Source organism: Sus scrofa, chromosome X (assembly GCF_000003025.6).
Source record: "Sus scrofa isolate TJ Tabasco breed Duroc chromosome X, Sscrofa11.1, whole genome shotgun sequence".
NCBI classification, from domain to species: Eukaryota; Metazoa; Chordata; class Mammalia; order Artiodactyla; family Suidae; genus Sus; species Sus scrofa.
The window spans coordinates 2115480-2403837 of NC_010461.5; the positions used below are offsets into that span (position 1 = coordinate 2115480).

Sequence of the window (288358 nt, forward strand, 5' to 3'; positions counted from 1 at the left end):
ACCTCTTCAGGAAGGGGCAGGGGGAGATGCAGAGCTGGGGTCAGAGGCTCCTGGGGTGGGGGGAGCAGGGCGGCTGCTATATTCGAAGGTGGCCCCTGTACTCAACTGCACTGGGTGGGGGAGTTCTACAGCCCCCCCCGAGCAAAGGAGGGCTGGATTCACCAGAAAGGGAGGGTGTGATAGGTCCATGGTGTCAGCCTCTTGCACAGACTGACATCTGTCGCGTCTGTCATGGGATCGCATTTAAGGCTGTGCTTTAACGACCAATGTCCTTCTCCACCTGTGAGGATAAGCTCGGGTCTTTAGAGGGGAAACCACTTACAACGCAGGGAAGAGAGCCCATATTTTATAACCACTCTCAGTGGAGGGCAACCTTTAAAACTTGTGACTCAGTATGCTGTACATCTGTACCTTCCATAAGAGTGTACACCCAATACACTTCAGTTTAAAAAAAGATGTGGGAGCTCCCACCTCGGCTCAGTGGGAACAAATCTGACGAGAATCCATGAGGATGTGGGTTCCATCCCCGGCCTCGCTCTGTGGGTTAAGGATCCGGTGTTGCTGTGAGCTGTCGTGTAGGTCACAGATGTGGCTCAGATCCTGTATGGCTGTGGCTGTGGCTGTGGCTGGCAGCTGCAGCTCCTATTCAACCCCTAGCCTGGGAACTTCCATATTCCATGGGCATGGCCCTAAAAATACATTTAAGAAATAAAAGTTAAATTTAAAAAGGATGTGAAAGAAAAAAATCCATGTTTGATGTGCCAAGAGAGGCACGTGACAGATATGTGCAACGAAAGAGAAACATTTTATTTCCCTTCATGGGATCCTCATCCTCTGTGCCGTTATGTCTATTTGTGGAAGGCGGTCTTCAAAACACCACATTTAGGATGAGTTCTCAGAGTTACAGGGGTTGTGTGGTGTTGGAAGTAAAGATTTTCTGTTTGAGAAAAAAAAAAAATTTAAAGGAGGCATATCCTGAAAAGCCATCGCATTTGAAAAAGAACACTATGGAGGTTCCTTAAAAAGACTAAAAATGGAGTTACCATAGGATCCAGCAATCCCACTGCTGGGCATCTGAGAAAACGCTAGTTTGAAAAGATACATGAACCCCAATGTTCATAGCAGCACTATTCACAGTAGCCAAGATATGGAAGCCACCTAAATGTCCATCAACAGAGAAATGGATTAAGATGTGGTCCATACAAAACTCTACTAAAGAGAGACACATGCACCCGCATGTTCATTGCAGCACTACTCACAATAGCCAGGACATGGAAACAACCCAAATGTCCATCAACGGATGATTGGATTCGGAAGATGTGGTGTATATATATACACAATGGAATACTACGCAGCCATAAAAAAGAATGACATAATGCCACTTGCAGCAACATGGATGGAACTAGAGACTCTCATCCTGAGTGAAATGAGTCAGAAAGACAAAGACAAAGACCATATGATATCACTTATAACTGGAATCTAATATCCAGCACAAATGAACATCTCCACAGAAAAGAAAATCATGGACTTGGAAAATAGACTTGTGGCTGCCCGATGGGAGAGGGAGGGAGTGGGAGGGATCGGGAGCTTGGGGTTATCAGCTACAACTTAGAATAGATTTACAAGGAGATCCTGCTGAATAGCATTGAGAACTGTGTCTAGATACTCATGTTGCAACAGAACAAAGGGTGGGGGAAAAATGTATACATGTAAGGATAACTTGATCCCCTTGCTGTACAGTGGGAAAAAATAATAAATAAATAAATAAAAGATGTGGTCTATAAACACATTGGAATATTACTCAGCCACAAGAAAGCACGACCTAATGCCATTTGTAGCAACATGGATGCAACCAGAGATGATCATACTAAGTGAAATACGTCAGAGAAAGACAAAGATAAATATCATATGCTATCACTTCTGCATGGAATCTTAAAACATGATACAAATGAACTTATTTGCAAGACAGAAACAAATCTTCTGAGGCACAGAAGATTAAAAACAAATCTTCTGAGGCACAGAAGATTAAAAACAAATCTTCTGAGGCACAGAAGATTAAAAACACCTTATGGTTACCAAAGGGGAAAGGATAATTTAGGGGTTTGGGATTAACAGGTACACAATGCTATACATAAAACAGATAAACAATAAGATTCTACTCTATAGTACAAGGAACTATATTCGATATCCTGCCTCTAATTGTATAGAATGGAAAAGAATACAAAAAAGGAATGTGTGTGTGTATGTATGAATTGCTTTGCTCTAAATCTGAACCTAACCCCACAGTGTAAATTAATTATACTTAAATTTAAAAAAAAAGGTTTATAAAGGGAGGCCTATCTTTAGAAGCATGCCTCTGCAATTCCAAGTCCACTGTGAATGCCAATCCGGTGTCCAATACATGCTGGTTCTGGCTCCGCTGGAGCAGGGTGCTGGGTCCCCAACTTGCCCGGGGCCGCGGGGGGTCGGGGAGCTGGAGGGGGGGCTCTCTTTATTCCCCTGGGCCATGCAGTCCGTAGGGGCTCCATCATCTACCAGGACACCAGCCTGGCTGCTTCTCTGAGGGACTTTGTCTTTCCCGCCTGAACAGTTTTGAGAAGTTGTGATGAGACATTTAGTAGAATGACCCCAGGTCAAGAGGGCTTTGGGTGCTGTCTCTCTCGTGATTAGAGTGGAGTTAGGGATGGGGGGGGGGAGGGCCCAGATGTGTTGCCATGGCGATCACGTGGCCTCGGCCTGCACGCTGTATCTGTGCGCCTCCCGGCTGCCTGTGTTGTTAGAACTCCTGGTGGAGCGGGACTGGGGCGGGGGCGGGGGCGGGGGCAGGGGGGGAAGGGGGTCCAGGTGTCCCGGGGCAAGGTACTCCCTGGTCTCCTTTGCTCCTAGTCTCCTTTGCACACAGTCCTCTCCAGAAGGAAGTCGCCGTGTGCAAACCGCACTTAGGGGCGAGGGTTTGTGCTCCACCTGCTGGAGCCGGGAGCACGGAGGTAACCTGTAATTGTGTCATTGTCCACACGGGGGCATTTTCCCCTCACCCCTCATTCGTTTCTAAATTAACCCTGGAGGAGACGACCCTCGGTCCATCCTGAGTAACACATGGGTCGCTAAGGTTTCCCCTTCCCCTACTTAAGGCCCGGTCGGGGGGATGATAGAACCTAAGCAAGGGGGATGATAGAACCTAAGCAAGGGGTTCTTAAGCACGTCGTTACTGTCAACAGCGGAGGGAATTCCCACACCACTGAGGCTTAGCTACGGGTTTTGCGAATGAATTAGACGTGCATCTTTCAGTTGGGTCTCCAGGCAGCTCAACAGCCAATAACTTGCATGTTTTCGCACCACTCATCAACTACCCTGCAGCTAAGGTGCGGCTCTGTGCTCAGCTGCTGACCTTGTGTGTGCACTTCTTTTGCAGAGGTAACTGGCCAGAGGCTTTTCCTTCCCTGAGTTTCCTGCCTTCTCGTGGAAGCAAATAGAGATGGGAGGTCTCCTAAAGCTGATGCCAAGATAGTAAGAAATACGGCTCGCCCCTTGCTTTGCATAATGCCTGTAATACAATGCACTTTTCTCATAGTGTTTCACCTTAATACATATCCTGATAGGCGGTCTGCATAGAACCACTATTTTAATCACAGGAGGAGCTTCAGATTTGTTCAGAAGATGGGGCGAGGACAGAACCCCCATTTATACCCACAGAAGGGGTAATGCTCAGAGCAGGCAAACTGGAAATGCTGGGGATATTTCTACAGTTTTGTGATAAAATAAGCATTCAGAAACTTGCCTTAGCACGTAACAATCACCTGATTACTGTTTTTTTGTTTTATTTTGTTTTTGTTTTTTTGTATTCTGATGTCCCATCCAAGTTATTGTCATTTTTGATCCTGCATATAAATGAGCAAATACTGGCTTTCACATTTGAAGCAGGTGGCTCATTCATAGCTTGAGTTATGTATTAAGCAGGAGAATCCTCCTATTTTGGAGCAAAAATAAATGACCGAACTCTACTCAATATTCTGTGACAATCTATGTGGGGAAAGAATCTGAAAGAGAATGAATGTGGGTACATGGATCCCGGAGCCACTTTGCTGTACAACACAAATGATCACAACTTTGTACATCAACTCGACTTCAGCACAACTTTAAAAAGTGAAAAAAAAAATTTAAAAATAAATGATGCATCAGGAAATAGTATCTACCTCTCTAGATAAAGAGCTATAACAAACTGTCCACATGGATTTTCTTTCCAAGTCCTAATATTGTATGTAAACATATACATTCCTCTGAAATCAGAATTTCTTTTTCTTTCTTTCCTTTTTTTTTTTTTTTTTGGCTTTTTAGTGCCACACTCATGGCATATGGAGGTTCCTGGGCTATGGGTCCCATCAGAACTGCAGCTGCTGGCCTACACCCCAACACTGGATCTGAGCTGCATCTGTGACCTACACCACAGCTCATGGCAACACCAGATCCTTCGCCCACTGAGCAAGGCCAGGGATCAAACCCACAACCTCCTAGTTCCTAGCTGGATTCGTTTTGGCTGCACCACGATGGGAACTGTGCCCACTGTGTGATTGATGAAAACAACATGAAATGAAGGCTTTAAAAGGATCACACTTTGATAGACAGAATTTATGGTTAGACTTCTAATAGGTAAAGCGTGGTTCCATTCTCTTAAAAAAATTATTCAGGCAAATTTACTCCTCCTGCAAGAGTTCCATGCAATAGAAGATAAGGCAGGTAAAATTCACTTGTGGAGAGAAACTGTCTAAAATATTTTGCTTTCAAAAATATATTGCCCAACTATTGAGATCAATACATCCAATTAAGATTGTATCTAGTTATATTAACTACATTTTTCTCCTTTATAAAACAGAGATTCAGAAGTGCTGAAGACATCATAAAACAACAGAAGTATAAATGGGTAACTTTCTTCTTTGGGAATAATAATTGCTGTTTAGGGTAACTTTTGCCAAAGAAAGCCTATTTTCGAGACGTATGATTATTAATTCATAAGTTAAAAAAAATAACGTTAATGGATGAAGAAGATGTGGATGCACACACAACGGAATACTACTCAGCCATGAAAAGGGTGAAAATTTGCCTTTTGCAACAACATGGATGGACTCAGAGAGTATTATGCTCCGTGAAATAAGACAGGCAGGAAGACAAGTACTGAATGATATCACGTATATGTGGAATCTAATCTTTTTTTTGAAGCTAGTGAATATAACAAAAAAGAAACAGACTCACGGATAAAGAGACCCAATGTGTGGGAAAGAGTGAGGAGGGGGCAAGATGGGGGAGGGGAGAAAGAGATCCAGACGACTATGTATAAAATAAATAAACTAAAAGGATATATTGGGCAGCACAGGGGAAAGAGCCAATAGTTTATAATAACTATAAATAGAGTATAACCTATAAAACTATTGAACCACCATGTTGTACACCTGCAACTTATATAATTTTGTACATCAACTGAAGCACAATAAAAAGATTAAAAATCACAATTCCATTGACTTCACTGTAGCAGCAGAGTTGCACCCCTGAAAAAGATGGATGGTGCACGTGTGGTTGTGTCCAAGAACTGGTACAGAGAGCTTTTATAGGGAGGTTTCATAAATTTTCAAAGAGGCCACATGATGTTCAGAGATAGAAAATGCCCGTATTAATTCTCCCTCATGAGAATCTTTCAGAAGGCTGTCTACCCTGCCAGTTCTCTCTGCAGGAGGAAGAAGTCACATGGACTGAGAGTGCTGAAAGCAAACAGCCAAGAACCAACATGCTCCATTCTTCCTAGAGATGCAGAACGGGGGGCGGGGGGGGGTGAAGGAAGATGCCCAATGCTTTCAAGACCAGCGGCAGGGAGACCGAGGGTTTTCTCAGCCCCCAGTGCTCCTTTGCCTACCAGGATAAACGGAGACGACACCTGCCATCCTTCTCTTCTGCCCATCGTCTCTCAGAACCCAACTCTCTGTGCCATCAAGAGCCAGAGACATTTCATCAAGGAGAGGACACTGGCCTGGGGCTTGGAGAGGTTGGGATGTTTGGCTTTCTTTTGATGGAGGCAGGAAGAGAGGGAAAAGGATGGAGGGAGGGAAGAGAGACCAAAGGTAGGAAGGATGGAAGTAGGGGGGAGGGGAAAGAGGGGGAGGGGAAGAGGGGGAGGGAGGGGGAAGGGATGGAGGAGAGAGAAAGGGAAGAAAAGAGGGAGGGGCGGGAGGGGGAAAGAGGGAGAGAGAGAAGGAGAGGGAGAAAGGGAGTGTCTGTGTGTGTGCACACCCGTGTGCATGTGTGTGTGTCCGTGTTCAGGGCATCATCTCTTGCTGTTTGTGGGAAAACCATGGCTAAGACTGGATGCAGGTCATAGGGGATCAGTCGAAGGAAACCTTTACGCTCGTTGACATCTCAGCTCACGATTCCCATCTGACCTGATACAAACACCAGGGCAGGAAAAGTGCATGGATAGTTGCTAAGGATTTGACTGCTGTCCAGATGGTTTTCAGCACCACTGATACACCATTAATGGTGGGAACACATCCCAGCTGGTTGAATGCTTTATTTGGTATAATTAACTCCAGGTTTTCTACAGCATGTCCAACAGTCAAAGTTGCGGTAGAAATAGCAAAAGTGACCACACAACAATAGCCAACCGGCCCTTTGCTCTTTTCAGGGTCAGTGTGTAATGACCACCTACCATCTAATTGTAGTGCTGAGCAAAAATCCTACAGAAAGGAGCTGGGCTGATTGGATGATGAATAAACTTAATTCTTGGGGGTATTAAAGATATATTGAGCCATTCTGTCAACTGAAAAATCAGATATGTATGTGCTAGCCTTATAAAAATGTATTTCTGTTTATAGTGAATTAACTTAAATTCTCATGCTTGGCAAAATGTACAAGTGTACAGAATAAGCCAAGGTCAGACCGCATTGAGTAAGCTGGATAATGGACATCCACATACATTTGTGGAGAAAAATAAGTAATAATATCAAAAACAATTTATTTCAAAAATTTACTTCTTAAAGTACACTTATCCAGCATCCATCAGCAAATGATTTCGTGTATGCTTCAATCAGAGCATAGCAAATAAAACTGATTAAATATGGTTTTGTTTGTCGCTCACTTAATAATTTAAAGTGTATACTCGTCAACGATTCAATAAAGAGTTTTAAAATGAAAACTCAGGTTTTAAACATCATTAAAAGAAGTAGTTTCAAGTTGCACTGGTTTTTATAATGTCTCTCAAACTTTGCTCAGGAGCTGCACATATCCTAGTATTGTAGTTGCTTCTATCACACTTCTCTGGCACCATCAGGATATAAAAATTACTGGTCTGCTTGTTCAGATTGAAGTATTTCACACATGATCCAACTAAAACTCATTAATCTTGACAAACCAATGTTATTTCCCTGCAGCTCTAGAATGAGGATCTCTCATGTACCTTCTGTTTCCAAAATTCCTTAATCTGGTAAAGCCCAGAGGCATGCCTCTGCTTTGGGATTTTTCCACTACTGATGTGCCCTTAACATAGATATTAAAATGCCACATAGCAGAGTCATCGGTGTATTCACCATGTGAAAATGTGAACTCAGAGTACTACTTAATTAATCTACAGTAAGCAACCTTCATGATGTAGAATTAAGTTGGAGGGTTAGTTCCATCAACAAGGTTTGGGGAAAATAAACAGAAGCTGCTCTAGGTCCTCCTAGAAAGAAAGGTTTGTGACAGGGAAGCAGAAGATCGCATCATTCACCAAAGAATTAAGCACACTCAGAGGTAAGGCACCTTTTCCAAATCTCAGAGGATGTCTCCAGCAGCATCTTTCATCACCTGCAAAACCTCTCACCTGGAACTTTCCCTGGGATGAGTGGGACAGAAAAGTCTGGGTTTTTCACAATGTGCCTTTGGGCTTTTGAATATTCCATGGCAAGGGTTTGCTACCCACTTTGGACACCCACGTGTGGTAGACACTGTGAGTATTGCATTAAGCCGCAGAGTTTGGGGACTTTGGGGCTGATCGATGCAACTATGACATTGAGAATGGATAAGTCATGAGGTCCTGCCGTCCAGCACAGGGAACTCTCTCCAGTCTCTTGGGATAGACCATGAAGGAAGATAATACGAGAAAGGGAATGGATATATAGCTGTATGACCGTCACTTTGCTGGACAGCAGAAACTGACACAATACTATACATCGACTCTAATAAAAATAAAATTAAATTTTAAAAAAAGGAGAGGAAAAGGAAGGAGGAGGAGAAGAAGGATGAGGGGGAGAAGGAGCAGGAGGAGAAGAAGGAGAAGGGGGGAGGAAGAAGAAGAGGAACAGGAGGAAGAGGAAAAAGAAGGAGGAAGAGGCAGAAGAAGGAGACAAAGAAGCAGAAGGAGAAGAGGAAGAAGAAGAAGCAACAGCAGCAGCAGCAGCAGGAGGAGGAGAAGGAGGAGAGGAAGAAGAAGAAGCAGCAGAAGGAGAACCCAAGGAAGAAGGAGGAGGAGGACAGAGGACAAGAACAAGAAGGCAGCTTTCATGTCCCAATAAGGGTACCAGCAGACAAACCAGGCTGTACCTGATGGGAGGGGACATTATCTCAGAGCCCATTAGAAAACCATGGGGATGGCTGTGAGAAAGAAGCACTCAAATGACACAGGAGAGATGCAGACGAGCCCCCTGCTTGCCTCTCATAGCCGCCCCTGTAAGGAACAGGACCCATATCCACCTTCTGGGCTCTGACAGCTGCAGTCAAAATCCCACATCACCCAGACGCTCTGATCACCAAACATCAAAGCCACAAATTTTGCCTCCTGGATGCTACTGAGGGAGCAAGGCAACCAGGAATTTTTTAAACCTAATCAATGCAGCATTACCTTCCGTAAATAATTATTAACTTCAAAAAATCAACTCTGTTCTAAAGAAGCTCGGCTTCCAGAGAAATTACGCTTGCCCCCCCCAAAAAAGCACCATTTTTTAATTAAAATGCCATATCTACCAATAACGCTGAGTGCATGGAGAAAGCAGGAAGAGCTATTAGCAAATTAATTGAATGTAGCAACTGCTACTCTGTTGTTAAAAAATGATTTATTATATCAAACACAGGGCTTTCTGCATTTCCCAGAACTGCCATTCTGTAAAATCACTGACTCTGGGTCAAGGATCCAGCCCCTAAAAAAAATGTCAAGCAGTTTTAAGAGAAAGTGAAATAAATCCATACTGTCTGTGATGCACGGGTTTACACTGATTACCAATTTTTACAATACACCACACATTTAATCATGAACTGAATCACAGCCCACAGGAGAGGATGGCCAGTATCAAGCTAACTGTCCAAGGCAGACCTCTACGTAAAGTTTCAGACACCACTGAAATGCATCTGCTAAAATTTGGCCGCACGCAGTTCAAAACGATTCAGAGGGACTGATTTGGAAAAAAAAAAAAAAAAAATCCAAAAGCACATACTATCTGATCAAGAAAGTGTAACAGACCAATGCAAAGGGATTCTTTATTATTTTCATAGAGCTCTAAGGAAACTGAATTACTTAGATAAAATGAACCTTCTGTTTTAATACTTGTCACAAGGATGTAGCAAAATATAAAGGAACTGAAGTTTGAAATGTTAAAAATGGAAATACCTTCAGGACAGTTATCCTAGCATAAGCACACACAGAAATCTTTCATTTCAGTCCAAACTATATAGAAATGGGATGGAAAACAAAGGTATATTAAAATATATTTTTGCAGAGGAGTTCCCCTTGTGGCTCAGCAGAAATGAACCTGACTACTATCCATGAGGATGCAGGTTCGATCCCTGGCCTCGCTCAGTGGGTTAAGGATCCGGTGTTGTCCTGAGCTATGGTTTAGGGCACAGATGAGGCTCTGTTCCTGCATTACTGTGGCTGTGATGTAGGATGCCTGCTGTAGCTCTGATTCCACCCCTAGCCAGGGAACTTCCATATGCTGCAGGTACAGCCCTAAAAATAAATAAATAAATAACTAGAATAGAATAGAATAGAATAGAATAGAATAGAATAGAATAGAATAGAATAGAATAGAATAGGACTAGAATAGAATAGAATAATAGAATAGAACAGAACAGAATATGAATCGAATAGACTATGAATAGAATATAAATAAAATAGAATATATTTTTGCAAAAACAGGTTTGTGTGCAGATATGTATGCATATGCCATTTCCTGGGCCAAAGGTTTCTCTTGCCACCATGACTGATTTCAGTGGGGGCGGGAATTTTGCTTGGGCTGTTACTTCTGTGGGCTGTGCCAGGCGCTGGCCATGAAACTGCATCTTGGCTACTCCAGGCCATTGGCACGTCACGGTGAGTAAAAATGAAACACTGAAGAGGTTCACAGGAAAGGGACTGCAGCCACTCTACACGGTGTGTGCGAGACACCATGGGTGAGTGAGGTGGGGACAAAGATGGCTAGGACACCAATGTTGTTCCCACAGGCAAGTGGACAGCGGTTGCCAGCGAGCCTTGCACCCCTAGTGCCCCAGGCTGAATGGAGATGCTTTCCAAGCCCAATTCCCTTTTAGTGAAACATGCTGTCGGCACCTTCACACTTTTCCGCACGGATGATGCAGGCACTTAGCCGAAGCCATCAAGCCTTTCTAGAGGGAGCCTCTTCTCATGGACTCCATCCAGGGGGAGGCTGAACATGGCTCGGATACGGCTGGTTACAAAGTATTCCTAATACAGTCTTGTGAATGGATGCTTTGATTCCTCTGTTTGTCAGGCGGCCAGAAAAACCAGTGCCCTGTCCCTCCTCCCTCCAGAAAATCCAAACCAAGTCGTCACTTTAAAACTTTCGACATGTGGCCTTTTGCTTGCAAAGGCTGTCTCCTTCATTTTGTTTTAAATCTGAACAGAGGGCATTACATTTCAAAAACATGGTTGGAAAAAAAAAAAGGAGGGAAAACTCACTTCTGTGGGGGAAAGATCATTTGGGGGGGCGGGATTGACCTATACCCACTACTCAATATAAAATAGATGGGTAGCAAGGACCTACTGCACAGCACAGAGAAATCCACTCAACTTGGCTGTACACCCTGAAACTAACATAATTTGTAAGGGAACTCTACCCCAACAAATTTATTTTTTAAAAAGGGGGGATGGGGCCAAAAAAAAAAAGAATTCAAAGCAATTCACCTCTGTGAGCCTTCCGGCCACTTCTCACCCAGAACTTCTCACTTCTGACACTTTGGGACACCAGTGGGGGAGGGGCAGCTCCCCACTGAGCACCGTCTCTCTGCAACACTAGCTGGGTGTCCTGAAGTCCAGTCCACGGATGATCTGGCCCGGGAGGGGCTCCATCCCACAGCACAGCTGTCCCTGCAGAGGCCGGTGACAAGACCCAGGTGGTCACCTGTGCCTCTGGCTGCCCCACTAGGACCGGAGGTTCCGAGGACCCTTTGCGTGGGTTTCCTCAGTTGCTCCAACAGTGCACAGAAGTCAAGGCAACTGCTACGTGTGCTGCCCCGTTTATTGTGCAACCAAGGCTGTGGAAAAGGACTTAAAAGCCAACGCAGCGTCCCAAGTCCAAGAGCTTCTGTGCCCGAGATTCTGGGGGCACCAGCCTCCCGACAGCGGGAAGGCTCCGCACCCGGAAGCTCTCCCCCGCTTCCCATTGGGATTTGCTCAGAGGCCTCCCCAAGGCAGCCGGGCCACTCGCTCAGCCCCCAACCCCATCCTCTTTCTGCACAATGGGGGTTCCAAGCTTCTAATCGGCTCCTAATGGGGTGACCAGCCCCATTCAGGAGCCCACAGAGAGGCACTTAAGTGGAACAGAAGACATCCTGCAAATCCCAAGGGACTGAGAAGTGGGGGGGGGGGGGGGGGGGGAGAAAGACCCCAAATACAAAAACAAAAGATGCTCCTGGTGTTCTTGTCGCTTCGGAAATTCCAAGGGATTTAGGTTCTTTGTTGCCAAGAACCTGGGGTAAGACTTAAAGACACATTTTCTTTCACTGCACACCCGATGTCTTACGTCTTCTCAACTTTTTTTTCCCATTTTTTTCCGTATATAAAATAGAGCTTTAGGGTATTTATTTGATACATGGCTAGAAAAGAAAAGGGAAATAAATAAAAATTTGATTGAGAAAATGCAGAGAGGCTTTTTTTTTCTTTTTAGACCTCTTGGTCTGTATGAAGGAACATTTTAATTCCTGAGGGACATGAGAAAGATGTCAGTTGTGCTCTGGTGTATACAACACAAAAATTTTAAAGTCAATGAAAACAGGAAATCATGTTTTGGTGACATAGATTGAGATTTTTTTGGGGGGGAGGAGAGAAAAGTGTTGCACTAAACCTGAAAAGAGCAGAAAGCAGGACTCGCTGGAAGAGTGGGGGCTACTGGCTTTCCTGCAGCCCCCCCCCGGGGGGGGTGATTAGCTCACGCACCCATTGACATCAGGGAGATCCTGGCAAGCCTGAAACTAAGCAGGACACTGGGGGGGCTCCTAGGCACAAGCCTCGCTGTGTGTCCCCCATGTCCTGTTTTTAGGGAATACGCTCCAGCCTCCAGGCCCTTCCCTGAGCCCCAAAGGGCAGGTGCCTACAGGTGCTGTTGGGGGAAGGGAGGGATGCAGAGACCAAGGAGGGGCCATCAGGAGACCACAGTGCCACCTGGGGGAAGGTCTTGGTTCCCCCTCAAGGGATACAGAGAACAATGTCCTTGAGCTCTTCTGCTGAAATAAACCCCCAACACAAATGCAAACCAGAGAGCTGAACCACCAGGACCAGTCGTGGGGCCACAAAACACCATCTCTGAAGAATGAAGGCTTGCATGCGATCCTTATCTGCAGCACTATTTTCCACTTGCAAACACGGTATTCGGGTCTTCGGGGCATTCGCCTGCTTGGTCCCCCATTGCCTGGCAAAGCAAGAAAGCTACTTATCTTCCTTCATCCAAAATGCTGCCTGCACATTTCTCTTTGGCACCAGTGGGCAGAGTTGTAGCAGGACTCACAGCCTCTAACTCCTACCTGAACTCAGCTTCCACTTTCTCCTGAAGCACCTCACAATCCTTTGGGTGCTTAGGACACTAGACAGCAGCTCAGCCCCTTGCTGGGGGCGGGGGGTGGGGGGAGACTTTTCAGCTGGGAAAATCACCACCCAAAGGCACCGGTACAGGAAATGCAGGGCATTCAACTGGCTGGGGAGAGGACACTTTACAGGCAGAGGGTTGACCCTAGAACAGTGACTGTTCCCCCTCACCTGTCACCTGCATGGCAGGTGACAGCTTTCCCCCTGCTCTGGGAAAGCCTAAGAAGGACTTTGAAAGCACACATAGGGGAGTTCCCTGGTGGCTCAGTGGGTTAAGGATCTGGCTCTGTCATTGCTAAGGCTCAGGTCACTGATGTGGCATGGGTTCAATCCCTAGCCCTAGAACTTCTGTAGGAGTTATATACGAATACACATAAAGCGTACAGAGAGAAATCTATCTCTATATTTATATGAGAGCAACAGCTACATCTATCTCCCCTGAAAAATAACGGAGGGGCCCAAAGTTTTAAAAATTTGACACAAGAAATTTAACTTTCTCTGAACATGGCAAATCACAGCTTTGAGACATCCGGTTTCCAATTTTACCAAAATCACCCTGAATGTATTTTCGTAATTTTCAACTGCAATAAGGCTGTTTTGGGTACGGACAGATGTACCCACTAAAGATGTCCACTTATAGTGAGAGGATAGCCAGAAAGGTCATTCTGATTTTGCTGCATTCTCACCTCCCCAGCACACATATGGGCAATTTGAGATTTTTTTTTTCCCCTCCAGGATGCATTTCTGTCACCTAAATAGAAGAACGTTATATATATCTTTTGTCTTTTTCAGGCCACATCTGTGGCATGTGGAGCTTCCCAGGCTAGGGGACCAGTCAGAGCTACAGCCATCGGCCAGCCTACCCCGCAGCCACAGCTATGTGAGATCTGAGCCGTGTCTGCAACCTACACTGCATCTCATGGCAACGCCTGATCCTTAACCCACCGAGTCAGGCCAGGGATCGAACCCGCTTCCTCATGGAGACTCGTCAGATTCATTTCCACTGCACTGAGCCATGACGGGAACTCTGACAAACATGCATTATTTATGAATAAAGGCCCAGCCTGGAAGTGACTTTATGGAACCTTAAGAGGGGGTAGTGTTCCCTCAACTATTTCTCACCAGTTTTCTTCACAAGACAAGTGTTATGTGAGAGCTGGCTACAATTAACATTCCTAAGACCACAAACAGAAATGTTAGCAGAAATGAGGGCCACGGGTTTGTGGACGTCTCTGGAGGAAGGAAAACGTGGCTCCACACGTGGGCCTTAAATTATTACGAGCTCTTAAGAGACTCCTTTTTTTTTCTTTGTCTTTTTGCCATTTCTAGGGCCACTCCCCCACCATATGGAGGTTCCCAGGCTAGGGGTCCATTCGGAGCTGTAGCCGACGGCCTACACCAGGGCCACAGCAACGTGGGATCTGAGCCACGTCTGCAACCTACACCACAGCTCACGGCAATATCAGATCCTTAACCCACTGAGCAAGGCCAGGGATCGAACCTGTAACCTCACGGTTCCTAGTCAGATTCGTTAACCACTGAGCCATGATGGGAACTCCTCAAGAGGCTCCTTGCAAACACAGCATAAGACATCCCCCCCATGCTTCAGTGGGTTAAGAACCTGACATTTTCTCCATGAGGATGCGGGTTGGATCCCTGGCCTCCATCAGTGGGTTAAGCATCCAGCATGGCTTCAAGGTGAGGTGTAAGTCACAGATGGGGCTGGAGTCCAGTGTTGCCCTGGCTGTGGTGTAAGCCTGCAGCTGCAGTTCCGATTTAACCCCTAGCCTGGGAACTTTCCTATGTTGTAGGTGCAGCCCGAAAAAGAAAGAAGAAAAGCAAAACAAAACAAAACTCCAGTGCTATTATCTCCCATCACTAGCAGCATGACAGAAATGGCTTGGTACCCTGCAGACGGACGGCTGCCCATCACGCGGCATGGTGACGGATTAATAACAGGTGGCAGTAGAGGAAATCTATGTGCAAACAGATGTGGCAGCAACAGCCAGTAGGATGAGTCATACGTGCTGGAATATCAATAACGCATTCACCTTTCTTGGGAATGACCTCCTCCCCAAGCACTTCCTTCTAGAAATTCGGCTCAGTGATGGAGCCTGAGTGCTCACGATGAATAGAAATATCAAACGTTGGACCCATTAACCCAGCCCTGGACACTGAGGACACTGCCAGGGTGTATGGATCAGAGAGAGGAAACAGGAGACCCACCCAAGAGGCATACGTGCCCACTGCCCACTCTCCATCCTCCGTGCCCCACTGGAAGGGCAGCCCCAAATCTTCTCCCTCCCAGTCATTCTCAGCCTTCTTCCACTCCACCCTAGATGCGAACTGGGGGTCCAGGGATCCTATTCCCCCCTCGTGTTGCCCTGCTCACCCCTGACCAGCTTCCAAATATTCTGATGCTGGTGGGAAGTTCATGCATCAGAAAAAGAAATAGCTGGAGGAGACGTAAAGGATTACTCCGTGTAATTTTCCAGAATCCGAGCAGAGGAGTTCAAAAGGAAGAACTCGTCATGCAGCAGCTCTTCAAGTGGGTTTTAAACCCTCTTTGAGGACGGTAGCCTCATTCAAGGAACAAAGGAAGGGAACAAAGAGAAGAGAGAGAGGAGAGAGAGAGAGGAGGGGAGGGAAGATGACAGAAGAGATGCAACAAGAAAGGAAGAGAAAAGCCAAAACCACCTCCCCAAATACCTCCTGATCATCTCCAAAGGCTCATAAGTTGCCTTTCCACGTATCTGAGCGCGTCCTGAAAACAGCAGGGTTTATTTCAGTAGCATAACTAAGTTGTGCAAAACCCGTCGGTCGTTTAAAAGGCACTTTCCCAAATCCTCATATTTCATACATGGGCTTGGGCCCTAGTTTATCATTGAAATGACCTTGTCCTTGAAGCATAGAGCATGCACTCGACTTGAGGCCTTGCACGAAATTACGGGAATCAGGAGGCAGGAGACAACAGAGGTTTCCTCTTGAGTGCTCTCCGAGGCCACAGGTAATGCCCCTGGCCTTTCCATTATGTAAAAGAGAGCAGCGACAGCACTTCTGAAACACAACCCACCCATTAGAGCGGCGATGCCACCTGACATTTCAAGTCATTTGGGTTCTGCGGCAGTGAGCAGAGGAGGATGGCAGGTGAGAATTGCGTTGAGAATGTCCCTTAGGGGCTGTCCCGCCAGGAAGCCAGGGGGACAGGCTCGTGGGAACAAAGGGATGGAAAATGGAGCCAATGAATGACAAGGAGCAGTCGTGACAGAACAGCACGAGAGCAGAGGACTGTCCAGCCCTGTGCTGGGTCACACGAGTGGACCTTCATATCAAATGCCACTGGGAACGTCATGGGAAAGCCATCATAAGAGATGAGAAAAAGGCGGGGGGGGGGCAAAAAAGGTTTGTCTCGGATTAGTGAGGGAGACAAATGAGGACAAGCTGATAAATTAGGAGCTGGGGAACCCTGCTTATATACAAGCTACATAAACAAGAACCTGCTGTCCAGCACAGGGAACTCGATTCAATATCTTCTAATAACCTACAAGGGAAGAGAATCTGAAAAAGCACATGCACGCACACACACGCACACACACACACACACACACACATAAAACTGAATCACTGTTCTATACACCTGAAATTAAGACACAACATTGTAAATTAACTACACTTTTTTTTTTTGCTTTTTGCTTTTTGCTTTTTGCTTTTTAGGGCAGCATCTAGGGCATAGGGACGTTCTCAGGCTAGGGGTCGAATTGGAGCTGCAGTTGCTGGCGTACCCTACAGCCACAGCAACAGCAGATCCGAGCCATATCTGGGACCTACATCACAGTTCATGGCAACGCCAGATCCTTAACCCACTGAGCAGGGCCAGGGATCGAACCCACATCTTCATGGATCCTAGTCAGGTTCGTTACCACTGAACCACAATTGGAACTCCCTACATCCACTGTAATTTTTAAAAATGATGCAAATGAACTTATTTACAAACTGGAAGGAGTCACAGACAGAGGAAACAAACTTGGGATTGCCAGGGGGGACGTGGAGTGAGGGATCAATTAGGAATTTGGGATTGGCAGACACACACAATTCTATATAAACCAGATAAACAACAGGGACGTACTGTCTCGCAGAGGGAACTCTATTCCATATCTTGCAAGAACCTATAAGGGACAAGAATCTGAAAAGAATATGTATATGTATATACACATATAAAATATATTATGTATTCAGTTATATAACTGAATCACTTTGCTCTACATCCAAAACACACATTATACATCAAGTCCACTTCAATTACAAAAGAGAAAGAAAAAACAAAAACTCTGCACAGCAGAAAAAAATTAAAATAATAAAAAAAGAAAAAGCAAAAGTTGAGTGATGTTGCAGATAATATTGGGAATGTTCTGAGAATTTCTCAACCTTGGCACTTACTGATATTTGGGGCCAGCTGCAACCTGCTTGTGGGGGCAGTCCTGGACACTGAGGGACATTTATAGAAGCATCCTTGCCCCCATGCTCTCAAGGTCAGAAGCACCCCCTCCCCGGTTATGGCAACTAAAAAGGATTCCACCTCTCTCTTGAGTGGCAAAGGATGCCACTTGAGGACCCGCATCAACTGAACGATGGAGTATGTCCCTTTCAGTCTTTAGGATACAGGATGACTCATAATTCTAGGGCAGGGGGTCTACTGTTCTGTTGGTCCTACATGTTCTGTGCATCTGGGAGGGTCTGTATCTGGTATAATATATACCCTTGATGTCTACGTCCACGGATATACAAATCTAAGAGCACCTTTCCTCCTCGAGCTCATCCAGACGCAATTCCTGGTTGTCTCATCGGACAGTCAAAGATTTCAAGGAATGTCATTTCTTTTTTTTTCTATTTTTATTTTCCCACTGTACAGCAAGGGGGTCAGGTTATCCTTACATGTATACATTACAATTACATTTATCCCCCACCCTTTCTTCTTTTGCAACATGAGTATCTAGACAAAGTTCTCAATGCTATTCAGCAGGATCTCCTTGTAAATCTATTCCAAGTTGTGTCTGATAAGCCCAAGCTCCCGATCCCTCCCACTCCCTCTCCCTCCCATCTGGCAGCCACAAGTCTCTTTTCCAAGTCCATGATTTTCTTTTCTGAGGAGATGTTCATTTGTGCTGGATATTAGATTCCAGTTATAAGTGATATCATATGGTATTTGTCTTTGTCTTTCTGGCTCATTCCACTCAGTATGAGATTCTCTAGTTCCATCCATGTTGCTGCAAATGGTATTATGTCATTCTTTTTTATGGCTGAGTAGTATTCCATTGTGTATATGGACCACATCTTCCGAATCCAATCATCCGTTGATGGACATTTGGGTTGTTTCCATGTCCTGGCTATTGTGAATAGGGCTGCAATGAACATGCGGGTGCATGTGTCTCTTTTAAGTAGAGTTTTGTCTGGATATATGCCCAAGAGTGGGATTGTGGGGTCATATGGAAGTTCTATGTATAGCTTTCTAAGGTATCTCCAAACTGTTCTCCATAGTGGCTGTACCAGTTTGCATTCCCACCAGCAGTGCAGGAGGGTTCCCTTTTCTCCACAGCCCTCCAGCACTTGTTATCTGTGGACTTATTAATGAGGGCCATTCTGACTGGTGTGAGGTGGTATCTCATGGTAGTAGGAATGTCATTTCTGATGCGATGCTTATGCAAAACCCACTGTTCTCTTCCCACCTTCGAGAGGAGCCCATTCCAATGTGTCAAGAGGGCCTCCATTTCTGCCCCCTACCTCATCTCTTTTTATTTACACATTGAGGCACTTTTTAAACGGGGGAGACAATGAATATTTTTATCACAATGTGCATCATTTGAGAGACCTCTTGAGACTTCTGAAATGAAAACCAATACGGTTTATCCATTTTTATGGACAGAGTCAGGCTGTCTCTCCAACCCCTGTCCCCAACCTTCATATGTTCAACTTTCATATGTTCAGCCTTCATATGCTCCAACCCCCAGGACCTCAGAATGTAACTGTGTTTGGAGACAGGTCTTTCAAGAGGGGATGGAGGTAAGTGAGGTCACAAGGGGGGTCCTGATCGCCCAAGATGGGGGTCCTTAGAAGAAGAGACCTCAGGACACAGACATGTACAGAGGGATGGCCCTGTGGGGACATGGGGAGGAGACAGCCATCCACACGCCCAGGAGAGACGACTCAGGAGGGACCAGCTCTGCCCACCCCTGGGGCTCGGGCTCCAGCCTCCAGGATGGAGAAGGGTAAGTATCTGATGTTGAAACCATCCATCTGTGGTATTTTATTATGGTGCCCCAAGCAGATTAATCTACTCACGGTGTGCATTACCAATGCTTGCTGATGAATAACTTTGGCTTCATTTGGAATCAAGCAAAAAAGACACAATATGGCATTTTTTAACTGAAATATCTACTTCTTATCCCTCGATGATGCTTATGGAATGAATAAACATGGAAGCACAGAACTATTATTGTTCGTGTTACGTTCCATTCACATTTATGTAAAATAATTCATGATCCCAGTAGAGAGTTCAAAACACGTTTTCTTCACATGAACAAGAGGACACGTATTCCCTCGGATGATTATTGTATTTTAAAGTAAAACTGTTTCCACTTTCTTCACATCCTGTATTAATCATGTTTAGATTTGCTTCCTGTCTTTAGTTACTTTCGAGTGCAGCAGACAGAGTGCCAGACAATCGTATTTCAACACTAGAATAGAAAAAGACTTCAGCTAAATATTGAACTAAAACCTCCATCGATCGCAGCTCTTCCTGCGTTTAAGAATTCTGCCCCTAAACGGCTGAGAAAACAAACGTCTATAGGTGTTAAGGACTGCATCTATAGACATCACTTGCTTGTCCCATCCATCGATAAGCATTCCTCTCACCTTGAAAGATGAAAATAAGTGTCCATGTAGACTCCTCAAGAGAAGGGTCCTTACAGGCTCAGGACAATAGGATGCTTTAAAGGGACTTAACATGGTCTTTATTATCTGGTTGTATTTTTCTTTTTATGGCTGCACCTGGAGCCTATGGAAGTTCCCAGGGTATGGGTCCAATCGGACCTGCAGCTGCAGGCTTCTAGCACAGCCACGGCGATGCCAGATCTGAGCCACGTCTGCCCCCTACACTGCAACTTGCAGCAACACCAGATCCTCAAAGCTACCAAGTGGGGCCGGGGATTGAACCTGCATCCTGCTGTATCCGATGTCAGGTTCTTAACCTAGGGAGCCACATCTCAAACTCCTCTGATATTTATTGTATAAGCAGCATTTAGACATCAAGTATTTTGCAAAATGTTTGTGGATTGCTAAATATGATCATGAATCACATAGAGAATACATGACAGAAGACAGGCGGAAAAAAAAACCTGCCAGGTCATAATCCTAGAAAATTTTCCATTTGGAGACCATGTATTGCAGAGGAGAGGATACCAGTCATTATATAAATTAAATGCTAAGAAATACCATAAGATAGCACTTAGGTGTGGAATCTAAAACATGGCACAAAATGGAAAGAGACTCTCAGACATAGAAAACGGACGTGTGATTGCCAAGGGGGAGGGGGAGGGTGGGATGGACGGGGAGTTTGGGGTGAGTAGATGCAAACTGGGACATTGAGAATGGATAAGCAACGAGGTCCTACTGTGCAGCACAGGGAACTCTATCCAGTCTCTTGGGATAGACCAGGATGGAAGAGGAGTTCCTGGCTCAGAAGAAACAAAATCTGACTAGGATCCATGAGGATGCAGGTTCAATCTCTGGCCTCAATCAGTGGGTTAAGGATCCAGTGTTGACATGAGCTGTGGTGTAGGTCGCAGACGCAGCTCAGATCCTGCATTGATGTGGCTGTGGTGTAGGCCAGTGGCTACAGCTTCCGATTCAACCCCTAGCCTGGGAACATCCATAGACTGAAGGTATAGCCCTAAAAAAAGACAATAAAAAAATGATGGAAGCTAGTATGAGAAAAAGAATGTACATATGACATGTTTGCTGTACAACAGACATTGAAAAAAATTGTAAATCAACTCTAATAAAATTTTTTTAAAAAATAAAAATTACTTGCGTTGTGAATAGCTGGTGGATTATCTGGTCCAGAGTATTTTATACTAGTTGAAGGGAAGAAATTATACTCAAAGTACCTGATCAAGATGTAGAATCTGTCCTACTTTCTAGCACACAGGACAGAATGACACACCACGGTAAGATAGAAATTGAGAATGTCAGTTATATTTACTCATGACATGGAGGGAGGGGAAGGGAGGCCACACTCAGTGGATTTTCCATTTTTGTTTTTGTTTCTTTCTTTTTAGGGTCACCCTGGGGTATATGGAGTTCCCAGGCTAGGGGTGGAATTGGAGCTGTAGCGACCAGCCTATATCACAGCCGCAGCAAATCGGGATCAGAGCTACATCTGCGACCTACACCACAGCTCACGGCAATGCTGGATTCTTAACTCACTGAGGGAGGCCAGGGATCGAACCTGTGCCTTCAAGGATACTAGTCAGGTTACAAACTGCCACAATGGAACTCCTGGATTTTCCATTTTCTTTTTTTTTGTTTGTTTATTTTATTTTATTTTTGTCTTTTTGCTATTTCTTTGGGCCGCTCCTGCAGCATATGGAAGTTCCCAGGCTAGGGGTCCAATCGGAGCTGTAGCCCCCGGCCTATGCCAGAGCCACAGCAACGCAGGATCCGAGCCGCGTCTGCAACCTACACCACAGCTCACGGCAATGCCAGATTGTTAACCCACTGAGCAAGGGCAGGGATTGAACCTGCAACCTTATGGTTCCTCGTCGGATTTGTTAACCACTGCGCCACGACGGGAACTCTGGATTTTCCATTTTCTGAATGGATGTTGCCTCAAGGTTGTAATTCTGTGTGCTAATGTGACCTCCGCAACGGAATCAATGATAATGAACCCTTTTTCCATGGTCACAGGTCATATATTCATAAGGAATGATAAAGTTATCCTATCATTCAAATGTTTGGAAGAAGATCATCATTGATATTTCAATGCAATCAGTGTTTGGTTTTTAACTGAGAGTGTTAGAAAGTCTAGCCAATTGAAAACTTCTCAGTCAGTTCCTGTCATGTGGGTTTTGAAGACCACCCTTGGGTCTGCTGATTAGCAGGAAGGAGTGAAAACTCTCAGAATAGCTCTGTTCTCATGGTTGTGATTTTTGATGGTGATAGGACACAAATCAAGAAGAGCAAAGGAAAAAGATGCTGAGGCCAGTGTCCAGAAAAAAAACAGGCATGAATTGTCCTCTTGTGATGGCATTGTATGCACAATGCTGACTTCTGCCAATAACCAAATGTGACAATACTTGGGGAGTACAGGCACATCTGGGGCTTCCCCATCCACTGACTCAACCAACCACAGACTGAAAATCTTAGAAAATATTCCAGAAATTTCCCAAAGGCAAATGTGAATTTGCCACACAGTGACAAGCATTTGCATGGCATTTTTATTGCATGAGGTATTCCAAGTCAATGGGAGGTGATGCCATTCTATAGGAGGATGTGTATGGATCAGATGTCAATAGGATGCCATTATATTTTAGTCTTTTTAGGACCAAACCCCTGGCATATGGAAATTCCCAGGCCAGAGGTCCAATTGGACTGTAGATGCTACCCTATACCACAGCTACAGCAACACCAGATCTAAGCCACGTCTGTGACCTACACTACAGCTCCTGGCAATGCTGGATCCTTAACCCACTGAGGAGGGCCATGATAGAACCCGTGTCCTCATGGACACTAGTTGGTTCATAACTGGCTGAGCCACAACGGGAACTCCTAGGACATGATTTTAGACAAGGAACTTGAGCATCCCTGGATTCTGGTTTCCAAAGGGGTCCCAGAACCAATCCACTGCAGGGGATGACTGTGTTTTCAGGGATGCTCACCCAAGCCTCGATGTTCAGGGTTTGTATGGGTGTCTGGAGCAGCTGCATGGCCGATTTTGCTTACCCACTATCCAGTCCTTTCAGAGATCAAAGAGATACAGTGTGGCCCAAAGCCCCAGTTACTAAATAAAGGGGGAGGGGAGTGGTCACCATAAATCGCCTTGTTAACATAAATCTAGCAATATGGCTCAAGGATCCAGAGCTACAAAGACAGTCCCATCTGCCCACTATCCCAAAGTCTCACAGCTTCTCTCAGAGCAGCTGATTGGGTCTGGTCCTTAAGACCTTGAGGACTTGTGGGGTTTGGGCAACCCTCGTCTGCTGTGTCAACACTTTACTGCCCCACTGTAGACAGACATGCTTGACACCGTGAAACAGATAATGTGAATTACAAAATCCCTCAGGGCTTAAAACTAGCATCTCATTATGAATTATTAATGGAACGTCCATTGTTTAAAATTTCATTTTATTGATTTATTGTTTTTAGGGCTGCACCTGGGGGCATACAGACATTCCCCCAGTCTACACCACAGCTGCAGCAATGTGGGATACAAGCCTCATCTGCTACCTAGCCATGGCTTGGGGCAATGCTAGATCCTTAACCCATTGAGCGAGGCCAGGCATCAAACCCGCATCCTCATGGATACCCGTCGGGTTCTTAACCCACTGAGCCACAGCGGGAACTCTGGAATGTCCATTTTAAGACCTTGCTGGACGTTATCCTCTGACTTGAATAGGTATTGTGTACACATGAGATTCACTCACCATGTATATTTAATCTTCCCAACCACCTTATAGTACCCATACTGGTGCTGTCTTGTGAGGAAAAAGGCAGTTCTTGAAACAGTGTTTTGCTTCAAGTCACGTGAAGCTTCTAAAGGGACAGAGGAAGACTAACTGTGCTTTCAAACTCAAGTCCACTGCTTTAAAATCACTCTATGTGGCAGGTTAGGCCTCGGTGTTTAAAACAAGACTAAAAGTGTGCTGTGCTTTACGTTATGAATGAAGTTTGGATACAGTTAGTACATGAAGTGTGAGACATGGGTAGCCTTAAGTTGTCTCTAGTTTATAAAAATAATGAGCTCGATGGCCATCTTGTTGGGCACATTGGTGACAGATTGCGAGGGCTTATCCCACAGTGATCCTGGAGGGTCTCAGGAGTGTCTCAGCTTGGTCGGATCCTGGGCCTTTGTACCACATAGATCTCATCATTTCTGCACCCCTGGGCTCTAGGTCCCAGTCCATTCCTTGAATTGTGGCCATATTTTCCTTGTGTCCTTATGGATCTGGCTAGCCTCCTTCCTGGCCCTCTCGGTCCATTCATCTTTTGAGTGAGACAGACTAGTCCTTCTGAAGGGCACAGCCCCTCCTGGTCCTCCCTGCCCCTCTGGTGTTACCAGGAGGACACCCAGGGCCACCATGAGCTGCCCACTCGTTCTCTGGGCTCCTCCCTCCCCCTCCCAGCCATTCCAAGCCCCCATCATCTCCCAAACAGTATTTCCTACCTCTGCATCTTCCCACACATCATTCCCTCTGCAAGGATGCTCTTTCCTCCTGTCTGTTGTTCTTTGGAGTCAAAGGAAGCATTACTCCCTTTTGGAAAGAGTTCACTGATGCATCCTAGAGACACTTTATGGTCTCGTAGCTCCTTGAGTGAACCTCTAGTATACAGCTCTGTCAACAAATGTCCTGTCATCTTCTCTGCTGCATTTGTCACCATACTGCAAGTATTTCGAAAGAAACAATACTTTCTTTGGTTTTGCAACTTTTTTTTTTTTTTTTTTAAACAGCAGCACCTGCATATGGAAGTTCCCAGGCTAGGGGTCACATTGGAACTGTAGCTGCTGGTCTACACCACAGCCACAGCAACACCAGATCCAAGCTGTGTCTGCAACCTACTCTGTAGCTTGTGGCAATGTTGGATCCTTAACCTACTGAGCGAGGCCAGGGATGGAACCCCCATCCTCAGGGACGCTATGTGGGTTCTTAACCCGCTGAGCCACAGTGGAAACTCCTGCTCTTGCATCTTCAGTGTTGGAATAGAGTAGATTTCCAATTCACATTGCATAAATCACTCAGTACACAGGCAGACCTAGCAGATACTGTGGGTTTGCTTCCAGACCACCACAAAAAAGCAAACATTGCAATAAGGCAAATATGACAATAAAGGAGTCCCCCTAATCTTTTGGTTTCCCAGCACTTTTGAAAGTTAGGCTTCTACTAGACCATAGCCTATTAAGTATTCCACTACTAAAAAAAAATTAAAAATAAAGACCTGAATTAAAAAGTGTTTTATTGCTAAAAAATTCTCACCAATGTCTGAGCATTCACAGAGGGGCAATTTTTTTCTAATGGTAACATCAAAGACCACTGATCACCATAGCAAACAGAATCATAGTGAGAAAGCTTGAAACACTGCAGGAATTACCAAGACACAAAATGAGCCAAAGCTCTTGGAAAATGGCACCAACAGAGTTGCTCCATGGAGGGATGTCCCAAACGTTTCATTTGTACAAAATGCACTATGACGCGCCATAAAACAAAGCACAATAATAATACAAAGTGTACCTGTAATTAAAGCCTCTACATGGGCTTTTTTGTTTGTCTTATACCTGTATTGATATTTAAAACAAAATTCTTTCTCAATATTTTTGTCAAATATATCACACTAGACGACCACGTTTGTTTTTCTCAAGTTTGTTTCCCCTCCTCTGAGAAGATCGCTTCACAAGCATAGGCACCAAATAGCAATTTTGTTAAGTCTCTTGAAAATACATCATGAGATGAATGCATAAGGACGTGGTATACATATATATATGTGTGTGTGTATACATATGTGTGTATATATACACATACATATATATATATGTATACACACACACATATATGAACACAATGGAGTATTACTTAGCCATGAAAAAGAACTTCTGCCATTTGCATCAACATGGATGGACCTGGAGGGTATTACACTAAGTGAAATAAATGAGACATAGAAAGAAAAATACTGTATGATAGCATATGTAGAATATAAAAAAAACACAACTGACTAGTGAAGATAAAAAAAAAAAAGCAGATTCACAGAGACAGAGAACAAACTAGTTGTGACCCCTGTGGGGGAGGGAGGGGGAGTGTAAGATAGATGGACGGGAATAAGAGGTTAAAAACTATTAGGCATAAAATAAGTAAGCTACAAAGGGAGTTCCCTGGTGGCCTAGTGGTTAAGGACTTCACATGGTCACTGCTGTGGCTCAAGTTACTGCTGTGGTGCAGGTTCCATACCTGGCCTGGGACCTTCCCCATGGTGTGGGTGTGGCCAAGAATAATAGTAAAATTAATAGTAATCATAAAATAAAAAGCAATAACATGATAATAATAAACTACACCATGGGGAATATAGTCTTTTGTAATGTCTGTCAATGGAATATAACCTTATAAATGCTCTAAAAATTAAACAAAAATAAAATAAAGACTGTGAGAATTTGCAATCCCATATCATGGGAGGTGCCCCACCCCGACCCCCGCGGCAGACCTCCCGAGGTCTCCCATTCTCAGCATCACAACAAGCCTCTCCTAACAAGGCTGTGTGATTCCTCACCACTGATGAAACTCCATCACCGAAGACCTCTGCCCACCTCTGTGGATCCCTGCGCAAGTTTCATTCGTTATTGTTTTACCTGGTCTCTACTGCGTTTTCTTCTCCCTGTAAAGAGGCTTTGGCGTTCGCCAGCTCTTTAAGGGCACCGGTCTCAAGCCCGTTTCTAATGAGTTTCCTCTGCCACACGTGGTCTCCTCTCTCCGCTGTTCTTTCCGTAGACTCTTCGGCAGTGAGCTTGCGCGAGGACCACCTACAGGTTCGCAGGTGCACGGGCTGCAGGGCGCCACCGCCACGGCCCCTGCGTGGTAGGCCTGGAGCAGGACCGAGGATTTGCTTGGCCCCACAGGTGCTCAGGCGACGCCGATGCTGCTGACCTGGGGCCTGGCTTTGAGACTCGGGGCTCTACCAGCAAGCTCGGCTGTGTACTGTTTGCCATACGCACAGCTGGCACCACTTCACTCACACGTGACATGGCCCCACGCAGGTAGGCGGAATCCGGCCTTTCATTGGCTCCGTACCACGTGGCTTTACTGCGGTTTCAGGTGGGCAGCAGTGCTGAGTCCTGGCTGAGTTTTCCGCTCCCTTCCCTGCCTCCAGCGCTCCCTGGATTCCGTGGTGGGCACCCTCCCTCCTCTGGGTCTAGACACCTGCGGCCCCCCCTGCTCTGCTCCTGGTGGCTGAAGATGAGCAGCAGGTAAGTCCCTTTCCGCTTCTGCTTCTGGGAAGCTACCTGGTTGCTCTCGCTCCGAATCTGTGACCCTATGTTCGCTCTGGCCGTTTCTGGTTTGCCTGCTCTGATTGGTTTTCGGCTTGTGGTTCAGAATTGGAAGTTGGCTTTTTCCGTGCCAGTGGGTCCTGGGCCTGGCATTCCTGGGCCTGACTTCAGATGCCCTTCTTCTCTGCTTTGCGCAGGTGGCTTCTTTACTCAGTGGAAGAACTCTGTTGCTATGTCTGTGCCGGCTGCCCAGTTCCCTCTCCTGATTTCTGTGTATCTGACAATGCTGGCTTGTTGTTTTGGTGTTGTTTCCTTCTAAGAATGCTCCCTTTTCAGTAAGATCAAGCCCCTGGAAGACTGCAAGGATCCAATGATACCTACATGCAGGACTTAGATCCCAGCAAGTGGACTGTTTTATTTCCCTTTTAAGCCTGTGTCAAAGCAGGGCTAGGGGCTTGCTCTCCAAAGTGTCTGAGCGGCTTTCTGCCACTGGGATGCTTGTTGGAAAGGCAGAGGGCTTCGTGCCCCACCTCACGTGGACTGAGTTAGAATCCACGTTGGAACAAGAGCCCCAGCTGATTTGCATACACCTTGTAAAGAACAGATGTGTGGTATAAGGGGGCACTTGGCCCACCTGAGACTAATTGTGACTCACCCTCATCAATCCCTTTATCCGCCTTCCTTATCACCACTGATGTCGTTTTTACAAACCCGTGCTGGTGAGTTTCCACTGGCACTGAACTCCCACCAACAGCCCCAGGTTGTGCAGGAACCCAGAGCATGCACAGCTGGCAGTGGCTGTTTGCTGGTCAATTTCTTGCACAAGGTCTTTTCAACGATGTCAAATCCCAAAGGAGTATCTCTTCATGCTTTTGGCCATGATCTTAGGCAGGCCTGGGTGACAGGGAGGCTGGGTCTGGGGGGGATGACAGCCACTCAGCTTCAACAATACACTCCAGGTGCTTAACGGGATACTGGCCCAGGTAGTTGGCCATGCAAACATCTCTCATCAGCATGTGCTACAGAGGAGGTGTTGAAAGTGGGTCAGGCTGGGTGAACAAACCCCATCCCAGAACTTCTGGGGTGGGCGGGGCCAGAAGTATGGGGCTGGACTGTGACCTCAGAAGGGCCTTTTGGCCAGAAACCCATCCCTGAAGGAACAGGACTCCAGCCAGTGACTGAGCCTGCAAGTCAGGTCCACCCACCGTGGGGAGGGCTTCGTAAGACCCATGCATTCAGCGTCAGAGCCTCATTCGGGATAGGCCTACAGCCCCGAGAGGAGGAAGCTGCCGCGCAACCTGGAGACCCAGGCAGACAGGTCCTTATTCACAGGCAGAGCCATCGAAAGAAATGGAGGGTCCAGAATCCAAGCTGGCTTTGTGGGATCCTGAGTAATTTCACCCTCACGTGGTCTTCCTCAGCAAATGAAAACGCATGTACAGCCTCTAATAGAGGACTAACTAGTAGATGCTTAATTCAAAGCTAGTTATTACGTTCATGATAGAGGGAATCCTATTCTTTTTTTAAATTTATTGTAGTTGATTTATGATGTTGTGCCAATTTGTGCTGTATCACAGTGACCCAGTTATGCATATATATATATATATTCTTTTTATCACATTATCCTCCATCATGTTGTGTCACAAGTGATTGGATATAGGTCCCTGTACTGTACAGCAGGACCCCATTGCTTTATCCACTCCCAATGTAGTAGTTTGCATCTCCTAACCCCAAACTCCCAGTCCCTCCCACTCCCTCTCCCTCAGCGACCCCAAGACTGCTCTCCCATGTCTGTGAGTTTGTTTCTTTCTTATACATAGATTCATTTGCATTAGCCTCTCCATGTGAGTGATAGCATGTGGTATTTGTAATCCTATTCTTTCGTGATCCTACAGACCTCAGAGGTCCCCAGGTTTTCTGAATTCTGACCCCAATGGTTGGAGTGCTGCGTAGCTAGTGCAGTACTTTGCTCAGGATCTGAGCAGAAGGAAGCACGCATGCTCAAGGCACACCTGCTTCCTTAGGTACATGGAGAAGGTGGCGATGCCAACAGGTAGCCCTAGAAAATCTGGGTTCCGTGACGATCAGGAGGACTGATTCCACCTGCAACCTGCTGCTGAGGTCTGTGGCTTTTGGGAAGTAGATGTTACTCTGTACCTCAGCCTCTGCACCTAGAGGAATTGAATTAGATGGCCTGAGGTAACTGGCCGAGCAAACTCTTCCACGTGATCTTCCTAATAGGGAAATTAGTGGGACTTGCCAGATTAAGCACTGTGACTTTCAGGATGGTATGTAGCCTTTGTAAGTGCGGCTATTTACATTTACAAGAAATTGAAGTGTAGCCCACCTTGTCCCCTTACCTCCAGGCAGTCAGCAAGGTGGGGCCATGTTGATGAGGGGGGTGGGGCTATGTTGATGAGGGGGTGGGGCCATGTTGATGAGGGTGGGGCCATGTTGATGAGGGTGGGGCCATGTTAATGAGGAGGTGGGCTATATTGATGGGGTGGGGCCATGTTGATGAGGAGGTGGGGCCATGTTGATGAGGGGGTGGGGCTATGTTGATGAGGGTGGGGCCATGTTGATGAGGAGGTGGGCTATATTGATGGGTGGGGCCATGTTGATGAGGAGGTGGGGCCATGTTGATGAGGAGGTGGGGCCATGTTGATGGTGGTGGGGCCACTCTGATGAGGAGGTGGAGCCATGTTGATAAGAAAGGTGGAGCCATGCTGATGAGGGGGGTAGTGGTATGCTGATAAGGGGGTGAGGACATGGTGATGAGGAGGAGAGGTCATAGTGATGAGGGGAAGGGGTCATTATGAGTGGGGACAAGCTGATGAGGGGTGGATATGCTGATGAAGAGTGGAGCCATACTGATGTGGGGAGTGGTGGTACGCTGATAAGCAGTGAGGACAGTGTGATTGGGGCTGGGCCATGTCGAGGGAGCAGAGTCATGCTGGGGGGGGGAATAATGCTGATAAGGGGAAGGGGATATGCTGATGAGGGGTGGGGCCATGCTGGTGAGGAGGCAGGAGACCTTGGTGATGGGTGGGGTTATGTTGATGAGGGGCAGGGCCATGCTGCTAAGAGGAGTGGTGTCATGGTGATGAGTCTGGGTCATGCTAATGAGATGGGTGGGGTCATGCTGATGGGAAGGGGACATGCTGAGAGTGGTGGGCCCATGCTGATGAGGTGGTGTGGCATACTGACAAGGGAGTGAGGATATGGTGATAGGGGTGGAGTCGCGATGAGGCAGTGGAGTCATGCTGATAGGGGAGGGGTCATTTTGATGGGTGGAGATATGCTGATGAAGGGTGGGGCCACAGTGATGAGGGGGCAGGGTCGTACTGAGAGGGGCGGGGTTATGCTGATGAGGTAGGATGGAGACAGGATGATGAGGAGGTGGGGTCACAGTGATAAGGGGGTAAGGCCATGCTGACGAGGAGTACAAATATACTGATGAGGGGACAGAGTCATGCTGATGGGGTGGCATAGGCTGGTGAGGGGTGGGAACATGCTGGTAAGGATGGTGGTAAAGGGGTGGCGTCATGGTGACAAGGGGCGGGGTCATGGTGATGAGGGGCGGGGACATGTTGATGAGGGGGTGGAGCCATGGTGATGCAGGAGATTAAGGGGTCATGGTGATTAGGTAGGGTCATGCTGATGAGAGGAGTGGAGTCAGAGATTTCATTCTTGCTCATAAGCCTCCTGAAATTCGGAAACTAGTTCCTTGAATTTTAGCATTACCTGGATTAAAAGGCACTGTGACTCTTTTTGAACAGAAATCGTATAACTGAAGATTAAATCTGAAAGCAGCCTCAAGTGTTCCATCTTTTTTAACGTCAGTTCTTAGATGGATAATGTAAAACACCTTTTTTTTATTATTGAAGCAGAGGTAATTTACAGTGTTATGTTAGTTTCAGAAGTACAGCAAAGTACAGTTATACATATGTCTGCTCTGTTCTAGATGATTTTCCATCTAGATTATTACAAGATATTGAAGATAGTTCTCTGTGCAGTACAGTAGGTCCTTATTGCTTGTCTGTTATAGATATAATAGTATGTATATGCTAATCCCAAACTCCTAATCTATCCCCTCCCCCATTTCCCCTTTTGTAACCATAACTGTTTTCTATGATTTTATTTCTGTTTTGTAACTCACTTCATATTTGTATCATATTTTATATTCCACATAGAAGTAATAGCATATAATACTTGTCTTTGACGTCCCTTAGTATGAGACTCTCTAGGTCCACCCATGCTGCTGCAAATGGCAGTATTTCATTATTTTTAATGGCTGAGTAATATTCCACTGTATATATGTACCACATCTTTATCCATTCCTCTGTCCATGGACATTTAGGTTGTTCCCACATCTTGGCTATTGTGAATGGTGCTGCTCTGAACATTGGGGTGTATGTATCTTTTTGAATTAGAGTTTAGTCCTTATATATGCCCAGGAGTGGGATTGCTGGATCATATCATAATTTTATTTTTAATTTGCTGAGGCACCTCCATACTGTTTTCCATCGTGGCTGCACCAATTTCCATTCACACCAAGATTCAAGGAGGGTTCCCTTTTCTCCACACCTTCTCTGACATTTGTTATCTGTGGACTTTTTGATGAAGGCCATTCTGACTGGTGTGAGGTACCTCATAGTAGTTTTGATTTGCATTTCTTTAATAATCAGTGATGCTGAGCATCTTTTCATGTGCCCATTGGCCATCTGTATGTCTTCTTTGGAGAATTTTTTTTTTAGGTCTTCTGCTCATTTTTTTTTAATTTGAGTTGTTTTCTTCTTCTTTTTGGTTGTGCCTGCAGCATGTGGACATTCCCAGGCCAGGGACTGAACCCAAGTCCTATCAGTGACAATGCCAGATCCTTAACTCACTGAGCCACCAGGGAACTCTGATTGTTTTTTTCAATACAGAGCTGTATGAGCTGATGTGTACATTTTGAAGATTGATCTTTTGTTGGTTGCTTCATTTGCAAATACTTTCTCACTTTCTCTAGGTTATCTTTTCATTCTGTTTATGGTTTCCTTTGCTATATAAAAGCTTTTAAGTTTAATTAGGTCCCATTTTAAAAAAATGTTTGCTTTTATTTCATCACGAGAGGAATGGTGGATCCAAAAATATACTGCTGCGATTTATGTCAGTGTTCCACCAATGTTCTCCTTGAGGAGTTTTATAGCATCCAATCTTACATTTCAGTCTTTGATTGTGTGTTTATTTTTGTACATGGTGTTACAGAATGTTCTTGTTGGTTTGTTTTTTCTTTTTTGGCCACCCCACAGCATAGGGAATTTCCCGGCCAGGGTTTGGATCCAAGCCACAGTTGTGACCTATGCTGCACCTGTGGCAATGCTGGATCCTTAATCCACTGTGCCAGGCCTGAGGTCAAACCTGTGTCTCAGCACTCCAGAGATGACACCAATCCTGTTGCATCACAGTGGACACTCTTAGAATGTTCTTAATTATATCCTTTTACGTGTAGCTATCCAGTTTCCCTAGAACCACAACTTTGAAGAGGCTGTATTCTTTCCATTGTGTATTCTTGCCTCCTTTGTCATAAATTAATTGACCATAGGTGCATGGGTTTCTTTCTAGGCTTTCTATCTTATTCTATTATTCAATATTTCTGTTTTTTGTGTCAGTACCATACTGTTTTTATTGCTATAGCTTTGTAGTATAGTTTGAAGTCAGGGAGCCTAATTCCTCCAGCTCTTCTTTCTCAAGATTGTTTTGGCTATTTGGGGTCTTTTGTGTTTCCACACAAATTCAAAATTGTTTTGTTCTAGTTCTGCGAAAAATGCCATTGGTAATATGATAGGGATTGCACTGAGTCTGTACATTGCTGTGGGTAGTAATGGTCCTTTTAACAATATTGATTCTTCCAACCTAAAACATGGTGTATCTTTCCATCTGTCTGTGTTAGCTTCAATTTCTTGTACTGGCATCTTACAGTTTTCAGAGTACAAGTCTTTTGCCTTTTTAGAGAGGTTTACTTTCTAGGTATTTTATTTTCTTGGATGCAACAGTAAATGGGATTATTTCCTTAATTTCTCTTTTGGATATTGCACTGTTAGTGTCTAGAAATGCAAGAGATTTCTGTGTATGAATTTTGTATCCTGCAACTTTACTGATTTCATTGATGAGCTCTAACAGTTTTCTCGTGGCATCTTTAGCATCTTCTAGGCATGTCATCAGGATACCGTGACAGTTTTACTTCTTCCTTTCCAACCTGGACTCCTTTTTCTTTCTCTTGCTGCTGTGGCTAGGACTTCCAAAACGATGTTGAATAAAAGTGGTGAGTGTGGGCATCCTTGTCTTGTTTCTGGGAATGGTTTCAGCGTTTCACTGTTGAATATGATGTTAGCTGTGGGTTTGTCATCTATGGCCTTAATTATGTTGAGGTGAGTTCCCTCTGTGGCCACATTCTGGAGAGTTTTTTTTTTTTTTTTTGTCATAACTAGATGTTGATACAGCATCCCTTCTTATGAGCATGTTCTTCCTGTATAGGATGCACCTCGTTGGTGAACTTGCCTTGCCTATATGGGCAGCAGAATTCCATTCCCATGGAGCAAAACCATGCGTCACCCAAGGATGGGGTGGGGATGGGTTGAATTCCTCTGTTTTACTGGAGTTGCTACAGAGATGCCTGGACTGCTTATTCTTGAGGTTGTGTATGAGAATCACCTGGAGGGAAGAAGGCACGTGAACTTTAATTCCTGGACCCCATCCTCAGATTCTGTGGATTTGGGGGTGGACCTGGTGATATGTATTTCCGGCCAGCTCCCAGGTGATGCTGTGGGCCCAGTTTGAGGAGCAGTAGTAGTCTGATCCTCCACCTTCCGGTGAGGTCAGCTGGGGGGAGGGGGTTGGGGAGCAAAGCACAACCTCAAAGTTGAGTCATGTGTTATTCAGGGCACGTACTAAGGTCCCTAGCCTGGGAGACAGCCTCTCAGGTAGGTCTGAGGAATGGCTCCAAAGAGGAGGGGGAGGAATCAGGACATAGATGAGTTTTTGTTGGGGGGAGGGTGGGCAGGGGAGGATGTAGTCAAACATAAAAAGATGACTGCTAATCACAAGGAAACTAGACATTTCAAGTTCATGATTTCTGTGCCTTTCTCTGTAAGAGAGGATGCAAGAGTCTGGGCTCACTGAACGTGTTTCTTTGAGATGCACCTTAACTATCCAGGGCCAGTGTCAAGACAGGCTCAGCAGGATGGGGCTGAAGAATGGATGCTGTGAAACTTAAGGAAAAAGTTAACATAAAACAAAACACAGAGACATTTATCTTAAGTAAAGGTGGCAACCGGGCGACTCAAGGTCTCAGGGACCAAGAGCCCTGCCTCAAGAAACCACACTGCTTTTATTGTGCTCTTGAGGATTAAGTCAAGTGAGGAGGGGCTATGGGTGGAGGATATAGGGTTTGTTTACTATTGTATAAGATCTTTTATTACTTTAAAAGCCACTTGCTGGTAAAAGGTTAAGCTTTTACTCTGACTGTTAGGCACATAACAGTCATTAGCATTTGAGTTGGCGATCTATGCAGAGCTTTCCAGAGAATCCTCACTGGGCTTCGGCAAACAGCATGCCTATTTGTGGCAACCCAGTGTGCCTAGGTTTGCACCTTGGTTCTCTTTGCTGATGCATATGCTGCTAATGACCACTTATAAAGCACTTGGCCATGAAATTCCTCCTTCTCTTATTCTTTAGAGAACATATCCTGCTGTGCAAAAGGAATGCCAATCTGCACAGGTCTGGATGTGCCTAGACCAATGCATTAAGTCCTCATTCAGCTGACCCTATGAATAACTCATGCCTTTAGGTCTTTGTTCTTAAGCTTAAGTCATTTACCAGTAGGAGACTGTTTTCAAGCAGGAAGACGGGGTCAAGTAAAGCAGGACAAGATGCGGTTTTCAGCAAAGAGGTTAAGAAAATGTTGTAGAAACATGTCTCGTGACAGGCCAGTGTCCTGTTTTCTCCATCCTGAGTACCTTCAGGGTTCACAGTCCATGGCAGCTACAGTAGCTGTGGGCTTGATGGCTGCAGCATCTTTTTTTTTTTTTTTTTTTTTGTCTTTTCCAGGGCCACACCTGTGACGACACATGGAGGTTCCCAGGCTAGGGGTCTAATCGGAGCTGTAGCCATTGGCCTACACCAGTGCCACAGCAACACCAGATCCAAGCCGTGTCTGCGACCTAACACCACAGCTCACGCTGGATCCTTAACCCACTGAGTGAGGCCAGGGATCGAACCTGCAACCTCATGGTTCCTAGTCAGATTCATTAACCACTGAGCCACGATGGGAACTCCGGCTGCAGCATCCTTTGTTTCCTGAAGTGGCAGGTGACAATCTTTGTCCATAGGGACTTTCTCTGTTTCCAGTGGAAACCAGTCTCCCCTCACCTGCCCTCCTCCTCAGGTGAGGGGCAAAATGGCTAAGGGGACCCTCCCACCAGCCTGGAGTGGATTTATCCCTTACTCTGAAGGCCCCCTGGCTTTGATGCCCTTCTGGATAAGGAATTTCTAGCAGGGACTATAAAAATTTTTTGTTTTTGCCAAAACCAAATCTCCGCTGATATCCTAGAGTCTGGCTGAAAGCATCAACAGAGCAGCCAGTGACCAGATGACGGCTTGACGAGTGGTTCTCTTCTTGAATCCTCTTGTTAAATCCCAACGTAGAAAAACAAGAGTGACAAGTGTCAAACTTGAGGGCTGTTGACTCTTCCTCCAGCTGGCTTCTTAACCTTGCTGGACGGCTCAATCTGTGCCCGGGAGAGCTCATGTCCAGGGCGTCGCTGAAGAGCAGTACAGAGTCCCTGGTGAGAAAAAAATAAGTGCTCTTCCTTATAAGCCATGAACCCTCAGATCAGCTGCCCTAAAGACCACTCGCATTTGATTCTGGGAAGATTTTTCTTGATCCTCTGAGCACATTCCCAAAGCAAAACCTCCGGGTTGTGGGCCAGGCATAGCTTTGACTAGCTGTTGACCTTGGACTGGTTACTTAATCTTTCTGGCCCCCTTTTCTCTGCACATCCTAGGTCTAATTCTGAGCCTGGGAATTAGTCTGCTGGTCCCAACCACGCAGCAAGGAGATCCTTATTCCACCACGGGTAGGAGACCCCCCTGTCCCAACCACTTGGGTAGGAGGTCCTTATTCTAGCCACACAGGCAGGAGATCCTGGTCTGAACCAAATGGCTAGGAGATCCCTGTCCCAACCACATAGGTAGAAGCTGCATGTCCAACCACACAGGGATGAGACAAGGTGTAGGTCGATCTGCTTATGGGCTGTCTTGTAAATCTTGTCCAGCTCAAGGTCGTGATCAGGGGCTGTTAAGGGCTAAGGGTCCCTGGGCATAGAACCAGAATCTTGAGGCTCCGTCTGCCTCTGACAGTGTGTGGCTAACCCAGACTCCTAAAAGTGATACACAAAAGGGCAGTGGGCCAGGGTAGTGATGGGGGGAGGGGGTGCTGAGACCACCTCAGCAGGTGCGGGCTGAAGAACAGGTGCTGTGAAACTTAAGAAAAAGTTAACGTAAAACAAGACCCAGAGACATTTATCTTAAGTAAAGGTGGGAACCGGGGACTCAAGGTCTCAGGGACCAAGGGCACCGCCTCAAGAAACCACAATGCTTTTATTGTGCTCTTGAGGATTCCGTCAAATGAGGAGGGTGCTACAGGAGCAGGATATGGGGTTTTTTTATTATTATTATTTTAAAAGGTCTTTTATTATTTTAAAGGTCACATAGCTGGTAGATGGTTAAGCTTTTACTCTGACCTTTAGGCATTTAACAATCATTAGCAATGAGGAAGCTTGGCGTTAGCTGTCTATGCATAGCATCTAAAGAATCACCATTGTGCTTCCACAAAAGGCTTGCCTATCTGCAGCAACCCAGCATGCCTAGGTTTGCAACTCAGTTCTCTTTGCTGATGCATGTTCTGCTAATGACCGCTCATAAACCACTTGGGGCCATGAGGCTCATCTTCCTCTTATTCTTCAGAGGACATATCGTGCTGTGCAAACGGCATGCCTCTCTGCACAGGTCTGGCATGCCTAGACCCACACATTATGTCCTCATTCTGCTGGCTGCATGAGTAACTCATGCCTTAAGGTCTTTGTTCTTAAGCTTAAGTCATTTACCAGCACTGTGATTGTTTTCCAAGCAGGAAGATGGGGTAAAGTAAAGCAGGACAAGATGGGGAGTTTTCAGCATAGAAAAGAGAAGCAAAGAGGCTAAGAAAAGACGGTAGGAACATGTCTCCTGATGAGGGGGAGCTCTGGTCAGTGGGAAAGAGGTGGCTCCTCTCAGGAGGAGGGCAGCTGTGGAGACCCAGGGACTGGTGACATCTAAAAACAGAGCCTAGAGATGCAAGGTCTTGTGACCTCAACAGCCAAGACTCTCCCGGATTCTTCCCCACCCACTGTGAACAAAATACTCGGAAAAGTTGTCACATGTTTTAAATACCTCCTTGGGTTGAACGTAGTTCACAAGACCCTATTTTGACTTCTCGGCTGTGGCGCATTGAGCAAGCAATTCAGCACGTTGGCTATTGATCACCATCGATGAATATGTATATATCTTGTATCAGTGGCTGCTAATCATCCTTGCTGGACTGAGTTTATTGATGTCTTCAGCAACAGATAATGATTCCATAACAGTTATCGGAGGAGTCAAGAAACTAGGACTACGGGTTCTGACCCGAGTTTGGTGCAGATATGGATTTACATGTGTGTTTTCCATACAGGGTTTTGTCCTTTCCTGCCTTTTTCCCCTCTGACAATGACCTTGAGGACTTGCACCCCAGGACGTTAATGGCATGTGGTATTCATACACGCCTGGCGTTTCGAATTGGAGTCCTGGGAGCTGAAGCGGGAACAGCAGTGGTTGAACAGTCATTGCTCTTCAACCACGGCTGTGACTGTAAATTTTCTTTCATTATATTATTGTTATTATTATTATTCTTTGTTATTTTAGAGCTGTACCCACAGAATAAGGACATTCCCAGGCTAGGGGTCGAATAGGAGCTGTAGCTGCTGGTCTACACCACAGCCACAGCCACACCAGATCTGAGCCACGTCTGTGACCCACCCCACAGCTCACAGCAATGCTAGATCCTCAACCCACTGAGCAAGGCCAGGGATCGGACCCTCGTCCGCATGGATACTAGACAGGTTCGTTACCACTGAGCCCCAGTGGGAACCCCTGACTGTACATAGATGCAAATTTTCCCCCAAGACTATGTTGAATTATTCCCCCAAAACACTTACAGCAGGAAAAGGTAAGCAGAAGGCAAACATCCACGGGATAAAAGACATACTTGAAAAAAAGCAAATGAGGAGTTCCCGTCGTGGCTCGTGGCGCAGTGGTTAATGAATCCGACTAGGAACCATGAGGTTGCGGGTTCGATCCCTGCCCTTGCCCAGTGGGTTAATGATCCGGCGTTGCCGTGAGCTGTGGTGTAGGTTGCAGATGCGGCTCGGATCCCGCGTTGCTGTGGCTCTGGTGTAGGCCAGTGGCTACAGCTCCGATTCGACCCCTAGCCTGGGAACCTCCATATGCCACGAGAGCGGCCCAAGAAATAGCAAAAAAAAAAAAAAAAAAAAAAAGCAAACAAGATCCTCTTTGCACCGTCATGCTGTGGGTGGTGCTCTGGGGCTCTGTAGCCTGCAGAGGAGAGAAAAGAAACATGCCAGCACACACAGAGGTGAAAATACTTAAATAATATGGAAATCTCTAGGTTACACAGCAGATCTGAATGAAACCCAAATGCATCTTCATAAATAAACTCAGGACATTGAAGATGACCTCACTTCTACATCAAGGCTCTTAAACACCAAAAAAACCACACATTGGCAGACGTGGGTCATGATACAAATGTTTCTTAAATCAAGGGCCAAGAAATCTTTCAACATCCAGATTTTCCTACTACTGGAATTCATTGTTAGAGTCTAGATCATGTGTTCTTTTTCTGCGTGTGTAACACACCGCAGCTAGGTATAGCACACTTTCTAAGAAACTAAAAAAACTGGACCAAATACCTGAGATAAGGGGAAGCCAGGACTAAGCAGAGAAGCACGTCAGGCTCTTTATCTGCCAGGAAGAAGCATCACTTGGCTGGGGCCACCTGGATACGTATGTTCGGTCTAGATGCCATGGAACGTGGGTGTTAAGGAATCTGCAGGACTGTCTACCTGATCCTTGCGTCCACCTTGTTCTAGAATGTTCTGGAACTCCACGGGATAGCTACACCCTTTTGAAAGGCATCCGGAGTCAACCCACAGGCGTCTCTGAGTGTGTACCACCTTCCGTAGACGTCTGAGTTAGTGTATCTTTGCATCTTGGTATTGCATTTCCCCTTATTAATCAAACCTCATCCGACACCAAACAGAAATACTCTAAGAACATACATTTTATCTTGTGCTGAGGCATCCCTTAATTGTTAGGACCTGTGATTCTTGTATTCAAGTTATTTTGATTCTAAGGACTTTTTTTGTGTGTGTGTGACTTTTGTGGGCCAAACCCATGGCAGCACATGGAAGGTTGCAGGCTAGGGGTTGAATTGGAACTGCTGCTGCCAGCCTACACCACAGCCACAGCAACACCAGATCCAAGCCGCATCTGCCACCTGCACCACAGCTCAAGGCAACGCCAGATCCTTAACCCACGGAGCGAGGCCAGGGATCGAACCTACATCCTCATGGACACTAATCGATTTTATTACCATTAAGGAACAATGGGAACTCCTCTAAGGACTTTTTAAACACAGCTTTCTTAAGAGAAACCACCTGTCCCTTGCCCTTCTAGAAGGTTCTATGTCCTGTTCCAACAGACCTCCATCTGTCTTGCAGCTGGCTGGTCGGATGCAATGAATGACGGGGAAGAATGAAATAGGCTTTGTCCTCCAAACGAACTGGAGTCTTTTCTATGAGCAGACTATAGATAGTGACTAAGACCCTTTGGTAAGGCCTGTCCAGATCCATGCTCGATGCTTCACTACCACCCGCATTCCAAAATGCTGATTGACCTACAGCCCGTCCCTCCAGGCGCAGAGGCCAGTATGACGGAGCACCTGTGATATGTACTTGGGACACCAGTGTCTGAGCACAGAGCACGGCTGCCACCACTGCCCTCTGTTGTCCTGTCTTGCTGACCACACTCACCGTCTTAAAGAGAAGTCTTCCTTCCAACCCCCGAGACTGTGTCCCATAATAAGTGTGACAGGAGTTCCCCTGGTGGCTCCGCGAGTTAAGAACCCGACTCGTATCCATGAGGAGGTGGGTTCCATCCCTGGCCTCGCTCTGTGGGTTAAGGATCCAGTGTGGTCGTGAGCTGTGGCTGTGGCGTAGGCCAGCACCAGCAGCTCTGATTCGACCCCGAGCCTGGGAACGTCCATATGCCATGGGCATGGCCCTAAAAAATAAAAAAGTGTGATAGAAATGCCACATGGACATCCACAGAACTCTGCAGGCCACCAGGGCAAGGAGAACAGGTTTGCCTTAAACATGGAAAGTCATGGAGCTCCCTCTTGTCAGCTCTTCTCTGAAAATCAGGACCATCCTGGGGCCCAGGGGTAAAAGGGAAGTTAAGAGTTACCCAATGCTCTGAAAAAAACCATAAGTTATTTTTACTTAAAATTGGAAGATGCCTTTAGCAGGTAAACAGAGGGCCTCCATTAGACCTTCTATTTTCCAAACAAGTGAGAGAATAAACAGGTGTAACATAGCTGAAAAGAAAGCTAGTCATCATTCTACCTAGTGATTTCTTTTAGAAATGACCCCTCATAGGAATAACGGAATCTGCACTGGATAGTATCCAATATTGGATATAAATAAAGACACAAATACTGAATACTGGACATAAATACAAAGTATCCACACCTCGGCAAAGGAAAAAGTACACCTGCCTAGGGAAAGTATTAGTTTCTACTTGGTGTCGGATGAGGTGTGATTAATGAGGAGAAGGCAGTACCAACATGCACCATCAAGGTATCAGACTGGTTTTATTGGGCTTGTTTTATTAGCACAAAGCCTAGTAAGAGGTAACAACTGTTTCTGGCTAGACGAGAAGGAGCTAGCTCTCCTGACCGGGTCCTTGGCAATTCTCAGGCTTTTGCTAAATGGAGATACTCTTGGAAGGTCCATGTGGAAGGAACACGAACCTGAACAAGGACAGACGGTGGAGTGTGTTAAGAGCTATGCTGTGCATGTTCAGCTTTCCCCACCCTGCTCTGGGCCCAGGGTACTGACCTGAATTGGGCACGGGGGTCTAGGGACTTGTGGATTTCATGCATGGGGGGACCAGTGGGCACACAGGGGCGCTAGTAGTGAAACTACTGAGAGTATAATGGTGGTTATGTATCATTATATATCCAAATCCATACAACCCACAGCACCAGGAGAGACCCATAATGTCACCTGTGGACTCTGGGAGATGATAAACGTATCCACAGAGGTTCTTCAGTTTAGCAAGGGTTCCACTTGGGCAGGGGAGGGATGCTGAGAGGCGGGAGTGCGTGTGTAGGGGGCATAGGGTCTGAGACATCTCTCCACCTTCCTCTCAGTTACGCTGTGAACCTCACACAGCCAGAAAGGTCTTGAAACGCCACAAGTCTCTCTCATAACTTAAACCATACATACATTTAAAGACTTTCTTCAGAAGAACATACTGTGTTTGTTCAAGCCCACAGAAGAATGGGTAAGTGAGCTGCCTCATTGGCCTTTGCTCTGAAATTCAGAGTCACCACATAACTCAGTCATTGTCCTCTTGCTCTATACCCCGAAGGCATGAAATCAAGGAATGAGAGGGGTGTCTGTACATAAACATTCACAGCGGTGGGGGAGGGGTTCACAAGAGCTGACAGGTGCCAAGCACCCCACTGTCCATCCCCGGATGAGTGGATAAATAGTGAGGCATATCTATACAAAGGGAAATTACTCAGCCTTAAAAAGAAGAGTCTGGTGCTCCCACTGTGTCTCAGGGGGTTAAGAACCTGACTGTCTGTAAGAATGCAGGTTCAATCCCTGGTCTCACTCAGTGGGTTAAGGATCCAGCTTGCTATGAGCTGTGGTGTAGGTCACAGAAGCGACTCTGATCTGGCGTTCCTGTGGCTGTGGTGTAAGCCGGCGGCTCTAGTTCTGATTGGACCCCTATCAGAAGTTCCATAAGCCATGGGCCTGGCCGTAAAAAGGCAAAAAAAAAGTCTGACACGGGACAACATGGCAGAACCTTCTGAACGCGAAGATGCAAATCAGAGAGGAGGAGAAATACAGTTTGACTCCACATGCAGGACGTGGGGAAGGCAGGGCTGGGGGAGGCTGGCGGCCCGCGGAGGGACATGTAACCGGCTCGCAGCCTCCTGCCTGCCCGGTGCGCGGTGCAGATGGATCGCGCTGATGTGTTGCCTACACACCAGGGCGGGCAGACCTCACAGCCACTGAACTGTATGTACTCTTCAAGCCATCGGATGTGGGAAACTTTATTTACCTTCCGCCACAACTTCTGAAAGCAGGAGCTGCCCCCAGGGGTCCGGAACTCGAGGCTGGAGCTCCCTGCAGTCTTCTGGCTGGGGCTGCGGCTGGGCTGTGAGAAATAACGAGGCTTCAAATGAAACACCCACACAAGGTGTCGGAGACAGAAGGAGACTTAAAAATAGGTAGCCCGGAAATGCTCACATTGAAGGTTGTCTAAAAAAAGAATTTCTATTAAAACCTCGGGCTTTGCTCTCCATTAGGTGCTAAAAAGGTCACGCTTTTAAAACGAAAATGCCTCATTAGCATTTTACGACTAATACTGATGATAATTGCTGCTGCAGCTTGGCTTTTGAGTGCTGTAGGTTACTGCAGTAGGTTTACCAAGGCTGTGGCCACTGACCTAAAAGAAATGGCTTAATTAGAAAGTTAACCTGAAACAAATGTTAAGGAAATGATACAGGAAGACCAGAAAAACATTTCTTTTTGTGTGACAACAGAAGGAGATAAGCCCATTATGTAAGTGCTGTATTTTTATGGACCTTTGGCGGTTGTGCCAGGGTGGAGGTTTACTGGTGATGGGGCTTTTCCATGGGGAGGATTTACCATCGGTCGCCCCCTCTGCCGCTGAAACTCTGGAGTGACAAGCAGGTGCTCTGGGCACAGAGCACAAGGAAGCAGCCTGGGCTCCCCACACTTGGCCCGAGGCCGAGCCGGAGCCCAGAGACTGCGGGCTGCACCTGATGGCTCAGCCTCCAGGGCGGCTGTTACAAGCCTCCTATGCGAGCGGATAAAATACCAATGTCTTCTCTCCAGTTCTGGAGGCTGGGAGTCCCCAGTCTAGGTGTGCATGGGGCCACCCTGCTTCTGAACGCTGAAACAGACCCCCCCCCCTTGGCTTCTTCTAGCTCCCGGAGGCTGCCAGCCATCCTGGGCTTGTAAGACATTGCTCCAGGCTCTGCCTGCAGTCTGTACAGCCTGCCCAAGGCTCTAGTAATCGTCCTTTGTCTTCTCTCAGAAGGACACCTGTTACAGGGAATTAGGCACCTGCCTAGTAGAGCATCTCATCTTGACCCTGCCCCAGACCCCCGTGACCCGGCCTCCAGACCCCGCCGCCCCCCGCCCCCCCCAAAGCGCCTCTGACCTCCACTCCCCTCCTGCCTGCCTCCAACCACCCCCTACTCATCCTGACTCTGACCTCCCCTCACCCTGCCTCTGACACCCACCTCCTGCCTGCGACAGCCTCCCCAACCTCGCCCTGCCTATAGTCACATCTCCACCTCCTCGTCCCACCTCTAACCCTGCCCCCAGCCCGCCTCCACCACCCGCCCCACCTCCCAGCTGCATCAGAACATGATGACAGGTGTTTAGCAAGACCCTGTTTCTAAAAGTGGTCCCTTTCCTAGGCGCCATAGATGTGGACATCACTGTATCTGCCTGCAGGACAGAAGTCACCCCCCAAGGCCACCCAGTTGAGTCTGGAAGCCAGGAGTGCCAGGATTCAGGACCCCATGTGAGAATCTGTGGCAGGAGTCAGCTCCGCGCGTGACCTTAACCCTGGCTGACCTTCACCATCCTCAGCAGGGGAGCAGCCCCAAGGGACTCAGAGTGGGCTGTGTGCCCGCATCTGCGTGACCTCTGCCTGTGTCCTCACCCCAGTCCCAGTCCTGACAAACCCTCTCCTCAGAGACAGTTGTGATATTTTTCTCCTCACGGATTTCTTGGCATTCATCTCGCTTTTCACAAATGTTGCCTTTTAATGGTCCTCTGACGACTGTGTTTTCAGAAGCCCTTCAATGTTGCACCCCACCTAACAGCCCCGTCCCCTCACCCTGGTCCTGGCCCCGTGGGTGAAATCCTAGCTCCCCGCCCCCAGGCAGGAAAGTCACCCCGCAGCTTCCCTTCTCTTACAAGGCATATGTCCTTTCAAGGCTCAGATCTGTGGGTTGCCTCTACCCTTGGCAATGTCCCATCTGCTTCCACACATTGTATTATTCCAAATAGATATTTAAATAGGCATTTCAATAATTCAAGAAGGCATCTCAATCATTCATGGAGAGCCAGGTCACGGGTGAGGGGCAAGGCGGGAAGTCGGAACTGCGTTCCGCATTCATGTCTTTGCAGCTCAGCCAGTCCTGATTCTGGTAACACAAGACGGGGTGCGTCGGAGGTCAGCCCAGGAGGGGACTTAGCTGGTCCCACGGGGATGGGATACGGCCATCCCATCTCTAGGATGTGTAGTCTTTGCTTCACTCGGTGACATCAGACATGGACCCTCATGCTCCCAGTTCATTTCACCATATACAGCTGTCCAAGAACGGACAGCCCAGGTAACAGACTGTGACAGGTCACAGGATTTAAAGGTTTGCTATGTGTCTGTGTCTGACAGATGCTTCACCACCATTAGCAAATGAGAGAGAGAAACTTTTTTTTTTTTTTTTTGGCTGCACCTGCTGCATGCAAAAGTTCTGGGGCCTGGGATAGAACCCGCACCACTGCTGTGACCCGAGCCAGACCTGTAACTGCATACTTTTTGACAAGTTGGTTTTAGTAAGGTCTAACTGACATTATTTTCAGATGTACAACAAAAGGCCATTTGCAGCAACATGGATACAACTAGAGATTCTCATACGTAGTGAGGTTAATTCAGAAAGAGAAAGACATATGTCATATATCACTTATATGTGGAGTGTAAAATATGGCAAAGGAAGTTCCCATTGAAGCTCAGTGGGTTACAAAACCAATGAGCATCCACAAGGATGTGGGTTCAATCCCTGGCCTCAGCTGCAGGCCAGCAGCTGCAGTTCTGATTCGACCTGTAGCCTGAGAACTTCCATATGCCACAGGTGCAGCCCTAAAAAGCAATAAATAAATAAAATATGGCACAAACAAACCTGTCTACAGAACAGAAAAGGACTCACAGACACAGAAGACAGACTTGTGGTTGCCAAGGGGGATGGGAAGTTTGAGGTTGGTAGATGCAAACTATGACACTGAGAATGGATAAGCAATGAGGTCCTGCTGTACAGCACAGGGAACTCTATCTAATCTCTTGTGGTAGAACATTAAATTATGGAAGATAATATGAGAAAAAAACATGTATAGACATATGACTGGGTCACTATGCTGTACAGTAAAAATTGACGTAACACTCTAAATCAACCATACTTGATTTAAAAAAAAAAAATGATTTGAGGAGTTCCCGTCATGGCTCAGTGGTTAACGAACCCGACTAGGATCCATGAGGATACAGGTTCGATCCCTGGCCTTGCTTAGTGGATTAAGGATCTGGTGTTGCCGTGAGCTGTGGTGTAGGTCACAGACACGTCTTGGATCCGACGTGGCTGTGGCTGTGGCACAGCTCAGCAGCTACATCTCTGATTTGACCCCTAGCCTGGGAACCTCCATATGCTGCAGGTGCAGCCCTAAAAAGTAAAACCAAAGGATTTGATACTTGTATACACTGCAATAGGATGACCACAGGAAGTCTAGTTAACACCTGTCACCATATGCAGTTCCAATTTTGTTTTTTCCTGCTGAGAAATTAAAATCGACTTTTTTAGCAATTTTCAAATATGCAGTGCAGTCACCAAGCTGCTTTTGAATCCCTTCATCCATTTCACCCTACCCCCAACCCCTGCTTTTGGCAACCCCCAATCTATTCTCTGTAGCTACAACTTTGGAGAGGGGAATGAGTTGTGTGTATTTTTTATTTTGTTTTGATCCGCATAGCAAGATCATTCAGTATTTGTCTTTCTCTGATTTACTTAGTATAATTCATTCTTTCATGCTGTCCTCAATGGCAAGATTTCAATCTTGGCGTTTCCATTATGGCTCAGCAGCTTAAGAACCCAACATTTCTTTGTTCAAACCCTGGCCTCGCTCCATGGGTTGAGGATCCAGCGTTGCCACAAGCTGTGGCATAGGTTACAGATGCAGATTGGATCCAGTGTTGCTATGACTGTGGTGTAGACCCCACCTGTGGCTCTGATTCAATCCCTAGCCTGGGAACTTCCATATGTCGCAGGTGCGGTCATCAAAACACATCATTTTTATGACTAAATAATACGTATTCTTTCTCTCTCCATACACACACACACACACACACACACACACACACACACACACACACACACACACAATTTCTGTATCCATTCATCTCCAGATGCATATTCAGGGTGTTTCCATGTCTTAGCTATTGTGAATGGTGCTGCTACTAACACAGGTGCATGTGTCTTGTCATTAGTGTATTTTCGTGTTTTTCACATAAATATCCAAAAGTGGAACTGCTGATCACACAAAACAAAGTTCTATTTTTGAATTCTTTGAGGAACCTCCTACTCATTTTCCACAGTGGCTGTACCACTTTACGTTCCCGCCAATAGCACACAATCGTTCTCAAGTCTCTACATCCTCAAGAATACTGGTTATTTGTTAGGTTGCTGACAGCCATTCTGACAGGTAGTTTTCATTTGCATATTCTTGGTGATAAGTGATGTGGATGGAGCATCTTTTCACGTACCTATTAGCCATCTGTATGTCTTCCTGAAGAAACACATCAATTCAAGTTCTCTGGCTTTTTTTTTTTTTTAAACAGTAGTTGAAACCCACAGGATTTTTAAAAAAAGGTTTATTGAGGTCTAGTTGATGCACAAGATTGTGATAATTTCTGCTGTACCACAAAGCGATTCAGTCCTGTATGCACACCCATCCATTCTTTCAGATTCTTTTCCCACGTAGATTTATTTGAGAATATTGAGGAGCGTTCTCTGTGCTATACAGCTATTTTTAATTATTTATTTTTTTAGTAATGAATTCCTCCTATATTTTAGATATTATCAGATATATGATTTGCACATCGTATATTTTTCCTAGTCAGTGGATTTCCATTTTATTTATGGTTTCCTTTGCTCTGCAAAAGGTTTTTAGTTTGATGATGTCCCACTTGTTTATATTTGCTTTTGTTGCCAAGTCAAAAAAACAAAAACAAAACAAACAAACAAAAACATGACCAAGACCTATACCAATAAACTTACTGCCTATGTTTTCTTCTAGGGGTTATATGGCTTTGGGTCTTATATTCAATTCATATCTTTGATCCATTTTGAGTTAAATTCTGTGAGTGGTCGAAGATCAGGTCCAGGATTCCCAACAGCACTTATGGAAGAGACAGTGCTTATTCTTGGTTGCTTTGTCATAAATTGACCATATATATGTTTATTTCTAGGCTCTCTATTTCCTTTCATTGATCCCTGTGTATGTGTTTATGCCAAGAGCATACTGTTTTGATGACTATAGCTATGTAATATAATTTAAAATCAAGAAGAATGATGCCTCTGACTTTATGTCGAGATTGCTTTGGTTGTTCGAGTCTCTTGTGGTTCCATAGAAACCTTAGAATTGTATGTTCTGTTTCTGTGAAAAATGCCACTAGAATTTTGATGGAGACCACACTGAATGTGTAGACAGTCTGGGGTAGTATCACTATTTTAACACTATTCTTTCAACCCACAAACACAAGATATCATTCCATTTATTTTGTATCTTCAGTTTCTTTCATCAGCATCTCATAGTTTTATACATACAAGTCTTTTGCTTTCTTGGTTAAATTTATTCCTAGGTCTTTTATTCTTTTTGATGCAATTATGAATGGGATTTTTAAAAAATTTTTACTTTTGGCCACCCCCTGGCATGTCAAAGTTCCCAGGCCCAGGATTGAACCTGCGCTGCAGTTGCAACCTGCACCACAGCTGCAGCAACACTGGATCCTTAACCAACTGCACCACATGGGAACTTCCTGAAATTGTTTGCTTAATTTCTCTTATATCTTGTCCTTAGTGAACAGAAATACAATGTATTTTTGTATATTGATTTTGTATCCTGCAACTTCACTGAATTTGTTAAGTAGTTCTAACAGTTTTTTGGTGGAGTCTTTGGGGTTTTCTATATAGGATATCATGTCATCTGCAAATACCAACACATATCTTTTTGTTCTTTTTCTTGTCTTATTGCTGTGGTGAGGACTTAATACTTTGTTGAATAAAAGTGAGAGTGGGCATCCTTGTTCTTTTTTGAAATGCTTTTAGCTTTTCACCACTGAGTATGCTTATGGGAAATGCTTTTAGCGTCTCACCACTGAATATGCTATTAGCTGGGGGCTTGTGATGGGGCCTTTATTAAGTTCAGTTAAATTCCCTCTACATCCACTGTTGGGAGAGCTTTTATTATAAATGGATATTGAATGCTGTCAAAGTTTTGTTCTCCATCTATTGAAATAATGTGGTTTTTAGGCTTCATTTTACTAATGGGATAATCGCACTGCTAGAGGTTGAACCATACTTGCATCCCTGGAATAAATCCCACTTGATCGTGGTATGTGATCCTTCTCAGGCATTGTTAAACTTAACTGGCTAATATTTGGTGGAGAGTTTTTGCATCTCTGTTCATCAAGGAACTGTAATTTTATTTCCGTGTGGTGTCCTTGACTGGTTTTGGTATTGGGGTAATACTGGACTTGTAAAATGAGTTTGGAAGTGTCCCCCCCCCCCTTCTTTTTGGAAGAGTTTAAGAAAGATGAGTATTAGTTCTCTACATGTTTGGTGGAATTTACCACTGAAGCCATCTGGTCCTGGACTTTTGTTCGGAGGTTTTAGATGAATGACGCAACCAAGGATAAACTTATATTCAACTCAACCTACAGATGAGGAAATGGAGGGGAGAGTTTGTGGCAGGTGCAACCCCACCCAGGTAGCAAGGAGGTACAGCTGGATGTGGATCACTGATGCTGTTTCTATGTCAGGCAAACATATTCTACATGGGGAATATACCCTTATTAAAATCAATATTCAATGCTTATTGGTTACCTATTTTTCATTATGACCAATTTCTTCTTGAGATAACATTTCATACTTCTTGCATTCTGTTTTCATCAAGATCAATCACAGGGATGTTCTGTTGTGGCTTTGTGGGTGAAGGACCCAACATGGTGTTCAGGAGGATATGGGTTCAATCCCTGGCCTCACTCAGAGGGTTAAGGGTCCAGCGTTGCCAAAAGCTGTGGCATAGGTCACAGATGCAGCCTGGATCCAGTGCTGCTATGGCTGTGGCATAGGTCGCAGCTGCAGCTCGGAAATGACCCCTAGCCTGGGAACTTTCATATACCACAGGTACAGCCATAAAAAATGAAAAAAAAAATTAAAAAAAAAAACGATCAGTCCCTGAGTTTGATATAAGAATTAGTAATAGAATGCTAAGGCAGACATCACATGGAAATTTCTTCCATGTATGTTTCACCAATGGGCTACATAAAAAGAATATGTAAAGACACAGATTTGGGGTAAGAACAATATTTCTTTCCTATCCTTCACTGGAATAAATTTTGCTATAATAGAAAAAAATACCACAATTTAATTGTTTTAGGGATTATCTATTCATGCTTTTTCCCTGAACAAAACAGTAAGCGGGTACAGCAAAAGGGAGTTTGAATATTTAAATCGTGTGCATGTCTCAAGGGAAATAACTTTTGAAAACCACACATGCGTACACCCCAGGACCAGCTGCCGCTGTTCAGAATGTCCAAGCCCTTTTCTCCCAACCGACAGCCCCCCCATCATGGAGTGCAACTCTTCTGCTTGAGGACCCCTCCAGATAGGAGCCCCTTGATCTGGGCAAAGTTCTGAAGTGAGAGGAAGTGACACTTTGTAAATGCTGAGGCTGGATGGCTATACAATGGATGGTGTGATACAATGTATCATGTCATACAATGTATCATGTCATACAATGTTATTATCCTGCTTTGCCTGGGGGTTTGTTCTTGAGAAGCAGTTGCAGCCAGCCAGCAGCAGAAGCTATTCTGAGAGTCCTGGGGTGACAGCCAGCAGTCATGAACAGACATAGAAAGGAGCTAGCCTTAAATTCATCCTAGCCTCCAGCCACAGACTGACACCCCTCACCCCCAGCCTTTGTCAATTCCCCATGAAGACCCCAAACATCACAGGCAGAGACAAGCCATGCTCATGAACCCTGTCACCATGGATTCTGGACCCACAGAATCCATTCACATCCTAAAATGACTGCTGTTTTGCAACATTATATTAGAGGGGATTAGTTACACAGCAACAGACCAGGAACATATACACTCCAATGCCAAGTTCAAGTGAAAACTGAGAAGATGAAATAAGGTAGCAAAAGTATTTCTTAAGAGTATGCTACAAACCCTGTTTTTTGTTTTTAATATATGCATTTTTATATACATAATTGTGAATAAATACTCCTAGACAGCATTTATATTTATAGTGTAAGTGGAGAAATTCATTCTTTTTTTTTTTTTGAGGAAGAAAAGATTTTATATATATAGATGGTTTCCATTTGTGTCATTCAAGCAGTACGGCTGGTAACTAAAATGGCATTTCTCACAGTTCTCAAGCTTTTCCTATTATGCGAATATTCAGTGTAATACTGAGCCAACTACTTTGTGACAAGTTTTATACCTTATAAATGATATATTCTAGCCAGGAAAGTTTCAAGCATAAGTCGTATTTTTTTTTTTTTAATGAGAACTATTAGGGAATTTATATTTAGAGGCAGGTACTATCTTGTGTCAGCATTCAACAAACCCAGATGAAATTTTTCAGTGGTTTGTTCCGTTTTTCCCAACCTCTCTTTCTCCTGTGAATCAAGCTGAGTGTCTAGTGGGCTATCCACATTTCATTCAAAAAGAATATATCATTGTCCATTTTTGACTCAAGCATTACATTTTTAAAGCCCACTAAACTGAGGTGGATGAAAAGAACAATCTGCTCCTGGGTCTTCGAATTAGCAAATTATAAAAAAAAAAAGTTTTAATTTCCCTAGGGAGGAAAATCTGATCAATAAACACACTGACTCTAATTTACGAGTAATGAAATAAAAAATTAAAACAGAATTTCACAGCCATTAGCTTAGTAAACATTTTAACATGTACTGAATGCACTGTTGAGAAACTGCAGCAATGTGAAATTTATATTCAATTTTTGAGGAGCAATTTGGTATTGTCTAACCGAATAAAAACCCTCTCTTTTATGTAACTCAGCAATACCTTTTTTTTTTTTTTTTTGTCTTTTTGCTATTTCTTTGGGCCACTCCTGCGGCATAAGGAGGTTCCTAGGCTAGGGGTCCAATCGGAGCTGTAACCGCCGGCCTACGCCAGAGCCACAGCAACGCGGGATCCGAGCTGCGTCTGCAACCTACACCACAGCTCACGGCAACGCCGGATCCTTCACCCACTGAGCGAGGCGAGGGACCGAACCCGCAACCTCATGGTTCCTAGTCGGATTCGTTAACCACTGCGCCACGACGGGAACTCCACATTTCATCTTTTAAAAATTCTGAATTCATTTCATCTTAAAAAAAATGTTTTTAATGGTACACACATAGTTTTTTAAAAAGTGTACAACTTAAAATTTTCCAAATTAAAAACATCAAAGGCCCTATACTGAAACCTGACTCTACCTACTTTGGTTTCCAGGATATTCCATTCAAAATAAAATATTGTGCAAGTCATACTACTCAACAGGAGTTGAGTAAACACTCTAAGGAAGGTGGTATCTCTGGGGACAAATGCGGAACTTGTATACCAAGCACTCATGAAAAGTGTATTCTCTCTCCTTTGAGATCTCCGACCCAGAAAACACGTCTTTGTTGCTGGTGGTTGGGAATCTAGGATGCTTAGGTGCCCACATCATCACTGGCCAGACCACTGCCTTCACTTTCTGGAACTCTCAACCCTACATGAGGTTTTGGTGGCCAATCACTGAAATAGACGGAATGTTAATATGAAAAGAGAATGAGGATTGCATCACAGCTAATCTTACTAAATACAATTCTGTACATATACAAAGATAAAATGTAAATACAGCTGCATGCCATGCTTCACATATATGCATATATGAATCAGGCATTGACATTAATTTTTTCATGCCTGAATTTGTGCCACTTCGTTTTTTAAATGTATTATATTGAAGTATAGTTGATTTACAATGCTGTGTTCATTTCTGCTGTACAGCAGTGATTCAGACACACACATATACATATGTCCTTTTTCATATGCTTTTTCATTACACCTTTTCACAGGATATTAAATACAGTCCCCGGTTCTATGAAGTAGGAGTTTGCTATTTATCCATCCTGTACATCAGAGTTTGCCTCTGCTAATCCTGAACTCCCCAGCCTCCGCTCCTCCAACCCTTATCCCCACTTCCTCCCCCTTGGCACCCACAAGTCTGTTCTCCATGTCTGTGACTCTGCTTCTGTTTTGCAGATAGGTTGATTTGTGCCATATTTTAGACGCCACATAGTATAAGGGATATCATATGGCATCTGTCTTTCTCTTTGAGTTCCCACTCAGCATGAGAATCTCCAGTTGCACTCGCGTTGCTGCCAGTGTTTTACAGCTGAGTCGTATTCCTTCGTGTGTATCTAACACATCTTCTTAATCCGCTCCTCTGTTGATGGACATTTCGGTTGTTTCCATGTCTTGACTATTGTACATAGTGCTGCTGTGAACCTAGGGAGGAAGTATATTTTCCAATTATAGTTTCGCCTGGATAGATTCCCAAGAGTGGGAAAGCTGGATCATATGTTAATTCTAATTTTAGTTGTCCATTCTATTTTCCATAGTGGCTGCACCAGTTTACATTTCTACCTACAGATTCAGAGGCTACCCTTTTCTCCACATCCTCTCCATAGCTGGTTATCTGTAGACTTTTTAATGATAACCAATAGGACCAGTGTGAGGTGGTACCTCATAGTAGTTTGGATTTGCATTTCTCTAACATTAGTGATGTTGAGCCTCTGCTCATGTACCTGATAGCCATTCATATGTCTTCTTCAGATACATGTCTATTTAGGTCTGCTGCCCATATTTGATTGCGTTGTTTGTTTATTGTTGTTGTTGAGTTGTATGAGTTGTTTGTATATTTTGGAGATGAAGCACTTGTTGGTCACATCATTTGCAACTATTTTCTCTCATTTTGTACGTTGTCTTTTCATTTTGTTTTACGGTTTCCTTTCCTGTGCAAAAGCTCGTCAGTTTGATTGGGTCCCACTGGTTTCTTTGTTTTTATTTCTATTACCTTGGGAGACTGACCTAAGAAAACATTTGTAGGGTTAAGGTCAGAGAATGATTTTCCTGTGTTGTTTTCTAGGAGTTTGATGGTTTTCATGTCTTATGTTTAGGTCTTAAAGAAGCCGTTTTATTTTTGTGTATGGTGCCAAGGTGTATTCTAGTTTCATTGACTTACATGTGGCTGTCCAATTTTCCCAGAACCAACTGCTAAAGAGACTGTCTTTTTCCCATTTTATATTCTTGGTTCTTAAGCATCGGTAGTGGTTTATTTCTGGGCTCTCTATTCTGTTCCATTGATCTGTGTGTCCGTTTTCGTACCAGTATCATACTGTTTTGATTAATGTAGCTTTGTAGTACTGTCTGAAATTTGGGAGGGTTATGCCTCCTATTTCGTTCTTTTTCTTCAGGATTTCCTTAGTAATTCTGGATCTTTTATGGTTCCATACAAATTTTAGGATTAGTTTTTCTTAGAATTATTTGTTCTGGAGTTTCTGTCGTGGCTCAGCAGAAACGAATCTGACTAGCATCCATGAGGATGCAAGTTCAATCCCTGGCCTTGGTCAGTGGGTTAAGGATCCAGTGTTTCTGTGAGCTGTGGTGTAGGTCGCAGATGCAGCTCGGACAGCTCCGATTTGACCCCTAGCCTGGGAACCTCCACATGCCGTGGATGAGGCCCTAGAAAGACCAAAAAAAAAAAAAAAAAAGAATTATTTGTTCTAATTCTGTGAAAACTGTCATGAGTAATCTGAGAGGGAGCACATTAAATCTGTAGACTGCTTTGGGGAGTATGGCCATTTTAACAGTATTCTTCTGATCCAAGTGCATGGATTATCTTTCCATTTCTTTGATTCCTCCTCACTTTCCTTTATTAATGTTTTATAGTTCTCAGCATATAAGTCTTTGACTTCCTGGTCAAGTTTATTCCGAAGGATTTTATTTGGGGGAGTGTGATTTTAGAAGGTATTGTTTTTTTTAATATACCTTTCTGTCATTTTATTGTTAAAGAAATGAAACTGATTTCTATAGGTTAATCTCATATTGTGCTACCTTGCTGAATTCCTTTATCAGTTCTAGTAGTTTTTGTGTGGAGTCTTTAGATTTTCTACATATAGTATCATGTCATCAGTATATAATGACATTTTTCACTTTTCCTATCAATTTGGATACCTTTTCTTTCTTTTTTCTGGGTCTGATTGTATCTAGGACTTCCAAAACTATGCTGAATAGAAGTGGTGAGAGGGACTAACCTTGTCTTTTTCCAGATTTTTGTGGAAAGACTTTCACCTTTTCCCTCTTGAGTATGATATTGGCTGTGGATTTATCATAAACGGCTTTTTTTATGTTATGTTCCCTCCATACCCACACTGTTAAGAGTTTTTATCATGAATGGGCATTGCAGTTTATCAAATGCTTTTCCTGCATCTATTGAGATGATCATATGGTTTTTTACTTTTCTTTGGTTAATATGGTGTATTACACTGGTTGATTTGTGTATGTTGAACCATCCTTGTGAACTTGGGATGAATCCCACTTGGTCATGGTGTACGATCATTTTTATGTGTTGGATTTGGTTTGCTAACATTTTGTTGAGAATTTTTACATCTATATTCATCTAAAATATTAGCCTATAATTTTCTCTTCCGGTGGTATCTTTGTAAGGTTTTGATACCAGGGTGATGGTGGCTTCACAGAAGGTCTTTGGGAGTGTTCCCTCCCCTTCAGTCTTTTGGAAGAGTTTAAGAAGGATTGGTATGACTTCTTTATATGCTTTGTAAAATTCACCTGTGAATTTTTTTTTAATTATAGCTTCTATATAACTTCTAGTGACCAGTCTGTTCAAATTATCTATATATATCTAAATATATATATATCTAAACACATACATATATATATCTATATAAACACACACACACACACACACACATATTTTGCCTTTTAGGGCTGCACCATTAGGCTGGGGTTAAATTGGAGTTGTAGCCGCAGGCCTATGCCACAGCCAGTCACACAGGATCTGAGCTGCATCTGTGACCTACACCACAGCTCATGGCAGTGCCAGATCCTTAACCCTCTGAGCAAGGACAGGGTTCAAACCCGCATCCTCACGGTTCCTAGTCGGATTCATTTCCACTGCCCCAGAACTTCTTCTTTATTCAGTTTTGGTGTGTTGTAATGTATCTAGAAACATGTCCATTTTTTCAGGTTGTCCAATTTATTGGCATATAATTGTTAACAGCATTCTCATGGTTCTTTGTATTTCTCCAGTATCAGCTGTGATTTCTTTCATTTCTTACTGTTCATATGGATCCTCTCTCTTGGTGAGACTGACCAGAGGTTGGTCAATTTTGTTTACCCTTTCAAAGAACCAGCTCTTGGTTTTATTGATTTTTTTTCTATTTTTTAATCTCTATTTTATCACCTCTCTGATATTTATTAGTTTCTTCCTTCTCCTGACTTTGTTATTGCTGATATTTTTTCTTTTTTCTTGAGGAAGGCCTGTATCACTATGAAAGTCCCTCTAAGAACTGCTTTTGTTGTATCCTATAATTTTGTGTGATGTATTCATTGAAATTTGTCTCAAGGTATTTTTAAAATTTCCTCCTTGATGTCATCATTTGGTGTTTTAGTAGCATTTTTTTTTCTTTTTTCTTTCTTTCTTTGTTTTTTGTTGATTGCTAGTTTCATGCCTTTGTGGTCAGAAAAGATGCATGCTTAAAATAATTTCTGCACTCCTAAATTTGTTGATATGTGCCCTAGTATGTGGTCAATCCTAAAGAATATTCCATGTGCATCTGAAAAGAATGTGTATTCTGGTGTTTTCGGAGGTAATGTCCTGAAAGGATCAATTAAGTTCAGTTTTTTTATTGTATCATTTAGGATCTCTGTTGCCTTATTGATTTTCTGTCTACATGTGTCCATTGATGTGAGTGGGGTGTTAAAGTCTCCTACTATTATTGTGTTCCTGTCAACTTCTCCCTTCATGTCTGTTAATGTTTGTTTTATGTATTTGGGTGCTCCTGTGCCGGATGCATGGATGTTGAGTCAATATCCTCCTCTTGTACTCATCCTCTTATCATCATATAGTGTCCTTATCTTTCTTTACAGCCTTTGTTTTAAAGTCTGTTTTGTCTGATATGAGTGTTGTGGCCTCTGCTTTCTTGGCACATCTGCATGAAACTTTTCTTATCCCCGAGATTTCAATATAGGTGTGGTCTTTGCCTAAAGTGAATATCTTGTAGGCAATATACTGTAGCCTCTTAGGGTAGTTTTTTGTTTTTTTTTTTTTAATCAATCTGCCACTCTATTATCTTTTGATCAGAGCATTTAGTCTATTGACATTTAAAGGTAATTATAGATAGATGGGTATTTATGGCCATTCTAAACCAGTTTTCCTATTGGTTATGTATTTCTTGTTTTCTTTCTCTTTTTGTTTTTCCTTTTCTGGTTTGATGATTTTCTTTTGCCTTCTCTTTGTTTTGGTTTTTGTGAATCTATTGTATGATTTTGATTTGTGGTTATCCTGTTTTTCCAGTATTTAACCCCTTCCTATATCTACTTGCCTTAGATTGGAAGTCATAGAAGCTCAAACACATTCTGAGAAAAAAAAAAAAATCTGTATTTTCATACTCCCCCCCCCACATTTTATGATGTTGATGTTCTCTTTTACATTTGAATGTTTATCATTTTGCTATTTATTGTGGTTATCTTCACTTTCACAAAAAAAATTTTTTTTTAAATATGTGTACTGGCTCATTTATGTGATTTACTTTCCAATTGTGATTTTTCTCATTCCTATAGCTTCTTGCCTCTTTTCTCTTTAGAGAAGACCTTTCAATGCTTCTTTAAGGTTAAGTTTAGTACTGTTTTATTCTTTTAGTTTGTTTGTCTGAGAAATTATCTCTTCCTCTTCTAAATGATAATCTTTCTGAATAGAGGATCCTCGGTTGCAGATTTTTCCCATTCAGGACACTAACTAGATTGCCACTCCTTCTGGCCTATGACATTTCTGTAGAGAAATCAGCTGATAGTCTTATAGCGGTTTCCTTGCAGTTAACTGTGTTTTTCTCTTGCTGCCTTTCGAATCCTCTTTTTAAGTCTTTCAAGTCCTCCTAAGGTCTTTAACTTTTGCCACTTTATTTAAAATATGCCTTGGTGTAGGTCTGAGTTAATCTTGGATGTCTGTTTCCTTCTTTAGGTTCAAAAAGTTTTTAGCCGTAATGTCTTGACATACACTTTTGATCTCCTTCTTTCTTTCTTCCCCTTCTGGAATCCTGTTACCCATAGATTGGCACACTTGCTATTAGTCCATAGATCTCTTATATTGCTTTCATTTTTTTTTCCATTTGTCTATCTCCTTTTCTGATTGGGTAATCTCCATTATTCCATCTTTCAGATCACTTAATCATTTTTCTACATTGCTCTCTGTGCTGCTCATTGCTTTTAGCTCAGTCTTTGTCTCTGAAGATGAGTTTTCTGATTTTTTTTCGTTCCTCTTGATAGTTTCTAGTTCCTTTGTACAGTACTCTGCATTTTGTGATAGCTTTTCTTATTTCCTTCTGTATGTTTTGTTTCTCCTTGAAATCAGCATTTATTCAACTGAGTAGGTCTGTTTCATGGTTCTTACAGGGTTATTCTCTTGCTCTTTTAACTGGAGTGGTTCCTCTGCTTCTTCATTTTAACTTAAATTTCTCTATATCAGTTTGGGAGAGACAATTATCTACTGTGGTCTTGGAGGACTAATTGTATGTGGATGCATCCCTCTGTAGCCTGCATGGGCTTAATGTTTTTGATGCAGGGGCTTGTTTTTAGTATGGATGCCTGCTGCCTCTTTCTTCAGTGTGTGCGAGCCATTATTCCCTTGATTAGGGGATGGGGCTGGTGTTGGGATGACCGGAGCCTGCATGTATACTGAACGGGGCCTCCTCTTTGCTCTGTTGTCACAGCCCTGTCACGGGTAGGGTCTGCTCCACAGCTGCTGGAGTAGATGTCCTAAGATGTGCTTCTGAGCTGCAGTCTGAGGCAGGTGGGATAGGAACACTCCTTCAGGAAAGGAACCACTGAGTAGCCCCCTGCTAGAGCTGACCACTGGGAAGTGTGCTCTGTGGTGTCACCTGTCATGCATAGTGTGGACTCACAGAGTGAAACGTGGCTGGCACTGCCCTTGGCCCTGCCTCACCTGTGGCAATCGGCTCTGATATCCATCAGGTACTGTGTTCACGAAGCCACCAGGGCAGATCCACTGAAGTCCAGTGGCAGGACCACAGCAGCCGCACACCTGGACACCCTGTGGGAGTATGGAAGCAGCCCAGACCCATCCTGCCTCTGCATCTTGCAAAGCCCACAGCTGCTAAGGCCACACCTGTCCCAGCCACAGGAGCACCTGCTGTCCACTCGGATGTGCCCCAGGCACTGAGTTTACAAAGCCGGTGGTGGTGGCACAGATCCACAACTGCACAGCTGCTCTAGGGAAGGGCTCTGCTTTCAGCTCCACCTCCGTGTGTGGGCAACCTGCTGGCACTTGATGTCCTAGAACTCCTGGGGACAGTGTGAGAAAGAGGCTACTCTGGCAGTTGCCTGCCCCTCCTTTCCTGGGCTGTTGGACAAGGGTGCTTTGCTTCTGCAGCAGGCCTGGGTCTCTTCTGTGTACACCCATGGTTGTGGCCCATACCACACGCCAGCCCCTTGGGCTGTCTGTGCAGCCAAGCTCAGGCCTCTCCTTGAGTCTGTGTCTGCTGAAGCCCGAGTTTCAGCACCCAGCCCCTGCACATACAAGCAGGTACACACCACAGGTTGAGGACTGCCAGGTATAGGAGTCCTCTGCATAAGTATCTCTGTGTTCTGGCTGCTGCAAACACGCTGCTGTGTTCTCCCCTGAGGCTCCAAAGCTCCTTTTCTGTCCTACTGCCAGTGAGGGGGCTTCTCATGGTGCAGGAATTTTTTTTTTTTCCAGCTCTCTCCCTGGGGTGCAGCTCCTGTCCTGCTTCAGACTTTTGTTTTCCTTTCATCCTCCCTGGTTACTTGGAGATCTTTCTTCCACGGTTGGGTGTCTGAGATCTCCCGCCAGCGTTCCATAGGTATTCTGTGAGAACTGTGCCCCATGTAGATGTATCTTTGAAGTGTTTTTGGGAGGAGGGGCGCGCCACACCCTAGTCCATCATCTTAAATGACGTGTGGACATTTTCAATTTTACATTTTAACACCAGAGACTATGAACAGCCCTTAGCTTCATAGGTGTTTCTGTCTTACTGATCGTATTCGTGATAGAGGGTCTTGGCATGGAAAAATCAAGCCTCACGTACCCATCGTACCATGTATTAAAAGCTGATTTATGAGCACTTTGGCAATGGCAATATCTTAAAAAAAATTCGACTGAGTGTTGGAATGCTTTTCTGCTACAGGGCTGCCAATTTCTGGAATGGTCCTTCATTACACCCTTTCCCAAGATCATCTCCGCTTATTTCCTAGTAAGGGGACCCGACCCATCCGCCTCCCTCGGAAGAGATGCACACTTTCTCGTTTTAAAAGTTCATGCTCTAACACCAAAGTGACTGCAGAGAAATGTTCAGCTCAACAAGAAACTTTGTAGGAGATGCAGAAACCGTTATGAAAGACGTAATTGTCAGGTCCTGTCAGAAGAAATGTCATGTAATTCTGCGGGGAGTCAGAACATAATTCCTGCAAAGACAGTTTCATCAGGTCTGAAGCCCTAAAGGAAAGAGAAAAGGGGGTGCCCTACGGGGATTGAGGGTCTCACATCCGCATGTTTTACCCTCGCCTGTTCCAAGAGGGAAATGCCGCCGGTGGTGTCAGGATTTATTACCCTGACTCCTCCTGTCTGCATCAACTCTTGATAGAACCCTGTGATACGTCCACTCAAAGTGACACAAGGAGAAAACGGCTAGACTCTGCAGGTGGAGGGCCTGAAACAGCTGTGCCCTTGGCCAGACAGAGGGCAGCTTTCTCACGTCTGTTTGAAGGAGAACAGTTCTCGGAGAGTAGAACCCGTTGCTCTTAAAAAGAGAAGCGCCACATCACTACAGGATGGGGTTTTTCGCCTGTCCCATGAGCAGCATGAGGGCAGACTTGAGTGTTCTGTACCGGAGTGAGCCGAGTCCATCTTGACGTCCCCAAAAGCACTGGCCTGAGTGCAGATACCACATAACTGCAATTATCATCAAACGTCCTGCAGCTGCTCCGGAGCCATGACGCTTCGAGCAAAGTTATAGATAGATGCTAAGTTCTTCTTGTGTAGTGTGCCTTGATAAGCGGACTTGGTAGTGGATTCTTCAAGCATCTCTAGGGGATAACCAGGATGTAGAGGACAAATCTTATCACTTTTTTGTTTGTTTTACTGGAACTTGGTTATACTCGTTCACTTCTGTACCGTCGTTGGCCGTTTCTGCCCTACACGGAGCACTGAGTTACAGCAATAGGCTCTTTATCACTCACAAAGCTGGGAGTATTTATTATTTGATCCTTTCTAGGAAAATGGTGACTATCCTTTTAGCATGATGAACAGTAGTAAAATATCAACATTTTTCTATGTTCTCTCTCTGTCTCTCCCTCTCTCACCTTGCCATAGTCTTCAAATTTTGCAATTTAGTGTTATAACGAAAGAAATACGGTATGCAGTCCTTGACCTGTTTTTACCTTTGTACGGTGCAATGCTCGTTTTAAATTAGAGTATCAGAGGATTGAGTTTGTATGGAGAATCACTGGAATTATACCATTTCAGATGTGGAAAGGGGTGTACCCTAACTAAACATTTCATAGTGAGAAAAGCAGGAACACTGCACATGACTGACTGCATTTCATGTCACTGCTTGCGACGCCCGTGCTACTTCACTTCTTGATACGCTTGTGTGTGTGTTCTGCCCGCACTCTTCATCTTCAGCTTACTGATGAACACAGAAGGGTGAAATGGAAAGAAATGATGGAATGCCCACGTCTTCTCTGCTGCATCATCTTTTTTTTTTTTTTGCTCTTATTTCTCGAGGTCAAATGCTGATCTGCCAGAGTGTCCCCTCAGCCACAGATGTAATACTTACTTTGAACTCCCTTTGAATCTTTTTTTTTAATTTTATAATGATTTCTATTTTTTCTGTTATACCTGGTTTACAGTGTTCTGTCCATTTGCTACTGTGCAGCAAGGTGACCCAGTCACACATACATGTATACATTCTTTTTTCTCACATGATCATGCTCCATCATAAGTAACTATTAGATAGAGTTCCCAGTGCTATCCATTGCTCATCCATTGCAAAGGCAGTAGTTTGCATCTATTAACCCCAGATTCCCAGTCCATCCCACTCCCTCTCCCTCCCTCTTGGCAACCACAAGTCTATTCTCCATATCCATGATTTTCTTTTCTGTGGAAAGGTTCATTTGTGCCATATATGAGATTCTAGACATAAGTGATAGCATATGGTATTTGTCTTTCTCTTTCTGACTTACCTCACTTACTTGGAGAGTCTCTTGTTCCATCCATGTTGCTGCATATGGCATTATTTTGTTCTTTTTTATGGCTGAGTAGTATTCCATTGTGTATAGCCAAGACATGGAAACAACCTAAATGTCCATCATTGACAGATGATTGGATTAAGAAGATGTGGTATATATACACTTTGAAGGTTTTTTTAAATTTTACAGCCACATCCATGGCATATGGAAATTCCTGGGCCAGGGATTAAATCCCAGCTACAGCTATGATGCACTGCAGCTGCAGCAATGCCAGATCCTTTAATCCACTGTGCCACGTTGGGGATCAAACCCACACCTCTGCAGTGACCTGAGCTGCTGCAGTCAGATTCTTAACCCACTGCACCCTGATGGGAAGTCCTCATTTAAATCTTGCTGAACTCCACACATCCTGGGCCCAACCACACTCTGTGCTTTCAGAGCACCAGGAATTGTATCTTCTACGGGTGGCAAGGAACTTGGAAGAAATGCATATAACACAGAAGTTGCCTTGGTCATTTTTCCTGTTGGACTCCCCTTTAAAAGAAAACACAACCTCGACGTTTGAATTTCTCAGAACTTCAAGACAGAGGCAGCAGCACACGAAACCAAGTGGAAACAAGACTTTGTGTAATTGCTCATGCCATACACCCATCAACGGGGCGGGGGGGCCCAAGTTAGGAAATGGGGAAATTTAATGTTATTGATTGCTCTTTTGCACAGAATTATTTTTTTCTTCCTAATCGGAGACTGCTATCCTGAGAAAAGAGCTAGGTTTTCTCGTCGTCTTTTGTTAGGGAATACATTCTTCAATTGCACCTGATTTTGCACGTGGTATACGACAAAGAGATGGTCTCTGCCCTTCTTGGGTTTGTTCTTGAACGTTGTGTCTGTGGACTCACCCAGGTTGATTTCAATACATGAAATTTAAGTGAAGTAATAAGGCAGACAGAGAAATACCTTATGACAGCACATATACATGGAACCTAAAATATGACAAATATACTCATTTACGAAACAGACTCACAGACCTTGAAAACACACCTCTGGTTACCAAAGGGGAAGGAAAGATAAGTTGGAAACTTGGGATTAGCAAATACACACTGCTAAACCGAAAACTGATATACAGCAAGGTCCTCCTTTATGGCACAGGGAACTATACTCAGTATCTTGTAAAAAACCACAGTGGGAAGGATAAATACACGCTCACTTACTATTCTTCATTGCTGTGCAGCCTGTCTTTGGATAAACAGTCTGTGTTATATTAATGCCACATCCTTTGGACAAGCCTGGGTTTCATCTGGGGTTTTGGTCTTAACAAAGGAAGCCGCTAAGAATATCTCGTAAGTGCTTCAGGATCTGTCTGTTCCTGAAATGTTCATGAGAGAAGCATTCAGGAGTTCCCACTGTGGCTCAGTGGGTTAAGAACCCAACATAATGTCTGTGAGGATGTAGGTTTGATCCCTGGCCTCACACAGTGGGTGAAGGATCCAGCATTGCCACAAGCTGTGTCGCTGCTCACAGATGCGGCTCAGATCCTGTGTTGCTGTGGCTGCAGTGAAGGCCTGCAGGTGCAGCTCCAATTAGACCCCTAGCCGGGGAACGGCCATATGCCACATATGTGGCCCTTAAAAACAACCCCCTCCCAAAAAAAAAGCAGTAGCAGCAGCAGCATTCAGGTTGGACTGTTGCTTCGTGATTATTCTGATGCTAGATTTTCAGCATATGCCAAGCTGTGTTCTGAAACCATTATGAAAATTTATAATCTGACAAGATATGGCGACGAGTGTCCAGCGGTTCACAGCCCCCCCCTTCTCTCAGTATTTTTCAGAAAAATACTGGTATTTGAAGGGTAAGGGTAGTCTTATCCTTAGCCCACTTTATGGGTAAGACATAATGTCTCATTGTTAAATTTATCGTTAAATTCTATAAATGAACTTAAAAACCTTGCATGGGTTCATGAGTTCTAAATGACTACCTCTCAACTACCTATTTATAATTTTGCTCATTTTTTTAATGGAAGTATTTGTGTGTGTGTGTGTGTGTGCATTTGTGTATTGTTTTTTATATTTGCTCGATAAATAGATTGAAAATATATTCTCCTGGAGTTCCTGTTGTGGCTCAGTGGTAAAGAACCTGACTAGTCTCCATGAAGGTGCAGGTTCGAAGTGGGTTAAGGATCTGGCGTTGCTACAAGCTGTGGTGTAGTTCACAGACACGGCTCGGATGTGCCACTGCCCTGGCTGTTGTGCAGGCCTGCAGCTGCAGCTCCAATTCAACCCTAGACTGGAAATTTCCATATGCCAGAGGTATGGCCGTAAAAAGACACAGACATGAGAGAGAGAGAGAGAGAGAGAGAGAGAGAGAGAGAGAGAGGGAGAGAGAGAGAGAGAGAGAAAGACAGAGAGAAAGGGAGAAAGAGAGAAAGAGAAAAAGAAAGAAAGAAAGAAAGAAAGACAAGCCATATTCTCCAAATTGGATGCTTCACATTAGAGTCAGGATTTTTTTTTTTTTCCTACTGTACAGCAAGGGGGTCAGGTTATCCTTAGATGTATACATTGCAGTTACAGTTTTTTCCCCCACCCTTTCTTCTGTTGCGACATGAGTATCTAGACATAGTTCTCAATGCTATTCAGCAGGATCTCCTTGTCAATCTATTCTAGGTTGTGTCTGATAAGCCCAAGCTCCCGATCCCTCCCACTCCCTCCCCCTCCAATCAGGCAACCACAAGTCTCTTTTCCAAGTCCATGACATTCTTTTCTGAGGAGATGTTCATTTGTGCTGGATATTAGATTCCAGTTATAAGTGATATCATATGGTATTTGTCTTTGTCTTTCTGGTTCATTTCACTCAGGATGAGATTCTCTAGTTCCATCCATGTTGTTGCAAATGGCATGATGTCATCCTTTTTTATGGCTGAGTAGTATTCCATTGTGTATATATACCACCTCTTCCGAATCCAATCATCTGTCGTGGGCATTTGTGTTGTTTCCACGTCCAGGCTATGGTGAATAGTGCTGCAATGAACATGCGGGTGCATGTGTCTCTTTTAAGTAGAGCTTTGTCCGGATAGATGCCCAAGAGTGGGATTGCAGGGTCATATGGAAGTTCTATGTATAGATTTCTAAGGTATCTCCAAACTGTTCTCCATAGTGGCTGTACCAGCTTCCATTCCTACCAGCAGTGCAGGAGGGTTCCCTTTTCTCCACAGCCCCTCCAGCACTTGTTATTTGTGGACTTATTAATGATGGCCATTCTGACTGGTGTGAGGTGGTATCTCATGGTAGTTTTGATTTGCATTTCTCTTATAATCAGCGATGTTGAGCATTTTTTCATGTGTTTGTTGGCCATCTGTATATCTTCCGTGGAGAAATGTCTATTCAGGTCTTTTGCCCATTTTTCCATTGATTGATTGGTTTTTTTGCTGTTGAGTTGTATAAGTTGCTTATATATACTAGAGATTAAGCCCTTGTCAGTTGCATCATTTGAAACTATTTTCTCCCATTCTGTAAGTTGTCTTTTTGTTTTCTTTTGGGTTTCCTTTGCTGTGCAAAAGCTTTGCAGTTTGATGAGGTCCCGTGGGTTTATTTTTGCTCTAATTTCTATTGCTTTGGGAGACTGACCTGAGAAAATATTCATGAGGTTGATGTCAGAGAGTGTTTTGCCTATGTTTTCTTCTAGGCGTTTGATGGTGTCCTGTCGTATATTTAAGTCTTTCAGCCATTTTGAGTTTATTTTTGTGCATGGTGTGAGGGTGTGTTCTAGTTTCATTGCTTTGCATACAGCTGTCCAGGTTTCCCAGCAATGCTTGCTGAATAGACTTTCCTTTTCCCATTTGATGTTCTTGCCTCCCTTGTCAAAGATTAATTGACCATAGGTGTCAGGGTTTATTTCCGGATTCTCTATTCTGTTCCATTGGTCTGTCTGTCTGTTTTGATACCAGTACCACACTGTTTTGATGACTGTGGCTTTGTAGTATTTCTTGAAGTCTGGGAGAGTTATGCCTCCTGCTTGGTTTTTGTTTCTCAGGATTGCTTTGGCGATTCTGGGTCTTTTGTTGTTCCATATAAATGTTTGGATTGTTTGTTCTAGTTCTGTGAAAAATGTCCTGGGTAATTTGATAGGGATTGCATTGAATCTGTAGATTGCTTTGGGTAGGATGGCCATTTTTACAATATTGATTTTTCCAATCCAGGAACATGGAATATCTTTCCATTTCTTTACATCTTCTTTGATTTCTTTGATTAAAGTTTTATAGTTCTCAGCATATAGGTCCTTTACCTCTTTGGTCAGGTGTATTCCGAGGTATTTGATTTTGTGAGGTGCAATTTTAAAAGGTATCATATTTTTGTATTCCTTTTCTAATGTTTCATTGCCAGTATACAGAAATGCAACTGACTTCTGAATGTTAATCTTACACCCTGCCACTTTGCTGAATTTATTAATCAGTTCAAGGAGTTTTGGGGTTGAGTCCTTAGGGTTTTCTAGGTATAGTATCATATCATCTGCATACAGTGACAGTTTGATCTCTTCTCCTCCTATATGGATGCCTTTTATTTCTTTTGTTTGTCTAATTGCTGTGGCTAAGACTTCCAAAACGATGTTGAAGAGCAGTGGTGAGAGTGGGCATCCCTGTCTTGTTCCAGATTTGAGTGAGAAGGCTTTCAGTTTTTCCCCATTGAGGATTATATTTGCTGTGGGTTTATCATAACTGGCTTTGATTATATTCAGGAATGTTCCCTCTATACCCACTTTGGCGAGGGTCTTGATCATGAATGGATGTTGAACTTTGTCAAATGCTTTTTCTGCGTCTATTGAGATGATCATATGATTTTTGACCTTTTTTTTGTTAATGTGGTGTATGATGCTGATTGATTTGCGTATGTTGAACCATCCTTGTGAGCCTGGGATGAACCCAACCTGGTCATGGTGTATAATTTTTTTGGTATGTTGTTGGATTCGGTTGGCTAAGATTTTGTTGAGAATTTTTGCATCTATATTCATCAATGATATTGGGCGATAGTTTTCTTTTTTGGTGGTATCTCTGCCTGGTTTTGGAATGAGGGTGATGTGATGGTGGCCTCATAGAATGACTTTGGGAGTCTTCCTTCTTCTTCAAACTTTTGAAAGAGTTTAAGGAGGATGGGCACCAATTCCTCTTTATATGTTTGATAAAATTCACCTGTGAAGCCATCTGGTCCTGGACTTTTATTTGTAGGGAGTGATTTTATGACCTCTTCAATTTCATTTCTAGTGATTGGTCTGTTCATTTGGTCTGTTTCTGCTTGATTCAGTTTTGGCAGGCTGTAAGATTCTAGAAAATTGTCCATTTCTTTCAGATTGTCAAAGTTGTTGCCGTACAGTTGTTCATAGTATTCTCTTATGGTTTTTTGTATTTCTGCTGTATCCGTTGGGATTTCTCCTTTTTCATTTATAATTTTGGTGATTTGGGTTCTTTCTCTCCTCTTTTTAGTGAGTCTGGCCAGGGGTTTGTCCATTTTGTTCACCTTTTCAAAGAACCAGCTCTTGGTTTTATTAATTTTCTCTATTGTTTTTTGAGTCTCTATTTTATGGATTTCTTCTTTGATCTTTATAATTTCCTTCCTTCTGCTGACTTTAGGACTTTTTTGTTCTTCTTTTTCTAATTCATTTAGGTGGAGGGTTAAGTTGTCAATTTGGGATCTTTCTTCTTTTTTGAGAAAGGCCTGTATTGCTATAAATTTCCCTCTGAGCACTGCTTTCGCAGCATCCCTTAGATTTTGAGAGGTTGTGTCTTCATTATCCTTTGTTTCAAGGTAGTTTTTAATTTCCTTCTTGATTTCCTCATTGACCCATTGGTTTTTTAGTAGCATGTTGTGTAGTCTCCATGGAGTAGGTTTTTTCTCTTTGCTTTTCCCATGGTTGATTTCTAATTTCATGGCATTGTGGTCAGAGAAGATACTTGAGATAATTTCTATGCTCCTAAATTTACTGAGATTCGCTTTATGTCCCAATATGTGGTCGATTCTTGAGAATGTTCCATGAGCATTTGAGAAGAATGTGTATTCTGATTTTTTTGGATGTAGTGTCCTGAAGATATCAATTAAGTCTAACTTTTCCATTGTTTCCTTTAGGATCTCTGTTGCTTTATTGGTTTTCTGTCTAGAGGATCTGTCCATTGATGTGAGGGGGGTATTTAGGTCTCCTACTCTGATTGTATTCCCATCAATTTCTCCCTTTATGTCTGTTAATATTTGTTGTATGTATCTGGGTGCTCCTGTATTTGGGGCATATATGTTGACGATAGTAACATCCTCTCCTTGGATGGATCCCTTAATCATTAAGTAGTGTCCTTCTTTGTCTTTCTTTATGTCTTTTGTTTTAAAGTCTATTTTGTCTGATATGAGTGTTGCAACTCCTGCTTTTCTGTCTTGTCTATTGGCGTGAAATATTTTTCCCCACCCTTTCACTTTCAATCTATATGTATCTTTTGTCCTCAGGTGAGTTTCTTGTAGGCAGCATATTGAAGGTTTTTGCCTTTTTATCCACTCAGCCACTCTGTGTCTTTTGATTGGGGCATTCAGTCCATTGACATTTAAGGTGATAATTGATAGATGATTATTTATTGCCATTTGAACCTCGTGTTCCAGTTGATTCTATGGTTCTCCATTCTTCCTTTCTTTTTTTTCTTTTTTTGGTTGGATGGTCTCCGGATATTATCTGCTTGAGTGTATTTTTTTTTTCATTTTTTGCAAATGCAATATTTGGTTTTGGCTTGTGGTTGCCCTGTTTTTTAAGTATGCTAACCCCTTCCCATAATTGTGTGTTTTAGCCTGATGGTCCTGTAAGTTCAAACACTTCATTACTATATTAAAATTAAGAAGAGAGACATACATATAAACAAAAAGGGTTATTTACCTCCTGACATCCCTTGCCCACATTTTATGGTTTTGATGACTCTTTTATTTTTTTCTTTTTAATTTTATTTTGTTTGAAGCATGTTCATGATTAAATCTGTATGCTGGCTTATTTGAGTGACTGCTCTCTGATTGTGGTTTCCTTAGTCCTAGTTCTTCCTCTTCTTCTTCTTTTTTTTTTTCATTTCTTTTTTCTTCCCTTTCCTTCCTTTCTTTTTGGTTTAGAGAAGCCCTTTCAATATTTCCTTGAACCTGGGTTTTGTGTTGCTGTATTCTTTAAGTTTTTGTTTGTTGGGAAAAATTTTTATTTCCCCTTCTATTTTAAATGATATTCTTGCTGGATAGAGTATTCTAGGTTGCATATTTTTTCCTTTTAGCACTTTAAATATTTCTTGCCATTCCCTCCTGGCCTGTAGTGTTTCTGTAGAGAAATCAGCTGACATTCTTATGGGGGTTGCCTTGTAGGGAACATTCTGGTTTTCTCTTGCTGCCTTGAGGATCCTCTCTTTATCACTAACTTTTGCCATTTTTATTATGATGTGTCTTGGTGTGGGTCTGTTTGGGTTCAGTTTGTTTGGGGCCCTCTGTGCTTCTTGTATCTTGAATCCAGTATCCTTTAGATTTGGGAAGTTTCCAGCAATAATTTCTTCAAATATATTTTCCATTCCCTTATCTTTTTCTACTCCTTCTGGAATTCCTATTATGCGTAGATTGGCCTGCTTTATATTATCCCATAGGTCTCTTATATTGCTTTCCAGTTTTGGATTTGGTTTTCTGTCTGTTGACCGGATTGAGTGATTTCCATTATTCTATCTTCCATATCACTGATTCGTTCTTCTGCATTCTTCATTCTGGTTTTTACTGCCCCTAGTTCAGTTTGCATCTCTGCCAATGAATGTTCTAGTTTTTCCCTACTCCTCCTTATCTTTCTAGTTCCTTTCTGAGGGTATCTGCATTACTGTTCCTACCTTCTCTTCATTCCTTCAGTCTTTTCACTATTTCTCTTTTGAACTCCAGGTCTGTCTGACTGCAGAGATCTGTTTCATTGTTGACTGTTTTAGGTGAGTTCTCCTGTTGGTTTGACTGGGGGTGGTTTCTCAGCTTCTTCATCTTGCTTGTTGTTTTCTTTCTCCTGAGGGAGTTGTACTTCTCTGTCATCGGGCAGTGTTTGCCTTGTCACTGCCGTGGAATATTTCCTGAGGGCTGGCGTTGTTGGTCAATCTTTTTTGAGGCAGTGTGGCTTTTCTGGAGTGTTGATGGGGCTAACAGTGTTTCTTTGAAGCAAAGGAGGACTTCCTGAGGGCAGACAGGACTGGGAGGTCCACCCCACGATGGTAGCAGATTTCACTTGGTCATGCAGAGCTTGCTCTGGTATTTTTAGGCTGTGGGGTTCTTGCAGGGGGTTGGCGGTGTTGGGCAGCTGCTCTTCAGGGGTGCATCACCCCCTGGGGGCTGGAGCAGCTATCTGGGTCACTGAGAACCTAAGAGGCTCTTCCCTATGGTAGCCCAACTCAGAAGGACAGCCTGAGAATGTAGGCGGATCTTTTCACAGTCTGGCCGAGCTTGTTGCAGCTTTTCTGGGCTGCAGGGGCTCTTCCAGGGGGCTGGTGGTGCTGAGCAGTTATTTCACGGGAGTGGGGCACCCCCTGGGGGCTTGTGTGGGTAGCAGGGCCGTTGGAAACTGAAGAGGCTCCTCCCCGGGGCAACCCAATTCAGAAAAACCATCCGAGAATTAGGTCGATCTATTCACAGCCTGGCTAAGCTTGTTCTAGCTTTTCTGGGCTGCAGGCCTTTTCTCGGGGGCTGGTGGTGTTTGGTGCTGCTCTGCAGAAGTGTAGCCCCACCAAAGGGCAAGCAGGCCTGTGCAGGGACAGCCCCTGCGGTGGTAGGCTTCAGGCAATTGTTGAGGCCAGCCCTCCTGGATGGCAGGCTGCCCCAGGTCCGTGAGTGCGTAGGGCATGGCGGGGGTGGGGGAGGGGATGCACTGGGAAGCACAGTTTTCAGCTAGCTAGTGGGCCTGTAAGCTTGCTGTGGCGTGGGGGATATTCTGTGGGGACCCACCCCTTCTTTTCTCCCCTCCCCAGCTCGGGCGCAGACCAGGCTCTTCTCCCAGGTTCCCTCTGATGTGGCTTTCCACTTCCCCGCCCCTGGAGTATTGCTCTCTTCTCTGTGACAGCTTTGTTTTCTAGTCTCCCAGGCAGTCTCTGCCCCGTCAAATGGTTTCTAGACTTCCCAAGCAGTTTCCGCTCCGCCCTGCCCCCCGCAGCCCGGGGACTAACCTCTGGAGCCGAGGTCTCGGTGCCCAGCCCCCACCCAGGCGTCCCCCGGCCCCCTCTCGGGGACCAACCTTCAGAGGCGAGGTCTCGGTGCCCAGCCCCCACCCAGGCGTCCCCCGGCCCTTTCCCGGGGACTAACCTCTGGAGCCGAGGACTCGGTGCCCAGCCCCCACCCAGGCGTCTCAATTTTTGGTGACTGTGCCCGTAGTTCAGATGGTCCGTTGGGTTCTTGATCGGCTTTTCCGTACTCCAACTTACTGCTACACTCTTCTCTGCATCTGGAGATTCCTCCGGTTTGTTTGATCTTTCCTCTGGTAGGTGACTTTCCAGGGTGCGGGATCCCTTTCTCCTCCACAGTTCCCTTTCGGGAGTGCCCGTCCCGCTCGGATTCACCTTCTCTCACTCTCCTCTTTTCTCCCATTCTGCCCAATAATGTCACGAATTTCTTGCCGTTATTGGAGTTTAGGTTCCTCTGCCAGCGATTGGTTGCTGTTCTGTGCGCGTCATTTATTCTGTAGATGTGCTTTTTTTGTTGTGTTTGTGGGAGAGGGCGAGCATGTCCCCCTACTCCTCCGCCATCTTGTCCTCCCTCCAGAGTCAGGATTTTAAACTGTAACGTAATGGAATTAATCAAAATTTCCATCTTGGGTTTTTTTTTTTAAATGATTTTTATTTTCTTCATTATAGCTGGTTTACAGCGTTCTGTCCATTTCTTCTGTACAGCAAAGTGACCCAGTCACACATACACAGACATTCTTTTTCTCACATTCTCCTCCATCACAAGTGACTAGACATAGTTCCCAGTGCTATACAGCAGGATCTTATTGCTTATCCATTCCAAAGGCAATCGTTTGCATCTATGAACCCCAGATTCCCAGTCCATCCCACTCCCTCCTCCTTCCTCTTGGCAACCCCAAGTCTGTTCTCCAAGTCCATGAGTTTCTTTTCTGTGGAAGGGTTTATTTGTGCCATATATTAGATTCCAGGTATAAGTGATATCATATGGTATTTTATTTCTCTTTCTGACTTCAGTTCATATAAGAGTATCTAATTCCATTCATGTTGCTGCAAATGGTATGTCATTCTTTTTTATGGTTGAGTAGTATTCCATTGTGTATATGTACCACATCTTCTTAATCCATTCATCTGCCAATGGACATTTAGGTTGTTTCTGTGTCTTGGCTGTTGCATATAGTGCTGCAATGAACATGCAAGTGCATGTGTCTTTTTTAAGAAAAGTTTTGTCCAGATATAAAGCCCATGAGTGGGATTGCTGGGTCATATGGAAGTTCTATATTTAGTTTGCTGTGGTACCTCCACACTGTTTTCCATAGTGGTTGTACCTATCTTGGGTTTTAAATTATGATATTTGGCTCTCAGTTCTTAACAAACCCATCATTTTTAATCAATTCACTTTTTTTTTTTAACTGAAAGTTGACCTTTCTCCATCATAAATTATGTTTCAATTTGCCTCTGTGGGGTTACTCTTGTTTCCACCGACCTATCCTCCTATTGCTAATCCACGTGCTCCTAACACAGGTTCACTATTAAGATGGGAAATCCCACAGAGCCCGTGGCCCACCTCCATCATCTCCTTGGAGGGCTCCTTGGTACTCATGCCACTGTTTTACCACATGAACTTAAGAAAGAGCTCATCAAGTTTCACAAAACATGCTTCTGACATTTTTATTTGATCCTCTTTGAATCAATCAATGGACTAATTTGGATAGAACTGACATCTGTGTGTCTTATTACACCAGGGAAATTCTGCTCTGATGCTGCCGCTGTAAATGATATGGGTATCCATGTTTCCTAAATGATGATTACTGTTGCAGGGACAGAAACTGACTCTGATCAGGTGACGGATAAGCACTGTTAGAATGCTCTTATTGATTTGACCAACTATGTTTCTCTTCCTGTGGGTTTCCTCTGTGTATTACATCACTGATACGTATTTTTTCTTATTCAATTCATGAAATGACAATTCATAAAACAGCTATCTTTTTCTATCAGCACAATGTAGAAGAGAGTTGGGGATAGACATCAGGGGATTTTTCCATTGTAAATGTCACACGTATATTATTTACTCTTGGCTTTCATTATCCTGTTACCCTTAAGAGAGCTCCTTTTAATTCCAGTTTTGTAAGAGGAGTGTTCATGAAAGTTTGCAGAATTCTCTTTTGCAATCTGTTGATAAATGGTCATCTGAATTGATGCCCTATCAATTGTGGGTGAACTGCTGTGTGAAAAAAAATTCAAGATTATTTTTGTATGTGGTGTTAAAGAGCATTCTTAGTTTCATTTTTTTTGACATGCAGCTGTCCAGTTTTCCCAATAATGCTTATTTAAGAGGCTCTTCTTCTCCATTGTATATTCTTGCCTCCTTTGTGGTGGAGTAATTGGCCATAGGTGCATGTGTTTACTTCTGGGCTTTCTATCCTATTCCATTAATCTATATTTCTGTTTTTGAGCCCATACCATACTGTTTTGATGACTGTAGCTTTGTAAGGACAGTCTTCAGTCAAAGAGCACGATTCATCCAGTTCTGTTTTTCTTTCTCAGGATTGCTTTGGCTATTCAAGGTCTTTTGTGTTTCCATAATTTTTTTTAAAATTTTTGTTCTAGTTCTGTGAAAAATGCCAAATAGTAATTTGATGGAGGTTGCATTGAATCTGTAGATTGCCTTTGACAATATTGAGTCTTTCCATTTCTACGTCATCTTTGATGTAAGACTGGATACTACAAAAACTCTTAGGGGAAAACAAATGCAGAACACGCTGACATAAATTCCAGCAATACCTTTCAGAGCCACCTCCTAGAGTAATGAAAATAAAAACAAAAATAAACAAATGGGACCTAATTAAATTTAAACGCTTTAACACCGCAAAGGAAACCATAAACAAAATGAAAAAACAATCCATAGAATGGGATAAAATATTTGCAAATGAAGCAACTGACAAGGGATTAATTTCTGAAGTATACATCTCATGCAGCTTTTTCTCAAAGAAACCAAACCAATTTTAAAAAATGGGCTTATCAGACACAACTTAGAATAGATTTACAAGAAGATCGTGCTGAATAGCATTGAGAACTATGTCTAGATACTCATGTTGCAACAGAAGAAAGGGTGGGGGAAAAATGTAATTGTAATGTATACATGTAAGGATAACCTGACCCCCTTGCTGTACAGTGGGAAAATAAAAAAAAATTAAAATTAAAATTAAAAAAAAATGGGGAGAAGATCTAAATAGACAATTTTCTGAAGAAGACAGATGACCAACAGGCACATGAAAAGGTGCTGAACATTACTAATTATTAGAAATACAAACCAAGACTACAATGAGGTAGCAACTCACACCAGTCAGAATGGCCATCATCAAAAACTCTACAAACAAATACTGGACAGGGTGCAGAGAAAAGGGAACCCTCCTACATGGTTGGTGGGAATGTAAATTGATGCAGTCACTATGGAGAACAGTATGGAAATTCCTGAAAAAACTAGACACAGAACTACCATATGATCCGGCAATCCCACTCCTGAGAAAACCATAGTTTGAAGAGATACGTGCATCCCTATGTTCATTGCAGCACTATTTACAATAGCTAAGAAATGGAAACAACCTTAATGTTCACCAACAGAGGAATGGATAAAGATGATGTGGTACATATATACAATGGAATACTACTCAGCCATAAAAAGGAATCAATCAATGCCCTTTGCAGCAACACGGAGGAACCTAGAGATTAGCACAGTAAGGGAAAAAAATCAGAGAAAGACAAAAAACATATCACTTATATGTGGAATCTAATAAAAATGATGCAAATGTATTTAAGAAACAGAAACAGATGCACAGACTTGGAACACTAACTTATGGGAAGGGAAAGAGAGGGAGGAAAAATTAGGAGTTCAGGATTAATATATATACACTTGTCACACCACTATATATAAAACAGATAACCAACAAGGATCTGCCATATAGCACAGGGAAGTTTACTCAATATTTAGTAATAACCTATGTGTGAAAAGAATCTGAAAAAGAACAGATATATGTATAAATCCCTTTGCTATACAGCTGAAAATAATGTAACAATGTAAATTAACTCTACTTCAAGATAAATTTTTTAAGAAGATAACACATAGAAATGCTCCACCCCCCAAAAAAAATTTATGACATTAAGGGGTTACTGTGCTTCCCTGAAATGGGCACTGATTGATTATAATGCATATTACTTGTATGCAAATCAATTTGTGTGTTAATTTCCAATCTACTCTGAGGAGTGAGAGTGATCTGGAATAAGCCAGTAGCCCACACCCTGGCTGAGTGATCCTGAATTTGTCAGATTGTTGTGTTTCAACCCAGCACTGCCAACTTTGAGAAGGCATAGCTAGGACAGACATTAAAAGTCACTGCCAGGGAGTTCCTGTCATCGCTCAGCAGAAACGAATCTGACTGGCATCCATGAGGATGCAGGTTCGATCCCTGGCCTCGCACAGTGGGTTAAAGATCCAGTGTTGCTGTGAGCAGCTAGAGCTCTGATTTGACCCCTAGCCTGGGAATCTCCATATCTAAAAAGATAGATAAAAATAAAAGTAACGTCCAGCCTAAGCACCAGTGGTCAGAATAAACCTAGGGTTTCCTGTTAAGTTTCTCGGATTCATGATATCCTTTGTTAATCAGCACAGATGCATGGTGGCTACTATGATTACTAATGCGTACGTTTGAGTTGAATCATCGTTCAATTATACCTCAAAGAACCCTTTACTTGTTTAAAGATCAGTACATAGGTAGGCTGGTGGTCAATGTTCTGCTAAACCTACAAGATTTTCTCTTAAAAAAAAAAAAAAAGTGGGAGCTCCCCCTGTGGCACAACGGGATCAGCAGTGTCTTAGGAGCCCTGGGACACAGGTTCAAGCCCTGGCCCAGGGCAGGCACAGTGGGTTAAAGGTCTGGTGTTGCCCCAGCTGTGGTTTAGGTCGAGACTGCCAGTCGGTTCTGATCCCTGCCCTGGGAACTCTCTATTCCGTGGGGCAGCCAAAAATGAAGGAAAAACAAAAAGCAAAAAACAAAAAACTGCATTGGAGCTTCTGTGAACCTTCAGTTCCTACCTCTTGAGTTCATGTGTGCTGTGTTGATCGTTACATGGTCTGGATGGAAGATGGAGGCATTTTCTCTTAGTGGGGGGCACAGGTTTAGGCTCAGAGTATAGACTCTATTTTTCTTTTCCTAATTTATTTTTCCTAATCTGGATACCTTTTATTTCTTCTTTTTTTTTAACTCCGTGAATTTTATTACATTTAGAGTTGTACCATGATCATCACAACCCAACTGTACAGCATTTCCATCCCAAACCCCTAGCCCATCTCCCCACCCTTCAAACTGTCTCATTTGGAAATCCCAAGTTTTTCGAAGTCTGTGAGTCAGGATCTGTTCTGCAAAGTTCATAGTGTCCTTTTATTAGATTCTACATGTAGGTGATAGCATTTGATGTTGGTGTCTAAGTTCTTTTAGCATGATAATTTCTAGGTCCGTCCATGTTGCTGCAAATGCCATTGTTTCTTTCCTTTTAATGGCTGAGTAATATTCCTTTGTGTATGTGAGCCAACGTCACACCCTGTTTTCCCAGGAGATCCTGGAAGAACGGCAGTCAGGCCTGACCCAGATTCCTGTGGAGCCTCTGCTTTGCCCTGGGACCCAGTGCACACAAAAGCCTGTGTATGCCTTTCAAGAGTGGGGTCTCTGTTTCCCCCAGTCCCGTGGAGCTCCTGCGCACAAGCCCCACTGGCCTCCAATGCAAGATGCTGCGGGGGCTCTTTCTCCCAGTGCCAGATCCCCAGGTGTGGGGACTTGAACTGGGGCTCCGAATTCTCCCTCCTGTAGGCGAGTCTCTGGGATAGTTACTTCCCAGTCTCTGGGCTGCCCACCTAGTGGGTATGGGGTTGCTTATATCGCGTCATCACCCCTCTCACCATCTTGATGTGGCCTCCTCTTTGTCTTCTGGAGTAGGATATCTTTTGGAAAGTTTCCAGTCCATTTGGTTGAAGGTTGTTCAGCATTCGGTTGTAATTTTGCTGTTTTTAGGAGAGAAGATGAGCTCCAGTCCTTCTGTTCTGCCATCTTAATCTCGTCTCGCAAGTTGATTAGACAGGTACCTAGACTCTATTTTATCTTTCTTAACTGAACTGAACAGAAAACATTTCTCTTGTGTCTGAGGTGATACTGAACTTCAGCTCTTTCCTGATTCATGAGACCCTCGTGATTGTATACTACTAATTACACCCCAAATGGTTAATGCTTCTTCTTTTCATCAGACAGAAGATACACAGAGGTTCATAAGTGGCTCTCTTGCTCTGTCATGGCTTTCCATGGAGGGTAAAATGAGCCCTTTTTTTTTTTCCCCTTTTCAGGGCTGCACCCACAGAATATGGAAGTTCCCAGGCTAGGGGTCGAATCGGAGCTGCAAGTGCCAGCCTACACCACAGTCACAGCAGCAGAGGATCCAAGCCCCGTCTGTGACCTACACCACAACTCATGGCAACGCCGGATCCTTAACCCACTGAGCGAGGCCAGGGATTGAATCTGCCTCCTTATGGATGCTCGTCAGGTACACTACCACTGAGCCACAGCAGGAACTCCCAGAATGGGCATTTATAAATGCGAAACAACAACAAAAAATCTACCTTCTCCCACTTTGCTTCCAATAACCAACCTTCCATGGTTGTTTTGGGGATTAAAAGTATAAAATGCTCTTTGTAAACTGACAAACTTAGGTTTGCCAGAGTAAACCATGCCACTTAATTGTAAACCATGCCACTTAATTAAAGAGACAAAAATAAGATGGATGAGAAAGGCATTGGGAAGTAGAAAATATTTTGCAACCTTGCACTGCATTACAGAATTAATCGACTCTACATAGAAACTTATCATCCATGTAAAGGTGGCAGAGCCCAGAGGAGTGTAACATTCTGAAATTAAATTTTTGGAGCAGTGAGTCATAAATCTTACACCTTTTATTTATGTAAGAAGCCTTGTATAAATGTCAAACTTATGTTGACATGTCTATATGTAGATGTGCCTCTTAAACTGGTGATTCTGATTTTTTTTGCAGTCCCAAGAGCAATCTGTTTCCTTAGGTCGGATGTCTAAGTGGTTTCATATGTGTTGCTGTTTTCAATTCCTGAGCAATTCTGAATAATGAAAACACAAACCTGAACTATGGGGTTTATGAAATAATTAGTCGAATGGCAAACCACAGACTGGAGTCCCAAGTCCTTAATTATACGTCACCTCTGAGGTTTTTAAACTTCGTCATGGTGTCAAAATCCCTAGGTCTGTTTCCTTCATCATTATGTAGAGAAAATTACCAACCCTCCATGGTTGTTTTTGGGATAAAAAGTATACATGCTCTTTGAAAACTGACATGAATTAAGAATCTCACTTTGGGTCTAAGTCCTGTAGGTTGGTATTTCAGTCACATGCATCTCAGATGATAAAGACAGAAAGGAGGTTTTCCGAGTGCACAGCTAGGTGACTCCCTGAGAGGGTCAAACGTGGACCCGTCTGACTTCCACCGTGACCGCAGAGCTCGGCACACACACACACGTGAGCAGACCTCTGGAAGGACAGAATCACTGGATGCTCAAGGTCACCTTCCATGCTGCCTGGTCCACAGGAGTAAATGGAAACAAGCAGTGATGGAAACGGAAGCGGAGAATCCACGCCTCACAGTTGAAGACCTCACATCGATGGACTGAAACACTGGCACCCAACCCACTGCCCTTTCCTGCACAGAACTGGTGTGTTTTGGAGCTGAACAGCGGCGCGAAGCCACCCCAAGAGAAGTTTTGGGGATGAAAAGAGAACCCACTTAGGTGACTAAAGAGGGAGCACAAATAATTCCCATGCTTTGACATATCGGGTGAACATATCTGGACACCACACACACACACACACAGACCTATAAATTCCAGGACTGTTCTGAGAAATACGACTATGCTTACTTATAAAGACCATCATAACGGCGGGATACTTACCTGAACACCTGACCCTATTAGCTGTATTGAGCATCGGCTGAGACAGATTTTGATCCAAATTCACGAAGACGTGGTGAAAGTTCAGGGGCTAGCGTTACACAAGAACCCTGATACTCTTCCCCTGATGCTGAAAGAAAACAGCGCTGCCTGTGGGACTTGGAATATGGACCGGGTCAGTGCCTGGCCGTGTTTCAGTCTCCTGACGATGGTCACGGACAGAAGCCAAGTCTAAAAGGAATGGAACATCAGGAATAGAGGGTTTCCACAGGTGGAATGAAGAAAAAAATCTTACAGTGTCATTAAAGTTAATGCAGGAGGGGAGACGCAATGGGATTTTGTTGTTGCTGTTGTCTTTTTAGGGCGGCATCTGCGGCATATGGAGGTTCCCAGGCTAGGAGCTGAATCAGAGCTACAGCCACCAGTCTACACCACAGCTACAGCAATGCCAGATCCAAGCCACGTCTGTGACCTACACCACAGCTCAGGGCAACACCCGATCCTTAACCCACTGATCGAGGCCAGGGATCAAACCCGTGTCCTCAGGGATACTGGTCAGATTTGTTACTGCTGAGCCATGATGGGAACTCCTAAATGGGACTTTGCTAAAGGCCTGGAGGAAAAGCAACAAAGAGACCAGACAGGCCAAGCACCTAATGAGAAGGCGTACTCCAAGGGTACACCCTCCAAATGAAGACGTGAAGTGAGAGAAACGAGGCATCATAAGAGTAAACAGAAATACAGAGCAAGGTAATGGGAGAGAAAAGAATGCATACATGTATGTGTAACTGAGTCACTATGCTGTACAGTCGAAAAACAATTACATTGGGGAAATAACAAAAAGAGTGAACAGAAATAAAAACAAATGTGAAGATCCTGTATTCCCTGTAGGGCAGATGTTCATGCTTTGCTGAAATTTAAATTTAGCTCTTGGACCTGAGCAACGGCAGGTCCCCAAGGAAAATCACTGCTGAGAAGAATACCGTGATTCTTCCATCATAGGAGGAGGTGGATCTGAGGGAACATTGTGGAGTGGGGCCTGTCCCACCTGGGGATGGGGGTAGGGACCGGCCTTCTGCCCACGGGGTGGACAAAGAGAATGGCCGTGCAAACAGAAGACTCTCAGAGTTGCGGGTACCCTCAGGCAAAAATATTAGGAAAACACCGAGAAGAGCATTTCATCTCTACGGTGCTTAAAAAGAAATCCCCAAATAGATAAGCAATGAGATCCTGCTGTACAGCACTGGGAACTGGATCTAGTCACTTATGATGGAGGATAATGTGAGAAAAAGAATGTCTATAGGTATGTGTGACGGGGTCACTTTGCTGTGCAGTAGACAATTGACAGAACACTGTAAACCAGCTATCATGGGAAAACTAAAAATCATTTCAAAAATAAATAAATCTAGACGTTAAAAAAAAAAAGAATGTCACACCAGTCAGAACGGCCATCATTAATAAGTCCACAAATAACAAGTGCTGGAGGGGCTGTGGAGAAAAGGGAACCCTCCTGCACTGTTGGTGGGAATGTAAACTGGTACAGCCACTATGGAGAACAGTTTGGAGATACCTTAGAAATCTATACATAGAACCTCCATATGACACTGCAATCCCACTCTTGGGCATCTATCCGGACAAAACTCTACTTAAAAGAGACACGTGCACCCACATGTTCATTGCAGCACTATTCACCATAGCCAGGACATGGAAACAACCCAAATGTCCATCAACGGATGATTGGATTCGGAAGATGTGGTCCATATACACAATGGAATACTACTCAGCCATAAAAAAGAATGACATAATGCCATTTGCAGAGATGTGTGTAGATGTACGCCTGTGTGTGTGTGTGTTCATGTGGAGAATGAAAGGTGTATACCATCTATCCTGTTTTTTTTAACTGAGCTGTAGCTGACTTACAATGTTGCATTAGTTTCAGGGATATAGCAAAGTGATTTAGTTACACATACAAATTTATCTATTTTTTTGGATTCTTTTCGCCTGCAGGATATTATAGAATATTGACTATAGTTCCCTGTTCTACCCAGGTCGGTGTTGGTTATCAATTTTAAATACATTGCATATATACACTAATCCCAAATTCCTAATTTATCCCTACCTCCCCTTTTTTTCCCCTTTGGTAATCATCATTTTGTTTTCAATGGCTGTACAAGAAATAGATTCCTGTACCCCACTGCTCATAGCAGCACTATTCACAATAGCTGAGACACGGAAGCCCCCTAAATATCCATCGAGAGATGAATGGATTAAGAAGATGTGGTCCATAGACACAAAGGCATACTACTCAGCCATACGAAAGAACAAAATCACGCCATTTGTTGCAATGTGGATGCAACTAAAGACTTGATACTAGCTGAAGTACATTAGACAAAGACAAGTATCATATGATATCACTTACATGTGGCATCTAAACAATGATACAAAGAACTGACAGGTGCTATCTTTGAGCGTCTATGTATCATCTTTTCTAGCATCTTTGTTACATGTGTCACTTGTACATCCTTCCATCAACCCACCACCTGTCCCTCAATCTATTCCAGATCGTTTCCTGTGCTGTCATTTATCCTTCCTCCCTTCCGTCTATGGTCATACCATCCACACACACACACACTCGGTCATCTCGGTAGAACTGAATGTCCAGACGTCAGCATTGCCAGGTGAAAAAGGAGGAGGAAGCATGAGTGGTCAAGGTCATTTCCTCCCTAGGACCTGAAATTATAGCCCTTGAAACATAACTGCATGGCACCATTTCGTAGGAGCCCGGGAAGATGGTTTGCTTAGTTTGCTTTGTAAAGAAGGGAAGGGAAATGGATTTGGGGCAGCCAGACATGAATTTAGCTTATTTTATTTACCCACTACCATCCAATATCCCTATTCCCAAGTATCATTTGGGACTGGATCATTTTCAAGTTGTAATAATGCTTGTAAAAGCACCACCGTATGACTCTATTGAAGGTTTATAATGTCCCTTCTCTACTGAATTGATTAAAAAAAAAAAAAGAGTTGCCTTTTGCAGCATGAGTCTGGGTTCTATATTATGGAACAATTTTCAGTAATTTTACTCATTTTCTGAAAGAGGCATGAGGCAAACTACCACACGCCTTGGGTATCCATCCATTATTTCAGGGCATAAAGATTGTTTTTCTTTAAAGACAAAATTATTGTAATTCTGAGGCATGATGGAAAAACGTAGATGAAACCTATTTTCGGAGCATAAAAAATCAAAACACTCAGAAAGCTGAATTATTGGAGCTAAGGTAGTTTGATATTTTAGATCAATAAAATTATGCCCACAACTTGATACATGAAATGATGGAAGCTGAAAATACACTGAATTTTTATAGTGCACTATTTAAAAAAAACACACACACACAAAGATCTGTCCCCAGTCATATATATTTTTTTAACTGAACGATTACGTTCACTTCAGTCCCTGCCTTTGTAAGAATTAATGTGATCTCGGGCTTAATAGAGCCCCATTTTCAACACCTACCTTCTTAAAGGTTCAACTGACAAGACTTGTTTCCAGTGCATTGAGAATCACAGAAATGGTGATTTACCTGTATTTGACTGAGATTTCCTCCCCTTCTCCCGTTTCTGGAGAAAGGTTTGTACAATAGAAGAATACTCTAAATAAAAAAGGACACACCAGGCAGTCACTGATGCTCTCTGGTGATGGGTGTGGAAGACCAGAAGCTACTGGGGTTTGTCCTTTACTTTTAAAAAATTAGAGTTGATGTACGGTGTTGTGTCCATGTCCACGGTCCAGTAAAGTGACCCGGCCAAACATATATATACACTCCCTTTCCTATGTTACCTTCCATCATGGTCTCTCCCAGGAGATGGGATAGAGTTCCCTGTGCTGGACAGCAGGACCTCATTGCTTATCCATTCTCAGTGTCATAGTTTGCACCTACTCACCCCACACTCCCCGTCCATCTCATTTCCTCTCCTTCCCCCCGGCAACCACAAGTCTGTTCTCTCTGTCTGTGAGTCTGTTTCTGTTCTGCAAATAGGTTCACCTGTGCCATATTTTAGATTCCACATGCATATGGTATCATATGGTATTTGTCTTCTCTTTCTGACTTACTTCACTTCGCATGAGAACACAGGCAGACAGTCTTTGACATAAATCACAGCAACATCTCATTTGACCCACCTCCTAGAATAAGGACAATTTAAAAAAACCAATGGGACCTAAGTAAATGCAAAAGCTTTTGCACAGCAAAGAAGTCATTAAAAAAAGAAAAGAAAAGAAAAAGAAAATACAACCCACAGAATGGGAGAATATCTTTGCATATGATGCAACCAACAAAGGCCTATAGGGGTAGCCTGGAGGCACATGAAAAGGTGCTCAATTGCCTTTTAACTTTTACTTCTTTTTGAAAAGAAGGTGCCAGAAATCGATGGCTACACTTAACAGGTATCTCAAAGATTTATTTTTCCTGGTGTCCCAAATGGCTATGATTTAGAGACTTAGATTCGGAAAGTGATAGATTGTATATAAGCTTATAGTTACTCAGTAGCAGGATATGCTTAAGCACCTGTAGTCTTGACACTCGGGATTACTCGGTACTGGAGTTCCCACTGTGGTGCCGTGAGTTAAGAATCAGACCGCAACAGCCCAGGTCACTATGGAGGTGTGGGTTTGATTCCTGGCCCAGCACACCGGGTTAAAGGATCCAGCATTGCTGCAGTTGTGGTGAAGATCACAGCTGTGGCTTGGATTCAGTCCCTGGCCCAAGAACGTCTATACGCCTCAGGGGAGCAAAAGGAAAAAAAAAAAGTTTCTTAGGTTTCCAATGATATGTTGTCAGAGTGGAAATTAGACTCGAGAAGGGGCCTTCAATCAATTTAATGGCTTTCCCAAAACCATAAACCTTTACTGAGAGCAACAAAGAACTATGTAAGTATATCCTACCTCATCAACTTTCAAAATCCTCCTCCTCCTATGCCTCAACGATGTGCATACCATGTCAAGACACTTTAAACTGTGCAGCCACCCTAGAACAATGACAAGGCTGCATTTTACCCCATTATCCTGGAAAGTAGCCGTGATGAAGAGAGGGCCCAGGGTTTTGTGTTCTGGGGAACTCCTCCCACGCCAGACCGGGTCAGCCTCACACCTCAGTCATGGATACAGCTTCTCCACTTATGACGAGGCCAGATGCACACCCCCAAAGTTCACACTGGGCTCAAACGATGCACTGGACTGGCCTCTCACGTCCGTCTAAACAAAATGCTTTCTAGTGTAGAGGAAAGCAAGAGGTTTCTGTGTATTAATTTTATATCCTGCTACTTTCTGAATTCATTCATGAGCTTCAGAACTTTTCTGGCAGCATCTTTAAGATTTTCTACGTATAATATGTCACCTGCAAATAGCGATAGTTTCACTTCTATACACTCACAAAGAAGAAGAAACAAAGATGAAGAAGAGAAATAAGGGAAACAATGCCATTTACCTTCACATCAAAGAGAATAAAATACCTAGCAATAAACATACCTAAGTAGGCAAAAGACTTGTACTCTGAAAACTACTAGATGCTGATGAAAGAAAGATGACCCAAACAGATGGAAAGATATACTATGTTCTTAGACTAGAAGCATCGATACTGTCAAAATGGCTATAATAACCAAGACAAGCTACAAATTCAATGCAACCTCTATCAAATTTACTAATGGCATTTTTCACAGAACCAGGACAAATAAAAAATTAAATTTGTATGGAAACACAAAAGACCCTGAATAGCCAAAGAAATCCTGAGAAAGAAAAACAGAACTAGAGGAATCAGGCTCCTTGATTTCAGACTATACTACAAAGCTACAGTTACCAAAACAGTATGGTACTGGCACAAAAATAGAAAATGTTGACAGAAAGCCCAGAAATATATACCTATCCACCTATGGTCAACAGAGGAGGCAAGAACATACAATAGAGAAAAGACAGCCTCTTCAAAAACCGGTGCTGGGAAAACAAGACAGCAACATGTAAAATAATGAAATTAGAACATTCCCTAACACCATACACAAAAATAAGCCCAAAATGGATTAAAGACCTGAATGTGAGGCCAGATACACTGAAACTCATACGGGAAAACAGAGACCCAACACTCCATGACATTAATCACAGCAGTATCTTCTCAGATCACCTTCCTAGAGTACTGAAAATAAAAACAAACAAATGTAACCTAATTAAGGTTAGACATTTTTGCACAGCAAAGGAAACATCAACAAAAGCAAAAAACCCACAGAATTGGACAAGGTATTTGCAAATGCAGTGACCAACAAGTGACAATTCCAAAATACACAAACAGCTACTACAGCTCAATATCAAACAATGCAATTTAACAAGGAGCAGAAAGTCTAAAGAGGCATTTCTCCAACGAAGACACAGAGACGGCCAAAAAGCACATGAAAAGATGCTCGACAATGCCGCTTATTAGAGACACGCCTATCAAAACAATGAGGTATCACTTCATACACATCAGACTGGCCATCATCAAAGAGCCTACAAATAATAAATGCTAGAGAGCGTGTGGAGGAAAGAGAACCCTCCTACACTGTGGGTGGGAATGTAAATGGGTGCAGTCACCATGGAAAACAGTATGAGGTTCCTCAGAAAACTAAGGACAGGGTTCCCACATGACCCGACCATCCTACTCCTGGCATCTATCCAGACGAAACTGTAATTCAGAAAGATCCATGCACCCCCTATGTTCACAGCAGCACTATTCACAATAGCCAAGACTTGGAAACCACAGAAATGTCCATCGATGGATGAGTGGATCAAGACGATGTGGTCCATAGACACAATGGAATATAACTCAGCCATAAAAATGAATGACAGAATGCCATGTGCAGCAACATGGATGGACCTGAAGATCATTATAAAGTCAGAGCAAGACAAATATCATATGATATCACTTATATGTGGAACCTTAAAATTAGGAGTTTGGGATTAACCTATTCACCCTAATATACATAAAACAGATAATCAACAGGGGCCTGTGGTATAGCATAGGGAACTCTACTCGATATTCAGTAATAACCTACATGGGGAAAGACTCTGAAAAAGAATATCTATGTATAACTTAATCACTTTGCTGTACACCTGAAACTAACACAACACTGAGAGAACTCTACCTCATATTCTGTTATAATTTATGTGCCTGAAGAACCTGAAAGAGAATAGATATATGTATGACTGAATCACTCTGGCTATAAAGCAGAATTAACACAACCTTGTAAATCAACTATACATCAATAAAACTTTAAGAAAAAAAGTTAAAAATGATAAAAATTAATAAAAAATAATCAACTATATTCTAATATAAAAATAAAAATGAAATAGCCAAGACATGGAAACAGAGCAAATGTCATCGAAAGACGATTGGATTAGGCAGATGTGGTACATATACACAATGAAATACTACTCAGCCACCAAAAAGCATGAAATCATGCCATTTGCAGCAACATGGATGGAACTAGAGACTGTGGTACTGAGTGAGGTTAAGTCAGAAAGAGAAAGACAAATACCATATGATATCACTTATATCTGGAATCTAATATATGGCACAAATGAACCTTTCCACAGAAAAGAAACCCATGGACTAGGCGAATAGGCTTGTGGTTTCCCGGGGGGAGGGGCAGAGAGTGGGAGGGATCGGGAGCTTGGGGTTAACGAATGCACACTATTGCTTTTGAATGGATTTACAATGAGGTCCTGCTGTGTAGCACTGAGAACTATGTCTGGATACTTACAACGGAGCATGCTAATGGGAGAAAAAAATTACATATACATATATGTGTAAGTGGGTCCCCATGTGTAGAGTGGAGAAAAAAAAAGTGTGTTTGGGGAATAACAATAAAAAATAAATAAAATGATTAAACAAATGAATAAATGCCTGTTTACCGTCAGGTCTTTGTCTTGCAAGTTGTGAACTTTGAACCATGAAACCAACCCCCTTTATCTGCCCCCACAAAAAAATAATAGCTGGAATCAGTTTACCCTCCTCCTGTCTGCTTGCTGGATCACCCAGCATGTCATCATGCTTCCTCCCACAGGGTAAGTGCCTTTCCCGGTGACCTCTGAGACAGGCGCAGATCTCACAGTGAGAGTGTGGCACCTACTGGACATCGCTCTCTCCCCAAGCCCATTAGTCACCCCCCTCCATAACTCCTCCAGTTGAGCTCAGGGTTTTCTGCAGGTCAGCTCTCTGCCTACCCCTTACGTGCACATGCCATCTGGGGGTGAAGGGTTTACGAGGTGCTCAGCAGTACCCCAACATACAAGGTTAAGGTCGGCACCAATATCTGAGCTGATGGGAGTTCCGGTTGCGGCTGAGCAGGTTAAGAACCCAACATAGTGTCTGTGAGAACGCAGGTTCAATCCCTGACCTTGCTCCATGGGTTAAGGATCCAACGTTGCCAAAGCTGCAGCATAGCTTGCTCAGACCTGGTGTGGCTGCGGCATTGGCCTCAGCTCTAGCTCCAATTGGACGCCTAGCCTGAGAACGTCCATAGGCCGCAGAAGTGGCCATATTAAAAAGACAACAACAACAACAACAAAAAACCCTCTGAACTGCTTTACCACTTTCTTCTGAACCCAATGCACCTGCATCTCAGCCTAAGATGAAGTTGCAGGCACGTGATTCACGGTCCGCCTGAAATAAGCCAACCCACAGCGGCAGACACAATCTATGGAACCCTGCATTTCCAGACACTGCACACCACCTTCCCGAAAGAAGGAGAGCATGATTCTGCCTGGAGACAACTTGGGGACAAGGAATGAAAAGACGGAGAACCAGGCCCCTCGGTGAGACAGACAGCCTCTCTGCAATGCGTGTAACACACAGGATGAAATCACCCAGAAAAACGCAGTTAGAAAAGAGGAAGAGATCACATATTTAAGGTTATTTAGAAAAAAAGCGGCGGGAGAGAAGCCAAAGGAGGTTAGGAGTGCCGGATCAGCTTTGGTGATGAGACAAATTTAGAAGGTGAATCACACTCAAAGCCATCATGCAAGAAAACCAAGGGCCTTTTCCAAAGAACGCAAGCACGAGGGCAGATTATGTCTCAAGAAGGGACGAAGCTCAATCAAATCTCATTCAACATTAAACCTCTCTCCCTGATGCACATCCTCACAGGTGCATCGGGTCTATATACATATGGACCCACCAAAGCCTAAACAGATCTGATATGTATGTTTATATAATCTGTATATTCTGTATCTGATATGTATCTGTATGACGTGATGTGTATTTATAGACTCTATGTAAAATACGTAACTGAATGCATGCATGTAAACATATATAAATATGTATAAACACACCTGAGTGAGATGTGGTTCACGATCTCATTGTCTTTCTAGGGATGCACCTGTGGCGTATGGGAATTCCCCAGGCCAGGGGTCAAATCAGAGCCTACGCCACAGCCGCTTGGGACCCGAGCTGTGCCTGGGACCTACGCCACAGCTCACAGCAATGCCAGATCCTTAAGCCACTGAATGAGTCCTGGGATCAAACTTGCATCCTCATGGGTCCCAGCCGGGTTCGTAAACCACTGAGGCATGATGGGAACTCCTTCACTATCCCTTTTTACATCTAATCCAAACACAGAGAAGCAGAAAGGACAAATAATTTCCATAAAATAGCCAATAGGAAAAGCAAGTGAAAGCACAGTGGATGAAAATATGTCCATCAAAGATGATCAGTGAGCTGTGAATTATGTGCAACAGGTAAAAACCTTTAAACTTCACTTACAAAGTGCATCGGATGCACCTCAATTACATAACTAATAAGTTTGGTGTGACGAGAAGAAGGGAGAGGGATTTTAAAGGTGCTAATTTATATTTTTTAAAACTGATGTACGACGATTCTAATGGAAAAAAACAGCCAATGGTATTACAGCATAAATCCCAAGAAAGGTATTATTTACACAACACTGTGTATGAAAATCACATGAGGCGTTCCCGTCGTGGTGCAGTGGTTAACGAATCCGACTAGGAACCATGAGGTTGCGGGTTCGGTCCCTGCCCTTGCTCAGTGGGTTAAGGATCCGGCGTTGCCGTGAGCTGTGGTGTAGGTTGCAGACGCGGCTCGGATCCCACGTTGCTGTGGCTCTGGTGTAGGTCAGTGGCTACAGCTCCGATTGGACCCCTAGCCTGAGAACCTCCATATGCCGCAGGAGCAGCCTAAGAAATAGCAAAAAGACCAAAAAAAAAAAAAAAAAAAAAAAAAAAAAAAAAAAAAAAAGAAAGAAAAATCCCATGAGTCGTTCATGAAATACAGGTTTCAAAGCCTCACCCTCCCAAGTGAGCCTCCCTAGAGGGTCTCCTGCAGTGGAAAGGATGTTTAGACACCTCAGGTGGTTTGAAAGGGAGCAGTCCTTTGCCTCATATGGGGCAATACTGACATAGATGAACCAAAACCTCAGTCAGCAGTTCAACCAAAGAAAGAAACATTTGCCTGCACCCACCACCACTCACATCCCATAAGAGTTCATCCAATAGAGCCCGCGGATAAAATAAAGCAGGTCCTATCCACCCAAAAACATACGTGACGTGAGACTTAACCCAAGGCAAGACTGTATCAAAGGTTGACACCATAGCAACAAACCAAGTGTGTAACAAATCCACTCTTGCCAACTCAACAGAGACATGTAACTCCAATCAGAAGAGTTGGCAGTTAAAGAAAGGGCAGAGGCTTCATGGAACTATATGCAAACACAATCAGAACAAGCCTGACAATGCTAAGAGCAGGAACACTTGAATCTAAGACATGCATCATTAAAGACTGTGTGGAATATTACTCAGCCACAAAAAATAATGCCACCTGCAGCAACGTGAACGCACCTAGAGAATCTAAGGGGAAGGAAATCAAAGACAAGTACTGTATGATTTCCCTTATATGCATAAGCTAAAAATTACCAATGAATGTGTGTGTAAAAGAATCAGGCTTTCAGATGTAGAAAGCAAACTTGTGGTTACAAAGTGGGGAACAAATTAGGGTCATGGGATTAACAGATCTCAAGTCTAGGCATAAAAGAGATCAGTAGAGTTCCCACTGTGGCTCAGCAGGTTAAGAAAATAATAATTTTTCATATTGAATGAATAGAACTAAGATCCAAGAATAGTGAGGTTTTTTTTTTTAATGATATGGTCTAATAGGTTATTTAGACCAACTTTTCTGCCCAAAATAATTTGAATTTGAGAAAAACTACACTTGTAAAGCATTATTGCAAGAATAGGGAAATCATGCCTAAGTTGAAAGTTGAAACATGAATAAATAAGAAACAATAAAATGGTAAAACTACCCCCAATTTTTCATTGAAATAATGGTGACAGTTACCTGAACAGTTTAGTTTCCCAAATCAAAACTGGATATCTGAAGCTAGCGGGTGATACCTTCTGTGCATTAAATTTGCAGGGTTGGGGATTATCGTATTTAGAGAAATAGCATTTTCTCTCCAAATTCAAATCCAAAATAATTATTTCGTATTATATGCCATTCTGAACTCACCAAGGATGATGAGTGGGTTAAGGATCCAGTGTTGCCGTGAGGTGTGACCTGGATCCAGCACTGCTGTGGCTGTGGCATAGGACGGCAGCTGCAGCTCCAACTGGACCTGTAGCCTGAGAAGCTCCATACGCCACAGGTGCTGCCCTAAAAAGAAAAAAGAAAAAAAAAGATAAGAAGGATTTACTATCTAGCACAAGGAATTATATTCAGTATCTTGTAATAACCTATAATGAAATATAATCTTCAAAAATTACTGAATCACTGCGCTGTACACCTGAAACAAGCACGATATTGTCAATCAGCTCTACTTCAATTAAAAAAACTTAAAAAATTCTGAAGTGCAAAAACAGCTGTTTGGGTTGAATACCTAAACACCAAATCACACACAGCAAACCCCTCAAGGCACCCCACCACTGTTTGCCCCTTTCCCCAGTGTGGGAAGGGGCCCCCGTCTCTGAGAACAGGGAGTCCAGCTCTGCTCGGGACCATGTAATGGGCTGAGCTGTGCCCTACAGCACGTATATTTCTCTGATAGGTTTTCAGTTTCGTTCTTTGGCTTCTGGATCTTTAGGCTGTCCCTTGAGAAGACACTGCCCGTTAGGGTTTTGCAGTCCTGAAGGCTGAGTGCCTTGGTAACATGACGACTGGGGACCAGCACGTGGGGAATGATCCAAGTCCTTCGCAAGCCAAAGGGATTAGATAAATCAATTGGTAAGAAATGGTAGCTCAGTCCAGATGGAGGTTTCCTAGCCAGGACCTGACAGGGTAAGACCTGGAGTACATATAACGCAATTACATCCTTGGCCCAGATACTCTGAGCTCACAGAGTCCTCTTCCCTCTCTCCCTCCCTCCCTCTCTACCTCTCTCTGTCTGCACCTGCAGCATGAGGGTGTTCCTGAGCCAGGGCTTGAACCTACGCAACAACAGTGACCCAAGCCCCGGAAGTGACAATGCCAAGTCCTTAACCATGAGGCCACCAGGGAACTCCGAGATTCCTCTGCTCTATGCCTGACACAGAACAAAGAATCAGGAGGAATCAGGGTGCTCGATAAGCAAGATTCAGGAGCGGCACTGAGGGTGTGGTGCCACTCTCGTGAAAAATATCCAGACGCACAGAGCCTGTCAACGGGACTGCTGAGTATCATGACACTGGAAAGTAGGAGCTGCGGGCTAGAGAGGTGAAAGAGAGGGCATTTTCTTTCTTCAGTGATGACCTGATTATAACTTTTTAAAATTATCATGAGTAGATGCTACCACTAATCTTTTATTTATTTATTTATTTATTTGCTTTTTAGAGCCGCACCTGTGACACATGCCAGTCCCCAGACTGGGGGCTACACCACACTCACGGCAACATGGGGTCCAAGCCCTGTCTGCGACCTACACCACAGGCTGACAGCAACACTGGATTCTTCACCCACTGAGCAAAGCCAGGGATCAAACCCGCATCCTCATGGATCCTAGTCAGGTTTGCTTCTGCCGAGCAACAAAGGGAACTCGTGAACAATCTTTTAATTGAAAAGATCTTAAAGAAGCACATACTAATCACCACATACGTATCTGCCTATGACCACAGAACCCACAGCGAAACTGTTGGAAATAGAATTTACTGTGTCGCGCCCTTAAGGAATTTGCCCGTAATGCATGCACTGACTTGGCAGTAGGCATTATTTTTTTGTTGTTCAAACCAAAGCTACAATCTTTGGAACCCCTGCACCACTCTCTCTGTTCTTCTTAGTGAAGGCACCCAAAGTAAGCAGACGGTATATTTTTATTACATCATCACAGTCTCAGGGGGGCCAGGACAGAAACAGTGATTAAGAATAGGACTCTCGGAAGTTCCCATTGTGGCTGAGCAGTAACGAGCCTGACTAGTGTCTATGACGATGCAGGTTTGATCCCTGGCCCCACTCAGTGGGTTAGGGATTTAGTGTGGCCGTGAGCTGTGGTGTAAGTCACAGATGCAGCTCAGATCTGGCATTGCTGTGGTGTAGACTGGCAGCTGCAGCTCTGATTCAACTCCTAGCCTGGGAACTTTCACATGCCACAGGTGCAGCCCTAAAAAGAAAAGAAAAAAAAAAAAAAAAAAAAAGAACAACAAAAATACAAAATGACTCTGAAAAGCTCCCAGGTGGCTCAGCAGGTTAAGGATCTGGCATTGCCATAGCTGTGGCATAAATTACAACTGCTGCGTGGGCTCAATCCCTGGCCCTGCAGCTTGTGAACTTACACAAGCTGCAGGAGCAGCAAAAAAAAAAAAACAAAGAAGATGACACTGGCTTCTCTGTGAGGGTGGCTTTTGGGGTTTGGCCAGAAGAGAAACGGGAGGGCCGGCGGCTGGAGATCTTTTGCAGATTTCCGAACACTCTCCACCCATCCCCTCGCACACGAATGCATTTAGGTCTCTGAACCACAGACGGGAACTCACTTCACTACCTCCTTTTTCATGTAAGACTACAGAGGCTTGAAGATCTTATGCCCACTCGCTTGATAAGTCCTATGAATGCCAGGGTGAACCTGTGTGGGGAGCAGAGCGATTCCCCCACCACCACTTCCCACCCTGGAATCTGTGACGCTGCCATCTTCCAGGACAGACTGGGTTTGGCAGATGTGATCAAGGGAAAGACTGGACCTGTGGCATTATTCTGGCTTGTGCAGGTGGACCTGAGGTGATCCCAGGGGTGCTGTATTGTGTGGAGGAGGCAGGGCCAGAGATACAGCTGTGTGAGGAAGACCTGAGCCGCCACCGCGGGCTTTAAGGATGCATGGGAGCCATGAGCCAAGGTCACCTTGCAATGAGCCCCATGAGACCCAAGCAGACTTCTGACCGCCAGAGGAGCAAGATAAGCCACATGTGTTGTCTGGAGCCCCTAGAAATGTAATGATTTGTGATGGCAGCCACAGGAAACTGGGAAAAGAGGCTGACATCTCACACTGAGGAATCAGGCAGGACAGAGTGCCTAAGTGCCCCAGTATTGTCAGGAAGTGTTCAGCAAGGAGAGTCAAGCAACGCCTAAGGAACCTGTGTGTCTGGGAGGCGGGCGATGTGGAGCCTTTCTGTACAACAGGGTCGAGAGCTCAGGACCGCAGAGAAAGGAGGAGCCATCCCCACGTCGGCTACGCCCCCAAATCATAAAAGAACAGAGCACCTGCCAGAGCAGGGCTTCTCCCCGACACAGGGAATCGTGATGCAGGATTCTCGGCACGGGGAAATGTCCTTCTTAGGAACCAGGTCACTGGGATGTGTAATGGGATGGATTTTACTCTTTTTTCTTTCTTTCTTTTTTTTTTAGGGCGGCACTGGCAGCATATGGAAGTTCCCAGGCTAGGGGTCAAATCAGAGCTGCAGCGGCCAGCCACAGCCACAGCCACATCAGATCCAAGCCGCATCTGCCAACCTACACCACAGCTCAAGGCAACACCGGATCCTTCACCCACTGAGCGAGGCCAGGGATTGAACTCGCAACCTCATGGATACTAGTTGGGTTCTTAACCTGCTGAGCCACAAGAGGAACTCCAGATGGATTTTACTATTAAAGCGACAAGATGACTAAATGAGGTCCTTTACTGAACCAAGGCGATGGAGGTCACACATACAAGGGGACCCTGTTTGGTGAGAAAAAGCACAAAGACATTTACCAAGGCACCTTGCATGCCTATTGCCAAGTGAAAGAAAGCAGTCTCTATGACGAAAAGGATCTGGAAAAGAATGTGTGCGTATAATGACCGATTACGTGGCTGTCCATCTGAAACACTTTAAAGCAGCCTTTCTTTAAAAAAAAAAACAAAGCAGTTTGCAAAGACTGTACATTGCATGATTCCGTTTCTATGGCATTCTGGAATAGGTGAAACTAGAGACAAGGTTAAAAACATCCGGTGTCAGCCAGGTTTGGGGGTGGGGGAGCTGGGGATACTTTTCAGGTGGGGGCACTATTCGGTATGAGACAGTCGCAGTGGATACATGATGCTAGACTTTTGGCGCAAGTCACAGGACTTTACAGCACAAAGACTGAAAGTAAGGTATGCAAACTCAAACAATAACAAAACTGCTGAGAAAGTTGGGGAACTCCAGGATGAAATGCATACTGTGACAGAAGAATTTAATGGTGTTACCAGAGGGATGTTTGGGTGGGGACAGTGTTGACCAAATATTACTTCATGTGTTGGTGGCTGTGTGAGACTAAAGACAAAAGGAATGGCACACAAGCACTGCCCTCTAGCTGATAAAACTGTTACTCACAGGGATACAGCTTAACGTTTCTGAGTCCCATGCACACATACTGGAATGGAGGCTTTAAGTACACGGATGGCAAATGGTCAGAGCAAGTTAGCAGTCGGCAAGAGCAGATAAGCAGTGGAGGAGGTGAGAATGGTCCATGCTGCACACGGCTCCAAGCTGGAGACATCCTCAGGCACTCAGCTATGGCTTAATGTGCAAAGAGCATATTTAGGGACGGGTGCACAAACAGGAGTCGGCGTGCACACACACACACGGCCCTCCAGAACCCAGGGTTCCAAATCCTCAAACTCAACCAATCACAGATCAAAACCATTGGGGAGGATTCCAAAAAGTTCCAAAAGGCAAAAACCTGAAGTTTCCAGGAGCAGACAATGATGTACAAAGCATTTACACTGTATTTACAACTATTAACATTGTATTGTACTATCTTGTATCAGGTATTGTGAGTTACATTGTATCAGGTATTGTGAGTAACATTAGGTATTATAAGTAAGGTAGAGATGCTTTAAAATAGAGGAGAGGATTACATAGGTTCTATGAAAATACTAAGCTCTTTTATATGAGATTTGAGCATCCATGGATTTTCATATCCAAGGGTGTCCAGACACCAGTCCAAACCAGATACCTATGGAAGACTGCATATTTTCTTGCTCTGTCAGCTGACAAGGCCTGAAGAAACAACCCCCTACTAGCAACAAGCCATCTGGTACCAGAACTTGACTTCTAAGCCTGCTCTCCAGTAAAAGGAACCAGGGCTCCCAGGAAAAAAGAGATGACTCTAGGACTGGAACAAGAAGTAGAAATGGTGTGTCCAGCAACCTGGAGTACCCGAAATGCAGGAAGGGTGCACAACCACCCACTTCAAAAATGCAACGATGGGTATTGGAAAATGACTGTCGCTACTTGAGAAAAACATTTGGAGATAACAGGTAAAATTGCGGGCAGGCACATCCTATTACACAGAAATCCCATCTCAAGAGTAATCACCATACCTTAGAAATTTATACCTAGAACTTCCATATGACCCCGCAATCACACTCTTAGGCATCTATCCGGACAAAACTCTACTTAAAAGAGACACATGCACCCGCATGTTCATTGCAGCACTATTCACAATAGCCAGGACATGGAAACAGCCCAAATGTCCATCACCAGATGATTGGATTCAGAAGATGTGGTATATATACACAATGGAATACTACTCAGCCATAAAAAAGAACAAAATAATGCCATTTGCAGCAACAGGGATGGAACTAGAGAATCTCATACTGAGTGAAATGAGCCAGAAAGACAAAGACAAATACCATATGATATCACTTATAACTGGAATCTAATATCCAGCACAAATGAACATCTCCTCAGAAAAGAAAATCATGGACTTGGAGAAAAGACTTGTGGCTGCCTGATGGGAGGGGGAGGGAGTGGGAGGGATCAGGAGCTTGGGCTTATCAGACACAACTAAAATAGATTTACAAGGAGATCCTGTTGAGTAGCATTGAGAACTATGTCTAGATACTCATATTGCAACAGAACAAAGGGTGGGGGGAAAAATGTAAAAAAAAAAAAAAAAAAAGTAATCACCAGATGAATTCACAGGCCTGTATAAGGAGGAGGCTTGAGGATGCTAATCCTTGTATTGTTTTTGCAAGAAAATATGGCAAAAGAAGTAAGATACTTTTAAGAAGAAATGGGCAAATTATTGCTGTATCACACAGTGCTTTGCAGCACTTAAGGACACTGAACCAGACCCATGTGTGTCAGTATAGTTAAGGGAAAAATGTACAATAATGATCAGATTTCTATTCTTAGAAGGAAATGTGGGATTTAGTCATTAGATAAAAGACACACAGATGAATATATAAAGTGACTGTCAGTAAGAGGTTACCTTTGGGAAGGATGGAACACATGCATGAAGGAAGGTGGGTTTATTTAGTTTCTCAAAAAAGTGCTTTGAAAAATTTATAATAGGCAAAGGTTGCATCTGTAGCTTAGATCTGATCCCTGGCCCAGCTGGCGAAAGGAAAGAAAGAGAGAAAAAGGGAGCAGGGAGGGAGGGAAGGAGGGCAGAAGATGGAAAGAAAGAAAAATTTATAAAAAGCATCTCATCTAGTTGCTGGTCAGAAGGGCATTTTTACATTATTTTGACTCTTTTTATGTGGTTACAATATTTTGTGTTCATTTAAAATTTAAATGAGGACTTCCAATTGTGGTTCAGTGGGTTAAGAACCAGACATGGTGTCTGTGAGAATGCAGGTTCAACCCCTGGCCTTGCTCAGTGGGTTAAGGATCAGGCAGTGCCATGAGCTCTGGCGTAGGTCACCGATGTGGCTCTGATCCAGTGTTGCCATGGCTGTGGCACAGAGTGCAGCTGCAGCTGCAGCTCCGATTCAAACCCTAGCCCAGTGATTTCCATATGCTGCAGGTGCAGCCCTTAAAAATAATAATAATAATTTGAATGAAAGAAAGAAAATAGGCATAGAGTAAAAATGCATGGCGATGAATCAGAAGATAGAGTAGATGTCTCAGTAAAGACCCCTGCAAGAAGGAAAGCAGAGTTGTTTAGCTTCGGTTTATTCTGCTTGAGGAGGAAGTGACAGGTAAGTGCTTGTTTGACAGATGGACGGATGCTTTGGGGAAAGGATGGATGCTGATAACCGTGATGGCAAGAAATTCAAGATGAGCTCTAAACCTTCCCACGGGTTACTGTCAAATACTCAAAGAGCAATTTTGGAAAAGTCGCATATCTAATGGCATCTCCTGTCACCCTGGGGATCACTAAATGCCTGCCATATTAATGAGAGCTAAGCCATCTATATTTTTTTTTTAACAATGCGATAGTCTTGCTTCTTTGTTGGTTAAAGATTTGAAGAGTTTATGGGGAAATCGAGAAGGAACTAACTGGAAAAGTTTTATTAGGTTTTTTCAAACATAATGGTATAGAAGATGGATATAGAAACATTTTTTGAGGACAGAAAGGGGAATACTTATCTTTTAGCATCATTCTCTGTTGTTTTTTTGAAGCAATACTTAAAGTTTTCAGTGTCTCTTGCCATAATGCCATGTTAACATTGTATGACGAATTGTTTTCCTCTATTGTCTGCATCTTATGAGACACATACACTATAGCAATAGTTGGCACATAACAAAATCCCATATGGGATTAGCTTCCATGAGGTTGACAAAAATAACATTTTCTGTCCCTCAGGTATTGACTAATAAAATGGGCTAATTCCTTCTCACATATCCTAGCAGAAGCAATGTCTTTCAGTTCACTACACAACTGGCTTTGTTGCTATTTTCAAAAGCACATGCTTCAGACCTAGGATTATTTCACAGTACTGTCTTGCTATCAATGGGGTAGAGTCCTCTTGCCATAAATAAACCTGGATTAAATAGGGGGAAATGGTGGTTACCAAGGACCAATGATCACCCTCAGGTCTTTATAGTTATTACACTGTGGAATCATCCAAATACCCTTTTGCAACTGGTATATGATCCAGCAATCCCCCTCCTGGATTATATCCAGAGAGAACCATAATTAGAAAGCATCCATGCACCCAATGTTCACTGCAGCACTCGTCACAATAGCCAAAACATGGAAGCAACCTAAGTGTCCATCGACAGAGAAATGGATGAAGAAGAGGTGGTCCGTGTACACAATGGAATATTACTCAGCCGTAAAAAAGAATGAAATACTGCCATTCACAGCAATGTGGATGGACCTAGAGATGATCATACTAAGTCAGTGAGACAGAAAAGGACAAATACCACACGATACCACTCATATGTGGAATCTAATAAAGAATGATGTGGGGGAACTTGTTCCCCAAACAGAAACAGACTCGAAAATTTGGAAACCAAACTTACAGTCACCAAAGGGGAAGCACTAGGGTGAGGGATAAAGTGAGCGCTTGGATTGACGTACAGGGCTGGCATCCCATGCTGACACCCACGCATGCGATGGATGGGTAAGCAGGACCTACCGTCTGTCACAGGGAACGCTACTCAACCCTCTGTAGTGACCTACACAGGAGAATAAAAAGGAATGGATATGGGTCCAACTGATTTCACTGTACACCTTCATCCAGTACAACAGTGCGGGTCAACCATACTCCAATAAAATTTAAAATTTTTTAAAAGAATGGAACCTTCTCCTTCCAAATGGAAAGTAGCTCATTATACGTCTTCTTTAAACCCCAGTGTTTATTCCTCGTTTCACTCTGGCCCAGGAAATCATTACATGTTTAACACCAAATGCTGTTTTTAAATCACTCCAAGCCTCAATTTCCTCATCAGTGAAATGGGATAACGATGAAACCCACCTCATCCGGTTCGTATGAGAAACAGACAAGAATGCTTAGAGAATGCTCCTAAAACAATGAATTCAGTAAGGAGCAAAGGGTATCATCTACGAGTTGTTTAATCATTAATAACCATTTTGGGCTTAGCAGAGGTTTTCAATAGATGTATTTTCTTTCTCTCTCTCTCTGTACCAGTGGAATGCAGAATTTGTGTCACCTTCAAGGGTCAGAATCTGGGGAACAACTCCATCTCCTGTCAGCCCAGGAGCAGTGGTCCAGGATGAAGCGAGCTTAGAGATGCCCACAGTCTGGGAGGATGCTGCAACGTATCTATTTCCCCATCACTCCCCACGCTTAAGCATTATTCCACACATACCTCTCATATGAAATCATAAATTTCATTATGGATTAACTGCCATACACCCATTGAATAAAGCCAACACAGAAGAAAGCCATAACGGTGTCTGGGAAACTACAGTAACAGAAACCTGCCAAGGCATCAGGAAGCAGTGTGTGCTTGGATCACAGACCATTGTAACAAACCAATTTCAAAATTTCCGACTTGCCATGAGAAAATTATTGGACTTCCCCAGAAGGGCCTGAGTCACCTTTCAATTTCCTTACCAATTATCTCAACGAAATTAAAACAAAGAACCAAGCTACATAACACCCTGTTAGAAATATTCTTATTTATACGTGTGTCTGTGCAGCTCAAGGTGTATGCATTTACACTCATGGTTTTGCCTCCATCCAACTAGAAACTCGATCATACATTTATCTGTCAAATTAGGGCATTTTCATAAAGGGAGACTATTACCACAAAGACCCGTGGGATGCAACTGGTTACATTATCTCGATAACACTTGGTCATTTATTGTGACAGCAGAGAGAGTAAGAAAACTGTGATACAGCTGAAAAGTGGCAAAGTCAGTGTAATAATGTACTGTCTTGAAAGAGACAAAAGGGATGCATGAGATTCATGATTAGACTTGCTGCTATGTCTGCACAGCCAGTGCAGTGTTGCTTCCTTCCCTAGGTTATGGTTAATTACTCTCGACCCGGTGTCGTCCTTGTCCAGAACGACGCTTGTTAATATCATCATCCCCACGTACAAGGATGTCTGCCTGCACTTAAGTCCTTCTCTTGTGCATCCTGAACTGTCAGTACGCGGTTATGCTAATGGTTCCCAATAACCACAGGTAACTGCCTATTTCAGCAGCAGTAATAAAAGAATATTTGGACAGTGACATGTATGAAGTGATCTAGAAACTAATTTACAATGCGATCAAGATGCGGAATAACCGTCGTTCAAAAACTCCCCAAACCAGGACACATGTCTCAGTTTTTACAAACTGGCGCCATGTACATGTTTCGCCTAAGTGCAGCCGAGACCACCCCTATTTTCACGTCTCTGCCCTCTGTCGAATGCATGGAGGTACAGTTCAGGGCTGCAGATGGTCACTCTGGAATGAAAATAGTCTCAGAGAGTGAGAAAACCGAGCTTCACCCCGGAGATCTGAAACCTGAGGTCCTCCCTGGGATTCTGCTCTTATTCCTTCATTTCCTCTTTCAGGTTTAACGGAATCTTCTCTTCCGAGGAGGTGGAGAATTCTGTAAATCCAAGTGTAAATTATAAGTAAATGTACATGCGTGTGTGTATATATAACAATATCTGTGTGTATACACACATGCACGTGCATAAATATGTGTAGATACACACACACACATGTATGTACATGTATGCCATATGTGTATGCCTATGGCCAAAGACATACCATCAACATAAATGGTATTTGTCTTATTGACAGAACCAGACTCTGTCTCTGGTCTGTGCGACCAGAGATGCTTGACCTCAGCTCAGACACCTTTTAATACCATGAAAGTGACTTCTACAAGGATCACGGGGGGCCCAGTGACCAAGATAAGTGTCAGCCTGCTCTCCTGGCAGCCGCCTGGGGCAGTTCCTAATTGTCCTTAGCAAAAGCAGCAGCTCCTGGGGCCAGCAGGTGGCAAGTCCTCTCTTTGCCACATTTCTCAGGGATAATGTTTCAGGCCAGTTTTGCTCCCACAAAGAGCGGCTTCTGTGTTCTACTCAAAACATGTCCTGTGTGTGAGTTTTTTAACCATCTTGGCATTCAGTTCTGCTGAAAGACAAGGAAATCAGCTGCAGGGAGACCAAACTGCACACAGGACAGGATTTAACTCCCCCTTCAGCATGGGTACAAACAGGAATCCTCAAGTTCAATGGCACCCTATATGCTTTGCATCCTTGCCGAGGTGAGTGCTTTGCTGTGATTGTTTTTTCTGTGTAGTGGATCTGCTTACATTTAGAAGGACATCGGGTGGTTTTCAGAACTAGACTCTCAGACATAGAAAACAAACTGAGGGATCGTAGGGGTGAAGGAGATAAATTAGGGGTTGTGATTAGCATATACACAGAATTTTACCTATAAGATAAACAATAAGGACCTACTGCACAGCACAGGGAACTACAGTCACTATGTGGCAATAGCCCTAATGGGAAAGAATCTGAAAAAGAATATATGTGTATTTATATATATATATTTATATGCATATATCTGAATATATATATATAGCTGAATCATTTTGCTGTACACTTGAAATTAATACTGTAAACTGTACCTCAAAAAGTTGGATGATTTATAAAACATAAAAATAAAACCATGTTGATCTTTTATGAAAGGCTCGTGAATTCTCAAGTTTAAAGGGGGGGGGATTGGATAGATGCCAAAGAACAAAATTGGGCAATTCTTATGTTCCAACTATATTCGGGGGATCTATAAGAAATCTGGGATACAAGGAGGTACTGAGAACAAAAACAAGGTACTGAAGAAAATCTCCAGTGGAATTAAAGCAGTAATTTCATGCATTCCAAGCGGAGACCGTTAATTATTTTGGTTTGCGTTTGGTATTCTGTGTTTCCAGGCCATTCTTAACTGCCGTCCATACGGCACTGGTGTCAATATGAGCCATTTTAGAGATGTGGGGGGCATCAGAGCCACAGAAGCATCCCCACCTGAGGAGCTGGAGGGGACCGTGCCTTTCCCGCAGCCTCCTGGCTCCATCAGCGCCAGTGACAAAGGGGCCTTAGAAGCCCAGCCCTCCTTGGTCACCAGCCCTCACCCCGGATTCCACACCCTACCCGGGGTGTCTCAGTCAGCACGATCCCAGGATCAGCAGACGGTCATCCCAGGATCAGCAGCCTGACCCCGGGTCAGCCTGCCCAGGGCCTGCGCTCCAGCCCCTGCAAAAGTCCACATCTGCCCTGCGCCCTGGCCTCGCTCAGCCCTTCCTCCTGCTTCACACCCCCTGTCAGCCAATGCCACCACTTCGGGGGTGGGGGTGGGGAATGAAGATGCTTCCCTCCACCCCTGTAGGTCCTTAAAGTCTAAAAACTACATGGACGTGAGACAGAGGAGTGGGAGAATGTCACATCACCACTTAATAATGGGTCTAGGTGCAGGAGACCCAGGAAAACTGACGCCATCACCACAAGGACTGAGCCCCTCCCCCGAAGTGCCACCTTCCTCCAAAGACAAAAGACGATGCTGGGGGCAGTGGTCTGGGACTTCCAAGGGCAGAGGGGGGATGCACATGGAGATGGAAAAGCCAAAGTGTGTAAAGAGATGTTTGCTGGACCAGGCAGACAGGGAGGCCCAGAGGGGCCTCTGGTCTCTGGACCCTGCAGACTCCCCCCGACACTGGGTCATGTTCTCTGCAGACCTCTCTGCTCACAGCTCTCTTCCAGAAGCAAGCCCTCTATGTAGATTCTTTAGGCAGCTAAGGAGAGTTAAAAAGAAAGACTTCCTGAGTCTTGTGTTGCTTCCAATAATCAACCTAAAATAATTCTTCGTCAGAGACACATTTTGGGAAGGCAACTCCCATGCACGTTCATTCTTCTGTACCCCACGGCATCACGGGAATTCTCTTGATACCCACATCCGTCCCCCTCATTTCTCAATACTGGGCCTCTTGCTTTGCCATCCTGGTCTCCAATTCTGCTGAGTCAAGTCCTTTTTTTTTTTTTTTTTTTTCTTTTTCTTTTGACGGCCACATCCATGGCATATGGACGTTTCCAGGCTAGGGGTAGAATTGGAGCTACAGCTGCAGGCCTACATCACAGCCACAGCCACACCAGATCCTAGCCACATCTGTGACCTACACCACAGCCTGCAACAACACCAGATCCTTGACCCACTGAGTGAGGCCAGGGATCAAACCCTCATCCTCACCAACACTATATCAGGTTCTTAACCCGCTGAGCCACAACGGGAACTCCTGCCAATTCTTAACATATATATATATGTCCATCTGATCCTTTCTCTTTTTGGAGGGGGCAGAGGCTGCAGGATGCACTGGCTTGACACGGGATCTCAGTTCCCAGACCAGGGACTAAACAGCGGCCAAAGCACTGAAAACACCAGATCCTAACCAGTTGCCAACCAGGGAACTGCCATCGCTCTGATCCTTTCAACACCCTCACCCTTTGGTTCGTTGAAATCTTTCCTGCAATGATGCTTTTTCTCCACCCAAATGCATTCCCTTACGCATCGCACCGCACCTCCATCTGCTCAGGGCTACAACTTCTTTCTGATCTTAAGCCTCGATTGTTCTAGCTCACCCCTGCTAATGCCCCTATCCACTTCACTGGCCTCCCGAATGCCTTGAAGCTGCCAACCCTTCATTGAAAGGCACCTCTCTTTATCCTGAGTCCCCGCTAAAAGCCCGTGGTAGGAAACCATAAACACTCCTACACGAATACCCTGAATCCCGGGCCCTCTCATTTTCTTGCCTGAGCTTGTAAGCACAGCTCTGGGTCAGTACAGCCCTGCCTCCACCCCACTGCCCACCGTGAACATAAACAGCCACACCAGCTTCCGCCCATTCTGACGTTACAGTGAATGCCAAACGTGGTGTCCAGGTGCCCCCACCAAGCTTCCACAGTCTAGGAATCCTCCAGCCCCTCTGGTAAGTATTCTGTACCCTCCTCCATGGAACCCCAAGACTTACCCCCTCAATCACCTGCTGATTTTACCCTCCATCGCCTCAAGAACATGGAAGCTATGAGCCCAAAGCATCCACGGACTTGGACCTGCACAGCCAGCAAGCACCCCACATCTGAACCCACGTATTAAAATTGCTGATGGAGGAGTTCCCATCATGGCTCAGTGGTAACAAACCCAACGAGTATCCACGAGGATGCAGGTTCAATCCCTGGCCCTGCTCAGCGGGTTAAGGATCCAGTATTGCCATGAGCTGTGCTGTAGGTCACAGACGTGGCTCCAATCCCTCGTTGCTGTGGCTGTGACATAGACTGGCAGCTGCAGCTCCAGTTCAACCCCTAGCCTGGGAACTTCCATCCGCCGTGGGTGCGACCCTCAACAATTTTTTTTTTTAATTACACATAAAAATGCTGATGGAGGCTAGATGCTGCTCCTTTCTAAACACCACCCCTCTGTCTTCACAAGGATGCCCTCCCTTCTTGCTTTCTCAAGGATACAACTCCTGGACCAATCCCCAGCCACAAAAAAAAAAAAAAAAAAAAAAAATGCTCCTTACTTCCCATCTTAAAAAAATCATATTCTTGACTCACATTCCCCATCGGCTCCCATCCATTCCTTCCGGCTCCCATGGTACGGAATTCCTCCCAAAGAGCTACCTGAGCTCACCAAGCCTCTGCCTCCCCCTCCAGCCCCTTCTCTCCTGCGATCATCCAGGCAGGAATAAGAGCTACCTGAGCTCACCAAGCCTCTGCCTCCCCCTCCAGCCCCTTCTCTCCCGCGATCATCCAGGCAGGAATAAGAGCTACCTGAGCTCACCAAGCCTCTGCCTCCCCCTCCAGCCCCTTCTCTCCCGCGATCATCCAGGCAGGAATCCGCAGCCTGGGGGGCCTGGAGGCGACTCAGATAAAGGGTCACTAATAACTTCCTGGAGCCGAAGCCCATTTTCAATTCTCAGTCTCAATCTCAAAAGAGGTCACCTCTTTTGGCATGCAGCCCTCAGGGCCAGAAACTTCTTTCTTTAGAGGGGACAGTTGCTCTGGCTGCCTTATATATTTTTTTTTCTGCCACGCCTGATGCAGTTTCTCCCGTGTCATTTCCTGCTCCATTCCTGACCTCCTCGTACTGTCAGGTTGGGAGTCTCTGTCCTTCAACATCTATCATCTCTTGCTTATAATCCCTCCTTGGCGAACTCACAGTCGAAAGCCACTGAAGGCCACCTGCATGCCACAGGTTGAGCATCTGTTTCATCTGCTACAAAGGCTCTTAGAAAGCCCAGTCTCACCTGACTGATAAGCAGTATTTAAAATGATCACTACAGCACATGGTACATCAACTATATTGCAACAAAAAAGTTTAAATTAAAAATAAGAGTTTCCATCGTGGTTCAGCGGTAACGAACCCAACTTGCATCCGTGAGGATGTGGGTTCACTCCCTGGCCTCGCTCAGTGGGTTAAGGATCTGGCATTGCCATGAACTGTGGTGTGGGTTGCAGACACAGCTCAGATCCTGCAGTGCTGCAGCTGGGGTGTAGGCTGGCAGCTACCGCTGTGATTTGACCCCTGGCCTGGGAACTTCCATATGCCACAGGTGCGGCCCTAAAAAAAAGGTACATAAATAAAATGATTACACTCAGCACTGTGTGTACGACCTCTGAAAAAACTTGCTGTGGCTGCCTTGCGATTCGCTCTCAGTTAAAAGGTAAGGGGCGGTTAAGGGGGAGCTGTTTCAGAGACCTTCCAGATAAGCTGGTCTCAGGAGCAACACAACTCTTCAGCACACATTTTATCACGCACCTGTAAGGCAGCAGCCACCTCCAAAATGACCAGGGGAAAGGGGTGCTGGTAAAACCACCCCCCTCCATGGGAATCAGCTTTCAAAGCTCGTCTTACTGTGACACCACTCTGGGAAGGACCAAACCCCTGAGAGAGAGGTGGAGAGAAGAGAAGAGCCCCGTTCCAGCTCACAGGGAGATCACAGAGCCCCTGGAACAGCGAGATGCTTGAGGTCACAACTGTTACCAAGGGACAGGTTTTTATCCCATCACCCGAACCTGTGACTTGTTAATCCAAGGGCGGGTGATGACGGGAAGCAAGGCGCAGATGGAGGAGGACCTCCTCTCAGACCCTTCCCGTGGCTTCTCCTCTGTGTCTGGGTCTCCTCTTCTGCCTCTTAGGAGGACACTGTCCTTGGATGGAGGGACCCTTCATCCAGGAGGACCTCCTCTCAGACCCTTCCTGTGGTTTCTCCTGAGTTTCTGTCTCCTAATCCTCCTCTCCCTTCTCTCCCTCCCCCACCTCCCTCTCTCTCTCTTTCTGTCTCTCTTGTGCTTTTTTTTTTTTTTTTTTCCTCTTTTCAGCCATGCCTAGGGCATGTGGAAATCACTAGGCCAGGGACTGAACCCACATTGCAGCAGTGACACCGGATCCCTAACCCTCGGAGCCACGACAGAATGCCTCCCTTCTGAGGACAGCAGTCAGGGGCGAGAGCCCACTTTACCCCAGGATCACATCCCCTTTCTGCTACCTGCACCCCACAGGCACCATACATGCACCCCGATGCCGCATGGTATGAATTAACCACCTGGATACGAGTCCTGGGAAAATCCAGCCCTTGGGGAACCAATGCTGCAGTGAGTGGTTCAGAGCCCTGAAGATCCAGATGTAGGGAGAGCACACAGCTGTCCTGGAAAGAGACCAGCCAGCCTCTCCTGGTGAGGACCCCCAGCTGGGATTCCCCACAAGCAAGGCCGATTCTCCCACGGAGCTCACACGCCCAGCCAGAGACGCCTGGCTTGGTGCCGCCGCTTGGCTTCTGCGAGGATTTCCGTTCAGGCTGCTCTCGGAGGCAGAAGCACGTTAGGATGGTAACTGTCACACTGACACGTCTCTGTGGACAACAGTGTGATGTGAAACTGTGTGTGTGCATGTGTGTGTGCTGCACGGTGCGGGAAGTCCACGTTCACACTCAGTCCGCGTCTATGACACGTGTGAGTGTGAGTGCGTGCTTGTGCTACACCAACGGTCCAAGGCGTCGACAAGCACGTTTCAGATCACGTTTATGATGAGAGTGTGTGTGTGCGCACGCCCGCGTGCACTGTATGGATGGGGGTGAAGTCCACATTAACATTTCAGAGCCCATGTCTGGGTGTGTGTGTGTGTGTGTCCGTGTGGATTCTTCTCTGCAGAGAGCGATAATGAGGATTTGCATCTACCCCAGTCCCCAGAGCCTGCTGCTCCATCCTCCTGAAGGCGGGATAACTCACTGGCACTGATAACTCTATTTCTCAGCTCCTCAGGAGGCTGCGTGGCTACAGGACATCCAGCTAGGATTGGTTCCTCTGTCCAGACAGGCTGCTCTTGGGATTATTTATAATACTGCGTAGCAAGCCTCTGGACAGAGACGTCTTATTATTGTTAATAATGAAATAGGAAACCTCCTTTTCCGACACCTCAGCCTGAGGGGTGCCATTTCATCCACTGTGCGCTGCAAGGCCTTTCAGAGAAGCAGAGGGACAAGTAAGACCTCTCCTGGAAATGTATTATAAAAGGGGAAAATACCACCCAAATTCTGATCTGGTTTTCACCGAACAAAATAGCAAACGCTCACGCACGCGCGTGTGCACACACAGCCACCCAAAAGGAAACAGAAAAACTAGCTAATCCAAAGTCGGTGTTAGATTTAAATCTTTCTCCAAAATGGCTTGACAGCAGAAAGTCTTTAGCAGATAGAGGGAGATGATACAGGATACGCAAAGGACTGTGTTGGTGGACTCACAGAACACTGCACATCTGGAACAGTTACAAATCTACTACACGAACCAGGACACTCTAAAATGCAGCGGCAAAGCAACATCCCAAAAATCTGGGTGTTCCCATCATGGCTCAGTGGTTAAGGAATCCGACTAGGAACCATGAGGTTGCAGGTTTGATCCCTGGCCTTGCTCAGTGGGTTAAGGATCCGGCCTTGCCGTGAGCTGTGGTGTAGGTTGCAGACGCGGCTCAGATCCTACATGGCTGTGACTCTGGTGCAGGCCGGCGGCTACAGCTCCAATTAGACCTCTTGCCGGGGAACCTCCATATGCCATGGGTGCGGCCCTGAAAAGACACACACACAAAAAATATGGTAAAATTAGAAACTGACAACAAAACATTAGTGAAAATCATGTCATAGGCTTAGCTCATGAAACACACACTTCTAAACAATTCAGGATTGGAAAGAAAAATATGGAAACTGAAAAACAGGCAAACACCAAAGACATCAACATTGTATGGCAAGTCACGTGGACTGCGAGTAAAGGGAAGGGATTTTACATTACTGATTTTAATTTTAGTGTGACTAATTTTTTTTTTTTTTTTTGGCCCCATTCACATGCAGACGTTGCCAGGCCATGGATCAAACCCACCCTATGGCAGCAACCAAAGCCACTGCAGGGACAATGCCAGATCTTTGACAGGCTGAGTCCCACAGGAATGCCTAGTACGACCAATTTTAAAGAGGAGCTCTAAAAGACACACACAATTAAAAACTGGGAAACCCAGGTGAAAGGCTGGGACAGTGGAAAGAGGGAAGTGAGGAGTAAATACTAAGAATACTATCCCGTGATCTGCAGTGGAACGCGAGAGAAACATCAAGAGCAGAGCCAACACAATGTAAAACACGAATGGAAGAAAAGCAATGTTGAAAACACATTGACGAGTTTGGTCAGGAAGAAAAAAAAGCATCAACAGGAGGAGTCGATGGCATATTGAAACAGGAGACAGTACCACAGAGATTTGAGAAAATCCTAACGGGAAAAATGTATCATTTCATATCACACAGACTATTTCTAGAACCAAGGAAAGAGCTCAGCACAGGCAAGAAGACACTTGAAATCCTCAAACTCTACTCATTCATGACCCTCAGGAATGAGCTACGATGGATGATATTTTCTGGGGGTGGTAACAGCATGAAGGAAGACAGCTGAAAAGGCTGGTTCTAAATTAATCATTGGAGGTCAGCAGTGCTACTCATTACATTCGTCTACTTGGGGAACTGCTTCAAAATTTGCCCATGTTTATGTTATTTTTTAATGACTTCTATTTTTTCCATTATAGTTTATTTACAGTGTTCTGTCCATTTTCTACTGTAAAGTGACCCAGTCACATACACACATATGCCTTCTTTTTTCTCCCATTATCCTCCATCAGGTTCCATCACAAGGGACTAGATAGAGGTCCCAGGGCTACACAGCAGGATCTCATGGCTTATCCACTCCAAGTGCAATAGTTTACCATCTATTAACCCCAAACTCCCCATCCATGCCACTCCATCCACCTCCCCCTTGGCAACCAGAACTCTGTTCTCCAAGTCAATGCATTTCTTTTCAGTGGAAAGGTTCATTTGTGCAGGATATGAGGTTCCAGATATAAGTGATATCTGATATTTGTCTTTCTCTTTCAGACTTACTTCACTCAGTATGAGAGTCTCTAGTTCCACCCATGTTGCTGCAAATGGTATTGTTCTTTCTTCACGGCTGAGTAATATTCCATCAAACAATTCATCTATTTTTAAAATGAATGTCCCCAAAAGAACACCAGCCCCTTATTACTTTACAGGAAGGTGTGTTTGTTCGTATGTTTGTTTTTAATCAGACTAACACTATGAAGGGGCTTCTTTTCCTTCATAAAGGTTTAACTTCTCAACGTTCTGCAAACATCAGAAGCACTCAGAGAAAAAGGACATTACTGAATCTATTCAATAGTAGATTTGAGGAGACACCTCCTGGAAAAAGGCAGGGGACTAGACTATAAAGTTCTGAGAGTTCTTAGGAAAAAATAGTATTAACAGGTCATAGGCTTATGATCATGAACAAGCAAGGGAATCCAAAAACACCAGAACCAGTGTGCATGCTGAGTAGTACGCAAACATCACTCTCTGCTTTCCAAGGTAGGAACAGCCAACTAAATAATTCCAGTTATATGCATCATGTAAAACAGCACTGAAAATATTAAGTTACCAGGGATAAAGGTCATGCATTGGAGTCTAGAGTAGCAATATTTATTACTGCTCCAATCAGGAAACAACCCAAATAGCTAATGATGATACTAAGAGAATGCATAAATAAATGGGAGGCTATAAGGACATCAGCATATTACAGAGCCGTGAAACAAATCAAGCATCCTTACACACAATGGCCTGGATACTGCTGACAGACAAATACTGAGTAAAAGCAGCAAGAGGGAGCAGAGCAAACTGCACAGCTCCATTTTCACAAGGTCTAAGAGCAGCAAGGTGAACTGTGGGTGAACTGTGGGGAGGACGGAGTGGGTAGTCAGGACAGAGATGCATGAAAGCAATGCCTCCCTCGTGTGAACGGACCTGTAATATTCTGACCTACGGATCTGGAAGCTTACTGCGAGGGCATGTTCTCTTTCTGTGAACCCATCGAGGTGGTCACCTAGTTTTTACACTTTTCAATATTCAGGTTCAGTGTCCATAAAAAGCGAAAGGCAGCGTGGTCATAGGTTCACGGGTTTATGGATCTCCGTTAACTATTTTCTCGGCAATTTAAAAGTAAATATTCATTAAGCAATGTTTGACATCGTTGTTTCCAATGGAAGAGAGTCACTGTAAACAGGTCTTGCCTGTAATGTGCTTGTCTGAATGGTAGAGACACACGAGATTGGTATTTGAAAAAAAAAGAAAGAAAGAGAAAATGGCAGAAATGTTGACTCGGGCACCACGGCTGGGGTGGGCAAATGCCACTCCAGGCAGATGCGGATGAGATGTAAGACACCCCCGACTGAGCTAAGACTGAAATGCTGTCACATTCATATCAATGTGTCCATGGGTCACCTGTTTCCTCAGGTAGCACAGGTGACGGGTAGCACACTGATTTTTGCAGGTGATGAAAAGGATCCATCAGCAATTACATTTTTCAACTGAGCAGCTAGTGAAGATGCCTTAAAAAGCATTAAATTTATATACAATGTACTGCCTGTTTTAGGAGAAAGAGCCAAGAAAAAATATATATCTATGTACCACATTCTCATGGATGTCCTTTGGATTTAGAGAGAGATGCTTAGGAAATTTTTGAAAAACAAATACATAAATTCTCTCAAAACTGTCCGTATTGCAAAGGTCCATATTTTCACAAAAGCTAAAATACCAGGATTTGCAGAAATTTTCTTATGTAAGTGAGAGAAAACTCTCCTAAGACTGTGTATCATTCTCTTTCGCTGTAAATTAGAAACTCCTACAGCAAATCAAGTGTTTCAGAAACTGGACCCGAGGAGTCTTAAAACATGCAGAGAGGGAAATGTGTATTCATTTGCTCACAGTGGATTGAAAAGCTGAGTGTGCTCGCTGTTCTCAAACACTGCCTGTGCTACACACGTATGGCCATTTCTCCCTAAAGGGTCTCGGGATGAAATTTTAGATATATCTTCCTTTTTCAGAAAGAGACAGCACGATGGCGCTTCTAACGTCGGCTGTCACCTTCGATACTCAGGATCCCCATATGCAAGGGATGCTCTTCCAGATGCTGGACAAAGGTGAACCACGTTGCCTTACTTAGCTCCACGGCATACCTGTACCCAGCAGGGGTGGCATCGAAATGGTAGGAACTCATTCCAAGGAAGCGTCCTGTGTCTGTGTGCCGCCTTTTCCTTCAAACTCACACACACACACCCCAACACCCCACACACAGCCCTTAGCAAACGGTGAGTGCTTCTCCTTGGATGTGGTCATTCCTCTTTGAAGCTAAATTCCCTTTTGTGTTTCTACATTTGTCCTCTCCTTTCTTACATGAACAGCAGAAAGAGCCATAACAGTCTACATCAACTCTACTCATAAAAAAATAAATCTAAGTACTACTTAATAGAAAATTAAAGAAGTTATTGGTAATATAACAAATCAGGACTTAGGGCATGGATCTCATCATGATAAAAATATTTTTAAAAGGTTGATAAGGTCCTAGCAGGTGCAATGCACATGGGCTCACGCAATGAAGTCTACAAACATTTAAGCCAGATTCTACCGAGGGTGGTTCAATGTCAAAACTTAAGCATACGCAAATGTAATATTCCAGGCGATAATTATTTCGTAGGCAATAGTCATCAGCATGGTAACAGATTTTATTTTCTATTTGTAAATGTTGGAAAAATTGCCAAAGCAGTGTGCAATTACTGCATTAGACTCTCAGGAATGAAGGAGCAACGTATTTGCAATTGAGTTTTGTTGCCTGCGTGCTAGTCTCTAAGCTGTTTTCCAGTTCTGCATCAAAGGACTTTTTCAAATTTCTTTCTTCTCTTTGGTAGTAGCTACGTCTTAAAAGACGTGGTTTATAATGCCTCTCTAAGAAAAGGCTGTCATCCAGTAATCCCATTCAGCTCTAAGTACGCTTACTTAAAATATAGTTTGTTTTGATTGCTACCTGCTTTTTTCTCCCCGAGGGTTCATGTATTGTCCTCATTCTCATATTTTTTCACTTATTTCTTTAATTGAAGTGTAGTTGATTCACAATGTTGCATTAGTTTCTGGGGTACAGCAAAGTGACTCAGTGTATACACACACACATAGATAGTTGACTTACAATGTTGCATTAGCCTCTGGTGTGCAGCAAAGGGATTCAGTTTATATATATGCATACACACACACATATACAGATGTATACACTTTTCATGTTCTTTTCCAAGATGGGTCATCGCAGGATACTGAATATACTTCCCTGTGCTCTATAATAGGACCTTGCTGTTACCCACTCTCTATATAATAGTTTCCCATATTTTTACACTTTAGATCAGGAACCGTCTTAATTTTTGTTGTTCTAATTCCATAAAACTTCACAGAGTATAAATACACGGTGAATTCTTTATCAAATATTTAATACTGATAATTAAAAGAAAAGAACTGGACATGGGAATGTTGGAAAACTGTTGTTATTTCACTGTGATAGCTTTACCTGCATTGCATTTTAGCCCTGTTTCCTAGGTGAGAGAGATCTGAACACACTGAAATCACCCTTCTTGCTACTACTAAAAACATACACACCACGTAAAAGCAAGAGTTTCATATTCATTCCTGACTTTGCAAAGTTGTTTAATAAAGCATAAAGGAACCAACTATGGTGAGACACCCATCGCTGTAGTGAGTGAAGCAAGAAAAATACCAAAGTGTAGAGACGACCTAAGAGTCCCTTAGTGTTTACCCTGTAAGAAACAGGTCATAAACGCATGTAAAATAATTACACACGACAATATCCAATTTTGCCAATAAAAATACTGGCAGGTATAGCTGTCAACTGGCAAACTGATACCACCAAGGCATCAGGAGTGTGAAATGCATTAGCTGTGTCTTGCATCTGTCTGAAAGTTCCATTGTCTGAATCCCCTTCAGAGGATACTGGGAAAGCCGTCTTGGGAGATGAGTTCTTTGGGTAGGAAACAGGCGCTGAAAGCCTTAATTTATTTCACAACATTGCTGTGGTAAGACCGTGTCCCTTGATGTTTGTACTGAAGGCTGAGGTGTCTGCCTGGTTTCTGCAGGTGAGCTACAGAGTATGTACTGACGCGGCAGGACGGCAAGCATCACAGAGGCCCATTTTCCCTTCCAGGAGGAGGCACCCCACAAGATTGCCTGCACCACTGCAAAGCTGCCCATGCCTTTTCCTAAAGGGCATTTCAAGAACTCTTCCGAGATATCTGGCTACGATGAGCTCAGAGACCCAAACACGCATTAGCCCTTCCAGGTCAACCGATGCTCACTCACAATCTGGGAATTCAATTGCATCTCAGGACATAGCAACCCTCAAAATATCTTACACATTGTTGCAAACCTGGGGTGCTGGCAGTATCATAACACGAAACATGTCAGGTGTCTAATTTATCAGGCTGAAAAACAGTACCTGTACCTAATAGGCACTGCAGCTAATTTAGGGAAAGAAAATCTCATTTTATTTTTATGTATTGATTGTCTTTTTAGGGCCACACCTGCAGCAGATGGAGGCTCCCAGGGTAGGGGTCAAATCAGAGCTGCAGCTGCCGGCCTACACCTCGGCCACAGCAACGCTGGATCTGAGCTGTGTCTGTGACCTATACCACAGCTCACGGCAATGCCAGATCCTTCACTCATTGCTCGAGGCCAGGGAATGAATCCAAATCCACATGGGTACTAGTCCAGTTCGTGACTGCTGAGCCACAATAGGAACTCCAAAAATCTAAAATGTTATTCACCATTAAGCAATGGGCTATTTCATCTAGTTGGGCCACCAAGCTGGAGGTCCAGCTAGTGGCGCAGTGGGTTAAGAATCTGACTGTCGTGTCTCCTATCACTGCAGAGGTTCAGGTTCGATCCTCAGCCTGGTATAGTGAGTTAAAAGAATCCAGCGTTGCCATTCAGTCCCTGGCCGGAGAACTTCCATGTGCTGCAGGTGCAGGCATTCAAAAAAAAAAAAAAAAAAAAAAAAAAAGTCTGAGGTGTTGACATTAGAAAAAAGAAATGGACATTGTTGCAATATTAGCTACTTGTGTCTTGAACAGAGAAACTCCAGGGGAAAGGGTATCTCTATGTCCTTTCTCCTGTTGGCCCCACACATTCAGGATCTTCTTATTTTTTTCTTTCCCATATGCTCTTCATTCTAATTTCTACCGCAAACCCTTCCCTCCCCTGCGTCTTTCACCAGCCCCTCTGCTGTCCTCAAGGACCTGCCCAGCGATGTCCCTCACGCACTCCTTTTGTCAAATACACCCTCTATTGTTCTCCAGGGTTCTCTTAACAACACTTGCCTCCCTCTTCCTCACTGATACAAAGAAAACCACAGTCACCAGCACAGACCAATAAAGAGGCCGTGCTTCCTGAGTGCTCACCTGTCTGCAGCTTTCAGGGAGACCATCAGGTCTGCAACCACCTGCCCCTGTTCAAGCCATACCCACAGCCATACGGGCAACCCACTGAAAACTGTCTGCCCAAGAGGGTGACCCCTGCACCTTCTGCTTCACCGCCTGTGCATGTTTCAGAGAAATCTCCTTGTTTTCCAGAGTGCAGGAGTCACATCACGCAAAATAAATCTTCTACGTGATTGTAATTTCTAAACACATGTTTTGTCTTTCCTTTTGATGTCTATTCTGCTTTGTTTGGATCTCTTTCTTTGATTGGGAGATTTCTTTTTCTCATTTTTCCACTCTGCTATCTATCCTATATCACAGACAACCCTGTACCTTTTTTTTTTTTTCTGTTCAGGCTGCACTTGTGGCACATGAAAGTTCCCAGGCCAGGGGTCAAATCAGAGCTGCAGCTGCCGGCCACGGCCACGGCCACAGCAATGTGGGATCTGAGCCACGTCTGAGACCTACACCACAGCTCACGGCAACGCCGGATCCTCCACCCACTGAGTGAGGCCAGGGATCAAACCCACATTCTCATGGATATTCGTCAGGTTCATGACTGCTGAGCCATGACAAGAACCCCTATACCTTTTTTTTTTTTTTTTTTTTTTTTGGCAAAGTGCTTTAATTGTAGTCGGAATGGAAGGAACATCTCCTCCTTGTCCAGAACATGATAATGATCTTGGAAAATGTAAAGCATGGACAGTCTCTTGCCAGCTTAGAAGCTGGTGCGGTCATAAATATTCAGGTAGATTTTATTGCACTTGCATGTCCACGAGGCGTTCTTATTTTCAACGATGTTGCCATAAAGACAACATGTGTTTCAATTTAGCTACGCAGCGTGGCACGTTCAATAGTCTCCATTCTTCATTGTGTCTCCGACGTTTAATGTAAGAGGACGCTCCCTCCTCTTGAGTCTCTGCCACTGTTATTAAAACACGGTTAAAAGTGTCTTTGAGACCTTGCTGTCCACACTGAGGTAAATTCTAAGGCCATCTGTTTGACTTACAGCATCTTTATTTTGTCCTTGCTCCTGGAGGATATATTTGCCGGATTTAGAGATTCAGGATGACATTACTGCTCAGAAATATGACATCAGGCTGTAATTCCTTTGGGGTTTTTGTGTGTGCGTGCGTCTATTTGTTTGATCTTTTCCTATTTTGAAGATTTTTTTCTTGGCCTTGCTATCCTGAATTTAAAATCTGTGGTTCTAGGTCTGAGTTGGTTGTGTCCTTAGCCACAGCTGGATTTGTTCTGTTGTGGCGAAAAACTGATTGCCTTTAATCAATCTGGCAAAATTCTTAGGGGACCCCTCTTCAGAGAGAGCTTCCTTCCACCCCCCCATGTTTTCTCACTTCTGCTCCTTGCACAAGCGTATTTTAGCTCTTTTCATTCTTTGTTCCATATTCCATAACCTCACCTGCTAGTCTTCCACCCTTTGTCTTACCAAAGCTGGGTAATTTGTCAAATATTCATGTACGTTCATGTCCTCATTCCTTCATTCTTTTAAAGAATATAGAACATAATTACACTTTGCATGTGACCCATAGGCAAAATTTCATTCCATATCCCTAATATATGTTGATTTAATTGTTTTTAGGATTTCAGTGGGTTTTCCATCCTATCTCTGCTTTTATGAATTTGACCAAGGACTCAAAGTCCATGTTAATTTACTGCACTCCATTCTTCAAAATCTGTGATGAGTGGGGCTTCCTGACACCACCCAGCACCTCCGCATCTGAGAGCAGGAGCAGCTAGACTTAACCATACCCACCGACACATTAGCACCTATGTGAACAAGGCAGAGACGTTCCCTGAGGCTGCCAGCTCTCCTGAGACTGTGAATCATTCTGCTGCTAGAAATTAAACCCTCCGCACACATGCATGTAGATGAAGTCCTTCCATCTGTGTCACGTGACTCTGAGTCTGGGGTCACTCGGTGCATCCTTATGTGATGCCCAATAAGAGGGGGTTCCAGAGCAGAAGGTCAAATATGACGTCATCTACTTGTCCTCCTGCCTGGTTAACACAAAGACCCATGAATTTCTGGACAATTGGTCCAGCTCTCAGTTCAAGAAAACAGAGTATAGTTCGCTTCCGCGACGAACAGAGTTCTTTTGGAAACGAGTCGGAATTTATACTCTGCTCACGCTGGCTCTATTGACTCTAGGGGAAAGTGAATAAAGACAGATATCTTGGCAGAAGAGAGAAAGATGCATTTGCAGAAAAGAGGAACTCCAAAAGGTCAATTCTTTTCCATTAGGCAGTCAATTCTCGTGAGCAGGCTGCACAGCTCGAGTGTGTGCTGTGCTGCGGGCATCTGAGACAGGGGACTAGACTGCCCTGAGAGAAGTTTCCAGTGATGACAAGCATGCAAAAAAACAAAGCAATGCCATCACTAATGCAGTAGCACTTGAGGTGAATTCCACCAGGTTGGGATTTGAAAATGGAAACGGGAAAAAATAGGCTTATTCTAGATGGTGGAATACCTACCGTTCTTACAAGATGGGTGGCCTCACGGATGGTGTAAATTTCTAGTGTGTATTTGAAAATGCAGCGGTGCCCCTTTTCAGAGGGACATATGCCATCCTGAGAATCCCGAAGTGTACAGACGGTTTTTCCACGGGCTGCAATGCTGAGTCTTAGAGGAAACACAGCACCAGATCTCTTCTGAAGCGGGGATGTGGAAGACAATGATTTTAACATCTCTAGAGAAATCTTCCACCCTTTTTTGTTTTTGCTTTTTAGGGCTGCACCTGCAGCATATGGAAAGTCTCAGGTTAGGAATCGAGGCAGAGCTGCAGCTGCTGGCCTCCACCACAGCCACAGCAATGCAGGATCCGAGCCGCTTCTGCGAGCTACACCACAGCTCACGGCAACCTCGGATCCTTAACCCACTGAGCAAGGCCAGGGATTGAACCCACGTCCTCATGGATGGATACTAGTCGGGTTCATTACCACTGCACCGTAACAGGAACTCCTCCATCCTTTCATGTCTTGAGGTGTCTGCAGCATGCTCCATCTTTGACGATGTCCTGTTTCTTGCAAGACCGTGACATCTTTGCAGCTGCGACACTCCCCTTTTTTGTCCCTCCTCCCTCGAATCTTCTTCAGTCTGTATCCTTATGCTCCCCACCTTTCTCAGCATCTTCCCTTAACATCCATGGAGGCTAAGATTCAACTTCCCACTGCCCTCTCTTCTGTATCAAGCATACACGTCTCCAGGGGAAATTCTTTCCCTCCCTGGCTTCCAGGGGCATTTCTGTGCTGAAGGTCAGCCAAAGACATGGGTCTCCAAGACACCTTTCTTTTTACTCTTTCAATCCATGGGCCCACCTGCCTGTGGTTGGACATCCATCACCACCTGGATACACCAATGCCAACTCAAAGCCTGCCCACATGTTCCCACTGAAGTGATCTTCTTCCACAGGTCATGTACCACTTTTAATGAGTCCCGGCTCAGGGAACAATGAAAACAGACTGCCTCCTACAGTCTCCGGACGAGGATGCATCCTCCAGGCTTTGACGCGCTGCTGTCCGCCTCCGTGACAGATCCGTCTCCCCTGTGCCTGCTGCCTCCCATCGGCAGCTCCCTCTTCGCCGAGGCCATGTCATTTTGGAGGATTCCTCTTGTTTCTGGTTTCCCCACTTCCAGACCCTCTCTCCTGCTCTCTCCCTGGCATGCTTACCGCAAAGAATTCAACATGATGAACTCTTTAAAATTCTACGTTGCCCTGTGACCCTAAGAAAATATCCACGCTAGGGAACTCGGGGTTCTGGGAACTCTGTTTCCACCCACCGTGGAGATACCTGTGGACTGATTTCCTACCTGAAGCTACGACACACTGCCACACACCTGGAGTCTTAATCCCCAGGCATTATCTGACAGGGGTGCAGCTTGGCGATGTGACACAGGTCTCACCAGGGCTAAAACCCAGGCACTGGCTTTCTGGAGACATTCTCTGTACGGAGAACATCTTGTCTCCCCTTCCGCAGCATCTAGACACTGTCCCTGCTCCTTGGCTTGTGCCTCCTGCTGCACCTGCAAAGCCGGCTGTGGCTGCTCAGGGGTGGCTTGGTTTCGCAGGATGCTGCTGATGACTGTGTGCCCCTGGACCATCCATGCTCATCTCTCCACCTCAGGTCCATCGGTCAGCCATCCTAACCCCGTCGGCAGTCGTGTTTCCCCTCTGCCTTGCAACGGGGGCATAACCACGGCTCGAGCGATGAGGATTGGACATCCTGGGGGGCTGTTCCTTCCTGCCCCCTGTGCCATGTTTACTCCAGGGAAAGCCATCTCCTGAAGCCGGCCACGTCTGTCCGCCTCGGGAAGGCGCCCGTCTGATTTCTGCGAGACATGACTCCTCCCTGTACACACACATCCTGCAGCCGTGCTCCCGATTCTGCTTGATTGGTCAGATCCCTCTCAAGGGGTCACATCTCTGACTTCCCCTTGTCTGTGATCAGTTCTCTCTGGTCATCAATAAGGGCCCTCTCTTGTTCCCATTTTGGGGCATCCTGAGGAAAATGCCTAAAAGCGGTCCCAAGGCTCCTGACAGCACCACCTAGGACATTTTTTTACTCTGTTTACGGAGCTGATGGGACTGACTGTCACTCTCCACACAAGGGGATCGGCGGTGGACGTGAAGAAGGCAGGATGCGTAACGTGTCCAAACCTCACATTAAAAGCATCGTTGCTTTTGTTCACGTTCCTGCCCCCACCGTGTGGGCAGAAACCCCGCCCCTCACTGTCACAGAGGGGGTAACGTAATTACAGTCAGGTGCCAGCACGGACCCACCAGGACAAGCGGTCAAATGCCTAAGGAAACCTCTCCCACGACACAGTAAATGAGCTGGCACCTAGGAAGGGCCGCTTTCTTCTTTGGTCTGCTTTCGCGAAATACCAGACGCTTGAGGTCTGGGGTCTGGAGGGATCTGAACGTGTAGAATACCCTCGTAGCCCATGGAGGGGGGCAAAGGCCCACAGGTGGTGCATCCTGGTGATGCCTTTCGGAGGCTGACTCACGCGCTGCCTCCAGCCCGATGCTCCGAAGAATGCGAGCACATCAGGCAGGGCAGGGGGACAGCTCCTATTTGGACAGATCCCGAAACAAGCGTTTTGCTGAGTAGCTTAGTCCGAAGGTTACTATCTTGGAACTCTATCCTGATTATTAAAGACCCCAGTCTGTTGGGGTTCGGAGATACACACGATTGGCTTTGGAGTGGATAAGCAGTGAGACCCTGCTGTGTAGCCCTGGGAACGCTATCTAGGCATGTAGGATGGAGCAAGATCATGGGAGAAAACGAATGTGAATACGGGTGTGTGTGACTGGGTCACCGTGCGGTACAGTGGAAAACTGACAGAACACGGTAAACCAGCTATGACGGAAAAAAAATAAAAATCATTAAAGAAAAAAAAAAAGATTCTGGTCTGTATCTTGGGCACTGTTTTAGCCCCAGAAAGCGTACTGGTTTTGCTTGGCAGGAGGCACAGAAAATGTTTGCTAAAAGAAGGGAGGGAGGGATCCCAGAAGGAAAGTCAGACTGACCAGAGACCTCCAGGGGGATGAGAAAAAGGCAGCTGGCACTGTCGGTTCTGTCCAGACCTGCAAAGTGGATTTTGGAAATGTGCTCTTCTAAAACTCAAGAGTGCTTGGGTTAATGGGGTGGTTCTCAACGGGGGGCAGTTTTGCTCCTCTGCCCCAGGCCATGTGGCAGCGCCAGGGACATCTTTCACTGTCCCCACTGGGCAGTCGGAGGCTGCCACCACACCTGGTGGGTGGACGCCAAGGCTGCTGCCCAACAGGATGCTGCTTCCCGACAGAGAAGTCCCTGCTCCCAAGCTCAACAAGGGCACTGCTGGGAAACCCTGGACTAACAACACAATTTTGGTGAAAGCTAAAAGGTGTTCTCTGGCGATCTGAAGCATAATGTATATTTCTTTTCTTTTCTTTTCTTTTTTTTTGTCTTTTGGTCTTTTGTTGTTGTTGTTGTTGCTATTTCTTGGGCCGCTCCCGCGGGATATGGAGGTTCCCAGGCTAGGGGTTGAATCGGAGCTGTAGCCACCAGCCTACGCCAGAGCGACAGCAACGCGGGATCCGAGCCGCGTCTGCAACCTACACCACAGCTCATGGCAACGCTGGATCCTTAACCCACTGAGCAAGGGCAGGGACCGAACCCGCAACCTCATGGTTCCTAGTCGGATTCGTTAACCACTGCGCCACGACGGGAACTCCTCTTTTCTTTTTTTTTTTTTCTTTTTTTTTGGCTTTTTAAGGCCATACCTGGGGCATATGTAAGTTCCCAGGCCAGGAGTCCAATCAGAGCTGCAGCTGCTGGCCACAGTCACAGCAACTCAGGATCCGAACTGTGTCTGTGACCTACAGCACAGCTCACGGCAACACTGGATCCCCAACCCACTGAGCGAGTCCAGGGATCAAACCCACGTTCTCATGGATACTAGTCAGGTTCGTTACCACTGAGCCACAGTGAGAACGCCCAAGCCTCCTTTTAGACATCAGGCTTGATGCAAACACTGTGATTAGCTGCTTTGTTGCAGCAGAGCTGTTTTCATGTCTGCAAAGCGTCAAGGAGACAATACTTCATCACTAGGAAGGAATGGATCACATCTCTACAGGGTGACGTGATGTTTGCTCTTGTTGCGGTTTTAACAAAACGTCAATGAGATATAACACTGAGCTTCTACGTGCACGTGAATACTTAGTTTCCAGAAATCCATGTGCTAAATACACATTTCACATAAAACAAATATAAATGTTAGAACCTTGAGGCTGTGTCGGACAAGGCCAGTTTGAAAGTATTTTTGTCTCTCCTCCTGCGCTCGGCCTCATGAAACTCGTTCCGAAAAAGAACCAGACTGCAGCAGACCACACCTGGGAATGTCAGGGCCACCCCCTGTTGGGTTGGCTACACCAGCTTTTGTTCGTGTGCAAATGTCCGCGAGACAGGGGTTTCAGGACCTTAAGGGAACATGATGAAGTCCCCTTGTCCAGCAAGGATTTAGCTGCTTCCTTCTTCTCTGCATTCAATGGGGCTGCCCCTTTGCTGGGTCAAGGCCACCCCACTTCCCGCCCCAGCTAGGGAGAGTCCCTCCCCTTCTCCTGGGGCCAAATGTGAGTCAACCTGCCAGTACAAGGGGGGGATGGCCAGGCAATTCAGCTCCACCTGTCTGTCTGTCTCCATTTCATGTTGTTCTGTTTGTTTAGCCCCTTGGAGGCAGCTGAGAAGGGAGGCGGTGGGGTGGGGGGGGTGTCTTGATTTCTACCCCCCACCTCAGCGTGATCCCCTGGCTTATCTCTGCTCATGGAAATCAAGGTCAAGGAAGAGTTTGCCCAGGTCCTTCACAAGGCACTGCTGACAGAGAGACTCTTCTTTAAAAAAAAAAATAATGTACCCATATCATCACGTGTCTAACCTGGAAGTAACAGGACTTGTTTTTTGTTTTTTTCCTTATTTCCTACTTTATTTTTTTTTTTTTTCAAGTGAAACATCATTCAATATCTGTTGAGATTTGGTCTGGAATGCTTCAGGTCTCCCGAGATCCATGAAGGACCTCAACCAACTTTCTCCATGAACAGGGCTCCTCCCTTGATGAAAGCTGCCATTGCTTCTGTTTGTCTGACTGGATATATTTGAAATGTAGGCCCCTTCTGTCTTTCTTTCCTTTTTTTCTTTTGCTGTTCAGGGCTGCACTTGCAGCATATGGAAGTTCCCAGGCCAGCAGTCAAATCGGAGCTGCTGCTGCCAGCCTCCACCACAGCCACAGCCACACAGAATCTGAGCTGCATCTGAAACCTACACCACAGCTCACAGCAATGCCCGATCCTTAACCTACTGAGCACATCCAGGGATTGAACCCACATCTTCATGGAGACGAGTTGAGTTCTTCACCCACTGAGTCACAACAGGAATTCCTGCCTTTCATTTTTGGTGTTCTTCTTTTCGTTGTTGGCTTTTAGTGATGGAAAAACAGACTCTTGGAAACAAGGCACACATACGCCTCAAGCTTAGTTCACATTACAGCCAGGAGGGCTCCATTAACAATGATGTGGATAAGGAGACAGCCGCTGATACTTCAGTTTCTACACTGAACTGGCCACACTGAGAGCGAGAACATCCTTCTATTTTTCCTGAATCTCCGTATATGCTACTTTGTAGCTACTGGAATAGTAGAGAAAATGGGGTGTCATTTTGTAACAATGTAACATCATGAAGACAGAATCATCCACAAGAGGAGTTCCCGTTGTGGCTCAGTGGTTAAGAACCCAACTAGGATCCATGGGGATGCAGGCTTGATCCCTGGCCTCACTCAGTGGGTTGAGGATCCAGCGGTGCTGCAAGCTGTGGCATAGGTCACAGATGTGGCTTGGATCTGGCACGGCTGTGGCGTGGCATAGGCCAGCCGCAGCAGCTCTGATTCAACCCCTTGGCTGGGCATTTTCATATCCTGCAGGGATGGCCCTAAATAGGAAAAAAAGAAAAAGAAAAAAATTTTTTAAATAATAAAAGTGATTCACAAGCAAGGTAACCTTTGCACCAAGGTTTGGGTTAAAAAGAAGACATAGGAAAATGAGTAAGACACCATTCTTGTTTAGAAGATTATCAAGCCTCAAAGAGGGCGCCTACACCCCCCAAAACCAAACAACACCTCTTCCCTGTTTCTGGATGTGCACTCTGCTATGTGCTTAGAAGTGGGAGGAACCCGACGAAGCGCCCTGGCAAGGCAGCATCAAGGAAGAGAAAGCTAGGCTAGATCCCAGAGGGCAACGTGACCCTTCACTTTCGAATCCAGAAGAGGAAGAATGTTTCTGGAAAAGGAACAGCTCTGCAGAAGGTAGGCTGGGAAGTCAGCCTGCACGTCAGGAACGGATAAGACGTGCATTCGGCAGTGAAAACGCACACTGACCTTTCCAAGTGTACGTGCATCCCTCCCAAGGTTAAAGATTCTGCACGCATCTGTGCCTAACATTTCCCCAAGGTACACAAACGCTAACGTATGGCCTTCCTGTCCATCTGAGGTAACTGCAACAACACACACCTCACAGAGGGTGTGCTCCTACTGTGCACGTCTTTGTCCTCGGCCATGCCTGAATTTTTGTGGAGTCACGTCAGGTAATTTACCAAGGAACCAAGCAAGCAGCAGGATCACACGCCAGCGAAGCCAAGACAGAAAATGAGAACACAAATGCTGGATGGTCGTTGTTTTTTCTTAGCATGTCGTCCTGTTTGGGATCTCTACCTTTTTTCTCCTTAGGTCACAGGATGGACCAATTATAAAGTTGTTGCCTTTTCTCCTAAACCTTGAAGCAGCTCAGGCCAAAAAAAAAAAAAAAAAATCAAGCGCCATAGGGGAAGAAGATTAAGAAGTACAAACGTCCAGCTGAAAAACAAATGCGCCACTGGTATGACATGTGCAGTTCGGGGAGTATAGTCGATGATTTGCTGCTGTCTTTGTGGAGTGACAGGGCATCACCCGGCTTACACAGTGACACACAAAGAGAGTTGATCTTGGGTGTTTTTACGGATACAACAGAATGATGACAAATCAGGCTGTGAGGTTTATCAACACCAAAGACCCTCAGCCAGGATGCTGTGTAAATTAGAAATAGGAGGACTGCCCGTCGTGGCGCCATGGAAACAAATCTGACGAGCATCCATGAGGACACGGGTTCGACCCCTGGCCTTGCTCAGTGGGCGAAGGATCCGGCATTGCCATGAGCTGTGGTGTAGGTCACAGACACAGCTGGGATCTGGCGTGGCTGTGGCTGTGGTGTAAGCCAGCAGCTACCGCTCCAATTCAACCCCTAGCCTGAGAACGTCCATATGCTGCAGGTGCGGCCCCAAACAGGGAAAAAAAGAAAAAAGAAAGAAATAGCAATGTGAAAAACGTCAAAGCCGTTAGCTTCATCGACGAGGGCATGAGAGGATCTATGTAAAGTTAGGGTGATTTCAGTTCTGCGCCCTGGCCGTCCACAGATTGGGAGAAAACGACTTCTTTCATTACACCACAAGGAGCAGATCTGGCTCAGTTCTACCGAGATGCCCCTTATTAAAACAAGATGTTGGCTATACCTCATTCTTGCTGCCTGTTATCTATCTTTGTGTGTGTGTGTGTGTGTTTGTGTGCGCGCGCGCGCGCAGGTCCACACACACGTTCGTTCCTATGAACAAGATGAATTTTCATTTCTAGGGTTATCTGTGTCCACGCGCATCACCGCAGCTGCTCAGTGTTTCTCTTGCTGACGTCTGTTTCAAGGGATACCAAACATACCACAGAACTGCCATCCTTGTTCCTGAATTAATGAGCGGATACCATTCTGTGACGTTTTGTTGCCAAATCCCCGTGCGAAAGAGTCTGTTCTGCAGGACACTTACGGCCAAACATCATGAAGCTTAACGCAACCAAAGCTCTGGCCATGCCTTTTTAAAAAAAACACACATTATTTAGGATATATGTGTGTGAGAGTCAGTGTCTTCCTGTGATGGCAACTAGACTTTATAAAACACATCCCAAACTGTGGTTGGAAACACATCCATAATTCTATCACAATTGTTTCTTGTTTGCCCATTAGATCTGAAAGCACCAAGACAAAAATCACAATGTTACAACTCCAGGGATGCAGGCTCTAAGATGAAGGTCTACGCAGCATCTAATTTTTGAAATACTTCTGTCTTTCAATATTAGGTGCAACAGAAAAATAGGGACTCACAGACACCACAAGCAAAACAAGGACCTTCCTTGCAGACATTTTAACACAAGATAAAATGTAACAGTAACATTGATTGCATGGGAAATATCACGCTAGATTTGATACCACAGTCTTGGTAATTCACAATGCTAACCAACCCATAAGATTCACCTAACAGTACACGTTTTTTCCCCCAAATCCTAGTTATGAAGGTTTTTAATTCAGTACTATACGTCAGGTAAAAACGATTAAAAAACTGACAGCTCATATTGGTAAAGAGTTCTATGTTTTATTTCAAATCCAAAACGGTGCTTGACGTCCACTGTGGAAGACAGCATGGATCTTGACTAAAATATTTATAAAAGCCAGGCATTCATGAAATGCATGGTGAAATATTATCCCAAATGATGGATCAACATGTCAAAACATTCAACTGCAGGATATTTTGTCTATGCATTCACTGCAAATACAGTCCTATTTTCCAGTTCGGGTCAATGATTTACAGTCTAAGGACGAGTAAAAGGCACATTACAAAGAAGAATAAGGAATCTGCTGTGGGAATTCCCAATACTTTAAGGAGTATGTGCGTGTTCTAGGATCTGAAAGTGACTGTTAGCTTCCACTGGAGTGTCAGGAAATCATGACTCAAAGACAAGCCATCAGATTCAACGTGAGCCATACTGATAAGACACGATAAACCTGGGAAAAAATCAAACTCTCCCTTATACGAACTGAGGACTCAGACTTGAAGCAGCCTCCATGTGGCAGTTCTCAGGGGCCAACGTTTTTATTTCGTCTCTTAAGGAGATGGTTTTCAAAAAGCCTATGTTAATAGATCACCTTAGGTGCACGTTTTTGAGTAAATTCAATTTCCTTCGTTTCCAGCTTTAAGATGAAATTCCTCCCCTAAATACCTAATAGAAATGATTAAGTCCCATTCAGTTGATGGAGTGCCATTCCCAAGGAGAGTCATTTTTCTCTGCACAAGAGCTTTCAGGGTGCTCCAGGGGCCACAAGTTCAAAGAGGAATTTATGAGACTCCTGTTGCTATCCTGATTGGAGCCATAATTAGAATAGAATACACGATGATAAATATTCAACACGAGCCACACATCTTTTCCTTCCTCCGGTCTGACCTTGTTCTGAGCCTTTGAAAGTCAAATCTCTGTGTTTCCTCTGTGTCTGAAGGGGGCAGGGATGGGGGCACAGTCGTGGTGAAGGAAGGTGGCAGCACCTGCGGCCATGGAGCGTGGTCCTTCTCGCAGACACTGGATTCCTTTCCCTTTAGACGTGGAGCCAAAGTTTCGGGGCTAACATCCATGCACCTGCACCCTGGTGTGTCTCCATCGTCAGAGCACAGGTAGGGAAACCCAGATATCAAAGACAAAGTGCATCTCTTCGCCGCACCCTGGGCCAATGTTTCAACATGACCGTATCCAGAAGGATGGGTGACTGAAGGGAGTCACGGAGTTTGGGACTTCCTGGTTTTCTGATGTTGCTGAACTTGGTTTTGTTTTCAGGTCTGTGGGTGTTTCTGTTGTTGAGGTTTGGGTGACATCTGCCGAGTCCCTTTGAAAACCTGCGTGGGATTCCTTCACACGCGGTGGGGAACACACACAACGTGCGCACGTTCCATGACATGGAAAGTGAGGGTCTGGCGGGATGTGACTGTAATGCATGGTGGGTCTGAATCTGTGCAGCTGACCACAAGCGACATGCTGACTGGAACCGGGAGGTCCCACCGTCTCCTGGGCACCTTTCTAGCCACAGCCCTGATGGAAGGAGCTGTTCTTGACATCTGGGCATCAATAAGGGTCATTATTCACAGCCAGCACAGCGTGGCGTGGCTGAAGGCAACCGCCCCTCAATCACTGACATCTCCCAGGTGTGGACCACCTGCCCGCTGTGGAGACGGGCTTTCCTGCTCTGTGTGCACACCCTCGTGATCTGCACAGTGAAGAGACGCAACCCCAGTGCCGGCCCCAGGGCTCACTCTCCACGGGAGAGTCATCCGGCCTTCAGCCTGCGGCTGCCTCCTTCACAGCAAATCCGGACGTATCACAAGATCAACTCTTCCAGGAGCTGCTGTGAGCATGAAGAGTATCCAAGGGAAGCAGTGGGAATGGTGTGTGTGTGGGGGGGGGGTGCCGTTAAGAATACGATAAATCCTGGCAATGACTTTGGGATGCAACATCTTTACGTTCTAATGAACACCCATGGATGCTGTACACGAGTGATATTTGTTCTCATATGACTGTGACTCAGAATAAACCATTTGCATAGAAAATGCTTCAGCAGGTGCTGAGGAACTTTGGGATTCCCAAGGTGGAGTAAGAACCCTCCCCAGAACACACTTCACCTCACGTTCTCTGCTGCTCCTCATTCCAGACTGGGTGTCCCTGCTGCATGGGTGCGCAAATGATGGATGAATGACATAGTTCTGTAACCAAGCCCTATGGGAAGAGGTCCTTTGACTCCACGGCGGGCCCCTGAGTATCTGATGACACGCGTTACCTCGTACACCCTCCCACTCTCCTGTAGCCTTTTTTATCACTGCAGGGAGAGAGGGAAACCTGATGTCTGTCAAGTTCAAACAAACACATACCTTAGGAAGGGAAGAAGCCCTGGTTTCTCACCCCTGAGAGTGCAAGACTGGGGGTAGTGATTTTCACAACCCTACCCCTGTGTACACCAGAGTGTACAGAGAGCCTCGGAGGCTGCCAGCCTTAGAATGTTCTGTCTGCAAGGATGGACCCTGGCTGCTCCCTGGGGACATGGATGTCAGATGGGTTCCAACCATCCCTTCACTGATAAGGGCATGCACTTTGTCTCAAGCTTCTGTACAACGGGTTTGAGCTCTGAGCCCGCATTCCTCCTGGACTCTGGGATTTTGGTTCATGCTGTGAGCTGGGGACGGGCAGTGGACACCTGCCTCTGCACAGACTGAATCATGAGCCACTGGAGCTGCTGACCCTCAACACCCCCTGCAAGGAGCTCAAGGTGGAGACCAGGAGGGAGAACGCTGTGCTCTGGGAAAACTGGAAGAACAGGTCCTCGGGGGGTTAGCGATTTTAGGAGAGCAATGCTTGCATCTCCTCATATGTAGGAAAGCACTAAAATCCTTCACGGCGACATGGGCTCCTCGTGACGGGCAGTGACCTTCAAGAGACCAGCAGTGACCTTCTGCAAAATGCGTGCTTGGTAGCATGGCCCTCCCCTATCACCAAAATCACATACACATGGCCCTTCCCGCTGCCTCTTTGGAGCGGTTTCTCAGATCTCCTGAGATGCTGCCTTCCGGGCTCTAGTCCTCATTTGGCCACAAATAAAACTGACTCTCAACTTGTAAGTTGTGCCTACTTTTTTAAGTCGACATTGCTAAGCAGAGGGTACTTGGGGGACCGGCCCCCAACAAAAACCTGGGGCACTGATCTCAAAGGAGCTTCCCTGATGGGCAAGCAGGTGCACGTGCCCTCAGAGTCTCATAGCAGGGGAATTAAGCGTGCCCACGGGGACGGCGCTCCAGGAAGGTCACACCTGGTTGTCTCTGTATTCCAGGAAAGCCTTCTCCCTTTGCTGATTTTGCTTTGCATTCCTCTGCGGGCATAAATCACAACTATGAGTTAGGCTGTATGTGCTGAACGGTCTTGCTGAATCAGCCAGCGCGGGTGTGGTCTTAGGGACCCCGACGCAAGCCCCCTTGGAAGTCTGAACACCTATTTCCAGCCACAGAAATGTCCTCCTCAGTCACTGTACATTCAGTCATCTCTTCACTTCAAAGCCTGTCCCTTAACCCAAGTTCCAGGAACACTATGCCCAGAAAGCTGACGTATGCATTTTCCCTACAGTCAAACCGTTTTATGTGTAGCTGAAATGATGTATATTTTCTAGCTGATGTGCATAGGTTTCTATACATACCATTACATCAACTGCATTACGGCTGCCCCTGCAGCATATGGAGGTTCCCAGGCTAGGGGCTGAATCAGAGCTACCACATCTGCCAGCCTACACCACAGCCACAGCAACGCAGGACCCAAGCCATGTCTGTGACCTACACCACAGCACACGGCAAGGTCAGATCCTTAACCCACTCGGATGCCAGGGATTCAACCTGCATCTTCATGAATACGAGGTCAGTACCACTGAGCCACGACGGGAAGGCCCTTTACCGCTTTTTTTAAAATTGCGGATCTTCAATTACCAAAAGAAGGGTGGTAAAAATCTGAAGTTTTGACTTTGGATTTTTCCACAACTGTGTATTCATTTTGCCAATCGCCCCTTCATATATGTTAAGGTCCTTCAACGCTGAGCTGGTTTGATCCATCGAGGGCATAAGAGAAAACGGCTGAAGAAAATAGACCCCTTACTTCCAGAGGCTGCCCGTGGTTCCTTGACCTCCAGTATTACAGGAGCCCCCGCCTCTACAAAGGTGGCAACTAGAACCAGACTCCAGGAAAACAAACACCAAAAGGTGACAGGTGGGCACATTTCCCACCCATTCCCACGTCACCCCCTGCAAGCTCCAACCATCTGCCTTTACAACCATCTGCCTCTCCTGCCATCTCCTGGGTGAGACCGGGGCCCTAGTTTCAGCCCACACACACATGACAGGAGAGGGAAGACGACGCAGATATGAAGGTTAAGGCCAAGACGTTAGGAACACGGCCTAGGGAGGGGAGGATGAATGGATTCTGACGCAGGGCATGGATTCTGACTACAGGAGGCGCATAAAAGTTGCCACTGTTACAATTACTGCTGAGTTGGCTGCGTATGTAAATCACTGAATTATAACGGTGATTTTTTTTTTTTTTTTCTTCTTAGGGCCACAGCTGGAAGTTCCCAGGGGTCAGACTGGAGCTGCAGCTGGCAGCCTACACCACCACCACGGTAACGCAAGATCCGAGCTGCATCTGTGACCTACATCACAGCGACAGCAACGCCGGATCCTTCACCCACTGAGCGAGGCCAGGGACCAAACCCGCATTCCCCAGGGACACTATGGCCGCTTCTTAACCCACAGAGCCACAGCAGGAACTCCTTTACTGTAATGGTGATTTTAAAAAGCAGAATAGACCCCTAGCCTGGGAACCTCCATGTGCCATGGGGTGGGGCCCTTAAAAAAAAAAAAAAAGGACAAAAAAAATTTTTTTAATTTAAAAAAAATAAACAGAAGAATAATGATTACCATTGTCAATAATACAAAAAGAGGCGAAAAGAGATGCAAAAAATACATGTGGGGCAGCTGTTAACACCTGACCTCAGTACCCTCACTGTTTTATCCCAGAATAAAACTTCAAATAAAGTCTTCAGTTTTTGTCTTGGGTAAAAACACAGGCACAGCTTTCTCTGGTAATGAGCTTGTTGCTTTTTTGCCCCCCAACAAAATTACCCGAGGTGTAATTCTCTGACTCATTTCCTAGTCACGTCTAGGAAGCCATCGTCCAGTCTGCGCCCATGCTATACACTAACACACTTCCCAGTCCCAGAGTCTCAACACTTATAATACACATCATGGGGTTATTTACGCTGTGTGAATTAAAAAGAAAAAAAAAAGTTTCAATACGTGTCACAAGCGAACAAGAAAATTGCGAAGTATTGATTACAGAATAGATGAACTCTCACACAGGGTGTAATGAGTCAAAAAATTCAAACAACCCATTTGAACGTTAATTAGGGTGTCAAAAGCGTCTCTTCAGGCCTCTTTCATTAAATTTATGTTTTGCTTTATGATGGAAAAATACGGGGCCCTTGAGGCATTATTTGCAAAGTAATTGTTTCTAAAGGCAAAACCTTGACAACATGTCAGTGACAGGATTTGAATATCACACAGGCTTTTGCTCTGCGTGACTCTCCCCTTGACACTGTTATAATATCAGACGAACGAAAAATGATTTATCAGAACAACGGAGATAATGAGACTCCGATTACCCCCCAAAAAGTGTGTTGACAGTTTTTGCAGAATTGTGCAAAGTAATAAACCCCTATTTCCAGCGACAACAAGGATACATCCCTGCAAGGTTGGTCTCTCTCTCTCTCTCTCTGCCAGGAGGAAGGCAGGTCGGACCGCAGGGCTGATGCCTGTGTGCTGTCTGAGACTGTATGCAGGTGACAGCTGGGGAGAGGGAGGAAGGCTACGATTTGGAGAATCTGGTCAGCGATCTTTCCTACGTGTAGGAAAATTCCTCCCAGGCACCTGGTCCACGTCGGACAGAAGGAGACGTGAAAACATACTCAGCCAGGTAATCTGTTAACGGGTTCCCAGGACCACAGTCATCAACTCTGGCCAAGATTTCTGATCTAATCCCTAGACTCGCGGTGTTCCTGTTTCTGTCTCAGCCCCGAGCTGAGATGTTTTCTTCAGAACTTCTATTAAAAAATTATAATCCTGTCCTATTTACTTATTTATTTACTTACTCATTTATTTATTTACTTACTTAGTTATTTACTTATTGTAGGGCTGTGCCTGAAGCACATGGAAGTTCCCAGGCTAGGGCTCGAATCCGAGCTGTAGCTGCCAGCTTATACCACAGCCACAGCGACACCAGATCCGAGCCGTATCTAAGACCTATACCACAGCTTGCAGCAACACCAGATCCTTGATCCAGGCTCCTTAACCCGCGGAGCAATGGCAGGGATTGAATCCACATCCTCAAGGATACTAGTCAGGTTCTTACCCTGCTGAGCCACAACGGGAACTCCTAATCCTATCCTTTTTAAAGCAACCGCTGAACCAAATCTTCTTACCCCACCAGTCTTGGGCACCCCAAATCTCTGTGTTCCATATAATGAGGAATCTGGGCAGGTGGGATGGACTCCCCTGCTTCGAAGGGTAGGACAAGTTCGCTTAGGACCCCACACAACTTGGAGGGTGGGAATAAACACGAGCGTGTCCACATGCGCACAGGAAGGGAGAGGAGGATTTTACCCCATGGGCTGTGCCCGGGATGGGTGAAGTCTGAATCTGGGCATGTGCAAGCGAGAGGGGCTGGGAGTGTCTGCAGAAGGCACACCGGGACAGAACTCAGACAAGGCGGGGGAAAGTCACGAAAAGCAGAGGGAGAGAAAGACGGAGGTCCCTGGGGAGTGGAGGGTTCCTTCCTCAGAGTTCCTCAGGGTTTTAACTCGAGCTTTGGCAAATGGAACCCCTCTGCATTATTGGCTGTGAGTACTTCCTCTGCGATTTGTCATGACACCTCTTCCCAGGATGGGCAGCACCTTCAGGCCAGTGGCCGATTGCAGCACGTGCATCAATCTCTCTCTAGAGACATCTCAATACGTCCCGTGGAGAATTGCCCAGGAAGCAGGTCATCATTTGCACAGTGCACCTGCAAGAACTAGAAGACCTCCCAAGGGCTGAAGTGTAAGAGGCATCAGAAGAGCCTGGCGAACACCCTGCAGTTTAGACAAGGGGCGTAAATATGTCGGTGCAGATGTGAAGTGTTCTCCGAGGAATTCTGGTCAGCGGGAAAGCAAGCGGCAGGACCAACCGGCACAGGGATAAGCGGGGAGGGTGACAAGAGGTGACTGGGATTCTGCAGATGAGACTGAAGGCGCAATGTGTACGTTTCTGGCTTCAGTGTGTTGCAAGCAAGCAGGACACTGTTTCGTCCTGGCTTTAAAGAGAGAAGCAAGGGGCATCTATCCAGAGAAAGCCGTGACTCCAAAAGCTGCCTGTATGCCAGTGTTCACTGCAGCACTCTATACAACAGCCGAGATCTGGAAACAACCTAAATGCCCATCCACAGAGGAGAGGATCAAGAACAGGTGGTGCCTATACCCAAGGGGATATGCCTCAGCCATTAAGAGGAATAATGGCATTTGCGATAACGGGGATGCACCCAGAAATGAGCATTCTAAGGGAAGTTAGACAGTGAGACTTTGCAAAGGTCGCTTGCTCTCACTGACATGTGGAACCTAAAAAAAGGACCCAAGGAACTTTTTTGCAGAACAGATACTGACTCACAGACTTTGAAAAACTTAGGGTTTCCAAAGGAGACAGGTTGGGGGTGGGGGGATGGGCTGGGGGTTTGGGATGGAAATCCTATAAAATTGGGTTGTGATGATCATTGTACAACTACAAATGTAATGAGATTCACTGAGTAATAAAAAAAAAAATTGTGCAGGGGTGGGAGTGGGGGAAAAAGCGTGCGGGGGACTGGATGACCGTGTGACACACAGTCCTGGGTCTTCAGGGTAGCCAACCAGCCAGGAATGGAAGCCAGGACCTGTGCATTGAGGTTTAGGCACGTGACCACCTACGCAGACAGAGGATTTAAAGAGGATTCAGAGTCTCCTCGCGTAACACAGAAATGTCCACGATGCAAGTTTTTTCTTTTTACCACTGCAGGCGCGGCCCATGGAAGTTTCCAGGCCAGGGGTCGAACTGGACCTGCATCTGAGGCCTACGTCACGGCCACGGCAACCCTGGATCTGAGACCCATCTGCTACCTAAACTTCCACTTGTGGCAGTTTGGGTTCCTTAAGCCATCCAGCGAGGCCAGGGATCAGACCCGCATCCAGATAAATACTAGCTGGGTTTTTAACTTGCTGAACCACAACAGGAGCTCACAGGATGCCACTGAACCGTCCCCTTCCATGGCTGGAAATCACACCTAGCGTGAGGACAGATGATCATCAGACACCAACACGGAGATGGTATCGTCAGAGAAGAATCTTTAAGCATCAAAGATAAAAATTCTTCGACCAGCAATGGTCCTCTACCAACCCATTGTGAATATCTACATCCTAAGCAACGATCAGAAATTAGTTGGAGAGAAGCAAATCACAGACGTGAAAACTACAACACGTGAAATACGAGAAAGGAAGATGCAATAAAGGCTTCGTCAGGCTTCACCAAAGCTGAACACCTGCAGCACCACTGATGCATCACAGAGAAAAGCCTGAAGGCACGCTTCACGTCAAAGGAGAGACTGTGGAATGCGTGGCCTCGGTTTCTACCAAGGACAAAAGAGCGGTGAAAATACTAACTGGGTAGAAGTAAAGATTTGGTTCTTCCAATGCAAATGGCCTTAACTGATAGACTTTTAAAAGCAGCAGCAACATATTGTGGGGTTGAGAACACAACGCTGTAAAAATTTACGGGAACCATCGTGAGAGGCTGGAAGGACGGAAAGGGCACGAGACCACGGCGTTTACATTAAGAAGGAAGGTTTCAATGCAACCTATGCATCATCATACTGAATGTAAATAAGCCCAACGCCCCCACCCCCGAATAAAGGACAGATACTGGCATGCTGCACCGAAAGGCAAGACTCACTCATATACCTTGTAAAGAAACCCCTGTGAGGTACAAATGTGTGAATAGGCTAAACAAAGAAGAAAGGAAATAGATAAGCCCTGAAAATGTTCTTAGAAAGCAAGTCAACACTGGAGTTCCTGTTGTGGCGCAGCGGTAATGAACCCGACCAGGATCCATGAGGATACGGGTTCGATCCCTGGCCTTGCTCAGTGGGTTAAGGATCCGGTGGTGCTGTGCACTGCGGTGAGCTGTGGTGTGTGGGTCGCAGATGTGGCTCAGATTCGATCCCTAGCCTGGGAACTTTCATATGCCACGAGAGCAGCCCTCAAAAGATTTAAAAAAATAAAAAGTCAGTCAATATCAAAGTAATTTTTTTTTTTTTTAGCTGCACCTGCAGGATGCAGAAGTTCCTAGGGCACGGATCAAACCCATGCCACAGCAGGGACCCAAGCTACAGCAGGGACAATGCCGGATCCTTAACCCACTGCATCATGAGCGAAGTCCTCAAAGCAAATTTTATAAAGGGGACTGTTAGCCTGAATAAACAGGATCGTTTCATAATGACATTGGGTCTTTTCTTCAATAGGATATACAATCCTCAGAAGATGTACAAGTAACCGCAGAGTTTCAAAGCACGGGAAGAAAAACTTTAAAGAGCTTTTTCAGGGAGAAACAGATCCACAAAGAGGGTAGCCGTCTTCATCCCTTTCTATCCGTGGTTGCCCGATAAGGTGCAGAGATGAGGTCAGATTTAAACAAGACGGCGGAAAGCCTACGCCCCACCAACGAGAACTCACACACTTAGAGGAGAGGCCCCCACAAGTCGGAAGCCGGAGGCACGTTACTCGGGGGAGCTCAGAGCATGTGTCAGGGAGGGCTGTAACCTGGGCTAAAGTATTGAAGGCACACACAGGACATTTTCTGTCCACGGGAGGATCAATCTTGAAGTCGTGGGCAGAAAGCTATCTGGAGAATCCGAAAGCATTTGAGAATGAGTAACACACTTCTGTGGGCCAAAGAAAAGGTCACAAAGGAAGTAAGTATTTGTTCTGAACTGCACGCCTTTAAAAGCACATCCCATGGCGTTCCCGCTGCGGTGCAAGTGGATCGGCAGGGTCTCTGCGGCAGCAGGACACAGGGTCGATCCCCGGCCCAGCACAGTGGGGTAAACGCTCTGGCATTGCGAAAGCTGCAGCGTAGGTCGCAAGTGGGGCTCGAGTCTGATTCCTGATTCCTGATTCCTGGCCAGGGAACTCCGTATGCTGCGGGGTGGCTGAACAGGAAAAAGGGTGGAAAAAGGGCACATCTTCCAGGCATGAGATGCACAAACAGCACTTAGTCCCGTACTGGAAAAGAAGAAAAATCCCTAATCAGTGTCCTCAGCTTCTGGCGTGAGGAGAGGAATAAAGCAGGGGAGAGAAATAAGAAAGATCAAGGGAGAATTTGACAAAACAGAAAACAGAAACCATACATAAAGCAAGAGAAACCAAACTGCCAGTAAAACTGGTAAACTTCCAGCAGTGGTAATTACAGTAGAAGATTCCCTACGCTGATATGAGGATTAGAGCAGCAATATCACTAAAGTTACGAGAGACGTTAAAAGCATGGTAAAGAGACTCCAGTGATACCCTCCCATGCCCATCCCTGAATTGGCACAGAAGGCATAAGGAAGAGCAGGTTATCAAGGCAGAGAAACACAACCCTAGGAGAAGAAGAATCCTAGAAAAGTAACAGTCACTGCCCAGATGGAGAGGGAATAATAGAATCGCCATACAATGGAATACGACTCAGCCATAAAAAAGGACAAAACAAGGCAGCAACATGGATGCAACTAGAGATTGTCATATTAAGCCAAGTCAGAAAGAGAAAGACAAATGCCATGTGATACCACATATGTCTGGAATCTAAAACAGGGCACAGATGAACCTATATGGAGAACAGACTTGGGGTTGCCAAGGGAGAAGGGGGAGGGAGCAGGATGGACGGGGAGTTTGGGGTTTGTAGATGCAAACTGTGACACTGAGAATGGATAAGCAAAGAGGTCCTGCTGTCCAGCACCGGAAACTCCAGAGGCTTGAGGAGCACTGGCTTTGTCCATGGACAACATGATAAGAGATGTCTGGCTATAGACGACTGGATAGAATTCTATTTGGGGGCTATCTTTAAGACTGGGAATCTAACCCTCAAGAATAGGAAGCAAATGTGCCAACATGGAAAAGAAAAAGTACAAAGGTGTGTGATGAAGGAGTATTCCTTTTTTCTGGGAATGGGAGGCTTCACCTGTTCAGGTGAAGGGGTTTTACCCCGCCATGTGCTTCACTGAATTCCTCTGCCCTTTTACTATGACCCCTCATTTGTGCCTCACCCTAGTCTTTGAGGAAAGATGCTTTGAATTCTGCCATATCATAAGAGTGCCAGTGTGACGGGTTCATTTATAAGCTTAAGTACAGTTAAATGAAACTGTCACTGAAAGGGGAAAAAAAGCATTGTAAAGAAATGCTAAAATATATATATATATATGAACAACTTTAGGACCCTATCTTACGGGGGAAAATTTAGTCTTTTACCATGAATTATCCTTTGGATACCCTTTGTCATGGTGAAATGTTATATAACACAGAGTACTAGAGAGAGGACACAGTGCTGGCATATATATATATATATATATATATGGTGTGGATTCATTTAGACAGTATTTTTAAAGAACTTTGCAATTATGATTATGATATTTTTCAGTAGCACTTTTTATTATTTTTTTCTTTTGAGGACCACACTCAAAACAGCACATGGAAGCTCCCGGGCAGGCTAGGGGTCGAATTAGAGCTGCAGCTGCCAGCCTACACCACAGCCACAGCAACACGGGATCCCTGACCCAGCGAGCGAGGCCGGGGATCGAAGCTGCATCCTCCTGGATCCCAGTCTCGTTCCTTACCGCTGTGCCTCAACAGGAACTCCCTGCAGCACTTTTTTTCTAACGGTGCTATTTGGTCTGTTTTCGGTATTAGGGTACATTTAACCCTTAGAGAAGGCGATTTTCAATGCTTCCTCTTCTTCCACAGTTTCTGCCATAATTTGTGTAGAATTTTATATTTTTATGTACTAAAAGCTCAGGCGAATTCTCCAGGGAAGCCACCTGAGCCTGGTGATTTCTTGGCAGAAAGGCTTTTAAGAACCACCTCAATGTATTTAATAACCTACATGGCCATTCTGGTTACCTATTTCTTCTTGAGCCAAAGGTGGGAGTCTCTCCTTTTCAGGAAAGTTTACAGCTAGTCCTATAGCTATCGGATTAATTTCCATATACTTGTTTTTACTTTCCCTTATCTTTTAAAGGCCTGCAGATGGGAGTGATAACAGCTCTTTCATTTCTGTTATTGGTACACTGTTTCCAACTCGGCCACCGGCTGAGGAATGCTATTGATCTTAAAGCGCTCCCTCTGGTGTCCTTGACAGGTGCTCTGCTTTATCTGTTTGCTACGTCATGGTTTCCGCTTTGATGGGTATTATTTCCCTTTTTCTGCTTACATCTGGTTGACGTCCTAGTTTCTTCGAGTACAAAATGAAGACAGTCTTCTGTCCTAAAGGTTACTCATAAATATCCCTATAATTTCCCATGGCGCAGCAACCTACATATTTTTTTCCTAGCAAAACGAAAATTTTTTTCCAGCTTTATTGAGATCTACTGAGTGCATTTTTAAAAAGTGACAAAGGTAATGAATGTAGATAATGTGGTTTCTGTCCACCTGCGTTACCATCCCCACAATCCATAAAATAAACCTAGCTGTCAGCTTCCGATATACCGTATTTGTATTTTCATTCCATGCCGAACATCCTAACGTTGGCACTCCCTTGTGGCACAGTGGGTTAAGGATCCTGAGTAGTCCCTGCTTTGGCTTGGTCCCAGCTGTACTGCAGGTTCAAGCCCTTGCACAGGAATTTTTATGTGCCATGGACACAGTCAAAAAACACCTCATTTCTTGGTTAAGAATGCATGAATACATATTCCTTAGACGCGTGCCACTCACTGTTGGAATATGCAGATGTAATCAACTGCTCCTTTAATTCCTTTGTCACAGAGAACCCGTATGATATAAACTATTTTAAACCAAAACGCTTCATGAGCCATGTATTGCCTCTCTTCATGAATGGCCCACGTGCACATAAGAAGCATGCCTATTCTGCTGAGGTTGAGTGTTCTACAAATGTCCACGGTTTTGCTCAGGATTCCTTTACCCTCACCGATTTTCTGGGTGCTGGTTTGAGGAGGGGAAGGGAGTGGGAGGGATCGGGAGCTTGGGCTTATCGGACACAACCTAGAATAGATTTACAAGGAGATCCTGCTGAATAGCATTGAGAACTATGTCTAGATACTCATGTTGCAATAGAAGAAAGGGTGGGGGAAAAAACTGCAATTGCAATGTATACATGTAAGGATAACCTGACCCCCTTGCTGTACAGTGGGAAAATAAAAAAAAAAAAAACTTGAGAGAGAGGTTTTGAAAATTCAGACCATATTTATGGATGAGGTGCTGCTTCTTTACACATCCATTTCTGCTTCCTGGCTTTTAAAGCTCCGTTATGACGTCCACAGCCATTTAGGATGGTTGTGTTCTTTGGACGAAGGGAGCGATACCTCCTTGTTAACAGAGGCTCTTTCTCTCTCATCTACCCTTGCTCCGAAAACAGGCTCCGTACTAAGAGGGCCCCCTCCAGTTTTCTCTGAATCAGTATTTCCATGACACACCTTCTCCCACCTGTTATTTTAACCCATCTATATTTTCAAAGTGTGTTTTTATGGGCAGCTCATAGTTGGATCTTGTTCTTTCCAATTTGATCTCTCTGCCTTTTCTTTCTTTTTTTTTTTTTTTTTTTTTTTTTTTTTTGGTCTCTTTAGGGTCACACCTGGGGCATATGGATGTTCCCAGGCTAGGGGTCGAATTGGAGCTACAGCTGCCGGTCTGGACCCCAGCCACAGCAACGTGGGACCCCAGCCACATCTGCGACCTGCACCACAGCTCAAGGCAATGCTGAATCCTTTAGCCCCCGAGTAAGGCCAGGGATCTAACCCAGGTCTGCATGGATACTAGTCGGGCTTGTTACCAATGAGCCACGACGGGAACTCCCTCTCTGCCTTTTAATGGAAGCATTTAGATCACGTCTATGTGATATGATGACTGACATGCAGGGTTTAATGGAACTTCTTCCTATTTGTTTTCTCTGTTTATTTATTTATTTATTTATTTATTTTGTCTTTTTGCCATTTCTTGGGCCGCTCCCGTGGCATATGGAGGTTCCCAAGCTAGGGGTCGAATCAGAGCTGTAGCTGCCAGCCTACGCCACAGCCACGGCAATGCAGGATCTGAGCCGCATCTGCAACCTACACCACAGCTCACAACAACACCGGATCGTTAACCCACTGAGCAAGGGCAGGGACCGAACCCACAACCTCATGGTTCCTACTCGGATTCGTTAACCACTGAGCCACAATGGGAACTCCTTTCTCTGTATTCTTTATTACATTTTTCCTTTTTTGCCTTCTTTTGGATTATTTCTGTTTCTCTTCATTATCTGTTAACTTTTTTTTTTTAGAAATTTCTTTAGTGGTCACTTCACACATATTTAACGGCTCATGTCCCTTATCCCAGTCTATTGGCAACTATGATTATATTTTGTTGTTCTTATGCTGTCAAAATCTTGTAACAGTATACACTTCCAAGCTTGGTGCTACTGCTGCTACACTTTCTACTTCTCCGTATGCAATTAACTGCGTGAACCACAGAAGGGTTTGTTTTCCCTCATCTGCCAACTATCTCAGAGTGTGAAGGAATGCCCATTCCTCTGTGTCTACAGTCTGTGTCACTTAAGACGCTCCTCAGTGCTCTGGAGAGCCCCTTCACTGCTGCAACTGCCCTGCGGTTCCTAAGAATCTTTCGCATCTCTGGTTTGACTGCTCTGCTGCAAAGACTTTCTCACCTTCCGTGTGTCTGAACAAGTCCGTGCCTCCATTTCATTTTTCAAAGAAATTTCCATTCAATTTAAAATTCCAGCATGAAGGGATCTTTCCGTTCCTGAGGGCTGGGGCTCCACTCTTTCCTGGCTTGCACTGTTTCTAAAAGCAAACATGTGGTCATCCCTATATTTGTGTCTCTGTAGGGAAAATCTTCTTGCACTGCCTCCCTTTTAAAAATCTCTTTATTACTGGTTTACAGACGTATGATTATAATGCTCCTTGCTTTCATTCTGCTCAGTTTTCTTCCATTCCACATTCACTGGACATTTTTTTGAAACTGTGGGTTTACAGGCATCATTAAATTTTGGTGGAAAAAACAAGGAGCTCCCACTACGAAGCAGTGAGTTAAGAATCTGATTGCAATAGCTCAGGTCACTAAAGAGGTGCAGGTTTGATGCCCAGCCTCGTGTAGTGGGTTTAAAGGATCCAGCATGGTTGCAGCTGCAGCTCAGAATCAATGCCTGCCTGGAAACTTCCATACTCTGTGGGTTCGGCATTTAAAAAAAGGGGGGGAATCAGCATTACTCATTTAAATTTCTTCCCTTCCACTGTCTCTGGAATCCTAATTGCATGCATATTATTCTGCTCAAAGTTGTCTTAGTTTCAGTTCACCGGATCCCGTTCTCTTTTTAATCAGTCATTTTAATCTTGATGTTTCAATTTAGGATAGCTTCCTTTTTTTTTTTTAAGTTCCCTCTTCTTTTCTTTTTCAGTGTCCACCTGCGTCCTTTCAATATAACCTTTATCTCAGAGGGTGTATCTTCTGACTCTAGAAGATCAATTCTGTTTTTATGTCTTTGTTTTAGGGCTGCACCCATGGTATATGGAAGTTGCCAGGCTACAGGTCCAACCAGAGCTATAGGTGCCGGCCTACACCACAGCCACAGCAACACTGGATCTGAGTCACATGTGTGACCTACCCCACAGTTCATGGCAATGCCAGATCCTTAACCCACTGAGCAAAGCCAGGGATCGAACCTGCAACCTCATGGATACTAGACAGGTTTGTTACTGCTGAGCCACGAAGGCAACTACTGTTTGTTTTATCATTTTCTTGCCCTTCTTTTGGAGGCTCTTGCCTTTGGGTACCTTCTTAAAATTATGGATATATTTATTAAGGAATATTGAATGCTTTTCTCTATTATTAAGTCTATAATCTATGTTACTTTTTGGTCTGTTTTTATGTATTGATCTGTTTCCTCTACATTATTGGCCATTCTTTTTTTCTCCTTGTTTACATGTTAGCAATACTTCCTTAGATACCAGTCTTTGTACATGTTGCCTTAGTGGGTGCAGGATGTGCTTGTGTATATAGTTGTGCTTTGCTCTGGAATACTCTTAAGTCACTGGGAAACAGTTTTTCATTTCAAGTCTTGCTTTCAAGCAGAGCTGGTAGGAAACAGAAAAGCCTTTTGTATGAGACTGAACTACAGAAGCAAGAGTCTTTTGAATGTACCCCGCTTTTCTCCAATCTTTTTTATATTGTGGGCAAATACATATAACATACAGTGTACACAAATCTTCACAAATTGGAAGGGGACAGTTCAGGGCAGTAAGCACACATAATGCCTTTCCCTGTGACCTGCAGGGATGGCTGTTCTGATGTTCTACATCTTTCTTTTTTGCTTTTTTGGGGCCACATCACGAGTATGTGGAAGTTTCCAAGCTAGGGGCCGCACTGGAGCTGCAGCTGCAGCTGCAGGCTATGCCACAGCCACAGCAACACCGGATCCAAGCCACTTCTGAAACCTACATCGCAGCTCACAGCAACGCCAGATCCTTAACCCACTGAGCAAGGCCAGGGATCAAACTTGCAACCTCATGGACACTAGTTGGCTTTGTTACCGCTGAGCCACGACAGGAACTCCTGTTGTAGTACTTTCTAATGTACCAGTTATTTCTTCTACTATCTACTGCCTATTAGATTGATGCTAAAAGATGTATATGTGAAGCCTGGACCTGTAGCTGGGTATTCAGTAATTATTTTGGGAATCAAGCAATTCATTCATTCAATACATAAAGAAAAAACAGTCAAAGTTTTACTTGCTGCTTCTTTCACAAACCATTGTTGAGTGATGAGACCTCCGTCGAGAGAAAGGTGTGTGAAGACCAGACGTAAGCACTTTTACGCGACCACCTGAATCCCATGCGCGGACGGATTGCCCACTGGTGTCAAAAGACAGCTGTGCATCCACGGACGTGTGTCTTTCCTTTACAAGGACCTGGACACAGGTTCTGTATCAGAAACGGAGAATTCCACAGCCGCTGCAAAAGCTGCTGAGAATAATTTCTTAGAAGCACGTCATAAGGGCAAGGCGTAATCCTCAATTTACCATCACAAAGCCAGGGATGTTGCCACTTCTATGGACAGATGGGCAAGGGAGCTGAACTTTAAAAACTGTGTGTGTGTATATGTAACATACATGTAAAGTTTATCACTTTCTGAAAACCAAGAATACAAGAGGTGTTTCTTTTCTGAGTCATTAAAATACTGTGACAGTGGAAAACTTGGAATATGTAGGGTAAATGTGCATGTGACTAAAAAACAGTCACCTCTTTCTCTTCCTAATAGTCTAACAAAAATACGTTTCTTGAACGGGATACAAATCTCTACTTGGAGCAAAAATATTGATCTTCTCCAATATACTGATAAGTCATAATTGGGACTGCAATGGGCTCATTACCTTATTTGAAGCCCCAATTTCTGATTGGAAAATACAGGGTATCTTTTACATTAGTCTATGTTTTGATCTCTGAAAATAACTTTTTACTTGAATTTCATCAAGGTCAATAAAGTGTGTTCACCCAAGAAAGGAAAATGTCTTCTAAACGTTAACCAAAATCACAATTACACACTTTTAACAGAGATCAGTGTTGGATGACATTTTAAAGGAAAAATGAAAGCGAAGAGTGTACTGGCATTATTCAGAGGTCTAAAAAAGGAGTCTGATGCATGCTGAGTTTTTATGTTTTTTCTTCTTTTCCCCCTTAAAGAGAAAATATACACTAGCAAGCTATGTCCTTGAGAATCCGACAATTCATCTGTATTCTGTTCACTAAAACGTTAAGATCTGCTTCCCAAATTGAAAGCCTGTCAACAAGGTTATGATTGTAGAAAATGGAAAATAAATATTTTTCAAAATGTCTCAAAATATGTTACTATGAATGTCGAATTACGATTCAGGTCAAGTGTAACCGTCAGAATACAAAATAAAAACAATCCCTTTTTAGGTGCACATTTTAGGATAGCTGTAATAAAGAGATTTCCTAAAAAAATAAATTATGGTTAAGAAACATGTACTAAAATTAAAAGGAAAAGAAAAAGATAGACATTTCTTTTGTTTTTTTTCCTTTTTATTTTTCTTCTTAGGGCCACACCTGCGGCATATGGACGTTCCCAGGCTAGGCATCAAACTGGAGCTGCAGCTGCAGGTCTATACCACAGGCACAGCCATGCAGAATCCAAGCCCCATCTGCAACCTACATCACAGCTCAGGCAATGCCGGATCCTTAACCCAATGCGCGAGGCCAGGGATTGAACCCGCATCCTCATGGATACTCTGTTGGGTTCTTAACCCACTGAGCCACAATGGGGAATGCCAAAGTGAGCTCATTTCCATTGTACTCGAGATCAATTGAGGACCACAAATAATCCTCACTTCCCTCCCGTTAGTATCCTTAAAGGAAGATGCAATGTGGAGCTGACTTCAAACCGCAGAGACTCAGACAGAACCTAAGAGGTATTCTCAGAGATGTCCTTTACCTGGACAAGGGCTGCTGCCGAGAAGCTGCCAGCTGTAACCCAACAAGGCTCACTGAAAGTCAGAAATAAAGCAGCATGCCAGACAGAGCTGGCGAATCCTAAGACGTGACATATACTTCACCGCCTTCTGTGTTTCGTAAGCAAGTCAGCGTACGGACGCCGTGGAGAAGAACACCCTTCCCAGTGCCATTTGAGGCACGTTCAGTTCTACCCAGATGAAGTGACTTGTGCACATTTCTGAACAGCACCAAAAGCACGGGAACCCAGTCAATGCACTGCCTTCTCCGGTCATTCCCTCCCCGCCTCCCCTTGCTATGCAAACGAGGGACACCCCTCCGGACCCACTCAGCTCCACCCAAATGGAGCTGAGTGACCAGAGTCCTGGAGGGAAACGGACATGTAGGAACTGTTTCCTTCTGACTCCGGTCTCACCCTCCCCTAATGATCCCACAACATCCGACAATTCAGAAGACAGTGTGTGAATGAGAAAGAAACCACATGCCTTCTAATTCCACGGCAGGGCCCAGCGCAATGAGCAGGCGGGGTAAGGCGAGAGATTTCCACCAGGCATTCCCGGCTGAAATAACAAAGCCCTCAAAGCTCTCACGGCTCCTCTCGCACACTCTGGGGTCCAGAGGCACCTCCCTGCACCCTCAGGACCACGGGACTCCAGAGCAGAGGCCCAGAGATGGGGGATGAGGGAGTGGCAGGTGCCGATTGCGGGGGCAGGGGGGATGCTCCTAGATCAGATGAACAGAGGGTACAGCCTGTGGCGTCACCACCATCGTGGTCCCCACAGCCAGGGCATGTCGGCCAGAATGAGGCACAGAGCAAAGAAGGAACAGCACCAGTGATGGTCTCGAACTGAGAGGAGGGGCAGAGCAAGCAGCCCCCAGAGGGACACAGGGCAGTGCCCGGGACCCCGGGGCCCCCAACACGGAGCCCAGAGAACCATCTCCGCCGCCCCAGCCTGTATCGTACACTCCAAAGGTTTCCTTTCCTCTGCATCCTTGGGCGAGAAGCAGGGGATAGAAGGCTGACAGTCTTGATGTTTCTTCCCAAGGAAAACTATTCGAAGTGCACAGTCGCACTAAGATGTTAAACCATGTCAAAGAGATGGGTGATTTTTTTTTTTTTTTTTCCTAGTCACCAGCCGGTGAGGACCTGAAAAAAGGGCAAATGATTCCAGACTGAACAAATGTCATTTTCCCACCCATCCAAGAGGCAGTGTAAATGAAGTTTTAACACAATATTCGGGACTGGAGATTTGTTTTGTTTTGTTTTGTCTTTTTATGGGCACATCCACAGCATAGAGAAGTTCCCAGGCTAGGGGTGGAATTGGAGCTGCAGGTGTCGGCCTGCACCACAGCCACAGCAAGACAGCATCCAAGCTACCTCTGTGACCTACGCCACAGCTTGTGGCAACACCGGATCCTTAACCCACTGAGCAAGGCCAGGGATTGAACCAGCATCTGCACGGACACGAGGTTGGGTTCTTCACCAGCTGAGCCCCAGTGGGAACTCCTGGAGTGGAGATTACATATCAAAGTGCTCACTCCAAAGCTACAGCCAAACATCCACATCTTTGCCCACCGTTCTGTTCCCAGTTGATGTAAGAATTACTATGGGAACAAGGGAGCCGTGACTAGTTCATTGTGTCAACACGGGGAGGAATAGACCCCAGGAGGCTGGGCTGGGTGGGGTCATTGCAATGCCAGGGCTTTCTTCAGAAGAGGTGGCCTCGTCACAACCTGGGAACATCACCAGGAAGTACTGATACTGTCCTGACTCCTCCTAGGGCTTCCCAGCACTGCAGCTCCTGCTGCAGGAGAAGCCTATGTAATAAGTGACCTCAGGGCTCACAACCTCCAGTCCCACAGCATCTGACAGGGCAGACTAATGAAATGGGGCCCTCTGGCACTGACGCGGCACCCTGCGGGGCACTGATCACGTCTGGCGGCAGAAAGAGAAGGGGACCCCAGCACAGAGACCCCAGACGAGTTGGAACCAGAAGGTGGATGATGCTGACTCCCAATGACCTCACTGCCCACCCATCAGGAAAATGTCCCCAAGCAGACCACACCCGGCTCCTCGACACTGTAAGACCCCCTCACTGCCCTCCAGGGGGGCACAGTCCTGGAGGTGCTAGCCTGCTGTGTCCCCTCTTTGCCTGGCCATTCAAGCTGCTTTTTTCCTGTCTCCTCCAACTCTGTCTCTGCGTTTCCACTTGGCGTCGGTGCACAGAGGCAGCCGAGATTTTGGCAACGCTCTCCCTCCTTGACTTGAGGATCATGCTTTTATTTTTTTTGTCTTTTTGTGTGTGTGTGTGCTATTTCTTGAGTCGCTCCCGCAGCATACGGAGGTTCCCAGGCTAGGGGTCAAATCGGAGCTGTAGCCGCCGGCCTACGCCAGAGCCACAGCAACGCGGAATATGAGCCGCGTCCGCAACCTACACCACAGCTCTCCGCAACGCTGGATCGCTAACCCACTGAGCAAGGGCAGGGACCGAACCTGCAACCTCATGGTTCCTAGTCGGATTCGTTAACCACTGCGCCACGACAGGAACTCCCTGGATTGTGCTTTCAGACACGCACTAATGCATGCACTGCTCTGCAGGCCATGGAACCGCGTGAAGGGTGCCAGGAGGAGGCAGAAAACCCCAGCATCCCTCCAAGAATAAATAACTGCATCCAAGGCGGGTCCTTTAAGAGGACACTTTCCCATTAAATAGTTGTATTGTGATTCAAAGAAACAGACATGGGTTTTGCAGAGACCGGGGATGGGCTGTCAAAGACCTTCATTGGAGGAGAGCAGCTCTGCGGTATGCTCGCTGCCTGTCCTTGCATTTTTCCCCCCTCAGGTCCACGGTGCCCGTACTTTTGAGTTGCATCTTCTTGTTCACTTCTTACTGAGACTGAAGGGGACGGCGTGAAACACGCAGACCAGAAATGTGGGCTTTGATGTTCTGATGATCCTGCGAATCTGTCACCTCTGTTGAGATGGCGAATATTTGTCGCTAGAAAAAAAACTCCCACACTCCTTCCAAGATTGAAGATGGTGACTTTGTTTTGTTTCATCAGTTTTTCTTTTCTTTTCTTTTTTTTCTGCTTGTTGTTGACCTTCATAGCAACTTAAGCTCAATGCACAAACAGGCACTGATTTGTATCTGATTCCTCACAGGCAACCTAATGCCTGAGAGTCATCCGCACTAGTCAGACATCAGAATTTTTCTCACCTTTTCTTTTTTGGTGCATAATAACCATGGTATATGGATACTGCAACGTGCTTACCATTCTCCCAGTGAGGCTTTTTTTTTTTTTTTTTGGTTGCTTGTTTGTTTGTTTTTGGCCATGCCTGCAGCATGCAGAAGTTCTGGGGCTAGAGATAAAACTTGAGCCACAGGACAGTCAATGCCAGGTCCTTAACCAACTGAGCCACCAGGGAACTCCTCCCAGCAAGCTTTATTTAGTTTCATTTTTTGGGGTTTTTTTTTTCTTTTCATTGTTTTCTGCATCTACTAAGCTGATTATATGGGCTTTCATCTTTATTCTGGTCATGGACTAACAGAGACAAACAAGGATTGATTTTCCCATGTTTAACTCCCCTTCCATCTTGGGACCCAAGGCCCTTGGTCATAACGTTGTATTGGTTGGATTTGATCTGTCAACTGGGCACCTGACTCAAGGAAATTCTCCCTGGGAACCTTGTTCTCCATTTGATTATTTCCAGAGAAGGACGCTTTTAATTATTTCCAAATGATAGGGTACAGGTTAAACCTAATTTAAAAATGACTTTACAGAAAGAAAGAAAATGCATATTAGATGATTAAATTGAATACAGACGATGCAATTATGTTATTAACCTGCTCTCCCCTCTACACAAGCTAATCATTTGGGCTTCATCTCAAGTACCTGGTATTTTCTGGGTAAAACTTGTTAACAGTTCAGGAATGAAACAAACAGCAGGAGATTGAACCTGCATCTTGGATTTACTGCAGCTTTCTAGACTGTCTGCTTCCAATCCATCTCCTAGTGAATCCGTCCTGTCTTACCTGTGTTCACAGACCCTCCATCCAATACACCAATTTGGGTTCATGCCTTTCCTACTATTTATAACTGCCATCTTATTCTACCTTCCAAAGTTACCAGGGAAACGATGCCCTTTGCAGCAACACGGATGGACCTAGAAATGGTCAGCCCAAGTGAAGTGGGTCAGACAGAGAAAGGCAAGTATTATAGGAGATCACTAACATGTGGAATTGAAAATGATACAAAAGAAAATGACACAAAAGAACTTACAAAACAGAATCAGACTCTTTAAGATGTTGAAACAGAACTTAACTGTTACCAAAGGGGAACTGGGGGGGGGGATCAATTAGAACTTTGCTGTGAACATATACATGCTACTATGTATCAAATAAATCAACAGCAAGGACCTGCTGTACAGCACAGGGAAATCTACTCAGTATTGTCCCATCACCTAGGTGGGAAAAGAATCTGAAAAGGAAGGAGATACAACTGATTCACTTTGCCCTGCTCTTCAAACACAACTTTGTAACTCAACCATATTCCAATAACATGTATTTGGGGAAAAAGCTCTTAAAAACAAACCACCACCACCACCACCAACAACAAAGGTTCCCCAACAGCCTGAGCCCCCAAGGAGGAGGCATTATCTGGTCCACACGTCAGCGTTTTCTTTGAAACTTCTGTCCCAATGTGCATTCCTTGGTTCCTTTCCCCTTCAAACAGACCCTGGCCTCGCAAGGACGCCCCATTTTTAGAAATGTTTTCTTCGAACACTCTCTCTACAGCTCTGCCTTCCAGGTGACCCATCTGTTTACATCCAAGAGTCAGATGGACCTGCGCAGACTCTTTGGACTCCACTCTCAGTACTTTTTTTTTTTTTTTTTTGAGTGTGGTTTTTTTTTTTTTTTTTTTTGTCTTTTTGTTGTTGTTGTTACTATTTCTTGGGCCGCTCCCACGGCATATGGAGGTTCCCAGGCTAGGGGTCTTCAGAGCTGTAGCCACCGGCCTACGCCAGAGCCACAGCAACGCGGGATCCAAGCCGCGTCTGCAACCTACACCACAGCTCACGGCAACGCCGGATCATTAACCCACTGAGCAAGGGCAGGGACTGAACCCGCAACCTCATGGTTCCTAGTCGGATTCGTTAATCACTGCGCCACGACGGGAACTCCATTTTTTTTTGAGTGTGTTTTTAAGACCCCTTCGCACATATACAACGTCTCCTGAGTCGGTGACGTGAAGAACTGTCAAGGTCTATTCAAAGTGAAAATACACAATTTTGGCAATAAATTCAACAGACCATTATTTAACACTTGATCTACTTTCCCTCCCCTCTTCTCTCTTCCTTTTCTCCGCTTCTCTCCCTCCCTCTCTCGCCTCCTCCTCTCCCTCCCTCCCTCCCTCTCTCCCCTTCTCTCCCCCTCTCCCTCCCTCTCTCTCCTCTCTCTTTCTCTCCCCCTTCCTCCCTCCCCTTCTCTCTCTCCCCTTCCTCTCTCTCCCCCTCTCCCTCCCCCCTCTCTCTCTCTCTCCCTGTTCCTCCCTCCCCTTCTCTCCCTCCCCTTCCTCCCTCTCTCCCCTTCTCTCCCCCTCTCCCTCCCTCTCTCTCCTCTCTCTTTCTCTCCCCCTTCCTCCTCCCCTTCTCTCTCTCCCCTTCCTCTCTCTCTCCCCCTCTCCCTCCCTCTCTCCCCCCTCCAAAAAAGATACACATGGAATAATCCCCCAATGGACTAAAGAACCAATTGTGCCTGAGCAGATTTGAAAAGAGCCACTTTCAGAAATCAGGATGGACCTGTTACAGGGCAATAAGGATGAAGAATGAACACAGTTTCAAAATCCAAAGAGAAAGAGCAAATGCCGCAGGGGGCTGGGATGCTCAACACAGCCTCATCCCCTTCTTTCTACACCAGCTGTGATGTGCTGGAGGTTTTGGTTTTGTCTTTGTTTTGTTTGTTATGATGAGCCTGGCCGATGGGGGACCCTGATGACCAAGCTCAGGCCCTTGTTATTCCCCTAGGGCATCCGTCAAAGCAACACTGTGACTCCGTAAACTCTGTGTTCTTTCATACTGTCATGACACTGAGTCAGGGCTGTGACGATCATGGTTAGAACATGGGTTTATGCCAGCCAAACTCTAACATACGTGCATGTTAAATACGTCTACACAGCGACTCAAGGGTATTCAAAATCTCCAACGGTCTGTTGGTGGCAATTTCAGTGGGTGCAGCCCCTAATGGAAAACAGTATAGAGGGGGCTTCAGAAAACTAAAAAGAGAATTACCACTGAATCCAGCAATCCCACTCCTGGGCATGTATCCAGAAAAGAGGAAAACTAATTCAAAAAGATCCACGCACCCCAATGTTCACAGCAACACTATTCCCGAGAGTCAAGACATGGAAGCAACCTAAGTGTCCATCAGCAGATGAATGGATAACAAAGATGTGTTCCTTACAAACACCAGCCATGAAAAAGAATGAAATAATGCCATTAGCAGTAACATGGATGGACCTAGAGATTATCATACTAAGTGAAGTAAGTTAGAGAAAGGTAAATGACATGAGATTGCTTATATGTGGCATCTAAAACATAACACAAATGAACTTAGTTCCAAAATGGAAACAGAGTCACAGACATAGAGAAGAGACTTGTGGTTGCTAAGGGGGAGGGGGGGTGGGGAGGTGTAGATTGGGAGTTGGGAGGAGCAGATGTAAACTCTTATACACAGAATGAATAAACAAGGTCCTGCTGCATACCACAGAGAAAAACTATATTCAATATCCTGGGATAATGGATAAGAAAATGAACACTATTCTTTATTATTATCAATGCATCACTTTGCTGTACACCAGCAATGAATGCAACACTGTAAATCAACTATACTTCAAATAAAAAAAAAAAAAATCTCCAAGTGTCGAGTGTTAAGATCAACAGTATTTAAGTACTGATTATCTTTCAGGATAGCCATTGTCTGCCCTCTTTTTTCCAGATGTGTTTTCCCTTTGATAGAAAAAGAATTTAGATTACGTAAAAATGCTTAATTGGCTTCAAGACAAAAAGCAAGTGTTGACCAAAAGGAATAAATTACTGAATGAAATTTCTCATTTCACGTGTCAGAGGTGACAGTCGACTTTGCTTGTGGTGATTCCCATCTTTTAAAACAGACATAAATGGTTCAAGAAGGCCTAAAGTGGTATGTCTAAATCTAAGAAGCACGTCATTCTCAATAAAAATAACAATTACAACAGTAGGAAGAAAGAGAAGCAGGAGGAAGAGGAGGAAAAAGTCCTAGCATCCTATCAAGAAAAACAACAGGAACACAAATGGATTCTGCCAGGTTTGATGTTTAAAACGTAAGAGGCAGCTACTTTTGCATCGCATGGCTGAAGCAACACCCATCAGCAGTTAAAGTTCATCTGTGTAATTAAATCAACAATAGTAAGAACTGGCTCTTTGTGGAAAGGTCACACATCATTGCAAAAGGCGGAAATCTCCAGCCTGGGAAGGAACGATAATTAATTGCCAAAACATTAGGGAGTGCTAACACTGCCAGCCCAGCTAAGAACTTAAAAAGATTCTGCGTAAGATTCTGAAGGAAAAATTGACAGAACATAAGGAAACGTTATTTATCAATGACAGCATTTTTTCTCCTCTTGCCTTGCCTTAGAATTGGTAGGTTTTTACAAATCCAAGGATTCTCTTACCTTCTTTGTTTCTGGGAGAAAATTCTTCTCAGAGACTGAAGTGGTAAAAAGTCAGATGAGGCGTTCCCGTCGTGGCTCAGTGGTTAACGAATCCCACTAGGAACCATGAGGTTTCGGGTTCAATCCCCGGCCTCGCTCAGTTGGTTAAGGATCTGGTGTTGCCATGAGCTGTGGTGTAGGTCGCAGAGGAGGCTCGGATCCCACGTTGCTGTGTCTCTGGTGTGGGCCAGTGGCTACAGCTCAAATTAGACCCCTGGCCTGGGAACCTCCATATGTGGTGGGTGCGGTCGTAAAAGGACAAAAAAAAAAAAAAAAAAAAAAAGTCAGATGAAATAGAACGTATGCTTACAACTTAAAAACACAAGTAATAAATTGATAAATTACATTACGTTGAGCAGCATGTAATAACTATCAAGCAAAAACATTATGGGAAAAAAGTCTGTTTATAGTGAAATGCTATATTTGTACTGTAAAATAGTTTGGGGTGATAATTCAAGTTGTCACTTCTACCCATATCAGAAAATATCTGGTTATAAATCTTTTAACCCATAATGTAAGAAGGATAGAAAGAAAAATATAATTTTCACCTTGAAAGTTTGTGGTGCAAATTAGCCAAAATGCTACAACTGCTCACAGGTTTCAATGTCACCATCAAGGGGTTAATATAATAACGTGAAATTATTTTTAAAACTTGTAGATGAACTGTATACTTTTAAAAAGTATTCCAAGACAAGCACTGAGCACCTAACTACTGAATGAAAGAGAAAGCTCCAACAGGCGATTTAGCAAACAGAAGAATAAAACAAAACCCTTCTTCCTCAGGAATGTACAGATTCTCGACCAAATGCTGCACAAACAGAATGACACAGAATGACCCACTGGTATATATGCGTGTGTGTGTGTGTGTGTGTGTGTGTTTTACATGAAAGACAAGTCTAAATAGTGCTTTTCCGAATCAGACACTCAGACTGGGAACTCTAAACGCTGCAGAGGAGGATCTGCCCTCACAGAACTAACATCCATGAAATTCAAGTGCGTCTATTTTTATTTTCATTCCCAATCCCGTATTTACTCTTTTTCCATGGCATTTTGATGTCAGCTCTTCTTTCTGGCAGTTTTGTACCCAGAGGGAGGAAGAAGAAGTCAATTAAGGGACCTTTAGGACAGGAATAGAAACAATCCTCAGAATACAGTTATTTTAACACCGCTCATTAGAATGACTGAATTAGGCGGACTAAAAACTTATGTTTTGGTGGCACTGCGTACAATCGAGGGGAGCCCGGCTAAAGATTAAGTCTGAACAAGAAGACGCATTTACTGGGAAAGACAGATATTTCTCAAGGGCTTCCAACTTCAACCTTGGCACTTCTGCAGAGAACGCACTCCTAGCTTCCATCAGTTTTACTTTCCACTGAATGGCTACCATCCAACCATTTATTTCCTGTGACAGAGCATTTCATTTTGTACTCGCTGCCCTCATCAGAGAAAAGTACTTTTTTTAGACTCTTGAGGCCACCGTCTCTGCCCCCGGATGGCTCAGCAATTTTCCGCAGATGTTTCAGCTGGAGGTCTATTTCTATTTGCCTTCTAACAGGGTTTTTACTTAGTGAAAAGCACTGAATCTTACAAAAGACTTCTAGACCAGCAACAAAGAGTTACAATGTGTAATTTTAAAAAGATAATTTGTATTTGTTTATCAAAAGGGGTCCTTCAGCATCAAAAACAGAGCTAGGAGTTCCCATTGGCTCAGGGACTAGTATCCATAAGGACATGAGTTCAATCCCTGGCCTTGCTCCGTGGGTTAACGAGCCAGTGTTGCCATGAGCTGAGGTGCAGGTCAAAGGTGAGGTTTGGATCCTGAGTTGCTGTGGCTGTGGTGTCAGCCAGCAGCTGCATCTCTCATTTGACCCCTAGCCTGGGAACATCCATAGGTGGCAGATGTGGCCCAAAAAAGCCAAAAAAAAAAAAAAAAAAAAAAATCAAAACCACACCACAGAGTTAACTACATCTGATGCATATCTATGAAGTAATATATGCTAACTTCACATACAATGTGTGCCCTCAGGCATACCTCTATCTGCATATGTGTGTATAAGAATACCTGCTTATATATTGGATACGTGTGTATATAAACAGCTAACAAATGAGATAAAACACAAGAGTGATAAGACAGCACACTGCACAATATCGAAAACAGATACGCCATGAAATACACAATAGGATCGTAAGAAGACCCTCTGTTATTAGCACCTTTATAAATTCCCCACTGGTTTCCTTGTGATGCGCAGAGAGAAATCTGTCTCAGGAAAGACTGGCTCCTTCCAAAACACTGTGAACATGTCGTCGCATGATGAAAGATGCCAGCACCTACATGCATCTTCCTTTACAGCTCAAGGTGGATCGTGATGCTTACACAGAAGAGCAAGAAGCCAAACACAGAAAAGCACCTTCTGAAGATGAGCCAGGTCAGAGCTTGTCCTCCTCTAGAAGGTGTTATACAAGGTTCTAGGCATAAAGACAGCACCGTCTCGGAACAGGAATTAAATACTGATTCATCAACCAGGGAGAAGAGCGGTAAATGCAAAAATCACTGGGATTCTTGTCTTTGCACAATATAGGTATTTTAATAACCTGTGTAAGATAACTCAAAGTTTGTGGAGGCTTTCGCACACGGGACCTCGGTGCTTGCAGCCTTTGATCACAGTGTTTTTTCCTCTGCAGGTGCTTTATGGCTTTTGGCAAGTGAGTCAGTCTTCAGTCTGGCAATTCCTTCTGTGGGACTATCTAAGCGGCAGTCAGGAAGGAAGATTCTATCAGAGATGTGAGTTTGCAGGGCGTGGGGGCAAAGCAACTGCAGCACTGCTTTACTGGTTCACAGCCCCTGATACCTTAAGTTCTGTCATCACACAGGACGTGTCTGTTCTGGCTAAACTTGCACCGCCCGGTGCTTAAGAGTTTCCTAGGAGAGGGAGTTCTCGCTGTGGCTCAAGTCAAGACCCCGACGTAGCGTCCATGAGGATGGGGGGATTCGATCCCTAACCTCGCTCATTGGGTTAAGGATCTGGTGTTGCCACAAGCTGTACTGTAGGTCCCAGATGCAGCTCGGATCTGGTGTTGCTCTGGCAGTGGTGTAGGCTGACAGCTGCAGCTCGGATTTAATCCCTAGCCGGGGAACTTCCATGTGCTGCAGGGGTGACCCTAAAAAGAAAAATAAAAAAAGAGGGCGTTTTCTAGGGTAGATCATCTTCCCCAGAATTGGGGCCAAGATTTTAGGCAGGAAACCTCCTGTGCTATCTGTGGGAAGATGGTGTGTCTCTAATTCATCCTCCCCAGACAGAAGCCCATAATAGTCTCAATTTTATGAGACTTTTGTCTTAGAAAACCTTCACTGACTGAGACTGGGATTCATTACTTTTCCACTGAACTTTCAGGTGATTAAAAAAAAAAAAATCTCAATTCTCCAGATCTGGGTACTGTATTTTAGTTTACTAGGAATGGCATATGCTTGATTCTTATATTTCTACTTTTAAGTATTTAGACAGGTACTCTTTTCCTTTGAGCCCATGCATGGAGAATTTGTCATTCACTCCACAATCTGTCTTTATTTTCATCAGGGCAGGGTATGAAGCACCAAGGATTCTAACCAAAGCAATCTTTAAACGTCAGCAGAACAATATTTAAAATGTTACCCACACCTAATCAAACTTACAAGCTTTTGGACAACAAAGGAAACCATAAAAAAAAAAGTGAAAAGACAACCTATGGAATGGGAGCAAATAGCTGCAAACAAAGCAATCGACAAGATACTCAAACAATTCATACAACCCAGTAACAACAACAAAAACCCAATCAAAAAATGGGCACAAGACCTAAAAAGACACTTCTCCAAAAAAAGACATACAGAGGGCTATAGTAGGCACATGAAAAAATGCTCAATATCATTAGTTATTAATGCAAATCTGAAATGCACATCAAAACTACTATGAGGTACCACCTTACACTAGTTGGAATAGCCATCATCAAAAAGTCTACAAATAACGAATCCTGGAGAGGGTGTGGAAAAAAGGAACCCTTCTACACTGTTGGTGGGAATATAAACTGGTGCAACCACTATGGAGAACAGTATGGAGGTTTCTCAGAAAACTAAATATACAACTACCATAAGATCCAGCAATCCCACTCCTAGGCATATATCCGGATAAACCTTTCTTTGAAAAAGATACATGCACCCCTGTGTTCAGTGCAGTACTATTCACAATAGCTAAGATATGGAAACCTAAATGTCCATTGACAGATAAATGGATTAAGAAGATGTAGTACATACATACAATGGAATACTACTCAGCCATAAAAAAGAATGAAATAATGCCATCTACAGCAACATGGTTGCAACTAGAGATTCTCATACTAAGTGAAATAAGTTAGAAAGACAAAGACAAATACCGTATGATATCACTTGTATCCAGAATCTAATAAAGGGCACAAATGAACCTCTCTACAGAACAGAAACAGACACAAAGACATGGAGCCCAGACGTGTGGTTGCCAAGGGGGAGGGGGAGCGAGTGGAACTGATGGGGAATTTGGGGTTCGTAGATGCAAACAATGCAAGAGAATGGATAAGCCATGAGGTCCTATGCTACAGGGCAGGGAACCCTATCCTGTTTCTTGGGATAGACCATGATGGAGGAGAGTATGAGAGAAAGAGTGTATATATATGTATGACAAGGTCACTATGCTGTACAGCGGAAATTGACACAAAATTGCAACATCATTGTAATGTCAATAATCAAAAAAATTTTTCAAGTGTTACCCACAACCTAGTTACACTGAAACAATTCTCACTTATTCTCTCACCCTGTACCGTGTCACCATTTCTCACAGCGCTGCTGTGCAAAGAACTGCACACATGGCAATGTGTACAATTCAAGGAGACTGGATGTAGACAGATGCCTGTATAATGCCATCACCACAGTCAGGGTTATGGATGCATCTAACCCATCCCTCGGTTTCCCCATCTTCCCAGAGGTGCATGTGGCTCGTGAGATCTCTTGAACCTACAAAACCTTCTCTTCAAGTGCAACTGACACTTTGTACCCTTTGAAAGAAGGCTCCTCATTCCCACAGCCCCAGGCCTGGGTGAGCACTGCTGGACCCTGTCTGTGCTTCTGGGTGTGCCCCTGTTAGTGTCCACACAGAGGTGAGATCCTGTAGCACGCGGGCATCTGTTATGGGCTTCCTTCACTCAGTGTAAGGTCCTCTAAGGTCATTCACAGAGTCACCAAGGGCAGGACTGCCCTCTTTAAGGCTGACAGGTAATAAGTAAAATGTGGAAGTGGGGTGTGTGTGTGTGTGTGTGTGTGTGTGTCCGAGCATGCACTTGTCACGTGCTTCTTTGCTCCAAGACCCATCCTCACCCTCAGTGTCGGGAGACATGTTTGTGCCATCTTTCTCAGCCTCTCTGTTTCTATTTTCTATACTAAAAACTCCATCTTGTCCTGCTTTACTTTACCCTGTACTCCTGCTTGGAAAACAGTCGCAGTGCTGGCAAAGGACTTAAGCTTAAGAACAAAGACCTAAAGGCACAAGTTATTCATGGGGTCAGCTGAATGGGGACATAATGCACTGGTCTAGGCATGGGGACCTGTGCAGATTGGCACGCCTTTAACACAGCATGATATGTCCTCTTAAGAATAAGAGGAAGATGAGCCTCATGGCCCCAAGGGGTTTATGAGGGGTCTTTAGCAGGATATGCATCAGCAAGGAGAATGAGGAACAAGTGATTCTCCAGATGCTTCGCATAGAGAGCTGACGCCAAGCTTCCTCAAATGCTAATGATTGTTAAATGCCTAAAGGTCAGAATAAAAGCTTAATCAGCAACCAGCTGTGTGACTTTTAAAATAACTTTAAAAAACCTATATTCTGAACCTACAGCCCCCTCCTCACTTGATGGAATTATCAAGAACACAATAAAAGCAGTGTGGTTTCTTGAGGCAGAGCTCTTGGTCCCTGAGACTTTGAGTCCCCCAGTTCCCACCTTTAAGATAAATGTCTCTGGGTCTTGTTTTGTGTTAACTTTTTTCCTTAAGTTTCACAGCACCCGTTCTTCAGCCAGCTCCTGCTGAGCTGGTCTGGGCACCTCAGCTTGCTCTGCACGTGCCAGGCTACCTCGCCAATTGCCGTCTTTAATTCATCTCAGCCACAGGAAGCCAGTGTTGGACATGAGAAGGAAAAACCAACTAAGAACCCCAGACACCCCTTTGCCTCTGCTCTGTAAGAAGCTCTGCCTCCTGGGGCTTTGTCCCTGGCACGGTGCCAACGCCTGACACTCAAGTCCAGTACCTAGGCTCCCCAGCCCTCATGGATTTTTTCGGCTCTTTCAACACCCTGACAAATAGCTCCAGACATGGAATTGCGCTCTTCAGCGGGCTGGTGTAGGCCTGTTTTTCAGAGTGGGTCATGCATGACACAGTCTGTATTCTGAATGGCTCTTTTGATGCGTGGGACTTTACAGAGCTGCTCGGCCACTTGCAGAAACGCCTACACGCCCTGGAATTAATCAGCATATGGTGCAAAATAACCCCACAGTAATCTGAGATCCTGCTCCTCAGCCATGATCATCACTTATCCAAACCTATGGCCTGCCAGGTCAGGAATCGCCCAAGACAGCAGACAATGCTGTGTGACTAATGGGCAAAGTCAGTATCAAAAACCTATACCATCTGTATGTCTAGAATGCTTTCCCCCTAGACTTTTGTCTCCACACAACCAAACCAAACACTCAGGGTCATTTGAAAGCAATCGATGTTCATACACAAGTGCGTATTACGGACCTTTTAAGAATTATGAATTTCACTGAGGTCATCTTTGAACAGGAAGGCCACTCCATTGCCAAAGATGAAACAATGGTTTAAAACTTTCCCATTTTCGAGTTCAGGCATCATTTGCAAGATGGATGAAATTCATATTATGCCTTAGGCATTCGAGTTTGATTAGCGAATATAACTCAAATTTCCCAAGAAATAGGCGTCCATGTCCTAAAGGAATTTATCCCAGAACACAAAACAGAGTGGAATCTCAGGTACCACCTCCTCGCTCCAGGAGCATTTCTGCTTGTCTGTCAGTGAGCACGGGGTTCAGATCTTTCTCACCAGGGCTTCAAGGGCTCCTCGCTGAGCCCTTCTGATTTGTCCTCCTTCTGGAGACATCAACACTGCTGACTGTTACATAGCACGGATCTCACTGGCTTGCACACCCATCTTTGCTCATTAATCAACAAAAGAAAACCCCTGAATCACCACAGGAAAGTCCCACTGTTCATTCTTTCCCTATGAATGACATGAATTTCTCCAAAATGTGTATTCAGAAGACACGCGATTGGCTTCATCGGCAGAGAGCTCTATTTTAAATGTTTAAATGTGGGATTTGTTTCCGTTCGAAGCTCCAGCGTGGCATCCAACACTGTGATAAAAAAAGCCAACTGCACCCTAAATTTATGTTGATATAGTTTTTAACTGACCCATCTCTGTCACGTGCCTTATGTTTTTTTACACATGAAGAGAGTCCCACTCGTTTGCAGTCTATCTGTCCTCATGAGCTTGCACCATTGGGGAGCACTTGAAAGCTTCATCATCCTTATGGAGCAAGACACTCTGGCATCTCGCCCTGTTCCACCAACGTTTCCAACAGGAGCCAAGCCAAGAAGAAAGACATCTGGAAGATGAAGTATTCGAGGGGGAGAACCCAGAAAGCTGATTCGGAAGGAATGAATCAGTCTGGAAAAAAGCAAACTGAATAGGCGGCCATCGTGGTAGCTACTGCTGAAATTCTTTCGACTCCAGCCATTCCGCAAACATTTAAAGAAGCAAAAGAAAAGCTAGGTCATGAAAACCTTTGGGAATATACGATGAGCATGAGGCAGAAGTGTTCTGGAGAGAACGCACCCCAGGACTCCACAGAGCAGAAGGTGGGCCTCAGGGCGGAGTTAGCCCACCTGGGTTCCTTCCAAGGAAAGGTACGATTTCAAATGCCCTAAGAATCCTAAACTGTGAGCATGCAATCCCTGGTGTTGACACACTGGCTTTTCTAAGATAACGTAGTTTGGTGTTTTTTCTTTGTTTTTTGACTTTATAGGGTCGCATCCGCAGCATATGGGGGTTCCCAGGCTAGGAGTCCTACACCACAGCTGCAGCAATGCAGCATCTGAGCCATGTCTGCAACCTACACCACAGCTCACGGCAACACCAGAAACTTAACGCCCTGAGCAAGGCCAGGGTTCAAACCCGAGTCCTCAGAAGAGAAGTGGGGTTCATTACTGCTGAGCCACAACAGGGAACTCCACAGTGTGGGTTCTTATCTGACCTTTCTAAAGAATCCTTCTTGGGCCCCAATGTGCAACCGTCTGCCTCTGTGGAAACTTTCATTTTCTTCCTTGATGCTAATATAGCCACCGTCTTATCTACTCAAACCTGGTCTTAAGGGGAATTCAAGGCAAGCCTTTCAACCATCATCATGAAACTGACCAGTTTCCAGAGTTCTCCTTGTGGCTCAGCAGGTTAAAGACTCAACAGAGTCTCTGGGAGGACTGGAGTTCGATCCCTGGCCTCGCTCAGTGGGTTAAGGATCCAGCGTTGCCACAAGCTGCCGTGTAGGCTGCAGACACAGCTCGGATCTGGTGTTGCCATGGCTGTGACACAGGCCAGCAGCTGCAGCTCTGATTCAACCCCTAGCCTGGGAACTTCCGTATGCCGCAGGTGTGGCCACAAAAAAACAGAAAAAAAAATTCTTTCTACAAATCTTACATGCTATACACTAGATGCTTAGCTCTCTCCTTAAGTGTATTATCTAGTATACGAAGTATATATTATACTTCGTAGATCTGAGTCTTGCAGAGACAGTGAAAAATTGGCCCAACAATTTCTCTCTAAATAAGTGTTTCTACTGCAGGGTATTTATTTTTTATAAGTGATACATTAGATTGGTTTTGCCATGCTTTTTTCCTTTACAGGGTTTGTTCTTCTGCACTACTGAAGTAGATTTTTTTTCCTTTTGAGTTGTGCCTAACCTCTTTTCCCTCCATTCCTTCCCTTTAATCTCTTTCGAGAATCACTAAGTTACATGCTTATGTTCTTTATCTGCCTCTCTCTTCTCTTCCATTTTCTTTCTTTTCTTTTTTTTCTTTTTACAGCCTCACCTGCAGCATATGGAAGCTCCCAGGCTAGGGGTCCAATCAGAGCTGCATCTTCAAGTCTATACCACAGCCACAGCAACACCAGATCCAAGCTGCATCTGTGACCTACACCACAGCTCACGGCAACACCGGATCCTTAACCCACTGAGCGAGGCCAGGGATTGAACCCGCAACCTCATGGGTACTGTAGTCGGGTTCTTAACTTGCTGAGCCACAAGAGAAACTCCTATATTTTTATGTTCTTTATCTGTCTCTTTTTCATCTTTCCCCTTTTCTTCATTTAATTTTATTTGCTTTGTTAAATCATCAGGTTGAGTCTCCGTCAGCTCACAGAGTAGTTACTTTGCTTATAGATTCAAAATTGTACTCAATTTGTTGAAATGAAAATTAAAACAGCATCTCCAAGTTCTCATGAAGAATGGAAAAAGTAGCTTTCATTTGTTATTGGGAAGTCTCATTCTGAACACTTTGCTCATAATTTTGCTTATTTTTTTTTTACATTGTTATTCTTCTTTGGAGATAAAATAAACAAATCCTTTACCATATAAATATGACCTGTAATAATTTAGTTTTAGTAAATACAAACTGTGATCTTAGTGTATTATCAAGATAAGTCAATATATAGTTAAATTATTTAGGTTTTCAGGAAAACAATAAACTGAAGATTTGTCTAAATGAGATTAAGATGAGATCAAGATATGGCCAATAACAGTTTATAAAACAGAGTTATTACATACACATAATTTTTACAAGAAGTATCTGGGTAAAAATATTACTTGAAAATAGCAAATGCTGGAGGGGGTGTGGAGAAAAGGGAACCCTCCTGCACTGGTGGCGGGAATGTAAGCTGGTATAGCCACTATGGAGAACAGTATGCAGGCACCTTAGAAATCTATACATAGAACTACCATATGACCCAGCAACCCCCCTCTGGGGCATATATCTGGACAAAACTCTCCCTGAAAAAGACACATGCACCTGCATGTTCATTACAGCACTATTCACAATAGCCAGGGCATGGAAACAACCCAAATGTCCATTGACAGATGCATGGATTAAGAAGAGGTGGTATATATACACAAGGGAATATTACTCAGCCATAAAAAAGAACAAAATAATGCCCTTTGCAGCAACATGGATGTAACTAGAGACTCTCATGCTAAGTGAAGTAAGTCAGAAAGAGAAAAGACAAATACCGTATGATATCACTTATATCTGGAATCTAATATACAGCACAAATGAACCTTTCCACCGAAATGAAAATCATGGACTTGGAGAACAGACTTGTGGTTGCCAAGGCGTAGGGGGAGGGAGTGGGATGGACTGGGAATTTGGGGTTAGTAGATGCAAGCTATTGCCTTTGGAATGGATAAACAATGAGATCCTGCTGTATAGCAGTGGGAACTATATCTATTCACCTATGACAGAGCATGATGATGTGAGAAAAAATAATATATACATGTGTATGTGACTGTGTCACCTTGCTGTACAGTAGAAAATTGACAGAACACTGTAACCCAGCTATAAAGGAAAAAATAAAAATCATAAAAAATACTACTTGAGTTTCTTCAATACCACATACTAAATATTTTTTTTAATTAAGAGCAAAATATTGGAAGACAATTTTTTGTTGTTTCTTAGAAAGTACTAAATCAAGGCCACTAAGTAAAATCAATTTAAATCATTTTTTTTGTGACTTACAGCTTCACTCAGAAAACAAAAACACTTATATATATATAAGATATAGATATGAATGTATATATCTTAAAGAGCCAAAAGACTTAAAGTGTAAGGAATAAAATATCTTTTCTAGAAGCCTGAATCTTTTTTGTTTAAATATATATAAACCCTTATTAACCTCTACAATTCAATCAGAATAGGAGCTCTATTAAATTCTAAGAAAACCTATAATCTAATTATTAACTATCTTCAAAATTATTTAAAGGGTAGCATTCTTTCTCTCAAAAAATATTTCAAAGCAGTAAAGTAGAAAACTTTTTGTCACATTCCAAAGAAAGCTAGGGAAACTCATTTTGATAAAACAGCAGGATATGTTGAAAATAGATGCACTTGTATCTATTAGAAATGGTAATCAATTAAAGAAACACACATGCAATTAAGCATCAATAAAAGTTCCTTTATGATTATTTTCTTAAGCTGTCATGTCATTCTCTGGACCATTATAATAATGGCATTTATTTCTATGAATCTTTATAAAAGGCTTAACTAATTTGAGATTTGGGGCATTATTAAATACTACTCTAATTGGCTTCAGAACCCCTATTTCTTTACTTTTTTTTTTTTTTTAGGGCCACACCCATGGCATATGGAGATTCCCAGGCTAGGGGTCTTATAGGAGCTACAGCTGCTGGCACATGCCACAGCAATGCCAGATCTGAGCCATGTCTGCAAACTACACCACAGCTCACAGCAACGCTGGATCCTTAAACCACTGAGCAAGGTCAGGGATCGAACACACAACCTCACGGTTCCTACTCAGATTCATTTCTGCTGTGCCACAATGGGAACTCCCCTATTCGTTTATTTATGTAATTTCTAAAGACATGTTTCTCTTCTCTCATTTCTTTGGCCTTATTTCAAAAGTCCTGGAATGATTTTCATATATAATTATTTAATTGTTTACATTACTCACTGTCATTGTCAAATCATTCCACTCCTAGGTATACATATTCAAAAAACTCCAACACTCTAACTTGAAAAGATCCACACACCCTTACTATGTTCATGGCAGCACTCTACACAATAGCCAAGATATGGAAACAACCTAAATGTCCATCAACAGCTGAATGGATAAAGAAGTTGTGGTACGTCTATAAAATGGAATACTACTCAGCCATAAAAAGGAATGAAATCATGCCATTTGCAGCAACATGGATGCACCTAGAGAGTCTCATACTAAATGAAGTAAGTTAGAAAAAGACAAATACCATATGAGATCACTTCCCTGTGGAATCTAAAAAAATACAACACACTAGTGAATATCGCAAAAAAAGAAATGGACTCACAGGTACAGAGAACAAACCAGTGGTTACCACTGGGAGCAGAGAGAGGCAAGACAGGGGTTGAGGGTTCAGAGGTCCACAGGACTTGCAGGGATATATTGTACGACACAGGGAATAGAGCCCATGTTTTTTAATAACTATAAATGGGGTATAACTTTTAACAATCATCAATCACTATATTGTGTACCTGTAACAGAGAATATTATATATCAACTATTGTACACCCGAAACATGCAATATTGCACGTGAACGATACTTCAGTGGAAATGAATAAAAATAACTCAGTGATGTTGGACAGAAAACAAAACAATAAAAGATCATTTGCTGAACGTGGGTGTTGGTTTTCTTTCTGTTTCTTAGGGCCGAAAGCTTCTCCTGAACTAACTCCTTAAGACCCTCCCTTAGGTAAACACTGATAATAATTGAGACCCCATGTGAAATCATGAAAACGAAGGCTGCAGGGGAGCAGCAGGCTGTGAAGCCCTTTGGATTGGAGGCAGGTATGTCCATGCATGAGAGTGAAGGCACACACAGACACAAACACGGAGGCTTGTGTGGCAGTCACAAATTCACCTCACGTCCCCACAGGCCAGCAAATACCAGCCTCCTCAGAAATGCAAATGTAGGGAAAAAAACAAAACAAAACAAAACAAAAACCAATTCTTCCAGGATACCTACTACCTCAAAGAGCCGCTTAATCCTACTGAACAAACACACCCTGCTGTTCCCCTATGAATGCCAGCAGTGAGGACCGCGGTAAGCCAGTCGGAATCCTGGACAAACACTTGACCAAGAATCAGATTCACAACTCAGAGCCAACACACTCAGCCACTTCCCATGACATTGAAAGATGTGCCTTCAGAAGCGGGCCAGGAGACCCAAGGGGTACAAATGCAGGTCAAGAACTAAAAGTTATATAATCTTAGCTGCTGACGTTTCAAACAGACACTGGGACTCTAGCCATTCCCCTCTTTCTGTCTCTCTCTCTCTGCAACATCATCAATGTTTTACCAATCTCCCACCCCATGTTTACGAGTCTGCAAACACGCTTCTGCGCCCAATCCAATTTGAAAAGCCCTGCTAGGCTCCACATTTCTGCGTGGCTACTGCCTCACTCCTGATGCCCTGTGGGGAGAGCCTCCTTGAGCCTGTAAATCCATGTCCTCTGCATACAGTGCCCATCACGGCCACCTTCCGTCCACTTACCCACGCTGATCTGTCAGGGCCACAGGGATTCAGGCGTGAGGACCCCTCTTCCATGGAAGACTTCCGCCCTGACCTCACGGCCAGAGGTCCAGGGTCACAGGTCCATCAGACAAACGGCCGTCTGCATGGGAGAGGAGAGACACAGCTCGGGAAAATGCCAGCAGCCTCTCGCAGGACAGGACAGACTGAAGGACGTGGGGTGTCACCTGGGTGGGCGCGTCATGATTTGATGGGGCTGGGTAGGCAGAGCAACATGAGGGCTTGGAAGCAGCCTTTCAGAGGGCAATAGACCATGGCAGGGTTAGGGCAGTGATGGCGGCTGTGGGCATGCTGAGGAGCAGCGTGCCTCAGGGAGAAGGTAGATGGCAGAGCTCCCAGAAACAGTGGAAGCACTGACTGTAAAATCTGGTTTCGGTCTGGGTAACTGGGTGAACATTTGAGCCTCGTTGCTTAAGAGGAAAACCTGGCAAAAATGACTTTGGGATTTGATATGTTTGGCTTGAGATGTGTATTTGATATCCAACAGGAGTCAGATCCTTTCAAGAGCTACACTCCATTAAAGAAGTGTTTTGAGAGACATGAACAGGAATTCAAATTGAGGACGGAATGGCAGATATTGTGGCTTCTCCCATTCCCCCCACCCCCAGCCCCCTCCTCGGAGAAAGAACCTATGGCAACCTTTTCTCAGCTTAGGTGGTGATGGTTTCCCAATGCCACAGAGAAGGGCAGAGCTGTGTTGTTTCACCTTCAGTTTCGCCAGGTCTTCTTACCATTCTGATCTGTTTAACGACCTGGTCTGTGAGCTTATGGTTCACCCCTCATTCCCTTTTATTCTTTCTTTTCTTTTCTTTTTAGGGTTGCACCTGCGGCATGTGGAAGTGGCCCTAGTGGAAGTTCCTGGGCTAGGGGTCAAATTGGAGATGCAGCTGTCTGCCTAAGACACAGCCACAGCAACACCGGATCCAAGCTGCATCTGCAACCTCCACAGCAGCTTAACCCACGGAGCAAGTCCAGGGATTGAACCCGCATCCTCATGGACATGATGTCAGGTTCTTCACCTGCTGAGCCATGACAGGAACGCCCCTCATTCCGTTTTACATGGGCTGTTCTTCTCTGCTTTTACTTATGGGTTTCACAAAGGACTGCAAAGTAAATGTGAGTTCACAGTTTCATCTTTCCCTATAAATCTTAATCTTTTGAATACTCTGCTGCTCCAGCTTTAAAGGGAAATGGGCAGCCTTTTTTGGAATGTGACGTATGGTTCGTTCACATTTCCTTAACTCAGGTGGTAAGAATCAAGAAGCCCATTTCCAGTTAAATCCTAAAGCTCATCGGTTACCACACCTAATAGCATGAAATTAAAATGTTCCCTGCCCCTTCTCTTTTGAAATATCAAGATTTAATGACGTATTCACTCCTTCAAGCATTTTTTACTATCCCATTCACCACCTCTCCTCCTGGCCATCCTAAGAATGTTTTCCCATGGGCCATATCAATGGTTTTACTGTGAAACATGAGCCAATCAAACTGTACTGCTCTGTGATTTAAATGACCTTAAGGATCGTAAGAGAATAGGGCTGGCAATTCAACTCCAAGTAAAAATCGACCAACCTTGAAATTCCACGCCTGCACCTGAAATCATTCTTAGGGGCTTTTTTTTCCGGAACACCTCACTCCCTTCCACTTTCCCAGGATGAGCGTTTCCGTGAATAACTGCAATACTAAGATAGCGTCTTTCTCAAGGAACCCATACGTGATATGCAAAAATGCTTTGCTCTGAGATCCTCCCCCGCCCCACGGACCACGCCTTTTTGGAGATTATAAATCGGAAAGCAAACTGTACCAGGATTTAACGCCCAGGAAAAGTTAGCGGGAGATACGGTACATGACCGAGCACGTACTAGATACCTGTCCCTGGGCGAAGGTTCAAGAGGCGTTCTAGTGCACTTTTCACAGTTGCCAGGATGCCTGGGCAGGGAATGTCCCAAATGCTTCCAAGCTGGTCTCCACCTATTAGGTATCAAGTCTCTGTGCAAAAGCAAAACGTTGGAGGAATTCTATTTCCCTCCGGGGGAGGTAATTACCGAAATGCTTCGAAGCTGTGCTCCAGGGCAGAGGCTTGGGGACCAGGTACAGCTGCTCTCCTTGAACTCCCCACACCTGGCAGCTGCCCGTCCTTGGTGGTGCGGTCTGGGACGTCGGTAGAAGTGGAACTGGAGTCCCAGGGTCCCTGCTCGGAAGCCCTCGGGGCTGCCCCCGCCTTTCAGGCTAAATGTGTGGCCCCCGTTTGCACAGAGCAACCCCAGGTGTGGCCTTGACACTGTCTTCGGCCCAGAGCCTGGCCGGGCAGCCGGGACTAGAGGCGGGCGTGGGCATCACGAGGAAGACGGTCGGCGGGAGAGGTGGTAGGAGCCGGTAGGGGCACCAAAAGACTCTGGTCCCCCAGCTTCCAGCCTCTCCCTGCTCAGGATGCTCCTCCTGGCCTCCGCAGACATCCCTATAGCCCCCAGCATCCCGCGAGACCCCACAAACACCGCGAGATGATGCCGTGAACACCTGCGAGACTTCGAAAGATCTCGCGAGATCAGCTTCCTCCAGGAAGCAAGGTTGGGGCTGCAGTGTCTCAGCCTGGTTCCAGCGTCCCTATACTTGCCTGAGGTGCATTCATTTCCGGGGAAGTTAACAAGTGCAAAGGCTTTGCATTAAAAGGATTTTTTTTTCAGTCTGCATACTCAGTCCTTGCTAACTACAATGAAACCTTTTTTGCATGAAAGCACCCCATCCCAAGAGCAGTAATAGTCCTAGAGACAGTTTTGTGCAGACAGCAAAGCGTGTTGCTCAGCATCCTGACTTCTGAGACGTGTCCTCCTTGAATTAAAAACGCAATACGGATGCAAAGGGGCCCCAGGGTTTCTAAATAGGGTTGTGCACGGTGCTTGCATTTAGCAATATTATTGAATTCTCTACCGAAACATCATATTGTGCGAAGCTTGGTAGCTTGACTCCTGAGAGTCCTTAAGCTGGAGGTCCTCATGGATGAAAGTGCCAAGCTGTGGCTGTGTGCGCTGATGTCATCTTTCTGATTGGTCCTTATTCTGTATCTGGGACTAGATCTTGGATGAGAGGCTCAGTCAACCCGGCTGAAAATGGGGAGGAAACCTGAAAAGACATTTTTCCAAATAGACAAGAAGGTGGAGCACAGACACAGGAAAAGTTACTCTCCACAGAAGAATGCATGGAGACATGTGATATATATTATATATATTATATATATATTTTAAAGAGAGATTAATGGATAGCAAAATGTGATATATGTAATATATTGAGAATATATATATTCTCAATGAATGGATAACAAGTGTGCTATATACAATATATATTGAGAATATATATGTATTCTCAATAGATGAATGAATAACGAAGATGTACTATATATGTATACATTATATATTGAACAGAAACTAACACAACATTGTAAATCAACTCTACTTCACTGAAAAAAGTAAAATGAAATAGGTTAGGGTCTCAGGTGCCCGAGAAGAAGGATGTTATTGCTAACGATTCCAAATCCATTTTTGGAGTAACAAAGAAAGTGGACCATTTTCAACAAGGGTTTGTGCATATGTGTTTGGCAGGTGATTTTATATTTTATATATAAAACCCTTTATATGTATATGTATATGTGTGTATGTACATAAAAAAATGAATATGGCTCAGTAAGAAACAAAGAATGAAATTTTGCCATTTGCAGCAACATGGGTGGGCTTGGAGGGCATTCTGCTAAGTGAAATGAGTCAGAAAGACAGATACTATATGATCTCACTTATATGTGGAATCTAAAAAATACAACAAACTGGTGAATATAACAAAATAAACAGAATCACAGATACAGAGAACAAACTGGTGATTACCAATGGGGCCAGGGAAGGAGGAGGGGCGAGATGGGGAAGGGGAGTAAAGGTACAAACCGATGGGTATAAAATAGAGAACGAACGAGTGGTTCCTAGTGCAGAGGGACAAGGGGAAATACAGGGGTTAAGGAGTGAGAGGTACAAGCTACTGGCTGTACGACAGGCTGCAAGGGTGTGCTGTACAACATGGGAAACATAGCCAATATTTGATAATAACTACATGGAGCATACCCTTTCAAACTTGTACTTTAAACCTGTTAAAACATTTCAAAAGAAAAACAAAGGCTAAGTCTCGAAACATGAAAATGAGGGACTCCATGACCTCGTGCATCTGACGTGTGCCTTCTCTTGGGAGAAAGACTCAGTGAACAAATGGTTATAGTGGGTTCATGAGTATAGAAAAGAAAAATGGGCAGGTAGTGCCTGAGAAAAGAAGGGAGGGAGCACTTTCTCGGGCACAGGAGGAAAAGTGTAATTGGTGATGAATGTTCCCAGTATGGACAACATCTATTGCTGGTGGTCTTTGGCAGGTACCAGGAGGCATTGATTTTTTTTTTTTCTTTTTTCTGGTGAATTTGTAAGGCAAGGGAAACAAAGCAATTATAGCTGAGGGTTTCAGCAGTCTTATAGATGTGGAAAACAAACATATGGTTATCAGAGGAGAAAGAGGGTGGGGGAGGGGTAAATTAGAAGTTGGGCATGAGCAGATACACACTGCTATATATAAACTAGATAAACAAGGCCCTACGGTAAAGCACGGGAAACTATATGCAATACCTTGTCATAAACCCTAACAAAAAAGAATATATTACTGAATCATTTTGCTGTACACCTGAAACACAATATTGTAAATGGACTCTACTTCAATTTAAAAAAATGAAACAAGAGTTCCCATCTTGGCGCAGTGAAAAAGAATCCGAATAGGAACCATGAGGTTGCAGGTTTGATCCCTGGCCTTGCTCAGTGGGTTAAGGATCCAGCATTGCCGTGAGCTGTGGTGTAGGTCGCAAACACGGCTCAGATACAGCATTGCTATGGCTGTGGTGTAGGCCGGTGGTTGCAGCTCCGACTGGACCCCTAGCCTGGGACCCTCCATATGCTGCAGGTGCTAAAAAGACAAAAAAAAAAAAAAAAAAAAAAGTGAAGTAGGTGAGGAAGGACTTCACTATTAACAATTACAAATCCATTTTTGGATAAACAGAGAAATGTGGACTGTTTTCAACAGGGGTGTGTTTGGCAGGTGATATCCCAGTTGGGCAAATTGTTTCACAGTGTTGGAGAAATGACTATACTTTTCTGTTTAGACAAGGAATGGTGAGACTTGGAACAAAAGTATAGGGTTGGGGATGAGGCAATAGAAGGGGGCATTAGAGATGCTTAAGAGTGAGGCTTGGCAGATTTACCAAATTATTGGGCCAAAGACATCAGGCAAAAAGAAGGCATGAGAATGGCTATGATGGTTTTCCATTCAGTGCAGGAGAAGTGAGACGAAGGACAGAAGCTACTTTGTGGGGGGGACACTGATGGCTGAAAATTTGTATTTGTAGATTCTGAGATGCCTGTCCATGAATTAAGCAAACAGGTCAAGGAGGGTTCATATGGTTTTGTAATAAAAAAAGCTGGTATTCATGGAGTGAAGGTTATGTTCAGACACCATCAGGGTAAGGTGTTCTGGGAGGTCGTGGTCTTGGTGGTGTGTACCAGGAGGAATAGAGAGGGCTGAGGACGTAGCCAGCAGTGGAGGAGAGATGAGGGATACCAAAAAACACACATATAAAAAGAGTTAGCACAACACATCCTTGGGGAACCCAAAGGTGGTGTTTCCACATGATAGGAATGGAACATGGCTGATATTTGGAGAGAAGGCATACCTTCCACCGGAAATGATGTTTCCACCCACTCCCGTCTAAAACGTAAACTCAAGAAGAGAAAGGATGTTTTTCATTGCCCCTGCATCATTCCACACGACAACACTCTTAGAGGGTACTCAATAAATGTCTGTTGAATGAATGTCAAGTCCATTGGGCTGGACAAGTATGAGAACATTATACAATCATTTATGAAACATGTGCTAATGCACTGACATTGGTATATGCCAAAGAATTAGGATAATGCCCTCTTTGAAGATTATATGGGGCTAGGAAGATGCCAAGCCATGATATTCAAGAAAGGAGTGGACTATAAATAGAGAAAGAAGGGAGAGAAGGAGGAAGGAAGGAAGGGAGAGAGAGAGAGAGGGAGGGAGAGGGAGAGGGAGAAAAAGAAAGAAAGAAAGAAAGAAAGAAAGAAAGAAAGAAAGAAAGAAAGAAAGAAAGAAAGAGAAAGAGAAAAAAAGAAGAAAGGAAGGAAGAAAGAGGGAGGAAGAAAGAAAGAAAAAAGACGTAAAAAGAAAGGAGCAAACACAAAAAGTAGAAATCATAGCTGCACAGAAAAAAAATCATTGACTATAAATACTGAAAAAATCAGAGTTGATACTATACATTTATATTATATATTTATGATATAAATTCATATATTTATATTTAATCTATATGGTACACTAATACATATAATGTACGGGATCTCTATGTATTATATATATATATATTTTTTTTTTGTCTTTTTGTCTTTTGTCTTTTGTTGTTGTTGTTGCTATTTCTTGGGCCGCTCCCGCGGCATATGGAGGTTCCCAGGCTAGGGGTCTAATCGGAGCTGTAGCTGCCAGCCTACGCCAGAGCCACAGCAATGCAGGATCCGAGCCGTGTCTGCAACCTACACCACAGCTCACGGCAACGCCGGATCGTTAACCCACTGAGCAAGGGCAGGGACCGAACCTGCAACCTCATGGTTCCTAGTCGGATTCGTTAACCACTGCGCCACGACGGGAACTCCCTATGTATTATATTTTAACACCTATCCATACACTATTATATATAGGGAGATTATATATATATATATGCATACATTAATCAAAGTTATTTCACAATGTTTGTATTATTATATATTTTATATGCTAGTAGAAAATAAAGAAAAGTGTATAGGAGAGCAAAGATAACTAATAAGAAAATGACATATATAGCCCTAGAGTAGCATATAGATTCTTATATTAAAGAATTCTTATATTGCCCTAATTTAGAGAGTTCTGTAACTCAACAATACTTCAATAAAATAAAATAAAAAGTAAAACTTGGATAGGGTGTTTTACTTAATTATCACTATTTTTTATCAAGAGCAACTGAGTTCTTCAGTATATTCAAACATCACACTTACACAACAGGGCAATTGAGTAGGAAACAGTTTTGTTTTGTTTTCCTTTTTTTTTTTTTTTTTTTAAGGGCTGTTCCCACAGCATATGGAAGTTGCCAGGCTAGGGGTCGAATCAGAGCCACAGCCACAGCAACACCACATCCGAGCCACATCCGAAAACTATACCACAGCTCACAGCAACGCCGGATCCAAGCTGCATCTGTGACCTCCACCGAAGCTGACAGCAATGCTGGATCCTTGACCCACTGAACGAGGCCAGGGATCAAATCCACATCCTCATGGATGCTAGTCTGATTTGTTTCTACTGTGTCACAAGGGGAATTCCCTGAAATGAGTTTTTCAACCTTCTTTTTTTTTTTTTTTTTTTTTTTTTTTTTTTTTTTACTCAATGAATTTATCACATTTGTAGTTGTACAATGATCACCACAATCCAATTTTATAGAACCTTTAATTTCAGGAACTCCCTCTATTTCCTGTTATTAAAACTGTAATCCTAAATGCCACTCACTTTAATTAATGTCCCACGCTGAGAATTCCAGGATTCCTAATCTCTCCCAATGTAAAATCTCTGGGTTTGCATTCCTGGAGGTAGGAGCTGCTGGTTTGAGAGGAACAGTCTGGGAGAAGCAAATTGTAATTACAGACTTATATTTGTGACTCCCCGAAAGTAGCATATCCAAGATATGCAGGAAATGTAATCAGAACAAACTTGAATCCTAGCTGGATACCTCAATAGTGGACGGTGCTCAAAGACCTTCTGGAAGCTGACTTTTAATTCATTGCAGTTTCTTTTCTCCTAACAGAGATCATTATTTTGAAAACAGTGAAAATACACAACCTCTTCTAGCTTCATGCCCTGGTAAAGTTATCAAGTACGGTGCACTCATTTTGCTTCATTTACAGACAAAGGAAGAGAGTCAAAATGAGCACTTTCCCCCCCCCCTTTTTTTTGGCCACACCCTCAGCATGTGAAAGTTCCAGGGCCAGGGGACTGAACCCTCACCAAAGCAGATATACGCTGGGTCCTTAACCCCCATGCCACAGTGGGAACTCCTAAAATGAGGATTTTTTTTTTCATTGGAGTACAGGGGGAACATACACATGTACACACACAATTAAAAAACATGCGTCACCCATCAAAGAGAGAAAAATTAAGCTCATCTTTGGAGCAACCCAAAAGCAGAAGCGTCATTTCCCCTGAAGGTTTTATGTTCATTTTTCCTAACATTTTCAGAAAGCCTTGAGGAGGATGTGTTGCCTGGCTTTACTTTCTGATCCAGAGAGGTTCTCATCTCTGAGGAAAAGGCTATTTAAACTCAAGATTCTCATCGAGCTGCAACTGTTTGGACTCAGTGACTTTAAAGTTTACAAAAGGAGGAAATGCGAAAAAGGCTTTTGTTACATTGTGTCAACTACATTGACTTGAAAGCTAGTAACACTGTTTTGTTTCCTGAACTCAAAGTCATGGGCTCCATGGCATCCTTTTTAAGGTCAAAGATGAGAATCTTCTTAACTTCAAGTATTTCCACTGACTTGACTTTCTTCTCAGAGACTCAAATATTTGGTCTTGACCTTCCTTTCCCCTTTTTATAATTTATTCATTCCTTAGGATGTGGATTTTTTTTATTGTCCACACCTTTATTACCCAGTATATCATTTCTTCTTGGAACACAGTTGCAGGGCTCTTCAAAAAATTAAAAATACAACTGAGACATATGACACAGCAGTTCTGGGAATTTATGCCAAGGAAACAAAATTATCATGTCAAAGAGAGAGTTGTACGGCAAAGTTCCTCATGGCATTACTGACAGTAGCAAAGATATAGAAGCACCGTAAGTGTCCATCAACACATGAATGGATAAAGAAAAATCAGAATATTATTCATCCATTTACATAAGAAAAACCTGCCATTTGTGGCAACATGGGTGGACTTGGAGAGCATTATGCTAAGTGAAATAAGTTAGAGAAAGAAGAATGCTGTATGATCTTACTTACATGTGGAATCTTAAAAAAAAAAAGCAAAGTCATAGAAAAAAGAATCAAGTTTATGGTTACTAGAGGCAGAGGGTGGGTGGCAGGGGAATTGGGTAAAAGTGATTGAAAGGTATAAACTTTCAGTTATAAGATAAATCAGTAACAGAGCTATAATTATCATGACTACAGTTGACACTGTTGTGTGTTATATTTGACAGTTGCTAAGAAAATTAAACCCTAAAAGTTCTCATCACAAGAAAAAAAAAACATACTTTTGACTTTTTTTCCTTGTTTCTCTATAAGATGATGCATGTTACTAAACACACTGCAGTTTAGTTCTATATTGATACAATTATTTCTCAGTGTATATAAGTCATTACACTGAACACCTTGAACTTACACGGTGCTATAGGTCAATGACCTCTCAATACAACTGGAAGGAAAAAAAAATATTGTCATGTTCTGTAGCTTTATTAGCATACAGATGATATAACTAAAAATTTCCAAGGTCTTTCATACAGTGAGATGACATATTTGCCATCTAATTTTTCCTTTTTTGTTTGTTTTAAATTTTTCAAAGGACTGAGAAAAATCTCTTCCTTGCTGGTTGAAAATAAAGACAGCAGAAGTAGGATTAAAACGTGTGCAAGAGCATGTCTGCCAGCGTCTCTCATCAAAACCATGCTTCATAGCCTCACAGAGCAGGAATAGTCAAACATTCGGCATTTCAAGTTGTAGAAACATCACGGCATGAAACCAAAACAAACAAGTCAAATATTGAAGGTTGGCTCAACGGGCATAAACGCAATAATCATGCACATTTTATATCGTATCATGCCAACCATTAAACTGTTTTTCAAAAAGCTTCCAGAAGCTTTGAAAAAGGAAGTGAGATAATTCACAAAAGTGTTTTCAGTGACTTTATAGAACAGATTGGGATTCGTTTTGACGTTGGAAGCAGAGATGTCTGCATCTTTTGTGTCCTCTGATGATGATATTCTGTCACATGGACACGGACTACTTTGATTTTCTGCCCAGCCCACAGGAACAAGTCAATAGGCTTATCTATGTTTGGGGACATTTTAAAATCACTTTCACAAGCAGCTATTCCTCAAATATTTTGTTAACGAGATTTTTGGTAGGGTCACTCTTTGCCTTTCCTCTGTGACCAACTTTTTCTGAAATAGAGTCACTGAGTTGTGTACCCACAATAAATATTTTCTGCTTGTCAAACCATTTCAGAGAAAGAGATTTAAATCTAACATGGATTTGGGGGATTTGCCAGTTTTTCTGTTTCTTTTTGGCTGTGTGTGTGTGAGAGAGAGAGAGAGAGAGTGTGTGAAAGAGAGAGAGAGAGCCTGAAATAGAGAATTAAAGAGATATGAGTGATGCAATAAAATTTGTTAGAAACCCAGGGGGATGTTGTCAACGAAGAACACCTGTGTATAATCTCTTTATGAAATCAAATATGGTCCTGATTCAAAATTTGTAACTTAATAACTGAGTTTTTCAGGGGAGAAGCCAGCTTACCATACTTACATTTATTTATGCTTAATACGGAAATGAATTGACAATACACTCAAGTCCAACAATTTGCACATAATTACGTTGATAACTCTCAATCAAGAAGATGGATGGAAGTGAGAGGGAGTATTCTGTTCTCATTTCAAGCCCAAATACTGAGAAAAAAAATACGGTAAAATACATAGATCATTGACTCACCATCAAGGAAGAAAAATCTGTAGCTCATAGACAGTCAGACAACTCCAAGACAGTTATGAGAGGAAGCTGAAGCCAAGAGACCCATGGAAGAAATGCACAATTATTAGGTGTTAACAGGTGGAACCTGAGATCTTACCACCACACAGGCAGAGGGTATAGGAAACCTCTCCATGAGCACAGGGAATTTTAAATTCTTATTTATTACTCTTACTTTTATTTTGCATTAAGCCTTGAGTTGTCAGAATCTTCTCTACTGATCAAATTTTAAAAATACTTCTTCTTTTTTCTTTTCACCTCTGCACCTGTGGAATAAAAAATTCTACCTGAATTGTAGATGTATAAATGAAAGCTAAAGGATGATTACTTTTGAAGATGTTACCAGGTGATATTTTCTTGAACAAAGATTAGAGACAAGTTTTTGTTTGTTTTTTGGCTGCACTTGCAGCATGTGGAAGTTCCTGGGCCAGGGACAGAATCTGAGCCACAGTCCAAACCTATGCCACAGCTGTAGAAATTCCTGATCCCTAACCCATTGCACCACAGCAGGAACTCTGAGATAGTTTTTTTGTTTGTTTGTTTGTTTTTAAGGAACACACTTAGGAAAAGAGTTGCTGTTCAATGAGTAAGTTCGCCAAGCAAGATAAAAAAAAAAGTTCGGGAGTTCCCGTCGTGGCGCAGTGGTTAACAAAACTGACTAATATCCATGAGGTTGCAGGTTCGGTCCCTGCCCTTGCTCAGTGGGGTTAAGGATCTGGTATTGCCGTGAGTTATGGTGCAGGTCACAGATTCAGCTTGGATCCTGCATTACTGGGCTGTGCCGAAGGCTGGCAGCTGCAGCTCTCATTTGACCACTAGCCTGGGAACTTCCATATGCTGTGGGTGCAGCCCTAAAAAGTAAAAAAAAAAAAAAAAAAAAAAAAAAGTTATAGAGATCTGTTGTATAATATGGTGCTTGTAGTTCAAAATACTGTATTCAAGACATAAAATTTTGTGAAAAGTGTAGCTCTCAAGTCATATTATATTCTCTTTTTAAAACACACACACATCTTAACAGACAAGGGAGGGCATTATCAACTGAACTACTAATTTCAAATTTAGCACACTTGGTTTTCCTCTACTTCAAAAAGATGCACGCACCCCAGTGTTCATAGCAGGACTCTTTACAATAGCCAAGACATGGAAGCCACCTAAATGTCCATCAGCACATAAAAAAGATATGGGACACAGACACAAAGGAATATGACTCAGCCTTCAAAAGAATGAAATCATGCCATTTGCAGCAACATGGATGGACCTAGAGAGTTTCACACTTAGTGAAGTAAGTCAAAGACAAATATTATATGATGCCACTTTATGTGAAATCGAAAAAAAAATGATAAAAATGAACCTATATACAAAAGAGAAGTAAATCCACAGATATAGAAAGCAAAAAAAAAATGGTAAAAATGAACCTATATACAAAAGAGAGGTAAATCCACACATATAGAAAGCAAAAGGGGAAAGAGGGAGAGAAAAATAAGTTAGGAGTTTGGGATTAAGAGATGCCAACTACTATATATAAAATAGATCAATAGCAAGCTCTTACTGTAGAGCACAGGGAACTATATGCAATAACGAGTAATAAAGCACAATGGGAAAGAATACGAAAAAGAATGTTTCTACAGTGTTGTTTCTATAATGTTTCTATATAATACATATAATGTATATATATGTGTGTATATATGTGTGTGTGCATAAGTGTGCATGCATATGAGTGTGTGTATGTATATATACACACCAAACTGAAACACTTTGCTGTACACCAGAAACTAACATAGCATTAGGAATCAACTCTACTTCGATTAAACAAAAAAAAGGAGAAATTGTTTGTGTTTCAATCTACACCCAGTGAAGGCACCAGCTATTAAAACGCAATACTTGCAATAATGTCTAAGAGCAGATATTCCCAACACAGTGCTCATAGCCAACATTTGGAAACATTGTTTTACATAAACTCTAAAAAGACGAATTAATAAAAATGAAATAGGCACATCACTTAGAAGCATATCAAAATGCAGCCCTTAGTATATGTTTTCTATGTAAATATATAAAACACAGGCGCATACACAAATTTACAGAAACGATTGAAATTGCACACATCGACTTTGTAAAAAAACATATCATTTCAATAAAAATTACCTCCAGCTTAACCAACAAAGAAATTATATCTGACAGAAAAAGCACCTGACTTCCGTGTCATTTAATTATCATGGACCAATAATACAACAATGACCCAAACTAACAAATTCAAATACTTCGAGGGGAAGTATTCCAACAGCTTCAAGGGGAAATCAGAGGGGGCAAGACAAAATAATTGCAATTTAACTCTGTATGTACAATATATACCAATTTAGATCAAGCAGTGATTAAAAGGAAAAAACAGAAATAGGTGCATAGCTACAAATAAAGGGTTAACACTAGTGTAAAGTAAGTAGAGATCAGCATGCCTGTTTCATAAATTAAATCACTGACTAACATTATTTCAAATTAATTTTAATATAATTGGATATACGGAGCCTCCGGTTCTTAAAAGATACCCACATGGGACGGTAGATGAAAAACATGATCTTTCCAAAGTTATATTTTCTTTAATCATTAGGATATTAACGAAGCTACTTGAAGACTGCAACGCTCATTTGAATATCAACTGCGTTAGATATTCATGAAGCATTTGGAGGAATGTGTACATAGATTAACAAATGCCTGCATTATAATTGCAAAGATAATAACGCTAGTTTCCCTAATGGTCACTTTGAAATCATTCCCATGGCCATTCACCCCTATGGGAAAGAAAATATTCAGTTATCAAGGTGGTGATAACTGCATGCGAGGTAACAGACTTCTTTCTATTCAGCAACATTTTTGCTATTTACATTTAAGGGATGTTAGGTTTTCCTTACAACGTTCACCTCAGCAAGTGGCAATTATGTAAATGTCAGTGCTATATTACTGTGCCCCGTCCATTACCCTGATTTGAAACAGAAACGACCCAGGAAAGAAAAGCAAACATTTAAACCATTTCACTGACTCCATGATGACTCTTCAGGGGCCAGTGGAGATGAGTAGAAAAGGTGATTAACTCTCTACTTTGAGAAATCATGTTAATAAAAGCTTTCTATGCCAAAATTAAGTTCACAGCATGAAGATGGAGATTAAGCCACCTGTCACCCATCTCCATGGTTTGAGGTCATTTTTAGTACCTCCGTAGAGGATATTCTGCAAAAATATGGAGGCTCTGAGATTGTGTGGCTCAGACAGAATGGAGAGCTATTGGTCTTTGAGTTAATAGCTCGGAATCACATGGGGGCTGGTGGGGCAGCCCGGGATGCTGGCCCTGGGTTTTTTCATTACTGGTTTCTGACCACAATGAGGAGTTTGCTCAACCATAGCTTGAAAGTTCCCCACTCCTCTATACTTGTCACCCACCTGAGATTCTCAGCTGCTGTGAAAGGGATGGAGATGGGTACCCAATGCTGGCGATGCAGTAAAGCAAGCAGAAGACGCACTCGCTCCCCATGGGGATGCAAAATGATGCAGCTGCTGTGGAAGCCAATGAACCAGTATCTCCCAAAACTAAACCCGTTTCTTCCCATAGAACTCCTTGGCTTCATATGCATGCAAGAGAGTTGAAAACTTATGTCCACACAAAAGCCTGGGCATGGATGTTGATCACAGCTTTCTTCATACTGAAAACACCCGGAAGCAATCCAGATACCCTTCAGTAGGTGACGGATACGTGAATGGCGGTCCATCCAGACGATGGACATTATTCAGGGCTAAAGAAAACGGAGTGATCAAGCCACAAAAAGACATGGAGGAAGCTTAAATGCTTAAATATGAAACACTTAAAGCTTAAAACTTTAAATATTACTAAGTGAAAGGACCTTGTCTGAAATGACTACATCCTGTGACTCCAACTCCATGACATTCTGGCAAAGGCAAAAGTGTGGGGACAGTGATAGGATGAATGGTTGCCAAGGATTGCCATAGGCAACACCGGATCCAAGCCACCTCTGTGACCTATACTGCAGCTTGCAGCACCTCACCAGATCCCTAATCTACTGAGCGAGGCCAGGGATCGAACCCACATCCTCACAGACACCATGTTATATTTGGAAAGGTTCCCCTAGATTGGGGTCCCTACAGTGGTCAGCAGAAGACTGTAATAATGGGATAACTTACTCACAGCTCTCCCATCACTCCAGGAAGATGGATTAATTATAAAAAGATTAACCCATTTCCTCTTTTGATTAACAAACACTGTTTGGTATATTTTGAAATTCATTTTAATCTGCAAATTACTGTTGCTTAACACACCTTCTCCAGAGAAGGAAATTAGGAGAAACCAAATTAAGAAGGTTAAGAAGGAAAGCAATTTCCACATAAGTGTTTAAAAAAAAAAAATGGATGTATATCTCTTCATTAAGGGGAATTGTGTAGAAAAACTGGATACAAATCAGTGTTCTGCGAACATGTCTCAGGCCAGCGATACCAGTCGAAGAACAGCAAGAGAAACTTTAAACAAGCAAAGTGTCTCCACAAACAAGTTGCGGGATTAAAATGGCTTCAAAGTGATTACAAATGCTTTTACGAATCTTCAGGCTAACATGGACCCTTTCAAGCTCCAGTCTTGTCTTCCAAGGGTGGAACCAATAAAAAAGCTTGTTTAGAAACGTGAAAAATACACGCGTAGTTCTAAGGGTCATCAGGATTATTTCCTAGAGTTAACAGAAACATAAGATATAAACTGAGAACTTCCTACTGGAAGTTCAGATAAGAAATCTATTCCATTAAAGACATCCTGCAAGAGGAGTTCCCGTCGTGGCACAGTGGTTAATGAATTCGTCTAGGAACAATTAAATTGCAGGTTCGATCCCTGGCCTTGCTCAGTGGGTTAAGGATCTGGCGTTGCCGTGAGCTGTGGTGTAGGTTGCAGACGCGGCTCAGATCCCGCGTTGCTGTGGCTCTGGCGTAGGCCAGTGGCTACAGCTCCGATTCAACTCCTAGCCTGGGAACCTCCATGTGCCTCCAGGGCGGCCCTAGAAAAGGCAAAAAAAAAAACCCCAAAAAAACAAAAAAAAAAGACATCCTGCAAGAAACCTTGTTTCCATTGCAATATCTAGTATCTGAGATCTCACTTGGAAATTTGGGGATGGTCTTTAGTCTTCCCTGTAATTTTGGAATCAATGTGGCTTGAGCACAATGAAATTTGGTAGTTTGATGTCATCCATTCACTCAATCTTTCGGGTCTTCTGTGTTATGCTCAAACACAATATATTCTGTAATGCTTTTTCCCAATGCCAATGCAGTGAGAGGATGAGTTGCATGTGAGGGAAATATTTGGAGGTCCCAGAATTTTTGGTTTGGTTTTTGTTGGTTTTTTAGGGCTACATCTGCTGCATATGAAAGTATGAAACTTCCCAGGTTACGGGTTGATCGAATTAGAGCCACAGCTACCAGCCTACAGCACAGCCACAGCAATGCCAGATCAGAGCCACATCTGTGACCTATACCACAGCTCACAGCAATGCTGGGTCCTTAACCCAGTGAGCGAGACCAGGGATTGCACCCACATCCTCATAGATACTACTCAGGTTTGTTTCCACTGAGCCACAGTGGGAACTCCTGAGATCCCAGAAGTTCCCTGTGTGAACATTTGGTAGTCATCACAAATGGTTAAAATAATGTCATTTCCAACTTATGTGTCTTCCAAATATTAAGTGGAAGATTATTATTTTTTTCCTCCTCCAAGGGCTAGATCATATTATGGTGACATAAAGAACAGCCTTCCCCAGGGCAGTAATGTGAATTAAAGCTGGAGGATGGCTGCAGTTCTGGCCAAGAACAGGCTGGGACCTGGGACCCTTGGTTGCAGTGGCTGCAATGCCCACACCTGGACAAAGACCTCCTGGAGCAACTAAATACAGAGAACCTGTAAGAGCATAAAATAACTGCAGATGTGGGCATTTGCAGCAAATTATGGGCAAAAAGATACCCCACCAAAAAAATCTAAAAACCCAATTTCCATTTCTGAAGAGCCGAGGGCAAAAGCAGGGTGTTGGGAGCAAAAGCAGGTACTGCACATGCCCCCTGCACACAGCACACCCAAAGGGATGGGCAGTCCACCTAGGCCATCCTCTGGCCAGACCCCTGGACCCACCCCTATCCTTGCCCCATACAAGGAACCAGCTCACCCTCCCCCAGCGAGACAGCCAGCAAGGGAACTTGTAGTTTGTTTTCGCTCCTCTCTGCTGCAGCAGGAGCCCTGGTAAAACCTTGTCAGAATTCTCCCATCTGGCCTCTTATCAATTTCCACCAATTAAAGAGTGCCACGAACCGAGATTGGTAGCAACCTGCTAAATAGTTCCTACCTATAGCTGGAGCAGGGTGAGCCAACCTCCCTGTTTCATCTTGTCACTAGAACAGCCTGGGCATCGGATATAGTTATGACACAGTCAGAAAGTTAATAGATAGATCTGGAATCTGGAACCAAAAGCCACAGTCCAATTACCCATTAGACAATAGCAGAGCCAAGTCAGGTTCAAATCCTTGCAGATAGAGAAGGAAAGAAAATTTGCAATTTACTAGAGATTCTAAGAAAATTTCCCTGCCCAAGGCTGTTCCTCAGTCACTCCTCATCACCCCTAGTTCAGCAGGAAGGGAACCTGTCACTCCCTTTTCCCAAAAGATTGTGGAGTGGACATTGACAGTGGGGAACTGGAGTAGGAAATAAGAGATCTGACTCCGTATTAGATGTTTCTTTCAGTTTAACCTTTGGGTAGTTTATCGTATATATAATGGCCCCGGTCTGCGAACTCGCCCTCATGCTTGGCTGTTAAAGGAAAATAACTTTGTTGAGCTTCCAGGGAATCTCCCCACCCAGCCCACCCATGAAGCATTGCAGGAAAGAAGAAATGAACACATCTTCTTTGAAACCAGGAGACATTTGGAACAAATCTCCCTGGCTGTACCCAGGAGACATTTGCAACAAATCCCCCTGGCTGCTCCCAGGAGACATTTGCATCCCTTTAGGGCTTATATTGCCTGTTCTACAAAGTTGTTGTTTGCTGCATCAACAAGGGTGTGACTGAGTCTCAACTGAAGCATGGTTCCCTAAGAGATCCATGGTTGTAAGTGTGTACCTTTGAAGAGGGGAAGAAGCAACGAGAGGGAATATTTGCCATAAGATACTAGTAAAACAGGTGGTCCAGAGACTGTCGGCTACTGTTCATAAGGTCTCATCCAGGAATAGTGAGGCGGGATAATAACTCAGGGAGTCAGTGTAGGAGCAGGAGCATGCATGCATTCTTTGATGTGGCCACTGATGAACATTTGTGGCTTAAGGGCTCCAGGGAGTTTCATCCCTACAGGCCCCGTTTACGGTAGGGAGTGTACCTACGCCCAGATGGACATTAATCGCTAACCCACTCCTCAACTAACAGAAACAGAAGGAGAGGAATGGCTACTCTCTAAGGAAAAGAAACCATAAAACTTATGGGGCATCTCTACCTCTAAGACCCCTGTTGGGCAAGGACTGATATAGGTACCTGCGCAAGGCCAATGGGAGAAAACCACATCTTTCTGGACCCCACATTGGTTACCCCCTGCCCCTGCCCGGTGTCTGTGCTGGGAGCTATTTGCTTTCCTGTAACAAAGACTTTTGCTTGCTTGCTGCCTGTATGTTCTCAAAGTTCATTCTTCAGCTCCGTGAACAAGAATCCAGATTCCGGCAACATCTTTCCAGCATCCATAGCACACTGAGTGTCAATGAAAACTTTGCCAGATCTAGGAATGAGCATTCCTAGCACCATGGGATGAAATGCCCCCTCCAAAAAAAAAAAAAAAAAAAAAAAAAACCATGGTCAAATTTAGGACATTGAAGGGCCCCTGCCACCTAAAAACTGGCACTTGCCATCTGCCTCTAAAAGGATTCAATCCATAGCCACCACAGGAACTAATCTTCAATATTCCCTGAAGGGAACTCAGGGCTGATATCAAGAAAGAGGCACTCTGGGTGCTGGAAAAAAATGGATGGAACCCGCCTTCGGACAGTTAGAGATACTCAGATTTTATGAGCCCAGATTCTTGCACCTTCTCATATCCAGAAAAGCGCTAAAATCATCCACAGTGGCATCTGCTTTGGCCACTGAGGAAAATGCATTTGGAAGTAAAACTGGAGTTGCTGCATCAGACTCAGAGGCCACCAGCCGCTCTCAAAGCAGAGTCTGTAGGTAAAATGGAGCAGCACCTTATGGGTAGTTTGTCAAGTTGATGATTCACCTCTCAATCTGAACTTTTACTCCAGTTCTCAAGATTGAGCAGTATCAGAGAAAAGGGGAAACTGTAACCCAGCAGGCCCTTCTCCCATATCCTCTGCTTTAGCTCCTCCCCGAAGCACTTAGATAATAGTATCTGATGCCCATGTCCTGCATTGTTCTACAGATGCTAAAACCACCACCAAGTGGAAGAAATTAATTGCTTGATGCTTCTGAGCATGTAGCCCCCAGGCCTCCTGGCACCAATGGATGAATGATGTTAACTCCTGTGACCCTGCCCTGCGACTTCACCATCAACCAATCAGAGACCTGTGCACCTGCGCATGAGCTGATCCCTTAAGCTACAAACCCTTCCTCCTTTGGCTTTGAAAAGGCTTTACAATTTTGGTTCAGGGAGTTAAGGCTCTTTGGGGGCCACGAGCCACCTGTCTCCTTGCATGCCCCTGCAAGAAACCTCTCTGTGTTCCAAATTCCAGCATTTCAGTTTGTTTGGCTTTGCTGTGCGTGCACACGTAAACTTGCGCTAACAGAGCCAAAGAACAGTACCTGCTGTGAAAAAAAGCCCTCTGGCAACTAACTAATGCCTTTTACCATAGTCTTTACCCAGCACACAGTCCCTAAATCTTTATTTCTATGTAATATGCATGTTTTTCTTGCAAACACGAGTTGAATGATGACATCTTGTTTAGCGGGGGTTGGGAAAATAGATTGCAAATGACCTAGGCATTCAGTAGATTTCATGCTCTACCAAACTGTAACACTGTTGCTATTAAAGCTGGGTGTTTCCCTAAATGTATGCATTTTACATGATGTAACTATTTATCCCACCATTGATGGATCTGAGGCATTTAGCGTCCAAAATAAACAAAATAAAACATCTTCTACCCCCTGATTTTGATGCAGATGGAGTAGGACAGTCACATGGCGGGGGGGCTGCAGAAGTCCCAGTGGGGAACCACGGATAGAGAGGGAAACCTAGGGAACTTCGGGAGACCCCTGGAAGTTAATCATCGCTCAAGAAGGCCATCAGAAGGAAGCAAGCATGCTTAACTGTGAAACCATAAATAAAAGCCCGAGGTATGTCTGAGGTCCTTCAGTGACAGATAAAAGGGAGCCCGCCTTCAAGTTCAACAAGACAGTGATACTGAGGACCAAGGGCAGGAATTTAAGGGAAAGATGACTTTCTAAAGGAGGAGACCCTCGTTACACGGGAAGCTGAGATGGTTCAACCTATTTAAGCCTCTGTGATCTCTTCCCCCCCCCGCCCCCGTCCCCAGCTTCTGCTGATTTGAATAAGCACCAGGACAGTCCTAGGTTGCTCTCGTAGAGTCAAATACTTTAACAGAATATGAAGGAGGAGCTAGTGATGTCAGCCTGACATTTATTCAAGGGAGGAGGGAGAGGTGGTCTTTTTCCCCTCTCCTCTTTCCATGGATTATAAAACCATAGCCCACCTAATCCTTGGGGCAGAGCTTCTTTGCCAGCTTGCTTGTATCTCTCACAAATGTCCTATCTTAATAAACCTATTTCTCGCCTCTCACTGTGTCTCTGGCTGACTTCCTTCTGTGCTGAGAAACAAAAGAACCTGAACCTCCCTAAGTCCAGACCCTAACTGAATGATTCTAATTTAAAAACTGTGGGTTTAAGTCCCCATCTGGGTCCTTGGTAAGTTCAAGACAGAGGTGCTTTCTGTTTCAATTTCAAGCAAAAGAAGTGATTTCGGTGCACTTAGGGAATTAAACATCACACGCCACAGATGTGAAGGTTTTCTCTTGTGCAATTAATTACGGTATGGGATTCTAAAATAGTCTTCGACTTTAAAACCTTGTTCTAATTTCCAAGGCTGTTGAGGAACATGGATTTTTGAACCCCAAAGATGTAAGTCTGATCAGGCTGGGTAGCTTAATTGCCATCTTGGTGAGTTTAACCTTTTTCATGTGGTTTCTAAACGTGGGTGCTGGAGTTCCCATGACTCAGCTGTAAGGAACCCGACTAGTATCCATGAGGATGTGGGTTTGATCTCTGGCCTTGCTCAGTGGGTCAAGGATCTGGCATTGCTGTGAGCTGTGGTGTCGGTTGCAGACGCAGCTTGGATCTGGCATGGCTGTGGCTGTGGCTGGCAGCTGTGGCTCCAAATCGACCCCTAACCTGGGAACTTCCATATGCTGTGGGTGTGACCCTAAAAAAAAAAAAAAAAAAAAAGGTGGTTGCCAGAGCTGTTAGAATTCTCTGACACAGGGTCCAACCTTCATGTAGTTTAAAAGTCCAGGGTACAACCTTAGTGAACAGTTCTTGAGCACTGCCACTGCTTTTTTTTATATTCCTTTGTTTCCACGCTCCCAAAGTCAGTCCAATACGCAAGCTAATTGTCTTCTTCACACCTTACTCAATTTTAACGCAAGAAAGAAGTGTGTTTTCCTTTACTCTGTTTTCCATATCAGGAGAAAAAAAAAAGGAGAGGGCATGGTTGAGATGTGTAGGCTAATTTTGTTTGTGGCTTGCCTTTTCCAAACATTCCCTCTCCCAAACCTCAGCTATTTGTTTTATTTCTGTTGCAATAATATAATGAAAAGACACAACGGGGTAGAAACACCTGCACATGACACGCACCCTCAACGTGTTTCCAATTCAACTTTAGAGCATGGAAGAGGACACTCTTTCTCTCCCCGTCGTGATTTGATGCCTTCCCTTCCATCAGGCAAGAGCATGAACACATCTCTGATGGCTGGGTCGCACAGACAGGGACTCAATGTAATTTCACAAATAACTGCAATCATCTGAAGGAGAAAATTGGCTTATGTTCTGTGTCATCATCGTGTCTTTTCTTGGCTGTCCTTCTGATTCCAGGTACCCACCTCAGAGCTATTCAGCCTGTTCTCAGAGTTTCTTTGCAATGTTTTTATACATGTATTAAGGTAGAGAAATGGGATTACAGGTGGCCATGCTTTTATGTCCAAGTAGCGAGGCAGGAGATAGGTGGACTCCAGGTTAGACATTTACAACCAGGCACCTGTCTATACTTCAAGAAAGGAATGACAGCCGGCACAAGGCAAATAATTGGTACTTGTCTTCTGTGAACCTGCTAAACAGGTAATGACAGGATCAGAGAGGGGCTGAGTCCTGCTTGGACAAAAGACCCAAAAGTCATATATACTCCCCAGCCTAAGGGTCAGGGAGACCCCCAACTCCATGGGCACAGAGAGACCCCTCTGGGTCAGAAAGGGAGGGGGTGTCAGGCCATAATAAGTCTAGATAACCCTCCCACCATGCTTTGCTTTGGAATCCATCCTGGCCAAAAGATGCACACGCAGATCAGGGACAGCCCTGGGTCTGGTCACGTGCGAAAGATAAAACAAGTTCATTGGCCAAAGGAAGATAAAGCCCCGGAAAAAACTGCTTCATATAAGTGATTCAAATCACCTCTCTGGTGTGCTCCTCATTCAAGGGGCACCCACACCCACACTCCTCCTTTCGGAATGTGTTACTACTGTGCTTCTGCCTTAGATAAATAAACTACTTCTCTGTGTGCTCTCCCACAGGTTGTACTGTGTCTGTAACAATAAACTTTGCACCTGTTTTCAGAGTCTGCCTCCTTGAAACATTCCTGCTTTCAATAGGGGGCGAGAATCAGAACAATGCTGCTTTTAGCCTCTTGCTGGTCTAGTGGTTAGGCTTTCCGATTTTCATCCAGGCTGCCCAAGTTCCATTCCTGAGTGGAGAATGAAGATCTCAATCCAAGCCATCACTCACTGTTGTCTCTCCAAAATCAGTACATTATAATCTCACTGTTGGCAAGTCCTAGATCTCATCTGCCTTGCTTTCCTCTGGCTGAGTACCTGAAACGTATTAGACACCCAACACATGTTTACTGGATAAATAAAACAATTAGGATCACATAAACCAAAGGAATAAAGCCTGAAAATGAAAGAGAAAATAATCTATACTTCAATGTGGCTGTAGACCCCTTTGGTCTCATTTACTAGTTTCTTGTTCTAACATCATGATGTTTGCTACAGAAAGTTAAATGTCCAGTGGCAGAGGAATGGATGCAGAAGATGTGGTACATGTACACTGTGGAATATTACTCAGCCATAAAAAAGAAGGAAATAATGCCATTTGCAGCAACATGGATGCAACTAACGATTATCGTGCTCAGTGAAGTAAGTCGAATAAATACCACATGATATCACTTAAATGTGGATCCAAAATATGATACAAATGAACTCATTTATGAAATAGAAACAGAAACACAGACATAGAAAACAAACTTATGGTCACCAAAGAGGAAAGGGGGGAGGAGGGATAAAATAGGGGATTGGAATTAATAGATACACACTGCTATATATGAAATAAATAAACACAAGGACCTACAAATACAGCACAGGAAACTATATTTAATATTTTGTACTAACCCACAATGGAAAAGAATATGAAAAAGAATGTTATACGTATATATATAAACTGAATATATATACCTAATATAACTGAACATGTATAAAACCGAATCACTTTGTTGTACACTTGAAACATTGTAAATCAACAATACTTCAATAAAACAAAGTAAAATAAAAAGTAAACGTTTTAAAAATAGCCTCAGATCCTTTTGGGCTCAGATCTTTTTTTACAGTCTCATATCATGACATTTGCTACAGAAACTTATTCAAATGTTTCATTTGGTTCATTACATTTTCCTTGTCAGAAGCACTATGGGTTCTTCAACTGAGAAGAAAGTTCAAGGTCGATAAGCTTTTAGGTGGCAACAGTGACTAGCAAGACTGTCAGAGGTGTGACTTGCTTTTTGTGAAGTGACCCATTGTGTCTTGTTTTTCTTAAAACGTGTTACATAAATGAATCCATAAATGACTGGCTGTTCAGAGGAAGAGAATATTTAAATAAAATTACCTCTGTGTTTCATTTTTTTTTTCTTTTTCTTTTTTTTGCTTTTTGGGGCTGCACCTGTGGCACATGGGCGTTCCCAGGCTAGGAGTCAAATCGGAGCTGCAGCTGCCGGCCTACAGCATAATCACAGCCATGCAGGACCCAAGCCCCATCTATGACCTACACTGCAGCTCATGGTAATAACTCACTGAATGAGGCTAGGGATCAAACCCACATCCTCATGGATATGAGCTGGGTTTATCACTGCTGACCCACAGCAGGCACTCCTGACAATCTATTTTCAAAGTAATTGTGCTATATATAGATTTCAGTAAGCCAGAGAGACACCGTAAAGGGAAATAAACTTGGGGCTTGCGATGTAAGACACGGTCCAGATACTTACCTGGATGCATTTCCAGCTTTTGAAATTTAGTCCAGATAAATGTGAATACTCCACCCAGTGAATCAAGTTTTGTTTTCTCAGTGATACGTTATCCTGGACTCTACCGTTGACTGGAATTCAGGGACGTGTATTATTAGTTTGGTGCACAAATATCTTCCCAAAATATCGTCTGGATTATTCTCTCTGGAACAATAGCTTGAATATTGTTTTTGATAGACAGCATTCACGGTGTTCATGTATTAAATTTTATCTGCCCCTGGCAGTTTTGTGTTCACCAAGTTTTCAGCTGCTCTTCACATGCATAGATGTCCTGTAAAATAAGCAGGATGAGATATTCCTGAGTTGTCCTTTGTTTTAACATTTTTCCTGTAATACACAGAACTGGACGTTCCCTGGTTGGTAACCATCAGAAGGCAAGCGACTCCTTTCCTATCCTCCACTGATTATCCTTTTATATTCAATGTTATCTGGAAAATACAGAAGGCATCTGGTCTAAATGGTCCTTATTATCTGAGTCTCATTGAGAGCAAAGACCCCTCAAACTGCACCCTTTGAGAATGTTAGCTCACCACCTACAAGTAAAACGTTTAAATGTCGAGACTTATTCTGCAAACATAAAAGGATGGATGAAAACAAACACATTTATCCCTATAATCGACATTCTTTAAGTCACGTTCATTGTGTGTACAAGCTGACCTGAGAGAGTGCATTGCTGGCAGCTTCCGCTGGGGTCAAGGTTATTCAGAAAGGATGAAACACACAGCAATTTATGTCTGAATTGGCATAGCAAGTCTGTTTGGTGGAAACACAAGTTGAAAATGGCTTTTCCGTGCTCTTCCCAGCATCTTTTTTTTTTTTGTTTTTTTTTGTCTTTTTGCTATTTCTTGGGCCGCTCCTGTGGCGTATGGAGGTTCCCAGGCTAGGGGTCTAATCGGAGCTGTAGCCACAGGCCTACGCCAGAGCCACAGCAACACAGGATCCGAGCCGCGTCTGCAACCTGCACCACAGCTCACGGCAGCGCCGGATCCTTAACCCACTGAGCAAGGGCAGGGACCGAACCCGCAACCTCATGGTTCCTAGTCGGATTCGTTAACCACTGCGCCACGACGGGAACTCCCCTGAGTTGTTATTATTAATTGGTAATGAGAACTCTCAGGCTTCTCTTTTGGGCATGGGGGGATTTTCATAGGATTCAAATAGTTCTCTAGTATCATTTTTAACGTCATAACAAAACTCTGCCTTGTTGGCAAGGCTTGAGATTGATTTGTAATATGATGTCAACATTTAGACACGTATGAACCCTGTAAAAAGCACCCAATAGAAACAGTTAAATGGATGGTCTGGGAAAGTGGCGTTAGAAAGAAATGAGACTCATGTCAGTGGGTAAACAATTTCTAAGCAGCCAGTGTACTAGGGAATCATGGCACAAAATAAGAAATCTAATGTAACATGCAAAAGTGTTCTTTCATTCGAATTCCCAATAACACTGTGTATATAAATAATTATAATTCCAAATCAAAGTCCAAATGACAAACATACCTAAAAACCAGTTTGGGTGGACGTATTCATTTCAATTCCAATAAAACTGGGATACTTATTTCACTCTTCAAAATCTGGACAACCCCGTTATCAAACATGGATATACTTATTCACTTCAATCCTAAATAACACCAACACATTTACTAGATCAAGTTATAAGGCTAATTAAATATTCCGAATAATAATAGGGTGTTTATTATCTCAGTTTTCGATTCAAATTCCAAAATCCAAAGAACACCAAGAATAAACACCAAAGGCACTATTATACTTGGTAATTTATATTCTTTTTTTTTTTTTTTCTTATGGCTGCACCCATGGCATATGGAAGTTCCAGGGCCAGGGATTGAAACTGAGCCACAGCTGCCATCTACACCACAGCTGCAGCAACATCCCAACCCACTGTGCTGGGCTGGGGATCCAACCAGTGCCGCTGCAACAACCTGAGCTGCTGCAGTAGGATTCTTAACACACTGCACCACAGCGGGAACTCCAGTAACTTATATTCTGATTCCAATTTCTATTTCTATCTTAATGTATCTGTAACAAACACTAATGCATTTATTAGAGTAAATTGCAAATAGTACTTCAGGTCTTATTAATTCAAGTTCCAGTTCAAGTTCTGAAATATAAATTGCCTTGGTACCAAGCACTGAAACGACTATTAGTTCCAATTTCAAATAATAGCAGTGTAATTATTACTTCTTAATGCAATTAAAATCCAGCATCTAATATCTCATAATATGTACTGTTGCACTTATTAGCTCAAATTCAACATAACATTGATACATGGCTCTGTTACATTTCCTTTCTGTTTCTAATATTTCAGTATCTCCTCTAACAATCATTGCTCTACCTATTATTTCAAAGAACAAATAACACAGTGGTCTTGTCAATTTAAAATCAAAATCTAAAATCCAAGTATATCCAAAGCCAGCATTGGCACACTTACTACAGAGAATTCCAATAATGCTGACGGAATTATCAGTTAGGTTGTGATCACATACCAAACTCCAAGGACTGTGATAACAATCCATGGTGATTTGGTGTTCAATTTCCAAACAGTACCCACAGACCTAATGGTTCATATTTTATGCCATCTAAGTTATCTCCATAACAAAGCCTGGTTTAAGTTATTCATCCAAATTTCCCACCACACTTACTTACATATTCAAATCCCAAACTGCAAAAGTTTACTTCTAAGTTCATATTCCAAATGAAACCAATTCACTTTTTTTTTTTTCTTTTTAGAGTTTCTCCTGCAGCTTAGGGAAGCCCTGGGCTAGGAGTCAAATTGGACCTGCAGCTTAAGCCTACACCACAGCCACAGCAACACTGGATCAAATCCCATCTGTGACCTACACCACGGCTTGCAGCAAAGCCAGATCCTTAACTCACTGAGCAAGGCCAGGGATCGAACCTGCATCCTCATGGAGACAATTTTGGGTCCTTAATCCTCTGAGCCACAAAAGGAACTCCCTGATTTACTTATTAATTCATATCTCAACTCCAATTCTAAACTGCAAATAAAACTGACAACAAGCTTTGATGCATATATCACTTCCAAGTTCAAATAACACTGATGTATTTATTCAATCTTATGCCCATACACAAGCACTCGCCATATCAACCTCAGGTTCGATTTTAACCAAAATGCCATTTCAACTCCAAATTTCAATAAATCTGACCACCAGCAGAGATGCACTGATGAGGTTCAAACTGCAATGAGCACTGGTATATTCATTCATTCGTATGCCAATTAACATACCCAAATATGCCAAGCAATGGTACAGTTACTGGCTCAACTTTTTTTTTTTTTTTTTTTTTTTGGCCACCTCATGGCATATGGACTTCCTGGACCAGGGGTCAGATCCGAGCCGCAATTGCAACCTATGCCACAGCTGTGGCAATGCTGGATCCTTTAACCTTCTGTGTGAGGCTAGGGATCAAACCTGCGTCCTGGTACTGCAGAGATGCCGCCTATCCCCTTGTACCTCAGTGGGGACTCCTGAATTCAAATTTTTATGTATTATCCAAGTCACAGTGATAACAATTATTATTAAGCTTCTTTGTTCTAAATTTCAAATAACCCTAGTATCTTTCAGCCCAAATACCAACTAAAATTGCCACATAAATACCAAGTACTGATGAACTTTTAGCTAATATTTTAAACAGCACTGGTGTACCTGAGAACAGAAACTGTAACTACTAGTTTAATTTTCAGTTAGAATTCCAAATTCCAGGAACCTCTGATCACCAGCACTTCAGAGTTTAAATTCCTCATAATACCATTTGCCTTCTCAACTCAAAATTCTAATTTAAATTCCCAACTCCAAAGAATACCCATGACAAAAACAGACATTTTGGAATCCAGTAACAAATAACACTATTGTAGTTATGGGTTCTAATTTCAATGAAAATTCTATCACACACAAATTTCTCCATCAAGAAGCCATTCCACTCATGCCTTCAAATTCCAAAGAAGGCTAGTACATAAATATTCAAGTTTCACATAACATCAGTTTAAGTGCCATTAAGTTAGTTCAAATTAAACATAACAGCGGTTTACTTACTAATTAAGTTGATAACAATGTACGGCTGCATTGATTAGCTAAAATTAAAAATGACTACACTCTATTTATTTGCTCAAATTCTAATTCAAGTTCCACAAACCAAAAAATTAAAGTAATTAAAATAAAAAACACCGGTGCACTTATTAGCTCAAATTCCAAATAACTTCGTTTCACTTATTGGTTCCAATTCCATAGATAATTTTAAAACCTAAATAAGTTTGATAATAAGCACTGCCTGTTGCGTGTATTATTTCAAATTCTAATTAATACTCATGTACATTTCCTTGAAATTTCAATGCAGTCCCAAAGACCTATATAACCTAAGGTTTACTTTTTCGTATGATGTACAAATAACACAAGTAAATTTGTTGATTCAATTACGTAAATTTTAAATTTCAGATAACAGTCTAGAACTTCCAACTGAAATTCTCAGTTGAAATTTTAAAATTCAAGCAAGACTAGACCACTTACGAGTTCTAAATGCAAATAGTGCTGGTTAATTACTAGCTCAAATTTACATCCAAATTCCATAATCCAAATAAATACTTAGGCATACACTGGCTTGAATTCTAAATAATCCTGGTATACTCACTGATTTAAATTCCGTCTGAATCAGGTGTAAATTCCTATTTCTAAAAAACGCTGGTACATTCTTTTGTTGAAATGCTAGGTAAAATTCAGAAATTCAAATAAAACCATAGCAAAGATCACGTTTAAGCTCTGAGATTCTAGATTGCAATGATTTACTTATTTGATTCTAATTACGATACACATTTAAATTTCCAAATAATACCCACGACCTTCTTTGATTCGTTTCTCTCAAATACAAATGCATTATATTCCAATATCATTTCAAGGAGAAAATTGCTCCTAAAACAAGTTCTGGTGCATTTAGCTCCAATAACACTAGTGTATTCATTTGTTCAAACTCAAAGTTAAAATTCCAAATAGAAACACTGGGGCATTTATTAGTCTCAATTACCCTAACACTGCCCTACTTACTGGTTAATAGACCCGTTTACATTAGAAAATGTATTTAACTCTCTTCATTTATATCAGGGTGTTTGTTATGTCCATATTCAAAATGACAATGGTTCAATCCTTTATTTAAATTTTCCTTCAAGTTTCTACGTCTAAACAATTCTGAAAATGAACACCGAGGTACTTATCAATTAACTTAAATGTCAAATGTATAAACTATTGAATGTTAAAATATATACTAAAATGATTAAAATGTGTCAAAAGATCTAAAAAATTTATACTTATTAATATGGCATTATAATACTGAATTATGAATAACTGCATTTATCACTTCCTACTCAATTAAAATTCCAAACTCCAAATAGCTCCAATTATAAATATTCTTTTACTTATAATTTGAATCCAAATTTCATGGAAAGAACTTTGGTTGGATTTTCTGTTCATTTTTATTTAAAATGTGTTTAATATTGCCTATTTCAAAGATATCTCTCCTGATTTTATACCAACAGAAGGAAAAAAACCCACTTCAACTAGGGACCAGGACAATACATTAAGATTAATTTATACTGCTGTCTGGTTTTTAATGACATTCCAGAAATTCCACTCCTAGGTATATAACCAGAAAAAAAATGAAAACACTAATTTTAAAAGATACAGGCACCCCAATGTTCATAGCTGCACTATTCACAAGAGCCAAGACATGGAAACAACCTAAATGTCCATCCAAAGATGAATGAATAAAGAAGAGGTGGTCCATGTATACAATGGAATATTACTCACCCATAAAAAAGGAAATGCTACAATTTGCAGCAATGGGGATGGACCTAGTGATGATCACTCTAAGTAAAGTAATTTAGACAAGACAAATACCATAGGATACCACTTATATGTAGAATCTAAAAAGTATACAAACAAATGAATGTATAAAATAGCAATAGAGTCACAGATGTAGAAAAACAAACTTGCAGTTATGAAAGAGGAGGAGAGGGAGGGACAAATTAGCAGCCTGGGATTAACAGATACAAACTCCTATGTATAAAATAACCAAAAAAAAAACCCCTCTTGTATGGCACAGGGAACCGTAGCCATTATGTTGTAATAACTTTTAATGTAGTATCCGCTATAAACATAGACTGGGTCACTATGCTGGGATGCCAGAAACTAACAGAGAATCAACCGTACTTCAATTTTTAAAAAATGCTTCTTTTGTACCATGTAAAAATCAAATAGTATTACAGCATTGATATATATGGAGTGGGTTTCTTTCTTAAAATCAGAAAGCATTACTATTTGCCAGCCAATAAGGAAATGCTTATCATTGATATTCAACACCATTAATCTGTTAACTAAATAATATGCAACAGTTAAATATTACTGACGGGGTGGGATTACAGGGGAGACCCGTGTTCCCAAGAGGGTCAATTTTCGGCCTGATAATAGGTGAGGACATTGAGCATGGGCACCGGTTCCTCATGAATAATGACACAAACCCTATCACACGGTGCACAAGGGTTTGCACCTGCCACACAGGGCTTAGTGTTCCATCTCGTCTTTGGAAAGAGTGTGTGCGTATGAGCACACGCGCGCGCGCACACACACACACACACGCACGCACACACAGTGATCTTTTCTTCATTTCAATTTTCTTTACACTAACCTGTGGCTCATCTTCTTCACTCAATGCTTCACCTCAGCTTTATTCCAGCGACCCATCACTGCGAAAAGATAATCACTACCATGATGATTTATAAATCAGCACCCCTTAAAAAATTAACAACGTACCCTGTAGCGTCTGGTCGTCACTCTCCCCCAACCAAACTCTTTTGAATGATGAACGCTTACTGGCTATCCTCAGGCTAAAGACAAATGTGTGAAAGACGTTGTGAAACACAGGTTGGATGATTCAGGGAGTGGTGAGGGTTAAAGAGCCAGGGTGTTACTGGGGGACTTGAGGATACTTCTTCCTAAATGTAATTTTATTATTATTATTATTATTATTATTATTATTATTATTATTATTGGCTATGCCCACAGCATGTGGAAGTTTCTGGGACAGGGATCAAACCCATGCCACAGCAGTGACCCCAGCTGCTGTAATGACAATGCTGGATCCTTTACCCACTTTACCCAAGGGAACGCCCTACGTGTAATTTTCTACTCAACTCTGCTGCTAGGAAGTTGGGTGTGTTTGGGCATGGATGCAAGGTCACAGTGAAGCTCACTCTCTTTCTTTTCTTTTCTTTTCTTTTCTTTTCTTTTCTTTTCTTTTCTTTCTTTCTTTCTTTCTTTCTTTCTTTCTTTCTTTCTTTCTTTCTTTCTTTCCTTCCTTCCTTCCTTCCTTCCTTCCTTCCTTCCTTCCTTCTTTTCTTTCTTTCCTTCCTTCCTTTCTCTTTTTCTCTTTCTCTTTCTTCCATCTGTCCATCTTTCTCTCTTTCTTTCTTTCCTTTTCTTTCCTTTCTTTCTTTCTTTCTTTCTTTCTTTCTTTCTTTCTTTCTTTCTTTCTTTCTTTCTTTCTTTCTTTCTTTTCTTTTCCATCCTTTCTTCCTTTTTCTTTTCTTTTTCTTTTTGGCTGCCCCTTGGCATATGGAGATTCCCCAGCCAGGAATCAGATCCAAGCCATAGTTGCAAACTACGCTGCAGCTGGGGCAACACTGGATCCTTAACCTGCTGTGCCCTGTGCTCCTAAGACATTGCTGCTCCCGTTGTGTCACTGCAGGAACTCCTTTTTAAAAAAAAAAAAATTTTTTTTTCTTGGAATATAGTTGACTCACAAAGTTGTGTTAGTTTCAGGCATATAGCAAAGCAAATCAGTTGTTCATATATATCGATCCATTTCTTTTTAGATTCTTATCCCTTACCGCTTTTCACAGAGTCCTGAATAAACGACCATGTGATTTCTTAAGGATGATATGAAAATCACAGTAGCATCTACTTCTTAAAGTTGTGACCATTAAATGAACTAACATACACGAGAATTCAGGGAAATATAAGGCATCGAATGAGACCACCGCCAATGAAAGCCACTGTGTGAATTTTGAATAATAGATACATTACAGTATTTGCCTGTGTTTTATTTCCCATGGCAATAAGCTGCCTCCTTAAAAAAAGTTCTGCAATTTGATTTCAATCAATAAGGACCCCTCTTTGATTGATACCACATAAATATAGGTGGCATACATAACTCCTTAATAATTAAATCCTGTGTAATCATTAGGTGCTAGTAGTGACATGATCAAAACAACATAACTTACTAACATTTTAAAATATAATTATAAAGCTCATAAATTTTTTAAAATGTATTTCTTAAGGATAAAATGATGTTTGGAGAGCTTACTGAGAAGGAAAACATCTAAAAATAAGCTGTTTCAGCAGCAAGCATTCTGTTTCTGTCGAGAAGTATAAAATGCCAAAAATCTACGTGAAAAGATGAGAACTGAGTGTAAATAGAGTAAATATTTTATGATATAACAAATCGTAGCTGGAGTTCTTATTTTCGTCCTCCACAACAGGAAAAAGCACATTTTTGTTTTCCTCCTCTAACTTTGCAGCATTCATGAACACACTTTGGGAACATTTAGAATTACTGTCATCCTATAAACCTGTTTGAACATATTCAAGTATATGTTTTCACCACTGATACCTCACATTGTACCTTTCACTTAATTCAAGGAAAAATGCTCTAAGAAGGACACAATACCACACTGTGTTTTGGCTTTTGTCTTTTAAGGGCTGCACTCGCATCCTCTGGAGGTTTCTGGGCCAGGGGTCCAAGTGGAGCTGTGGCTGCCAGTCTACACCACAGCCACAGCAATGCGGGATCCGAGCCGCATCTTTGATCTACACCACAGTTTGTGGCAATGCTGATCCTTCACCCTCTGAGCAAGACCAGAGATGAAACCCGCATCCTCATGGATACTCATCAGGTTCGTTAGCCACTGACCTATGATGACGGGAAGTCCAACTTTGTCAACTATAGGCTCTGTGGAGAGATCCTGGGAACGTAAGCATTTTGCCCAAGTGAAAGTCTGCATCCTTTAACCCATAGCCCCCCCATTTCCCCCTTCCCCCAGCCCCTGGAAACCACCATCCTGGTCTCTGCTTTTAGGGGTTTGAGGATTCTAGATTCTTTACAGAAGTTGTATCATGGAGGACCGGCCCTTCTCGGTCTGGCTTATTTCAGGAAATTGCTAAGACAGTCCATCCTATATGAATGATTCTTCTTACAAAATAAAAATAATAATGATAATAAAATAATACTGGAGGAGACTTTGGGAAGTGATGGAAATGGTTTTTTTTTTTTTTTTGTCTTTGTTGTTGTTGTTGTTGTTGCTATTTCTTGGGCCGCTCCCGCGGCATATGGAGGTTCCCAGGCTAGGGGTTGAATCGGAGCTGTAGCCACCGGCCTACGCCAGAGCCACAGCAACGCGGGATCCGAGCCGCGTCTGCAACCTACACCACAGCTCACGGCAACGCCGGATCGTTAACTCACTGAGCAAGAGCAGGGATCGAACCCGCAACCTCATGGTTCCTAGTCGGATTCGTTAACCACTGCACCACGACGGGAACTCCGGAAATGTTTATGCATAGATTGTGGGGATGGTTTCACCATTATATGCTTATTTCCCAACGCATCGAATTATATATATTGAATAGGAGACCTTTTTTATGTCAAGCATACCTCAATAAAATGATTTAAAAATACGAAAGAAACTCCCAAACTTTGAACAGGTATATTTTATGTGAACAACAATCATTCAATCATTTCTACACTTTCACCTTAATTTCTTAATTCTTTTTTTTTTTTTTTTCCTTTTTTGGCCACAATCGTGGCTCATGGGAATTCCTGGGCCACTGACTGAATCCGAGCTACAGCGGTGACCTACACCACAGCTGTGACAATGCTGGATCTTTAACTCACTGTGCCAGGCTGGGGATCGAACCTGTGTCGCAGCAGGGACTCAAGCTGCTGCAGAGACGACAGTGGATTCTTAACACACGGCGCCACCGCAGGAATGCCCCTTCGTTCTTTAAGTGTCCTTGTGTAAACCTAAAAATAGATATTGGATATCTTGGTTCAATATCTTTTTTTAGGTCTATACAAGAATACTTAACAAATTAAGGGCAAAAGGACATAAATGAACTGATTTGCAGAACAGAAACAGACTCCAAGACTTTGAAAAACTTATGGTCACCAACAGGGACAGGTCGGGGGGTGGGAGGGGTGGAATGGGAGTTTGGGACAGAAATGTTCCAAAAAATAGCTTTGGATGATGATTGTACAACTGTAAATGTAATAAAATTCATTGAATTAGTATTGTTATTGTTTTTAGGGCTGCACCCACAGCATACGGAAGTCCCCAGGCCAGGGGTGAAATCACAGCTGTAACTGCCAGCCTACACCACAGCCACAGCCATGCCAGATCTGAGCTGTATCTGTGACCTACAGCGCAGCTCACAGCAATGTGGGATCCTTAGCCCACTGAGCAAGGCCAACGATCGAACCCACGTCCTCATGGATACTAGTGTGGTTCGTTACAACTGAGCCACAACAGGAACTCCAAAAATTCATTGAATTATTTAAAAAATAAAGTAGGAGTTCCCATTGTGGCTCAAGTGTTAATTATTGGACTAGAATCCATGAGGACACGGGTTCGACCCCTGGCCTCACTCCGTGGGTTAAGGATCCCGAGTTGCCATGAGCTGTGGTATAGGTTGCAGGTGCGGCTTGGATCCCATGTGGCTGTGGCTGTGGTGTAGGCCAGCAGCTACAGCTCCTATTCGACCCCTAGCCTGGGACTCTCTATTAAGCCCTAGGTGTAGCCCTAAAAAGAAAAAAAAAAAGTATATTTTGTCTAATAAAAAAAACATATTTTATAGGTAAAGAAAAACCTTCACTAATATATAAGTAATATTTTTCAGTCTGTGCAGGTATGCTACATACATACTAGGCTATACACGAATACAAATCCCTGCAGGTTGATTCTTATTTAGATACACTCTGCCACAAAAACATAACTGAAATATAATTGTAAGATTAAAACTTTTCTATACAGAGTTTAAAATTCAATCTAGTTTGAAAGACAGAGTTATTTATTCCATGTAAGATCATGAGGTCATCTCTTGAGCAGCCGTTTGGGGCTAAAATTTAAAGAACAATTTAAAAAATATACTAATTTGGAGTTTCTGTCATGTCGCAGCGGCAACGGATCTGACTAGGAACCATAAGGTTGGGGGTTCGATCTCTGGTCTCACTCAGTGGGTTAAGGATCTGGCGTGGCTGTGGTTGTGGTATAGGCCAGCAGCTTAGCTCTGATTAGACCCCTAGCCTGGGAACCTCCACAGGCTGTGGGTGCGGCCCTAAAATAAATAAATAAATAAATAAATAAAAAAAAATAAAGTAAAAAATATACTAATTTATGTTAAAAATAAAGTAAAAAATATACTAATTTATGTTTGCAGCTTTTCTGGGGAACGAGACAACCAAAAAAAAAAAAGTTAAATATCGCTGTAGATAAAATTACGCATTGTATTCGAGAAATTTTGACATCTTATATGAAAGTACTTGAAAAGAACAAAAGAATCGACATGTTATTTCTAATATGTTTTAAATGTTCCCAGTTGCTTCCTTTTAATTTCTGTTATAATAGATACTCCCACTGTATGTAATTACTTAGAGTTAATTCCTTTCTATTTATAAGCAAATGAAGCTGATTTAAAATTGAAATACAGTGGAAAAGCTTTGCATTCGATTTAAATTAATAAAACGAATTGACCTGAAGGTTTATGAAATTATTCTACCTGGAGCATTTCTGACGGAGGGTCCATGCAGACATATTTTCCTAAGATCTAGACAGTGGTTCCAATTAGATTCGGAATCTGAATTACTTCCATGGCTGTGGCATCGGCTGGCACCTGCAGCTTGGATTGGATCCCTGACCTAGGAATTTCCATGTGATACAGATGCAGCCAAAAAAAAAAAAAAAAAAAAAAAAAGCTATTAGAAGATAAATAAAGAATATCTTCCTTTATTGTACTATTGTTGTTTTGGATTTGGGATCAGCCTCCTAAGACTCTTGCCCATGGTCCATTCCTCTACCTCACCTTCCATGCCCACTGCAATGGTGGGGTGGTTATTTCTTACGGGCTCTTGTGGCATCTTAGCTGGACTGGCTTAGAGGGACACCAGCCACCCTCCCTCAGCTCTCTCTCCATCTCCTTCTTTGTCTCTGCATGTCCAGCTTGCCAAGACCCAAGACAGCCACTTTTCTTGTTCCTTTTTTTTTTTTGTACTTTTTTTAAAAATTAGAGAAGAGTTGATTGACAGTGCTGTGCCAATTTCTGCTGTACAGCAAGCACAGTGACCCCGTCATAAATATATATCCATTCCCTTTCTCATTCAGTCTTCCATCCTGGTCTATCCCAAGAGACTGGATAGAGTTCCCTGTGCTGGACAGCAGGACCTCATGGCTTATCCATTCTCCATGTCATAGTTTGCATCTACTCACCCCACACTCCCCGTCCATCCCACTCCCTCCGCCTCTCCCTTGGCAGCCACATGCAAATCAGAACTACAATGAGGTAGCACCTCGCAGCGTGGGCATCTTTAACAAGTCGATAAAGAACAAATGCTGGAGCAGGTGTGTATCTTCCCTTTTAACAGAAAAGCTTAAGCTTCCACCTCACCTCCAGCATCCTGAATCCCTGTGTGTATATTGCTCCTGAGTCCTATACCTGTTTTTATTCAAATTAAAATTAAAGCTTGAATTTGCTCTCATCTTTCACTTGTTCTGTCCTTCTTCCTCATGGCTTTCCCTCCTCCCTTTTCTGTAACCAAACACTCAAATGTCTCATGTCCAAGGTGGAACTACTTCACAGCATTCCCCAAAGAAGGACCATGGGCATCTATTTCTTTCAAGGCTTTGATTTCCTTCACAGAGCACATAGCCACTTTGGGAAAACAAACAAATAAAACAAAACAAAGAGTTTTGTTTGTTTTGTTTAATAAGAAGTATTTATTATTATACTTATGATGTTTAATAATAAGTATTTATTGGATAGGGAAAAAAAATCAAAGTTTTCCCTATCACATTAATTAAACACAGTCTGAAATACCAGCTGCCCCTCCTAAGAACATTCAATCAGAGACAAGTGTCTGGACCAGTTCTCTCTCAGTATACAGACTCATGTAGCTTGGACATATGATGCATGTATTCCAGTCAGTCCAAACCCTCTTCAAACTAATAGCTGTGTCTGAATGACAGGATTACACTTCAAAGCCCAGGTATTAAAATCATTATCATTAACTCCGTCTTAAGGGTTTTTTCGGATGGTTACCATTTTTGCTGGGCAGTTCCTCATTTAGGTCTAAGCTAGGCTATTATGTAAAACCCCCTAAGGACAGCGTGGCGGGGACCAAACAGCCATGAATTATGTGCATACTGAAATGAAGAACATCAGCAGAGCGGGTGATAAACGCCACTCTTGCCAATTTCTATTTCCAAGGTTCCTTTTCTTTTCCAAGAAGAGTCATAAAACATGTCACCGAACTTCACTAATTGGTATCATTGCTTCCAGCGCTGTGATTCATGTCTGACTTTCAAAAGCAGGAGCTGGACTCGGTATTAAATTGTCAAAGAAATACCCACAAAAGCTTTCCTAACTCTTGCTGTTGTGAATGCGGGTGTGTTTTATTAAACCTTCTTCCAGGCAAATCCTTTCACACACGGCTTCCTGTTTTGGCTCAATTTCCCTACAGTGGGGGGGGGGGGAAGGGAACTATGAAAGCACCTTCCTTTCTTGAACAGAGTTGAAAAGCATTGTCTTGCTTTGGGCGGGAGATACAGTGATGACTTTCTCGGAGTTCCTGTCGTGGCTCAGTGGTTGAAGAATCCAACTGGGAACCATGAGGTTGTGGGTTCGATCCCTGGCCTTGCTCCATGGGTGAAGGATCCAACGTTGCCGTGAGCTGTGGTGTAGGTCACAGACGCGGCTCGGATCCTGCGTTGCTGTGGCTCTGGCGTAGGCCAGTGGCTACAGCTCCGATTCGACCCCTAGCCTGGGAACCTCCATATGCCATGGAAGCGGCCCAAGAAATGGCAAAAAGACAAAATAAATAAATAAAGACTTCCTCATATTGAAAAATGTATGGGTCATGGTGATACTTTTCAGAATAGTAAGACTACAATCCACTGGTTTGAGGGCGGAAGAAGAGCTAGTTTTGTTCAAAATATAGAGCTTAGATCAGTTCAGTCAAATAATGAAGAGTCTGTTCTTTATAACCTAATCTTTTAATTTGTTGAGTGCCGGGGTGATAAGAGAAATGAAATGTGTGTGTGCGTGTGTGTGTGTGTCTACATGCTGTTTTGTTTTACCTCCGCTATAAACAAGGAGGAATTATAGCCTGCATAGGTGACTAAAATCTGAAAGGCTAAAAAATTTCTGAGTGGGTCCCAGATAAAGCAAAAGCATTTAATTTCAACTCCAAGTATTTGGACGGAGACCGTTAATCCTGTGGCTTTTCTGCAGAACGAACTTACAATGTACTGTACATACGAGGACCTGTGTGAGGCAGACAGAGGGTCCATTACGTCTTATCCCGAAGCAGCAGATATAAATCAGAGTTTTCCCGGAGAAACGGGACATGTGGCTATGCAAGCTTTGCACCCCAAAGTGACCTTCTGAGGACAGAATGTGTGTCATTGGTTCCTCTGCAAGATGATGGAGGAAGGAATGGATAAAGGCAAACATAAAGATGGTGAAAAGCAGTGTATTCCCATTATACAGGTCTTAGGAGGTCAAGTGCAACGTGATTTCTCAGAGAATATCAACACCACTGGTACTATGTTTACAATGTGCAAATATATTTTACCCCATGTTGCATGCCCTTATACAATGTATCTTTTCTGAGCACAGAGATTTTCCTGGTGACACGTATCAGGGTAAATGTGCATTTATTTACTCCACACAGATTTTTTTTCCTTTTTTGGCTGCCCCGTGACATATATGGTTCTCTGTCTAGGGGTTAAATCAGAGCTATAGCTGCCGGCCTATGCCACAGCCACGGCAACTCGGGATCCGAGCCTTGCCTGCGAACTGCACCACAGGTCAAGGCACCACCAGATTCTTAACCCACTGAGTGAGGCCAGGTATGGAACCCACATCCTTGTGGACACTGCTTGGATTCGTTTCTGCGGAGCCAAGACAGGAACTCAGATGTGCATTTATTTAGTCCATACTTTTTTTTTTTTTTTCTTTTTTGGTAACCCAGTGGCATCTGGAGTTCCCAGGCCATGGATCAGATCCTGCTGGCAGTTGTGACCTACGCCTCAGCTGTGGAAATGCTAGATCCTTAAACCACTGCGTGGGGCTGGGGATCGAACCTCTGCCCCAGCGCTCCAGGGAGACTGCCAATCCTGTTGCACCACAGCAGGAGCTCCTAGTCCATACTTTCGAGATATACCCTTGAGGGACTGTAGGTTTCTTTATTGACAATTGCTCTGCTCCCTTGGATTTTATGGATTCATGGCTTTTTTTGTGACCGGGGAAACTTCGCGATAATCTATTTATTTTTCCTCTGCGTAGGATCTGCTGTCCTCTCTCTGGTTGATGGTGGGTTTTACTGGACTCAAAAAACAATACTTTTGGAGTTCCCACCATGGGGCAATGGGATCAGGGGCACATCTGCAGAACCAGAATGCAGGTGTGATTCCCAGCCTGGCGAGTTGCGTTAAGGGTCTGTCCTTGCCACAGCCGTGGCATAGGGTCTCAACTGCCGATCAGATATGATCCCTGGCCTGGGAACTCCATATGCCATGGAAGGGCCAAAAAAGGAAAGAGCAATACACTCTGTTCCAACAAAGCATTAAGCATCATCCTCCCTCTCTCGTCCCATCCTTTTGAATCCTAACAGCTCTGAGAGCCCTCAGCCGTAGCATTCACGCCATGGTTTCTGCGTGTCTTGTAGATTCCCACGTCAACTGCAAACAAGCATGAATTATTTTGTCTCCTGACCACAGGTTTCTCCCCATTGGGCCGTGATGTGATTTGGGGCCATGCAGGAGAACCCATCTTGGGCTGGGAACAATTTCCTCCCTGTAAAGAATTTGAACCTGCAACACCTGCTTGCTCCGAATGCCACCCAGACACTTCCCCTTGACGATGGCCAGTTCAAGGTCATTCCTTCACTGGGTTGGAGAATATCGAGCTTCTTTCTACTTTTTTTTTTTGGCCATGTCCAAGGCATAGAGAAAGTCCCAGGCCAGGCCAGGGAATCAAACCCAAGCCCTGGCAGTGACAATGCCACATCCTTAATGGCAAGGCTACCTGGGACCCTAATTTCTTGTTTCTCACATTTTTATGGGAGTATTTTTGATTTACAATGTTGTATGAGTTTCAAGTGTATAGCAATGTCATTCATATATATATATATGCACATATATGCATTTTCACATATTCATATATTCATGTGTATATATATATATATGTATATATATATATATACTTTACAAACACACATATATATACTTTTTCAGATTATTTTCTATTATAGCTTATTACGAAATATTGAGTAGAGTTCTCTGTGCTACACAGTATGTCCTTCTTTTTTTTTTTTTTTCTTTTTTTGGTCTTTTTGCCTTTTCTAGGGCCGCTCCCACGGCATATGGAGGGTCCCAGCCTAGGGGTCGAATCGGAGCCGTAGCCACCAGCCTACGCCTAAGCCACAGCAACGCGGGATCCGAGCCACGTCTGCAACCTACCCACAGCTCACGACAACGCCGGATCCTTAACCCACTGAGCAAGGCCAGGGATCGAACCCGCAACCTCATGGTTCCCAGTTGGATTCGCCAACCACTGCGCCACGACGGGAACTCCTTCTTCTTTTTTTTTTTTTTTTTTAAATGTATTTTGTACATAGAAATGTATATCTGTTAATCCCAAACTGCTAATTTATGGTGCCCCTCACTTTTCCCCTTCAGTGATGATAAATTTGTTTTCTATGTCTGTGAGTCTGTTTCTGTTTTGCGAATAAGTTCATTTGTATCACTTTAGTAGATTCCACATACAAAGGATATCCTGTATCTGTCTTCCTCTGTCTGACTTAAAGGACATTTAGCTCCTGATGGATATCACCCCAGATGGATGATCCCTGGACTCCACGGGTGAGGCAAACATTTTCTAGGAGGATTCCGCAAAATGCAAGCAGCTCTAACTCAAAATGACAAGCGTTTGCAGGATGGCATGGAATTCCCTGCAGGAAACCTTAGGATTTCACTCTAATTAGCTCTGGGGCTTTCCAGACAGCCTAACAGCAGCACCAACAGTTATCTACACTTTATGCAACAACCAATCTGCTGGGTGACTAATTTTGCAGGAAAGTGGTGTTAACAGGTTATCAGCTGGGGAGCCCTGTCTCTTGCAGTCACCACTCAAAGCCAGCCAGCATGCAGAGTACATACACACACACACACACACACATATATATACATATACACACACATACATATATATATAGAAACTGGAAATTTTTTTCCTTTTTATAGCCACACCTGCAGCCTATGAAGGTTCCCAGGCTAGGGGTCAAATCAGAGCTGCAGTTGCAAGGCCTTCGCCACAGCCATGGCAACACTGGATCCGAGCCACATGTGTGACCTACACCACTGCTTGTAGCAATGCCAGATCCTTAATCCATGGAGCGAGGCCAGGGATTGAGCCCACATCTTCAGGGACACTCTGTCAGGTTCTTAACCTACTGAGCCACAATAGGAACTCCATCTGTTCATTTTTATACCTCGGCAAAAGGAAGATAAGAGGATATTTATTCTATAGAGGGGTCAGACCCCTCTTGTTTCAGGTTATGAACTGAATTGTGTCCCCCCCCCACCAGCCCATTCCCATATTGAAGCCCTGATCCCCCAGTATCTTAAAATGTGACTGGATGTAGAAAAAGGACCTTTACAAAGGTAATGAATGAGGTCAGTAGGGACCCCACAGGACTGGCTTCCTTATAAGAAGAAATCAGGACACACAGACACATACACACACTCAGAGACAACCGTGTGAGGACTTGGCCATCTACACACCCAGGAGAGAGGCCTCTGGAGGGACCAGCTCTGCCCACATCAGGGTCTCAGATTCCAGCCTCCCATACAGGGAAAAATGAGTGTCTGTTGTTTAAGCGCCCCTGTCTGTGATCCTTTGTTGTGTCTGCTCTAACAGCAAATACATAGCTGCTATCACCCATGGCAAACGTTGGTCTTCTGTAAACCTGGAACACAGCGTCCCCTATCGTATATTTCTGTTTCCACTGGCATCCATGGCATAGACCACAGGGATGAATCATTGGGTAGCGAGAAAATCAAAATCACACAGATATACGTTGAGGCACGCTGGAAAGCTGTTGAGATGATAAAGACGTCATGTTGGCACTGCTACCAAAGAGTCCATGTCTTTTAGACCTTGTCACTTAATGAGATAGGGAATAAAGGAAAGGCAGAGAGGAACCAAATGCCTTTGGCAACACAATAGCTATATTCTACGTGACAGGTGACTGCCTTTGGTTGATTTGTTTCTTGGGAGAGATAAAGAGAATGCATTTGAATGGCAAGTGGAATGCAAGTCATGACTAGATAAAGCCCAGTCTAGGTCACTGTCACTTTCCACGAGCACCTGGATTCTGCAGAGAATAAATAAATATGTTAACAAGGGATGCAAAAGGAACCTGGGGCTGAAAATGTGGGCTACCTCTCTCCACACTTATTATCATCTTCGAGTTATCCTTCCTTAGGGAAAGACCAGAAAGCCACCTGTGCATTTTTTCTGGACAATCTTCCATGCAAGTGTCCAAATTTTAAGTCCTTCCCATTACATGCATTTGGATAAGATATGAAACCAGAGCTGACTCGGGAGATGAGACAGGCAGGTGTCAATCATCTGTTGTCCTGATTGAGATTCTAACAGGTGTGGCATGATTTGAACTGAGCATCTTGGAAAGGGTTGTCAGGCAGATTCTTGGCAGTAGAAGCAATATCAGCTTCATCCATAGCCCATGTCTATCAAGTAATTTGGGCCACAGCTCATCCTTGGGAGATCAAAGATGCGCTTCTTTAGCTCTCCTGGTGATTACACAAGTCATTAAATGCTCTCGTCAAATCACTTCTGGCCAACATGCATTCTTTGCTGTTGAATGCTGACCAGTGCAAACACGAGTACCCAGAGGGACTGAAGATAAGAAACTATTACAAAAGGTGAGTATGTGATGGTTTATCACCCCAGGTGAGCTCCAATCTCTGGTACCATAGGATGGGGCACTGGAAGCCCATAAGATGGTACATGGGTAGAAGTCAAGGCTTCAGCAGACCACGTGGTTTCTGTGGTTGAAGTTTGGTGGGAAAGACAGCAAGATGGACAGACTGAGTGAAGGGCCCTAGAGGGTTAAGGAATGACAGCTGAGGTCAAAGTTTATCTCAGGGCATGGTGAGAGGACAAGCGGCTTATACAGCCAAAGACTTGCTCTCTTCTTAAAGACAAGGGCAGATTTAGGACAAATCTGAGAAGATTCTGAGACTGAAGCTTGCTGGAATGGTGTCTGGGTGGGTTTCACAGCATCACACATCTCCTAAATGAACGTTGTCCCATGCTTTGGAAAACATGAGGATTTAGCACTGATTCCAGACCTGTAGGGAGATCAGAGGAATCCAGACACCCCTGAACTCCTCTGAGCCAGCAAATGACACCACACCTCCTCAGGTTCTTTTCTTGAACACCCAACAATTTTCTTTTCCAAAGTAGCTTACCTGTTAGGGAGATGCCAGGTCTCCTCAATACTGAAAATGTTCATGGCTTCAGAACTATAACAAGCTTAGAAGTACCCTGAACCATGCTGGCAAATGCAGATCTCACACCTAGGAGACACTCACATCAAATGCTCTGCTCACGTCTAAGGACAGAACATTTCAGAAGTGATCTGTGGGGATGGATTTGGAGATGGCTAGAAAAACAATTTTCATGAGTGTATACTCATGGATATGAGTGACTTTTTCAGAGATTTTGCTGGATTCTAGGTTCTTGTTTGAGCAAAAGGGACTGCTTCTAGCCATTTGCTAAGTCATCTGTATTAACTGTTTAACTCTAATGAACATTTAAATACATTTATGGTGAAAAGCTGAAAGAACTTCTATCAAGATCAGGAACAAGACAAAGATGTCCACTCTTTCCACTTTTATTTGACATAATTTTGGAAGTCCTAGCCAAGGCAATCAGAGAAGAAAAAGAAGTACGAGTAATCCAAATTGGAAAAGAAGAAGAAAAACTGTCACTGTTTGCAGACAACATGATAATATACATAAAAAATCCTAAAGATGCTACTAGAGCTCATGAATGAATTTGGCAAAGTTGAAGGATACAAAATTAATACACAGAAGTATCTAACATTTCTTTATATTAATAACAAAAGACAGAAAGAGAAATTAAGGAAACAATCCCACATACCATCTCATCGAAAAGAATAAAATATCTAGGAATAAACCTACCTAAGGAGGCAAAAGACTTGTACTCTGAAAAAATAAGATGCTGTTGAAAGAAACCAAAGATGACACAAAGAGATGAAAAGATACCATGTTCGTGGATTGAAAGAATCAATATTTTCTAAATGACTTTACTACCCAAGAGAATCTACAGCTTCAATGTAATCCCTATCAAATTACCAATGGCATTTTTCACAGAACTAGGGAAAAAATTTAAATTTGTATGTAAACACAAAAGACCTGAATAGCCAAAGCAATCCTGAAAAAGAGAAACAGGATTGGAGGAAGTAGGCTCCCTGACTTTAGGCTATACTACAAAGCTACAGTCATCAAAACAGTATGGTACTGACACAAAAACAGAAATATAGATCAGTGGTACAGGATAGAGAGCCCAGAAATAAACCCACACACTTATGGTCAATTAATCTAGGACAAAGTAGGCAAGAGTATACAATGAATAAAAGACAGTCTCTTCAATAAGTGGTGCATGAAAATCTGGAAAGCTACATGAAGAAGAATGAAATTAGAACACTCTCTAACACCATATATAAAAATAAACTCTAAGTGGATTAAAGACCTAAATTTAAGACCAGACACTATACAACTCTTAGAGGAAAACAATGGAAAATACTCTCTGACATAAACCACAGCAATATCTTTTTCAGATCCACATCTAGAGTAATAAAAATAAAAATAAACAAATGGGACCTAATTAAACTTAAAAGCTTTTGTACAGCAAAGGAAACCAAAGCACAATTAAAAGGCAATCCACAGAACAGGAGAAAATATTTCCAAATGAAGCAACTGACAAGGGATTAATCTCTAAAATATACAAAAAACTCATACAGCTCAATATCAAAAAAAAAAAAAAAAAAAAGAAATGAACAGGAGTTTCCACTGGGGCACAGTGGTTTGATGATCCAGCTTGTTTCTGTGGAGTTTCTACTTTGATTCCTAGCCTCACCCAGGTCACTGGGGATCTGGCATTGCCACAGCTATTGTGTGGGCCACAGATGTGCCTTGGATTCCGTCTCTGGTTCGGGAACTTCCATACGTCAGGGGTATAGCCAAAAATGGAAAAAAGTAAAATAAAATATATCTTAAAAAACAAAAACAACAACCCAATCAAAAAATTTCAAAGATCTAAATAGCCATTTCTCCAGAGAAAAAAAATAGAGATGGCCAAAAAATTCATGAAAAGATGCTCAACACTGCTAATTATTAGAGAAAGGCAAATCAAAACTACTGTGGGTGGCGTTCCCACTGTGGCACGGTAGGTTAAGGATTTGACTGCTGCAGCTTGGGTCACTGTGCAGATGCAGGCTTGATCCCCAGCCTGGCACAGTGCATTAAATGTATCTGGTTTTGCCACAGCTGTGGTATGTGTCAGAGCTGTGGCTTGGATTCAGCCCCTGGCCCAGGGAACTTCCATATGCCGTGGTTGTGGCCACAAAATTTAAAAGAGAAAAGAAAAATAAAAACTACTATGAGGTACCACCTTAAACCAGCTAGAAAGGCCATCATTAAAAGTCTACAAATAACAAATGGAGAAACGGGAACCCTCCTACAGTGTTGGTAGGAATGTAAACTGGTACGACCACTATGGAAAACAGTATAGAGTTTCCTCAAAAAAAACCCTAAAAAATAGAACTATCATATGAAGCAGCAATCCCACTCCTGGGTGTCTTTCTGGAGAAAATCATAGGTTGAAAATATACATGCACCCCAATGTTCACTGCAGCACTACTTACAATAGCCAAGATATAGATAAACCTAAAGGTACATCAGCAGAGTAATGGATACAGATATGGTACATATATACAATGGAATATTACTCAGCCATAAAAAAGAATGAATGAATGCCATTTGTAGCAACATGGATGGACCTAGAGATTACAATATGAAGTAAGTCAGCGGAAGACAAGTATCATATGATATCGCTTATATGTGGAATCTAATAAAAATGATACAAATGGGAATTCCTGTTGTGGTTCAGTGGTTAACGAATCCGACCAGGAACCATGAGGTTGCTGGTTTGATCCTTGACCTCGCTCAGTGGGTTAAGGATCCAGCATTGCTGTGAGCTGTGGTGTAGGTCACAGATATGGCTCGGATCCCACATTGCTGTGGCTCTGGCGTAGGCTGGAAGCTACAGCTCTGATTCGATCCCTAGCCTGGGAACTAGAGCCATGTGTGTGGCCCTAGAAATTACAAAAAAAAGAAAAAGGTACAAATGAACTTCTTTACAAACAGAAACAGACTCACAGAATTCAAAAACAAACTTATGGTTTACCAAAGGGGACAGGTGGGAGGGATGGGCTGGGGGTGTGGGATTGGCATATATGCACACTGAGGTCTATGGAATGATTGGCCAACGGGGACCTGCCGTCTAGCACAAGGAACTCTACCCAGTGTTCTGTGATCACCTATGTGGGAAAAGAATCTGAAAGCAAATGGATGTGTGGACATGTATCAGTGACTCACTCTCATAACACAGACATGGTCACAACTTTGTACGTGAACTATACTTCAATAAAGCTTCAAAAAAATACACGTATGTCAACCCAAGAGATCTCATCATTTCCTGTACAACTTGGGTTTCCAGGTATCAGCCACAGAAAATTCCTCTTTGGGTTAGAACACCTGGAAAAGTTGACCGTTTGGAGACATCTAGACACTTGCAGGTGGGAAATAGAAATTTTACAATAACCGTGGGAAAAGAAAATGAGTAAAAGCCCTTAATGAAAGCCTTAATGGAAACATTTCAAAATGAGGGAGTTCCTTTTGTAGCTCAGTGGTAACAAACCTGACTAGTACCCATGAGGATGCAAGTTTGATCCCTGGCCTCGCTCAGTGGGCTAAGGACCTGGCATTGCACATGAGCTGTGGTGTAGGACACAGATGAAGCTCAGATCCTGTGTTACTGTGGCTGTGGTGTAGGCCAGCAGCTGTACCTCTGATTCCACCCCTAGCCTGGGATCTTCCATATGCCACAGGTGCAGCCCTAAAAAGAAAAAAAACAAAATGAGAAGGATACTATGGTAAGTTTTCTGAGGCGTGAGATGCTTGAGGGGAGGGGAGGGCTGTTGAAGGAAGTCTCCTTTTCTGATTCTTTACTGATCAAGTTCTAAGGCGGTAGAAGAAGCCAGGCTGTTTGGGGCCAACTTAAAGAAATGAGCTGCAAGATAGGAGAGGTGGTTTGGCAAGGTTTGGACAAAGTGGGTTGAGCCAGAAAAGTAGGCATAAGTCCCAGGTACAAAGTTCCTGCAAAAGTGATGGGACAGTAGCTTTGGTCTTTCAAAGTCTCATATTCCAGAACTTCTAACAGAGAAAGTGGAACATAGAAATGGAAATTGGAAAAGTTTCCTCGCATTGCAAAGCGATCATGGCACCACACAAAAGGCATCTTCTCATGTAAGTAGTTGAAAATGGCATCATTTGAAATTCCACTTTCATGAGAGATTTCTTCTGGATGCAGCCTGCAGAAACCTAAATAGATACCTCTCCAGTGTGAAAAGAATTGTAAGTGAGCAGACCCAGAGCCTAAAATAAATCCGAATACTGGCTTGAATGAAACAACATAAAAGTGCCAAATGAAAACATAGCAATTTTTCTTTTGCATCAATGTTTTTTTCACTTCTATGACTATTACATCTATTTTTTTAAGCAAATGAGCTCAGAAAAGTATAGATTTAATTGTAACAATGTATAAGGAGGAATATTGTTTGCATGTAACAGATCTTTCGTAGAATGGGTTTTTGTTTAAAATGTGCATATTACTAATATATACGATTTTTCTTTTTTTTTTTTTTTTGCTTTTTTGGGCTACACCCTCAGAATATGGAAGTTCCCAGGCGAGGGGTTGAATAGGAGCTGCAGCTGCTGGCCTACACCACAGCTACAGCAACGCAGGATCCTAGCCACGTCTGCGACCTGCACTACAGCTGAAGGCAACACCAGATCCTTGACCCACTGAGTGAAGCCAGAGATCGAACCTGCAACCTCATGGATACTAGTCGGGTTCATTTTGGCTGTGCCACAACAGGAACTCCCTAATATGTCAGTACTATTTGACGCATGGGGGTGACCTGACAAGTTTTAATCTTAAGTAAACAATTGAATGGTAATAATGGAAATACACTGACTCACCTTCTTCTTAAACGTCTTTATGTTCTTGATCCACAACAATCACCTGTCAGCAGAGAGAATATAATATCCATGCCAACTTTGGAAAAAAAGACATAAGATGACGCTCTCTAAGTCTGGGAAATGTGGGTGTATGTGATAAAATCTTTTGCCCCTGGCAGAAATTTCACAGATTGCTTGTGCTTCAAAAACAGATTGGAAGATGAATGTTTAACTCTTTTTCGTTTTCCAGCCCACCCACACCGAACTTTCTGCAGTAATGCTGGACAGATAATGTCCTCAAGTAAAGAGGATGTGATTTCTTTCCATTTCTGATGCCGGTATTTATCTGTATTCTATGAACCCACAAAAGGACCCATCATCACAACATGAAAACTTAGGACACCAGGAGGTGACTTTCTCTTTGGGAAGTTGATGGAAGAAGAATAATTACGAATTATATGGACAGTATATGCTTTTAGCATGAAAGGAAATCAAACATTAGAGCATACCTTCCAATTAAGGAAAATCCACAGGTTAAAAAGATGCTGAAAGGCATGCCTTATAAATTTCAATCATTTTGCAGGTACTAGTCTTCATTAGTAATGGCCTTTGATATGCAGACAGAAAAGCTCTCATCACCTTTTAAACTGAGGTCCCCCACAGAATGAACCTGGTAAGTCACACATTACCATCAAACTAAAGCCACCTTCTTTTTCTCATGGTTCACTCAATTTTGTTTGTCATTGGATTGTCTGGCATGCTGAAATTGTTATAATTTCCCCAAGCGAACTCTCATTATATGGTCACTTTGGGTAACGTTTAAAAATCCTACTCAGTTTAGGAGTTCCCACTGTGGCTCAGTGGTAATGAACCCGATGAGTAAACATGAGTCATGAGTTTGATCCCTGGCCTCGCTCAGTGGGCTAAGGATCTGGTGTTGCCACGAACTGCAGTGTAGGTCACAGATGCAGCTCAGATCTGGTATGGCTGTGGCTGTGGTCTAGGCTGGCAGCTGCAGCTCCAATTTGACCTCTATCCTGGGAACTTGTATATGCCATAGGTATAGCCCAAAAAAGACCAAAAAAAAAAAAAAATCGTACTTAGTTCAAATCATTTAAGATATTTAAGGCTTTAAAATTAAGATAGAGTGAAGCCTACATCAACTAGTTACTGCATGTTTTTAAGAAATGATTCTTTTTTCTTTTTACAGCTGTGTCTGGCTGGATCCTGGGCTAGGGGTTGAATAAGAGCTGCAGCTGCCAGCCTGGGCCAAAGGCACAGCAACGCTGGATCCGAGCCGTCTAAGACCTATGCCAGAGCTTGCAGCAACACTGGATCCTTAACCCACTGAGCAAGGCCAGGGATTGAACCTGAATCCTTAAGGACACTATGTCAGGTTCTTAAACCACTGAACTACAGTGGGAACTCTACCATAATTATTTTCTTATGTGTTGATTGCCAAGTGATTTTGGTTTGATTATTCTTTTTTTTTTTTTTTTTTTTTTTTTTTTTTTTTTGGCTATGCTCACAGCATAAAAAGTTCCTCTGCCCGAGAGTAAATCTGTGCCACAGGAGTGACCAGAGCCACAGCAGTGACAATACTAGATCCTTAACCTGCTGAGACATCAGGGAACTCCTTGATTATTCTTTAAAAATATTTTCATAATAGATTTACTCTAATAGAGGAAGGCATTAAAATCTGTAAATGAGGCAAATAGATAGTCCTTAGATAATTCCACAAAGAGCGAATGGCAGCTATGCAAAGACAGATGAAAAGAAGTAGGAATTGTTTTGCTCTGAATGACTCCCCAAAACCAACGTGACTGTGTTAATAAGAACAAGCGAAATATGTTTGCATATGTAACCTTTTGCTTAGACATAGTTGCAAAGAGCAGCGGTTTTATCGCGGGGTGTGTTTTGTCCCCTGCAGAAGATATTTGTAAAGTCTAGAGACTTTGTTTTCCCTCCCTTGCTCCCTCCTTCCATCCCTTCCTTCTTATCTTTTTTCGCATGTATCCCTAAATAATCTATAGTGTTTCTATGTTTTTATATATTTTTTTTTACTTTTCAAAATTTTTTCTTGGAGTGTAATTAATTTACAATATTGAGTTAGTTTCAGGTGTACAGCAAACTGATTTGGTCATATATACATTCGTATATATATTCTATAAAAAATTTTTTACCTTTATATATTTAGATTCATACATACGTTCTTTTAAAAAATTTTTACCTTTATATATATATGTGTATATATATTCATATATATGCTCTTTTAAAAAATGTTTTCCCTTATAGGTTATTACAAGATATAGAATATAGTTCCCTGTGCTTTGCAGAACAACCCTGCTGTTTATCTAGGAGACTTTTTTTTTTCTTTTCCTTTTTAGGGCCACTCCTGTGGCATATGGAAGTTCCTAGGCTAGGGGTCAAATGAGAGCTGCAACTGCCGATCTACACCACACACACAGCAACATGGGATCTGGGCTGCATCTGCAACCTACACCACAGCTCACAGCAATGCCGGATCCTTAATCCACTGAGTGAGGCCAGGGATCAAACCTGTGTCCTCATGGATATTAGTTGCATTCATTTCTGCTGCACCACACCGGGAGCTCCCTAGGGGACAGTCCCTTAAAAGCTTGCTCTTGGCATCTCATGGGTAAAGATGAGGATGCTGGTGAAGATGTGCCCTGAAGGCACCAAGAATGAGCCAACCGCCAATGTCCACAGGGCTGAGGTCAAAAAACCAGCCTTGGCTGGAGAGAGCCTGTCAGTGCATCTATGTATTCCAGAGCTTCTCAGCTGGTGGTTTAGCAACCCTGCTATAGACAGAAAAGGCACAGGCAGCCTTAGAAGAAGCACCGTTTTTCGATATACCACACCCACATACGATTCCCATGGTCACAGTTGCTATTTTCTGAAGCTGTTCTATTCAGCTCCTAGCTGCCAAAACAAAGTGTCACAGAGCAGGGCAGCTGAAGTAAGAGACATTTATCCTCTCAAAGTTCTAGAGGCCAGATGTCCAAGATCAAGGAGTGGGCAGGACCAGACCATCGGTCCCACGAAGGTTCTCAGGAAAGACCCGTTCCTTTCTCTCTCCATGTTTCTGCCAGTTCCCAGGCATGTGGAGAACATGCTAGTCTCCAAGGGCTCTTCTTCTACATGTGTGTAGCCCAAACTCAGCCCCAGTGCACCTGCACCAGTGAAGTCTCAGAGTTTGGGATGAAGCAGAAAGAACCACGTCATTGCTCTGCCAGGTAGAGGAGGTCCCAGCAGGCGAACGTCCCCAACCTGTGTCCTCCCTGGAGAGGGGACAGCAAGGGCTCTTCGAGGTTGAGCTCCAAACCGGGGCTGTTGATGAGGATGAGAGAGCCTGCATTCTTCTCCCTCCAGGAATCATTTCAGACTCATCAAGACCAGCACGAGGTGGTCCGGTGACCGTTTTTTCATCTTTCATTTTTGGCCTCGCCCACAGCACGTGGAAGTTCCCGGGCCAGGGATCGAACCTGTGCCACAGGTGCAACACCACCAGATCCTTAACCCAGCACACCACATGGGAACTTCCCTGGTGATGGCGCCTGGTAGTCTTTGGGGTGATGGCTCCTTGATCTTCTCCCTGCTGTGAAGGTGGCTCACAAAGGGAAGAGGTGTTGGGAGTGTTTCAAAGGAAATGAAAACAGCAGGTGCATTAGAACTCCAATGAGAAAGTTACCATTAGTAAAAGAAACCTTTAAGCAAGAACAGCTCAACTGTGCAAAGCTGGTTAGAGTAAGTTCATGGCCAAGGCAGGGCTGAACATCATGGGTGGAGACTGTTTTAATGCGTTTTGAGCTGTAACATGCAGGTGTCTCCATGTTCCAATTTCTCATTTTTATAAGGACACCGATTCCATTGGAAGAAGACTCCATCCCACTCCATAAGACCTCATCGGAAGCATTTATAACGGCAGTGACCCCATTTGCAAATAAGCTCGCCTGTCTGTCTACACAATTCCATAGCAGAGACAAAGAATACATCCATAAATGGTCATTACTTCATGCATTAAAAACATCGCTGGATACAAGAGTAACCATATTATTTCTAAAAGGATCGCAGGGGGTCAGAGACATTGTCACACTGACATCAGGTAAAAATGAGAGACTATGCGATAAAGAAAACCCTTGAGCAGACAGAATACTTCTAACCTTTCTATTCTTACCTACAATTTTAATATAATCAATTGATAAAACTGAATGTCTTCCTATTCAATGTCTTATGATACATTCTTACTAAGTTACATTTTATTCCCAGAAAAATACATGCCTCAGGAGTTCCTGTCATGGCGCAACAGAAACGAATCCGACTAGGAGCCATGAGGTTGTGGGTTCCATCCCTGGCCTTGCTCAGGAGGTTAAGGATCCTAAGATGCCGTCAGCTGTGGTGTAGGTTAAAGACACGGCTCGGATCCCGCGTTGCTGTGACTCTGACGTAGGCTGGCAGCTACAGCTCTGATTCGACCCCTAGCCTGGGAACCTCCATATGCCAAGGGTGTGGCCCTAAAAAGACACAAGACAAAATAATAATAATAATAGTAAGAATAACACATGACTCATAATTCTTTTTTTCCTCCTAAACTTTATCTTGCTTTCAAAATCCCCCTGGTTACCCCAAGACAGAGACTCAAATTTCAAAGGTTGACAAACCCAAGGCAAAAAGAAAAAGTTGGTATCTGCCTGTGAAGCCAAAATGCAAGAAGCTTCTATGTCTTCCCCAGGGGCTTGAGAAGATTTTGTGTTGACCTAAGAAGCTATCATTTGAAAGTGACAATGTGTAATTTCCTCCATGAGATCTGAAAGGAAGTTCAATGGACCTGTGTGAGTCTTGTACTAGAGAAAGGGCAAGAGGTAATGGTAGGAATAAAATATCACATGTCTTTGTTGTATTTGGAGCCGAATAAAATACACCCACATGCTGCAAGGAAACTCCCAGAGGCTCAAAGAAATTTGGAAGCTGACAGAAGAGAAATGTGTCAAGATGCACTTTTGCAGAATAAATTTCAGTTTGCAAACTTTTAAACCGATCTTAAAAGTTGAGTTCAAATATACATATATCTCACTGGCTGCCTTTCTGCAAATCTATGCCTCCCTCCAACTTTTTTTTTGCTTTTTAGGGCCATATTTGTGGCATATGGAAGTTCCCAGGCTAGCAGCTGAACCTAGCCTACACCACAGCTTACAGCAATGCCAGATCTGAGCTGCCTCAGTGACCTACACCACAGCTTGTGGCAACACTGGATCCTTAACCTACTGACTCCATATGTCTGTTTTCCCTTTAACAAACTTCTCCAACTGGTGCTCAGATGGTTAAGAAAAGGGAAATTCTATCCTACGAAAGAGTAATAGAAAATGTAGGTAGAGGAAGAGATTTGATATCACCAGAAGAAAATGATATAGGGAGTTCCCGTTGTGACTCAGGGGTTAACAAACTCGCCTAGTATCCACGAAGACATGGGTTCAATCCCTGGCCTCGCTCAGTGGGTTAAGGATCCGACCTTGCTGTGAGCTGTGGTGTAGGGTGCAGATGTGGCTCCGATCCTGCATTGCTGTGGCTGTGGTGTAGCCCAGCAGCTGTAGCTCCAATTCAATCCCTAGCCTAGGAACCTCCATATGCCACAGGTGCAGCGCTAAAAAAAAAAGCCAAAAAAAAAAAAAAATTAAAAAATGCATCATCTCCACTGGTGAGTTAGAATATGTTATTTCCAAGCAGAGAACCAGGTGAAGGTATTGGTTGTGTATATTAATGTCCAGAAAGTATTCAGAATAAAATAGATCAATACCAATGACCTATCATACAGCACAGGGAACTATATTCAATATCTCATAATAACCTAGAATAGAAAATGATCTGAAAAAAATATATATATAACTGAATAATTTTGCTATACACCTGAAACATTGTAAATCACCTATACATCCAGTTTTTTTGTTTTGTTTTGTTTTGTTTTAGTCTTTTTGCCTTTCCTAGGGCCACTCCCACAGCATATGAAGGTTCCTAGGCTAGGGGTCTAATCGGAGCTGTAGCCATCAACCTAGACCACAGCTCACAGCAACACTGGATCCTTAACCTACTGAGCCAGGCCAGGGATCGAACCTGCAACCTCATGGTTCCTAGCTGGACTCGTGAACCACTGAGCCACAACAGGAACTGCATACATCAAGTTTTTTAACAAAGAAATGAATAAAAGGAGTTTCCTGGTGGCTCAATAGGTTAAGGATCAGGTGTTGCCACTTCTGTGGCTCTGGTTGCTGCTGTGTTGTAGGTTTGATCCCTGGCCTGGGAATTTCTACATGCTGCAAGGGTGGCCAAAAAAAAAAAAAAAAAAAAAAGACTCAAAATGAATAAATACACTTTTTATAACCCTGAGAGGAAATAAATGTTACCCTATATTTCCATTCATTCTAATTGAATTTTTACAGGTAGTCTATAGATTGAATTTAAAAAATTTTTTAATTAAACTGTTAAATTTTGAAAAAAATGCTAATTCAAATATAAAAAATAATAAAGGTCTATGTACCCTCTGTCCAGTGGTAACATCTTGCAAAAGTACATGTTGATTTCCCAACCTGAATAATGACATTAGCTGTCAAAATATCAAACCCGAGCCACATATGCAACCTGTGCTGCAGTTGTGACATTACTGGATGGTTAACCCACTGCCCCACACAGGAACTTCCTAGAACCTTTTCATTTCTTTAATAACCAACCTCCCTCCCTCCAAACTTCCATCCCCGTCTTAACCCCTGGCACCCACTAATTTGTTCTCCAAGTCTATAATTCTGTCATTTCAATGCAATCACACCACGTACAACTTCTTAGAAGTGGCTTTTGCTACTCAGCGTAATTCCTTATGGGTTCATCCAAGTAGTTACATGTATCAATAGTTTGTTCCTTTTTTGTTACTGAGTAGTATTCCACAGTATGGATATAGCACAGTTTGCTCACCACCAAAATAACTAAAATAAAATATGTTTAAAGATTTTAAAAGGGGCACAGAATTTTAAACACTAATCAAATGTATTTACTTTTATTAATACAATAGCCTATTTCTGTCCTCCTCTTAGTTCTTTGTACAAGTAAGTATATTAGGTAGACAAGTCTACATAATACAGTATTTTGCATGTATAATACAGTAAGTAGAAAAAGTCAACTATTTATTACCATAAATCAAAGACTGGACTTCCTTCACCATGTTCATATCGATTAAGCCTAAAAAGTACCATACACAAAGAATGACACATTGTATATTTTAATGGATTTTTTTGTGTTCAATTTTAATACGTTATTGCATAAATACTATCAATCCTATTAGGAAGGCTGTGCTTAAATTGCTTCTCTTTAAGCATATTTCAGGTTTTAGTTCATCATTTCATTTTTCTTATAAATATCCCTAGGAAAATTTTATCTTGCAGAGAAATGAACATAATGATATCAAGAGCAAGGAATAAAAAGTCTTAAGGAATAAGAGCAAATAGTTATTCATGTCTCAACATAAGATTAAAAAATATTTTATAACTATTAGGTGAAATACTTTTTTTTTTTTTTTTGGTCTTTTTAGGGCTGCACCAGCAGCACATGGAGGTTCCCAGGCTAGGGGTCAAATGGGAGCTGTAGCTTCCGGCCTACACCATAGCCACAGCAATGCAGGATCCGACCCGTGTCTGCAACCTACACCACAGGTAATGGCAATGCCAGGTCCTTAACCCACTGAGCAATGCCAGGGATCAAACCCACAACCTCATGGTTCCTGGTCGGCGTCGTTAACCACTGAGCCACAGTGGGAACTCCGAGGATGCGTCTTAATCCAGCAGGACTGGTGTCCGTATAAGAGGAGGTCAGGACACAGACACAGAGGGAGGATCCTCGGAGGACACAAGGAGAGGAGATGGCCATTGACACGCCCAGGAGAGAGGAGTCCAGAAAAACAAGTTCTGCAGGCATCCTGATGCAAGACTACCAGCCTCTAGGACTGGGGGACAATAAATTTCTGTTGTTTACGCCCCCAGTCTATGGTACTTTGTTATGGCAGCCCTAACTGACTGATATCAGTAAAAGCAAATAAAAATAGGCAAAGAAAAATATTTTTTTAATTTATTGTCCATCATATTTTATAACTGTTACACCAGTCACAAGAAAATATCTGGCGACTTTAGAGTTACAATGAGTCTAAACAGTATCTTTACTCTTGAGAAATTATGTATTATTATAGAAAAACCACATGGTAGAAGAAGAAACGTCAGGGGCTTCTTGGACCTACTTTTGCCTTGTTCCGGAGGAGAAGAGTCTTGTGATGGTCATACAGATGATGGAAATTGAATTTAAGTTCCATCCAGACAGATTCATATCCTATTTTCCTCATATAGAATCCTGTTTTTAAGGATAGCTGCTATTGAAAACGATACTCATTAATTGTGTATGAGACAACCCCTAGCATCCATTTCCAATTTATTTCCGCAAAGAATTACATACACATAAAATTCTAGGTTACAGGCCATGCTTGGGAAAAAAATGATCTAATATACCATTTTTACATTTTTAATGCTTTCAGGCCATCCGCAAGCTGTTGCGTTGTTTGCAAACATTATAATGGATGGCACATTCCTGTGTGAATAAGGGGCAGAACATCTGTTATTTAAAAAACACAAGAGCAAACTATTACATACAGTCTTGTGAACAGGCAGACCATAGAGAGCAGGGGCAGCACTATTGGTGGTGAGCGCAAATTTTATGGTGTTAAAATCCCATCTTCAGGTATTTAATGAGTGAGAAATATATTGGTATATATGAAAAAAATGCCATAGGGTGGAGCTTATAGAACTACCACAAAGTCCCACAAAAATGTCTTAGTCCACTTCAAAAAGGTTTTAGAATACTTATTTGGTCTCTAGGGGGTATTTATAACCTAAAAGAATCCCCTAGAAAATAAAAGTAAGTAAGTAACTAAGTATAGAACCCAAAGGTGTCAGCTAGACAGGTGGAATGACTTTATTTAACAACCTGACGGTTCACTCTCGAAATGATTTTTGCAGAGACTATAAATACTGCTGAGTGGCAAGCATACTCATGCCCCTCTGTCTGCTGGGTGTCAGAGGGAAATTATGTCTCTGCTTCACCATCTCTTTGCTAATACGATGGCCAACGCTGTGTATGGTGCATCTGGGCCACATTTCTGACTTTCCATCCAAGAAAAATGTCTCCCCCCAACGGCAAAGATCACGAGGTCAACCTTTGTTCTTAAAATTGCTAGGAGAGAAATAAGGAGTTCTTCCTCCAAGCCCAGTTAGTGGGTGATTGTGGTCATAACATGGGATTTAAGCTCTCCATGCCCCATGTTGAGAGAGCAGAGATCCCTTTGTGAGAAGACATGCAGATGGCCAACAGGAATAAAAAAAAGGTCTCAACCACCAATTGGCATTATTAGAGAAATGCCAATCTAAACTACCATGAGGTACCACCTGCTACCAGTCAGAATGGCCACCATTAACAAGTCCACAAATCATAAATGCCAGAGAGGGTATGGAGAAAAGGGAACCCCTCTACACGGTTGGTGGGAATGTAAATTGGTGCAGTCACTAGGAAGGACAGTATGGAGGTTCCTTAGAAAACTAAATATAGAACTACCATATGATCCAGCAATCCCGCTCCTGGGCATATATCTGGTCAAAACTACAATTCGAAAAGATACATGCACCCCTATGTTCTTAGCAGCACTATTCACAATAGCCGAGACATGGAAGCCACCTAAATGTCCATCAACAGATGAATGGATAAAGATGTGGTACATACATACGATGGAATACTACTCAATTTTAAAAAAGAATGAAATAATGCCATTTGCAGCAACACTGACGGATCAAAAGATTATACTAAGTGAAGTACGTCAGATAAAGTCAAATATGTGGAATCTACCATGACACAAATGAACACATCTATGAAACAGAAACAGACTCACAGACATAGAGAACAGATTTGTGGGTGTCAAGGGGGAGGGGGCGTGGGAGGGAAGGATTTGGATTTGGGGGTCAGCGGATGCAAACTATTATATACTGGATGGATAAACAAGAAGATCCCTCTGTATAGCATAGGGAACTATATTCAATATCTTGTGATAAACCATCACAGGAAAGGAGATGAAAAAGAATATAAGGATGTATAACTGAATCACTTTGCTGTAAAGCAGAAATCAACTCTACTTCCATGAAATAAAGTTTTTAAAATTCTCTTTGTGGACTTATTTCCTGTCTGAATGAGGATTCTACCCTACACTATTTCCCTTTAGGTCAAAGCAAATTTTTGGCCAGTGTACACCTAGGATGAAGGCTTGGCAAATGGAGAAGCCCAGGCTGGATGGAGTGTGAGATGTACCTTCATGAGAGTTGAGTGAATGATGGCAGAAGAGGGAGTGGTATGTGAGGATAAGCCCAGGCATCCCATTTGGTCCCTGTGGATCCTGGAGCTCTTCCAGATAATGGATGTTTTTCTTCTTTTTCTTTGTACTGCCTCCATTAACTGCTTGCTCTCAAGATCACGGGTTGGAGAGCCCTTGTCGGGGGGCTCTACATGGTGGACAATGACTGCTAATTACTACCCATTTAGCACAAGGCTGCAGCATGTGGAATCTAAAAAAAGGACAGACGGAACTTCTTTGCAGAGCAGATGCTGACTCACAGACATTGAAAAACTTATGGTCTCCGGAGGAGACAGTTTGGGGGGTGGGGGGATGTGCCTGGGCTGTGGGATGGAAATCCTGTGAAATCAGATTGTTATGATCATTATACAACTACAGATGTGATAAATTCATTTGAGTAATTAAAAAAAATGCAAAAAAAAAAAGGCTGCAGCAGGTGGTTCCGTGAAAAACTCAATCCATGCATCTGTGTGGCTCCGTGAAAAACTTACTCAGATGGCAGAACCTTTTCTACGTGTGCTTCTATCAGGCATGTACTATTCTACGGACTCTAGAAGTCAATGAAAACGATATTGAATTTATATTATTTATGCAGCATGACCACAGAAAAGAAAGGAAATGACTTCCATTCTTGAATATCCACACACAGGACTATAGTCTGAATTCCTAGCAATTATTCAAGCAAGTCTTGATTACTGGTGGGATCAGAGCTATTTGGAAGTATATATAATTATTGACAGTACATCATTGTTTCTTAGAGGGACAATTCTTTTAAAAAATGACATTTCTATGTTTCTTCTCCACATAGATTAGTTTTTGTGGGACTTGAAGGCCTCTCCAAGGAGATTGAACTCAAAGCCTCTGGCTGAGATTAGAATGACCAGACTCTTATCATCGCTCCCCCCACCCCGACTTATTTTAATGCCTCTTCCCCCACCTGGAACCACCTGTCCTACCCCTTCCTGCCCCTACTAGGAAATGTATGTGGCACACTCTTCACCCCACCCTTATAGGGCCTTATATGCCCCCAACCAACCAGCAAGTGTATCCTAAGACCCCTTTTTTTCCCAACCAATCAGCAAGTCGGCAGGTGTATCCTGAGATCTCCTCTCTCCCTGGGATATAAAAACAGACAGGACCACATGCTCAGAGTCAGCTCTCCCTGATTATCAGGTGGTCATCTCAGTGTGCTAGCAGCATTTCTTATCTCAATAAACTCTTCTTTCTCTTCACTTGCCATGAGTCTGGAAGTCCTTTTTCCAACCCGGGCATGGGCCACACCAGTTCTGCGTTAGGGACAGCTGACAAAGACTTAGGATGATAGTCAATTGCAGACTTTGGATTTTAATTGAGGACATCGCCTGGAAATATTCAATTCACTATGGTCAAGATGTTTTTCCCCTCCCTCTCCCCACCGCCCCCAACCCCATATGATTTGGTTTGTCTTATTTCACAAAGGCTTGCGTTGAGATTTAATCCAAAAACCATTGCTTGAATGGGTACCGTCTTCATCATAGCCTCCAAATGCAGGGACATATCTACATCTGTTTAATGGCATAAATTAATAATAATCGTAACAGTTCAAGTGACTTTGATATGTAACTGGATTTTGTTCTGCATATCTCACTGTCAATATTTACACGATTACTGAAACACATCCTCTCCAGCTTTCCAAGAAAAATTAAGAGAAATGGATTCGATGCATTGTGTCAAAGCACCAGTTTTAATGGCTTAGCGCTTCAGTGTTTGATGCGTATAAAAATTAAATGGCATATTAGTGTCTTTGGCACCAGCCAATTTTATGCACCCTTTCCTGATAGTGTATTGTTTCCCAAGCATCCTGGTGTATGCCAGAATATGTTATAGTTCAGATAACCAAAAATCTAAGAAAACCCAGGAGGCAGCATTTCAGAGACCTCTGAGAAACCGCTCCAAAGAGGCAGGGGGAAGGTCAGTGTCTATGTGATTTTGGTGAAGGGGGAGGTCCATGCACTCAAGCACACATTGTGACCCATTGTGCAGAAGCCTGCTGACGCTCTTGTGATGGTTGCTGCTAATCATGAGGCGTGGACATCACCATGAAGGATTTAAGTGCTTTTCTAGATAGAAGGAGTTGCAAGCATTGGGCTCATCAAATCTCCTGAAAATCTCTAACCATCCAAAGACCTGTGCTCCTAGTTTTCCCAGAGCACAGAGCACCCCCCTCCTGGTCTCCACCCTGAGCTCCTTTCAGGGGGTGTGGAGGGTCAGCAGCTGCAGCGGCTCAGGCTTCAACCTGCATAGAGGCAACTGGCCAGTGCCCAACTCCGACTGGCAACGGGAATTATAGAAAACGACGCCAGGGATGAAGTGAGCAGCCTCAGCTGCGTTTTGGAAGATGGTGACCATGAGAGATGGGAGAGGGGAGGTGGAACGAATGAACCTAGGGGAGGCAACCCCACAGAGCCGATGTAATCATTTTTGCAGACCATACGGGATAAAGACCATGGGATTATGAAGGAAACGGAGGGCTTTGTTCCTTGGCAGCCATGAAGCTTTTAACCCATCCAAGTTTATAAGAAAGGACATTTAGAGTAAGTTAGGTCATTATAATTAAGTGAATCAGGTTTTAGAGTCATCACCCCTAAAAAACATTCAATTCCAAGGAGTGTTTCCTGAAATCTTGATATGTTTCATGGGTATCCTCTCAGTAGGATTTCATTTGAAACCAAAGCACGTTGCATTAGGAAACTGATCAGGACACTGTGGAGCCCTACTTTGTACAGAAGGCTTTTTTGTTTTGAAGGATAAAGGTTTCAGCCTCTATAACCTTCCCCAGGTTCCTTTTTTTTTTTTTTTTTCTTTTCCCACTGTACAGCAAGGGGGTCAGGTTATCCTTACATGTATACATTACAATTACAGTTTTTCCCCCACCCTTTCTTCTGTTGCAACATGAGTATCTAGACATAGTTCTCAATGCTATTCAGCAGGATCTCCTTGTAAATCTATTCTAAGTTGTGTCTGATAAGCCCAAGCTCCCGATCCCTCCCACTCCCTCCCCCTCCCATCAGGTAACCACAAGTCTCTTCTCCAAGTCCATGATTTTCTTTTCTCAGGTTCCAAAGAAGTGATTCAAACAGGTGCTCATCAGGGAAGGGAGGGGATGCAGAGACCAGGGAGGAGCCGTCAGGAGACAATAGTGCAGCCTTGGGGCAGGGTCCTGGTTCTACCTCAAGGAATATCCATATAAATATCTTTGAGCTCTTCTGCAGACCTAAGACTGCCCCCTCCAACCCGGGCAGAGGAGGGCAACTTCAGGCTGATCGCAAAATTCCTGGAGCAGGGCCCTATGACCTCACCACCAATCAATCAGAAGAAAGTCACAACACAGTGCAGCCCTCACCCCAAATATTGTCTATGAAAAACTTCTCCCTGAAAGCCATCTGAGCACAAGTTACGCATTCTCCTTGCTTGGCCCTGCAATAATCGGGGGGTCTCATCGGAGCTGTAACCTTTTGCTGCTATAAACTCTGACATTTGGTTCTGGTATGGTTTGGCCTCACCCTGCATGGAGCATATGAACTTGTGTTCAGTAAGAGTGTTATTACTTGTGTTTATCCAAGATTTTTAGCTCTGTAGCACACGGGGTGCCATTCAACTGGATTTCAAAGTCCATTTCTGTTCATGAAGGAGTCGGACCCCTTGACCATTGTCCTGTATTTCCTTCTGTCCAACCAATGTTTGGCTTTTAAGCTTCTCTGAACAGAGGGAAAAAGGATGCAGCCCTAACAGAGGGTCCTGTAAGCATCCACAAGATAAATGGGCAAAGGGGATGGCAGTGGTATTGGAATAGAAAAGTGGAGGGAATTCCCATTGTGGCACAGTGGTTAACTGTTGGGAGACATGTTTCTACAATATTTTCTTAGCCTCTTTGCTTCTATTTCCTATGCTGAAAATTCCATCTTGTCCTGCTTTACTTTACCCCATCTTCCTGCTTGGAAAATAATTACAGTGCTGGTAAATGACTTAAGCTTAAGAACAAAGACCTAAAGGCAGAAGTTATTCATGTGGTCAGCTGAATGAGGACATAATGCATTGGTCTAGGCATGCTGGACCTGTGCAAATAGGCACACCATTTGCACAGCATGATATGTCTTCTTAAGAATAAGAGGAAGATGAGCCTCATGGCCCCAAGGGGTTTATGAGGGGTCGTTAGCAGGATATGCATTAGCAAGGAGAACTGAGGTGCAGACCCAGGCATGCTGGGTTGCTGCAGATAGGCATGCTGTCTGCAGAAGCACAATGTTGATTCTCTAGATGCTATGCATAGATAGCTTCCTCATTGCTAAAGACTGTTAAATGCCTAAAGGTCAGAATAAAAGCTTAACCAGCTACCAGCTATGTGACTGTTGAAGTAATAATAAAAGAACTATATTCTGCACCTATAGCCCCCTCCTCACTTGACGGAATCCTCAAGAGCCCAATAAAAGCAGTGTGGTTTCTTGAGGTGGCGCTCTTGGTCCCTGAGACCTTGAGTCCCCCGGTTCCCACCTTGAATTAAGATAAATGTCCCTGGGTCTTGTTTCATGTTAACTTTTTTTCTTAAGATCCACAGCACCCATTCTTCAGCCTGCACCTGCTGAGCTGGTCTCAGGAGTTAACGAATCCGATTAAGAACCATGAGCTTTGGGGTTCAATCCCTGGCCTGGCTCAGTGGGTTAAGGATCTGGCATTGCCATGAGCTGTGGTGTAGGTTGCAGATGTGCTTGGATCCCACATTGCTGTGGCTGTGGCTGTGGCCAGTGGCTACAGCTCCAATTAGACCCTCCATTAGACCCCTAGCTTGGGAACCTCCACATGCCACAGGAACAGCTCTAAAAAAAAAAAAAAAGAATAGAAGAGTGGATTATCAACCTTTCTGAAGAGAGGAAAGAACTGGCCAGTGACATAATGCAGATATAAAAATTCTCAGAGGCAGGAGTTCTCGTTGTGGCACACCAGAAATGAATCCAAGTAGTATCTATGAGGGTGCAGGTTCAATTCCTGGCGTCACTCAGTGGGTTAAGGATCTGGCATTGCTGTGAGCTGTGGTGTAGGTCACAGACCTGGCTCGGGATCCTGCATTGCTGAGGCTGTGGCATAGGCTGGCAGTTGCAGCTCTGATTCAACCCCAAGCCTGGGAACTTTCATAGGCTGTAGGTGCAACTGTAAAACAAAACAGACAAACAAAATTCTCAGAGACAATTTCTACTCGCATCTCAGGTAAGTAGGAATCCTGTTCAATCTTTGAATGTCACAGGATTATGCTTAAGCCAAGATGAATAAGTGTGAAAATAAACTCTATAGTCAAGAGGCAGTTATTAATTTTCTTCCCACATGGCAGTGGTAGAAATCTGGGAAAGAGGGAATACTGAAAATATGGCCATTGAATAAAGGAGAGGAGATGAAGGAATATTCTTGCATGCTATCATTTTTGTTTTTATGTGTTTTTCTTCTGGGTCTCACTGGCTGTTCCCTGGGGCAACACCACAAAATGAGCATTCAACAGAGCATATGGGATTGACACATGAGAAACATACAAATGTGTGGTGTCGCCTCTAGAGAGAAAGGGATGTTTCCCAGGATGGTTCAGTTAATTTGCGAAAGAGGAAAAGTGAGAATCGTAGATTTCTAGGGATTGCCACATCCGTTCTATGAAGATAATTATAATTATTGCGTGAGTTAACTGAGTAATCCTACTTCTGGGAGGCCAGTGAATAAAAAGAAAGGAAATGAGCATACGAAGTTTTGGCCGGGTGTCAGAACATTATTGTAATTATTATTCGTAATAAAGGATTCTACTTCTGTAGAAGAGCGCTAAGCATTTAGTTTTCACACTGAAAGTCTAAAAGTCACACCAAGGGGCTACAAGTTCAAGATCAAGAAGTCACAACAAGGGGCTAGATGTTCAAGATCAAGAAGTCACAACAAGGGGCTAGAAGTTCAAGTTCAAGAAGTCACATCCACAGGCTACACATTCAAGATCAAAAAGTCACATGAACAGGCTAGAAGTTCAAGATCAAGAAGTCACATCCACAGTCTACACGTTCAAGTTCAACAGGCTGTGCACAGGGTTTGCCTCTTCCCAAGGCCTGTCTCCTGGGTGTGTTGACAGCCATCTCTTCCTTGGGTCCTCACAAGGTCATCCCTCTGTGTGTGTCTGTGTCCTGATCTCCTCTTCCTATAAAGACACTAGTCCTATTAAAATAGGATCCACTTTGACCATCTTTTTACCTCTTTCTCTTTAAAGACCCATCTCCAAATACACTCAGATTCTGAGGTCTTGAGGCTAAGGACTTCAACATGTGAGTTTGGGTGGAACAAAATTCACCCCATTATAGATACCTTGCTCTATTTTGCAAATCAGAAATGGATTTTTTTTTTTTTTGCTTTTTCCATCTTTTTGTCTTTTTAGGGCTACACCTTGGCATATGGAGGTTCCCAGGCTAGGGGTCCCATCGGAGCTGGCCAATGCCAGAGTCACAGCAATGCAGGAGCCAAGCTATATCTGTGATCTACACCACAGCTCATGGCAATGCTGGATCCTTAACCCACTGAGACAGACCAGGGATCAAACCCACGTCCTCATGGATGCTAGTTGGATTCGTTAACTGCTGAGCCACAATGGGAACTCTGATCTTTTTTTCATTTTTTAAGGTTTTATTGAAGTGTTGATTTACAATGTTGTGCCATTTTCTGCTGCACAGCAAAGTGACCCAGTCATATATATATATACTGTATACACATATATGTACACACACACACACACACACATTCCCTTTCTCCTACTATCTTCCATCATTGTCTATCCCAGGAGACTGGAATGAGTTCCCTGTGCTGGACAGCAGGACCTCATTGCTTATCCATTCTCAATGTCATAGTTTGCATCTACCAACCCCAAACTCCCCATCCACCCCACTCCCTCCACCTCCCCCTTGGCAACCACAGGTCTATTGTCTATGTCTGTGAATCTGTCTCTGTTGTATTCATAGGTTCATTTGTGCCATAGTTTAGATTCCACATAGAAGTGATATCATACGGTATTTGTCTTCTGCCTGACTTACTTCACTTAGTATGAGAATCTCTAGCTGCATCCACGTTACTGTGAATGGCATTATTTCATGTATTAATGGCTTTTATTATATTCCATTGTATATGCACCACATCTTCTGCATCCATTCATCTGTCATCTGTCAATGGATATTTAGGCTGTTTCCATGTCTTGGCTCTTGGGAACAGTGCTGCAGTGAAGGGAGGGGTGCATGTATCTTTTCGAAGAATGGTTTTTGCTGGTTATAGGCCCAGGAGTGGGATGGCTGGGCCATGTGGTAGTTTTATATTCAGTTTTCTGAGGAATCTCCATACTGTTCTCCACAGTGGTTGTACACACATGGACTCCGACACCCGAAATGGCTTTTTAAGAATGGCGCAAGTGAAACACTAACAGAGGTTATTAACTGCAGCTCTGTCTATAATCCAAAGTCCCTCTTATTTCAATTTGATGTGTTTAGTCATTTAGACAGTCCATCCATGTCACAAGGCTGTGTAACATCACACTATAATCAACAGTTGGAAGGCAAAACAAAATAAGCATTTTAAACTAAATGCATTTAAACTAAAGTAGAGGGAAATCACTAGTTAAATACACTTTTTTTTAACCAAAAAACCCACACTTTTAAAGCTGTCTAAATAGAGATGTGTTTTATCAAATTTCTCCAAAACATAATTTCTTGATATATGCAGATGCTTTAAAAATGAACACCCAATTTTGCAAACATGGACCTATATTTTCTCTTGCGAATTATTCTATTGAGGTACCTAACACAAGCAGAGACACATCTTTGTAGATAATGCTTTCGGAGAACCCGGGACCTTTAAAATGTCCAAGTTATAGATAAACAGATACACACAAACACACCAGATGTAATTGGACCCCTTATACAGAATAGCAACCAGATAAATAGGACAGCATCTATCCTATAAGCCATTCAACATTTCCTTGTGTGTGTGTGTGTGTGTGTGTGTGTGTGTGTGTGTGTGTGTTTTCGGGGTTGCATCTCCAGCACAAATCCATATATGACTGGGTCGCTATGCTGTACAGCAGAAATTGGCACAACATGGTAAGTCACCTATACTTTAATAAAAAAACATTTTAAATAAAAAATATCATCTGGATCTTGATCTGCATAAAAGAAAGAAATCATGTTACTTGTGTTATTTAAATACGTGTTTATATATTTAACGGAGGAGACTTTCAGGCAAAACGCTAACAGTTCCATTTGGGTTTAGCTACATATGCAGAACTGATGACCTTTTAATTAAATGGAAATTAAAACAAATACAGGGAGCTTCTGTTGTGACTCAGCAGGTTCTGAGCATGACGAGCATCCATGAGGATACAGGTTTGATCTTGTGTGGCTGTGGTGCAGGCTGGCAGCTGCAGCTCCGATTTGAACCGCAGCCTGGGAACCTCCATATGCTGCGGGTGTGGCCTTAAAAAAAGACACACACACCCCACAAAAAAAAAAGACAAAACAAAAACAGAAAAAAACTAATACTCTAGAAGATAAAAGTGGAAAATACTGTCCAAATTGATTTCTGATCATTGATTTCTCAGATCTCTGTAATAACTGCATATTCCTTGAAATACGGTAAACATCATCCACAGAGGAATCCAAGTTTCTCTTTGTTCCGTGAAAACTTTTAAAATTATATACGAATAAAATGTTACTTCCTACATATTTTGACTTTATGCCAACGTGCTTCTGGTGTTTGCTGAAATGACGCTTTCATATTCCTATGGTGCCCAGACTATCTTTTCTACAGCTTGGTGTTTCTTATGCCTTTCGTCTATTTGTCCTTTAATTAATTGGTTAATTAATTAATTGTCTTTTTAGGGCCATGCCTGCTGCATGTGGGAGCTCCCAGGCTGGGGTCGAATCCGAGCTACAGACACCAGCCTACACCACAGCCTCAGCAGCGTGGGATCTGAACCACGTCTGTGATCTACACTACAGCTCATGGCAACACCAAATCCTTAACCCACTGAGTGAGGCAAGGGATCGAACCAGCAACCTCATGAATCACTAGTCAGATTCTTTTCCGCTGAGCCACAAAGGGAACTCCTATTTGTCTTTTTAAAATACCTTTCCAGAAACTCTTTTTTTTTTTATTTTTTTATTTTTTGTCTTTTTAGGGCCACACCCATGACATATGGAAGTTCCCAGGTTAGGGATCGAATCAGAGCTACAGTTGCCGACCTACACCAGAGCCAGAGCAATGGGGGAGCCAAGTGGAATCTGCAACCTGCACCACAGCTCAAAGCAATGCTGGATCCTTCACCCACTGAACGAGGCCAGGGATCAAAGCTGCGTCTTCATGGATGCTAGTGGGGTTTTGTTAACCACTGAGCCAAGATGGGGAACGCCCAGAAAGTCACTTTTTAATTCATGCATTGGTCTTTCCATTCCTTCATTCCTTTTCTTCTCAATTCTTGTTCCAAGGATGTCATACTTATTTTGATACAGTATTAGTTTTTTGTTTTTTGTTTTTTGTTTTTTTTTTTGGCTGTGCCTGTAGTGTATGGGAGTTCCTAGGCCAGGGATCAAACCCACACTGCAGCAGTGACAATGGCGGATCCTTAACCCACTGAGCTACCAGGAAACTCTGATACAGTATTCTTTTTCAGTGCGCTCTTTCTTTTTTATAATCATTTTTTCCCTAGGTTATTTTCCTCATCTGATTTTTTAGGTTGTCTTTTTCTGTGTGTGTGTGTGTGTGTGTGTATTTTTAGGGCTACACTGGCAGCATATTCCCAGACTAGGGGTCTAATCAGAGCTTCAGCTGCCCGCCTATGCCACGGCTGAAGCAACACAGGATCTGAGCCACATCTGTGACCTGGACCACAGCTCATGGCAATGCCGGATTCTTTAACCCAGTAAGTGAGGCCAGGGATCGAACCTGCGTCCTCATGGATACGCGGCGGGTTCGTTATCACTGTGCCACCACGGGAAGTCCTGATTTTTAGGTTTTCTGTATTTCCTTTCTCTTTGGGGATAGGAATCGACAAGGTTTTTGACATCAAGACAGGGGCAATCCTAGTCAGAAAGTCCCATGTAGACATTAGGGTTACACGCGTCTCCTTTGGGAGAGTATTATATTCCACCCAAGAGGTGTCAAAATCGTGTCTCCTGGGGACCTTGAACCTGGGTTAGTTTCCAACAATTCTAGTTTCCTGTTACACCTGCATCCTACCACCTTCTCAGTGAGAGCCTATTCATGCTTTTCACATTCTTGCTTCTAGAGGTAGTAATTATATACAAAATCCCACTGCTCCATTATGCAAAGTTCTCTGCTGCAAATGTTCTATTCAACCGCTCATGAGTTGCAGCTGTAGGCCTTTCTTTTTTTTTTTTTCCCCCTCTCCAAGTTCCTCTGTTTATACCATCCTCTCATTAGTTACGCAGTGATCTTGCATGGAGTGTAATTATAGTCTGACTCCTGCCATACTGTATGAGATTCCCTGGAGTTCTCTTGTCCACAGATAAAAAGTTTTGGCTGCCAAAGCATCTGTTATCACTAGAGGATGGCTTCCCATTTCAAAGCAGGTCCCGGCAATCATCAAAGCATCATCGGCTATCAATAGAATTTCAATCACCTTCAAGTATATTAAAGTTCCCAAGGAATTCCCAGTGTGGCACAGTGGGTTAAGAATCTGAATATAAGGAGTTCCCTTCGTGGCTCAGCAGTTAACGAACCTGACTAGGATTCATGAGGATGTGGGTTTGATCCCCGGCCTCGCTAAGTGGGACAGGGATGCAGCATTGCCATGAGCTGTGGTGTAGGTAGCAGATAGGGCTCAGATCCTGCATTGCTGTGGCTGTGGTGTAGGCTGGCAGCTGTAGCTCTGATTCAACCTAGACTGGGAACTTTCATAAGCTATAGGTGTGGCCCCAAAAAGTGAAAAAAAAAATCATGAAGTGGCTCTGGTTGCTTCAGAGGATAGGTTTGCTCCCCAGCCTCACACCGTGGGTTAAGGATCAAAGCTGCAGGTTGGGTTTAATCCTCTGCCCAGGACCTTCTGTATGTCATATGTGCAGCCATAAAAAGAAAAAAAAAAAGAGTTCCTGAAAATAAATAGGGACATTTTTCTGCCCCTAAAAATGTAAAGACCTCAGGAGCTCCTGCTGTGGCTCAGTGGGTTAAGAACCCAACACAGTATCCAGTGTCTGTGAGGATGTGGGTTCAGTCCTTGGCTTTGCTCAGTGGGTTAAGGATCTGATATTGCTGCAAGTTTTGGTGTAGATCATAGGTCATATATATGGCTTGGATTTGGCGTGGCTGTGGCGTAGCCCTCAGCTGCAGCTCCGTTTTGACCCTTAGCCCAGGAGCTTCTATATGTGTGGGTGCAGCCATAAAAAGAAAAAGAAAAAGAAAAAAAAACTTTGTTCTGTAGGAAGATGGAATTTTCTTTTTCCTTCCACTAATGCTATTAAAACACCTGGATGTGACATATTCAACAAACATAGAAAGACTCTGAAATGTTGGCAGAAAACTGACCATCTAGGGGCCTTGGGACTCAATGAATAAAATGATAACAAGTGTTTTAGTTTTAGTTTTTGGCCTCACCTGTGGCATACAGAACTTTCTGGGCCATGGATCAAATAGGAGCCACCAATGTGAACTATGCCACAGCGCTGGCAACCATGGATCCTTAATGCACTGCACCCTAGTGGGAATTCCTTGCTTTTATTTTTAATTTCCTCACATATCCCAGACCTGGAGCTGAAGCAGGTGGCTTGCAAGCCAGAAATACCAACAGTAGCCAAGAAAGAAAAACTTCCCCTAAAACCTTTTCTCAAGGGTGCACTCTCTCTCTCTCATTAAATGTTCAGGGAAAGAGGACCAGAGCAGGGCAGGACCCTTTCAGAAAACCATGCTCCCTCTCCCATCAAACACCCCCGAACAAAGTGTGGCTTCACCCTAAACTATGCCCCATTAAGCTTCAAAAATCCCACCTTCCAAGCAATGGCAAGGTACTGCCAGCTCCCTACATAGAGTTTCTGTATGTAATATTTTGGAAATGCCAACATAATCAAAACAGAGAAGAGATTGCTGGTCTGCAGGGATCAGGAGAGGCCAGGCAGAGCAGAGGGAAGGGGGCATTTCTGTACATGGAGAACAGGAGGCACCCTTGGGGCGATGGAAGCATTTTGCATCTGGGCTGCATGGATGCCAGTTTTCACCCTGTGCTATCTCCCTTGGGTTTTGCAAACATAATCACTCGGGAAACTGGATAAAGGATCCATAAGCTTTCCATCATTTCTCACCACTGCATGTGAATCTATGCTTCCTTTAAAATAAACAGTGCATTTAGAGATAATCCTGAAATTCTTATACATGACAACTGTTCCTTGTTTTTCTTCTTTTCCCCATGCACAGACAAAGCCATCTAAGTGAATAAGATGACGAAGTATCTTTATCTGCTTTCCTCATCGATTTCCTCACTGCAGTTTTAGTGGAGCCATTCATGACTTTTTCTTTTTATAGCAGCACCTGCAGCATATGGAAGTTCCCAGCCTAGGGATGGATTCTGAGCTGCAGCCGCCTGCCCACACCACAGCCAGAGCAATGTGGGATCTGAGCTACATCTGCGATCTACACCACAGCTCACGGCAACACAGGATCCTGAACCCACTGAGCAAAACCAGGGGTCCAACCTGTATTCTCATGGATAGTAGTCAGGTTTGATACCATGGGGCCACAATGGGACCTCAGTTTGTTTTTAATCCACTTGCTTGATATAAAAATTGCAGTTGCCTCCCTCAAGAGGCCAGTAAATAAATGTGTGGCTTCCTCAGATGATGGGCTCATGACTGCATGGTAAAAACAACTAGAAAGAATTAGGGTTCAAGGCAGTCTCCCGTCTCATGGACCCACATAATCAACTCTTCCCAACCAGCCCAAGAAGCTTATGGAAGCTCAGCCTCCTTGAACGGGCAGGGCTTTCCAGGAAGGAGTCCGGATAAACTCCATTTTCCCCAAAGAATTCATTTCCAGTTTTGGCCAATTAAGCCCACAAGGCTCAGTTCATTCCTATGGCATTCTGGCAACAAACAGCCACGGCATGGTTCTCTATGCACCTGCTCATCCCATGTTACCTAGGATGGTGAAAACAGTGAGTTTGGATCCAGGTGTAGATATGCATGGGTGTGCGTGTTTATTAAAAACCCAACAGGAGTTCCCACCATGGTTCAGTGGCTAAAGAACCTGACTAGTATCCATGAGGATGTGGGTTCGATCCCTGGCCTCGCTCCGTGGGTTAAGGATCCAGCATTGCCATGAGCTGTGGTGCAGGTCGCAGGTGCAGCTTGGATCCGGTGTGGCTGTGGTGTAGGCCAGCAGCTGCAGTTCCAATGTGACCCCTAGCCTGGGAACTTCCATCTGTCACAGGTGTGGCCCTAAAAAGCAACAACGACCCCAAACAGAAAACAAACAAACAAACAAAAAACCCACAATGGAAAAAATTCTGATCAATTTTAACCCCAGTGTACTCCATTTCCTAGTTGGATCTGTTTTCACGTGTTCCCATAGGGTTGACCAAGAAGCCAGTCCTTGGAGAAATTCGGTGACCCTTGCAAGAACACACAACCTCTAAGAATTGTGGTTGGATGAGAACACCCTTTTGGCTCCATTCGCCCATCTTCCCCCCATATCACTCATCCTCCTCAGACACCTCATCTACCTCCAGCCAGGAATGGAAGCTGAGTGCCCAGCTGGCCTCTAAGGTCGGCTGCAAAGTGTTCCCGTGACTGCCCACCAACAAACTGCCTCACCATGAGCTATACACTGCTTGCGCACAAAAATCAAGGCACATACGGCGAAGGCGAGACTCTGGAGATGTTCTAGTTTCTTTCAATAACATCATGCCGATGTCACAGTGGGTGGTCCAAAGGCGAGAGGAATCTGAGAGTTGAAAGGATGCAGGTGGATGGTATCAAGAAAGTGGAGGAGAAAGATGTAAGCTCACCTCCTGTTGTGAAAACGCCCGGATCACAACTCACTGCTGAACACCTATCTCCGCAATAGACGGGAAACGACAAAAAAGGGTATCCTCACAGCTAACAGACGAAGAAGCAGCCACATCGAGAGGGTAGGAGAGGCGCTTTCACTCTATAAAATAATTTAGATAAATGGGGCTATCAACAGCCGATCATAAAGAAGCAGCCTCTGTGGCAAAAGAAACTACAGCGACTCCATAACTATTCAATTTGGGGGAATGACTTTTTAAACGAAAAGTGTATTTTGGTAAATGTTGATAACTTAACCAACCATATGAAATATCGCAAAACTCAGAAGGATAATAAGAGGTCTCTCACCCAGAGTTTAAGAACCTCAAATGGAGGATGGAAAATTGCTTTTGGTATCTATTTTTTAGGAATGTTGCTTAAAAAAAAAAATGTCTGCATCTCTTTCCACTGTGCTCACAACGGTCATGCATCATCTTTTCCTTACTAAAATCTGCAGTCTGTCCCTTTCTGGCTTGATTCATTTGCAATGATTTACAAGGGTGGTATCTACATGCTCTTGAATTCTCTCTCTCTCTCTCTTTTTTTTTTTTTTTTTTTTTTTTTGGAGCTGCACCTGTGGCATATGGAGGTTCCCAGGCTAGGGGTTGAATTGGACCTGTAGCCGCCAGCCTACACCACAGCCACGGCAACGCAGGGTGTGAGCCGCATCTGTGACCTACACCACAGCTCACAGCAATGCCAGATCCCAACCCACTGAGCGAGGCCAGGGGCCAAACCTGAAAGTTAATGGTTCTTAGTCAGATTCGTTTCCACTGCACCACAATGGGAACTTCATCTCCTATTTTGGCTTCCAAGGTATTTGCCCCAGTATCTTTGTACCACCGCTTCTATATAAATACTTTTATTATCATTTAAAAATAAGTTTAGATTTGCCAAAAAAGGGAAAATAGTATAGATCTACCCTACAGCTAGTTTCAGCTGTTATTAACATCCGACATTCACATGGGATATTTCTTACACTGAATGAACCAATTTGATAGATTACTAGCCAAAGTCCATATGCAATTCAAATATCCTTCGTTTTTACTTAATGTAACTTTTTTCCTGTGGTCTAGGATGCCACGTTACATTCAGTTGGCACATATCCGTAGATTCCTCAACACTGAGATGGTTTCACAGGCTTTTTTGTTTGTTTGTTTTTTGTTTTTTGAGTTGCATCTGCAACCTACACCACAGCTCTTGGCAATGCCACATCCTTAACCCACTGAGTGGGGCCAGGGATGGAACCTGCATCTTTATGGATACTAGTCAGGTCTTTATGGATACCAACCTCTGAGCCACAACGGGAATTCCCAGAAGTGATATGTGTTTGAGGACCTGACCATCTTCTAGAGCAGGAGTCAGGCATCTTGGAGAATATTCCCCTTTGGGAATGTGTCTGATGTTTTTCTCACGATGAGACTGCAGTGATGGATTTCTGGGGTGGATACTGCAAAGGAAAAATTCCCTTTCCATCCCATCAATGCCAAGGGTAACTACTGCGAACAAGATTTATCAATGACCATGTGGAATTACGATCAGCTGGAGGAGGTTATGGTTTCCATGTTTCTCCAAAGCAGTTACTCTTTTCCAGAACTTTCCATACTGTTCTTTTGGGACAAAGTCACGACACAGCTCAGACAGAAGGGTTAATGCCCTGTCTTCTGGACAATTTCAGTATCTACAGAAAATACTTGGAATTCTTCTGTCAAGGAGATGTGTCTCTTCTCTCCCATTCATTCACTTCTGCGATTCTGGATTTACAGCAGTTGGGACGAATGGATACGTATTTCATCCTTTGTGTTATAAGATGATTCTAGTTTGGTTGGTCGAATTCTCTCAACTTTGGCCACTGAGAGTCCTTCCTTGTGTTTTGGCGGTACAAGCGTTTTCAGACTCATCTCACACACTTCTTGCTCCGGTTCTAGAATCACAGAAAAGATGATTTTCTTCCTGCCAGTTTCATGGCTCATTTTGAACTTCTGCAAAGGGTTTAGCAGCTTCCCTTGGTCATTAAAATTCAGGAGGACCTTCAGACTTTCAATCTTGTGTCTTATTAGTTTCATTCTACATACCTGCTGGGATGTATCTATGTGAGACCACACACAAGAAAATGGAAAGCTCCTTCACCATTTAACCCTATAATTCCTATATTCCGTAAGGCTACCAAGATGCCCTTTCTAAAATCCAATTCCAATGACTATACTTCTTATATTAAAATGGTTTGTTTTGGAGTTCCCGTCGTGGCGCAGTGGTTAACGAATCCGACTAGGAACCATGAGGTTGCGGGTTCGGTCCCTGCCCTTGCTCAGTGGGTTAACGATCCGGCTTGCCATGAGCTACGGTGTAGGTTGCAGACGCGGCTCGGATCCCACATTGCTGTGGCTCTGGCATAGGCCAGTGGCTAAAGCTCTGATTCGACTCCTAGCCTGGGAACCTCCATATGCTGTGGGAGTGGCCCAAAGAAATAGCAAAAAAAGGCAAAAAAAAAAAAAAGGTTTGTTTTAAGTATAGTTGATATACAATGTGCCAATTTCTGCTGTGCAGCAAAGTGACCCAGTTATACATATACATGCATTCTTTTTCTCATACCATCTTCTATCACATTCTATCCCAAGAGATTGGACATAGTTCCCTGCGCCGTACAGCAGGACCTCATTGCTTACCCATTGTAACTATCATAGTTTGCAGCTACTAAGCCCAAACTCCCCATCCATCCCATTCCTCCCCCTTTTCCCCTGACAACCACAAGCCTGTTCTCTGCATCAGTGAGTCCATTTCTGTTGGGTAGATAGGTTCAGTTGTGCCATATTTTAAAACTTCACACAGAAGGGATATCACATGGTATTTGTGTCTTTCTGACTTACTTCACTTAGTACGAGAATCTCTAGTTGCATCCAGGTTGCTGTAAATGGCATGATTTCATTCATTTTTACAGCTGATAGCATTCCATTGCATGCATGTACCATATCTTCTTAATCCATTCATCTGTTGATGGACATTTAGGTTGTTTCCTTGTCTCGGCTACTGTGAATAGTGCTGCTATGAACAGAGGGGTGCAGGTATCTTTTTGAATTATAGTTTGGTCCAGGAGTGGGATTGCTGGATCATATGGTAGTTCCATATTTAGTTTTCTGAGGAACCCTAGTAGTGGCTGCACCCATTTCCATTCCCACCCACAGTGTAGGAGGGTTCCCTTTTCTCCACACTCTCTCTAGCATGTGTTATTTGTAGGCTTATTAATGAAGACCCGGATGACTTATTCTCATTTAAAAACCTTCCTTGACCAATCACTCAAATCTTTTTTTGGCATATTTATATATCACATCCTTTGGATACTTTTTAATATGTATCCCACTGAAGTGCTATAGAGGAAAACAGATACCTAATGTCTAAGTACAGGAAAACAGACACCTAATATCTAAGTACAAGTTTATAACATCGTCACATGCACTCCCAAATTTTACTCACAATCATGAAAGTTGGGAGAGCGTTGAAATCCGGAATATATCTCACATCTCTGAGCTTGGAATAGCTTGGCCTTCATCTTCTGTTTCCACCAATCTCTTTGCATTATCCTCTGATAACTGCATCAACTCTTCTTCCATACTTCAAGATGTTACACATACATTGCCTTCCACAATACATATAATGCAAAATTTCAGTATTCTTTGTAACTGCCTCTGTCCAGTTTTGGCAACAGACTTACACTAGCCTGATGGAATGTTTTTAGCCGCGTTCTCTCTGCTGTAGCATCTTGAATAAGCTCAAGCTCAAATTTCGAGACACCTTTAATATTTAATTGTACTTGCCATTAACATCAGCTGCATATTTGTTGACTTGTGGAGACTTTTAAGGTCGCGTTTACATTGCTAAAATCTTCCCATTCTTCTGGCTGGCTCATTCACTGAGTTTTTCGATAAAATGCATAATTCTAGGAAAATGTGTAATTTTCACCTAGGTGCTAATACACAGATATAGATAGGTGTTGATATTCTTTTCTAAGCTGTATATAATATTTTCATCTTTTTAGTCATATAGCTCAGTCTATGCTGTCTTTTAAAAAAAACTTAAGTCTTCTGTTTACTCTTTGTGACTCTTGGAAGGATTTCATCAACATTTTTCCAGATTTAACAAAACATGCTTTGTCGTCATGTTCTTGTTAATTCCATAAATTACATGTTCAATTCCTACATTGCTGATTCATGATTTGTTTCTGCCTGTGTGCTAAAATCTCAATGGACACTTAGGCTGTCAATTTTAAGTAGTTTTTAAACACCATTATTTTAAGCTGGGGTTTTTTCCATGAATGTTTATTTCAGCCACTAATTTTTATATACATTTGTATCAATTCAAATATTTTGACTTTACCAAAAATGCCAAGGTATGAATTTTTGCGTAGAAGTCTCACAATTATATATATAGCAAATTTTTTTTCTTTTTTTTTTCTTTTTGCTTTTTAGGGCTGCATTTGCAGCATATGGAAGTTTCCAGGCTCAGGGTCCAATTGGAGCTACAGCTGCTGGCCTACACCATAGCCACAGCAACGTGGGGTCTGAGCGCATGTGCAAACTACACTACAGCTCATGGCAACCCTGGATTCTTAACCCACTGAGTGAGGCCAGGGATCAAACCCACAACCTCATGGTTCCTAGTTGGATTTGTTTTTGCTGTACCACAACGGGAACTCCAAGAAAAATTCTTAAAAATTGAATTTCTAGGTTCAGTTAAAAAAAAAAAAAAAAAGGTTAGACTGTTTAGCTAAACTGCAATTGATACAATGACTGGCAAGGGCAAATTTTTATTTATTTACTTATTTGCTCTTTTTAGGGCCATACACGCAGCATATGGAGGTTCCCAGGCTAGGAGGTGAAATGGAGCTATAGCAGCTAGGCTACACCACAGCCACAGCCATGCCAGATCCAAGCTGCATCTGTGACCTACACCACAGCTCACTGAAACACGACATCCTTAACCCACTGTGTGAGGCCAGGGATTGAACCTGCGTCCTCATGGTTACTACTCAGTTTCATTTCTGCTGAGCCATGGCAGGAACTCCTTGCAAGGGCAAATTTTAACAGTATATCTAGAATCATTTTATCAGATTTTTTTTTTTTCCTTTTTAAGACCACATGTGTGGCATCTAGAAATTCCCAGGCTAGATGTTGAACTGGAGCTGCAGTTGCTAGCCTACAACACAGCCCACAGCCACCTCAGATCCAAGCTGTATCCTCGACCTACACTGTAGCTCATGGCAAGGCCATATCCTTAACCCACTCAGTGAGGCCAGGGATCAAACCTGCATCCTCATGGATACTAGTCAGGTTCGTGACCACTAAGCCACAAGGGGAACTCCAGAAATTTGGATTGTTATAAATATGATGGGTTAAGGAAAACTGTGGTAGACGTTTAACTTGTTTCTCGGGGAGGTGAAGTGGCACAGTTTTATTGTTTACAGCATATCTCACTAACTCTGTTCAAATCATTAGTCGGATCAGACATGTCGATTTTTATAAGTCTAGTTTTGAGTCCTTCTTATGTTTTGGTTATATCCTTCTTTTATTGGAGAGGGACTTTTCCCTCCAATGACAGGAGCTACATTGTGTGTGTGTGTGTGTGTGTGTGTGTGTGTGTGTGTGTATTGCCCTCCTGGGGGCAGGGCTGCAAAAGCAAATGTCTTAGACTCCTGCGGCTTCCATCCCAAAAGCTTTTGGAAGAATGAAAGACTCTCGTGCCTCTCACGTTTGAACCAGCTTTTGACGGGTTCCAAGTGATCACACCTTTGTCTTCACTTCCTACAAGAGGTCAAGGAGACTTTCTCAAACACACACACACACACACACACACACACACACACACACACACACACACACTTCATCTTCCAGTCTTCTTTTAGACAAAATACTAGGCAGAAGAACAAAAATGAATGTAAAGATCTAAAAATTTTAACCATCTTGAAGGAAACAAAATTGGTTCCTGTAAACAGATCTATGATAGCCTACATTTTAGAATCATACAAGTTTAAAACAATTATCAAAAATAAAAACATACTACAGGAAGAGGTAAAGACAATTGGTGAAGAATGGGGGAATTTCGGGCAAGATTAAGATGCGGTCAAAAAGAAAAAACTCTGGAAATGAAAAGAACTACCAGACGTCAACGCACTGATGGGACATCACAGCAGATTACCTACAAGAGAAAGATGAATGAACTTAAAAAGGCATCCAAATCAAAGCATTAAAAAAAGAGAAAAAAGGGAGTTCCCATTGTGGCTTATTGGTAACACACCCGACTGGTATCCTTGAGGATGTGGGTTCAATCCCTGGCCTTGCCCTGTGGGTTAAGGATCCAGTGTTTCCATGAGCTGTGGTGTAGGTTGGTTGCAGAGGCAGCTCAGAACTGGCATTGCTGTGGCTGTGGTGTAAGCCAGCAACTGCAGCTCTGATTCGACACAATGCAACTGACAAGGGCTTAATCTCTAAAATATACAAAGAACTTATATAACTTGACAGCACAAAAGCAGACAACCCAATGGGAAAATGCCAGCCTACGCCACAGCCACAGCAACACCAGATCTGAGCTCCATCTGCAACCTACACCACAGCTCAGGGCAATGCTGGATCCTTAACCCACTGAGCGAGGCCAGGGACCGAACACACAACCTCATGGTTCCTAGTCAGATTCGTTTCTGCTCTGCCATGACGGGAACTCCCCCACTTGGGGTTTTAAGACAAGACTGTCAGAAATTGATAGTAGGCAACTTTCACAGGTGACTTTATGTTAAATGTTTGTGCATGCGCTGTCTGCCCAGGTGTTTTTGCCATTTATAAGCCACAAAATTCCAAGGTTGTCCTTTCAGGGTTCTAATACTGTCTTAAAAAAAAAATCACTGGAATAACATTTTCTCTGAAGGTTTAGTAGACTATTTTCCATGAAAGCATCTGGATAAGCTACTTCTTTTGAGTTATTGGAAGTATTTTTTTTTAAATCTTTGTTTATATTGTGCCAAGAAAATCAGTTAGAGATTATATGCCATTTTGGATCAATTTTCTCCAGTTTTATCATCCCATAATACTTATTTTTCATAAATGTGCTGTTTGCTTGCTAGAGAACATGTCCTAAATTCACTATAGTTTTTTCTCTTTCCCAACTTCTCATTTCTTAATTTTCCACTTGTGGCTTTTCCTTCTTTGTATGTGTATACAGAGAATGTCTCTCTTTTCTTCAAACATCTTGTTGGAGATTTACTAGGTCCACAGCATCTTTTCCAGGCCCTCCTACCCTGTTCTCATCTTTTTGTTTTCTTCAGGGTGGGTTTGAGTATGATAATTTTGACTTTCATTATCAAGGCACTAACCGGTATTCTTGACTGAAAGTACAGGAAGTAGAGGAGAGAGTAGGAAAAGCTTTTATTTTTTTCTTTTAAATTCTTTTTTTTGTTTGTTTTGCTTTTTAGGGTTGCACCTGTGGCATATGGAGGTTCCCAGGCTAGGGGTCGAATCAGAGCTGTAGCTGCCAGCCTACACCACAGCCACAGCAACGCAGGAGCTGAGATGCATCTTTGACCTACACCACAGCTCACAGCAATGCTGGATCCTTAACCCACTGAGTGAGGCCAGGGATTGAACCCGCATCCTCATGGATACTGGTCAGTTTCTTAATCCCTTTAAGCCACACAGGGACTCCAGGAAAAGTTTTTTTTTAAGTCCGGAAATTGCTCTGGAGGGAGATTAGCAAGGCACAAGTGTTATGATTTCCATGTGATGTTTCTACTTGTTTTTCCAGCCTGTAGCTGTTCTCTCTAGAGGCTAGGAGTTGTTCTTTCTCAAGGAAGAACCTCATAACTGGTGGGTATCACATCTAAAACTCAGAGACCCTCCTACACTGTTGGTGGGGATGGAGGTTGGTGCAGCCACTATGAAGAACAGTATGGAGGTTCCTCTAAAAACTAAACATAGAACGACCATATGATCCAGCAATTCCACTCCTGGGCATCTATCCAGGGAAAACCATAATTCAAAAAGATACATGCTTCCCTAAGTTGATTGCAAAACTATTCACAATAGCCGAGACATAGAAACAACCAAAATGTCCACTGACAGAGGAATGGATAAAGAAGATGTGCTACATATACACAATGGAATATTACTCAGCCATAAAAAAGAATGAAATAATGCCATTCGTGGCAATATGGACAGACCTAGAAATGATTGTGCTAAGTCAGTCTGAAAGAGAAATACAATCACCATATGATATCACTTAGATGTGGAATCTAAAACATAATACAAATGAGCTTATTTATAAAACAGAAAGAGACTCACAGATATAGAAAACACACTTTAGTTTCCCAAAGGGGAAAGGTTGGGAGGGGATAAATGAGGAGTTTTGGGATCAGCAGACACATGCTACTACATATAAAATTGATAACCCACAAGGTCCTCCTAGGATGTATATTCAATATCCTGTCATAAACCATAATAAAAAAAAGAATATGAAAACCAATTTATATCTATATCTGTATCTATAGCTGTCTATCTGTATCTGAATCGCTTTGCTAACCAGAAACTCACAACACTGTAAATCAACTGTACTTTAATAAAAACAAAAGAAACCAAAAAACCCTCAGGGTTCCTGCAACTGGTGTGGGAACATTCAGCTCTGAAATGGTGTCCTATTTGGCAAGGAACAGGAAAAGAGATTTCAAGGCGACGGAGTATTCTAGGATATCATGCTGCAGAACACGAAGCTCCTAACACGTGCAGGGAATAATTATCATCCTCCCCAAGAAAACCACAAACAGGAGCAAAGAGCTCAAAGACGCCTACCCCTCTGGGCTGGGAGGTCAGATGCACCTGTCACGAGCTGCCATCACCTGCACGTCATTTGCTCCTAAACAGCACATGACCAAAAAACCTATCTGCCAGAGGTGATGGCTGGACCCCCTGTCTGGACCCCCGACCCATGTGCAAGCTAAGCCAAGACCACCTGGAAAGATCTCTATGGGACCATAGAGAGGTGTCTGTATATCCAGCAAACACAAGCCAACCCTTTCCCTCCACCACACACACATACAAGAAAACACGAGATACAGAGATCTAGCAATCCCTAGATCCCCAGGCTCTAGGTTCGGTGGCAAACCGAGCAAGGACCTACCCCACCCCACCCCCAATGTCACATGTGAATTGTGAACCTCCAGCGCTAACGGCCTCTCCTTGTAGGTTATGGCAGAAATCCCCAGAAGGCAAATGATTCACATACAGAAGTGTCCCTCTTCTAGAAAGAAAACAAGGACAGCTCAGTATGGTAGTCCATGCCCTCAGAGGGAGCAGATACAGGAACCGTGGAACATTTGAAGATGGCCCCCCCCTCCCCAGAACAACAGCAACCCCTTGAAAGATGCCCCTGACTTGGGTACAATGGAACCTGCACAGTCCCCCCAACAAAGAGGGTGGACAGCAGCAGCCAGCCTGATACCCTAGGTCCACCCCAGGGAGTAGCCCCCTACCACACCTGAGAGATAAGTGGCTCCAATGAAAGGAACGTCCCATATTGAGCTCTGGCGATGTCATTCGGGCTTATATGTGAGTTAGCTTGAATTTGATGCCTGTTCAATGCCTTTCAGACCTACACGGGGCATCTGCTTTCATTGGTAAAGTATAATGGAGCTGAAGTAAAGCATGTCCATGTTAAAAATGAAGATGACATGCCAGCTTCCTGGGATGTCTGTGCTGGTAATCCTTGGATGATAAGATGCCCTTCCCAGGTGCCAAGGCCAAACTGACTCACTGTGTACGTGCTTATTTTTTTTTTTAATTTTTTTTTTTTGGTCATACCCATGGCATATGGAGGTTCCTGGACTAGGGGTGGCATCAGAGCTAGAGATGCCAGCCTCTGCCACAGCCACAGCCACACCAAGATCCAAGCTGCATCTTCCTTTGGGAAGTAAGGCACGTAAGAAGGTCTGTCTGAACACACCCCAGAATTTCGGTTCATCTGTTCCCGTGACGACCAGTTCCTAGATGATGGTGATGCTGCTGTTTCCCACCACATATTTGAAGGACCTTTTCCTTAAAAGAAAGATGCCACGGTTGTCAGCCTTGACTCCTCAGTAGAATAACCTGTGTAGGTACCACCGCCAGAGCCTCCTGCCCTGAGCTCCTGAATTAATTGAACTTGTGGGCTGCCAACACTGCAGGTGATTAAAATGTCCAGTCCACACAGCCAGGCATGCCTTCCCACTTTTCCTGGCTCTCACTTCATGCTCATTCTCTCAATGGAAATGCGGTCAGCATGGGGTGGACTCCACCGGGATGACAGGTTAAGAGACAAACGGTCGGACTTGAACGTCGGGGCTGGGAGATGACACAGGACCTCTTTGGTGTGTGTTTGTTTTCCCTGACGTTTTGATGTGAAGTGTCCATGATAACTGACAGAGGCTCCAGCTTGTCTGCAGAGGTTTATTTATTGCCCAGCTCCCTGGACTACATCATCGTAGCTGCGATTATGCTGTAGGAACCCAACAACTGTGATGAGAATTTTATTATCTGGAACCTGAACCGGCTGGGAAGACAGATACATTCAGGATCTATGCTCGAATGTGTGTTGAGCTGCAGTTTCATTCAAGAAGTTGACGTGGATTAAAAAGACACAGGAGGATTTGCATACTCAGTGAAGTATGTCAGAAGAGACAAATATATCATCTCACTTACATGTGGAATTTAAAAAAAAAATGGGCTCAAATATTTACAAAGCGGAAACAGACTCACAGACTTTGAAAGCAAATGTATGGTAACCAAAGGGGACAGGTTAGGCAGAGGGATGGATTGGAGGTTTGATCCCAAACTGGAAAAATCCCACTTTAAAAAAAATTATTCAAGTATATTTGATCTACAATCTTCCTTCAATTTTTGCTGTACAGTAAAGTGACCCAGCCACTCATCTGCACCCATTTTTTTTTTCATTTCCCATCAGGTTCTTACCCAAGAGACTAAATGCTGTCCCCTGTGTGGTACAGCAGGACACCCTCAATCATCCATTCTAAATGAAATCGTTTGTGTCCACCAACCCCAAATGCCCTATCAGTCCCCCTCTCTCCCCCCTCCTCCCCTGGAAAACACAAGTCTACCCTCCATGTCCAGGATCTGTTTCTGTTGTGTAGACAGGTTCATTTGTGCCCTATTTTTGATTCCACATAAATGTGATACCATATGGGATGTGTCTTTTCGCTTTCAGACTTCACTGGGTATGAGAGTCTCTAGTTCTAGCCATGCTGCTGCAAAGGGCATTTGTTTGTCCTTTTTTATGGCTGAGTAGGATTCCATGAGTGTACGCACCACATCTTCTTAATCCATGCATCTGCTGATGGACAAGCAGAGTAAGAGGAGGCAAGGTGGCAGATCCATTGCACGATCTCATGGCAAAAGGCCAGAGAATGTCTATTTTAGCCCAAGCCGAAGCTCCTTTCTTTGCCATGGTTATTCATGGGACGAAGAACAGGGAAAAACTGGCTGAAGGCAGAGATAGGACAATGCAAGTGCCTGCATCTTGGTGTCAGTATCTATTAAGTGGAGATAATTATCAAGTATAATCATAAAATTCAATAAAAAGGGATATGATTACTGTCGAGTAGAAGGATGTATTGAATTGGGCTGTGTACACTCTATGAACTGAACACGTTTTTGGATGCCCTTCTTGGGAAGTGCCTATGATGGGACTGGATTTGAAGACAGAAATGAAAAAATAAGGAAATGCATGGAGTTCCCGTCATGGCTCAGTGGTTAACGAATCTGACTAGGGAACCATGACGTTTCGGGTTCGATCCCTGGCCTCGCTCAGTGGGTTAAGGATCTCGTGTTGCCGTGAGCTGTGGTGTGTGTTGCAGGCACAGCTTGGATCCCACATTGCTATGGCTGTGGTGTAGGCTGGTGGCTACAGCTCCAATTGGACCCCTAGCCTGGGAACCTCCAAATGCCATGGGTGGGGCCCTAGAAAAGAAAAGAAAAAAAATAGAAAATACATACATAAGAGAAGTCTTCCATGTTCAGTTTCCTCTCAATGGTTTGTCAACATATTCAGCTTGATAAGGATCACAGAAGAGCTAGAATCTTTACTGGAAATGAAGAGTGAATAACGTTAACAAGAGGTCGACTTGTCCACCTCATTCTAGGTACAATTCGAGGTATCATGTATTTTCCATGATAACAGGTAGGGTGAAGGGTGGGCGTATGTCTTAGTCCCTTTGGGCTGCTCTAACACCATACCATGCATGGATAGGGTGGCTTAATCAGTACGTATTTATTTCTTACACAACCAGAAGCTGGGAAGTCTAAGATCAACGTGCCAGCAGGGTCTCATTTTGTGAAGACCCACTTCTCGGTTTACATGTGGCCGTCTTCTCTGTAAAGACAACTCGTGGTCCTTTATATCTCCCTATAAGGGCACTAATCCCACTCGTAAGGGCTCCACCCTTATGACCTTAATCCTTCAGAACAGCCTTATCTCCAAATAATGTCATGTTGGGGAGCTAGGCTTCAGTACATGAGTTTGGTTGGGCAGAGGCGCAGAAACATTCATTTTATAACAGAGCACTTTTTACATTTGTGGGGCAAATGAAAACTAATTGATCATAGCACTTTCTTTCTTCCCTCCTTCCTTTTTCTTTTGATGGCCGCACCTGCAGCATAGGGAAGTTCCTGGGCTAGGGGTCAAATCAGAGCTGCAGCTACAGGCTATGCCACAGCCACAGCAATGCTGGATCCAAGCTCCATCTGCAACCTACACCACAGCTTGTGGCAATGCTGGATCCTTAACCTGCTGAGCAAGGTCAGGGATTGAAACTGCATGTTTTCAGACAGCACATTGGGTTCTTAAGCCACAGAGCCACAATGGGAACTTCCATTGCACTTTCCAAGGCATCCTTATGGATGCCACAGACACAATATTCAGACTACTTAATATTTCATTGTTGGAAACATTTTACTCCACATTTTATTTTTTATTTTTAGTTTTTAATTTATTTTATTATATTTTTTGTCTTTTTAGGGCTGCACCCACGGCACATGGAGGTTCCCAGCCACAGCCACACCCAATCCAAGATGTTTCTATGACCTACACCACAGCTCACAGCAATGCTGGATCCTTAACCCACTCAGTGAGGCCAGGGATCGAACAAGCATCCTCATGTTTACCAGTCAGATTTGTTTCCACTGAGCCATGATAAGAACTCCACATTTTACTCCACATTATATATAATATTTAAATATATATGTATATTTAAATATTTTATTTTTGCAAAGAGATGTCCTAAAAAAAATAATAAAAAAAAAAAACCCAACTGGACAGGATAATGTAACACCTCAAAATTGGATGAAAAATAGAGATCATGAGGCATCTCCATACATTTTCCACAGTGGTTGCACCAATGTACAATCCCACCAACAGGGTAATAGGGTTCCTTTTTCTCCACCCCCTCTCCAGCACTTCTTGTTTGTAGACTTTTGGATGATGGCCATTCTGGCTGGTGTAAGGTGATACCACATAGTGGTTTTGATTTGCATTGTCCTAATCATGAGTGATGTTGAACATCTTTTCATGTGTTTTTTGGCCATTTGTATGTCTTCTTTGAAGAATTGTCTGTTTAGATCTTCTGCCCATTTTTTGATGGGGTTGTTTGTTTTTTGGTATTGAGCAGTAGGAGGTGTTTATAAATTTTGGAGATTAATCCCTTGTCAGTTGCTTCATTTGCAAATATTTTCTCCCACTCTGTGGGTTGTCTTTTCATTTTGTTTAGGGTTTCCTTTGCTGTGCAGCAACGTTTAAGTCTGATTAGGTCCCATTTGTTTATTTTTGTTTTTACTGTCATTCCTCTAGGAGGTAGATCTGAGAAGATGTTGCTGTTGTTTACGTTGGAGAGTGTTTGGCCTATGTTTTCCTCTGAGAGTTTTATAGTGTCTGGTCTTATATCTAGGTCTTTCATCCATTTTGAGTTTATTTTTTTGTATGGTGTTAGAGAGTGTTCTACTTTCATTCTTTTACAAGGGGCTAACCAGTTCTCCCAGCAGCACTTATTGAAGGAGCTGTCTTTTCTCCATTGTATATTCTTGCCTCTTTTGTCATAGATTAGTTGGCTGTAGGTGCATGGATTTAATTCGGGTGGTCTATCCTGTTCCACTGATCTATATTTCTGTCTTTGTGCCAGTACCATATGGTTTTGATGACTGCTGCTTTACAGTATAGTCTGAAGTCAGGGCAATCCCACTCCTGGGCATCTATCCAGAGAAAACCATGACTCACAAAGACATATGTACTCCGATGTTCATTGAAGCACTATTTACAATAGCCAAGACATGGAAACAACCTAAATGTCCATCGATAGAGGAGTGGATCAAGAAGATGTGGTCCATATACACAATGGACTGTGACTCAGCCATTAAATGGAATGAAATCATGGCATTTTTAGCAACACAGATGGACCTAGAAATTATCATGCTAAGTGAAGTCAGCCATACAATGAGACATCAACATCAAATGCTTTCACTGACATGTGGAATCTGAACAAAGGACAGACTGAACTTCTATGCAGAACAGATAATGACTCACAGACTCTGAAAAACGTATGGTTTCCAAAGGAGACAGGTTGGGGGTGGGGGATGCACTGGGGGTGTGGGATGGACATGCCATAAAACTGGGTTGTGATGATCACTGTACAACTACAAATGTAATAAATTCTTTGAGTAATATAAAATAATAAAATAAAAGCCTGGCAATGTAACAAAACAAAACAAAACAAAACAAAAACCAAAAAAAAAAAAAAAAAAACACCAGAGGTCACTCCTGTCATTCTCTCTGTTCTGGTGTTAAAGATGTTACAAAGATACGCACAATACCGGCTTGCTGTTCTGCCTCAGGGAGGCTGTATTCGAGTTGACAAGCCATCTCCCTACATTTCCAAACACAGCTGTTGTCAAAAGGGTCTTTCACTGATTTTAGAAAACAGTCCACATTTTATTCTTTATATGACATGATTTAACTACACCAGGCATGGCACACGGTATTATTCTTTCTCCAACTGGAGCAACTTCTAGTTTTCTTAAGGCCTTTTCCCAATTTTTCTAGAAATAAGGCTTAATCTTCATTTATTCCGAGCCTTCAGCATAAAAGGTTGTCATCATACCTACAGGCTCCATGTTGTTCTATTGATATAGAGCCTTTCCAATCGCAAGCTAAGCAAAGACAGGCATTTAAAGTTGCATTAATGTATTAAAGCAAAAGATAACCTGATTGGCTGGCTGAATCCACATTCATCTGCAGACTAAAGTAATTTAACTTCATTTTGTGATGATAGAAGCAACCCAGAGACTAAAATAGTTTTTACTTGTATGGAAACACAGGTATTCTCTTCCTGATCTTTACTGGAGAAATTTTCAACTCAGAGATGGGGAAATTGGTGTTTTTTTTTTAAAAAAAAAACCCACAAAAATCTAAAAAGTAAAAACATAGTGTTGGAATAGGTAATGACATCAAATTGATACTCTGAACTGTATTGAGCTGTTAGATATTTACAGAAATCTATTTAGACAAAAAAGACCTTGGCAAGATATAATGGGCAAAAATAAAGAGCAGAAAACTACAAAATTCTGCATTCTGAGCTGCCTAAGAGCCGGCTCAGCCAAGGTCATAGATAGAGTTGGCAAAATGGAACACAGGTTTGTGTCAGGTCCTGCAGTTGTTTTTGTCTTAAGTGATGGCAGGCTTTTATGGTAATAGGTACAAAAAAAAATGAGACACCTTACATGCAAATGAAAAAATTACAAAGCCTCTGGAATCTAATATATGGCACAAATGAACCCTTGCACAGAAAAGAAAATCATGGACTTGGAGAATAGACTTGTGGTTGCCAGGGGGGAGGGGGAGGGAGTGAAATGGATTGGGAGCTTGGGGTTCGTGGATGTAGACAATTGCCTTTGGAATGGATGGGCAGTGAAATCCTGCTGTGTAGTCACTTATGATGGAGCATGATCATGTGAGCATGATCATGTGAGAAACAAAAATGTATACATGTATGTGTAACTAGGTCACCATACTGTACATTAAAAAAATAATAATAATGTATTGGGGAAAAAATAAATAAACTCAAAATTTTAATGCAAAAAAAAAATCACAAAACAGAAACTGAATCAACATGGTCCATGGTCATTTTTAAAAGAAATAGAACAATGAATACCCTCCCCACTCCACTCCCCAAATACAGAAACCAACAGAGCTCTTTGGGAAAAAGCTGAGCCCGCACACACAAAAAGAATAACGTCTGGTGGAGCCCCTGGGCTCCATGTAATTGTGTGCAACATCATAGCCATGCCGGGGTTATATTCCTTCCTTCTTCACAGGTCAGGCTGACAAACCACGGAATTACAGATCAGCAAGGTGATCAGACAACATTCTATTGTCTCTGCCTTTGCATTGGAAGGGACTCTGGATAGAGCGAGAGACGAGACCACAGTATTTGATAAGCCTAGCTGCAGGACTGGAGAAACGATTAATCCCTTTCAAAGATCCGTCTCCTTGCCTCTTACTGGTACCGTGCAGGTTTAAATCTAGTTTGAAGGTAAAAATTCCACTCAAATGAGGTGGGATGAGTGCTCCTCTGTCCACGCTGGTCTATCTGGACCATCCGTTCATCACTGGAGAAACACTGCCCACAGGACACAGTGGTTGGATCACAGGATGCATAAACACCTTCGTCTTTCCTATCCAAAGGACAAGCAGACATACTGGACACGAATGGCTAACATTTCATGGGAGGAGGGGGAGAAATTAGGGGAAACTGTGTCTAAAAAGCCTCCTTTGGGGAATGAATATGAAAAAAACCAAAAAACCAAAAAACAAGATCGGGATGGTTGATGCCTAGGAACGGTGCTACCGAGGTAACTGGTTCCTTGGGACAGAAACCCTATCTTATTGTCTTCCTCTCTGACCTGGAGGGAACTATCTATCTTTACAGGGTAGTTTCGTATCTAAATGAGAAGATGCATGGAAGAAATGTAATACAACACCAGTGTAAACCCACTCTACTTGAATAAAACATTTTTAAAAGAAATAGAGCAATGAATACCCTCCCTACCCCACTCCCCAAATACAGAAACCTAGTCCAGTCACCCATGTGTCTTACGTACTCAGGTAGTGACTTACAGGTAAGGATGCTGAGAGAGTGGGGTAGTGACTTACAGGTAGTGACTTATAGGTAAGGATACTGAGAGAGTGGGGTAGTGACTTACAGGTAGTGACTTACAGATAAGGATACTGAGAGAGTGGGGTAGTGACTTACAGGTAGTGACTTACAGATAAGGATACTGAGAGAGTGGGGTAGTGACTTACAGGTAGTGACTTACAGATAAGGATACTGAGAGAGTGGGGTAGTGACTTACAGGTAAGGATACTGAGAGAGTGGGGTAGTGACTTACAGGTAAGGATACTGAGAGAGTGGGGTAGTGACTTACAGGTAAGGATACTGAGAGAGTGGGGTAGTGACTTACAGGTAAGGATACTGAGAGAGTGGGGTAGTGACTTACAGGTAAGGATGCTGAGAGAGTGGGGTAGTGACTTACAGGTAAGGATGCTGAGAGAGTGGGGTAGTGACTTACAGGTAGTGACTTACAGGTAAGGATACTGAGAGAGTGGGGTAGTGACTTACAGGTAAGGATACTGAGAGAGTGGGGCACGAGGTAACCCTTCAAGTGTACGCAGATGACTTCTGATCCTATTTGGTTTTATTGTTTTACATATGCATGTATTTTTTTCTTACCCCTGTACATCCAGTGTCTGACATGGTAGTGGCACACTACAATGACCATTCATTAAAAGGATCAATAATTAATGTGTGAGTAGATAAAGAACCTCTCCTCCTTCATACATTCATCAAACGGTCAGGCTCATCCTTTCAATCTCAGCTGTCACCTCCCAGAAAATCCCCAGAGACAATCCATTGGCAGAGAGACTCCCATTTCCTTTTCTATCCAAAGGAAGCTGAGTTGTTGCTCGGGCACAGGTCTGACCTAGACATTATGGTGGCCCAGGATGATCTCCAGTGTGTGGGGATTTCTGGGGACTCTGACTATGAAGTTACTAGATGTTGTGTTTCACCCAATCCGCCTGAATCGCTACAGAGCTGGCTCACACACTCACAGGATGGTCCATATTCTGCAGAAGTGGGGAGAAGAGGTCAGGTATCTATTTGGCTGTCATGGTTACAGAAGGTGAAGTTTTGAGGGTTGTTTGGAACCATCCTTTCTAGTCAAAATAAGGGTACTTTCCCTTGATTCCATTCTTTTTCTTCATATAGTGCACTGGTGCCTTCATCCTTGAAGACAAGAAACACCCATCAGGGGAGAGTAAGGACATACTATGGGGGGCGCTGGTTGAACTTGACCCCTCGGAGCCACCCAGCTATGGACGGGACAAACGTCTGTCACCCTTGAGCCCTTCAAGCTGGTTGGGCATCTCTCTTTGTAAGAGCAAAGTGAGGCTTGCACGTCTCCTTGTCTACAGGACTTGTTCCAATATCCTGAAAATAGCATTCAGGTAGAGCCTTCACCTGCAACATGCTACAGCCTTTTCAAGCTACTCCGTACATCTCATTTGGCCAATAAGGTTTGAGCAGAATATCTCCCGTGAGTTCTGACCAGAAGCTCTTGAGCTATTGAGTGTCTTTCCCAGTTTCCTGATCTTTTCCCTCCAAAATAAGAAAGGCACGTTCCAGGTGGGGCTTGCCTCTCAGACCCGACCACACAATGTGAATAGAGTATAACCCATCATTTCGACTAAGCCCCTCAAATTTGAGGATGATTTTGTTACTGCACCATTATCTAGCAAAATGAGCCTAAGGGACTGAACACAAAATGAAAAAAAAATGCTTCAAGTAAGCAATCAGGAAGACATGTATCTTTTCTTTTGAGTTACATTAATATCATGTAATGGTGGGCAGATCTTTAGAATTATCTTCTGCTTAGAAAATGACTTCATGGAGTTTCTGCTGTGGCTCCGTGGGTTAAGAACCTGACATAGTGTCCATGAGGATGTGGGTTTCATCCCTGGCCTCGCTCAGTGGGTTAAGGAGCTGGTGTTGCTGCAAGCTGCAGCATAGGTCATGTAGGTGGCTTGGACCTGGTGTTGCTGTGGCTGTGGTGTTGGGCTGGCAGCTGCAGCTCCAACTTGACCCCTAGCCTGGGAACTTCCATATGCCACAGGGGCAGCCATAAAAAGAAAAAAAAAAGAGAGAAAAAATGGCTTTATTTGCTCACATTCTCCAGAAGCCAATCCTCTGGGACAAAGGACTTGTTCAGGAAGTACTCGATGGAGAAACCAGAAGTGGGTGGGGGAAGCAGAAGAAGAAAAAGGGAGAAGCCGAGAGACAGGAAATTACAGACAGATGTCTCATGGCATCTCTGGGCATCTCCAGGTTTTCTACATGTTTCTACCTGCTCCTGAAAGAGAAGACAGGGAGCAAAGGCAAGATCAGAATACAAAGCAAGCTTTGGGTCTTCAGGTGACCTTGGAGTTCAGAGACCAGCTGACCCACTAGAAGTCAAGACAATTTGCAGGCTTACTCCTGCTCCTTCTTTCACATCTCATATCTGGGCATGTGGAGACATTGGCAGAATTCTAAGAGACCATCCCAATAATTCCCTTCCTTGTTCTCCATGTTTTTCTGTTTTGTTTTGTTGTTTTTTTTTTTTTTTTTTGGTCTTTTTTAGGGCCACACCCACTGCATATGAAGTCCACAGTCTAGGGGTCAAATCAGAGCTGCAGCTGCTGGCTTACACCATAGCCACCACAACGTAGGATCTGGGCTGCATCTGCCACCTACACTGCAGCTAGTGGCAACGCCAGATCCTTAACCCACTGAGTAAGGCCAGGGATCAACCCGTCTCCTCATGGATACCAGTCAGCCCCCCAAGCCACTGATCCGTGATGGGAACTCCCTGTTTTCCACATTTAATAAGAATTCACACCATTTCCATTTGAAGATGTGAGGAGATGAGTTAGGTTTTGCTAGCCAGGTGCTAATTTGAATCAAAAAATGCACATGGTATTTTTGAAGAATATCATAGGTTATCATTATCCTGGAAGTCTTTCTTCTAAATATGCTGGGATATTCCCTTTCTTCAAAAAAATTTTTTAATTAAATTAAAAAATTTTAAGTTACATTTTTAAATTAAATTTAAATTTTTTTAATTAAAATTTTTAATTAAATTAAAATTTTTTTTACCTTTTCTTTTTTTTTGTCTTTTTGCCGTTTCTAGGGCTGCTCCCGCAGCATTTGGAGGTTCCCAGGCTAGAGGTCGAATTGGAGCTGTAGCCGCCGGCCTACACCAGAGCCATAGCAACACAGGGTCCAAGCCGTGTCTGCGACCTACACCACAGCTCATGGCAACGCCGGATCCTTAACCCACTGAGCAAGGCCAGGGATCGAACCCACAACCTCATGGTTCCTAGTAGGATTTGTTAACCACTGAGCCACGACGGGAACTCCAAATTTTTTAAAAAAAATTAGGTTGATTTACAGTGTTGTGTCAATTTCTGCTGTACCGCAAGGTGACCCAGGCATACGTATATACACATTGTCTGTCTATGGCCATACCACCCTGAACAGGCCCAGTCTTCCTGCACAGTCCCTGTCAAATGTGATACTGCCTCTACTTTGGGAAGGAATCATTAAGCCATGGGGATCACGGCCCTCTTTAGAACTTTTACTGGTGGGTCCAGAAGATCCAGCACAAATATCAGAGGTTGAATAGATGCACAAAAGAGTAATATTTTCACAGGACCCTCTTTCTCAGAGTTGCTCGAAATTCATGAGATGGATGTCTGCAGAATTCTGGTGGGTGTTCCCTCGCACAACTTAAAAATGAGTCATTTTTCTGTTATTCAAGGAAGGTCGGGATATTTAAAAAGGACCATTCTGGTTATGTGAATTCATTAGTCTTCAGGCAGTATAAAGCGACAGAAACAGCGGGGTGAGAACGGGGTGTACCCTCGGAGTTGAAATGACTGCATCTTGATTAGCTCACATTGGTGATGAAAAAAAAAAAAAAAGCCTATAATTGCTGCCCGCAAACAGATTTCCAGTTTCCACAGTTTCTTAGAAATATATGACTGACAGTCTGCATTTATGCATCTGAGCATTTGGAAGGACTGAAAATGGAAGCAATTTTCTACCCTCTCTTCCTTATTGTTATAATCAAATTACTTAAACAATTCAGATAAAAGATAAGCCAGGCTTTAGAGCTCTTCAAACCATCATATCAATTTTCCAAATTTAAGGAAGCGCACAGACTATGGCGACGGGCGAGAAAAACAGTCACGATTCTCAGGAAAAGCAAATCATGAATGAAGTGGCGAGCCAAAGAGCACGTGCAATGGGTCAGTGTGAAGCAATAATCTGTCTCTCTAGATAGACATGTCAACATTCAGGCACTGAACTTCCCGATCCACAGCACCAAGCTGTGTGTCCCTGTGTGTGTGTGTGTGTGTGTGTGTGTGTGTGTGTGTGTGTGTGTGTGAGAGAGAGAGAGAGAGAGAGAGAGAGAGACGTGCCTCCATGGTCATGCGTGTGTGTGCACAAATTTTGGGAAGAAAGAATGTTCACAAAATTAGAGAAACGGAAATCATTGCTTAAATAACTTCATCGAAACAATGAAGCCAGCACCTACTTTGTCTAACTCAAAGGCCAGTTCCTTTTAATTATGATTCTTTCTTATAAATATTACATGGCACTGTCTAGAGATAAGGAGAAATCCATTTAAAAGCAAAGGATAAACAACTGTTTCGTGGGAGTAAACAGCCGTAAGGATTTAGTTTCATCTCCTGGTGATACTTTTCTCGGTGCTGCAGTTTTATTTTTCCTGCGTATTATATCTCCATGGGGAAGAAAATGGCCCCTGTATGTGTCCATCAGATGGATGTAGAGATCGTAATTCACATATCTGCACCATCTCTTTAAAGTTTACCTCCACTATCCTTTTCCAGGAACTTGATTCTGAGTAAGGAGCTTTGTCTGCAAAATCAAACTAGCAAATGCTTCTCATTAGTGTGTATTAGTTCATGCTCCTGTGGTTGTTTGCACAATAAGAATTTGGAACAAAAGGCATACACACATAGCAAACCTCCACAAGTAGGCTGAAATAAAGCACCAGCAGTGCCCTTAGCATCTTAAGAAGGATTTTTGTTTGTTTGTTTGTTTGTTTAGGGCTGCACCTATGGCATATGAAGGTTCCCAGGCTAGGGGTCAATTCAGAGCTACACCATAGCCACAGCCACACCAGATCCGAGCTGCGTCTGTGACCCCATACCGCAGCTCATAGCAATAACGGATCCTTAAGCCACTGAGCGAGGCCAGGGATCGAACCTGCATCCTCATGGATACTAGTCAGATTTGTTTCTAATGAGCCACGACGGGAACTCCTATTTTTCAAATTTCAGAATCTTTCACTCAGAAGTTTCTCATTTTGCCTACACATGTATGCTAATATTGATACCTATCTATACAACATATGCACATATAAATATTCACACATACAGTTGCACATACATTATTGGGAATGAACGAATATGGAATATTGAATGCCATTTTAGCAAACAGTGTTATGCCACTGGGGTGTATAATGAGGCTATTTCCATGTCTGAACATATGCTTATAGAAGCAGTGTTTTGTTTACATGGTGATAAGAAATTCTATTCATTGCAACATTTCTTTATAGCAGATGATACTTTGATATTTTATGGCTTTAGTGTTCCATGTTCTTGATGGAAGGAATTTTAGAAATCTAGTCCTTGCTATAAGAGGAAAATTGGATTCCCTTAAGGTGAAGAGAGAATCTGACAATTTCAACATCAATATGCTTTGGTGTTTAGGGGTTTTATTTGGCCAGAGGTGGGCAGGGGAAGGGCAGAGACGCAAGCTCTGGAAGGTATTTCGTGACATCAAGAGAAGAGAAAGATGAAAAAGGGGACATTAAAATCACCTTCTGTTTTTCGGCACCAAAATCTAAGCTCTACAAAATTAAATGAAAATTACTCTGCCACTGTCAAATAGACCTTTCTCCCTGATGGTGGTGAATACAATGTATCAAAAAGATGATACATGACATCATTCTCTTTGGCTTGGATTCTGAGGAATCCATTCCTTTCTCTTTCTCTTTTTCATGTCTACACCCCACATTTCTAATTCCGTCTCCACTCTCCTGCACACATATCCAAATTCACATGCCCATCTCTATGGGGCCTTCCACAATATGTGTTTTAAATAAAATTTTTTTTAAAAGTTTAAAAAATATTTAAAAAATTATAGTCGATGGACCATGTTGTGCCAATTTCTGCTATACAGCAAAATGACCCAGTCATACACACAGACACATTCTTTCAAAAAGACCAATTTTAGAAGTGTGTTCTTGGAGTACTTCTCTGCCTAACACACAGACACACACACACATAAGCTTTCTTTTTCATTATCATGTTGACACGATTCCCAAGAGATAAAACTGTGCCTGGTTTCTGGCACAAAATGAACAGTGGGGGCTTTGTGTGGGAGGGTAGGTTAAATTTTTATGTCATGCATACCCAAAACCTAATTTTTAAATGGAGGACATGCAGATTTGATCCATGAAAAAGAATGAAATCATGCCATTTGGAACAACATGAGTGAACCTAGAGGTTATGTCACCAAGTGAAGGAAGTCAGATAGAGAAAGACAAATACCATATGAGACCACTTCTATGTGGAATCTCAAATAGGAGGCAAATGAACCTCTCTGCAGAACAGAAATAGACTCACAGACACAGAGAACAGACTTGTGGTTGTCGGGGGGTGGCGGTGAGGGAGAGAGAAGGGAGGGACTGGGGGTTTGGGCTTAGCAGATGCAAACTGGTATATACAGCATGGCTCAAAAGCAAGGTCCTACTGTGTTGCACATGGAACTATATTCAACATCCTGTGATAAACCATAATGAAAAAGAATACAAAAAAGAATACATATGTACATAAACTCACTTTGCTGTACCCCAGAAACACATTGTACATCAACTATGTTTTATTAAAATAAATTTTACAAAGATGCAATCTGGCAAAGAATCATACAGCCTTGAACCACACACTGAGTCCAATTTTCATACCTAGTTATAGATCCAGCTACCGCATATTATATGTACCTGTTGAAACACTTAGCTGATTATTTTAAATCGGGGTTACCAAACCTTTAAATCCCATTTTTTTTAACACCGTGTACTTTTTTGAAATACATCTTTTTCAAGGTCTTCGCTAAATGCTAAGTGTACCCACGTTGTGTTCATTCTGTCATCAGCTGTTTGGATTCTGACATCCTGAACTTTCCCTTACACCCAGTTCTGATTTCTCATCGCATTTAATTAAGCGTTCCTGCCCGGCATTCTAATGCAGTCGACCAACGTGACAAGCCTTTCCTGAAACTCATTTCATCCACGTGTCTAATGAAGCCCTCTCTTCCACGCTTCCTCTTAAAAAAAAATGAAATAAAGAAGAAGAAATAAAAGTAATGGAGAAAGGGACATTAACCAGGTCAATCTTGTGTTTTCTTCATGACTCTAAGGTAGCGATGCCATATGTGTAAGCTTCGCTTGGGTGCCCAGAGAAAACACATGCGATTTTATTTGTGAACGTTGTTTAAGAGTCTATGAGATTTAAGATGTCACCTTGACTGAACCAAGAAGAGCTAGAGTGAAAGTCCAGTTAAAGGGAATCCTGTCTTTCAGGAACAAGAAGCTAATTGGTTATGACTCTAATGAAGCAGCCTCCCCTGCTCCAATGACTCTTATTGGAGAACAGATGTAACAAAATCTTGGAATGTTACAGCTTGCAAAAATGGTGAAGATAAGTTTGTATCACTTCTTCATTTTATACAACCAGAAAACTCCTAAACTGCACTATGGGTTCAAGATCACTTAGCAAATCATTAACTCTGGGAAAATAACTGCCGTGATGAATCTTGTTCTAACACTTTTCTCCTGCTTCCAGTTGCTTTTACACAAAATTAAACAGATTAGATTATCTGGAGTAGTAGTAATAATAGTAAGAGTAATAATAATAACAAGTTGTGGGACTTGTAACTGCTTCTTGGGCCAAGTTCTGCCCACTGCTTAACATACTTTTTATTTTATTTCTATTTCTTCAACAGTTCCGAGGCAGATATGATCATTTGACAGAAGCAAACATTGAGAAGTACAGAAATCACAAATGTCATTATTCATTCTTTTTTATGGCTGAGTAATATTCCACTGTATATACGTACCATAATCTTTTGATTATCCCAAAACTCAAGATCTAGAACATTTTAGAGGATGGAATAGGTAGAACACTATTTCATTTCAAAAATCATTATTTTTGGAGTTGCCTTCATGGCTCAGCAGTTAGGGAACTCAACTAGGATCCACTGGGATGTGGGTTTGATCCCTGGTCTCGCTCAGTGGGTTAAGGATCCAGAGTTGCCATGAGTTGTGGTGTAGGTCATAGACATGTCTCGGATCCAGCATTGCTGTGACTGTGGTATAGGCCAGAAGCTGTAGTTCTGATTTGACCCCTAGCCTGGGAACTTGCACATGACACAGGTGCAGCTCTGAAAAAAAAAAAATCGGTGTATTTTTCCTGGGTATATATTCAGAAAAGATGAAAACTTCAATTTGAAAATATACACACACCCCAGTGTTCATAGTAGCACTATTCATGATAGCCAAGACATGGAAGCAACCCAAATGTCCATTGAGAAATGGATCAAGAAGATATGGTACATACATACAATGGAATATTACTCAGCCATAAAAAAGAATGAATAATAATTTGTAGCAGCATGGATGCAACTAGAGATTCTCACACTAAGTCATTTAAGTCAGAGGGAGAAAGACAAATACCATATGATATCACTTATAGGTAAAATGTAAAATATGACACAAATGAAATTTATTTGTCCCACAAGACAGAGACAGACATCCAGGCATGGGGGAGAACAACCTTATGGTTACCAAAAGGGATGTGGGGATGAATAAATTAGGAGTTTGGGATTTAGCAGATACAAACTACTGAATGTAAAATACATGTAGGACCTTCTTAGAGCACTGGGAACTACATTCGATATCTTATAATAACTAGTGGGGAAGAATATAGAAAAGATATATAATATTTCATATATATGTGTATCTTCAGCTATACAGACATATTATATCTGTATGAATATATATATATATATGTGTGCATATGACTTTTCTGTACACCAGAAACTAATACATTATAAATAAACTACCTTCAATTTGAAAAGTTAGGATTTAATGTTTATGAATTCTATCTAAAGAGTCCAGAAAACATTTTGCAGATTTTCTGGAAGCAGATTTGTGGTTGCTTGTCTCTTTCACATCTAAGAGTTGCCACTTCCCTCATCTTGTTGTTATTTTTGCACTGGTGCCCACACACACCAATGTGTATTACTTTATTCTGGCCCTCAATCTGTTAACTAAATCGTATTTTTTTTTTCTCCTCCAAGACACCTGTCAATCTATCTTTGTGTGGCTATATAGAGACTCTTGGGTGTAGACAAACATGCATCAGGATCTTCACACTGGTAAATCTATCATCTCTTCAAAAAATAATTTAAAGGCACCGGCTGAGGTCCCTGACATTTACTCTTCGAGAAAATATTCACAGGATAAGGATTATATCCTAGCTCTGGACTCTACAGTGTGAACGGTAGTCTGTTTTGAGGTAGCTCATGGTTGTCAATACAGCACTGTCCTCATGGTTGTCGCACCTGACTTTCCTGGGGAAAGATAGGAATTTAAAATAGGGCTTTCCGGATATTTATTTTTGCAGCTCCCTCCCTATAGCTCAGTAATACTGTCTTCCTCCCCCTACAGTCTAAGACATAAGAATAGGGTGAAGTGATCTCAACAGAAAGATGTCCATTCAAACAGGGAGTTTTGAAATGTGTGCATTGCACAGAGAGGAGAAAGGGGTAAATGTTGTAGCATGTCCGTTGTGGGCAAAAATGATTCTGTTTGTTGACTATGGGTGTGAGGCTTCACCCCTTCATTGGCCATTTGAGGTTCTGACATGTTTTTGCAGATGCCTGCTTGGGGCTGGATGCCAGTGTTCAGAGAGCCAGGCAGTTCCCCTGGTTGTCACTTGAGGTTGCCCATGGGGTACTCAGCAAAATGAAGGGCTCTTTGTCTTTACGATGCAAAGCTGCAAGAAGATGCACCATTGAAGGATTCATGCCCATTGCAAGCTTAATATGACCACTATGGAAAGGAGCCTGGAGGTTTCTCAGGAAAATTAAATACACAACTACCACATGATCCAGCAATCGGACTCCTGGGTATATGTCCAGACAAAATTTTCATTCAAAAGCTCCATGCACCCCAATGTTCATCACAGCACTATTCACAATAGCCATGACATGGAAACAACCTCAATGTCTATCAACAGAGGAATGGATTAGGAAGAAGTGGTATATATACACAATGGAATACTACTTGGCCATTAAAAAGGATTAAACAATGCCATTTGCAGCAACATGGATGGACCTAGAGACTCTCATACTAAGTGAAGTAAGTCAGAAAGAGAAAGACCAATACCATATGATATCATTTATAGGTGGAATCTAAAATATGGCACAAATGAACCTATCTACAAAACAGAAACACACTCACAGACATGGAGAACAGACCTGTGGTTGCCAAGGGGGAGGGGGAGGGATGGGATGGACAGTGAGTCTGGGGTTAATAGCTGCCAACTATTTCATTTGGCGTGGAGAAGCAGTGAGGTCCTGCTGTCTAGAACAGAGAACTCTATCTGATCACTTGTGATAGAACATGAAGTACAGCAGAAACTGATGGAACATGGCAAATCAACTATAATTAAAACAATTATTCATCTACTGACTTTTCTTGTGTATCCCTTGGAAGGAAATAACATTATCTGAAAATGTGGTGTGAACGTAACTTGCCTTGTGTACTGGGTGTTTTGCCCTCATGTTCATTATCATGCCCCTTATTTTAAGGTAAACACATCACTGTGAATAGCTACTTCTATCCACAAACCAATTCATGAACTATCATCTTGAATTTTATGCATACAAAATTAAGTGAGAGCCACCAAAAAAAAAAAATTCTGGATATGAAAAGCTTCATCTCTTTGACAAATAAAAGGAAACTAAAACCCATCAACGTTTTCCAGTTTCATAGCGAGTTACAGACAAATAAGTGAACCTTGTTTATGCCTGCAGTTTATTTTTAATATGTTATATAGTTACAATCCAAGAGATTCAAATGGACTTTGACAGCATGCAGGAGTCAAATTAGATATAAAATGTAATGGAGGAAAAAGGAGAACTGGCTAAATTGAGGGACGATAAAAAGGGTTGATACATCAGAGAAGAATGAAATGTTGACATTTTGTAAAGATGTGCTTAGAGGTAGAGGGTATTTAGTGAAATAGTCAGAGAAAGACAAGTAACTATAATATCACTTATATGTGGAGTCTAAAAAATGATACAAATGAACTTAGATACAAAACAGAAACAGACTCAAAGACCTAGAAAACAAATGTATGAATACCAAAGGGGAAGGCAGAAACAGACTCACAGAAAACAAACTTGTGGTCACCAAAGGGGACAGGTGGGGCAGAGATGAACTGGGGGTATGGGACTGGGGTCTGCACACTGAGGTCTATGGAATAACTGGCCAACAGGGACCTGCTGTCCAGCACAGGGACCTCTCCCCACTACGCTGTGATCATCCATGTGGGAAAAGAATCTGAAAAAGAATGGACAAGTATACATGTACAATGAATCACTTTGGTGTACACCTGAAACTTAACACTGTAAATGACTCTCCTTCATTACAATTTTAAAGCACACCAAAATAAAAAATAAAACAAACGAACGTGTATAGTGAAGCAGAAGCAGACTCATAGATGGGGAGAATGAACTAGTGGTGACCAGTGGGGAGAGGGGAGGGGCAGCTCCCGGATAGAGGGAGGGGGTGCAAAGGTACCAACTACTGCATATGAAAGAGATAGACACGCATATATTATACAACACAGCCTGTATCTTGGAATAACTTTAAATGAAGTCTAATCTAAAAAATATTGTCCACCAGAAACAAATGTCATATTGTAAATTATACTTCAATTCTTTAAAAAACGTAAGCAGGGGAATAGGATGAGCAGGTGATCCTGAAATTCCTTGCTTGAGTCCTATACTGTGCTGCATTGGGAATATACCATGTACAGCCAAAGATTTTTGTTGGCAAAACAGGACTTGGAGCTGTCATTAAATTTAGCTCTTCTGCACAGAAAAGAAAGAAACTCATGGACATGGAGAACAGACTTGAGGTTGCCAAAGGGGAGAGGGAAGGAGTGGGATGGATGGGGAGTATGGGGTTGGTACATGCAAACTATGGCATTTGGAGTGGATAAGCAGTGAGATTCTGCTGCATAGCACAGGGAACTCTATCTAGTCACTTGTGATGGAACATGATGGAGGATAATGTGAGAAAAAGAACATATATATATAATATATATATATATTGTATGTATATAAAATGACTGGGTCACTTTGCCATACAGCAGATATTGACAGAAATTGTAAATCAACTGTAATAAACTTAAAAAAAATTACCTATTCTGTGGTACAACTTCAAAATGGTGTATTAGATGGTGCTGTCAAAAATGGGCGAGGCTATTGGCTGTCTGACTGCCACATTTTTCCTTAAAAATGAAACAGTTCAATCTGGCTGCACTGTCCATGAAAGGAAAGAGAACACCATTTCTGGGGCAGCCACAAACATGACATTGGCTGACATCTTTGTGCCATTAGGATGAGAATGCTTTTTTTAATTTTGTAATTGAAGTAGAGTTGATTCACAATGTTAGTTTCAAGTGCATGCTAATGTGATTCAGTTATCAATGTGTGTGTGTATGTGTGTGTGTGTGTGTGTGTGTGTGTATATATATATGTATGTATTTTTCAGATTCCTTTCCACTATAGGCTATTGAAAGGGATTGCATATAGATCCCCGTGCTATGCAGGAGGTCCTTGTGGTTTATCTATTTTATATACAGCAGTGTGTGTCTATTAATCCCAAACTCCTAATTTAGATCATTTGAATGGATAAATGCACACACACACACACGTGTGTGTTTGTGCACTCGCAAACGATGTGGAGAAAAGGGAACCCTCCTACACTGTGGGTGCGAATATGAAGTGGTATAGGAACTATGGAAAATGACATGATGGTCCTAAAAATAGAACTATGCTATGAGGCAGCAATCCCACTCCTGGGCCTCTACCTGGAGAAAACCAACATTTAAAAAGATCCATGCACCCCAATGTTCATTCCAGCACTGTTTACCACAGCCAAGAAATGGAAACAACCCAAATGCCTTTTGACAGAGGAATGGATAAAGATACAGTACTTGTATACAATGGAATATTACTCAGCCGTGAAAAATGAAATCATGCCACTTGCAGCAACATGGATGGAACCAGAGGTGATCACACCAAGTGAAGTTAAGCCAGAAAGAGAAAGACAAAGACTACAGGAGATTACTAATACATAGAGTCTAAACTATGGCACAAAAGAGCTTATTGACAAAAGAGAAACCGACTCAAAGACATAGAACACAAAGCTATTGTTACCAAAGGGGAGAGCAAAGGGGGTGGGGGATGAATGAGGAGATAAAGCAGCGTGTTATTTTTCAAGAGCAACATCTGTGGGGTGTGGAAGTCATTTCCTCCTTGGGCTCCCGGGACAAGCGACCTTGTCAGATCAAGAAGCATAGAACCAGGACCTGTCTTAGACCTTAGACTTGTAGAGTCGAGGAGGAAGCTGTGGTGACTATAACAACAGATCAACAGATGGCCCTGTTGTATATCTTTACTAGGCATGTAAATTCTGTTCTTGCTCTCTGTGTAAATCTTGAATCTGTGCTGCCTCACTGATTATACACTTAATATACTTCTCTTAATCCAGGGTCAGATATTTGAGTAGCTAGTTCATGTCATCATAAACAGTAGTTTAACATTTCCAAAGACATAGGAAACATCACAACCTCCACCACACTATATGGCATTTCATTTTTCTTTCCCCAACAGAAGAATAGGGTCTGAATATTCCGTGCTTTAGTAGGAATTATGTAAATCGGAGGCCTTTCTGCCCCAAACAATATTGTTTTATTGTACGCCAGATGCTGTGTGGAATAAGACAATGCGCTCATCTAAGAGATATGGAAACATAGTACCCATCTCTATTTTTTTGCTGGGTGTAATCTTCCACAGTTCACTCCCAAGGCAAATGTCCATAGCAATGTAACATGTTTTTAAGATGCACTGACTCATCAGGTTGTAGGTTTGCAGTTATGACCTGGTTGTTGTCCTTCAGGGAGGTAAAAATAAACCCAACATTGATGCAAAACATCTCCCTATAGGCATATTCCATTGTTACCAAATGTGTTTTTTGAAATAGATGTTTCAATAACATCCTTATTTTCAAAACGTTTAACAGTTGTCTTCATGTATTTGATGTGGAGTAACTTCATGATACCAAAGTTTTGAGTACCTAAATTTCAAAGATTTTGTTGTTCTAATTCCAGTAGTGACCCACATAACTTTTGACTTTCTATAGTGTGGGGGATTGGTTTTGGATAATATTCTGGTGCCATTAATGTTTTAATTTTTGTTCCCCTAGTACCAATTTTATTTCCTAATTCTACCTAAAAACCAGGGAATGTGATTGCAATACAATTACACTTTGGTGGGAATGTAAATTGGTGCAATCTTTATGGAGAAAAGTATGGATGTTGCTTAAAAAACAGAATATAGAACTTCCACATGATCCAACAATCCCAGTCCTGGGCATCTATCTGGAGAAAACCACAATTTGAAAAGATACACACATCCCGACGTTGATGGCAGTGCACTGTCAACAGCCAAGTCATGGAAAAAACCTAAATGTCCATCCACAGAGGAATGGATAAAGATGATGTGGTACCTGTATACGATGGAATATTACTCAGCCCTAAAAAAGAATAAACAATGCCATTTGCAGGAACATGGATAGACCTAGAGATGATCATAAGTGAAGTAAGTCAAAGAGAAAGACAAACATTATATGATATCACTTGTATGTGGCATCTAATAAAAATAATACAAAAGAACTTACTTATAAAACAGACATGAACCCACAGATTCTGAAATCAAACTTATGGTTATCACAGGGGAAACATCGCAGGGAGAGATAAACTGGGAGAAAGGATATAGCCTATACGCACTACTGTATAGAAAATAGATCATTAACAAGGACCTACTGTAGAGCACAGGGAAGTCTACTCAATAGTCTGGGATAACTTTTTGGGAAAAAAGAATGGATTCACTTTGCTGTACACTTGAAACTAATACTATGAGGGAAAATCGTTCTACTCAACCAGAGGTACCGTCCAATTACGTCCGTGACATTGAAATTGGCTGTCTTCTCAGTGAGGGGGATTCAAAGCAAACTATCAGCCACAAAACGAAACCCTGACCTACCATCCGAGATCTACCATCTGAGACCTACCATCTGAGATCCACCATACGAGAGAGAATCTAGTTATAGTTCAGGGAGCCTGTGACTAGAACTGTCACTCGGGATTTTTGGCATGGATGGAGGTCACGCCACAGAACCATCTCAGCTAGAAATGGTCTGCCATGTTCCTTGCAAAGTGACCCCCTTCAGGAACTACACATTGGTTTTCTATGTCTGTAGCAGGGGAAGTAGGGGAGGGATAACTAAGGAGCTTGGGATTAGCAGGTACACACTACTGCATATAATAGAGATAAGCAACAAGGACCTACGGTAGCATGCAGGGAACGATACAGCCAGTATCTTGGAAAAACCTATATGGGAAAAGAGAATGGATATATGAATAACTGATTTACTCGGCTGTGCACCTGAAACTAATGCAACATTGTCAATGAACTATACTTCAATAAAAGAATGTTAATGTAGCGAAAAGAAAAAACACATAGGTGAGACTCCTATAGAGAAGCAGGGTGTGGACACTTTCTGGTCATTCCTGGGTACCTCAAATCTGTGACAGGTGTGAACTTTCCATTTGCACAGGTGTAGGCTTGCATGCCCACATTCTGGCTAGGGACGGGTTCTCTAACCTTATGTATTGATTCATTTCATGAACATAAGCTCACGTCCATCTCTCCTGGCAGCATTCTAAGAAAACTCATGGGGGACATCCTTGGCCCTTGGCCATAAAGTGCTAACCTCAAAGGTTGGGAGGGAAAGTTTTGGGGTGTGATTAAGTTTTAGGTATTTGGAGGAGGGAGGACCGTCCAGGGACTCAACTACAGTGTCTCAGCCATAGAGGATGTTACGGCATAAAGGAGTGTGTGTCAGTGGGGTGGGCAGTGGGGGGTATTTGGTGGTTCAGTGTCCCCGGGGGACATTTGATAAGGATTGGGGACACTTTTAGTTATAGCAGCACCACTGATATCTTGTGGGTAGAACCAGAGGTGTCTTTAAAAGTCCCAAAGTGCCCAGGACAACAAAGAAACATCCTATTCCAAACACCAATAGTGTCAAGGTTGAGAAAGCTTGCTCCAAACCCGCGTGTTCCTTTCATGGGAAGAAAGTGTGTTCCTTCTCCACCTTGCTCTAATCGAGAAGACAGGATGTCTTTTTTTTAAGATTTTATTTTTTTCTATTATTGTTGATTTATAATGTTCTGTCAATTTCTGCTACACAGCAAAGTGACCCAGTTATATATATATTCTTTTTCCCACATTATCCTCTATCATGTTCTATCACACATGACTAGAGAGAGTTCCCTATGCTGTACAGCAGGATTTCATTGCTTACCCGCTCCAAATACAATAGTTTGCATCTACTAACCCCAGACTCCCAGTCCATCCCACTCCCCACCCCCTGCCATTGGCAACCACAAGTCTGTTTTCCAAGTGTCCATAAGTTTGTTTCTTTTCTGTAGAAAGGTTTATTTGTGTCATATATTAGATTCCAGATATAAACGATACCATACGGTATTTGCATTTCTCTTACTTCACTTAGTATGAGAGTCTCTAGTTCCATCCATGTTGCTGTAATTGGCATTATTTTGTTCCTTTTTTATGGCTGAGTAGTATTCCATTGTGTGTGTGTGTGTGTGTGTGTGTGTGTGTGTGTGTGTAGCCCTTCTTCTTAACCCATTCATCTGTTGGTGGACATGTATGTTGTTTCCATGTCCTGGCTATTGTGAATAGGACTGAAGTGGACATAGGGGTGCATATATCTTTTTCAAAGAAAGTTGTCCAGATTCATGCACAGGGGTGAGATTGCTGGGTCCTATGGTAGTTCTAGATTTAGTTTTCTGAGGAACCTCCATACTGTTCTCCATAGTGGTTATACCAATTTACATTCCCACCAATAGCGTAGGAGGGTTCCCTTTTCTCTACACCCTCTCCAGCATGTGTTATTAGTTGATTTGTTAATGATGGCAACTCAGACCAGTGTGAAGTGGTACCTCACAGAAGTCTTAATGTCCATTTCTCTAGTAATTAGTGCTTTACTCCAACCATGTACACCCTCCTTTGACCATCATGTCTACTCTGGGAACAATTTTCAAAGGAACAGTGGACAACACCAGAGAGCAATCGTAGCTGGCATTACAATTTCTGCTACCAACCACTGTCTTCCTTTATGCCTATTTTTCTGTGTTTCATAAATATTTCATTACGAACATTTGATATTCTGAAATAAATTTTATGCTGAATTCCCTGTTCTCCTAAACAATATTTCCTATTTACCTGGCACAAATTTCCCTACTTCTTCTCCAGTCTAGCTCATGCAAACACTTAGTATTTTATATTAATGCTATTTTGGTCATAATATATGTATGTGTTTGCAACATATTACCCAATAGGCTCCCATGTACATTTGCAGTATGATTCAGTGGCTTTATAAAAACCAGCAGGACTTTCAGTATCGCTTTTATAACTATGTTTACTGCCTGGAATTCCTTGTGTGATTTATAATACCAGCATATCTTTCACCACCCATTAGCTATATGGCTGTTCAGATGCTGTGTTCTCAGTTATGTGAAATCTAAGACTTTCTGAAGAAGAAGCCTAGGGACTGTGTAGCTTTGTTTAGTTCCTTGCAGAAATCTGTGAAACCCTAATTAAATCCTGTTCTCTGTAGTTAGTTTTTAAAACAGTCAGAAGAAAACAGGACTGGCAACATAGAATATGAAAAACCAGAAGAGGAGAAAAGCATTTGAGAGACTAACCTTCAGATAATGGCAAATGAGGGAATGCAAACCCAACTTCACACTGAAAAAAAAAAAAAACTAGAAAAGCTGGACAAAATAATACTTTTAAATGTGACAAAAGGTACTCAGGGTATTGAGTGGTGGTTTTTTTCTAGGTTTGTCTCCAAATTCTTGAAGAGGCAGTTGAAAGGCAGTGAAGTTGTGCCAATATGTCAATAGCCTCATAAATTATAAAAATTGAACGCCATGCCCACAGACACTGATAAATCTCTCACTCTTTGGACTGAGGCCCCAAAAGCTATATCCTAGAAGGAGGCAGAAGCTATAACAAGGCTGGCCAGCACCATAGCACAAACCCAATAAATCTCATAAAATATGTCATGATTATCTGGAATTGGCAGTACCAACAGTCATCTCATGGCAGCAAAGGCATTTTTTTTTTTCCTGAATGAAGATAAAATCATTTCAGATCTCAAGTTATTCCTACTTTTTTCATGGTTAATGACTGGTACTCAATTCAAAATGACTGGGTCCTTGAAGAGATAAAATTACGTCCTCGAAATAAGTTAATAAAATAGAGCAATGAAGAATGAGGATGCTCCTATTTCTGTAACTGATAAAATGGGAAAGCGACACACACACGGTTTTATTATAGAGAGGTTTTGAAAACCACAGAGACAAAACTGGCCAAAGGAACATCTGTAGAATATGGCAACTGAAAAATGCAGAAATGTGCTCATGTCAAGAAAAGGTGGAATACTTAGAAAATTTGCCACTTTTTGGCTATAGAGCAAAGTTCAACAAAATTTAAAAGAAAGGCAAAAGTGCAGAATAGATTTGCTGGAGTTCCCATTGTGGCTCAGCTGGTTAAGAACGCGACTAGTCTCCATGAGGATGAGGGTTTGATCCCCGGCCTCGCTCAGCGGGTTAAGGATCTGGTGTTGCTACAAGCTGTGGTGTAAGTTGCAGATGCTGCTTGGGTCTGGAGTTGTTGTGGCTGTGGTGTAGGGCTGTGGCTGCAGTTCTAATTCAACCCCTAGCCCACGAACTTCCCTATGCTGCAGGTGTGGCTGTAAAAACAAAAGAAAAAGAAAAAGAAAAAAGTATAGATTTACGGACCACAGGGCAATTCCTAGCCATCAAGGACCAAAAATAATAAGAAAACCAATATGCTTGAAAAATAGGAGAGTGTATTTTTAAATGCTAGGTTTTGGAAGAGAAGTAAGAATATTTGTAAGTAAATGATAAAGAAAAATTGCTACCTTCTCATGACAGATGCCTAGAGCTAAGTATAAACTATATCCTTCATGTTGTTACATGCTGATCTGTGCAATTACTGCTAAAAATTCCCACTACAGACACCTAACACCTTCCCTCTGAGTTGATAATGAGACAAGGTAGCCTTTTGTCACCACTGCTATTCAACATTTTATAAACATGGGAAAAGACAATCAAAAAGAATCAAAGATGTGAAGATTGAAATATAAAATAAAACATTATTTACAGAGGGTACAGTTGTGTATATAAAAAACCCACAGTAATTGACATAAGAATGATAAGAGTTTATAAATAAGTTCACTGGGGTTCCTCCATACAATGTAGATAGATTTTATTAATTTTATCTATATGATAGTAAATATTATCCATGGGCATGCAAGATGTATGGTATTTATATATCAAGATATTGAATACAAACTCATATAATTCTAGCAAAAGATGGGAAAGTTTCTGCGATTTCTATATTGACTCATACAATGTTATCAAGGTAAGTAAGATAGGAAATTAGAAATAAAGTATGCATGAAATGTAAAACATAATACAATAAAAATGTCAACATTGTTTCAAGTTGATGTGTAGATTCAATGTAAACCCTATAGAAAATACCAGCTAGGGACTCTAACATCTGTGTGAATAGTGAAATGATCAAGAAAAGGAAATCTATTCTTTTTCTTTTTTCTTTTTGGCTTTTTAGGGCTGCACCTGCGGTATATGAAAGTTCACAGGCTAGAGGTCAAATCAGAGCTGCACCTGCTGGCCTATACCACAGCCACAGCAATGCCGGATCCGAGCCACGTCTGGAACCTACACCACAGCTCATGGCAACAGCAGAGCCTCAACCCACTGAGCGAGGCCAGGGATTGAACCCACATCCTCAAGGATCCTAGTCAGATTCATTACCACTGAGCCACAACAGGAACTCCCAGGAAATCTATTCTTGAAGGAGGAATAAAAAGTTGGTGAATCGACTCTACCATATTTCAAGATTTAAATCTACTATAAGAAGACTGTATGTGATTGGCAAAAGAGAGATTACACACATCAGTAGCAAGGATTGATGACCAAGGTGAAAAGGCAGCGAGTGGGAGAAGAGCCTTTCCAGGAAACAGCGCTGGTCCAAAAGGCTGGTCCAAAAAGAGAAGAAAATGAAACTTGATCCTCACGTCACACTACCCACAACTGTCCAATCCACACGGATTCTGGCTGTAAATGTGAACAATCCCTCTGTTGATCTTATAAAGGATAACGTACTAAAATTCACGTAAGGAAAAATGCCTTCAAAGGACTCAAATAGCACTCGCCATAAAGAAAAAGGGATCAATGATACGAATATTAAGAATTTCTATTCATCAAACTTATTATGAAGAGCGTAAAAAGCCAAGCCACATAGTTTGAGAAGAGAGAGCTAGCTCGTTGGAAAGATGGATGGATGGATGGATGGATGGATGGATGGATGGATGGATGGTTGGATGGATAGAAATATTAGATACATGTTTAGGTAGATAGATAAGGAAGATAGATGATACAGAATTAGATAAGTGGATAGATAGGTGGATAGTAGATAGTTGATAGAAAGAGAGATAAGTAGGGAGGTAGGTAGACAGATAAGTAGGTAGATAGAAAGATAGATGCTAGCTACCTAGAATGAATATCTATCTCTCTCTCTATATACACACACACACACACACACACACACACACACATTTCTACTACTGGGTAAATTCTTTACTGTGGAGGAAATAATTGCCTCCAAAGTTTGCTTCCTCCTAAGTTTCAAGGAATGACTCAGTCTCGAGTATGTGCCCCATTAATGAATACTTCAAGTGCTTTGAAACTCTTTAAAGTCTATCACAGGGGCAGAAAATCACACAACCCCCAACCATATTGCTCCATTATTTATTTATTTTTTTTAAAAAGCAGAGAGCCATGTAACCACAGCTTAGGTCAAGAACGTGAGCATCTCTCAGACCCTCCAAGTCCGCCCTGGGCCATTTCCCACACACCCTGTGGCATCTGATTCCTTTTGTTCAGTGGCATGTTTGTGAGATGAATCTGTGCTGGTGCCTAGACCATGGGTTTATGCCTTTTCATTGCAGTGCTGAATTATCCAGAGTCCCATTTATCAATCCATTCTGCTGTGGGTGGACCTTCCTTCCATTTTGGAATGGCTACAGATAACACTGCACATGCATTTTATTTTTTAAAATTTTATAGGACTTTCATTATTGTATTAGCTTTGGGTATACAGTAAAGTGAATCAGTCATTCTTTTCCCATCAAGGTTATTACAGATTATTAAGTAGATTTCCCTGTGTGATACAGTAGGTTCTTATTATTTATCTGTGTTTTTTTTATTTTATTTTTTTGCTTTTTAGGGCTGCACCCACAGCACATGGAAGTTCCCAGGCTAGGGGTTGAATGAGAGCTGCAGCTGCTCACCTGCACCACAGCCACAACCATGCCAGATCCAAGCTGTGTCTGTGACCTACACCACAGCTCGCGGCAATGCTAGATCCTTAACCCAGCGAGTGAGGCCGGGGATAGAACCCACATCCTCATAGACCCTAGTCAGGTTTGCTAACCGCTGAGTCACAAAGGGAATGCCCTTATGTATCTGTTTTTAAAATTTTTTTATTAATGTAGATGATTTACCATGTTTCTTCAATTTATGCTGTGTACCTGGTCATATATATATGACACACATACATGTGCATTTTTTTCATACTATCTTGCACCATATTCTGACCCAAGCGATGAGAGTGCTGTACAGGAACACCCCACTGCTTACCCACCCTAGATGTCATAGTTTGCATCTACCAACTTACTTACCTATTTTATACATAGTAGTATGTATGTGCATCATGCATTTTTATTTATTTACTTACTTACTTATTATTTTCTTTTTTTGCCACCTTGAAACACATGAAGTTCCCCAGGCCAAGCATCAGTTCCTACACTGCAGGTGCAGCAATGCCGGGTCCTTTAACCTGCTGTGTCTGGCAGTGGATTGAACCTGCTTCCTAGTGCTGCAGGGATGCAGCTGGTCCTGTTGTGCCACAGAAGAAACTCCTGCACCATGCATTTTAAAATCTCTTCAGCTACACGTATGCAAGCATTTGGGTGGGTATATACCTAGCCAGAGAGTTTCTAGATCACGTGGTGGGGTAGACAGAATGCCAGAGAGATTCCTAGTTTTGCAAGCACCCGTGAATGCGTCCCTCTTACAGGTCACATCTCCTCTCTGAATCTGGTCCCCTTGCCTTTACCTCCCAAGGACGCTGTGATGGCATCAGTCCTCCCAGACAATTCAGGCTCATTCAAGATGGGTGGAAGAAAAAACCAAAAAACCAAAAAAAAAAAAACCTAAGGTTTTTAACCAGCCTTTAAAATGTTTGCTCCAGAGTTCCCATCGTAGTTCAGTGGAAACGAATCTGACTAGTATCCGTGAGGACTTAGGTTCAATCCGTAGCCTCGCTCAGTGGGTTAAGGATCTACTGATGCCATGAGGTGTGGTGTAGGTCACCGACGCAGCTCAGATCCCATGCTGCTGTGGCTGTGGTGTAGGCCAGCAGGTGCAGCTCCATTTCGACCCCTAACCAGGGAACCTCCATATGCCGCCAGTGCGGCCCCAAAAAGACAAAAAAAATTTTGCTCCAACCTACCTGCATATCACTACAGAAAAGCTATTTGTAGCCTATTTATACATCACTGGGCTCATTACAGGAAAGAGTCCCCAGCTAATTTTCTTTTTTTTTTCTTTTTGCACCCACATTTTATGAGCACCGAGTCTGTCACAAAATCAGGAGGAGGGCAAGCAGTCTTCTTGCAAAGCAGCTGTTTTCTGAAGTGGTCATCACGGTGCACTTGACAGAAATCAGCTCTGTGCACTCAGCGTTCGGTCAGCATTTTGACCCCGAGGACCTCAGCAGACAAGTGGAGATTTTCTTAATAATGGTTTGGGGAGAAACAGCTGTGCTTTTCCAACCCCAGGGATGGCATTGTTTGCCAACATGCTTCAGAAGAGGTGCTTCCATCTAATCGCTAAAAACGGGATGCCCCCATGTTATTATAGACCCAGAAACACTTCAACATACAAGCTGGGTCTATTATCTGAGTCCTCATAAAAAATGTTTACTTTTTTTTTACATTGGGTAAAACCCTAAGGCCATCCATTCTCGTTTTCATTTTCTTAGGCTGAAATCTTGGAGTGGAAAATCATTCTTGTTTCAAGGAGCAAGCAATCCATACATCCAACTGAGGGCGGAATTCTCAGAAGGAAAAACACACGGTAAAGATTTATAATTTAAATGACTTGCCACTCAGATTTATTAGTTTGGTATATTTATCACAGAAAGATTTGCATGAATGTTACACCATATCATTTTGCTATAAAAGTGGGCTCCCTGACATCCTTTTCATAGTCAAAGTGAATGCAAAACATGATTTAATATGGTCGTAACTTTACCATACCAATTAATGACCTGGTGTCTAAAAATACTCAACAACAACAGCAAAAAAACAGCCCAATCAAAAAATGGGCAGAAGAGCTAAATAGACATTTCTCCAAAGAAGACATATAGATGGCCAACAGGCACATGAAAAAATGCTCAACATCACTAATTATTAGAGAAATGCACATCAAAACTACAATAAGGTACCACCTCACAGTGGTCAGAATGGCTGTCATTAACAAGTCTACATATAACAAATGCTGGAGAGGGTGTGGAGAAAAGGGAACCCTCCTTCACTGTGGTGGGAATGTAAATTGGTACGACCACTATGGAAAACAGTATGGAGGTTCCTCAGCAAACTAAATCTAGAACTACCGTATGATCCAGCAATGCCATTCCTAGGCATATATCCAGACAAAACTGTAATTCAAAAGATCCATGTACCCCTATGTTCATAGCTGCACCATTCACAGTAGCCAAGATGCAGAAACAACCAAAATGTCCAATTCTTTTTATTTTTCTTTTTTTTTTGGCTGCACCCATGGCACACAGAAATACCTGGGCTGGAACTGAACCTGTGCCATAGCAGTAACCCGAGTCACAGCATTGAAAATGCTGGGTCCTTAACCCACGGAGCCATCTGGATATTCCAACTATACTTCAATCTTTTAAAAAAAATTACATAAATCAGAAGGAAGGAGATTTGGGGAACATAAACTTCCGATTGGTTTTCATTACCTGTATTCGGCCAGAGGTTGCAAATTCTTAGTATGAATGGACACCAAAAAAATACTGAAAGATACAGGTCCACTTTTCTCATTTCTAAATCAAACATCTTTACCAATCTATAAAATATTTAGCATACTTTAGCAAGAGAATGCATATTTTTCAGATCAGTTTATAGCTGAAAGGTAGCTAAATCATTATTTAAACACTGCATTTCAATGCAGCATTGCATATCTGCATTTGTTTGTTTGTTTTTCCAGCCATACTTGTAATATACGGAAGCTCCTGGGCTAGGGGTCGAACTGGAGCTGCAGCTGCAGGCCTACACCACAGCCATGGCAATGCCAGAACCAAGCCACATCTGCAACCTAATGCTGTAGCTTGAGATACACTGAATCCTTAACCCACTGAACGAGGCCAGGGATTGAACACATATCCTCATGGACACTAGATCAGGAACTTAACCTACTGAGGCACAATGGAAACTCCAGAATCTACTTCTTAATGGAAATGTCCATAAAATATGTGAGGTATATAAATATATTATTATTTTTAATATTTTTATTAAAGTGTAGTTTGGTTGGGAGTTCCCACTGGCTCAGCGGTAACAAACCCAACTGGTATCCATGAGGACTTGGGTTCAATCCCTGGCCTCGCTCAGGGGGTTAAGGATCCAGCACTGCCGTGAGCTGTGGTGTAGATCACAGATGTGGCTGGGATCTGGTGTGGATGTGGCTGTGGTTGTGGTGTCGGCTACAGCTCCAATTCAACCCCTAGCCTGAATTTCCATATGCTGCAGGTGCCGCCCTAAAAAAAAAAGGTACAGTTGATTTACAGTGTTCTGTAAATTTTAGCTTTACAGCAAACTGATCCATGTGTATATATATATATATATATATACACATTCTTTTCCTCCTAATATCTTATACCATGTTCTATCACAAGTGATTGGATATTTTTTTTAATATTTTTTTTTATTTTCCCACTGTACAGCAAGGGGGTCAGGTTATCCTTACATGTATACATTACAATTACAGTTTTTCCCACCCTTTCTTCTGTTGCAACATGAGTATCTAGACATAGTTCTCAATGCTATTCAGCAGGATCTCCTTGTAAATCTATTCTAAGTTGTGTCTGATAAGCCCAAGCTCCCGATCCCTCCCACTCCCTCCGTCTCCCGTCGGGCAGCCACAAGTCTCTTCTCCAAGTCCATGATTTTCTTTTCTGAGGAGATGTTCATTTGTGCTGGATATTAGACTCCAGTTATAAGTGATATCATATGGTATTTGTCTTTGTCTTTCTGGCTCATGTCACTCAGGATGAGATTCTCTAGTTCCATCCATGTTGCTGCAAATGGCATTATGTCATTCTTTTTTATGGCTGAGTAGTATTCCATTGTGTATATATACCACCTCTTCCAAATCCAATCATCTGTCGATGGACATTTGGGTTGTTTCCATGTCCTGGCTATTGTGACTAGTGCTGCAGTGAACATGCGGGTGCATGTGTCTCTTTTAAGTAGAGTTGTGTCTGGATAGATGCCCAAGAGTGGGATTGCGGGGTCATATGGAAGTTCTATGTATAGATTTCTAAGGTATCTCCAAACTGTTCTCCATAGTGGCTGTACCAGTTTACATTCCTACCAGCAGTGCAGGAGGGTTCCCTTTTCTCCACAGCCCCTCCAGCACTTGTTATTTGTGGATTTATGAATGATGGCCATTCTGACTGGTGTGAGGTGGTATCTCATGGTAGTTTTGATTTGCATTTCTCTTATAATCAGCGATGTTGAGCATTTTTTCATGTGTTTGTTGGCCATCTGTATATCTTTGGAGAAATGTCTATTCAGGTCTTTTGCCCATTTTTCCATTGATTGATTGGTTTTTTTTGCTGGGAAACCTGGACAGCTGCATGCAAAGCAATGAAACTAGAACACACCCTCACACCATGCACAAAAAGAAACTCACAATGGCTGAAAGACTTAAATATACGACAGGACACCATCAAACTCCTAGAAGAAAACATAGGCAAAACACTCTCTGACATCAACATTATGAATATTTTCTCAGGTCAGTCTCCCAAAGCAATAGAAATTAGAGCAAAAATAAACCCATGGGACCTCATCAAACTGAAAAACTTTTGCACAGCAAAGGAAACCCAAAAGAAAACAAAAAGACAACTTACACAATGGGAGAAAACAGTTTCAAATGATGCAACTGACAAGGGCTTAATCTCTAGGATATTATTTTTTTAATTCATATTTATTTCATTAGATGTTTCAGTATTTTTTTTTTTTTTTTGTCTTTTTAGGGCTGCACCTATGGCATACGGAGGTTCCCAGGCTAGGGGTTGAATCAGAGCTGTAGCCACTGGCCTATGCCACAGCCTCAGCAACCTGGGAGCCGAGGCATGTCTCGGACCCACACCACAGCTCACGGCAATGCTGGATCCTTAACCCACTGAGCAAGGCCAAGGATTGAACCTGCATCCTCATGGATGCTAGTCAGATTCTTTTCTACTGAGCCACGACAGGAACTCCAGATGTTTCAGTATTTCTTTAGATGCCCAGGAATGTTTACAAATAGTCCACATATTTCAACTTGCTATGTCAAACATACGAATATTATTTCCAGTTCCTTATGTAACACATTGGATGTGATAGGTAACTCCTAAAATAGCCAGCATGTATTTGAATCCCACGAAACCCAGCGACTGTAAAATAAAAGCTGTATCTGGTAAAGTAACAAAGACAATTGCACAGTTATTTCTGGCTGCCTTATAAAAGTGCCTCTTTATTTCACATTGCTCTTTTAAGGGTCATCAGTAGTATTACATTTTAGAAAAAAATGCCACATCTCGGGAAACACAAAAAACAAAACCAAAAAAACACACCTGAGACCTTAAAGATGCTCCAAGGATAACCACAGAACATAAAGGGTCTTCCTCTTTGATTTCACTTCACTTGTTTCCTCTCCCTAATCTCTAGGCTTTGAGCCATGCTGCTTCATCTAGTTATTCCATCTTAATCACACAGCACTGCGCTGGTGTAACACAGTTCACTTTGAGAATCCTGTTTCGTTCCTGGTCTGGGGCAGGGGGGCATTGGGTGGAAGATCTTGAAGCTTTTGCATCCGTTCCGGTGACAGCCTGGTGGCCATGTCCACAAATCCGTTTCTGTCGGAACAAATCTATTCAGAGAGAACCATGAGCAGGAAAAGTCTGACTGCATGTTTGTAACCCATTTCTTGAGGCATCTCTGACAATGTCTGCTTTATCCGAAATGAATTTCCTTATCATTTCCTACCTTATAGATAGGGCTTCAATTTTCTTGCCCATTTTCCTTCCATGGCACCTTTTAGAAGCTGAGATTTCCGTGACAAGAGGGACGGGTAAGAAGCCACGCAAAAAGATCATTCCAAATATTGTTTTTTTAAAACCATTAAAAGATACACTTTTTCTAAAAGAGCCAAATACCACATATTTTGACTTTTTTCTTAGCATAAAAGTCCTATCTGATGAGGGTTAAAAAAAAAAAAAAGTCTCATAAAAGATTGACATGCACACAATGAAAAGTCAAGTGATTCACGGGCCAGGAAACTCATTCCACTTCCAGCTCCCAGAGGCAACTCCTTCATAAACTGTTCACAGCTGTCCTGTCCAGGGTATTTATCAGCACGTATCTTGACATGTGTATTAACTCCGTGAATTCCACCGTGCACAATGAGAGTCTAATTAGGTGGGTCTGCAAAGGCTGGGAGGGGTGTTCACAATCTCCAAGTTTTCTGCTTTCGTTTTTCCTCTCCTGGCTCAGGTTCTTTGCCACATGTCTTGTTTGGTGCATCTCGCATGCCAGCCACAGACACTGGAGGAGAGCAGCTTCCAGATTTCTCCTGCCTGCCTGCCCATCTCCATCACCTGATGCCCCAGATGCTCATCAAGTGAGGTTCTCAGAAATCTCACCACTGCCTTCTTGGCTCAGAAGAACCACCTGAGTCTTTTAAGCCACCCATCACCAGCGGGGAATCTGTCCCCGGGCAGAAAGCAAGGCTTGTTCTATCAACTCCTTGCTTTCTCACAGACCCGTGAACGCGTCTGCCCCGGCTATAGGTCTTGTCAATTTTATAGTTGTTTCCAGAAGAAGGGTCCCACCAGCATAGGTCAGGCGTTCCAGCAAATCTGCCTATTCCCTTTTAAAGGTGATATATGGGGTGTGAGAGTCTTGCTTCCGGAAATTCGGTTGATGAGTTTCTTGGGGTAAGCATGCACATTCCAAAGAGCTGAAACAGTGCATGTGCTATTTATAATCTACCCTGAAAGGCATGTCAAAGAAGACAGAAATGTCAGGGAAATCCCGGAGGAGCAGAAAACCAGGAAGTACCAATTCAAAGAAGCAACCAGGGGAAGATGCTTAATGCATCTATTGTTCCTGGTATCATATGTGCTACCTAGTTTTTGATGCTGATTTGCTGTACATGACATTGTATAATGGTCTTATCCATCACAGCATTAATTTAGTTATAGGGATTCATCAGTGTCTTATTTAAAACCTCTAGACCTAAGTCTGCGTGGTTTTTTTGTATTCATTTCTTATTTTTTAAAGGATTTTTATTTTTTCCATTATAGCTGGTTTACAGTGTTCTGTCAATTTACTGTTGTAAGGCAAGGTGACCCAGTCACACATACATGTATACATTCTTTTTCTCACATTATCATGCTCCATCAAAAGCGACCATAGTTCCCAGGGCTACACAGCAGGTTCTCATTTCTTATCCATTCCAAAGTCAGTTGTTTGCATCTATGAACTCCAGATTCCCAGTCCATCCCACTCCCTCCTCCTCCCCCTCTTTGGCAACCACAAGTCTGTTCTCCAAGTCCATGAGTTTATTTTCTGTGGAAAGTTTCATTTGTGCCGTATATTAGATTCCAGATATGTGATATCATATGGTATTTGTCTTTCTCTTTCTGACTTACTTCACTTAGTGTGAGAGTCTCTAGTTCCATCCATGTTGCTGCAAATGGCATTGTTTTGTTCTTTTTCATGGCTGAGTAGTATTCCATTATATATATATGCCACATCTTCTTAATTCATTCATCTGTTGATGGACATCTAGGTAGTTTCTATGTCTTAGCTTAAGTGTACTTTTAATTGAGGTTACTATCATAGTCTACAGTTTCACTTTCTAGGCGTATAACTGACGGGTGGTCATTTTGAAACTGACAGCACTCACAGCCAGAACACAGATTGGGACTTGAACCCACGTGCCAGGACTCAAACCCAGCCTAAACCCAGATTGGGACTTGAATCCACGGTTTCAAATTAGAATCACTCACCCTGTGTCTGGACTCACTGAGGTTCAGGTTCTTCATGTCTCCAAGCAGAAGGAATTCAGTGAGTGACAAGATGATAGGCAAGAAAATAGATTTATTCAGATAGGATGCTTGCAAGAGATACAAGCGGGCAGGCAAGGAAGATCTGCCCGGAGGATCAGGTGGGCTACTCCTCCAAGGGGGGTGGGGGTCAGAAAAGCCCGCTTCTTCCTTTCTGGGTGTAGTAGTATCTCGTTAGTATCCAGTAAGGCATGTACTCAAATCCACAGAAGGGGGGGTCCTCAAACTCTTGCCCTTGGTCTGAATATGATGCAGGCATCACCCCATCCTCCACCCAACAAACTGAGGCAATTCTCAAGGTTCTACTAATGAAGCAAACTTGCCTTGTTCCGATGGCTTTTTTGAGCAATTTATTTACTTACAGCAATCTCCCAATGTCCCCTAAGTTTCCCTCATTATTTGTGGTCCTTTACTGGGACTTCTAAAAATACCTGTGTCTATTCCATCCCCACCAATTTCATCTATTTTCATCCCTTGTTTACAGGTATCTTTTACGCAACATGTAATTCTGTGATTCATGTGTTGTGTTTTGTTCTTAACCCAAGGTAAGACTCATAAATTACAGCGAGATCACATCCATAGTCGTCTAATATCAAGGAAGCTTTCGCTCTCTTGCAAAGGAAGAACCCAAGAATGTTCTTCTTTAGACACCCAAGCTAATTCAAGCAGCATGGAGGAGTTCCCATCATGGCTCAGCGGTGACAAAGCCAACTAGGATCCATGAGGATGTGGGTTCCATCCCTGGCCTTGCTCACGGGGTTAAGGATCCGGTGTTGCCTTGAGCTGTGGTGTAGGTTGCAGAAGCAGCTTGGATCCCACATTGCTGTGGCTGTGGCTGTGGTGTAGGCTGGTGGCTGCAGCTCTGTTTTGACCCCTAGTCCGGGAACTTCCATATGCTGCAGGTGCAGCGAAAGAAAGATAGATTGATTCTAGCTACATGGAATTTTGTCAGTTTGATCAATACCTTAAGACGAAAAAGATGCCATATATATATTAGTGACATGACAATGTTTCCAAGATCTCCTATTTGGGAGGAATTTTGAGCTAAACAATGAAAAACAGGCTGCTGGGTAAGATATCTTATACTCT

The 288358-nt window shown here is 43.2% G+C and overlaps 1 protein-coding gene and 1 long non-coding RNA gene across 2 annotated transcripts; both read right to left on the reverse strand.

Annotated features, from left to right (window-relative positions):
- On the reverse strand, positions 11906-29746 carry LOC110257836. The gene is made up of 6 exons (XM_021080597.1): positions 29654-29746; positions 28188-28312; positions 27042-27108; positions 26658-26980; positions 24489-24704; positions 11906-12878 (listed from the first exon to the last, which is right to left on the reverse strand). Exons 1-6 carry the CDS (start codon positions 29744-29746, stop codon positions 12656-12658), a joined length of 1047 nt encoding a protein of 348 aa, XP_020936256.1. The 3' UTR covers positions 11906-12655.
- LOC110257730 lies at positions 35546-197784 on the reverse strand. The gene is made up of 9 exons (XR_002340659.1): positions 197580-197784; positions 190833-191142; positions 177448-177538; positions 177237-177302; positions 174049-174157; positions 168292-169542; positions 166384-166504; positions 42786-42881; positions 35546-36118 (listed from the first exon to the last, which is right to left on the reverse strand). It is a non-coding gene; the product is annotated as an uncharacterized LOC110257730 (long non-coding RNA).

Bases quoted from the DNA above. Each gene is read 5' to 3' on its own strand.
- LOC110257836 (XM_021080597.1), bottom strand. From the start codon at position 29,746: ATGGCCCCACCCTCATCAACATGGCCCCACCCCCTCATCAACATAGCC. The intron at 26,981-27,041 runs GTGAGTGAAGTG...GCTTGCTGGTAG, and splicing joins TGCGTGGGGCCATGTCACGT to AGCCCCGAGTCTCAAAGCCA. The intron at 12,879-24,488 runs GTAGGAAATACT...TTGCTTTGCCAG, and splicing joins ATGTGTGGGAAGATGCAGAG to GCAATGGGGGACCAAGCAGG.